The sequence below is a fragment of the Aythya marila genome (genome assembly GCF_965140915.1).
Source record: "Aythya marila genome assembly, chromosome: 8".
Classification (NCBI taxonomy): Eukaryota; Metazoa; Chordata; class Aves; order Anseriformes; family Anatidae; genus Aythya; species Aythya marila.
In genome coordinates, this window is record NC_139049.1 from 17515818 (window position 1) to 17759254 (window position 243437).

The window sequence follows — 243437 nt, forward strand, 5'->3', positions numbered from 1 at the left end:
AAGTTTATGGAACTACCTACGGAATGTAGTACCTCCTAACATTAATCTGGAGTTAAATAGTTTCCGGCTTTTGTAAACTCCAGTTCAACTCATCCTAGAATAACAAATCACTTTAAACAGACAATTTCCTTCTCTTATTTACAGCTGACCTCTGGTGAGTTGCTGCAGCTAACTATTTGGGCAGTTAGCAACCTGTATATGCATGTACATCTGTCAGATTTTTATTTAATCTTAACATTATTGTGTTTAAACAATGTTCACACTCAAATTTAGTGTTGTATTTAAGACTTGCTAAGTTCAAATTGCCTGCCTCTAGTTTGATGTTTCAGAGCCCAACAGTTTTTGAATTATTCCAACAAGTCTTAAGGTAAATATTTTGGGAAACAGATGTTATATGGGGAAATATTTTTACCATTATTAATTTTATTGTTTACAGAGAGATTTTGTTCAGAGTGACGCTGTCCCAACCCCATGGGAAAGCACAGTAAAGCTCAGATTCTACACTGGCTTACAACTGGAGCACTAAAAGAGAGAGCATGATCAGATCATTTCCATTGTGTTTAATTTCCATAGTCCGTATAACAGAAATTGTGGGGAGAAAAAAGTTAAGGGACTGCCAAATCCATTGCTGATCTGTGTAAAACTGGGAGCTATCTTTAAAATGTACCATTAGTCATTCAAAATTAGAAATACAGTTGGAAAGTACAGCTGAAAGACTGGGAAAGAAACTCTAAATCTGCCTCTTCCAGGGTCGTTGTTCTTAGGGAAATGCTAACGTGCAGAGTCATTTTAGATGTGGTAATAGCATATGTTCATAGTAGGAATAATGAAAAAAAAAAAAAACAAACTTTGCCATTGACATATGACAGCAAAATACCTCAGAAAGGAAATTGATTCAGTTTTAGGAAAGCATTTATTATGTCTTCAGTCTGCATACTTTTCATTTTTCTGTGCAATGTAAGGGTTTACAACATGGTAATACTGAGAATATTATATTTTGGTGGCTTATGCAGGAATATTCTTAGTAGTACGGCAGTAGTACTAGCACTGGAAATGGGAAAGGAAAATAAATGAAGCATGGCATTATTTCCCTTTTATCTGTATGAACTCTCATATCAGTTTGATTCTGTTCAAATGGCTAAATAGTTGCTCTCCTGTGGGTATCGTGATAAAATTCCCTAGGCTGCTGTATCATAGTATCCAATGAAATGAACTACAGTACCAAACTATCCGTAGTTTGTGATAATAGTGTAGACTATTAGACTTGTAGACTTCCTTTACCCATCATATGCAGTTACATGTACTTACATATGTATGTCCAGAGACCATTCACATTTCACAACACAAAATAAGGAAGTATTGACGTGAAAAAAATCCTCCCAATAAGTCCAGAAAATACAAATGTATTAAGCAGTACTTAGAGAAGTTGTAGGCTCTCCATTTATGATTATTATTGAAAACAAGTGCTCACACGAGAGCATGTCATAATCTTAAAAGCTTCTACATGTTCCCCGATCCCAGCCTCACAGGTGTTTGCAGCAGTGCTTGTTACTGACTGCTGTGCAGGGGCTGCACGGGCTTTGCCACGCCCAGCATGACTGGGAATGCACAGAAGCAGAATTTCAGGAACCTGTGAAACTTCAGGGTCAAAAGGTGAGGGACATGGACACTGCCAGCATCCGCAGGGCCAGGTGGCACCTGGGCAGAGGTTGTCAGGCCTGAAATCTAGTCCAAGTTTCTGAACTTTGTCTCAACAGCTGTCTGCAGCCCCTGACATACTATATGGGCAGAGAGCTTGTGCATGACAATGTCAGCCAGCAAAGGCAAGGGCCATTCTGGGAGGGTGGTAAGTGCAAGAAGCAGCATTTGCTCAGCAGTTGAAATAGTGATGCCTGATAAAGATGTTTGTGTTCACGTATGCATTTTAATACTTTATTTTTAACATAACAGCATGTACTGTATAATTCCATGTATGGATTTTCTATTTTACAGTAATTTTAATACAACCAAGAGGGTCATGCTGCTGGCAGTGTGTGAGAAAAACATTGTATGCTCTTCCTCTGATAGGGCTTTGCTATAGGGAGTGATTTGGGGCATCTGTTACTGCAGGGCAAGGAAGTTAAAGGAAGTAGGAGAGGGTGCTCAGCAGTGTGCGACCGGCCTCCATGCTTTTCCAAACTGAGCCCTGAATTCAGTGTGCTGTCCCATGGATGTGTTTTCCTTTGAAAGCTACAGGAGTGTGTCTCAGAAACATAAGGGTCAAATTAGCTTTCTTTTTCTCTTTCTAGTGGGTAACACCACAAGAGAAAATAAATGTGATCAAACCATATCGAATGGGAACAATTAAATACATTCAGCTTATTAATCACAAAGAGAGATTCCAACATTAGGGGCCATCTCAGCATTGTGTTGTTTGTTTTTTTTTCTCTCTCTGCAGAGACAAAGTGAAGCAGATCCTAAGTCAGAGGGAAGAAAAAAAAAACACTGAAAGAGGAGCCTGAAGTACTGGGAGAATTTTCTGCAAGTCTGAGTTGCGTTAGAGCAGGCAAATGCCTGTAATCACATTTGTTCAACTTTTCTCAACACGAGAAGTTCTTAGAACATGTGACCGGGAGTTAATTAGAGGAGGAATATGGTGACTAGAGACCTAAAACATGAAATAGACCCGGAGGCAGTCCAACTGGTGGAGCAGCAGGCCCTGGGCAGTGAGAGCTGCTCGCATCTGGCTGTTCTGGAGCCCTGCTGAGTGCATGCTGCCTTGTGTCCTGTCAGCTTCTGCAGAGGTGTTTGCCTGGAAATGTGGTCTGGCACGGGCTCCTGCTGCTCAGAGCCTTCGTTGCCTGCCCATCAGGCCGAACAGACAAGTAGGTCCCTGACTGGAAACAGGCCCTGGCGCCCATGCTTAGGCCATGTTCTGGGTGCAGGTCCTCGAGCACCACAGGGCCGTGGGGAGGTGATGACATGTAGGCTGCGACTGGCAGGCCTGCAGCCAAACTGGGCACCTGTTCCTGGCCTACAGGGAAAATTGTTTCCCTCTAATCTCCACCATAAAATCATGTCTCAAGTTAAGTGGTCAAAATGCAGCCTTTACTGATCTAGCTCTCCAGCTGTGAACAACCTCTCTGTAAACTAGAGCCACATCCTTGGTCCTTTGGAAACCAGTGTTGGGAACAGTATGCGATGCACAATGTCACCAGTGTTGTGCTTCTTATTTTGTTTCTAGCACCTCACAGTAAATTGTTGATTCTTATTCCCAGAGGCAGTAATGATGCTCCTACATTAGCCTCAACTTTTCTGTGATTATGTATGATTACCATACTTGCAGTTTTTATTCATGGATGGGCTTTTCCAGAACTTACAACCAGTAACTATATCTGAGTGAATTGTAGATACTTAATCCAGTGGTTACAACCAATTTCTGCCAGTGTTAGCTTTGAACTTCTGTCAGTCTATAAAACATAATGAAGCATTTGTGATCTCATTCTGGTGGGGAAAAATTCCAGATCAAAAGAAGTTCTTTTAAGCTTCCTTCATTTTATTATCTACAGTTTTATTTCTAAAGGCTGTTATGATCCACCAGATGAAAATGCTTAATTAACAGCTAGTAAGCTACATTGATTCCGTTAAAGAACTTACTTCAAAAATGCCAGATGAATTATGCTTACAGCTAAATTAGCATTCTTGATCTATTTTTGGTGAAGATCCTTTAAAAATATACATACAATTGCAACAGGGAGCTTAAACCAGGCAACAGTTGCTCCCTGTGTGCCAAGGAGTGGGAGGTGAAGACGGACCAGTGCTACTCCAGTATAGCCACAGCCACACTTAGGTGGGACCTCTCCCATGTTTCAGCCCACAGGGATCCTCCCACAGATCCCCACAGACTGAAATTCAGTACTAAAGTTTTTTAAAACAAACAAAATGGAAATAGAGTCACAGAAATATGCTTTCCTCAGAGCTGTGTTGTTTCAGGTTGCATGCCCTGTAACAAGGGCTAGATTCACAGAAGTGGTAAGGCTGAGGTTACAGCAAACCTGAAATATGAGCAAAATAAGCATAAACCTAACACCCAGGGACAATTGCCATTGTATATATTCTTTTACCACTAAACAATGAAAAGAGACCATACTGTCGTGGTTTAACCCGGCTGGCAGCTAAACACCACGCAGCCGTTCGCTCCCCCTCCCCCTCCCTCTCTGGGACGGGGGAGAGAAATGGAAAGTGAAGCCCGTGAGTTGAGATAAAGACAGTTTAATAAGACAGGAAAATAACAACAACAACAACAACAATAATAATAATAAATGGTGATAATAGGAAAATAATAATAATATGTACAAATAAGTGATGCACAATGCAATTGCTCACCACCCACTGACCGATGCCCAGCCTAACCCCGAGCAGTCCGGCCCCCTCCCCCAGCTAGCCACCCCTATATATTGTTTAGCATGACGTCAGATGGTATGGAATACCCCTTTGGCTAGTTTGGGTCACCTGTCCTGGGTCTGTCCCCTCCCAGCTCTTACTGCACCCCCAGCCTGCCCGTTGGCAGGACAGAGCGAAAGGCTGAGATGTCCTTGGCTTGGTATAAGCACTGCTCTGCAACAATTAAAACATTGGGGTGTTATCAGCACTCTTCTCATCCCAAGCCAAAACAAAGCATTCCACCAGTTACTAGGAAGAAAATTCTGTTCTAACTGAAACCAGGACAATACAAAGCACTTTGAGATCGACTTTTTTCTTGTTTTTATCTTTTGTTTTTCACTTTTGTTTTGACCCAAGCCTACCAATGCATTTCATTTTTTATTAGCTCACAAGCATTGCTCTCAAGAACAATAGGAAGAAAAAAAATATTTCTTTTACAACAAAGCAAAGTCCTTCACTGTCTGGAAAAGCGAAAACTCTGGACAATGTCAGTACAAACATCTATTTCTTTCCTGAATGAGAATGATACAGAGGAAGCATGCTCTGCATAACGATACTGATGTATAAATAGCAATGATAAGTTCAGCAGAAATGTAAGTGGAGAAAACAAACCAAACATTTTAAGTCTGGCAATTACAAATTCAGTTTCTTTGCTTGATGGATGAAAGACCACCATCAGATGCAGTGGGAAGAGTAGGAGCTTTATTTGTCTTTTTGCCCTTGTGATTCTGCTGCAGCAATAGGCTGTGGCTGAGACATCCTCCTGAGCCTGTGAAGGTGGAAGAGGCAGTAATTTGGCTGCTCTTGGCACACCTAACAGCGGGGTTTGACCTTGAACACGAGCACCATCAGGAGGGATGGACATGAGCAAGCAGGGATGGAGGTGAAACACCTCCAGAGTGGTTAGGGGGGAAAATGCTGGAACAAAAGATGCAACAAAAAAGAAATCCTAGCTTTGTATTTGCCTGGACCAGGGTAGACAGAAGGGGGCATGGCTGCCTCCCTCTGCCACCTCCCCCTTTTCTGTATGTGATTAAAAAAATCCTACTGAATTGTTACTAAAATTTCAACTAATGTAAAACCTAGTACTCGTTCAGTTCCCTTAGTTATTTGTGCTGCATGAATGCTGCTTGGTACCACAATAACTGACAGAAAGGGCTGGAGAAATACACTCCTGCCAGTAAAGGAAAAGCCTCTCCTTTTCTGAAACAAGAAGGTTTCTGAAGTATTTGCTGTACAGGACTGGAATCTCATTCAGAAATGGAGCAAAAGCAGTTCCTTAAAAATTTGACATCTCAGCCATTTCAGATCTTCTCTTCCTTATGCCTTTGTAGCTTCTGCTTGTATTTTACATTGTTAATGCTGAAATATCAACACTTGGTCCCTTCAGAGGGGATAGAAGAAATGTACAAATACTTCTGTGGTGGCTGGCAACTTTGGCCCTTTGCTTCAGACGATTTATGCTCATTAATTTACTATTGCTGCAACCTCAGTATGATTAATAACAAGATTTGCTTCTTTCTGTTAAAAGACTCACTCCAGAGCATCCTGGGCTACTAAGAACTGGAAATGACCTCCGAATGAAGTTTCCTCCAGGGATGAATAAAGAAGGTCATCAGAAAACCAAATCAATGTTCCGTATTACATGTGTGCTCCGTTCTGTCAGAGCGGGTTTCAGTAAATCAGGCTCATCAACTGCACCTTTGTTTGCTGCCAGAGACCAGATAAAAAAATTGAAGGAACATGTTATTACCTATTGCCATAGAAAGAAAATGAAGGGGTATATTATGGGGGAGAGTTACTGTTGTATGGAAAGTTCCTCATGCTCCACATCTAATAGAAAATGGTTTGCTTGGAGAACTGTAAATAAGAGAACACATGGCACAAATTATAGCATAAGTGCTAAACAAATCTTAAACTGTAACCATCCTCTTGAGTTAGGCGTTCTTTTAGCCATCTTCTGTCTTTGGCATAAGCTGAGGGCTCCAGCAAATATTATTTTACTAAAAGAGTTTATTTTATTTGGAAGTTTGATGCAAGAAAAGCAATTCCATCGCTGCGAGAGGCTGCTGAGCAGTGGTACTACCTGCACGCCCCCACACAGAGGGAGGCAGAGAGCATAGCCTCCGTCCTGGGTCCTGCAAGGCTTCGAGAAAAGGGCTGGTTGTGTGACAGGAAATGCCTCGGTTCCTGCTCTGTGAAAATAGTCAGAAGGAGCTTTTCTTCAAGAGGGAGCTGTGTTTGTGAGTCAAATACAAGTTTCTGTGGACATGCATTATAGTAGAGGAAGTTTCTCAAATCTTTTAAGCTGTTGCCAATTAACTGCAAATCTTACACATGATATATCTTGAGTTCCCACCTGGACTCAGTCAAATGAAGGAACTCTGATAATGTTTCTGGAGTACTTTTGATTAACTAAGTGCATTTTACAGTAAGCAGGGTTGTTACCTGCTCTGTGCTTTATATCTAATCACATGAGACTTTCAGCAAAAGCATCATTAAAATTTACTAAGCTCAGGGAAAATTTTTCCAAGGAAATTTTGGTGAACATTCAGTATGAGTAACATCTGTCCAATAAATAGCAGAAAATGGCTTCTGTTGGTGCTCTTGCTGTTTTGAGTAATTTAATCTTATGTCTAAAGCACTTTTAATTTTTTTTTTATTATTTATTGTGAATAAAAATCTCATTCATGGCAAAATACCTTTATGTAATGTGAAAATAAAAGACATATGTTCCCTTTACAAAAAAACTTCACAGCAGAAGGATTGCCTTCATATTTTTCTAGTCTGTAAAGATAAAAATAAAAATCTTTTTAATTCTGAGGTGGAAAAAAGGAGCTTTTTTAATGCTAAAAATCAACCAACCAACAAACAACATCTTTAGATACTTAAAAATTTGGTCCTCCAAGCAAGACATCAATAACTGCAAAAATGCTATGAGACTTCTGTGGAGTAGAAAGTTTTTTCATTATACAGATTGTGTCTAACTTTAGAAAGAAATGGGAGAATGGGAAAAAACAACTGAATTTCACATACTTTACACTATCCATGAATAATTACTGACAACAGAATTATGTATGAAATCACACCAATTGCCTTGAATCTGTCATGTTATCTGAAATAAGTCACCCTCAGCCAACAAAGCTGTCGGATGTCTCGAATACCTCCAGCAAGATGGGAACCCAGGAACTGGTGGAGCACGCCCTAAGCTGCTGAGAAAGCAAGAAAAATACATCTCGCAACTGCTCTTGTTAGCTATGTGCACCAGATACAGAGGAATACATGCTCCAAGGGTGAGGGCTGCCTCTGTGGGGCACGTCCCTGAGGAAACGCAGTTGCTTCTGCCCTGACAGGCACCTGTCCTGCATCCTCAGGAGCAGCTGGAAGTGTCAAGGCAGCCTCTGACACTGTTTTTCTCAGCCTGACAGGAGTTTATCCCTCCTCGCGCACATCTGGTGTGTATTTATGTGCTGTGGAATGTGGAAAAGTAAAAGCTAAACACACGGATTTAACCCATTTCACCTAAAGAGGTGAAAAGTGGGTGTTTAGATATTATCAGGACTGTTGCTGGCAGTCATATACACACTGTGTAAATCTCATGGCACTGCAGCTCCCAGGTGTGGAAAGGCATCCAGGGCAGTGGCCTGCAGAGCCCAGCACATTTACCCTTATGGTCTCTCAGTACCCAAAAGATCCAGGAAAGTGCTCAGGTGCACTTTCTCTTGCACAGCATTTGTTCCTGGTCTCGCTGAACACTATGCAGTGGCCTGGCATAGACAGATCTCAGTAAACTATGGTTTGAGTAATGATGTCACCTGGAATGAGACAAACCTGGGTCATGCACCAATTATGGTATTTTGGGCTCGCATGCAGTTTAGCAAAGCAAACCCGGGGCTAGAGGGCAGGCAGAAGAAGCTTCTTTGCCATCAGCCTATGCAGGGCGGTTTCCGTGCAGCCAGAGAGGAGGGAGAGGGGGAACACCTCACAACCACAGCCATAAAACATCGCCTGGTGGCACAGCCTGGAGGGGTGGCTGGGGCATGGATCTTCCTGCCCCTCTGCTGACCAAGGCCAGATGGGCTCATGCCCTGCCCTTGCTATTGCGCCTGTCCCAGTCAGGTGCTTTAAAACAGAAAACCATCAGTGCCACAACATACATCATATTGGAAGATGCCCAGCATCAGATGCAATTTTTAACCTGCTTTGACGTGTGCCATTTACAGTGACCCCCATTCACTGGGGGCACAAGGTGTATTTATGCTGTGGAGTGAGCCAGAGCTGCACCTGCTTCCACCGCTGCATTTATCCCTTTTTCTAAATAGCTGCCTTATTAGCAATTGTTGATTCTACTTTAAAAGGTGCTAACAGACAGATGGCTTCACCACATAAATCACTTCAGCATAAAGATGGATGGGCTTTATGCAGAAGTGAAATTTGGGGCTTCTTCTCTTGCTTATTTGTATTAACAGGAATGTATGCAAATCTCCTATCTCCCAGCAGCTACAATAAATTGCTCTGGGGCACTTGAACCCCTTCCAGCTTGATTTAGAGGTTCAAAGGAAATGTAAATGTATCCTTTTAAAAAAAAAAAAAAAAACTGAGACAGGGGCAGTTGACAGGTTTTAACCCCATGTTAGCAGATTTTGAAGGTGCTGAGGTTTTCGTGTGATACCACCTCCTTGCATGTGGGCTACTATTCAATAAGCAGGAAAAATGTAAATAGCACATGTGTGAGTAATCCCAACACATAGTCTGATCGTTAGAGATGCTGTGGCCCTCTGTGCCAGAAACAGCCCTAGCAGCCTGCCTGGGTAAAACCCAGGTGGGATCTATTGTCTCTGCTTGCCATGATCAGTCCCAAATGATGAGCCTCTTTCCCTATAACCCCCTAGGCCTACGCTACCCCTGTTTTGCTGGGGTGAGGTGGATGGGGCCTTCCTCTGCAGAGCTAGCTCTTTGTGCCTGGGTGAAGGGAGGCTGTGCAGCTGATGTGGGCATCGCTGTGAGAAGTCCTGTGTAAGTAGGGTTGTTAGATGTGTTGTAGTTGGAGCACTGGGCTTAGTAGGTTTTGAAATAAATTGATTCACTGTAGAACGGTGGTGGTTTTTTGCCCCTTGCTTTGGGGGGAAATGAGTGTGCTTTCTGCTATAGTTTTTGACAGATGGTTGAATGCAGTCGCTAGTGCGGACTCTGTGTCTGAGTAGAGGCTTTGAACCATTCTTTAGTTCTTCCTTGCTGTTTTCTTTTTCTGTTACTGTGCTTATGTATGAGTGTACGGAAACCCCTTCAGGACTAGCTGTAGAGTTAAATGAATGTTCACCTATGCTGCTACTGTATGAGGCCATAGCTGTTATATGTGTGAATATCACAAAGTGGCTGTGCATATATTTGTGACTTAGGCCTGTGCTTGGACTTCTTCACTATAATGTTTCTCTTGTGGCCTTGGTGTAAAACAAGGGAAGCAAAACCATCATTGGCTTTTTGTAATACTTTGAAAAGTGTACGAAAGAACGTTCTGCTTATTTTGCATGCACTGTATCACTGTTTGCAGGATGCGCTAATTACTCTGCCTTGTTAATTTTAGGATTGCAGGTATATCTTCAGTTTTTGTAGCTAGTAAGAAAAAGAAAAGAGAGAAGATAGCCTAATAAATAAAACATGCTGTGCTCAGCATCACTTTTAAGTCTTTCCCATTAACAACCTTGGCACATATCAAACTTCCATCAGATACCAGGGGAGAACTCTTGCTGCCTGTTCTGGTGGTGTGCAGCTGCTTCCCCTGAGTTTCCACTGTTCCAATCACGTGTGTCACACTACACATGAGGTGTTCAACGCCGAGTGATTTAGTTTTGTGCTAATAAGTAAAGCATTTGGACTTCTGCCTGCTGAAGTAAGCCTTCATTTTTCATATCCAACATGCCTTTGCCTCAACCTGCAGCACACTGAGATTTAATTTCAGTAATTTAAAGCTTTGTCAGCTACCTCTTTTGGGGTGCTGGGTAGATTGGGGGGACCTGAAAGCATTCTGCTAAACAAAGGACTTCTTTTTTGTTTTCTATTGTGCTTAAAAATTGAAATATTTTCAGGGGCCTACAGTGCCACAAAAACCTCTTCTTGTCCTTAAAGGCAGAATGTTCTTGGTTTGTTTCTGAAAGCTGATGGGCACTTGGGGTTGAACTGGCTGTGGAAATGCTTAGGAATAGCTGTTCTATCCAGTGTAGTTCTACCCTTGTGCAACCACAAACTTCATCCTGCAGATCACACTCTCTGTGTTTAGCTCAGAGTTTAAAGGCCACATTTTTCTGATAGCTTGATAAGAAATGTTAATGAGTTTTTAGAGCTCTCAGTAGAAAGTGAGTTTATTCATGACTAGAAATGTGCTCCACGTTTGAATAAGGTACTGGTGTCCCCGTTACATCTGTCCTCCATCACATGCATGTGGAGATTTTGCTTGCAACTCTAAGGTAACCTAAGGTAACATTTGGATTTTTAGACCAAAAGCTGGCTTGAGAGCAGCTGTGAGTGTGTGGTGTACTGCGGAGTATTCCTGTCTTGTTGTATGCCACATACAATGTGGAGAGGAAAACAGACCAACACTGTGGCCTGCTGAGGCACATCTTTAGCTTCCCGTTACACCATTGCAACAGAACAAGCAGTGTTTGGTGGCAGGATGATCAGATTTGTCTGCCATCTGGAGCAGATGAGCTAAGCCCATGGTACCTGGGCATGCTCCCACACTCATGGCACTGCTCGCTGAACAGCATTAACTTCCACCCCTGCTTACTGCTGGCAAGAAAAATGTCTCCTGTGCTCTTGAGTACACAGGGAAATGGTCAGTGAGGAGCTGCAGCACAACTGATCTGCTGGATCTGAGGAAACAGCTCTTTTACGCTCTACAGGGAACAAAACAAGGATGTGTGCTAACTGAAACCAGGACGGTTTATCTCTTTCTCCACTGAATTCATCACTCAGCAAGAAACTCTATTGTAGGAAAGCATTCCCACTGTTTTGGTGTGGCAGCTGCATTGCTTGCTTGTCCTGGGAGTATCATTGCGGTAACATAAGAAAGGAGGTGTGTGGTTCTTTGGAGAAAGAAGAGCTCAGAGGGGAAGGGAGCAATCTTCAGTGTTGTATTTTGGTGAAAGAGGTTTTGTCCTGGGTGACAACTGGAATCATAACACATTTACTTAGGGACAGTCTGTTTGGTCAGAAATACATGCCAGTGACTTCCTTCCTGCCAAGGACTCCAAGCCTGCTGTGAGCTTCTCTCCATGGTGCAGTGTGGGACTGGCCTGGAGTTACCTGTCTGAGCAGAGGAAGAAGTGAGCCCTGTGCTGAGTTTTGGCCCTGTGCGGTGCCACATGCAGCTTGTGGATAGACTCCTGAAACAAGAGCAGAAGTCGGATTCACCACAAATGGTTAACTTGTACACAGCTCCTCTTTCATCCAAACCAGTTTCCTTCAAGTATTGCAGACTTGGGGACAGCTGCATAAAACAGGCTTTTAAGTAAAAAATTGCTGAAAGCTCTCAGCTTTGATGCTTTCCACTGGCACTGTCAGCCTGCATTCAGATACCTGTGTGAAGGAGTAAAATGGCAAATACCTACAATTTTTACTCTGAGATACTTGCCAGAACTGGAGGTGTCAGAAGCAGGACTGCACGTATGTTTTTTGTAGCAGCATATAGGGACTGTAATACAATGGGATTTCATTAAAAACCAGTGGTGCACTGGATGCCTTTGGGCCCTGGCAGGCAGGTGGGTGCTGAGCAGGACCACTCTGCAGACCACAGCCCCACTGCTGCACACATGGCTGCACACCAAGAATCTGCTCACTGCTTACAGCAAACCTGGGATCCTCTGCTGTGCATGCTCCTGTCCTGCAGTGGAACAAGGCAATATGAACTAGTTTGTATCACATCAAAATGTTTGTGAGAGTCATTCCCTTTCTTCTTCCTGAAACCATTGCATGAACTCAGTCTTGTAGTTGAGCCCAGACCCTTCCTGTGATCTCCCTGCTGTCCACAGGGCTGTGGAAAGCTGTGGATATGATGTTTCAGCAGCACCCCTAAGTCCCTGATAACCCTAACTCAATGCAAGAGCTATTTCTTCTGGTACTCCAACCCTTGCTAAGGGCACCTGGGTGAGGGCAGGCTCCAGGCAAGGGCTGCAGGAGGGGGGGCAATGTGCTGCTTCTCTGCTGGGGCCCCTTGCAGGTGCAAGGCCATGGCTTGATCTGTGGGCAGATGTGCTGTGTCTTTTCCTTCTATAAATGGCTCTTCTTGATTATCGGTCTGTCTGGCAGCTTCTGTTTCACTAGCCTACATGTAACTTAGAGCAGGACTATATATTTGCATCCCTACAGCCAGCTCCATGTCCTTAATTATATGTCTTCATATGCCTAAGGAAAATTTCAGGTTTGAAAAAGGGTGAAGAAAAGAAAGGACCATATATTTGTAGGACTATGTGTTTTTTACCATGTAGTGTTTCCCGTAAAGACTTTTGAGGCTGATTGTTGTTTTATAGTAAGGCTGCTTTACATGACACAGAAGGGAATTTGAAGCATGACTGCTGGTGTTTTCTGCTAAAGCAATGTGGTGGGACTGGCAGAAATGGGAACCTGTCAGAGTCCAGCTGCGTGAGTGTGATAGCCCTCTTCTGATAGCCCGCTGCCCTCCCTTCCTGTATAGGATGCTCAGATGTGCTTTTCATGGAAATTGTAACAGTCAAGGACATGTCCTGGCTATCCTGATTTCAAGTAGATAAAAGGGGGACCCCTGAGCCCCCTTAGTAGAAACCAATGTAAGCTCCTTGCTGTGAAGAGTGTTTATTCACTGTCATTACAATGTTCATTACAAGTTTCCTATCGTACCTGGCCATTAGAGCCATGTTTGACCATGTCAAATATTTTACATTAAGGTGTTGCTTACTCTTGTCTACTGTCAAACATCTTATGTTCTTCTCAAACATACCATGTTTTCTGGGTTTATAGTACCTGCACAGATTACTTTTTTCCTCCCCCACTCCCCCATATATAATTTGTGCAAAAGTCACCAACCACAAATGCTTTCATTTTCAGGGCATCTGTAGGATTTGCTTGTTCTAGTAACCTTCCTACAAGAAAGTCAGAATTTACTCTAATCTAGAGTGAAGAGGAAACATGACAAAGCTAACACAGATTTCTTTGTTTTTAACGCACGAACCACAGTCTTTTCCATTTCCTCTTCTAAAACAAGACTGGAAAGCTCATCAAAAAGATGTATTCATTCATTTAAAAAAGTTGAATCAGGAAATGAAATGGAAAAGTAATTTATACTAGATGTTTTCTGGTGTTTTTCATTTAATGTTCTGGGAGACGGTTCCTTTGCGTTGTCACCAGTTTGCTTCTGTCCAAGTCCCAAAACAGGTATCAATGTTTAATGTGCCTTATAGATGCCAACTGGTTTTGTTGGATCTCTTATTGCCTTTCTATTATGGATATTATGGATGTAGGGCTTTGGCAAATGATAAAAATACCTGTTCACTAAACCAAAGTGCCAGATGCAAAGAATTTTCTTTCATTTACAAATGTATTGTAAAGAATGACATTATTTCCTTTTTTTTCTTGTTAATGTCATTTGTTGGCTGATGAAGGTTCCTGGTTAAGCATGGGTCTTACTACTAGATGAGCTGGAAAAACAAAGATGATAGTCACCAGGGAATCCAGCAGGCCTGATTCTACTCTTCTCATTAGTACAAATCTAGAACGTGGTCATGGAAATCAGTGAGGTGAGTAGAAAACAAATTTGAAGTGAGGACAGAATTAATTGAATGTATGTGATAAATATAAATAGCTGTATTGAATAGCGAGTGTACTTTTTGATTAAACTTGCTCTTGATTATGTTTACCAATTACCCTTTGGAGCTAGCCCTTTGCTTCTGGCCCCAGCACTGGTGACTGGGGAATGTAGCTGAGGGCAGCAGGGTTTGGTCCCAGATACGTTTGCTCCTCTCTAGCTGCTGTCCCTGGTGGATCAGAGGAGAGATGCTCATTCCCAGCTCTCCACACTGTCATGAGCTAACTGCTCTGCACAGGCTGCAGAAGCCCTGCTGAAGCGTTCTTCCAAGGGCCGCTACTCAGGCCCAGAGCAGGCACTTCGTGTCTGTGAGAAGGGCTGCAACAAAGCCATGTTGCAGAGGAGTCCAGGTTGTGCTGGAGCTGGTGGGCAGCTGGAGGGAGTTGCTATCACATGCACCTGAGATCCCATCTCACCAGAATGAAGAGGGTGGGGCAGGGACCTGAAACAACCCTGAGTCTTCCTTCTAGCTCTAGAATGTCTCACTTTTTTAGGGGTGGAGGCTGCTTCCATATGACAATAATACTGACTAATCCTCTAAAATTCACTGTGCAATTGTATAAATCTTAGTGCAGCTATACCAGAGGCATGTTCACCTGTAATGCGGCTGATTGAGCTGGCCCACAGAGCAAGGCATGAAATGGAGTCCTCTGACAAACCATCCACCCTACCTCCCTCTATGTTCACATCAGCACAGCTTGCTGTTTCAGTGTCAGGAGTGCTTCTGTACTGCCCAGGCACTTGCTCCATTGCCATGAGGTTTCGGTGCTTGCGTTGGTCAGGCTGAGCGAGCTATGAATGTTGAAGAGAACATGAACCTTCAGGCAGGACACATGCCTCAGCATCAACAGCTGCAGTCCTGGCAGGGGCTTTAGGCTCGGGAAGACTTCTGTAAGCCTGAGGATGGCATTGCACCATGCTTTGTCCACAGACTGAAAAAAAAACACCAAACTTGTTTCATCCAAAGCAACCTACAATTCAGTGAGGTTCAACAGGATGGTATCTCACATTTTCCTCTTTCCACTGTTACATCAGTCTGATACAGTTCTGGATCTTTAAAGACAGGCATTTTGGTAACTGGTAGTTTTCTCCATGTTCTTTCACACCTGCAGCTTCCATCTATGTTAAAGGGAAAGTCCTGGATCAGAGAGCAGAGGTTCAGGCTCCAGGTGAGGAACAGGCAAAGGTCCTAGGGGTGAAAACAACTCAGCCCAGAGGCTGCTGGCAGTGGAGGCCGTCTGTCTCTGGATCTTCATGTTAGGAAGCTGTAAAGCAGTCCTAACTGTAAGGTCTTGCAAGTAAACTGCCCATGCTTCATTCTCCCTGAAAAAGCAAACAGCATCAGGTTCAGGTTGAAAACCCCTTTTCTTCATGGAGATTGATGCTGTCCTAACTACATCTGACACTGCTAACTTCCAAGTTAGGCGTCTATCTTCTTCCAGATTTAAAAGGGGTTAAAATTGTTTGCATAAAGCTATGGAGTCTATATACTAACCTTTCACAAGGTTGGGGCAAACATAATCTTACAGTTTTTCTTCAATTGTGTGACAGGTCTGAAAAAAAAAAAGGCCTTAAAGGTTATTCTAGTACAGACTAACACCTCACAGCAGAGTTAACTCCCCTCTAAGGCAGTCTCTTAACCATAATATATTCACAACATTTTATTTCTTAGTTCCTGAGAAATCAAAAAGAGGATTGTCTTATCCAGTAATGATCTGGTTTTGTGCTGGTTCTTCCTCGTGGATATTTTTTCCTATTCTTGTCATGGGCACAAATACTTCACCAAAATTTTGTGAGTCTTTTTGCTCTTGAATCCATTTAGTTTGGGATGGTGTTATGTGGCTGTTGATAGCGTAGTGGCACCTATTGCTTCAAAAACAAATAATGAAAAAAAAAAAAAAAGGCAAAGAAATAGATCATAGCTATGTCTGCTTGGTTTTGAGGATAAATCCAAAATGCAACAGTGAAATACCCTTACAGGCAAGTGCTCTTTAAATGATAATGTGAATATTTGTACATGAAGCAGCAAAAGATCTGAGGTCTCTGAGGAAAAATGAGTTAAAATCTGTCTTTCTGAAAAGTACGTGGTGTGAGTGAAAGCACTGGGTGGGTTTTTGCAGGTCAAAATGCCAGAGAAGAGAAGATAACATGCTTGGCTTGACTAAATGTTAGGTATGGTCTTAAACATGCTTTGGGATAGCTGTTAACAAGAAGCTGGAGCTGTGAGCTTGCAGTGTTGTGCCATCAGCTTTGTATGCTGCAGTACTGCATGCAGCCCCTTGACCTGCATCTCCTGGCTGAGCAGCTGTGGGGGTCTGTGATGGGAGGCACCATTTTGTGGGCAGGTGGTGGAAGTGGAAGCACTGGGCGGCTGTCCTGGCTCCTTGCTCAGGGATGGTGGGGCAGGAAGGAGCCCCTCGTGGTGCCTCTGGCTCCCCAGCACACCCAGGCCTCAGGCCTCTCTCTGAGGCATCAGACATGCAGGCTGTGTTCTCCATTACCCCTCCAAATTGATTTTGTGGTAGACTTTGCTCTGGAGTGTTTAAATGAGCCAACTTGAATCTGATTTTTTTTTTTTGTCACTGAAACAAGGGATTTATGAATGTCATGTTTAGGTAAAAATGAAGGAATCTGAACCTCTCTCTGAAGAGAAGTATGAACCGTATTTCTGAGACTTGTTCCACGGTATGGCCTGGCTTGCTGTATTGACGCACTAAAGCCATTCCCCTAAAACTTATTTGCAAGCACTTATTTTAATTCTTCATGTACAAAATCATGTCATCAGTAATACAGGAAATGCCAGATGAGATATTTGTAAGTGACTTGCTGTTCCTCTCAGTGAATTTCTAGGATGCAGGACTGCATAATTGTAAACTAAAGTAAAACTGAAAAATATGTCAAAGGGCAGCAAACCAGAATAAACTCCTATTTGTAGGGTGCTGTTACCAGTTGTTGGGGAAGCAGTTGAAGATTTTTGCACAACTGACTATAATGTTTCCTGATCTATATTACCCTGTCAACAAACAACATGAAAGTAATTTAACAAGTGTCAGATTTTTTTTATTTTTTTTTTTTTTTGAGGAAAAAAAACCCCACGACATAGAAGGACAAGGGTATGGTTGAAGCTACTGTATGGTCTGTCATGAGAAGCAGTGAATGAAAAGAGATTTTTGAAAGCCTTTTTTGAAGAGCAAACAGGCACAGTGCAAAGTCTAAGTCTGATGCAGTAGCAACAAATGTATGAGGTTCCAAGTGACAGTCAGGAGGTGCAATCGAATGAAACGGGAAAACTAAATGACTTTCTATTCATAGACTGTTCTTGTCTTTGTTTTAAAGTGGAGCAGGAAGATGATCAGGGTGCAGTATATTGCTGTTTGCAATCCTTTCAGATGCAGGAGCTCAAGCAGGCAACAGCAGCCTGTGCTGTAGAGGCTAGTGTGGTGGTAAAAAAGTCAATCCAAATAACTGAGTGCTAAAAAAAAAAAAGTTATCATAACACAGCTGGTATTGTTTGGGAGGATAATCTCTTCAGACTATAGGACTACAGGACGTTTGGAAAAAAAAAAAGCAACACAATTCCAAGTGCCAATATCCATCAAGGTTTTTGCATTTACAGCCCTTGGAATTATACAATAGCAAATAGAGATAGAAGCAATTGTGATAAAACTCTGTGCTGCAGCACTGTTGTAATGAGAGAATAAAGGTGCTTGCAAGGTTACAAAGGGACAGACTCTGCTACAGTACAATCACCTGATATCACTGTGGAGAGCAGCTCCCGGGGGAGATGGGGAAGTCAATGAAATGAAACAAGACCATGAGTTTTGCATCCCATGGAGAGCTACGACGTTAGCTGATGGTGCTTCATTTAAGTCAGCAGCTCAGAGGAGAGACTAGCAGCACAGCCAGCACCTACCTCCAGCCACCGGTTTTACCTCAGGCTCTGCATGGGCTACTGTGAGAAGTGCTCCCTGGCATCCCCCTGCACTGTGCGCACTTCTGGTGCAGCCAGGCTCTTGTGTCTAAAGCTAGAAAACACTGTGGGCTCGTGGTAGCCCTCCATATGTTTAGACCCTTAGAAAAATTATGATTTGAATGATACAATGCAAGAAAAAAAAAAGCCTTCATAACTATATTCTCCTGGGAAATGCAAGGTTGGAGAATTGGTTAATATTCTAGACTAGAAGAAGAAAATCCACAGACAGATGTGTGTATACAGTGTTAAGTTCAGAGCTGCTGTTCAATTGACTTCAGCCACATATCTTAGCACATGTATTTCTGTCTCCCAAAATGGGGATTTAATCCTTAAGGGTTCCCTTACTACACATTATTTCTCTAAACAAGAGACAAATATAAGACAGTATTACCAAAGTCGATGATTCATTCTGATATGCTACTTAAAACATGCCAAGGACGTTAGCTACATCCCAGCCAAACCTCACTGTCAGAAATAAACATTGATCTGATGGAACTCTGCATTAATTTTTAAAACATAACAGCAGGGGGCAAGGAGGTCCAGGGATTTTCAATGCTAACCAGCAGCTTCCACAAAAGGGATGAGGTATGCTTTCAGTGCTTGCTGCTCTTTGTCTAAATAAAAGCAGGATTTGCAGTGGTGGATAAATTTTGAAGAATTCTAAGGTTTTTTAATGATCTTTTAGAATATTTCCATTTTCAGTAAATGCTCTAGGAGAAAATGTATCCTGCCTTGCACATTGTACCTAAGATTGCCGAAATGTATTTTTAGGGCCATGAGCTGAATTAACATCTGGCTTGATTGATATTTCAGCTGTACTACATGCACTTGGACTGAATGTAGCCCGTGGCTTATTTTGTGCTCACATTTTGAAGTGGCATTCATCATATGTTCATATCGCATGCAACCAAGCCCTGATGGCTGAATTAGTCTTGCATTTTCAGCCATCTGATGTGCTTGCAAGTGCTCCATGTTTTTTTATTACTTTGCTTACAACTAATTACCCGGGCTATATCAGACTATTTATATGCTTTGTAAACACTCCCCCTTCCAAATGCTCTGTGGCATCATTTTCTTCAGTCTCTTCATGGAAGATTGTCAAATGAGTGAAGCAGCTGAACGGGAGAGGCATAAAAATGAATGGAAAATAAATTGTGTAGTGTCAACAAGGAAATGATAGTCATTGTTAGAAAATATTTTTATGATAATTATGCTGTTTAATTACACATTTGGAGTAATATATTACCTGCTGCTATGCAAAATGAAGATTGGGGTTTTCTTTCTGTCCAACTGCCACATGGAGTAACTTCAGCACAAATTGCCGTAGTGCAGAACAAACAGCTCTGGTGCCATTGGGATTCTTCCCACTCCTCAGTGATGGTCTGATGGCAGTGGTCAGTCTTCAGTGCCAGCATTTCCTCAAAAGTATCATTAAGATAAAACGATCTTTTTCCTAACAGATACATGCCTTGATCTGTGTGAATTAACAGTTGTATATGCAGAACTGGGGAAGGGCATGCTTGGCTGGCTGCTGCTAGCACATGCCTCCTTCCCAGCAGTCAGTATGAAACCTGGAAGGATGTTTCCTATCACCAAGTTTGCTAAACCAAAGGCCTTCAAAATCTCTTCCATCCTCCAAAGTGCAGGAAATGGAGTAGAGTGAAGGCATCAAGTTGTGGCTGGCTGTCAGAGGCGCATCTGAAATACTTCTCTCTTCCACCAAGTTTCTGAAATCTGGACTTCTTCCACAGAACCCATGTCTGTATTTTACAGTTACTGGGATTTTGCTGAGGTAAACTGGACTCAATAGAGATGATATTGCCAAAAATGAGGGATCTGTTCATGTCACTGAAGTATCTGGAAAGATCTGAAAAGAGGATTTTATTTCTTGGAAAATGTAGCCCTTTTTTGCTTGCCACAGTTTCCTCTGGAGTCTGCTCTGACAAACGTGGTGTGCTAAGACCTGGGAATGCTTGCTCCACGGGACCTACCCAGGCTTTCACAGGAAGTCTGCTTATAATCAGCTCATACTGCCTCAGTTACCCCAGTGAGCTGAAGACCCCCGCCTCCCTCCCACCACCAAAAAAAAAACAAAACAAAACAAAACAAAAAAAAACAACACCCCAAAGCTCAACCTATAAACTATTAAGCTTAAGGAAATCACTTTGTAAATAATGCTGCTTCAAGAATAATGCCAAACTTCTGGAAATATCTGAGGATGTTCATCCAATTTTTAATGTATATTTAAACTATAAAATACAGGCTACAATTCTTTGTAAAGAAATCAAATGTTTATTTTTTTTTATTAAAACCTGTTTCATTCAAATTCTCCAGCAGGTAAATAAGTGCTGTTTTATTACATATGTAACCTTAAAATCATTGTAAGTTAGCTATTACAGGGAAAATACTTCCCTTTGGAAAAAGAGCGGCTAGCTTACATGTGTTGGGCAATCAATTTAAAGCAAAGCAAAACATCTGATAACCACAAATGCCATATTTTTTGGTAAGCACATTCTAATGCCTTAAATACTTAAGGACAGAAAAGTGGTCCCCAAACTACGAAGTAAAGGAAGAACAAACTATAGAACTTCTATGCATTTTTCTTCTTACTGGTTTTAGGGAGGTCTACATTTCAGACTGCAGAGGTCTGTCTCAGCTGGATCATTTCAGAAAGCTTTGTACCGCCCCAGAAGTTTCTGAAGGGAGATGAAAACCATATTGTTGTGCCTATGTTTGAAAATGGGGACTAAGTTAAGGTTTGGCATCTCCTGCTTCTGCAAAATTACCTAAAGTCTGGCAGTAAGATGTATCATTGTGCCAGTCTGATAGCTCTTGCCTATCCACTAAAATTCAGGCAGGTTGTGAGCCTTTGAAAATGTAGCAGTTCCCTTGTGTCCAGGAGAGACTTCGCAGCTTCCACCACTGCTCTCCCTGGAAGTCACAGAGTGCAATGCTAGTTTGTCTTGAGAGAAACCTGAGCACCAGAAGAAGCTGGAACCCTGTGAAAAATCATCCACAATCCTGCAAGAACTCCAGTGTGCACTGCCAGACTGCAGGCAATAGTTAATGCTAGTACTTTGACTTACAGTTGAGGAGTCCAAAGCTTGTAACAAGGATCATTTACTAAACCTTTGTGTGAGTTTGGGTCAACACAGTGCAGTTACTTGCATTATCTGTTGTTCAACTCTTTTGATGATTTTTAAGACGACAACACATAATTAAACCACCATGAGGCTTCACCACTGTCTAATAAGAATAATCCAGGCACATCTGGCTTAATTTGTTTTAGATCCAAGCAAAAAAAAATCTCATCTTTCAGATGTATTCATCTCTCTCTCTTTTTTTTTTGTATTAATCTTTTTTTTTTTTTTTTTTTAAATCAGTGCTTATTGTTTGGTTCGGTTTTAATCCAAGAACAGTCTCTACTATGAAATGACTGGGGACAGAGGGAGAGGGGAAACGTTGCTCTGAAATCATGCTGTGCCTGGTGAAAGTCCCTTGCTGTAACAGTAGTTCTTGTTTGCATATCTAATCAATTTTAAATAACTGAAGAACAGGATTAAAACCTTCATCTCTAAAAATAAGGTGATGAAAATAGGCTATTAAAAATACCACACTATATTGGTGGTACAGCTGCAAAGGATTTACAGAAATTAATTATACTACTACTATAAAAATATCAGCATTGAAGTTGGTGCCAATGTATTTTGGTCTGGGATTCCACATGTTCAGCTGTCTGGTATTTTCAGAAAAAGTGACGTACTTTAAGTCCCTTTCTGTATAGAAAACTTTCCTGCCATTATACATGCCTCATCTAGAACTCTCACTTTGGAAATTAAATATCCATGACGCAAAAATACCAAGTCCTACTTAAAAATACTTTTGGCTTGCTTCTTTGATCCAGAGGTTCCAAGAAAGTAATTCCCAGTTTTTCCCTTTACTGGAAGTTAAAGAGTACAGGAGAAGTCTGATGCTGACATACCTGTACCAAAAAAAAAAAAAAAGAAAAAAAAAAAGAAAAGAAAGAAGTGGGAAATAGTGCAATTTCCATTGATAATGTTAGTATCTACTGAGTCTGGAAACTCCTGTTTTAATGAACATCATCAACAAATACTGTCAAGTTTAAATTACTCCATTGCTCTGCGTGATTTAGATAGGCTTTGTAATAAGAGACTCAAAAACCATTGAAGAGAATTGGTGAGAAGTTGAAGGAAACTTTCTGATGTACCAGATCAATGGGAGAGCATTGTGAGAAGGTTTTCTGAAGTGAGAACAAGTTCCCTTATTCCAAGGCAGAGATTTAATGTGGTTTTAACTACCACTCATCATGAGTAAGTGGAGGAGTGAATCTTCTGTAACCTGTCCTTAATGTTGCCAGAAGCTAATTTTGCAGAAACAGGCCAAAAGCATATTTCAGTCCTGTTCCTCTAGTGAGAGCTGGAAGCAAAGATGGACAAGAAAGACCTTTCTAGGACTAACAAACTGAGGATTGAAGCATCTTCCACAGTTGCTGAGAAAAGAATGGGAAAGTCTTTGAAAAAGGACTGGCCTAACGCAGACTTCTTTGTGGCTTGGGAGCAAAATACTTCTCAGATGACTGCGCTGTTTCTTCCAGATGTGTGAGCAATTTTTAGTGCTGCTGAGATTTTGCTAGCAGGCTGTGAGAGCTCTATCAGTGTGGGCACTTTCACTTCAAATGAGTTCCATTTTCATTCTTCTACAGAGTGGTTTTCAGGAAATAACTGCAGATTTTATCCTACAGAAAGATGTCCTATATGATGCTAGTTCTTTTGTCCCTTTCTTCTTATGCTGAAGGGTGCCAGTGAGCTCTAACAAGGATGCCAAGCATCCTTGGGTGACACAAATGAGTTTCATATAGAACTATCAGAGCTTTCCTGTTATTTGTTTATTTATTTATTTTCAAAAATAGGCTTTTACATCCCTTTATGGATGGAGATGAGGCAGGTTCACACAGTGACAGAGGACTGGGACCCTTTGGGAAAGGCTTCTCCATGGGAATGTTCCTGGAGCCCTGCTGAGAGAGCCCTGTGGTGCAGGAGACCCCACCGAGGTTGCTAAATGCCTGTGGTGGGAGGTCACAGCCACCACCCCAGTGGGAGCACTCACTGAGGTCTGTCTTGCTCTCTGTCTCAGCACGTGCCTGTAGAGTTTGTGATTTGGTCCTGGGCATTCCGACTCTCAGCCATATTTATGGATGTCACCTACAAGTAGCTTCTCAGTTCAATGAGTACCCAGAAATACCTCATGTCAAAGACATCTTTCTGCCCGTGACAGTGGGTATCTCCGCTTCCTTCCTGGATCGCAAAACACACCATCAATGATGGGACAAAGGTTAACTAAAAATGAAAATCATAGGGTTTTCTTCAACTCCTCTGGTTTTTCTTTCATTAGCTGCTCTTGGGCTTCAAAGCCTTTCTGTGAGATGGAAACTTACTGTGCTTCTCTCTTGGCAGTTTGGCCTGTTTGGTAATTGGAGTCTTCTTGTCTGGTGAACCATTCCCATGGTTCCTATGTTGCACTCGTTCTTGCTCTCGTACTTTCCATTCACTTATTACTTTCAGACTAGCTGCTTCTCAGGCTTCTCTCTTCCTTTAATATTTTCTTGTGTGTTTGGCTAGGCTTCTCCACATTCTTGGTATGGCATATGATGTGCCATCACTGGAACAACACATCACAGATTTTCAGCTGCTGGGTGTGGTTTTGCCCCTCCAGCACGGTTTGCTTCAGTTGCACGTTTCAGCTTTCTTTAAAAGGGTCTTTAACTCTGTCAAGGTGAGTTTCTGCCATAGGTGTGGCTTATTAAAATGGGTGATACCAGATCTCACAAACAGTTGCAAGTATCTTGGCTTCAGTGAGACACCTTTCCCAGCTGGAGTCACTGGAGCCTTGTGGTCTGGAGCCTGTACTATGTCTTGCAGTTCACTGGGGCTCTCTTCTCTTTCTTGTTCCTGGCTGGATACATTCCCTTGTTTGCTTTAACTAAGCAACTTGAAGAAACTCACTGCTCTGTATGGTCATTTGTAGTTTGGCATTTTTGTCAGTCCTGACTATTGCATGCTTTTATTTTATCTCAGTTTTATTTATTTATTTTGCTCTGTGCCAGGATCTCTGAACTTTAGTCCTCTGAACTCACAGCATCTCTTTTCTTCTCTTAGCCCCTTCCCCTCACAGTTTTTTGTGTTGGTCTTGTAAGGTAGAAAAATCCTCTCCACTTATAATTCTTTGGAATGTAAATTTAATTATTTCTCTATGGCAGAAATTTTGCTAGTAGAAAATTAAAAGTGATAGAATTCATGTAAGAAGTCATCAAGAACCATGTTCTTCAAAGGCATTTCCAGATTTGGCATGTTCAGAACTGGAAAACATTGTTTCTCACTAATTCCTTCTATCAGAAGATAATAGGCATAACTAGAGAGAGAAGGCAGATACTGGTCATTACAATTTCTTTCACATTCTGCAAAGACAAATGGTTTCAGACCACTTTTCCTTTATCTTTGATTTTAGGCATTTTTGTCAAAGACATGCTGTAATCCTTTCCATTTCTTGTAATTCTTAATCACATTTGATAGCTCGGTAACTTTCTTTAACCAGAGTACTGTGTTAAACATTTTTTGGCTGCCACAGAGAGAATTCTAAATAAATATTTTGCTGAACTATGTTCCAACAGTTTTGGTACGTAGCCTAACACCATATATTGTGGTGTGCAGGGAAAATCAGTCGCCAGTGGGAACTCAATAGTGGTGTAGATCTTCTGCCAAAAAATCCTAATTCTGGGACTGGACCAGGAAAGTTGTATGGGTCCCATTCTGCTCCTACCAAAGTCAAAGGTAAAGCTTATTGAGTGCAATGGGATAAGACTCAAAGTCCAACTCCAAGCCCTTACATTCCCATTTCACACATTTTCCTTCAAATTCTTATTCCTTTATTTCTTTATTTTTAGGCTCTGGAAATATACTTACTATTGCTTTCTCCTGTACTTATTTTGGAAGGAGAATCCCAGATAGGACCCTTTTTCCTTGCCTCTTACACCACTTAAGAACTGCTCCTGTTATGTGCCTTGCAGTGGGGCTGGAACTCAGCAGCTGTAATCTGGAGTGACAGATGAGCAAGTTAGTTCATGAAAGGAGGAAAAAACTGATGGAAAATGAGAAAACAAACAGAGCTTGCAATCACATCAGAAAGGCCTGAAGTGGTGCCTTGAAAGAACTAATTTTGTCTTTCAGTAATCTTACTTGGAGAGGTAAGAGAAATCAAGGACAGGACAGGCTGTAGTCAAGCAGGAGAGAGCAGACATGGAAAAACGGGATCTCAGGACATTTACCATAGGAAACGAAACTCCAGCATCACTGTGTTGGAATGAGAGCTAACACATTTGGAGCTTGAATGTGTCTTTCAGTGTCTGTAAGTATACAGATGACTAAATATAGCTCTGGAAATAAACACAAGTAATCTGATAGCTTTAAACATGGTAGGCTTTGTGTATTAGGCTGTAAAAACACTTGGAAGAAGTGTAAGATTAAGACTGATGCTGACTTTTGGCATGAAACTTTGAAGAGAGCTGGCGCAGATCTAACACGCAAGGTGATAGGATACGAGGTGGGGGCTGCTGGACTGTTTCCAGCAGTGCCACGCACTCGTGGTCCAACCTCAGGCAAGCCATTTGTTTTCCTCATGTTTTTTGATTTGCTTTCTTTGTCTGCATTTGATGGTGCTCATTGCTTCTGCTAGAAGCTTCAGAGGCTCTGAATGGTGTTAATGCCAAAGGAAAGCAACTGAGCTGCAGAGTAGCATTACTCACTTTACAGAAAGAGGCTCAAGACATGGGCTGGGGGCACAAGGACCTGCCCTCACGTGGCCCCAACCCGCTGGTGCACGCTTGGCTCTGCAGCGTGTGGGCTGCATGTGGCAAGGAAACGGGAGGGCGCAAGTAGCCCTGGCCCATGCCTCCCATGTCCTGATGGGCCCCTGGACTCCCTACAAGAAGGCAGCCAAGGACCCTGCCCAAGTAGCCTGAATACAGGGCTCGAACCCATAGCACAGGCTTTAACAAGGACATAAAGAAAAAAGCGTCAAGCAGGAGTCAAGTGTCCTACTTGTGAACTTAATTTTGTCATTCTGCATATAGAAAACTGAACAACTGGTGTTAATTTTTAAACCTCACACTGCTTTAAATCACTGCATAGTTAGGGTTAGCAAGCTTTATTTATACCCTGCACACACAGCTGGCGAGAAGCTCAAGTTGTGCCATCCTTGGCACAAGCACTACAGGAAGGGGTGATCTTGGCACATGATGCCCCCACTCCACCTCATCTTGTGCTGCAGGATGGCTCTTGGACCTGTCAATGCACACTGAAATGAGGGCAGGATTCACCCAGGAAGCCACTCAAGTGTGGTCTAACTAGAAAGAAATGCTGGCAAAGACTTGATTGCAGCAGCATCTAATACATCTGGGCAGGAACAAAGTTTCCTCAGTGAACAAATACATTTTCATGTTCTGCTGTCATTTATTTTTAAGGCAAGGTACGTAGACAGGAAGGCAAAATGTTGTCAGTTTTCTCCTTCAGCTTTCAATACGCAAAGGAAATCAGAAATCCCAGGGTAGTCAGTGAGACAATGAACATTCTGGGTGATTCAAGTTGTTGAAAATGAATTTGTGTGAAACTAAACACTGAAACATTCAGGTCAGTTCTCCCGGAGTAATTTATCCCCTGTAACTTTGTATTCTGATACACTCAGGAAAACGTCAATGGTCTAGGTTTGCCCTTGGTTGCCTCACCTTTTTTTTCCCCCATTTTTATGCCTATTCTCAGCTCCTTGGACCATGCAGAGGAGGTCTTTTCAGCTGAGTGGAGCATCCTCAGTGACAACAATACACAATCCTCATCTTGAGCAACTTTTGTTGTGCTTTAGCAATGTTTTTCTGCACATTCAGTTTTATTTCATGTCACCTTTCTCCATACCTACAGCTTGAAGATCTTTGCTGCAAGTCTGATGTAAAATCTTTGTGAAATTACACTCAGAAAGAGCCAAATACCACAATCCTAACTCATGTAAAATTTCTGCTTAGGTCAATGGAAGTTTTGCTCAAGTGAGGCTGCAGGATTTGACCGCGAGTTTGCAGCACGGTGTGTATTGCAACATCTTGTATCGTCTAACTTTACCTTGTGTGTTTTGAGGGACAGCTTGCATCAAGATGTCTTATGGTTAAAAAGTTGTGCTAGACTGTTCCTGGTAGGAGAACTGCAGATGACAGTTAAGACCTCTGTGTCTTTAGGAAGAGACAGGGAAGGGAGTCATATTTCTTTTGGCATCCCCGTGTTTCTAAATTACATCTGCTCTTCAACCATTTTCCAGAGGGAGGACTGCAGGACCCTACTCCCTTTCCACCCGAGAAGCAGAAACCTGCAGCACGCTCAGCTTTTCCCCCCTCACACCGCTTCACCGCCCCAATCCCCGCGTTTTGACCCAACCTGCGCCTTCCAGCCCCGGTCCCCACCTGGAGCCCGGCGGGCAGCGCCCAGCGGCATCACCTGCTGGGGTTTTGGGGTTGGGGTTGGGGTTGGGGCCGGCCCGCCCCAGGGCCGTGTTTGCTGATGTAATCTCCCGGCAGCGGGCGGTGAAACCCAACACCGCGGCGGGTGCCGTGGCGGGCGGCGGCAGCACCGGACTCCGGCAGCCGCGGGGCTTCCCCGCGCCCCCTGCACCGCCCCCGGCCCCGCCGCGCCCCCTCCGGCTCCCGGCCGTGTCCCGGCCCCCGCGCCCCCCCCCGCGGGCCGTGCGCGGAGCTCGGCGGAGAGCTCGGGGCCGCCGGGGTTTGATGGGCAGGACCTGAGGCTCCGGCGGCGCGGCGCTCGGCTCCGGCTTTCCCTCGGACCTCCGCTGCCCGGACAAATGCATACAAATGCATTTGGGAGCCCAGAGGACAAGGCGAGGACGCATCTCTCCCGCGGCACCAACGTAAGCGGGAGCGCGGGCAGGGGACGGGGTGGGGTGGGATGGGGGCTCGCCTCTGCTCTGCTCCCAACTCGGGGGCTTTCCCGAGCTGCCAGCCCTAACCCGGCGAGGTGCTCGCTTTCCTCTCAGGTAGCCGAGGGGGTCCCGGTGCTCTGTAGTTCTCCCCTGTCCAGCCCTGAGGGGTGTGCGGTCGAGGAACGGTGTCCCCCGTCCCCAGGTTGGAGTGGGGCGTTTGGGGGACAGTGTGTCCCTGCACCCGCAGGTGACCTGGTTGCATGTCCCCCCCCCTTACTGAGTGTCTATTGAAGAGCAGCAAGCAAAACCTGCAAAGCTTAACGCTTAACAGCTGAGGCTGCTCCCTCTGTAACGTGTATCACCAGGTGAGGTGCCCTGCATTTACTGCAAGAGGCTTACGTGTTTCTAGAGTACAGTTGACTGCGGTGTGAAGGCAGAGCTCGTCTCTCCTCCGTGGTTTGCCTAAATGCAGACTAAACAAGATGATCATGAACTTTTGATGGTTGAAATGACATTATGGTAACAGTATGTGTCTTCTTTGTAAAGTGCTTATTTTATTCAGGTAGTGGCTAGAATGAGGTTTACTGCGATGTCTGGGTGGGAAGGGGAAGGATTTGTTTCGTGTTGTAGTGAGGATTGTGCTGCTGGCATGTTACCTGGGTCTGCCTGAGCAGTGATAAGCAGCTACGTGGCTGCCCAAAGGTGGTCTGAGTGGCTGTGTCTGTGGAACTTCTGAGCACAAGTTAAAAACAGTGGTGTTTTTTCATATTTCTGAGGGGGTATTGCTGATGGAAAAAAACTGAATTACTGTAAAGTAACACAGATGCAGTTTACCCGAGTACAAAATCTGTATCGCTGAGATAGAATTGTAGTAGATAAAATATATGTTCTGAAGCTACGTGGACAGTTTATCTTATTTACCTGATTCTCTTGAGAGAAAGCAACCCGGGTGCTTGCCTGTGTTAAGAAACCAGATTTTTTTTTTTTTTTTTTTTTTTTTGCCAGAGGATCAGGTTTCTTTAGTGTTTCTCAAGCCAGTCAGTCCCTTTCAACTTAAACCACGTTTTTGTGGAAACGCCATTAGGTCAGACCTGCTACCTCAATAGGAGTGTCTCTGCAGGTTAAATACATAAAACTCCTAAAGCTGCATGATGCCTGAGTCTGACACAGTTTGCTGACAGAATATTTCATTTTAAAACATGAGCAACCTTGTATTCCCCTTGTCTCTTGCAAGCAGTGAGCTGTAGGATCTTTGAAGAGTGATCTACAAAATACACAGAGACAATCCTAGAAAGACAAGCATGTTTCACAGGACTGGGAATCCAAGTTGCGTACTTATGCCTTGATACAGAGGGAAACTTACTGTCCTCTGTCCAGACAAGAGCTAACGTAAGGGATAAAGTACATGCTCATAATAACAGTTCTAAAATCATATTTTCTCATTCATTTTTCTGCTTTTAGAAATGCTAACACAGTTGGTTGTTCTGGATGTGCTAGGTTGTCATCATAAGCCACATGCTGTCCCGAGAGCAATGGGGCCACCGGGCAGGGAGTTTCTTTCCTCCGCACCACAGCCCTGTTGTAGGACTCCTCTTAGGCCACTGCTCCTCAGGAAGGAAGAGCAATGCATTTTTTGATCCTATTCCTCTCGCCTTATCTTCCATCTCTTGCTTCTTCCCTTCTATAAAGTTATGAGCCTGCTGCAAGGTTTTCAGGAGTCTCACTCTCACTGGTTACTAGGTGCATGGTGAGCGAAAGGTGTGCAACGCTCACCATGCACCAGGCTGTGGAGGCTGCCATGTCCCTGCCAACCACACCGGCTGCGGGCCGCAGAACCCAGGAGCAGCACCATCCCTGCCACCTTGTCTCATGATAGTGGCAAAGGAAGATGTCTGTCTTCTCAGATATCGAAATAGGTGGTCTTTAACTGCTTGGGGTCATTGGGAGGCATGGCGTGACTCTGTCCAGAAGGTTCTATCATAATTCCCCAAAAAACCCTCAGGGTTTTACTTGAGTGCCTTATTTGCCTTCTGCTTTTGAGAGGTCAGAGAGGCTGTGGTGGGCAGGAGCTCGGCGACTCATTGTTCCTCTTACTTGGTGTGGAGACAAGGCTCGTAGGAAACTCTAAGAAGTCTGTGTGGGAGGCACGGGGATGTGCTAGGGCTGCCTGGCTGAGGAGAGCAGTGTGAAAAACAGATACAGTACTTTCAGGATGAGAAAAAAATGGAAGAAAGGAAGGAAATGACACTAGTGCCCATCAGTGAGGGAGCCATGACTGCACTTGCTGTGAGGTTTGACTTATAAAGTTATATTTATGGATACTTAGATGCTCAGGTATGTCCAAGTATGAACAGCTTTGCCAGTGCGAAGCCATGTGGAGGGATGCACCATCAGGAGATAGAAGACAACTGCAACACCAGCCTAAGCACCACTGGAGCCGACAGAGACGGCGTTGTGCTGACTGGAGTTGTAGACTGCCAATAGCAGGGCCATCTGGAGAGGATAATCCAAATATCCTGATATACTACTGTGTGCTGGGTCTTCCCGGTGTTTAAACACTTGTGTAAGATTTCCAAGGGGGCTCTTGGTTTGAGTGGAATGAGGGGGTGCACAGTCTGTGTTTGCCCAGGTGGTTTTTAGGGAAAGGGTGTTATGGGGACAGCTGCTGGGAGGAAGGCCACATATGCAGCATGCACTAGAAGATGTACGTGACACTCTTTCAGCTTCTGTGATGGACACAAACTGGGCATTGTCTTCAGAGGAGACCTAAAGCAGCAGTGCCTGTGGGTTCACTGAAGAATGCAGGGTTGAATGCAGCCCTCAGGTTTAGTATGTTCTGTGTCTGTGCTGGTTACACTGGGATCGGGTTTTCTAGCCTTCTTTAGCAGCCAGCTAGTGGTCTTCCTTCAAATCTGAGGTTTAAGAAACTGTCAGGGAATGAAGAGGATGCCGTTATGCTATGCTGCCATGCACTGACCAAACTGAATAATCTTCAAATGTGGAATTTTGCATTGTTGCTTGCCATGACTTGCTTTGAAGCTTATCAGTTTCCTCAGCTGTCTGTCATCCTGAATGGAAAAAAACAAACATAGTCACTGTCCACATATACGAAGAGACAAACAGCCACAAGATCTTAAAGATAAACAGAAAGATAAGCTTTATTTTAAGTGGTGGAATAGCTCAACCACATTTGGTAGTTCCTTCCTGCAAGCAATTATGTAGCTGCCATCAGCTTGTGCTTCCATATAAAACAGGAGAGAGGATGCAAAGGTACGAGAAGGGGAGGAAGCTCAAAAGATAATTGGACTCTAGGACAGGACATTGCCAAGGGGCATTGCTGTTCCAATATGGAACAGCTTCAGGCTCATTGTGTGTTGTTAAAAGGGGGAATAATGATCAACATTTGAGTCAGTCAGAGAGATTGATCTTCCTGCCATGCACTTCTGTATTTTTCTGTTGTCATGTCCCAACAGGGCAAGTCTCCCCAAGAGCTAAGGCACATGGACTGAGGCTGAGCTTCTGTGCCTTGCACACTGCTTACTTCATTCCTGCAGCTATGGCAGAAGATGGATTCAGCTGCGTATGCATTATGCAGCAGGGATCCTGGTCTCTGTGTGTGAGGATAGGGGCTGACAACTGGCTGCTTTTCTGCTTCTAATGCCAGCAGTAGTGATCTTGACCAAGAAAGGAGGTTTTGAACGAACAGGTTCTCTTCAAAAGATAGAATTTCCTTTTTTCATCTTCCGTCTTTGGCCATGGAGGAGGCTGCATTGTACAACTTCAATTTAGTTTGCACATGGTTTCATTTACAAAAGTGTGTACTTATTGTGGAAAAAGGTAGAAGGAAGAATAACTTTTCCCATGCATTAGGGATCTCCAGACCTATGGTGTTGTCTCTGGTCCCTGTTTTTACTCTTAGCTGATCGCTCATCTGTTCTTAACATTAGCTGGAGTGCACTGTGTAAGCCAGACATTTGTCTTTACTTCTCACTTAATGTTTCTGTATATCCAATTACATCTGTGTAATTTACAGCCCTGGGAGCATTTCAGAATTTCTTGCCTTCCTACAACATTTGCTGGGAGGTGACAGGGGAAGATACCTGACACTCAGCTTGTCCCTGGCTGACTTTGTGGAAGATGTTGTTGTAATGTTAACGAGTGATCTTTTCACTTTGGGCAGGGTTCTCTGAGTGCCCTGACTTTGGAGTTCAGTTAATTAAAATGTTTCATGTTATTTTTAATTGGAAATCCATTTTGTGTCCATGAAAGATAGGAAAACAGAAGAAAATTTCAAAGAAAAAAAAGTTATGGCTGATACAGTGCAATACTTGGACTTCCTTGCTAACACATCTGTCTACTGTCCACCTCCAAGGCTTTTTTTCACCGACCTTCTTACTAGATGAAAGATGAAACACTGTGTGACACAGAAACTGTTTACTCGTGAAATTACACCAGAACTTGAATTCTGGTCTTCAGAGTTGAAAAAAAATGAAGTGTGAGCCCAGTAACTGACCTGCTGTCTGGATAACAGGCAATATTAACTCTTTTGCAGAAGCAGCAGAACTGGTGCAGTAGAAGTTTTGTGACTAGCAGGAGAAGGACTGAAGCTAGGGGCTGCAGTGGTTAATTTTAAAGTGTGCCCTAACAAGCACATAGGGATTTGTGAGGCATAGGCTTTCCCCCCCCACCCTTTCTGTGATCAGAACCAAAGCAGTGATGGTTATTGCCAAATAATCTACACAACCTGGAGAGTGGGTGGTGATGAAGAGCATGCTTCTTCCGATTGTCTTTTGAACCGGAGCACCTGTAAGGTGGTAACTGGTTGGGCCTGTAATGCTTCCTTTCTTCTTCCGGCACTTGCTGCAGGTGTTTCTCCTTGTAGCAGGCAGGGGAACACTCAGTGGCAGGTGAGTGCCAGCAAGGGCTGGGCGGGGGGCAGTGGCTGAGAGCCGCCTGCTGCTTGGGCTGGGGCGCAGGGGGTGCACCAGGAGAGACTTGGCTCTGACAGCCTCACAGTAAAGCTGCCTGAGTGGAAAAGGGTAAGTACTCAAACCCACCCTCTACTAGGTCAATGAGCTTTAACTCTATTTCTCTGAGGAAACAATGATAACAGATTTTTGTTCTGTGATTTCTGGAATGTTTGAATTGCAAACACTTGAAAGAAATATAAAGACTTTCACTAAATACTGCTTTATAGAGGTAAATCATAGCACGATTTATTTTAATTGAAGCATTACTTCCTGGCTTATGTATACATTATCCTCTGTGCTGAAGGTAACCTGGCAGCGAACACTTGGGGGAAGAAACTTGTCTGCCATTACTGTTTGAACTGTACGCTCCTCTAGAAAGGCATGAGGATTTCTTTCTGCACTTTCTTGACATGCAAACCTGACTAACTGGCAAGATTAATTTGTACCAAGTTACAGGTGTTTAGTTGTAGTTTTATTACTTTCAAATGCTTTCTGTTTACTCCAGGTGCTTAAGCACTCTGGTGTGGTCCAGCAAACCCTTTCCGTGGATCTCATTCATTGATTTTTCTTGATTTTAAACGTATGTTAGTGAGCAAGAGGGTTGAGCATGAGGTGACTGCTCAGCATCACTTTGTAGAAATATTTCTTCCCACTGCTAAATTGGTATACGTCGCTATTATTGTTACGTAAAATTGTGTATGTGCCTGGATGTCTAACATTAACAGAAAAGGTTTCTCAGTTATTATAGGATTTAGTCACTGGTAAGAAGATTATGATTAGGTGCAAATCTGGATAACTTGTGAATTAATTGAAAGATAGACTATTCCCAACCCACAGATTCAGCATTAATGGTATCTTTGTTTAACGTGAATCTCAAGTTCATCATCTGTATTGATCTTCCTTGTGTTTTTTTTTTTTTATTTTTACCATCAGCAAGACCAGAGTGCTATTAATATTCTATCAGATCATGAAGTTTTAAGTCAAAATGTGATGGGATTTTTTTACTTTGAAGAGTGTATCTTATTTGTAATATGATAAAACTTTATCATACAGGAAGAAAAGTGACACAACACTTTAATTTATGGTACACGATGTTATATAGTGACGAGACATTATAGGTACACTGGGACAAAAGTATGTAGTAGGCATTAACTTGTCACTTGTGTTTTTTTTTTTAGTTTCTTTACAGTAACTTTTTTTTCCAGGAAGAAATTTACTACGTAGCAGCATTCATATTTGAGGGCTGCCACAAGAAAATATAAAACAGATGCAGTTACGTTATTAATAAAAGCCATTGTGAAATGTATGTGCTATATATGAGAGCATCCACAGTCCTTGATATCTGTGCGAAATGCATTCTCAGCATCAGTGGAAAGTTGTAGGATGTGAGGGCAAGCTTGAAGGTTTTGATCCAGGACTTGCTGAAATCAGTGGTATCCCAACATGGGTTTTGGATGTCAAATCAAGTTTTTAATTCCTTGGAGTATGAACCTTTGCACGTTTTCTTAAAACTTTACATATTTTCTCACATGTTCTTTTCTTTCTTCCCTTTTTAGGAAGCCCTTCCTCCTTTGTATTGCAATATGTATAGCTGCGGGTGTTGCGCAAGCACCAAAACAAGGTGAGAACACTTTCTTATACCAGGAAGCTTAGATGGTTACTAGATCAAGAGAGTAAATGTCTACTAGTGACCGTAGGTTCAGTTCCTTATGATGACTTAAATAGCAGCAGCAGTATGATGAGAGCAAAAGTTTAAAGTAATCAGTTTGGAAAAGACGACCTTTTGAAAATTACTCAGACTTTCTGTCCATGAAATTGCTTACATATTTAAGCAGACTATTCATAAAAGAGAAGTCTTGTACAGAGAAAAGGCTTTGATTGTGTCTTCACTGCAAGTGGGTGTCCTTGGGGGTGGCAAGCTATGACTGAGTTACCTTTGCACTACTGAGGGCAAACAAGCAAACCACTGCATATAATAAGGGCTTAGTCTAGGCTGGCATCATTAAAGCAAAAAGTGAAATTGTGTATTCATTTGGTTGTGCATTCAGATGCAGATGTTAGTGAGGAAATAGGGTTGTCTTATTTTTTGTTTCTTTTTTGATCTGCCAGCTGTTACATCTGCACCAGATGAGCAGCCTGTACTAGGGACTGTTGTGGGAATGTTAGCGTCCCAGCATGGTGAAGGCTGATGTGCTATTTACTCTCTTATTTGAACGGAGAGTGGCAATGTCAGTTCTCTACCATATTCCTTCAACACACAGACGAAGCAAGAAGCAGCTTGTCCTTGGCCAATGATGTGTATGGTAACTGCAAATGCTCAGCTGAATACAAACAGCCGGGTCACATGGTGAAGTCAGGGCACATTCCTGATAAGGTTTTGCTAGAGCCCTGTGGGATATCTCTGCAGCCTCCCACCATTACACTCACCAATGCCTTTTTCATTCTCATTATATAATAAGAGAGCTTTTTTTTTGTCATGGTTACTCTTTTGGAGGAGGTGGGTGGCTTCCCCTTTCTCTTTGTACTTTTATCTTCCATCAGCTGTTCATTGTTTGCCTGGTAAGATTGTTTGCTGTTTTTTTCACATTCAGCTAAATGGGGGACATGTGCTTTTGTGATGATGGGATTTTCCCAGATTTTCTAGTCACTGAGCCAAGTTCTGAATCAGAGGAGGGGGAAAAAACAAAGTCAGCTTGCCTGACAATGGCAGCACCCACAGATGTGTGTGGCCTGCACTGGACCAGGCCTGCGGGGACAGGAGGGGAGAAGCTGGGGCAGGGAGGCTGTTTGCATCTTCCCAGTGGAGCTGGGGAGGGATGCCAGAGAGACAGGTCTGTAGACGTGGTTTGAGTTGTCTTCACTTCTCCAGCCCAGTCTCCTCTGCAAAGAAATAAGCAATTTCTTTTGCTTCTCATGTTCTGCAGCCTGAGAATTGGTTTGTTGGAAAAGCATTAGGAGAGGGCTGTGAAGGCTGCTGGGCCACTAGCCCTGGAGATGCTCCAGCACCTTCTAGCTCTGTAGGATTTGCTTTCGTACTGGTGGGGATGAGTGCAGAAGCCCCATTTTTCCCTCTGAATCCCTGTATAAAGGACATACTTCTCAAGAGCCACACTTCTGGTAACTGAGTAAGTGCACCTGCCAAAAACCTTTCTTTAGGAAGTCTTGTAGTTGAACCATAGATTTGGAAATCATCAGGAATGTAAGTGATTGAAGCCATTTTCTTAAGACAGCTTGTGCATGCTTTACCTGACAAGCTCTTCCTTCCTTACTCATTTCAGTAGGGTGCTATAAATTGTGTTCAGAGAAATATGTGTAGATATACAGCTTCGGCCTTTAGGAATAGTACTTTGAGTTTGTCTTAAGGACACACAGAATCCATGTGTCGGGTTGTTTTTTCTGTGCCGGTACTCAGCCTTGATGTCTGGGAGAGTATCTGCTGCAACCAGGTGTCCTAACTTACCCAACTCCAGATGCAGCATCACCTAGAAATGGGGGATGACTAATCACCTGATGAGTAATTATCCTCTGTTCTGGTGGGGCTGACTGAAGAATGATCCTTGCTGTTCCCTTACCAGTAAAAGGAAAGTGAGTAATGTGTGTACTGGGATTGTTGAAAGGAAGAGAGCACCCAAAATATCCCACCTTCAGAGAAGTCTTAAGTATGAAGGAATGTGGAAAACGAACATCAGAGACTGAACAGAATAGTGATGCAGAACACTACTACCAAATAACAGTCTGATACCACCACCACCCCACCTATCTCTTTGGCATTATTTTGTGCCACAAGAGGGTCAGAAGATTTTTCGCTGACGTTCATGATATGTTTTTCCACCCTTTATGATCTGATTATGTTATGAATTTTAAAAGTAATACAAGGAGATGGGAGGAAAGCACTTCACACCAAAAACCCCAAACAGCTTTTCTTTCAAGAAGCTGAGCCATTGCAGTTTGGGGGACTAATGCATTCAGTGAACAGTAAGCAAAGACAGATGTTGTGCAGACATGGGTAAACAAAGAAAACTGACTACTGATAGGTAAAGAAAGTTGCGGTTGTCAAGCTGGGAGGAAGAGTTAAGAGGGTTGCCTGCTCCCAAAACCCTATGTACTGCCAAGAGCTTCTGAAAGCTTAAAGAAAAGTTGGACCAGAAGTGAAATGACTGGCCAAAAAAGTCTGGAACAACCTTTTGGCTTGACGGTGGGTTAACAGGCAGCAAGTCAGCAAGGAATAATTATCCGACACTTAATCTTTCGCTGTTATTTTTCACACAGCATTTCTCAGCATTGAGCCTTCTCAAGACCTGTCATTGTTAGCAAGGATCTGTTTGCAGGATGTGGAGAATGTTTTATTTCTCATTGTGCTCTGGATGCTTTTTCTTTTTTAAAATAACTTTTAAACGATGTGCTGCTTTCAGATTGGAACTGTCAAAATTTGTAGTTTAAGGTTTAGGAATGATCCTCTAATATCACTTTAAGATTGATTGTTTTCTGTCAAGAGAGGCTGGATGCTTTATTCTGCAATTTATAATGTTTTGGACAGAGATCATAGATGCATTGCTATTTTTAAATAGGACTATTTAATTTCAAATATTTACAAATACCTGCTGAATATCTCAGGTTAGAAGTGTGATGTTTAGGTACAACCTTAGATTTGACTGGCTTTCATGGTGCAGTGTATTCTCCTGCACGCGGTCAGCTGGTTCAGCCAGCACACAGAAGTGCTGGAGTTGTCTCTCTGAACCTCAGGGAATTATTTGCCTGTGTAAGACCTCTGTGTTGCCCAGAGCTCAGGCCTGTGTTTCTCCTTAGCTTTCACAAGGGTAACATATGCAGAGCTTTCTCCTGTGTAACTATGTTCAGACCAAGCAGGACTGGGGTCCTGGGAAAGCGTGGTGGTTCATTAGCAGGAGTATTCTGCTTCGAAGCTCTTCCATAACCTGACCTCTGTTATCAGTATGACAGATTAAAATATAGCCTAGTAAATTAATTGCTCTGAGGCAGAACATTTTGAGAAATTGGCGTACGCGTGACTTTCTGCAAAGATATGCTTTCCCTGTACCTCTGGCTGGGCTGGCTTCCCGCCAGGATAATCTTGGCACGCCTGCACATCTCTAACATGGCTAGAAACACTACAAGGTGAATAATTAATTTTCAAGATGCACGGTGCATTCAGGTTGATGCTTTTGGTTCCAATTTATAAACCACTCTCGAGGAAGTCTCAGGCTCTTTTCATAATTTACTACTGAAACTAAGCCAACATCTGTCTGTCCTTAAAGTTTGCAATGAATACATTCAATAAACAGAAGAAGGGAAGGCTGGGAAAGGAAACCTTTTTTCCACTAAAATATTGAACATCCGTTTGTTTCGGTTGCTCTTTTCTCTTAAGATAGCAGTACATCCTTAGCTTCTGTTGATTACGTCCAGTTTTTGTTATGCCATTTGGTAGCTTTGTTTACTTAATATAAGAACAAATTATGCAGTAAAAAAAAAATAATAATTAAAAAACATTCTCAGCTAAACACTGTGGGTAGTGCCAGTCTCTTCCCAGTTAGGCTTATGACATCAGTGCGACTGTTAAATAATGCTAGTCAGTTTTAAAACAGGGTCTTCATCTTCATCTTGACGGAAGAAGGTGTCTAGGCACACCAGCTCCAGTGTGTCTGTATCTAATTTAGTCAGTATCTAATTTAGGCAATAGCAAATTAATTCACTCATCCTTGACCATTTATTTCTCCTTTTGGAGGAAAGTGGCTTTAATTTTTTACTTGAAATCGGAATGGAGAGAACCATTCTGAATTGCCTCAGACAGCTGGTGTGGGACAGCACTGGGGATTTTTCAGTTTCATAAGTGAATTACTCTCCAGTGGGCATTACATGAGTGTTTTCTTTTAGTTACATTTTGTTCATCAGGAAAGCTGGCTTTAATTGTATTTGTCTGATTTATATGGAAATTTGTTGTACATTACTTCAGGGATTTGGAGGCCTTGCTGCATGCAGTATTTATGTTTTAGGAAGCACAGATTTGTTAAGATGCTGTGTGTACATTTGTTTACATGGATCTGAATTTGAGTTTGCAAACAAAATCAACAACTTGCTTTTATTTCTTTTTACAGCAGTAGATGTTCTTCATCAGCTAGGCCTCGTGAGCAGTGTTCAACAGCCTTCAGAGACAACAGTGCCCTCAGCATCGCCATTACCTCAGGGGGTTCGTCTGACTGTAGCAGGAGTTGTACTGACTGGTGATGCACATATTGAGTCCCCCATCGCTCAAGTCATACCAGCAAATCTAGGGCATCGTTTCACCGTATTGGTTGGGTTGTACTCTTACAGAGTAAATAATGCTTTTCTTTTCAGTATTAGGAACAAGAACAGGCTGCAGTTTGGTGTCCAGTTGCTACCGAGAAAAGTAGTGGTGTTCACTGGAGGGAAGCAGTCCATATACTTTGAATACAGTGTTCATAATGAACAATGGCATTCATTTGCCATTGACATTAGAGACAAGACTGTCTCAATATTTGCTGAGTGTGGAAAGAAGTACTATAGCAAGGAAATACATTCTGAAGTGGAGATGTTCGTTTTGGATGGTTTATTTACCCTGGGAAGGATGAACTCTCACTCTGTCAGCTTTGAAGGAGTTATATGCCAGCTAGATATTATTCCTTCTGCAGAAGCCTCTGCAAACTATTGTAAATATGTGAAACAGCAGTGTCGCCAGGCTGAAACATATCGATCTCAGTTAGGAGCTCCACATGTGTCAGATGGGCTGGATGTTTTTTTAAAGAAAAATATGGGTGAGAAAAAACAGTCAGAAGATGTACCTGCTTACAGAAGGAAAGGAGCATCAAACATTCCTGTTACTAATGTTGCTCGGATTCACTCTCTACCAGAGTACTTGGAATCACAAAATGTCTCAGCAGAGGCCAAACCTGTGCTGGAAGCATGGCCAGAAACAGAACTCCAGGAGGAGGCCAGTCTGCCCCTTCATCAGCAGAAACCAAGCATAAGAAGAGGCATTACTGAAAAACCCATGGGTTCATATCAAAATACTTCACATAATGCCATAGAAGATGCAGGCAGACAAAGTGAGCCTTCTCTGATCTCCCCTGTAAAACAGAGTAAAATTAAAAGCGATGGAATGGACAAAGAACGACAGCATGTAGGTGAACCAACCAAAAAGCAGCAAGTCTTCAACACAACCCTGTACAGTTTGACTGCTGGCCTATCTCTGGATAATCAACTCAGTCTAGCATCAAATGGACCTTCTTCCCCTAATAAGTCTTATCACATGGAAAACAATTATGAAATTGATGTTGATAATTATGCTTATGGCTATGAAGATCGTGACAAAATATTTGAAATGGGAAGTATCAGAGGTTCAAAGGGGGAAACTGGACCTCCTGTAAGTTAACTTTACTACACTCTTTATTGTAATGAAGCAACATACCTTTAAAAGAGGCTTTAAAATAAGTTTTGCAAAGCATGCCATGCTGTGAGTGCTATTTCTCCCAACTGTACTGTACAAATGTTTGTCTGCAGTAAGTGTGTCTCACATGTATTTTGCCCTAAGTGTTGTATATTTTTATTGACTGGCAGATTACATAGGCATTCGCTTCTGGTGAAGTGATAGGCAAGCCAGGCTTTTTTAAAATTTGGAATGCAGCCAGATGTTTGTAACTGCCAACTATGGAGACAGCTCACTTAATAAAATTACAGGATAAATTCATACTGTACACAGACATAGACACTGATCCATGAAAAGAACAGCCAAGCTGTTTGGAATAATGACATGGTTTTCTCAGTTGAGCAATCCTATTAGCATTTGTAATGGCAGAAGCAGACAAGTTACAGAATCTAGATCAGTAAAACCATTCCTAACCCACAGTTGCAGGATCATGAAAGCTGGGTGCAAAATAATGTTTAAACTCTTACATTACTCTGGGGCCTTTCTTCAATTAGTGGGTAAGCCACCTCTGAAATGATTCGAATGCACAGTAGTGCTTTTAATAGCACTAATTTGTCCTTCCTTCTGTGTGCGTGAAAGCCATGTATTTTTTAATACATAAAAGTGGGAACAATGTATATGATGCTACAGGCAAGTTTAACAGCAGTTTATGTTTAGTCTGGGAAATATAGTAGTTACTGCAGAAGTCTTTGTTTAAATTTTTTTAAACTATAACATGGGGAAGGTAGTTCTACTTGCTCTTCTCTTCTGTGTGTTTATGTGAATATTACTGGAAAGCAATTTGGTAGATGTCAAGCAGTCCTTAATATACACTTTAATGTGTCCATAAACTTATTGCAAGTATATTTTCAGCACTGAAAAATATTTTGTGTAGTCAGCAGCTGACAACTTATTTAAAAAATCAATTTTTACTCTAACCAGAATCCTGATGCCAAGAGAGGTTGTTACACAATTGAGAAATGCATTAACAAGTAATTCATGCTAGTTGAGGGGTGCTCTTGCTTAATTTCTTCTGAATGTGATGTCAGTCTATCAATGTCTCTCTTACAGATGGGACGCAGAAGTTTCTCGTCTACAAGCAGACCTTGCATTTGGCATAGTCTGTTGCAGTGAATATTGTGTGTTTCTGCTGAAATGTTTTGCTGGATCAGCATTTAATGTGCCCAAGGTCTTAAAAGTGATCTGTTGCAGAGCCAGGAACTAGGTCTAGACCGCTGTGGGCACAAGCTCAGCTGAAAGGGCCAGCAGCAGCCACCGAGCAAAGCTGAAGCATTGTGTTGTGAAAGTGAGGAAAGCCCTCTGTATGGCTTTTCCACAGAAGATTTCTGTAGTGTGCTTGGTGCAGCTTGTGTGGCACAGCGCCTGTCACTGTCCTTAGACTTGCAGAGGTGCTTTTGGTTTCCTTTCTCAGCCTAGTACACCCATGGAGAGAAGACAGTGATAATCCAGGTTTTATCTGCATGGCTCTAACCCTTTAATACATAGGTACCCACAGAGTCTTATCAGTGAAGATCATAAAAAAGCAAGTGAGGAACTTGCAGAGTTTCCTTGCAGGGGAAGAAAAAAGTTCTGATGAGGCATGAAACCCCCTTTCTTCTTCTTTCATTATGTTGTGGTTGGTTTGAACCTTCTTTCAAGATTTCAATGCAAAAATAATGTTCGTTCTATTAGAGTTGACAGGCAAGAACTAGCTTTTGTGGTTCTTAAACTCTTCAGCTTCATGTTAGCTTTTAATCATCTACCAGAACTGATTCTTGCCTTGTATAATTAGACCCCTTGTGTTCCATGATCCCACAGCTGTGGAATTCACCCATCGCTACAAAGCAGGGCTCCAGAATTCAGGCTTTCGTTCATGGATAACATATGGAAAAGGGCATCTAATTCTTCAAAAGTACTATGACTGATTAAAATCCTAGCAATTGCAATGACCAAAATCCCCCCAAAAAATATGATGCAAAATTAAAGTGAAACAGTGTGGTCTCCTGAACCACTAGTTTAGAGGGAAAGCTGCTCCATTCATCTGCTGAGCCACTCCTTTTTGTATTGCACGTGGTATTGGCAATGTATGAAGGTTAAAAAAAGAGATAAAAAATATGTTTTAACTGTTTAACTTTCCAACTGATACTCTTAATTGCACAGTGCTAAGGCTGTTTATATCATGTATATATTGTGTTGCATGATATATAGTTCCATATGGCTAGAAGGAAGGGTTAGTAAGAGCTGAAGAGCCAAGTTCAGTTACTTGCTGTCAGGTAACTGCATCAGCCTGCCTAGCTGCACAGGATTTGACTTCCCCTGAGAAACGAGCTAGGAATTATTTTTCTTTGTTGGAAAAGCTTTCTGGGTTATGAAGACACTCCTCTGGCAGGAGAAGTGATAGGAGACAAAATGCGGTGTTTCTTGGGCTATCTGGTTGGTAAGGAAAAGTAGTCTGGAGATACTGCCAGGAGGAACTGGAAATGCAGTCCCTGCATTAGGAAGAATTGAGTCCTGGACGAGTTCCTCTTATTGCAGACAAGAGGTGTGAGGGAGAACCCTTGAAGAGGGCAGAAGTTTAGACATCCTAAATAATCCTAACTGTGGTGCTAAATAAAAAAGCAGTAAGAATAGTGTCATCCGAGATTTCACTCAGTATATTTATCAGTTGAACAAAATTGCTTGCTGCAGCTCTCCCTAGCACCAGGGGATGTACTGGGCAGTTAATTACCTTCACATATCTTAGCTTTGCAGGTAATGCTCACAGTTCCCTGCCCAGGCTGGGAAATCTGCTAATTCAGTTAAAAAGTTAAGCTACTGTTTTATTTTTCTTACTAGAAAAAAAAAATAAAAATTATCCTAATTATTTAAACATTTCTTTTACTTCACCTGAAGCTGATACATTTTTCCTATCTTCTTCACAGCAATCGTGAGAAGCTTTAATCCGTAACCCAAAGCCATGTATATTCCTCTGATGTTAATGACATTGCTTTGGTTGCTGTAGCATTCTTTGCAGAGAAAGCCTTCAACAGCTGTACTGAAAGGAGGTTAATCCTACACAAGTGACTGCCTGCTCTAGGGCATTGGGGAAGAGCAATGTGTTTTGTGTATCACTTCTAATGAAATTCAAATGAAGCAAGAGGAAAAAAATAGGTGGATGTTCATGTTTGGTAGAATCCTGATTGCTCAAAAATTAATGCTTAAAAAAGGTAGAGAGAGCATGCTAGATATAGGTAGAAGAATTTTGAGTGACAGAATCTGAATTCTAGATGGCCCAAAACTGATGGGGTGACATTTAGTGCATCATCACATTATTAGTGCAATATGACAGAAATCAGAAGTACAAACAGATGATGGGGGACTGATTGGTTAGGCAGTCAGATGAGGGTATTAGGGTGGTGTTACAGTACAACTAGAGAATGCATCAAGCATTACAGTGATAACCTGTATTCGTTACTAGGAGTGATGAGCTTTGGAGACTGGCTATTTTTCTACTGGTTTGAGTATGCAAAGGCCACAGTTGAGAGAATTGCCCTCAGTTTCCATGTGCTGAGCTCTGTCTTTAAATAAATTTAAAAAACAAAAACATACCAACAGCCATTTGACAGGCTGGAAGAACTGCACATGCATCCATAGAAAGGCTGGATTGAATATCCTAGGAAATCTGCACACTCAGTACAACACTCATTGAGGACCTTTCAAAAGGTAGTGGAAATTACTGGAAGTGTGGGATCTACTCTTATTTTTCTCACGATGAAGTCACAACTAGAGCTTCTCCCCTCAATTAGATCAATTAAATGCTCGCAATTCATAAGGATGATAACTCCTAGCGTCTTTCTTAAAGAAGCTTCATCTGTTTTGTGCAAGCTGATGCTATTAAAGCAGCGGATTTAAAGTTTGCATCTGTAATGTTTACCAAAGTAGTAATTTTTTGTTGGTAGTTAAAATGTCAAGTACAAAAACGTTAACACTTTTAATTGCTTCAAGTTTGTTTAATTACTACTGTTGGCAGCAGTTGGAGGAGAAACTATTAAAACGAATGACTAATTCCTTGGTTTAAGAGAGACTGACTCACTTGAAGAAGTTGTCTTCAGGAGCTTAAGTGGATGCCTGAGAGATGCCTCTCTACTGTATTCATAAATTGCTTCCTAGCTACTATTAAAAGTCATGCTGACTTGAAGTTTGCTGTTGCTTAAACAAGTTGAAGAAGTGTATGGGGTGTAATAGCTTCTCACAATTAGTTGCAATAACATTTCCAGGAAGACTGGTGTGTGGTGTGCTAAGTCTGCTCTCAGCTGAGAGGTTGCGTAAGTTGAGGAGTCTGAGCCACTGTGGGTTAAGGAGTAAGAAAGATGCTGTGGTCAAGGAGAGTCCTTGCTAATGCTTTAATCAATCACCTGGGAGGGGCAATAATGTTTCCTTAAAATGTGTTGCATCTATATAGCAAGGTAATGTTTTGAGAAGTGTTTAACTATAGTTCTATGACTGTTGTTTCCCAAAAAGTTAAAATATCCTTTAGCAGGATGGAAGATCAAGGCACAAATCAATGGGATGCCTTTTGTAGGACTACCCTTTGTAGAATAAGGTCATTAAGACATTTCCCACTGCATATTTTCTAAGCAGTAATGTTTTGCAGATGCATTTAGCAAGCTGGTTTGTTAGTCCTTGTGCACAGGTATAAAGGCTTTCTGTAGAGAAAATGGTCTTGGAGAAAAAAAAAAAAAAAAAAAAAAAAGATGACATCTTAAGGATGAAGAATTGCAAGAAGACTCAAGTATTTGTTCAGTTGTTCAATTAACTGTTAATTATTGTTAACCAGAGACTTCAAAGTCAACAACAGTTGACCTTGTTTTAGAAAGCCTGAGGAATGCATTATTCACTCTTGGCTCTATAGTTCAAATTATTTTGCTATTTCTAGGGTTTGCTGAGAGCTTGATTGTGAGAACAGAATGTGTTTTCCTACTGTGTAGCAAAAAGTTTCTCCTCCATTAGTTTTGCTTCATTTTTGTGTTTTTAGATGAAGAGAGGTAATTATTCATGAATTAGTGTAATCACAAAGCATTTTTTTGCAAAGAAAGCAGAATCTATTAAAAAAGATATATCAAGAAAGGAATTGAGTAAGGAAAAACATTCCTGCTGTCCTCATTCAGTAAATCAGCAGCAAAGACAAGAGATAGCAATAAGTATGCATTCATGTTTCTGCGAGGAAAAAGGTGGAATGGATTATTATTTTTTTTTTTATGGAAATGTAGAGTGTCTGAAATAGGCGTTGAGAAGAACTTCTTACCACAAAAGATTGTATGCTAGTTAAAACTATTTTTACTTAATGAAAAATGTGGTATATTTCCTTTTGTAGCCAGAGGATAATTTTCTAAACAAAGCATATATCTCAACTTACAATTTGAGAGGAAAGATCAGAAGGCGTTATTCCAGCTGTGGCAGGGTGGGAACTCCCTGTGCTGTCTGAGGTGTGTTTTTGGAACTCTCCTGACAAGAATGCCAGGTGAAGAGCTTGCTGCGAGGTTTTTACTCTTAAACCCTATGAGGATCTTTTAACTGAAGAAAAGCATAAAGATACTAGTGAGTGTTTATGCAATCAGGGTGAATAGTGAATACCCTTAGCTAAAAATATGATGTTAGAGTTTGACTTTATGACCATGACTTGTTTCCTGGGACAGTAACAGATCTAAATTACGTGGAGATGGAAGCACAACCTGTATGTGGTTTGTGTCTGCATAACATTATGCAGGATGGGCATACATACGTTCCCTACCTGCACTACAGGTAGGATGAATATTGCATTGAACAACATTCAGAGTCTTGCTCTGTTGTAGTATCTCCTCGTGCAGAGCAAGACTTGCGTTGCTGTTTAGAGGTGCACGTGTGGGCTAGGGCTGCAGCAGGGCTGCCTCTCTGCATTGTCCCTGCCTACCACTAAGCTTTCTTTAAACAGCTATCACGTTTATGACAGTAACTTTGGGGAAATGCTACCAGTACTGCTCTTGAAGTGTCTTCTGGGTTGTATAAGTCATTATTTGCGCTGTGGGTGCCAACTGAACTTTCTGGCAGGTGGAGCCCAGTGACGATTGCCAGTGCTCAGCACTTCAGAGAGTCAAGGCATCTGGTCTTACTGCCCAAGCTGATGCCCAATTTCCCTGAGACTTTCATTGGCCATAATTGCCAGCCTGGGGGGAAAAAAAAAAAAAAAAAAGCGTATAATTTGTTTACAGGAGAATCCACGTTTGTTGCAAGGACTAGCTCCAAAACCAGATGTTTCCCAATTCTGATGGTTTTGGGGCAGTCAGCAAGGTTCCAGGATTCAGCTAGACATATATTAATACAAGACTTAGTTTTTCCAATTTAAAATTTCCACTGTTTTCTTAGACCATTTAATTAATAGGAGATATTAGAGTGGCTCTAGCAGATTTTTTGTGAGTAAATGTAGTGGGATCTTACTGAGTCCAGAACACTGAAACTGTCCTCTACAGTGAAAGATTGTATCACTTGAATTTTGTACAGTTAAAAAAAAAAAAAAAAGTCTCTGAAGATTACTATGATTAATTGGAAAGGAAAATATTTTTTGTTGCTGTTCTTCCTCAGAATAAGATTTATTTTTCCAGAACTGTGCAGAGAAGTCCATATTTTGGCTAAATGAAGGTAATTGGCTTAGTATTTCCTAAAGCCTATAATCGGCACTCTCTTCTCTGCCAGTGATGTTCTTTCCAAGGTAAAAGAAATGTCACTTCCCTAAAACTTTAGGTTTTTAAAAAATACAGTTTTGCCTTAATTAAGTAATTTATTTGTTGTTAATAAAACCTCAAAGGGTTTATTTTATAAATATACACATTTTTTTATGAAAAACATGCTGGCTTTTCTTTTCAAAGCCTGCAAATTGGCCATTTCATTTCAGTCACCATGCTTGCCCTTTTGATTTTCTCTGGTATGCCTGCCAGCTTTCAGCAGTGTTGTCTGGGGGTGGGCAGGATGATATTCAAAGGGTTTCACCTAGGCTTTCAGGTGAGAAGATGCAGAATCTGCAGAACACAGGAGCATGAGGAAGTCTGGGTGATTTATATAATTTATATACATATATATAAGTAAGTTATATTATTTATATACAAGTGAAACTAAGGATGAACACATTGCCAGTTATCCGTATCCCAAGCTTGTTATCGGGGAACTTAGACAATCATTTGTCCGTGTTTGTTTCTTTTTTTCATGTCTGTCTTTTCTGTGCAGTGGTTATCTCGTTTTTCATGATTACTTATCTGACTTTTATAAAATATTTGGCATGCCAGTGTATTTATTAAAAAGGCTTAATTATCCTTTGTTCTTTGTTTTGAAATACATTGAACATGTTTCTAGCTCTTGAGATTAGCTCTCCTTCCTTTGTAAATTTTGCTTAAGCATATTTGTATTAATCTAGATTGTCTCCAATTCCTCAGGCATAAAATAATTTCTAAACATGATCTGATATTGAGCAAGGCTAAAAACACACGTGCTTGCACTTTGGGAATCAGTTTTCAAGTAGAGAGGCTTCTACTACCAGAAAGTCATCAACAAGAAGAATTGGTCTGATTCAGACTTGTGGTACTGTCCTTGTGCTGAATTTTAGCCTTAATTGTTTTGATTTTCTGTCACCAGGGTCCCCCAGGTCCTCCAGGCTTACCTGGTCCATCAGGAAAGAGGGGTCCTCGGGTGAGTAAACAGCTGTGTTCTTGTGTGGGTCTGCACAGGCCAATGATAATTAAACTCGAGTTGGAGTTCACATCTTTTGGTTTTATTTAAAAGCTTATTCATATACCTGTTGATTATGAAAGTATGTAATTCTAGTAGATAGGTTAAAATAAGGCAAATTAATCAACTTTTTCTTCTGCCATGACCCTTCAGCATAGTTAATTCTGTGTATGGGTGTGTACATGGGGCATTGTTAACACCTGCACCTAGCCTTTGTTGCTTGCAGTACTAACTTTTTGTTTTTCCATGTTGCTTCCATTTGCTGCTTTGCAGGCTAAGATCATGTTCGTTTGTTTTTGGAATGAGAGGGAGTGAGCAATGTGTATCACTGCCACAGAGGAGCAGACGGCTGATACAAAATTAACCACTGCAAGACTGAAAAATAATTCCCAGTAATCTGTTTTGGACTCTTGTGTTACAATAGCTTGATAAAAGGCGTGATAGGCATTTGTTATGTAGAAGATTTAGGGTCATGGTATTTGGGGATGTAAGCGGTTATGCTGTAGCACCCTAAGCTAGCCGAATGGAAAGTAGGAAGTAAGGGAGCAGTTTATATGAAAATCCTAGCCAATGTGTGGGAGTAGTGTTGAGTCAGTCTTTGGAGCATATTTAAACAAGCTGTCACTCAAAGTGTTGAATGTCCTGTACGTTGCTGGCTTTCAAAACTTGATGTGGCTGGGTAGGAAAGTGCACTGGTTGAGGGGGCAGAAGTCTGAATGAGTGCTTTAGAGCAGCTGGAGGTAAGAGAGTGGATAAGACACACTTAAAAGTATAAAATGAAAACAATTTCTTCAAATACATATCTTTTTGACTTAATTTCTTGTGTTCTTTTTTCAAATTATCCTGCTACGTAAGAGCTGACAGTACCTATATCTCAGATTTTTAAATTGCCAAACAGTATTGCTTATGAGGCCATTCCTGCCTTGGAGGCAGGATCCAACATACCCAAGTCAACCCTCACAAGTTGAAGTTGCTTTTGTTTTGGAGGTTGCCTGTGTGTCTAAAGCCATGTCTGCTGGTGAGATCTCTCTCCTGCTCTGTTCTTATTGCTGCAAGTCCTCTAACGTGTAGAGGACTTATGAGCATAGCGCTCTACTGTGCAAGTTTTTTGGATTAGTTATTGAGTAGGGCATCCTTTCTGATGTAAGGAGACACCATTTATGGTAAGGTACCTGGAGAAGTAAGGAAATGGCCAAGGTGATTATTTACCAGCAATTCTGCCACAGAGTTTAAAATAGATATTCATATGGGCCAAGAAAGACTGGAAAAGTATTTGAGCAAAGGAGTTTTTTTTTTTTTTTTGAAATGTCAGTGCTCTTTACTTTGCCTAATGCTGATAAATTCAAGCAAGTACAGCTAGTGAAAAGACATGGTACGTCAGAGTAGTTTGAGCCAAAAAGCATGTAAAACCCTGTTGATGCAAAGTTCATCTCCACATGTACAAGTCTGCCCCGTGACTTTGTATTCCATTGCGTGAACTGCCATTTGTGATCTGAAAATGTGACTCGAGGTGTCAAAGGAAAGCAGCAGAGTGCAGAGCTGCATTGCCTGGGCCTTCTGCAAGGTTTCTTGGGTCCGTGTCCAAGCCTGATATTGACAGAAGTTCACAAGGGTTGAAGACTTTGGGCAGTATACCAATGTCTGATTAATGGTCAGAGATTGCCATTAAAAACAGATCTTGATTTCTGTGTTTCTGTGGTGAAGTCCACATCTGACACTGAAGGTTTTTGTTTTTGCGTGCGTTTGTTTTTTGGCCTGTTCCAAGTTCTTTCAAGAATGAACTTCCAGTGACTTCAGAATTAATCAACAATGAGATCAACTTCCCCTAATGCCTCCCATTCCACCAGGATACCTTTGCACCTCTGTGGTGCAGCACATCTTCAGTTGTGCTCCAACTTGCAAGTGACTCTTGCAAGCAGCAAAAGCTAGGAGCCACTTCAGTGCTCGAGCTCCATTGGCACTTTCTATTTGTTTCCTTTCTCCTAAATCCCTGAGAGAGCCTCCAATGTTGCCAGCATTCAAGCTAATCCCACGTGCTGTTTGAGAGATTAGTATTTCTATGGAGTTTTGTCAACATTGTCATTAGTAAGACAGAGTGCTTAAGAGATACAGCTTTCAGTGTTACTGCAAGGTATAATTGCTAAATTCAGAGTCATATGAAGAAAAAAAATAAATGCTGAGTTTATCTCCTTTAAGAATACTAAGACTATGAGAGAGATGAAACAGATTCTTATTCTTTTGTTATTTGTTGAATTGTTTGGGTGAATTTTGGCCTTAGTAAATTCAGTGAAAGTTTCACTGCTGACTTACCAGAGATAGATTTTCACCAGTTTGGTCCTCCAGTTTTATTGGAAAAATAGCTGCTGACAGCCATTGCAAAAATAGTTTCCCTAATGCGCAGTTTGTCGTGGACTGAGGATTACTCAGTGTATTGCGGGAATGGACGCTTATCCTGGATGGTGTTTTAACTAGATATAGATAGTCCTGGTTAGACATTCTGTTCCTGGAATGGTTTTAGTTAAATTATTTTGGCAACAAACCCATTTTCTACATTAGCTGTGGGAGAATCAGACGGGTTTCTGTCTGTGATGATTTATTTAGAGGAGATGGAATGCTCCTGTTTGAGTTATCCCTTAAATCAGTGAGAACTACTACAATTCCTTCTTTTTGCAGTTTATAAGCTGGCTGCCTGTGAATGTGTTTTCTGCTTTAATTTAATGCTTCCAAGTTTTGCAGCTGCAGAGCAACTTTGCAGTGACTGCATGCCAAATACCTGTTCAGATTTGGGAAGATGATAAAAGAAAGAAAAAAGAGATTTAAAAGAAGGGGGGGAGTACTTAATTTTTAGGAAGATGTGCACATTTCTTGAGAATCCCTTGAACGTCCCAAACAGTGCTTCTAAAAGCAACAATTACACAGTAAAATGATTCACAAAACTTTTCACAGTTGTTCAGTGATGTGCTGAATAATTCCACTCCCTTTTTTGTTTGTTTTTACAGGGTATTCCAGGACCACATGGTAATCCAGGTTTGCCAGGATTGCCGGGTCCAAAGGTGAGTTAGTTTATCTATGTTGCCATGTAAATACGTGAGCTTCTTAATGACTTTTTGGAAGTCATAGCACTGGTTCCTTTAATTGAAGCAATTGGCCTTCTTTGGTTTACAGATGGAGACTATTACTATAAACAATTTTTAATTAAATATAATCAATCAAAATCAAAACAAAATAGAAGTTTATTTGGGGAATAAAAAACTATGTGCAGAATGGTGATTCGGAAACTATTACCCATGCAAGTAGTCTGTGCTTCCCAAAAGAGTTTCTGTAAATTAGCTCAGCCTCTTCAATAAGCTGGAATTTATGGAGAATAAACATCTAATTGCTGTAATCTTTTTGTCTTGATTGAAAAGAACAAGGGGGGAAAAAAGACTGAGTCATTCTCTATAAATTCCTTTTTTTTGTGTCAGTACCCAACCTTCCATATTTAAATACTCTGCTATTTCAAACATTATCACTTGATTAATATAGTAATTTTCTCTAGATGTGTGGATGTGATATTTAAAACTGAAGAAAAAATATGAGACCTGGAAGCTCAAATAAAAACCCTTCAAACCTGTGTAACATAAGGCCCTTTAAACAGTTTTGACAGATTTGTGCAACTGCAGAATGCCTTCAACTCATATTTAGTTTGAATGATTTGATAGATAAGTTAGGAAAAAAGAACAGCAACCATGATTTGTTTTAGTGCGATTCCTTGTGGCAGGAATCTGACCTGTCATGACAGGTGTTAGAAACTACTTGAGGACATAAAAAGAAATTTAATAAAGCTTTCAGTGATAAACACTGTAAAAAGAAGCAACTCTATTTATGTCTTTTTGTTACTGTCTAGTTTTATAGGAACAGTTAAGCTCAGATTCATAGTTTATTATACAGCAAGCATAAATATTGTGACAATTGAGTACATTGTTAGGAAAATAGTTGTAACCAATTACTTGGAGGTTTTGTTTGATAATGGATTTTCCCACCCCCCTGAGTTATAATCCTGATCAGTCATGTAGCCATCTCCAGGAATTTAAAAACAGAAGGAATTGTGTGGATATGCACATATCTATACACACACACACAGATGCAGATATATAGGTATGTATACACACACATTTCATTAGGTGGTTAGCATTCGTCTTAATCTGTTGGACTATAAATTACCCTTTCAGTACAAGTACCTTCTGAAATAGCTTTATTTGAAAAGAAACTAACCAGGTGCTCACCAAGAATTGACTGTGAAGATCCAGTTGACCTATACTGACTATGGAAGCTGAAATGAACACTTTTGTTTGGTCTTAACACATAACAGATGAGTTGCAATAATTTTCTGGCAGTAACTTCATGCAGAATTGTATTTTACCTTTAAGATGCATGCATTTTCCCTTCTATGTTGAAACATCCCTTATGCAGTTGTTTGAAGCATGGAACAACATTAGCTAATATCCTTCTCAGTGTTTCTACTGATCCTTTCAGATGAAGAGCCAGATTCCACCCTGAACATATGCTTAGCAGTTCTTACCGATAGCTAAGTGTCCTCAGCATTCAATTTCTGATAAACAGTTGATTGAGGGTGTTAAAGTCATTTTAAAATACTTAAGAAACTTAACTATGTTTCCGGCTCTCAGGAAAAAGAGTTAGGTCAAGAAAATCAAGTTTGTGGATTTTGGCGCTGTTCTAAGTACACTGATGTTACATGGATTAAATAATGAGGTGCTTTATTTATCCTTGCATCTTGACATTTAAAAGCTTATTCATATACCTGTTGATTATGAAAGTATGTAATTCTAGTAGATAGGTTAAAATAAGGCAAATTAATCAACTTTTTCTTCTGCCATGACCCTTCAGCATAGTTAATTCTGTGTATGGGTGTGTACATGGGGCATTGTTAACACCTGCACCTAGCCTTTGTTGCTTGCAGTACTAACTTTTTGTTTTTCCATGTTGCTTCCATTTGCTGCTTTGCAGGCTAAGATCACGTTCGTTTGTTTTTGGAATGAGAGTCATATGTTCATCCAAATTTGAAAATGATGCATAACAATGGCTGGTTTGCTTTTTAAATTAAAAGCAATGAGGAATTATGTCTATAGAGGAAAGGAAAGGCTGTGAGTTTAGTTGTCAGAAGGCTTGTGTTTTTTTTATTTGTTTGTTTGTTTGGGGGGAGCTGGGTTGTTTGTTTTGATTTATTTTTTTGTGTGCGTATTTTCTTTTTGGTGGTGGTGACCTGACAAATTGACAGTAAAGATTTATTTTTAAAGATTTCTAGGCTTTATTTTTAGTATTCAACAAGTTCGGTTTCTCCAATGGCTTCACATACAAATCTTAACTGTGGTGGGATAATTCTTGATCTGCAGTAATGAAAGCAAGATGAGTATCAGGCCCAGTAGCATTTCATGTACATAAAATTTAAATATAAAGTTCAAATATGTAGATTTTTAACTATTTTACAGGTCTTAACTGGCAGACTGTCAGGAAGCCTCACACTGCTCGTTTTGTACATCCCTATGAGAGGAGTGTTGGCTAGCTAGAGATATCCAGCCATGGCTGGCAGGTCTTGTACCTTGTCCCCAGGATGGCCTAAACTGTTCCTTTCAAAGGGTCTGGCACCAAGGTTGTGGAATAGCAGTGATCAGTGTGGCAGAGTTCTTCCCTGCTCTGTGGCCTAGTTTTAGATGCAGGCAGTAATTTCTGCCCAGGAATGATGAACAGCTAGGAAATGATTTGTAAATGAACAGAGGCCTTCCACCATGGTGTCAGCTCTGTCCTTCCAGAATGTCTGCACTGGGTAGAGTAGGTGGTGAGTGTGAGGAAGACCCAGACGAGTTTAAATCAGCACAGTAATATAGAGTGGTAATCTTGCATTGTACTGGGGAATATATGGTGTCCTGAGGTGGTGGGTCCTGAGGAAACATTTCAGTCCAGGTGACTACTGTAATCCTGTTTAGCGGGACTGCTTCACATGTGCCTTTTTAAAGGGTTTGTGCAGAAGTATATTAACCTTATGGACAAGCTAATGGAAATACCTGTGAGAATAATAATGGTTGCTGAAAGCATGTGTTCCTTTAAAGCAACCTTTAACTCGGAGAAGAACACTGACGCAATTAAGGAAAGATAAGCATTTAAAGTAAATGAACAGATTTAAACAGGCCTACTCTGGATTAAAGGATTTTAAAATACAGTTTCACAGAAATTGAAATAACAGCATGCTCTACTGGTATCCATTTACTGTTTGATAAATAAGGCTTTACAGGCAAAACCAAGAACAGGTAATATATTCAGTTATAATTGTGAATACAGACACACTGACATCTGTATTGCTAGACAAGTTGCAAATAAAAGCTTTGTAATAAATGTTGTTGTGACATGAAATTTCAAAAATACAAATCTCCTTTCAGTGTGAATTACCATAATTTGTCATCATGCTTTACAGATTTTTTCCAAAACTTTTTCAGTGATAATAAATACAGTTTATATATACATTCCCACTTCTCTCACTGTAACAGTGGAAAACATTTGTTTCCACATACATAATTAAAAAATCTTTTCCCTGATAATATTAAAGAGCTTATTTCTCTGTGATAGGGCCCTAAAGGAGACCCAGGATTCTCCCCAGGACCTGCAAAACGTGGGGAAAAGGTAACATCTTAATTTTATATATATATATATGTGTGTGTGTGTGTGTTTTATCTGTTGCATTTTTTTGTGGAAGTATTGAGTATAAATATTTAGAATGATTCTTCATCGAAATGTGTTTGAAAGCTTGTGGCTTACTCATTTTTAGATTACAAATCATCTGATTACATATGAAACCTTAAAACCAATGATAATGCTAAAATCTAATGGCATATTTACATTTTAATGTGTTAGACTAGTTCTTAGAGTGACTTGTGTTTGTGAAAAACTTTATTAGGAGCATTTGCTGTTAGTTCAGTTGCGGAATATTTGTTCTAAGTATAAAACAGGTAGGAGTCCAGGACTTATCTATAACAAAGTAAACGTTAACAAATAACTCTTACTTACTAGCTGCTGATGTGAATGTAAAATAGTATTTCTTTGTTAATGTGTAAATTTTTGTTGAATCCTAACATTCACAAATACATATTTTCAATGTTAAAGAAATGCTGAGCAAAATTCAGAAACCGGTAAGAAATTTAACTGCTGCTTTTGTAGAAATAGCAACATTATTTTAAGTTAGCGAGCTTGTACTTTTGGCAATCTAACCAGTGTTATGAGCTATATATGGCCACTTGAAACTCAAAGTATATTCTGTGGCAGGAGCCCAACCTGTCACAGATATATTATTGAACAGTTTAAAGCTCACCCATGTGTAAGTATCAGCTACACCTAGTTGTATGTAAAATGCCTCCATAATCCAAAAATATCAGATGGATAGGTATTTTTCTAGTTCTCTTTCTTTTAGATTCTTGATTTTTCACCCAAGTCAAATTTCTTCAGCCCAAGTACCAGTTGGTAGCACCTGGGAAAAGTGTAGCCTATTCATTTTTTTTCCTCTAAGCAAAAAAAATCCATGCCTAATAAAATATTTACTTCTTCGTACCAAATGTCCAAGAATGCAAAGATATGAAGTCCTATATATCGATAGCCCTAGGTTATGTTCCAATGAAACAGTGATTCTGGATATTCTTCTTGTACAGGGTGATCCAGGCCCAATAGGCTTTCAAGGCCCACCTGGGATCAAAGGCCAGAAGGTAAGTTCCTGTTTCCTTTTTCACACAGGCTTCCCTTCCTCAAATGCACAGTCATCAGAAGTACATCTTGTGGTTAAGGGAACGGAAAGTGAATGAGCTTTATGTCTGCTGTTGGTACTGTTAAATGTATGAGATTCCAGGGCTATCAGTGCAAAATTTCTGTAAAAATTAAACAGATTATGGCAGGCATGGCATGCCCCTACTTAAACAGAATGGGAGTGTGGGTGTGCCTGCAAGATACAGCCATTTGAAAATTGATTGTGTTCAATTTTCAGTAAATCTTTTCATTTTGTTTATTGTGTACTTCATAATATAGCAAAAGTTCTTTGGGATATAAAGATCTTTCATTGAATAGTAGTTCTGGTGTTCAATCTTTCAGTGCTGCATTGTTTACTACTTTCCCAAGAGTGTGCCAGAACTGCTAAAAAAAAAAAAAAAAAAAAAAAAAAAAAAGAAGAAGCCAGGTCAAATAAGTTCCAGTTTTGGGTGCTATATAACGGCGATGCTCTTTCGGTATGAGAAACGTCAGGTGCTACACACTGCATTTAAGAAATACATCAAAATTATGGCAGGCCTACATATACAGGAAAGCACAAGACAAACAAGGAGACTTGGGGAGGGAAATTGAAGGATATTAATACAGGAAATGAGACAACCTTAAGAAAATGAGCACAGAAGTGTGAGCGAGTGGATATAGTTTATGTGGAAAGAGATTATCTGACATGTAGGCTGCTCTGTATTGTCAGTATTGTTAATAAAATGGCACAGTAGCAAAAATAAAGGTTGGAGGGAAAGTAGTGTTAAAATGCTGTCTTTTAAGAAGACAATTTTGTTTTGCAATTGTAATAAAAAAGATGGAGAAGAGATACCACAGTAAAATTTTGCAGTAGTAGCTCTAAAAGCAGTTGTAATGTGTTCCTCAAAAAAATTGAATGAACTGTTAGAAAGATAGGCCCTGGAATTCGCAGTCTTTCTTTGACATATGAAGAAGGAATAACGATTAAAGGCTTGCCTGTTATTGATTTAAAGAAAAAATGTTATTGCAACAAAACTCATTGTGTTACATTTTAAAACATCTTCATTCAGTGTTGTCTTGATCTTAGTGTAAGACAATTATTTAAAATATATGTAAATAATCATTCACTTCTAGAATTCACCAAAACAGTGAAAATGTGACTAGAAAAGGAAGCTATCATTGATGAGCATCATGAGGTGTGAGTGTGGAAAATTGTGTTTTCCAAACACATGTGGTCCACAGTTCTGTGAACTGAAAAAATGTATCGCTGTAACAAAAGTTTGCAGCCCTTCTGTTGGGAGCTAACCTACATGTTCATAGCTTTTGTTACTCACTGAACTTGGGCCACCTTGAGATTCCCCATGTATTGTTCTTTCTCATTTTATCAGGCTTATGCTTTTACTTAGAAAACAAAGTAGTTTTTGTTTTAAAGGTTTTTAGGTGGGAAGCTGTCACTTCTTCTGCATTATAGGACTAACATTTGGGAGCAAGGAAATGAAAATCTCATGGCCGTCATGCTTTCTTCCTGCCACAAGAATTCACTCCTTATCTGAGGCTTAGAGACTCAGTGGAGAATTGTGATCACTTGATCACTGGAAACTTTACTCTCTGTTACCATGTTGTACACATCAGACACTAATTAGAACCACTTTTAAGTTAACTTCTGCCTGACCTATGTTGCAAGAACACCAGATTTTGAATGCACTACCTGCATTCAGGTAAGGAAAGCCTGTAAACGTTAAAAAGTATTTCATGCTTGCCTTTTTTTAATGACAAGCTCACAATTCATTGTTTTAAATAATTGATCTTTATCACTTTTTAATAGCACATTTACCAGTTTGTAACTATCAGACTAGTCCTTTTGTTGTTTGCTTATTGTGATCTTTGAAATAATTTTCAAAGGAATGTAAGCACAAATAGCTGTGAAATAAACCAGATACAAGAATAAACTGCAGGAAAAAAAAAAAAAAGCACTTCAATTTTTGTTTTGTAGCCCAGTACTACTGGGTAATTGCCATAGTACTGAATAAATAACAGATTTCTGATATTCTTTGTCTTCCACTTAAAAAGGAAGATAAGCAAGTCTTATATGAATTAATGGTGTCACAAATTCTGTTTGATATTTGGCAGATGGCTTTTGTTAACAGTTTCTAAACCATGAGATATTTGATAGCAAATAAGCCTACAGTTCTTAATGGATATTCTTTTAGTAGTGTAATACAAATCTATGCTAGTTTCATGAAAGTTACATTTTTTCGTTGATTTTTGTCATTGTTTTTCTGTTTTTCTTTGGAGAGCTGAGGTTTGGGTACACTGCAATGCCTGCTGCCCTCCGCTGGGCATTAGCACACATGCTCTAGGCTGTCGCTGACTGTGGCTGAAATTGTGTTCAAGTTTTCTAATCAGAATTTCCCTGCTTCTGGACTTTGTCCCTTGTTATTCAGTGCTTATACAAAAACATGTTTTGGAAATTTGAGACCAACGTCCATATTATTATTATTATTATTTTATCTGAATGACTTCTGAGAAGCCATATGATCTTGTTTCCTTTTTTTTTTCTTTCTCCTGAATATCTGAATTTAGTAAATCATATTAGGAAAGGTTCTTGGAAAGATTCTTTTTACAAAAGAAAAAAAAATTTCAGTGCAGTACAATAGCACAAGTAAACTACTGTTTTGTATTATAACTATAAAATGATGTGTCTCTTTTGATAAAGCTGAATACACGGAGGGTGTTTTTTTTGTGAGACATTAAAACAAAAGTATGTTAATAATCAGGACTGTGGAAACAGATTATTCTGATGGACCTTTTTCATTACACTCCATGTGTTGGAGTATGTATCCTTGTGGCTACATATAAAATATGACATTTATTTTGCCTCTAACACACAGTATAAAAAGCCAAGCTTTGCTCAGTTCATGGTAGTTTTTTTGTTTGTTTTTCCCCTGGATATTGTTCCAAATTTGTTCTAGCATAAGAATAGAAAATTGCATGTTTATGAAGTGTTTAAAGGCTGTATTTTCAGGCATCTTTTGAAACAGAAGTGATGGCTGGAAATTCAGAATAAGGTTGAGGAGAACGCTGTTTCTAGAGCAGTTGCACATATTTCTTATCTGGAGTTTTCTTTGATCAGCACTTAAAAACCTTTCATTATAGCAGTGCAGAGACTTCACCAGGGTGGAAGCCCCCTCGTTCTTTCCTCCTCCCAAAAAGAGCCGACTTGACCTCTAAAGACAGACAAGTCGCCTCTGACAGCGTACTGGGGAATAGGTTTGTCAGAAAGGACGGTGCTCATGTTTACAGAATTCACTCGGTATGGGTTCTGCTGCACTGGGCATATGGTAGACAGACACTTAAGCTCTCTGTGAAGGCTTCTCTGATTGCTGTTAGCTGGTGGTAAGGATCATTCTGTAATATAGATAGAAATATTCTTGCAAATTGCGGTGTTCTAGTAATGTGCTTGAAGTCTGTATTGCTGTAATTCAGAGCTTCAAACCTTTCACTTCCACGTTGATCTTTTAAATCGAAGTGTTGATCTGTGTTAGGATTTGGGAGGTATTTTGTTTTCTGAACCAATACATGTGAACTTGCATTCGTCTTGTTCGTTTTCATCTTAGCTCAGAGCAAACTGGGACTTGCTTATACGGGCATGCTTAAGAATATGAACCTGGACTAATGAACAATCTAGAATTTTTAAATACTTGCTTTAGTGTTGTTTAGTTTCATTCCCAACTAGCATTGAGTTGAAAATGAATTAGGACTGTGTTAAGTTTAGATAAGAGAATAGACATATTACGCTAAAACAGAAGTTCATAACGGCATTTTTCCTGTTGCAGAAGGTGGTGTTCTGTAGAAACATGCACATGGTAATTAGGGCTTCTTCATCTCACAGTTCCCTTGTGTGCCGCCTTTTGAGATTGTCCATGCAGCTGTCACTCAGCTAAACTGACCCACTTTAAAACTAAATTATGACAAACTTCTCTTCTAGTCTTTGCATGTATGACAGCACTTGCTTTCCTTTTTCCCTTGCACAGAAATAATAAACTGCTGAGAGTTCTTCTAACAACACCTATTTTAGTTGATCATAGGGAGGGTGTAAACTTCTAAAATGGGCAAAACTCACGAAATATAGAGGGGACTGGAACCATAATAAATGTAATGGATTTTGAAGCACAGTTTGAAATCTGAAGATCTGTTACTGGGTTATGCAGGCATTTTTAATTCTGCTTTAGCAATTTAATCATTTTTTTTCTTTAAGCATGCATTAATATAGTAAATTAGAATATTTTGCATTAACTGGTTTATCCAAGATCAGATTAATTGGTTTACCCTGTATCTCTCTTACAGTTTGTGTTGTTTTTATTTTTTCATTTCCCTACAACAGCAATGCAGAGCGGCTTTCTTAGATACAAGATAGCATATGTAAGTTAGACTTACGTTATGGGAGAGGATTGAAACCAGAATAGATTATAGTTTCTCAAAATGACAATGTCCTGTGTGTGATTAACAAAATGAAAGGACACACCTGCTGTGTTGGGTTTTGAGAAAATGAAGCCTTTGGGCCGCTTAATGAGTACATCTCTTCTGGACCAAGATTCTTCAAGCAATCCTATAATAGTAAAACTGCTTAGCAGATGTCATTATCTTCTTTTACCTAAAATTATCACTAAGGAAAGTCATTCTGTCCTTTAATTTTGTATATGATAATTAATTCCATGCAGCGGTACTCTTTTTGTCCTGCAGAAACTTATCCAAAATGGGGGGATACCTAGTTTTCTGAAATTGTTTCAGAATTCCTTATTACAGCGGGTCTGTCATGTTATCCCCAATCTCTACTAATAAGCAACACCATACCCCAAGGCAGCCAGATGTTCCACATCAGCCAAGGCACTCCTGCTCCTCAGTCAATGGGTTTGAAGCCAATTTTGTGATAGATTTCTATATGTAATGAGGATTGTTTTGGTCTTATCCCAAAGCTGAAGTTTGAAAGAAGCTTGTGTATTCCTGGTACCTCTGCAAGGGATGTGGAGACCAGACGCTTGGCTTCTGCATCAATCGCGCAACTGTTACGGTCTCATTTTGGTCAGCTTGTTTGGATATGTTTGGGACAGTGTAAAGACATCCAAGAAGGTTTCCTTTTCAAGTGTACTGAGGCTGATAGCAGGTTCCAGGTGTATTTTTAATTCTTTTTCTTCTTTTTCTTTTTTTTTTTTTTTTATATCTTTAATACCTAAAATGTGGTTGAAATGGTTGAAGTACAGAGAGTAAAGTTGGACGGTTTCATGATTCCAGCACCACAGGAAAGATTTCTGAGATGAGGAACAGGCTACTCTCTCCATTGATATGAACTCCATAGTATAATAAGAGCTGGAATTTGTTATAAGTTAAATTTTAAAAAGTATTGTGTCCTGGAAGGTCTGTCTTCCTTAAGGTGTCCTAGAACAGTCTGGGTTGACTCCAGATACCTATCCACCTTTCTGCTGTGTGCAGAGAGGGCATTATGACAAGGATTTGGAGCAAAGTAATAAACTGGACCAAATCCAGTTCTGCAGTTTCAGCAATCAGAGGGGAAGGCATCCTATATACTCCTTTGTTTTAAAAAAGCACAAGTCTGGAACTGTCTTTAAGTATGCTGATATCCTGAAATTATCTACACTGCCGTGAAGATTTTTTACTCCTTTTCTTGAAGTTGGCTTCCATGAGAGCTGCTAAATATAAACCACACTAATGCTGCAGGCAAACAAGTTTGGATTTCTTTTTTTTTTTTTTTTTTTTTTCCATAAAGGGAGATTGGAGTGAGAAGAAAAAGTCTCTTTTGTGTTTAATTACATTTATTACATGTCTGTTTCTCTACCTGCAGGGTCAGAAGGGTTACCTAGGACTGCAAGGGCCACGGGGTGAGCAGGTAAGTGGTGAAAACATGGTAGACTCTACTCTTCAGATGAAAACTTGAGAATAGCAGAATGCACAATCAAATATAAGACTTCACTGCAGTCAATCAGTGTAAATTACTGACTGGTTAAGGAAATACTTGATAGTTCTTGACCAAGAATCAGATTACGTAGAGTGGTGAAAAAATGATCTAGATGAAGTAGAAAAGACTAGTTTGTTTTTCTTCAACTGCCGCGCTGGCTTGGCAGGGGCTGGTATAAAATTCTTGTTAGAGGCACAGTTCAGATTCTCTCAAAACCTGTAATGTAATGCTTCTAATGCCTTTTTTTCTTTAGTCTCTTAACATGTGGAAAGTGAAGTGGTTATACTGTGTATTCTTCTCACTTCTATGTCAGTTCAAGAAACAACCTTTTGGAGACATCCAATTGACGAATGCATCATGTTAGCATTAACAAAGCACCTAACAACAGGATACGTGGAAACATGAGTGCCCTTTTGGACAATGCTGAAAGTGAAATGATGATGATAATAGATGATAGCAGAAGGGAGATAAAAACTCAGGAACATCATCCATAACTTAAATTATTTTTAGCCACCTTCTGCCATCTTTGCTGAATGAGTGGTGATTTTTATTAGGCCTAAAGGTGTTTTTCTGTGATAACTGTGAGTTAACCTTGAGGTTAACGGAACCTCACTGTAAATAGTTTCCTTGATTAATGTTTAGAAAGTACTCTGACTTCTCTTTTAAGAGAGCACTTTAGAGGACAGTGTTTTAATTTACAAGTAGTTCTTACTGCTGGTATTTTCAGATCTGTCTGGAGAAGGAGATGAGTTAGACCAATTACTTGTCATCTGTAGCACCTATCCATGTCTGTAGTTTTTAGAAGCTTATATAGCAAAGACAGATATTCCTCTGCATTTTTCAATTGTTGAATTCCTTGAACAGCTAGTAACCAAAGCAGAATTTTAAAAGAGAAGTTGTAAATAAAATGATTCTACTGCTTTTTGAGCTTTTTTCATGCACACGTGTTGTTTTTTTTTGAGTTCCATTTGAGCTGAAGTAGGAGAGCACAGATGCCAGTTCCACAGCATAACATCTGTCAGAAGATGAATCACTACTAGTTGAAATTAAGTGACAGAATTGCTTCAGTGACAGCTCACTGAAACGAAATAAACAGCAACCCCTTTTTGCCTCTGCACTTTTGAATTCTCCATTCTGTGGCTGCTGTTTCACCATAAATCAGCTGTGAATGGTTGAGGAAGTTCTGATCTATAGCTATAGTAACACTGACATATGACGGTGAGTGGAAGGGTCAGGCTGGGAGACAGTGCAGTTTATGGACTTGGCTTTTATAAAATAAAGTGAACTGAACAGACGTAGGTGGAGCTTCCCATGTCTTGGTGATAGCACCATAGCATATGGCACCATTTCAGAAAAGCAGAGATTTCTGAAAACAGGAGGTTGTTCAGATTTTAAGTAGTAAAACAGAAACATGATTGACTTTTAGATTTGATTGCGAGGAAGGAGGTGGAGAGAAGCTCAGTGCATTCATGACTAATCCAGTGCTATATTGACCTGATTCTGGAGAATGCAAAGAAATTTGACTTTGTAAGGACAGAAGAATTCTATTTTAATGAAACACTTAACATATTTGTTCAAACATAGCTAAGACCAGTGCAGTTACTTTGCTATAAGGATCTGTCTCCTGAGCCCTACTCAACTACTTTCATAAGTTGTTTCTGTGTTTTTACTGTGGAAGTAGTAGACTTTTGTATTTCACAAAGTCTTACACTACTCTTACAAGACTTTAAGGATATGCATCTGATGGAATTACTTATATATGACAAGTAAGTTTTGGGTAGTTGCTGTGTAACTTTTTCAAAAAGCAATTTTTCGGTGAGCTTAAGCTGTTTCATATGACTAAGTCTTAAAAGAAAAATGGTAAAACAATTGAACTGTAAACCTGACATTAAGCTTGTTTGCTGTTTCTGTATCTTTTTTTCTTTTTTTCTTCTGTTTAGGGAAGTCCAGGCCTGGCTGGCAGTACTGGGGCAGTGGGTTACCCTGGCAGGCAGGTGCAGTAACTATTAACTAATGTCTTGGTAGTTGTTTTTTTTCTTGTTTGTTCTTTTCAAGAGTATCATATCTAACTCTTCTGGAATTAAGAGTATAAATGTATTGATCTATATCCCATAATCTGTTCTTGAAACAAATCTGTTTCACAAATAATGCCTTTAGGTAATGTTGAATCTTGTGGCCTTTTAAACTCGGATGGCCTCAATACGTAATGCTGTACCTTTCTGATGCACAAAAATCATGTTACTGTAGTACTGAATGTCTAAGCACTGTATATTCCTGCGTAAATCTCTTGTAGATCTGTGTTTTTTAACTGTATTTCAAGTTTAGAAGCAATAGGAAACCGCTTATTGCAGTATAGTTCCTAATGTTTTGCCCCAGTGTATTTGCTTCACTGCTGAAACTATTTCTTCAGCCTTTTAGAGAAACATAAAGTTTTTTCCACTCAGATAATTGAGAAAGAGAACCAACAAAACCAGAAAACAGCTTTCTATAAACACAAGCACTTATATGAAAAAATAAACCAGTATTTATGTAAGCTAACAGATACCTCAGTCCAGTAACATGAATAAGATGTAAAATTGAAATATTCATTGTTTTCCCTATATAAAAATGTGAGCCAAATTCAACTATTGACTTGGTGTTTTTATGTCTGCTTGAAGAGTGATTTTGCCCAATACTTTAGCATTTTATTGGGTTAGGTTTGTAATGGTTATATATTTAAAAATTCCATTACAATATTTTATATTGTAATGAATGGTAACGTGTTTGTGTTGAATCATATAAAATGTTTAGAGTATTTGGACTACATATACTATTCAGACATTAGCTTGAAAATAAATGGAACTGTGTCCAAATATAAAAGCTTATGAAAAGCTCTGTGAAATTATGTCACCGTCGTGTGAGATCACTGAGTCTGGAAAAAATTTCCTCTGAGAAAAAATAATTTTAATGTAAAGGAAGTTTTGGTCATTGTATAAGATTTAGCCATGAACTAACAGGAGACCTTTCTGAGCATGGTTCTAGGGTGCTGCTTGATGATAGATGTCCTCTTCAATTTTAATCACTTTGAAGAACGTGTTACCAGCTTGTAGTTAACAAATACTATAAACAAATATGCTCTGTTTGAAAGAACTGGAATCTAAAATTAAGTACAACTCATGTCTTTTTTAATAGGGCTTAGCTGGACCAGAAGGTAACCCAGGTCCTAAAGGTGCAAGAGTAAGTAAAGATTTTAAGCATTTTGGCATGCATGCCTATTTTCACACACAAAGTACTTAAGAAAGGGTATGGGGAATTTCATGTATCCCTGCCGGTTGTATGCACAGTGAACCACTATGTCTTTACAGAACCTGAAAATCAGATCCTAGTACATATTCCAAAATAAGAAGATACCTTTTTTTTTTTCATGGTGAGAGACATAGAACACTCACATCGATGCCTTTCCTCTGACTTGGAATGCATATAGACAAGAAAAGTAAAGCAGTAATGAATGTGGGAGTGTGAGATCTGGGAGTGTAATAGAGTGGACATTTCCTGCCTGAAGCATTATTTCCATAACCAAAACTGCCAAGAAGGGGAGATGTATCTGCCACTTGCAGTCTGCAACAGCTACAGAAGTTGATAAAGGGAAACAGTCCTGTCACATAAAAACCATAAAAGTGGTTGTCTTCTAGATTTCAGAATGGTTCGGTTGTAGTCACACACATTGCAGGGACTGAAGGCTCGAACTTTAACATTCTGTTGATTCAGGGTTTGCTCCTGATTGCTTTTGGAGGTAAAATAAGTAGCATGGTGGTTTTTTGTTTGTTTTGTTTTGTTGTTTTTTTTCTGTGTGTTTTGTTTGTTTGTTTTTAAATAGGCACATGGGCGTATATACACATGCTTGTGTGTAAAAAAACATTTTTGAGCCTGACTCACCATCAGGCAGTAGACATCGGTTTCCAGAAATTTTCATATTGCAGGTTGCATATAAGGGGTTTCAGGGGTCTCTTGCTAGCTGTTTTCAGGTCCTCAGCTCTACAGGGCTTATGTTGTACAGGTTGCTGAGCAGTTTGCTGTGTTCTCAAGCATCTACTGAAATAATCTTATTGTGTTGCTAGATTTGTTCTTGCCCCATTTTTTAAATGTAATTACTAAAAGGCTTTACCTGTAATATCTTCTTAAACTAAGTCTGTTTTTTGGTGTGGGGATATCTTTGATGTCAGTTTTCATTAAAGTGATGGGAAAAATGCATTTGCTGGGATCAAGTGCCAACACATACTGCACCCTCAGGGATTGTATCTCTTCTACATTTCTTCACTTTATTTTTGCACAAATTGTGACTGCATTTTGTCTCATTCTGTCAACCAACAAGGTATTAAGTGATCCCAGTTACTTCCTGAAAAGTTAGTACTTGTCTGTTGACACAAAGCTAAAAATGGCCAATGTTTAGAGGTATGACTAATTTTGGAGAGAAATACCTGTCAGGTCTTAAGACTAAATCCTTTATATGGCTTCTACAGGCAGACTTCAATAAAAATGATGACGTAGTCTGAGTTATACAACTGTGAGGTACCATGAAGGTAGCCACATGTTGCACAGTATCTTTAAAGATTTAAGTTTAGAACATCCCTGCAATAAAACTATAGTCTGCTTCTCAGCTGTTTAAGAAATTATTGAAAAAAAATAAAGTGCCTTCCTTATCATGAAAGAAATGAGTTTCTTTTAGAGAAAGAGTTTTTTTAGAGAAGTAGAAAAGCCAGGGATTTTTTTTTTTGTAATTAACAATAACTTTGTTCCAATCTGTTTGAATCTGTTAATGCAGAATCCATTATAATTATTATTTTTTTGTGAATTGTACTGTCATTTCAACAGCATATTTCAATGTCCATGCAATTGATTATACAAGATCTATTTTTGACTTTCCGAGAGGAAAGTGGGAGAGAAATACATGGTGACTGCACTTCAAGGAGAATATTCTGCTTATGACAAGATAAACTGTTGTGGACACTTGTACATAACAATGGTCAGACAAAGTTATTAGAGATAAGGAACATCTTTTCTGATGCATTTTGTGAATAAGGTTAATATCAGCAGCTTTTTCATATTTCATTTATTCAAATAAAGTCTCTGCTGGTCTGACTTACTGAAACACTCACCTCATGTTTCTTTGTTAATTTGTGCGGTATCTGTATAATAGGGAATTGTTTTTGCTTTTAGCTGGAGAATAAATCCTGGACACATTTAAGTCAGTTAAATTTAACTGGTAATTTAAAATGAGCCTGGATTTAATCCCTGGGTCCTGAACCCACAGCTAGAAAATAATAAGGGGCAAGCAGTGATGGTACGAAGCAGCCTTGTAAGCACTGAATTGTTCTTGTGTTTCCAGGGTTTCATTGGACCTCCAGGTGTAGCAGGACAAACAGGTCCTGAAGGAGAAAGGGTAGGTTAATGAAATATCAATGAAATATTAATGTTTGGGTGGTAATATATGTTAGAATGGGGAAAAATGCATGTAACCATTCATTTGAGTCTTGGTCTAAAAGCAAAAATGATGTGGAGGAAATTACATGAATGGGTCCCATCAAACTTGTCTAATTGATGAAATTAAATGGTATAAAAGGATTAGAGCCACTGAGATGTATAACGAGTGTTTTTTGTTTTTTTTTTTCAATCATTATTTCAATCAATAAGTAATATTTGTCAGTTGCCACATGATGTTTGCAATAAAAATGGTCATGGAAATCTTAATCTCTGTCACTCTGCTCAAATTCTTTCTTGCTTCTCTTGAGTACAGAGGATGTCTGGCCATGTACTTTAATGGAGGCATGATGTGGCCTTTCTTTATAGTTCTGCTATAGTTCTGCTATGGATAAAGTAAAGACAAGCACAATTTGTGTCTATGCCCCCCTGTTAGAGGACATTTTCTCGCTGTTTCTTTGCACAACATATTTTTTTTATTTTTAATGGTGGTACTTCTCAAGCTGTCTTTTCTAATCAAAAGAAGGCTTAATTACTTGACTCTAAGCTGATGAAGAAAAGAAAACCCAGTTATGATGGGTTATTTCTTTCTCAGGGCATTCCAGGCTTCCGTGGAAAAAGAGGTCCTAAAGGGAGACAGGTAAAGCTGCTAACACTTGTTACAATTTCTACTGCTAATGTAAATGTACCTGTAATTTACTCTGCGACTTTAATCAGCTGAAAAAGTTAACTTCACTTTCTTCACATCTTTCTTCACATATTTCTATTGTTTCCAGTTAGTACTTCACAGTATTGCAAATTCCTTGCAGGGTATAACGAGTAGGTATTTTGAAGTGAGGAGTGCTCAATATAATGTGCCTTGTGGATGGGTACTGGTATCAGCTGCCAGAGGGCTAAAAAAATGACAGAAACAAATAAATATATTCAGTAAAATTAGTGTTAGCTCAAGGTACAGATATGATGGAAGTTTTATGAGGTCTGATTTTGGTGTTGGTTTGAATGCAAATCAGCTGCTTCTAATGTATGATATTTTTGGATGATGGTAAATTAAAGCTGTCTTTTACTTAAAATATATTTCTACAGCTGAGAATAAACACAAATCTGCCAAGTATACATAATCAAGGTTCACATACTTCCTGTGGTATATCCTTAATGTCAAGTCTTTTGTTTTGTACTGCAACCTTATTATTTTAGGTCTTTGAAACTATCCAGGAGTTTCCAATTTTAACTCTCCTGTGGTCTGTGATTGGAAACTGAGATACCATTCTGCAGTTGTGCACTCAAGTTGTGCTTCAGATGACTTTCATCTACCATGTTGAACAAGCATGCTCGGCAGTAGTAGTGTGATTGCTGTCGTTTGACCATTGATGTATAGTATGAAAATTGTGGAGGATTCTGTTAATTAAGTTTTGTTTTCTGTGTGCTCTAATACCAGCCAAAAAAAAAAAAAAAAGTCACTAAACTTCAGTAGAGTTCCTTCTAGTGTAAAGAAAGTCATGCAGAGGAAAGTGTCATTAAGTTGATAGACTGCTCTTTCTGAAGCTGCCATCAAATTGATAAGGTTATACCTCATCAAAGTAAGATTCTGGTTTTTAATTATTCAGCTAGCAGGACTGGGTGCTTCTGTGCTTATTGACAGTACTGTAGTTTTTTTTGTAATTTGAATCAAACACTGTTTTTACAGCTGAGTGCTGGGCAACAGCTGTCTGTGCTGTCAGTGCACTGTGGTAGTCAGCGGTGTGTTGTGCCAGTGAGTCATGTGTGGCATTCAAGAAGAAAGTGAAGCTGGATGGCAGGTAGAGGCTTGTGCTCAGTGTGGAAGAGGAGGTAGCAGCAGGGTATTCCAAAAATCTGCTTTTGCATTTTGATTTCATTCGCTCAGTCTTCACTGAGGCTTTTGATTGCTTGTGTAGTGGTTTGTTTCACTCTTTGAAAGTTGATGCTGTGCATGCTGTAGTAAGCAGTTGTTGTTTCATTTACAATAGTACAGCTTCTGTTAGTGCCAGCTTGTGCTCTGATGATGATTTCTAGTTATATAGATCAATTAAGTGGTTTGACACAGGGGACAGAGCACCAAAAGCACCTCTGCACGGTCTTTATGATTATCTTCATTTAGTACTTATTCCTCTGCTGTCTTGTCTTTTCCTCAGCCCTAAGGTTCATTCTACATCCTTTCTATGTAGTCTTGTAAACTTTATTTGATTAAAGTCCTTTAATGTAGGGAACAAACCAGGAAAGCAATTACTTGGGAGCCTGTCTAGAAGTACTTTGCTGGATTGTAAATAGAGAAAATGTCAGTTATTTTAACCTTAGACAATGATAGTGATGATGACAATGGCTTTTGCCACAGTGTCCCAGAGTTGACTACTCTAGTGCTCTGGGGCAGGGCAGTGTTTTAAAGCAAAAAAGCATGGGAATTGCATAACGTCAGAAGTCAGACACCTGACCTTCCATAATGCTAGTGGAAAGAAATATTCTACTGGTATAGTTCCTTTCAGAAAAAGAAAAAATCCCAAATATTCTTATTTTTGGAAAGTAATATAAAGTAGAAGAAAAGAAGAGACTGCAACCTTTCGCTGGTAAATAAAACATTTCGTGTTCATTTAACATTTTGTAAGCATTGAAGACTACACTAAGGATATATTAAAAGGGCATAAACAGTTGCACTTGCTCTCATTTAGTTTTTCACCTACAGGGACTGATAGGTATCATGTTTGATATCCAAGATAAGATCGTTCCTTTAAAATTCAATATACTACTACTTATCAGGTTTATTAAATAAGTACTCATATTTGTCATAGTCATATCTTTGGCACAGTTGAAATTGAACAAAATCTTCAGTTACCAAAGATTATAGCAGGAGAATTTGTTTGAATTTTGGATTGTACATAAAATTGTTTTAAAGAAAATACTTCATAGCCAAAGCATATGTATCCCATTTCTTGACGTTGTGTGCTTGTAATATGAAATTTGGCTCACTCTCCAGTATTTTGAATGCATTGTCAGTCCTCTTAGTATGATGTATAGTGCTTTTATGTACATAGTTTGACCAGATTTAGGGAGAATGTTTTTACATAGCTTTCTTCGGTATGGAATTAGTTACAACCAGCAGTCAATAAGACTGAACAGATGGTGTCAATTATACCAAGAATTTACTAGTCCTGTCCACTATAACTATGTAAAACCAGTTCGTTTTATATTAAAAATAGGAATGGTTGTCCTTCATATTCTTTATACTAAAGTTAGATGATGATATTGATGGAACAAAACATTTGTTGCACAACAGTACTATTACATTACTTTCAATTTTAGGCTTATCTGTTTTCCTGTTCGATATTCCATTCTTTTTCTACTTACTAGTGTAGTTTTATCAGTATCAGAAGATAACGGGATTATGATGACTGGGTAATCTAGTGCCCTCCTAATTTGTGTCATGCTGTGTTCCTGTTGTATACAAATCATCAGTGGCCTGCATCTGTGACCCGATGGCTGGCAAAACTCCCATTGTATTCTTCTTTTCACTTTATTTATAATTGATACTCCCATGTGTCGTGGTAACTCTGCTTCTTCTAACGTCTACCTGCAGTAGACTATACAACCAAAATATGTTATTAAGAAAAGAATAGACAAAATAGTTAAAAAAAAAAAAAAAAAAAGTTTAAAAAAGTTAATCTTTGTCTGTATCCTGTCATCTGGTAACTTTTAACAGCATAGGCTGTTACATACATGTTTTGCGTACACGCAAATACACGTTTTGTGTGTGAGAAATTTTATAGTACACTTTCAGTGCCTTGCAAAAATTTGGCCACTGGTGTACAGACTGAGAATCAGTTAAATCTGCTGTGTTGACCACTAACCTATGAACCTCTACTGATTAAATGATGAGACAGTAATGCTATGTACGTCACACCTTACAGTTATGGCAGTAGATTGTTGAAATCTGCCTGGCCATAATACACTGATTAAAATTAATTCAAACAAACAAAGCTCTTAGACCATCCTTTGTGTCTTGGATAAAGAAAACATTATCTGTTCTGCTTCAGGGTTTTCCAGGTGACTTTGGAAATAGAGGCCCCCCTGGCCCAGATGGGAATCCTGTAAGTATTTATTATGTTTTGATTAACATAGTAAAATATGTAACACTTAATATTAGCTCCTCTCCCAAACAGAAAGGAGATTTATGCATGAAAAGCAAAATATTGAAGTCCACAGGAAAATTTTGCACTGCTACTTTTATATGGAAGGTGCTAGGGTAGTTCTGTAGTAAGCAGATGTATTAGAGAAGAGAACTGCACATTTGCTGAGAGCACATTTTCCACTTCTGCAGGTGCTGACTACCTTGAGAATCAGGTGTCTTACTGTCCTCATTACATTGCTGATGAATGTCTTGTCTCCAAAGCTTCGTGCACTAGATATGATTTTGTATTTCTTATTTAAATCTTTATTCTAGGATCATCTTAACAAATGGGATTCTGTCTCTGTGCCAAAACCCCAGCTTTCGTATACTTACGCATTTAACAGTTTATTTTGTCCTTTGAACTGTTACTGAATACAATTATGTCATTTTGAATACAAATATGTCATTTACTGCATTATAATCGGTACGATAACAGCTTTGGCAGTGTGCAGAGAAGTGCTCTCGTGGTATGGTATTCAAACTGCAGCACAGTCAAGTTACTTTACTGGCTACTGTCAAAGGAGCTTTGCTGACTTGCTCTGTTTGTAGGGAAATCATGGCTGAAGGCTGCAAACTCAAGTTTCCTTTGATATGTGGAAACAGTGGAAAGGCAAATGACCAATCAGTGCTGGGCAAAAAAGCAACTTATCTGAATCAGCTCTTCTTGCTGGATGCTCCTTTGGAAAGTACAGTCAGTTTGTCTCTAAAGGCTGTTCTGATATGGACTGGAGTCAGCATCTGGGCAGAGATGGCCTTTCTGAAGGCTTGTCCTTTCCAGACACCCTTATAAGGAATTTATTTTAGAAAAGTTTATGCAAATTTTGCTGCTACAGCTCTTATTCTCTGGTGCTAATGTTTTGGAATATAAGAGAGAAATATTCTTTATTTCTGGTCACTGAGGCAAAGTTCCCTTTATGGGAATGTTAGGTGATGCCAGCACGTAGCTTTTCATCCTCAAAGCACTCTGAGGGGTTGTGTGACCTGCTGCTTGGCAAAAAATATCAAAAGATGAGTTCTTTCCTTCTTCTTTGTACTCCCAAGTCTCCCTCGTTTCCTGAGAAAGCAGAGATGCTCTTTCCACAAGATCTGAGGAAGAAGATTAATTAATTTCTGTTAATTCTTTAACAGAATTAAACTCAGCCTAGATCTGAAATGAGACTTACCCACAGAATCACAGAATTTCTAGGTTGGAAGAGACCTCAAGATCATCGAGACCAACCTCTGACCTAACACTAACAGTCCTCCACTAAACCATATTGCTAAGTACAAAGAAGCCTGTTTTTACACAAATATTTGCAGACAAGTTCCTTCTAATCCGTCAAGACAACTTCTGATCTTGCTGCCTTCTCAAACAGGCAGCAACATTTCTCCTCCCCCAAAACTCACCCTGCAGGGCTTGTTCAGGCAAGGGGCCAGAGCTGCAGCTGCAGGGGTCTGCAATGCTGATGGAATATTTACAGAGCCTTTTTCTGAGCTGCAGCGGAGACCACAGGCTGCTTAGGAGGCCTGTGATGGCAGGAGCTTGAAGGGAAGACTCTTCTTCCTATCTTCCCTGTGTGCTGATGACATTTGTCGCCATGCCTGATTTGTTCTGTTTAAGAGTAATGCCATCCACATCCCCAACAAACCCTTAGTTCCCTGAGTGTCAGTCTGCTCTGGAGGATTTTGCTACGGCAAATTTTCCATAATTTTCTATAAAGAGTGTAGTCTTTAATTTGTAAAGGTCTTTCAATGAACTGAGCTGGTATTCTATCTATTTTCTAAGGAATCTATATAAATTTTCCATGTGTTTGTTTTTTTTCTCCACACAAAAATGTTTTCTTCTTCCCACTTGAAATACAAAGGTAACAAATTTGATATTCCTTGGTAATGCAGGAATGATTTCATGATGCAAATACTGTGAGATCCAATTCTACAGTCAGAGGTTTTAATAAGCGTGTTCTTCTAGAGTGAAAATCTGTCATTCTTGAGGAACTCTCTATATAAATCCCAATCTCATTGCTTTGCAGATTACTGAGAGTGAATACATGTTTATTATAATCTAAAATTCATTGTCTTTGTAGGGAATTGTTGGTGGTGTTGGTCCTCCTGGATTTCCAGGACTAAGAGTGAGTACACATTTATCAACTTACTTTGATATGGCTTTGAATATTTGTTAGAATATTGTCATGTGTGTTTGTGAAGTAACAAAAATAAATACAAAAATCCAGAAATTCTGACAGTTGTTTAATCAGATTGGTTTAGATAGCTGTGATTTTAGTTAAAGTCACTATATAAAGTTGCTGTAATATTGCTGGATATGAAGCACTTCTATATTTGGTTTGGGTTTTGTATGCTTTAAATGCGTCTGTGTTTTTCATTTGAAATAACCTGCTTTTTGAGTTTCTACTCCTAAATCCAGCATGACTTTTTGAAAATGTGCAATGCTTTCAAAAACCCTTTTTTTAATGTTCACAGCCCTCATTAATTTCAGTATGTGGCTACCAAATTACAAGCAAAATTACTTTTTGTATGCAGTATCACATCTGATTTTATTTGTTTTCAGTATTATGTGCTGCCCATTATGGATTTGCAATTGCAGTTGTATAAATGCAGTTGCACCAGAGAAACTCTGACATGAATGGGTTGTGTAGGAGTTGGAGGTGGGATTGACTGTGATACTTTTGTATCATGTAGACTTCCTTAAGTAATTCGGGTGTATGCTGGTAGAGGACTTGGGTTTGATTCTTGGTGTTGGTTCAGTCAAGGCCTATCTACACAGCAGCATTCATAACATGGGAGAAAACAGCTTGTTTCCACTTCAGTTAAGAAAGCCATAATTGTGTTCAGTGTGAGTTGGGCTTGTTTGTTTGTTGATGGGGTTTTCTTGATAGGTTGAGATCTAAAACATCCTTGATACATTTGTTAGTTTACATTGATGGTCATCTAACTTTTCCTTTGAAGTGTGCCAGTTGATCATGATTATCATCATCCTCTTATCATCTGCTGATGCTCCCTTTGACTGAAAGGAATTAGAGACTTTTATGGACCAGAGGGCTCCTTTGATTCCTACACCTGTGTTTGTAGCTGAGGTGTATGTATGTATGCTGAAAACTCTAACATTTTTAAAGGCAGAAATGGTTTTGCAAATGAACATATAGTCTTAAAAGAGTTTATTGCTTGGGATGACAAATGTATGAATAAAAATACAGACAAGTGCTTATGAAGTGCAAATGCAGCACATTAAAGGTAGGGTCATTGTGCACCTTTCTGACAGCCTAATAGATCTTACAGATATCTTAGGGTGTTTTTAAAGGTTTTTTTTTTTTTTTTTTTTTTTGTTATTGTTTTTTTATCTGTGCCCTTGAGCAGCATTTGTAACATGTCTTGGCTCAACGACTCTCTGTGGTTGATAAGACTTTACTGGTACAGCAAGATTTTGCAGGAAAATGGCACAGCAAAGTTTGCTCCATATTTCTGAACAGCCTTTGGAAGCTTCCAAGGCATTGGAAAGCCTACCTGGAATTTTGAAATATATTTAGAATACAGCTAAAGAGAGCCTCAGTATCTAATTGTCCTAATTATTCTTGTGTAGATGCTAACACAGTGTATAAGCGTGATCGGCAACATTTATTATTATGCACCATCTGTTCGTGTCTCTGCACTGCATCATACTGGTGCTCTGGTTCCCAGCTTCCCAGTCAGTAAGATAATTGGAAGAGGTCTGCTTTGTTTCAGAGTGTTTTGTTGTTGTTGTTTTTTACAAGAGTTCATTAAAATGTAGCAGAGTTTCACAAAGAGGAATTTCAGGTGACCCTACCACCACCAAGCACAATTCCTGTGGTGTAGCCCTGTTCCTGTACTAAACCAAATGGGTTTGTGCACCTCTGGCCTCTGTTTTAACTGGCTTTTGCTTGAGCAAGGGCCATGTGGCCATCTAAAACTGAGTAAAGAGCTAGAGACTTCAACATTTATCCTAAAACACTTAGTGAATGATAACACATTATATCATTACAAGATACAGTGTTGAACACGAGATTGAGTGTAACATTATTCTGGCAAAACCCAACATTAATTCAAATAGCTTGTTCAGCCCAGCTGTATGAATTGTCAAGCGTTTTTGTGTTTGTTTAGGAGACGAATGGCAAAGCAAGCAGCATTGGCAAGCTGTGTCCAATAATTCCTTCTTTCTATGATTTTTTAAATATACAAAACTGTTGCCAAGCTTAGAGTTTTGGCTGGCTGAGCAGTCAGTCCCAAGATTGCAAAGGCGTGAGTTTTTGTAAGAAAAGGATTTTGAGAAAATTTGCAAGTACAGTTATCAGAGCTAGCCTTTCTTTTTAAGTGTTTTTGACTGTAAAAATAATATTAATAAAAAAATCATAGTACTAGGAAGCATTAGTTTTCCTTTGCTGATATCCTGTCTTTTTGACAGGTAAAAGAATAAAAGGAACTTGGTTTTAGTTTAACTTCTCACATAGAAATAGCAGAAAATGTATGCTTTTTGTACCTGCAGTAATTTGTTTCCTTTCTACTAGCAGGCTTTAACCAAGCTGATAAACATGTGCTAACATAAAGCAAGGCTGATGTAGACAGAGGTCAATTTCAGAAATAGACTTAATTATTCAACTCTTTTCTTATCAGTGATGTCAACGCTGCATCTTCATGTTAGGCTGGTAAATGTGACACAGTTTACTTCCTTCTTTCTATGTGAATGTCAAGTGAAAGGAAAGGTTATCAAGTTTAATTGAGGCAGAAGGTTTTCAGACCTTCCTCATACCTGAAGTTCAACACAAGTGTGAAAGTTGGGAATAAGGATGATGTCCTTTGAGATAGTTCTACTTTTGTGTAGTTACAGCTCTTTGCTGTTCGTTAGACCAGGCAGTATCTCTGGAGACTGTGGCAGGAATTTCATTAACCTGAATTTTGTTCCTGTTTTGGAATTCCTTCCCATTGCTTTTGTAAGCTGAATTTCCCAGCTCTGTGCTTTTTCAGTCAATGAAAGGTCTTGTTACTATAAGTACATATTTCAACATACAGTATCTTGATATAGCAATGCCTTGTTGAACTAATATGTCCAGCTCAAGAGACAGTGTATTTGATTTATCTTGGTATGAGCTAATGTGGTGATATAGTCTATAAGAAGTCATTGAATTATGAAGCAATACAGAGTGGCTGTCTTCCTAGGAGTTTTACCCATCACTGGGAAGACAAGACATTGTTCTTCCTTCCATTCAGCAATCCATGAGGTTGATGATGGCTGTAGAGAAATGTTTGTGCTAACGTTACATAAAGAACCTCCAGAGAACAATGATGTGTGCTGAACTTGGTATCACTAGGTTTTTCATGTCACTTTCAGCAAGTGGCTAAAGATTTCTATATTCATATTTGTTGCTAAATTCTTGCATAGTCACAGAGGTGTAACATTGCCCTTTTTTTTTTCTCCCCACCCCCAGAGGTAGAATATGCAGAAAGTAGATTTCCTTTTCTCCCTGTAATGCAGCTTTAGTTATTTCTGGATCATTTCTTATATTTAGTTAACAATCTTTAATATTATTGGTTCTGTGTTGATCGTTTAAAATTCTTTTTTTATTAAAATAAAAAAAATCTGGTTTGTTTTTCATTTGTCATGAAACTGTAGATTTAAATCCCACAAAGGAGGGAGGTAAGAACAGCTTGAAGGTACATAAGAACAGAAGAAGTTAGCATGCTCATCTTAGGTTAAGATTGCACACTTGGTATTTGGGGAGAATCCCATCTTTTTTAGCTTAAAAAAGTAACGGAGAGATGAGAAATCCTAGAAAAAGCCACTTTTTATTCCGTGTCATCATTGGCAGTAGAATAATTCCTTTAAGCCAAATTTGATGCTTACAGCATAGTGTTGTCATGTAATCCTCAGGATGAAGTGAATAGCCACTGAATGTGCAGCTGTAGTACAGAGGAAAGCTTCCTTATTCTGCACTGCACAATGCAGCACTATCTTCTCTTGAATGCGTCATCTGCAGGAAAAGAGGGAAGTTTGGTTCCTGGTGTTTCTGTTCATGTACATGGGAGCTATAAGATGAGGGGTTTACAATATTTATGCTTTTTCCATGATAAATTAGCCTTAAAACAAAAAACAATTTTGGTTTATCTATGTGGTACAGGCAATGCTACAGTTACAAGTCTCTCCACTTCATCAAATGTTTAATGTAGCCACCTTTCTTCCTGTTTCATAGGGTGACATTGGGCCAGCAGGACCAAGTGGACCGTCAGGAATTCCAGGTCCTATGGTATGGCGTTGAACATTCCCACAGCCAAGTGCCTGTGTTGCTTTCCAAGTAATTGGAATACACTGGAATTTTGTTTTCTTCCTTTTAATAGGGTCTCCCTGGGAGTATGGGACAGCCCGGAATGAAAGGTGATAAGGTGATTTAAATATTTCCATTATCCCAGAGATGTAGCTCTTTCAAACCCCTGTCATCAAATCTTGAAATAACCTTCTTCACAAAGCCTTCTAGTTTTCCTTTTGATTTCTCCCTTTCATTTCTTAAAAATACTTCAGGATCTGATACTTTGAACAAGCTTTTGGACAGAGCACTAGACATGAGAGTATCTCATTGCTGTGTCTGCAGGGTTTCATGGAGCAGGTGCTTTAGTGCCACACACTGCATTGTTATTCAAAGATCTGTGTTAGTTTTAAATACTAAATATTGAATTCATTTTTCTCCTTCTCTAATTCTGAGAACTACTCCATTCTAAACCACAAACATGTCTGTATAAAATATGTTGTTTAGGGTGAGTACGGCCTTGCAGGAGATCCAGGAGACCAGGGGTACCCAGGAGACAAGGTAACTTCCAGTTGCATTGTTTTAAAAAAAAATTGTCCCTTTTCAGACGTTTCTTTAGGTTTCTGAGTATTACAATACGATAACTCAGCTGCATAAAAGAAGAATGCAGTAGTTACTGTATGCTACTGAATTAACACTTTTTAAAGAAATGCTATGCTAATTAAAACAGTTGGGGAAAGCAATGAGCTAAGACAAGTAAAAGGCAGGGGCAGAATAATAGCTGCTATCTGAGATGCATCAAACAAGAAAATAATTATGGTGTAATATGAATCCTGCTAAGAAACTATTGTAAAAAATGCTTTTCCTTGAGCCTGGCTGTTCATCTGCACCTCACCTGGATCAACTGTGGTTAGCAGCTGTACGTGATCTGGTGTTCTCCTTCATATCATGAAACAGTATCTTCTTTCCTATGTCACTAGTACATCAAAAGTCATTGAAATAGCACATCCTGTGAGAACTCTTTCGTTAAGAGTTAAATGTTAGAAGTCACTTCTGATCCTACAGTTATTTTGGAGACTGTTTCAGGTGGCAAAGTGTAATGATTTATTCCTTCTAATGTAACAACAATATATTTTCGTTTGCATTTAATGGATTTCTTTTTTCAGGGTGCTCCTGGTTTACCAGGTCCCCCAGGGATCAGAGGAAAACCAGGACCCCCAGTAAGTTTAGACATTACGTTTTGCTTTCAATATATCACTACATATTATTATATTTGATACTTCTTTGTATCTTACGCTCACACTGCATCTAATCCTCTAGAAGCTACCTACATCAAAAAGCATGAAGAATAAGGTCTAAGCTGCTTTTATTTCTGTTTAGTGAATGAGTCAGATCGTAGCATGTACAATACCACAGAGTTTAGTATGTGTGTCAGATTTTAATATGGGAGTTCTTATTACGTTAGTTATTCTTTGACACTCATTTTGCTGGGGGAATAGACATGTTGGTAATGTTTGAAACAAATCCAGCTGAGAGTTTTGGGAGCTGCCAAGATGACCATTAGGGCTAGGTGGATTTGGAGAAAGTGTGAGAAATCTCATTAATACTGGTCAGTCACTTCTCACAGGGATGGGAGTAGTCATGAATTCAAGTATTTACTGATTTGTAGCAACTTTAAAAGCATCTGTGTAGTGCTGGCATTTCTGCTAGGTTTATAAGTGTTGAGGCATGAAAGGCTTACCTGCCTTTTCCTCACCTGTTTTTAGCACTATTAGCAGCCTCTTTTCTTATGTATAATTTAAAGCAGCCAATACCTAATGTTTTTAAAAGATTAATAACTCCAGTCCTAGTTTTTATCATGGTCCTTTAGACTCAATAAGAATAGCTTTTTGTTTCAGAGAATTTATAATATAAACTCTAATACTACAAAAAGACTTATGTGAGTTTACTTAACCTTATATGGGAAAACCTCGCCTATTTGCACTTAAAGAGAAACGTGTGCATCAGCCTTTTCCTGATTAGGTGTAGGTTTTAGGCACCAACTGAATGTGATCAGCATCTTGATTTCTGTTAAATTAAGATAAGAGACTTCAGTCCTTCGAGTAATGTAACATTTAACATTGTAGAATGCATTCACATTACAATCATTTTCATAAAAAATGAAAAAATGATTTTTCAAGGTCACGGTTTAATTTAGCTCAGTGAACACAGTTATGGCAGCAGCAGGAAATGTTCAAAAATGTGGAAGAAAAGGTAGACTTTGAGAAAAATTTTGGTCAATTTTTAGGTGTGTAAATATTTGTATATAATGGAGTCACAATAACACATAGGTAGGGCCCAATTTTGCTATTGGCTAAATAATAGTATTAATAATATTTGTATAATTAATAATAATTTTTCAATATTAATTGCCAGCTGCCATTAACTCTTGGGCATGAATGAACAGTTAAGCTAGAGAGGGAGGTTTATAAAACACTATCTGCAAGAATTATTTCCTTAACTTTTAAACAACATATGATTTTTATTCTGAAAACACCTATATATTTCAAGTTTTGCTATATACAACTGTGTGGACCATTCCAAAGCCCCCAGTTTTATTTTTCTAAAAATATTTTTTTTATTGTGACTTCAATGAGATATGAAGAACTAGAATTTATATCCAAATAGAAGAAGGTATAAAGTTTGTTTAAAATCTTAGTAACAATCTGTTCTTTAAAAAATACATATATCAAAAATCTGTTTGCCTTTTTTTAAGGGGAAAATTGGAGATCCTGGATCCCATGGACCATTGGGTCCACCAGGTCCTGAGGTAAGAAATTGCTTGATAGATATAAACTGAATGTTACTTAGTTCTGAATTACAGAAATCTGTGAAGCAGACACCTTTACCTCTGAGATTGTTGTCTTAATCGAATCGGAGAGTACTTCTTAATGCTTGTGTTCTACTCCCTAAAGTACAAAAGATTCTAGCTCATATTTTTTATGGAAAGTATTTGTATGTGCAGTTCTTGAATAAAGCAAGTGCCTCATTCACTTATTTGATTGGGATTAGTTCTTATCTGAAACCAGTTGTTATGACATACACCTTAAATGGGGCTCATGATATCTTGAACACATGAATTCTACACGATGTTTACAATTTGGATTCTTCAATATTTTTCTCTTACAAAAATAACTGTGTTTGGAAGGAATGCAAAGAATGAACACTGGATACATAGGAAGCATTGCCAAGCACTTTAGTCTGTCTCAGCAGTTGCCCAACAACAGGGCATAAAAATTAGTATTATGGAAGTGTACATAGAAATGAATTCTGTCCCTGAATCATTCAATTTGGGTGCTCTTTAGCATTTATTCCATGGGCTACTGGAAAAAATGCTGCTAGTCACCCACATGTATATAGTACATGTGTATACATGTATGTGCTGGAGAGATGAAAGGAAAAAATCAGATTTTTCTTTTTAATCAGATATATTTACTTTTTTAAAATACATTTAGACTACGTCTTAACAATAATAGCTGTCCTGCCTTCCAAGATTTAACTCTAGGAGTGTAGCTCAGAACAAATTATTCACAGAATTCACAGAACAAATTATTGGGTTTTATCACCTAATTTGCTATTATAGCTTCTCTAAGTCCTACATAACACAGATTTTCTTGTTGGATGTGACCCCTCATTGAGAGAAAACTCACTGGGAAATGCGTGCTAGTAAAACAAGACAGTCTTTTCAGGCAACGCCAACATGTTTTAGTCAATGGGGAGAGATTATTTTCATGCCATTCAGTTATAATGAAAAATGCACAAAGCCTGTGCATGCTGCCTAGAGCTGCCTCCTTGTGTGGCTCAGGATCTCATATTTCATGATCCTCTTTGCTGTTAGCATAAGAGGTTCCTGCATTATCCTGTTTGTATAGCTGCCAGCAAGGAAAACCTGTGACAGGTTAGTGTCCATCTGTTGGTCTTGAACCTTATTCCAACCCTAGCATGCTATTCCTTTAGGCCTGGGGAGAAAGTCATCACTCAAGGTTAGTACCCTCATGGCAGGTTGTGTGGGAAATCTTCCTGTCTGACAATCTCACCATTTCCTTTTCCTCAGGGGTGCAGAATTGCTTTAGACATTAGAAGGCAAATAAAGTGCTTCCTGTTAAGTAATCAAAGCATGTAATTAAAGCAGGTGTTTTCCTTTGAATATTTGTCTACAAAACATAAGGTTTAAAACTACAAAGCAGTATTTCTCTTGGTTTTAGTCACACAAGGCAGATCCATATAAAGTAAAATAAATAAATAAATATTTGCCTGTATTATGCACACACACAAAACATGGTCACCATATGGCAAAATAAAAGAAGGGAGATTGGACAGCAGTATACCAGGATCTTGAACAAACTGAAAATTTCAGAAGCTCTGTAATAATTTGGGTATATGAAATACAAGCGATTAGTGCAGGTTTTCCCACAAGAAAATCCTGCCGGCCAACAAGGCCAGGCTAGATGGGGCTTTGAGCAACCTGGACTAGTGGGAGGTGTCCCTGCCCATGGCAAGGAATCAGAACGAGATGGTCTTTAAGGTCCCTCCCAATGTAACGCATTCTATGATCACTATTTCCGTTTCTTCCAAAAAACAGGCAGGTCAAACAGGGCTCCTGCATTAGTTGGAGCAAGCCTGGCCAGCTTTGCTCATTCTCCCAGGGTCTTGGCTTTTTATATGCAGGTCAGCAGTGAATTGCTTTCTAAATCTTTCCTCTGTAGCTGTTCAGTCTGGGTACACCAAATTGGCATTGAAATAAGCCACCCACTCACAGCTCTGTTTGGGAACTGCAGTGCTGAGCAGCAGGAGCGAGTGGGGAAGGGACAGAGGTCTCTGCTCACTCTCTGGGTGGCTGTAGGAGGTAGGGCTGCCAAGTGTAAGATTGCTGCAGCGTCAAGCAAAATTCTTTTCTGGCTATATTGCCACAGAGCTCAGTTTGGTTGTATGCCTGAATGCTTGTTGCTCACACAGCACTGGATATCTTTAGTGAACACTTGACAGAGTGTATTCTTCATCTGTTTGCATGTTTTCCTGCTTTGTCATTCATTAAAAAACAAAACAAACCTGCAAAAATGCCAACTTTTAGAGAGCTGCTTTTTTTTTTGGGGGGGTGGGGGTTGGGAGGGTATAGCAACTAGAAGGTGCTGGTCTGACTTTAAACCCACAATTAGTCAAAGTTTCAACATGCTTCTCTGTGTATTCAGAATATTTTTATAGGTAAATTTTGCTCTACAAATCACATCAGATGTGATTCACCCATGAATGGTGGTGATACTTTCCGTCAGATGTGCCTTCAGATGTGCTTTGAGTATTATAAATAGGTTTCATCTGGAGAGGAGGGATCATTAGTTGTTGTCTTCAACAGAACTTTCTTCATCTGTGCATTGTTTTGATCTGAAGTTGTTAGCTTATTCTTTTGGGAAGGTGCTCATGTGGGATTCAGCTGCTTTGTTTCATGCTGAAGGCAGTAGCTTACAAAGGAAAAGAATGCATTCAAATCATAGTAAACAGTCAAGGGCACATGTTTTCTAAGTGAATCACTGGTTGCTTTGAGTTGTTCGTTTCAAAAGAGAGAAGTTTATTTTTAATTCTTGTTTTATCTTATCACATGATGTTTTGAGTTGTGCAGACAATGCCATGAATGCAGCAATAACAGTCTTCTCTTTCAATATTACATCAAACAAAATAAAGTGTAAATGACTTGGCAGGAATCTAGAAATAAAGACAATTTTATAGCTGAATTAATTGCATGTCCTGGCATATGTCTGAAGAGCTGTTCTTACTGTAGAACTGTTATATTTTATGCTTGCCTTTTGCACAGAGTCTTTAATGTGTCCTTTCATAAATTTACTTGACATAAATACCTCTCTGTTCTTTTTTTAAGGTGTATTACTTTTGCAGAAGTATTCAGTTTTCCTTGCCTTTTTAATGATATTCAACAATGTTTTTCCAGATGACCATCCCATATTCTGTATTTTCAGAGTGAAACAGTCTCTGTCTGTTAGGTCCTAGGCTATTTTCACAGACTTCCATAGGTGTTTTGCATTTGTCCTCTTGGAGACTTTCCTTTTTCAGGCAGGGCTGTCTTGAGACCCCCCTAGAAAGGAGGGGACATACAAATATACTCGGTTTGTGTTGCTTTACCAGGGCAATATATTTACTCTTCAAATTCTGAATCTGCCTAGTAAGGCAAGGAAATATTTAAATGTTTTTATTTGACTTTAAACACCTGTACTGCTTTGCATCTTGGGTTTTGCTGTTGATCTTAGAAGAAATAAATTTGAAATTTCTCCCTTTGGGAGTGGGGAAGGGCCTGGGTCTAGCTGTGGTCTGATCTGTGTGGGCATGCAGTTGACAGCATAGGTGCAACCTACAGCATGCAGCAGCACCGTACCCAACATCTCTGCTGATGAGTTAATATTGGCAGATGTCAGGATTGAATGTCCCATTAAGGAGTGCAGGCCATCTGGTAGAACGGTCTTGCTCAGCTCGAGTCTTTGCTCTTGCGTGAGGATTATTTCACCAACCATTAGTTAGTTACTATTCCCTCTAACCTTTAAAGGTAGTTGATCATAAAAATGCATGGATTTGTTCCTGGTGACTTTTCTTCTGCACTTAGGCTTTGCATAACCATGCTGACACATCATTAGAACGAAGACCCATTCCTCATATGGAATGAAGGCCTGAATGAAGACCCATTCCTCATATCTTAGATTTTTAACTGTTATTGGAAGACCTGTAACCCAAAAATGAGCCTGGCTATTTTAATAGTAGTATGTAAACTTATATTTGTTCCTTAAGAAATTCTCTCATTTGGTGTTTGTTTTCACCATCAGTCAGAAGAAAATGTAAAAGCATGCATCTACATGCTTAGTGTTGGAAAGCTTCATAAAAGTAGCTGTCCAGCTCTGTCTGGAAGTCCCGTCTGTCCCTCAGGGTAGGTTTGCACTGACGTTCTTGCCAAAGCTCATCCCTTTATGTGTTGTAGATTTACAGAATCCATTAAGCTTTCACCTTTAATATGCTGATCAGAGGCCGGTGCTGCTGTGCTGTCAGTCAGGTCACTTGCCAGCCACTTAGTCATAAAGCAGCCAACCAGGTCTGTGGAAGACGCGTGTTTGGAAGAGCCGCTCTAGGGTTTCCTCATGCTATGAAGCAGAATACACTAGATACGTTACACTTTGTGTCTCACATGAAAAGCAGTCACTACTGTCTTGCTGAGCATGACTGAACATATCTGCTATGTGCAATTAGCAAATGCACAAGCCAGCAGCATCACTCTGCTGACATCTCAGCAACAGTGAATTGTGAATCTTGCCTGCAATATCTACTGTAATCCATGATTGCTGTTTTTTCTGTTCTCTGACAAATTGCAGTTGTGTGGTTTTAATTTATACTGTTAGATTCCTTTCTTCACCCTTCACAAAATCAGGATTGAAGGTTTGTAGGAAAAAAAATAATAAGTTTTTGTCTCTGCCCTTTAAAAATGCTGGCATTAAGCTTTGGCTGGAATGGTACACATAGAGAAAAGCTCATTTCAAATCTTTTTTTTCCTTACTACTTTACTATTTGTACTTGGCACATTATTGACATCGTCACACAGTTGTACAAATGTCAGAGAGCAAAGTCCTGTAACTGTGTGAATAATGACATTTCTAAAATTGTGTGGAGAAAAAAAGCAGATTATTTGGATTGAATTGTCTCTGTCGATAGCCTGTCCTTTCAGCAGAAGAATGAGTACTTCTTACTTGAGAATATGAAATTAAAGCTTTCTCTTTCTCAATTATGAGAGATTTTAGTTTTAAGCAGAAATCTTTCTTTGGTAATTTGATAAGTTGTAATGAAGCTCTAATAAAGCTTCTTACTGAGGTTCAGTAGCAGCATAAAGTCAATACTGCTTCTGAAAATTCATTGTAAATTCTCATTCAAATGAAACAGCATGCAATTGAATTAAATTGCTTCTGAGAAGGGGCATTTGTCAACTGCAGGGACTAATGCAGTCCCCGGAGAGGTTTTTGCTCTGTGTTACTCTCACACCAGAGCTCTCATCCCGATCCCTCTGAGAGCTGCTGAGGGCACGAGGGCCAGTGACTAATAGTGATGCTGGCAAATGTCATGTGGAAACTGCTTGGAATGAGTGGGCTTCTGCAAATGCAAAAAAATTCCTAGCGGAAAGTGATTGTAATCTCCAAACATTTCTGATATTCTGCTCCCTCGTTAGCAGTCGCACAGGAAAACAAACAAAAGGAAAGCAACAGCATTTGCAGATCCCTCATCTCTGAGGCACTGATATCAGTACAAAAAGACGTAGCCTGATGTAGTAGCAGCCTGTTCATCTCTGCATTTTTGCTGGTTAAATATTATATAGATAAATGAGACCAATAAATGTATTATTTATAAAATAATCTCGTGTTCAAATGGTTGAGCACAAAAAGCAACTTTCACAACAAGATTAAACTACCTTTGTGTTGAGATAGGTGGTTACTGTAGTTATTTTCTGACAGTCTCTAGTATGATTAAACTGAGTGAACTCTAAAGTGCTTTGCTGGCAAAAGGCCGCCTCTCTCTGCAGCAAGGTTTTGAAAATAATTAGTAGTTTACAGGCTGTCAGGGTTCTGGCTGATAGCAAGACCAGAGTCTGCCCCTCACATTTCCCTTGGAGAAGCTATAATATCAAGTGATGCTTTGTTCCGCTTAATCTCTGCAGAAAACTATGTTGCGTCTGGAAGCTATGCATTGATCTCCCAGCCTTTCACTTATGGAAGAATGATAATTTATAATCTGGAGTGGCTTCCTACGGAACTGGCTGCTGAATAATTCTTAGCAAATTTAAGTGTAAATAGAAATGCATGCCATTTCACTGCTCAGAGTCTGAATGGCAAGTGTTATTGCTGAGGTATTGTAAGAGCTTCTTCATTCGTTTTCTCTAATTGTCTGAAGTGACTTTTCTATGTCATGGATTACTCTATAATCATCTCCTGGACTCTCACTGATATGAGACCAGTTTGGGTATAGTGCTCTAGGACTGCTGTAATGTCTGTGTTGCATTGGTGGTACTGCTCAAGAAAAATGGTAGACTATTCTTTAGAGCAAAGACAAAATGATCCAAGATTTTAGATGTTTAAATGCATTGCTAGTGTTGATGCTGTCAGGCCAGTAGAGATCTCATAAGATTTGGCTTGAAATTTCCAAATGTCACCAGTGTATCAAGATTTTTTTGTTGTTGTTGTTTAAATCTCTTACAATAGAAATTTTGATTGATACAACGAAGAAATTGAGCTATCCATCACGATGCCTTTGTCACGTGAATAATATGCCAAGTGCCACCTAGAGGCATGTTGGAGCTGTTGCATGGCTCTTCCAGTTGCTTTATGGCAAAAAAAAAAAAAAGCAATATCCAACGTGATGTTTGTGAAATGCTACCTGTTAGGGCTGTTCCAGTTATTCTGAACATTCAGCTCAGTTCTTTTTTCATTCTTTAGTGGGTTTTCTTAGTACTAACTAGTATTCAAGTGCTATAACACTAAGGTGTTGTTTTTTTTTTGTTTGTTTGATGTTTTAAACGTTTGTGTTTATTACATAAATGCACCTAAAATGTTTTCATCATATCTACATTTCTACATATAACTTCCTCTTTCTCTTTCTATCAGGTTAAAAACAGTTTATATAAATCAAAAGGAAGAAAGCCCTACAAATAAGAATAATAAAAAATAAAACATAAAAAGTGTAAACAAATATTTGTTTATATTTTATTATGATGTGACAGCTGTACTGCTCTAGTTTAGGGTGAAGGGATGTGTATCTTTTTTTCTAAACCTCTTGCTTTACTATGATTTCTCTTTACCTTTCTGGTAAGTTGTGTGTTGTTGTTGTTTTTGGTTATTAGCTGTATTTGAAGTTCAGTTATTTTGGAAGAATATAGTATGGCCAACTATTACCCACCTAGTCAGACATTTTTTTTAAACACCTTTTTCATGGCTAGAGAACCGAAAATGTTACTCTCGAAGCTGTGATGAAGCCCTGCATTATCCTGCATTAGTACAGAAATCTAAGACAGAATTTCACAGTAGAAGGTCTTTATGAGATACTGTTTAAGGTGTTCTGATCACTTAGGATGTTTTCACTTCCATTATTGGATAAGTATGTGTTCAAAGAGTGCTCGTTACAAGTTTTATTCTGCAATAATGTTCTGTTAAGAAGGAAACTAATTTTTCTGTTAGGCACTGTGTGCACACAGATGTAGTAGTAAATACATCACTCAGAAGAACTTCTCAGTGCCAGACTGCTATTTCAAATAGGCTAGGTTTAGTGAAATTTACAACTATATTTAAAAACAAAACAGATCTATCTAGGCCAGTGATGGAGTGACCTCTGCATTAGCTAATGAGTCAGTTACCAATGCTGTATCCTACAAATATAAAGATTTTATTTCTTCACAGGGCATTTATGAAATTTAACTCTCTGCTGTTTGCATTGTGTAAGGGTTAGCTGCATCATTTTTATTCCCTTAAAATGCGCTCATTCCATAAAGCAATCTAGTTGTAGCATTGGAGCCTTCTCACAAAGGCGTCTTCATGGTATCCAACTTAGGGTCTACTGGCCAGATGGTTTTAGGTAATAAATACATTTCCTTCACGTATACAGTTTTTCTGTATCAACAGCTGGACCTATGCCACACTCTACTTCACAAAAGCTTATTCTGGATAATGCTGCAAGCTGGTGACCTTCAGTTACTGCCAGCCAGAACTGGATTAGCACCTGCTGATTTGGAGGCAAAAGACTTTCTACTATGTTCTTAATCTTGCAGTGATCTTGTCCTTAAAGTGAGGCCAAGGATTAAAAGGCTTTAGTTGCTCTCTAAGGTTGTGTTTTGTTTGTTTGTTTGTTTGTTTTGTTGTTTGTTTTTTTTTTTCAAGAGGCTGAATTCATGAGTATAGGAGCTGGTGCTGGCTGCTTTGTGTGTATTTTGTGTATCAAGACCAGTCCAATGGCTTAATTATAAATGTTGCTCAGTGGTTAAAAAGTCTCATATTAAGAGAACTGAAAGCCATACTGACATCTGCTAAAATGAGTTTAATGAAAGCTGCCTAAAATCCGTCACTTATCCAAGCCTTTCAAGGGTACTTAATGTATTTTGACATTTGGGGAATGGTAGAACAAATTTAGTTCTTGCTTCTGTGATTCAAGTTTGTTAAATGAAAGGACAGAATCAGAACAAGTACATTGGAAACATTCCTAGGGTATAAATCATTTGTCTGTCTGATTTATTTAGGGTTTTCCAGGAGATATTGGTGTACCTGGATTAAACGGCCCTGAAGGTCCCAAGGTAAGACTGTATGAAAACTTATTCACAGTAATAGTTAATCAGCATAAGTCTGAGGAAAAACTGAGAGATGGACATTGGTGTTATGGTAAGATAATCTGTCAAAATACAAATACTTTGCCCCAGGTGTATGTATGAGGAAGTTAATGTTTAATGCTGTCCACACAGTTATGAGGGTAATTACTGTGTTAGATGGAAGCTTGTAATGGCAAGTTAAGTGCGAGGAAATTTGGAGAAAGCACTGTGTAGCTAGGAAGTAACATATATATCACAAGTATTAAAAATAGTCCTTGTCAAAGGCATGCAGACCTTTAAAATCTCAGCTAATATGATTTTTTTAAACAAATTTTGATAGAAATAGTAGCTAAGGTTACAGAAAAATGGACAAAGATCACATGCCAGGTTAAATAATATAGCGTTACTTAGCAGACTAATGTTGTAAACCAAGCTTAGCAAAAATTCATACAGAAGTTTCAATGAAGCTTTGAGTAAAAACACATTATTTTTTCCTAAAATGGAGGAGGTAGAGATGAATACCAAAAGATGCAGGTGGGTCAGAAATTAACCCAAAGGGGAGATGATTGCATAGTGCCTAAAGGTAGACTGCATCTTGTTGAAAGGACCAATAATGTTCCTAACTTAGTAGTTAATATAGTAGTAGGGAATATCCCTAAGTAATATTTTCATTAATAAATGGGCACAAGAGCGCTGGTATTAAATTTGTATATGAAACGAAGTTGAGCACTTTTAGATAATCTTAAAAACTGCACTTTGCACCAGTTCACCCTACTTCTGTTACTTAAGACTGATGCATGCAGGGATTAAAACAATAAATCCTACTGTAAACTTAGAGCTTTGCAGCTGGCAATAGAAGGAAAGCCACTGCCAGATCTCCTTGAAAGGAAAGCATTAAAAGACTGTTAAAAATGAGTGAAATTCTAGAATGCAGGAGGGAAGGTGTCATGTTAATGCTACTGTACAAAGCATGAGAAGGCTTTATCTAAGTAGTCCACAGAGTTCTGGGCATTTGTATTCCAGGACTCAAATGGGAATAGATGCCGAAAAGGTTACTCAGATTACTGTATTCTGAGACAGTTTGTTTATCCTACCAAAGCGAAGGGCCTTTCTGAGCTTTGTAAGTGAAGCAGAGGGCAGAATTTGTGGGGAGGCAGAAGAAGTATGCAGAACCATGGACATGAACCATTCTTGCTCCAAGAACAACATTAGAATTGTCCATAAATAAACAGATGAGAAGATCTGATAAACAGATGAGAAGATTTTTCATCAGCATAGTTGTGAAATTCTGCAGCAGGTTGCTTAAGACAATATAGAACATGGAGCTTTAAACGGCTTAATGATATAGTCTTTGTTTTGCCTGGAAAATAGTAGAATCATTCCATGACAAAATTGATCATTTTTGAGAACATCTCAAATAATCCAGTTGCCAGAGCCATGGCCAATCTTATCTGCATCTCATGTCTGTCAACTGTGTCAAGAGCCTTCTCCCAAAATAACCCAGACATGAAGCTAGTGGGAAGGCTGAAAAATAGTTTGATGCAGAAATGGGGAGAAGTTAAAATACATTTCCAGAGTCAGGTGCAGACTTTTACTTTCATTCTGTTTTATTGCTTTACTAACTTTTTTGTATGTGAAATGTTAACAGCCTTCTTTATAAGAGCGATTATCAGACCACTGCAGTAGCAGTTGGTCTTGTGTTTCTGGGAATGATGAAATATCAAGGGACTTAAAAATTTGGTGATAGATTGTGTCCAGAATCTAAAGGAGATAGAAGAGAGTCAACAGTTTTTGAGCTACAAATCAGATTTAATCCGCCACATTGATACATGAATGCTCTGAGACCTTATCCCTGCTCTGCTACCCAGATTCTTCAATAATTGAGATTGTATGTTTCCATGTTATATCCAACATGTTAAATTAGATGTTTTTGATAGAATTGGGTCAATATTTAACACACATCTTAGCAATCTATTAGTTTTTCATCCAAATTCCAACAAGGAAAAAAAAAAAAAGGTAGCCAACAATGTTTATTTAAGATTATGCATTCCAATGACAAAAGTTACATAGCAGAGTAGGATTCACTGGTCTCTTGCACATTTGCTCTTAGAGACAAATAGCTTACACAGTGTGTTCTAATCAGGGAGAATTGATGGCTTACATTTGAGATGGAATAACTGGAAAAATTCTTAAATTGCTCCTAGAAAATAAGAGAAAATCTGCACACTAGAAGTGTTTGTCTTTCAGGATTCCCAGCTGTCTTGTGTTGACTACAGCTTAAAAAAAAATCCTCAATCTTTCTATTTTTAGAAAACTGTTTTCACTATGCTGCTCTTTTCTGTTTTGTTTTGTTTATGCTTCCTCAGAAGCAATACCCATTTTTCATTTAAAAAAAAAAAAGCAGGGTAACCTTTTATTTCTTAGTAGTTGGTGTGGGAGAAATTCAGCTTCTTGCTGGAAAGTTTAAGCTCTATAAGCATGATCGGCCATCTCTAAATACCAGTAGAACTTCTGAATTATTGATTTTTCCCCAAATTGGTGCTGTAATCAGCAAAAATAACCTCTCTAAAATAATGTTCAAGTGATTTATTACACCATCTGGTCTACAGCACATTACTCAGTTTGGAAGCAATATTTTAGAAGGTGTTTGATCTCAATCCACTGCTTATTTAACAGGGGAAAAAAAAAAAAGTTTGAGAAGTTCTGAAACAATTTAGTTTGTTTTGTATGTTGTTATAAGTATTTATGCTCTGTAACTGAGAAAAATGGGAGGAAAAGACAGCATATGTTGACCACAGCTGTTGTTTCTCCAGTAATGTGCATTTGTACCATGGAAGTAGCTGAGAACTTCAGTCCTGCTCGCTTATGTTTGTTTGGATAGCATGCTTAATACAAGTGGCTATTAGGAGTTCCACTGTTTTTGGAAGAGATGATCATCTGCAAAGCTATGTATGTGAAATATGGAATACACTGTTTGACTCCACAGATTTTTTCCAGACGCTTTGGCACATGTCTGATAACTACCTTCAATTTCTGTTTGCTGTCTGAAACCTAAAAGGGGAGGTGGAAATTTCGTTTAGCCCTAATATCAGTTGTACAGTCTGTGACTTTTTTGCAGATCCAGTTAGTGCAGTGCAAGAGTAGCAGTGTTGTTAACATTTTCATGGTGCGACTACATTATACTGAAAATCATATCTCCTATTGTGCTTTGCTATTAGAATAAAATGACCATTTCTTGACTACCTACACAGAACTATTGCTTATGTGCTACTAAAAACCTTCCTGTCACGTTTTCTGTGGTACATCGAACAACAGCTCTTCACCCTCGTCTTTCCTAGTATGATGGTGGCCTATGGACCTTGAGGTGGCCTGTTCAGTTTTCTGTTCTGTTTTACTTTGTGTGCTAAGTAAACTGTTACTGCATGAATGCCTGCATCTTCAGTCTAGACTTCAGCTTTATTATTAAGCAATTAATAAGGCTTACACTTGGAACTTTCCCACCACGACTTTCTTCAGAGGCTAATCATCAGTGTCTTTCTTCTTGCTTTATCTGATATTGTTAATCCCTGCTTCCAAGAACATTAATAATATGTTTACACAGATGTATAGAGATATTAAAAAAAAAAAAATGTCCTATGCCTGGTCAACAAGTGCTATACCCAATTACTACCTTTGTAATTTGGATGACTGAGATTTTTTACACGCTGCTAACTGCTAATTCATTTTAACAAACTTTTGAAAACATTGCTGTAAACAGTCGTAAAAACTCAGAGTTGGCAGAGGCCAAGGTCCTTCATCTTTGAGAAGCTGAATATAATTCTGACAGAAAAGTAAGGGCTGAAAATCACAAGTAGTTTTGGACAAGATGGTAGTTTAAACTCACTTTCTAGTTCATTTCCATTGCAATGTTGTCATCAGATGTTATACTAAAGATTACATAAATTAAAGCAGAACCAATGCAACTCTTATAGATCTCTGATCTTAATATGATGGCATGCATTGTCCTCAAAAAGAGAAATTATTGATTTGAGAGCTCCAATATTTACTTTCCAGAAAGTCAAAATAATAATTTCAGAAAAATTAATATAGTTGAAGTTTGTAAGATACCCAGCTTTCCAGCACATAATAAAATTCTTCTGCATATTCTCTTGGCTTCCTAAGAAATGGACAGTAGTATTTAAGGAGGTCTGCTTACTCAGTTTTGCATATGTTTGTTAGTTGATGTAAGATCTCACTCTTTGTGTCTGTCTGTCTGTCTGTGTGTGTGTGTGTGTGTGTGTGTGTGTGTGTGTGTGTGTGTGTGTGTGTTCGGATTTTCAGGGACTTCTGGGTGACCGAGGGCCTCCAGGGCCACAGGGACCCAAAGGAGTTGAGGTAAGATTAAAAAAAAAAAAAAAAAAAAAAAACTAACAAACAAAAAAACCTATTTGATCAACAGATAGTTTAAAGTAAAATGTGAAGAGGAGGAGGAGGGGGGCTAAACAGTAATGGTTAAGTATTTATGGTGTTGTCATGCAAGATTTCAGTATTTTTATTTTTTTTTTGTATTTTCGCTGGTGTTGCAAAGAGACTTCAGTGGTGTTACAGGGCCATGCATCCATTTCATAATTTAAGTAATTTCAGTGGAGTCTCAAAGGGTTCAGAGTCTGGTATGCATCTTTTTGGTAAGCAGGCAGACAGCAGGGGTGTGTGTAGAGATAGCAAATATGAACTTAATGACAATATCTTAGATACATTTAAGTGATCATTGAGACCTTTATTAATTGAAGGGGAAGGAAGGCAACATTACAAGTTTATTAGGTATTCTTAATTCATCACAATAACAATGAGAACTCATGTCTGTTAGGCTGAAAATAGTTAACATTAGAAATTATTTAATCAACGAGTCTGATTAAAGTCTTCAGTCTTCATAACTAAGCAGGCTACTTATGACATTAATGACAGATATTGAATGATTAAAAGTTAGCAATCACAAAATGATCCATTCAGTTAGCAGCCAGGAAGCTGCAGATAGTGTTTCTTAATTCCTTTGCGATGTATTTTTTTTGGAATTGAGAAGGTTGTAAACCACTTCCTCCAAAAGCTGGAGAAAATCTTACGCATTCAGGATGATCAGATAACTGTTAAATAACAGCATGAGCTCCTGGTATGGCACTGATACAAATCCATGCTTTGATATACGTGTATAAGGAGTCAACCCTGAAGAATTAACACTGGAGTTCCTTATTATGTATAGCTATATCAGTGCACTATGCAGCACAGGCACAGTGTCTCATTTCTTCTACTATACACCTGACAAGCCTGACCCTCTAGTCTCCCTCCATTCCCAAGAAAAGATGGGGATAAGCCCTGCCTAAATGGCTTGACTAACTTAGTGGCTGTACCATAGCCAAGTGGAGGAAAAGAGCAAGAATGTTCCTACTGTTCTTGTAGTTAGGAAGTGTGAAATGTTGCTACAAGTAATCATATTGGGCAGACAGAGAGGTTGACCTATCGCTGCTGGGTCTCCCCTTGCTCAGAATCATGAAGATACTGCTGTGAAGGAAGATATCAGTAGTTCAATGGCCTTTCTGGCCACTTCTGGTGGTGACATACAGCATGGCTTTCTGGCTAAAGAATTTAAGTGAAATCAGATTAGTCTCTCTTACAGTGCTTCTGTCAGACTCAAAGACCCATGTGTATGCATATGAAGCAAACGTAATGTGACATAATAAGTAAAATCAGTTGTCTACAGATTTATTTATTTTTTAAGCTAGTCTTTGCATGAAGATTATTGAAGTCCTGATTTCTTGTAGGGACAAGTAGGACCAGATGGACCTATTGGAGGAGTCGGCCCAAGAGTAAGTAATTTTGTTATGGAAGACTTTTTTTTAGTAGAAGTACTGGTTTAAAAGCTTACTGTGCGAAGTGACTGTGTTGAAATGCAACCTCATGAATAAACTATTCTGTAAACCCGAATCAGCTGATCGACTGAAATATCAAAATCTAGGAAGAACCAAGCATGAGACTCACCTCTCAGGGAGAGATACAAGGGACTGATGCTTTAAGAAAACATTATCTAATTGATGTGGTAGACTGCTGAGAACACTAACGATGAAAATTGTCAATGCTGTTTGGGCTGATATATTTTAAAAGATAATTTACCTTCACCAGTTCCATTAATTAGGAATATTTATTAGCATCTAAGCATTCTAGGGGACTTTAAGCTTATTTAAAAAATCAAAATCAAAAGTGCAGTCTTTTCTACTGCTCCCCAGTTCTAGAGAGAATATACCTCTGTCATTTTTCCTGTTCATTAGCTAGTCAAAGCTGAGAATTTTCTTTCTGTTAGAAATAACATTAAAAAGCTTATTTGCCACATGAAATAAGTAAAATGAATAATAACATTAAAATAACACCTTTTTTTTTTTTTTTAGACAGAAAAAAAAACCACTTTGTGACTCAGTTCAATATTGTTTCATCTGCCTGAGCTTCTGCCAAAAGCCTCATGGAAATTTTTATTTTGGCTGCATCATGCTATGAATCTCTTCCTTGGGCAGGGCTTCGTGGCTGGACAGCATCTCCCATGTTGTGCTATGGCAATTGGGAAAGATGATGCAGCAGCGGGTGACTCACGGGCAGTCAGACACCAATGGTCACATTCTCTGCATCACCGTGCATGCACTGGCCACCATCAGCTGGTGTCAAAGTGACCTAAGAAGAAAACTTTCTGTGTAGCCCAGCAAGCAGAAATATATTTTTAATCTCTTTTGGGTCAGTTTGACCTAAATTAATTTGGTTTTGATTTCTCTCAATGGGAAATGTGTATACCGTTGGCGTGTCTTATGGTTCCGTGGTTTCTCTCTCACTACAAGCGGCTGAGAGAAGAATGTGTGGATCTGTGGTGGGCCCCTGGGTTGCTGTCTCCAGACATTTTTGAGTAGCTTCTTGGCTAATGTTCCCTCCTGAAATGAGAGGTAGGGGAAATGGGAATTTTGCTTGCTGTGGAGCCCTGCCTGTTTTCCCCTCATCCCGGGGCCCATCTGTTCTCGCCTGGATTCTATGGCTTCTGTTGGCTCGAGCTGTTTCACAATTCCAGGCCAGTTTCTCCTCACTGCCTCCCTGAATGCTGCTTGTCCTTGCTTCTTCCCTCCCACTTGTAACGCAGACAGCATGCTTGTTGGAGAAGAGAGTCCCAGTCATTAAGTTGTTCGATTATACATAGTTTAATGGGACCTAATCAGTTAACTCTGGAACACATCCGTCTTTCTAAGTCATGTTCGCTTGATTGCGATTGATTACATTCATTTGATTTACATAGGCTTAATTTCCAGGTTCATTGAAGGAAGTTTAAAACACGTTTGAAAGTAAATGCAGTAAAAGCTGTGTTGTGTTTGTCTTCAGTGAACTAATTACGTATCCAAGGAGGCAGGGGAGGTCTCAAAGAGGGACCTGAATGAACTGCTCAAGCCATGCTTGGGGCCCCAAGGCACTGTCAGCTGTCAGCTCTGCCTTTCTAGGCAGATGTTTCTTACTTATTATTTGCAGCCCCCAGGGGTCGGGGATTCCTCATTCTCTCTGGCAATCTGCTTCAGTGCTCTGCTTGTTTTACTGACACATTTTCTAATGTCTGGCCTTTTAGACAGAAAGTTTCGCCTGTTTTTCTCACTACGACCTGATTTCCTGTCCTACAGACATATAGGTACAGATATCAGTAGTTTACTCCCCCTTTCAGCAGCTGTTATCCTCACTTTCTTTGGTTTTCTCTGAACTCAGTAAAGTATCCATGTAGATTATATATTTTAAACCTCTGATTATCTTTATGAAAACTATTCCAGCTTTCTATTGAACAGTAATGGAGATAATTTCTAGTTTTTCTGGAATTCATCATCTCCTGACTGTGTAGTTTTCAGGTAAAAGTGTTCAGCCCCAAGGTCAGGTTTAGGCATGCACCAAGCAGGCAGCAATACAGTTTCTCCTCATTTCCCCTTCCCAGCCATCATTCCCACTTGTTCCTAACATTTACTTAAAAACAAACAAACAAAAAAAATGTACATGACACCAAAAACCTCTGTTCCCACCTGACAGGTGCTGCCAGCAAAATAGATCATTCTCTACTGGAGCAGAAGGTGAATATGAACCTGTGCTCCAGGTCCCAGGTTTGGAAAGAATTCGCATATGTCTCAAACAGCTGGAGTCAAAACTGAGGATGCTTCCCTGCTTACTTGGGATGTCTCAGGTTCCACAGAGTTCAGCCTGTTTGGCTGAAAGGGATTTTTGAGCTGAATTTGGTCACAGGACCTGTTCTACTCCAGTGTCAAATACTTGCATTCTCTTAAATGTATACTTATAAATCAAAATATGTTGTGTTTTTTTTAGCATTTGTTTATTTGTCCTGTGAAAATTCAGTAGATGCAACATTAAAGAAATGCCTGTGTTTATTAAGTACCTTGGTAATCAACTCTTTCTCAAAAGCTATCCAAATGTTAACACTGTAGTTGTCTGTAGTCAGCTGTTAGTGAAAGCGTTTTTTGTTATCTTCATCATAGGAGCAGAAAATGCTTTTGAAGAGGGGCAATTGTTATAAACCAGAATGTAAAACGTTGCTGCAAGTTGATATTTCTGAGATGTGTAGAACAGAAGCTGGTATCTTACAGTCATTAGATGAGCAGTTCTTCCTGAAGGCCGGGGAAGTGCTCTCAGAAGTACCCCGCTTCCCGGTGCAGTATTTCCTGAAAGCCACTTGTGTCTTCCTGAGGACTGAGGGCATGTGAGGAGCTTGTGGAGGAAGAATGGGAATGGAGTGATAATGAGAGAGATTTATATTCAAATACCCAAGCCTGTATTCAACCCATTGTGAGGTGAGAAGAAGCACAGGTGGTTGCTGTTTCCTGAAAGGAACTTTCAGTTAATATTTTAGGAAACACATTTCCTTTGGGACTACACTGCCCTGGAAGAGTAATTTTCTTAGGGGTTAGCAAGTGGAAAAGCAGCCATCCCTAGCCTAACCTTCTGTGTAATTTCCTCCACGTGTAATTTACAATTGTATTGCATTCCTGCTGAGAGCCAAATCTGTGCATTTCAAATGACTTTACCAGTTAAATCCACTTGTTCCATTCTCTGACCAACTTGCATCTGCCATGTGTCCTTCAAAGTTAGTATGTAATTGGGGCAGTACAGCCAAGAAAGCTTTACAAGCTGTAACTGCAATTCAGGTCTGACCGGACTGAAATAAATCATCTAGGTAAATAGTGGCCACTAGTTCTCTTTCTAGGAATTCCATTTAAAACATTCCTGTGTTACAGCCTGCTCACCACAGAGATCTTCACATTCTTTGCAGCGTAGTAGTAAAAGAGCATGTAGGAACCTGCAGAAGCACGTTGCTTGTTCTTTGCTAAGCCCTGTGGAAAGACATGACTTGCTTTACTGGAATCTCTCAGAATAAGTCTTCATGGTCTCCTCTCCCCAACTCCAGGATGTGTCATGTGCTAATCCATTGCTAAAACAAAAGCCTGTTCCTAACACACTGAGACTTGTTGGAACTTGGAGAACAAAATGAAGTCATTCGGGCATGAAATCACAGAGAGAATGGGAGAGAAATAGGATTAATATGAGAAGTCACAAAACCTACTAAGTTAATAACATTTTAATATTATTAAAATAATTAATAGAGAATTTCTGAGATGCCCAGAAGCTAACATTCTGCTCTGAAAAACAAGCACAAAGAAGCCAGAGCAAAGGAGCCAAATGCAAAAATCACATCTTTTTCGAAGGAACTTCTTTGGTGCCTGCTGCTTTGATCGCTTCTGTCTCAGGACACCCAATATGGAAAGGAAAGCTCTCATCACAGTCTGATTGGAAAAAAAAAAAAAAAAAAAAGTCTGCAGGAACAAACATATGGTCTAATGGCTGATAATTTCCTTTTAGCAGAAATCTGCATTTTCTTAATGCTGAATCATTAAAACGTGTTTATTTTCCTTCTCCAATTGTCACATTTCATCAGTTTCATTAACAGCTTGCTGAAGAGCCAACTCCAGCCTATTGGACCTTCACTTTTGGAGCAAGGCTTTTGCCTCAGAGCTGATGGAAAAAGTTTGTCTAGACAGGGCTACGCTGTTAATATACCAAATTTATAGGTCGTGTTTTAGATTGTATAGGAAATAAAGACTGCCTGAAATAAAAATAACCTCTTAAAAGTGAGACATAATAAGCTATAAACATCTAATTGAAAATTCAGGAGAAAAGTATTTCAATTTTTATGCCTTTGTGGTTCTGTCACAACAAAAGGAGGGATGTATTTTTGAAAATTCCTCAAGGATCTCTTCAATTCATGTCCTTCTGCTCAGATTGGTCTTGTTGTATTTTTTTCAGGTAATGTTATGTCATTGACAGAGTATCATAACACCCAGATCTACTAGCAGAGAAATGATAGTGGAGAGAAATGAGGTTTAAAATAATTAATTTGGTAAACATAGGAAAAGCTATTCGAGGTGACTGTCTCATTGAGGAAGGACAGTTACATGTATGACACCAGTCCCTAAATTCTAAAGATCAAATTGTGTTCTGTTACTCCCTGTTCTGCTGAAATTAGCCAGGACAGAACATGACCTTATCTTTTGTCTCCTTAATATGGTTTTAAAATTGAAATATGAAGTATTTGATTCTTGGATCGTGACTTTTTCTTAGTGTTAACTGAGAGTTAATACAGATTCTGCTTTCTGTGCTAATGTGGGCTGTAATAATTAATAGTGCTTTCAGACTTAAGTTTATAAATACACTGACTTCAAACAGAGGTATTAAATTTTACTAAACTGTACACTTTTTAATACATGTATTCTAGTAAACACAGAAATGAGGATGACATTAAATATTTTTAATATTTCTTTCTATTTATTTTAGGGAAGGCCAGGACAGAAAGGTTATGTAGGTGACCCTGGACCAGAAGGTTTAAAGGTAAATGCTGCTTTTATTTATGGAATGAACATGTGTTTGGAGTATCAGCTGTGTACACTTAAACAGTCCAATGTACAGCGATGTGCCAGTGAAAGAAAGAGAGTTATACGTGCTTTTATATAATACAAATGTATATCATACTGGTAACTCTGCTTTCTCACAAGATTCATTTTGGAAAAGAAAATTATGCACGTCTAAGAGACATATGTAAAAAGATAGCCCCTGATAAAGAGAGGTTTAGCTGCAGGAAGATTTAAGGGGTACTGGACCTGGGGGCATCAAGGGACCAAGGGCAGTTCCTGTGCTGGCAGAACTTGGGGAGGCAGGGAAAGGAGGAGTGCTACGATTCGAAAGAGGAGCTTGTGGTAGCAAAATTTCTCAATGCTGTGTGGCAATCTAAGCAAACAATTCCCAAATCACTTTAAAACACTTTTCATCAGGGCACCAGGATTATAGTCAAAGACAGGTAATTCATGCCACATACGCACCCAGCTTTCACCTGTAAAATGCATAGCAAAATGCTACTTGGCTGGCAGCATTATTAAGAACAGAATTAATTCATTTAATCCTTCAAGTTTGAATACAGAATTTCTGGAAGAAAAAAAAAAAAGCATTTGTTAAAAATACAATTAAAATGTTAATTTTCCTAATAGAATATTTTGTAAAGTAGTAAAAGTTATATACTACACAAGTAACATTTTTACTTCTGAAGCAACTGTAAATTAATGAAGGCAATTATATTTGCAAAGAAGAAGATTTCTATTAAAATTATATCTTTTGTTTACAGCATTTGCTGACTTAATGTGTTTAGTGAGCCCTTAATACACAGCTTTCATTTTTATGGGCAACTTATAAATACTGTAGGACAAAACTTACATCTTTTTATAAAATTAAAATTAGCCAATGGCAATATTTATTTATTTTTTTGCTGGTTGCTTAATTTTATTTTTTAAAGTTATAATTTGAAGCTGTAATTTAGAAAATAGAGGAAGACAAAGAACTTTAATATACACATATGAAAGAAATTACTTCACTAATGAACTGCATCATCTGTTTTTTCCATTTAACAGGGAGAACAAGGAGACCAAGGAAACACTGGAAAAACTGGTGAAGCAGTAAGCTTGAATTCTCTTTCAGATTTTAATTTTAATTCTATGTTCATTTGAGAGTTGAATGAGTAATTTTTTGCAGTAACTTTTTAATTTTTTTCTCAAAGTAAATGTTTGTTTTTCCTTTGAATCTATAAGATGTCAGGTATACCTTTTGTGGTCTTTCAGAATAATGCTATTTAAAAAAAAAAAAATTCCCCATTTGAAATATTTGCCAGAGTTATTTTTTTTTATTTTTTTTTGTCTTAATAGGTTGAGTGAACATTACAGGTAGTTGTAGTGATCTTCCAAAGCATGTTCAAGTAAATGAATGACCAATTCTTTTCCAGTGAAATGATTTGAGAGGCTACATTTAGCCTGAGATGTGTTTAGCAGACTGGTTTTGTCTGCCCTCTGTAAAATCACAGAGCTCAAGGTGACCTTGAGTTGATATGTAGTCCATGTACCTGGGCAGAATCAGTTATATCAAGTCTGACAAATGCTTGGCAAACCGGTTATTAGAAGTCTCCAAGGACAAAGGCTCCATGACCTGCAGGCAGCCTAGGGTTTCTCTGTTTTGAAGTTCCTCCAATTGTGTAAACTGACCCTCTTCTGCTTGAAACAACCTTTTGCAAAAGATAGCTCTTACTGCGTCTCTCCTTCATTCTCTCTCTTCAGGCTAAAGTGTCCTAAGTCACTTAGCCTTTCATGTTTTCCAGATAATTTAGATCACCTTACTCTCCTGTAACCTGTTTCTAGCTCATCTATGACTCCAGGGTATTGCCCAAGCTGTTGAGACAGCTGAGCAGAAAGGAAAAATTGCTTCTTATAAGCCATATGTTTGTGTATACACCCCACTTTTTGCAATAGTGTGTTGTTCAGCTTGTGATCCACAGTCTCCAATCTTTTTGTTTTGTGAAGTTATCTTTCTCAGTTTTTCCATTTTAGGTATGTTGTGTTTTTTTGTTTGTTGTTTTTTTTTTTAGTTAATTACCACTTACACATGCTGCTTTGCAATTCTCCCTGCTGAATTTCATCCCATGCCCTTTTGTATTTTTGACTTCTGTCTGGGAATTACTAGCAGGTGCGAGTTTGTTAACCCAATAGTTGAGTTACTGAGAGTTTGTGTGAATGTGACTAAATTGATTTTGTTTGTTGAGTTAATGCATCCCAAAGTGAGATACCATACGCTGGTTTGGACTCAGAACTGTCCTGTTCATGTAAACTGTTCAACTTAGACTGCAGTCAAAGTGAGCTCCCCATTGCCTGCAAAATACCAGGCAGACATACCTCCAAGCTCATGAAATGCTCGGTTAGTGCTGAAATTTTCAGAATTGCTTCTAAGTCAAGTCCCGGCTTCTCTGGACATATCCCAAGAAAGGGGTTTGAGAAACTTAACCCTCAGTCAGCATTTAAAATATCTGCTTAGACAGGTACTGATAATGTCATATAAGGTCCATTCGAAAGCCAGCATCTCTCTGAATGTGGCAAGTATACTGAGCAGCAGCTTGATCCATAGCTTTGTTCAGCAATTTACACACATAGCAAAACACTATCTTTTTTTAGATTGTAATTAGAGTTGGAAAACAGTGGCTTTCTTTCCTTGTGATACAATTTGGAAAATTGTTTGTTTAGTTTTTAATGTTGCTGAATGATTAGGGCAAACAGATGAGTATTGGGGATTGACAATGTTATGGTAGAGAAGAGTGGGTGGGACATCATGACACTATGTTGCTGTTATGGAGTGACTGTGTACTGAGACACAGTGATATAATCTGTCTGTATAAACAGCATTTCTCTGCCAACATTACACTTCATTTTTCCAACAGTGTGCAAAATGAAGGTTTTATTACACAAATTTGATTTTTTCAGCCTGTAAGAAGTTAGGAAAAATCAGTATCATTTACTTGGTTTTTCTGTGCCACGTGCATCAAAATCCTCAAAATAAAACAAAGCTAGACTAAATTCACTATCTAAATAGCACATAAAACAGTCACAGAAGTTACTTAACCTTAAGATTCTGAATTTGTCATAGGCTTTGTTTAGCTCCTCAGTGAACTTGAGTTCAGTGCACACATTTTCCACAACTCAGATATTTTGTGTGTACATAACAATCACTGCAAAGTGAGCTCCATTCTAATACAAATGTGAAATTGAGTAGACAAAATGTATAATCCATTATTATATGTTACGGTTATGAGTAATAAAATGACATACCTACCTAACTGCAGTCAGGAACAAGCTGCAAGAATAAAATAAAATATTCTTTATTCCCAAAGAAGGGTTATTGCAGCCCTGTACAGTGTTATAAATAAACATAATTACGGCCCATCATTTATACTTCCCATACTTGCTGTTTGGACAGTTTGCATATAATAGAGGATGATATGATACCTGCAAACTGACGTCATTGGCCAGCCATTGTCTCTTTACTTTTACTTGTGAATTTTAGAATGTCTTCTGTTTAATGTAAATGTATTTTACTCAAATGAGATTCATTGGCCCTTGATCCTGTTGTATTACCTTAATTAACTGGCAGCAGAGGACTAATGTCCACTTTGTATCTGTTCTTTTGGAGGGCAATATATACTATCTCTTTGTTAAGCTTATGATAAAACACCTAAGGCAGGAGAGAGCCCTTCAAACACATTCAGCACAACTCAAGAAAGGCCTTTCAAAATCCATTCACTTTATTCCCCACTGTAATCTATAATCGTTAAGCCTTGCCTAAGTAAATGAAAAGCACTAGCAGAAAATGTTTTTCCAGATGTGATTCCTGAAGCAAAATACTCACTTCTGTACGCTTTGGATGCAGTTTTTATTTCCAGTTTCTCACTAGCTTCTGTTTGCAGTAATTTTTTTTGTCCCTGGTGTGCAGAGAGAATCCAAACTCCCTAAATAGAGTAAGGCATCCATCCTTATTGATACCTTATCAAGCCTGTGTTATCAGATGCTTGGTGACACCAAATACAAACAAGATTTGTACAAATAACACTAAATAAATTGTATAGTAATTGGCTTTACTGTTAAATAATTTACAAAGGGAAAACGAGATTACTAAAAAGTTGGTAGTATGTTATTAGCCATTGGACTTACTGTGTTTATGGTTTCTTCCTTTTTTGGGGGGTTTATCTATTTATATTTATTCATGGTCTTCATTAACCGAGTTCGTCAAATTACAGAAAATTAAAGCCCACAGCTGAAGTATACTACAGTAGTTTTTAGTACTGGGAAATCCATCACAGCATTCCAATTCTCTAAAAGAAAACATGCATTTCATGAATATTCTGTCAAAAGAAACAATTTTGAAATAAGTCCTGTAAATGTTAAATTCCTAAGGAATTATGACAAGAAGCATGTGCCTGCTACTGGTACCAAATAGCTACACCAATATTTTTATTCTGTTTCTTTCTATTCTTCTGCTTTTCCCAGTAACATCCATCTTGTGTCTTTAACTAATCTGTCTGTTAATAGTCAAGTACTGCTTAATATCAGCTTGGAAGAATACAGATGGAAACTGTGCACAAGCAGGAAAGTTTCAACAGTGGGAGACTGGAGCATAATGCTTTATTGTTCAGTCTAGTGAGATGGGATATGTGCTGAAACGCACTCTGTCAATAGACTAGCTGTCATATTGTCCACCATCTGTTAGGTCACGTGAAGCTGCTGACTCTAGAGCATGCTTCTGCAGTAGTATTTCTGGATGCTTGTCCAGAGTGGAAACTGTGTAGACTAAATTTACAAAATGTTCAGTGTGCTCATAAGCTTAAAAACGACACATTTTAATACCAGCAGGAATGTTCCTAAGATCAGACTTCAGACACTAGTCTTAACTGAGTTCTACAGTTAAAATAAATAAATAAATAAATAAATAAATAAATAGTCTGACTACAGCATCTGCCCTGTTTCAAGGGGAGGGAAGGTGGGTGGGTTCAGGTGGTACTGCTTGGCTGAAGAGAGCCCAAAGCTGAGTGGGATCCAGAGCTTTCCTTTGCTGTAAGATACTCAGATACTTTACAATCAATAGGTGCAATTGAAGAGGAATCAGTTAAGATAGTGAAAAGTAACAGTCAGCAGTTAGAGCAAATTTACACTGCTGATGAGACAAAATCTTTTGGAAGCCATGCCAAAGGAAACAGCCACTTCAGCTACTAAGAAAATTGCCCTTAGGTCGGGGGGAGGAAAAGCTCACTTCACTGACATACGCAGTTGGATTTTATATTCTTTTATCAGTGATAGAGAGCAAGTATTTGAAACCATGTTGCTTTGAGCATCTCACACCAATGACCTGTCTGTGTTATACATGTAGAGTCAGGGATGATTTAAGAAAATGATTAATTGTGTAGTTTTTGTGGCACAAAACTGAATTCATCTGAACTTAAGAGTTGCTTGTCAGGGCCACATTACTGTTAGGTAATATTAGTGTTTACCCAGACCAGGGCACTCTGCATAACTAAGTGGAAGCTATTTCCAATTTTTCCATACCTACTCCATTACAGACATTCAGCCCTTGCTTGGCCATGGAGTTCTTGATTAGAAATCACAGACATTTCTACTCATATTGAGGCAAGGTACAAGTGCAGAATTTAGTTTTCCTGTGATGCAGTCAGTTTGTACCCAGGTTGTGCATGACATCAAAAAAAAAAAAAAAAAAAAAAAAAATTGGCTTAGAAGAAAACCCTCTTAAAACTGGACAGTAACTAGGTGGTGTTTTCAGAACTGTTTTCCCAGTTTATTGATTGGTTATAGCATTATTCACCTTTCTTAGTAGTCTTTCTTTTAAAATTTCAGGTTACTCTTACCTATAAGGAAGAGGATAACGCTTCTCTAAGGATATTAACAGCTCCTCCATTTAGTTCGTACCTGGTACAGGTACAGCAGTGAGCAGATGTTCTACACAAAGGCGTTATTGCAAGTCTTTTGGTTTCAAAAGCCTGTCTGTGGTTCGACAATATACTAATTTTGGTCAGATCACTAACAGAGCTGCATGAAAGCACTGGACCAATAGAAATTTACCAGAAACCTATGACTAACAAATGTTAGGATTTTTGGTTTTGTGTTGTTGTTTTTTTTAATCCCAGAGCTGGTATCAACTGTCCACAACACCTCCTTCCTGACAGATCAGCTACATTTTTTTCTACTACAGATTATATGAAGCCCAAATAGCAGCCAGCATAAACCCTTTGTCAGGCTTTCTTCCTCATCTGTGTCCAGGCCTAATCAAAGTCACAGCTGTTACAAGGGTGATCCAGAATTAGTGCGTATGGTACCAGGGTCCAGATAGGTCAGTTTTAAAAATACTTTTAAGTACTGTTACGTTTGGCTAGTAAAACTGAGCTTAGATTAATATTTATTTCTTAAAACTTATTTTTTATTTTGAGTTGTAGAGGTATTTTTCTATATATCAGCTGATTATGAACTAGTAGAAGCTGACTGTTAGAGCACCCATTCTTCCTTCTTCTTCCTATTGTTCTTGGCTTTTATTTTAACAGAGGTAGTTATGTGAATCTTCAAGCATTGTTAAATAAGTTTTGATCTGTTAAATTCAAACCTTAATGTTTGCTCATCTGCTTTTTTTGTATGTGTCATAAAGTCCCTCATGCAGTATGAAGCTGTTGGGCTCTCAAGAAATGTTTAAGTGGGAAATAAAATAAGCAGGCAGAGGTGATGACCTTGCTGGATATGGAGGGAAGTAGAATGCACAGGTTAAGGGTAGATTTTAATGAAAATTAATTAAAAATACTCAAAAGAATTTCAAAGAATAAAGTTAATGTGGAAAAATGAAATTTAAAATTTATTTGTGAAATCTCATTAAAAGAACACAGAATGAGGATATTTGAAAATGCTGAATTCTTCATGAAATGATGTTGGATTGGAAAGTTTTCGCTTAAGACAGAAGATTGTGTTAGCATACAACCTGATATGCAACTGCTTCCACAGGAACTTTTGGAATCAGCTAAATATTTGTTCCTCACTACCAAGCTTTTCAATGGATTACTCCAAACTTGGGTTTTCATTAAGTATTCTGTGTGTTTTCAATTATTCAGCTACAGTCCAGTTTCTAACATGGAGCATATGTGCTGGCAAGATGTTTTGTCTGTCTTAGACATGTGTTAATTGTGATATCTGTTCTCTGATTTTCCATGAAAATGCTTCTGTCAAGAAGGTTTCTAAAATGCTGTTATTGTCATTGTAGAGTTTTACATATATCTTTGTAAATGAAAGTTTGACTTTTTTTTTTTTTTTATTAGGTTTAAAACCATGATTTTTTAAACATTTCAAGGTTGTTTTTTTGGTTTACTTTTCTGTTGCCTAATACTTTTGATTTGATTTTCTGAGTCCACCACGGATTCACAAAGGATTGAAGGGATTCTGGAAGACACTGACTCAACAAATGTGCCTTGGAGTGTGTTCATCCTCTTACATAAGAAGGAAAGAGGGTTGAAACTTTAGCCCAGTCTTAGTGGCTTGTTTCTATAACAAACCAACCCAAAACTGAGATTTAAGGAGCCATGTGATCTTAAAGACAGTCCATAGGGAAAACATCACTTTATGGCTAATATATTAATGGAACAGGATGCTTTTCTTTCTGATTGCACTTTCTCTTCACTGTATGCTACTAATTGTTTTGAAAACTAAAATGATATTCCTAGGTAAACTTTTTTCCCTCTTGCTTCTGCTGGTACCTGCCCTAGCATTGTCTCAGTCTTGGGCACTTATCTCTGTTTTTGGATGGAGAAGTGAAAGAGGGTTTAGTTAATCTGTCATGAATTTTCTCCTTTATTCCTCCTGAAGTCCCTATTGCTTTTCCAATTTCTTTAGCTTCAGTTCTTGTTCAGTATTGTTTTGCTTTCCATATGTATCCACTTCCTGTCACACAACGTTTCTTTTCCTTCTTTTTATCACCACAAAAACCTACTTTCTCTTAGTGTTTGTACTGTGAATTTTCTTTATTTAATTAGTTTCTTTTGAGGGACAGCATGTAGAAAACTTTATGCTTCATAGCCAACTTTTGTCCTCGCTCTGGAAGGCATTGTAGGCTAAGGCTAATGTGCTGGGTAACAAAATAGCATGTTCACAGTTGCTGCTTCCTAGTCATTCCTTCCCTCTCACACCAGAGCAACTTATTGAGAAACACAATACTTCTGGATTGAAAAGGGGACTTGATCAGGGGCTTTATAGTAAATATTTCTCTGCACGCAAATGGGGCACAGCTACCCATCTTTCCAATTGGCATCTTCAGCCTTCTAAACAGCGTGGCATTGACTGGGCACTCAGGAGTGTCTCTGTGGAGAGAGAACAGGTCTTGAGTTACATCTTGGCTCTGATTACATCTTACTCCCTTTCTGGAATAAGAAAATCAAAGTGATTAGTCTTCAGCCTTTCGAAACCAGACCTTTACAGCCCTCATCTTGATGAGCAAGAGTACAGGGTAATTCTTTGTCTCACAGATCTATGCTTCGTATTAAGGCCCATTGTCAGTTGTGAGTCATGGCAGCAGTGGTAGCTCTCGTTCTCAAAGTTAGTCACAAAGTCCCTAATTTCTGCCAGTGACCTCTGAGCATTGCCTTAGTGCCAGTATCACCAGAACAAATCTTTAACAGCTGCCAAGAGACGTCTTAGACTGACACATAATACAAAAGTTCAGACATACAATACATTACTCCAACATCCATTGAGGTGCCTGTTTGTCTGTTTAGCTCTTCCACAAACTTACTTGTGCCAGTGTTATCAACCTCAAAGATGGCTATCTCAGTGGCTCATTGCAATAATTTAAACTATGAGATTTCCAGAGTAGCTAGTAGTCCAAAAAAAAAAAAAATTAAGAAAATAAAAAGCAATCCTGAAGCCTTAGTTACTTTGCACCTGTCATGCTAAAGTACTTGAGGCTGAACTGTGCTGAAATTATACAGATAAATAGCTGAAAAATGTATTTATTTTCAAAGACAATTCTCAGACTGAAATGTTGTCTTTCTGATATGAAATGAATTCTATGGGAAAAAAAAAACAAACAACACAAACACTATTATACTAGGCTTATGAAAAGAATATAACTGTTCTAGGGAACATAGGAGTCATGTAGGAGTTATATTAAAAACAAAAACAAACAAACAAACAACAACAACAACAACAAAAAAAAAACACAAAACAACTCACTTTAGTGCCAGTCCAGTGCTAGTTAAGCCAGTACATTTCTACACGTGTAGAGACAGCAATGCTAACGTGTGAATTGCTGTTTTGTTTGTACAGTGCCTTTCAGAGTGTTACAGACAAGCCAGTTGTGTATTATGGACTTCTAGGAGCTTCCACGTTTCTGTCATCTTTTGTGTGCATTCATTCAATATACTCTGGACACCTATTCAAGCTCAGCGTTCCATACTTTTTATAGCTGGGACCTTGCACTATAACTTATTTTCTATTTCTTAGTTTGATAATAGTGGAGTTATTGCAAGCACTGGGAATAAGATTGTTAAAGGTACTTCATACCTTGTTTCCCATTCCATGTGGTGGTTCTGTTCTACACAGTGGAAATTTGTGGGAGAGTCTCAGGAGAGAGTTTTATTCCCTTTTTAAAAGGGCTGGAAGGCTCTGATCTCAAAGGTGTTCAGGGCTATGACAGTTAAAGGGAAATTCTGGCAACACCTCCTCCAATATCGTTTTTCACTGTCTTTTACTTTGTTCTACTGAATTTATTCACCTTGAACTTTGTGGTTAGACTCAAGGGCTAGCAGAGCAATTACTACCTTTAATTTTATGTTTGCAAAGCTTCTAGCACTGTGAGATTGACTTCAGAGGCAGACCTAGGTGGTGGCATGGTATCATTAAATTAATGCAATGTCTATAAGTAGCCACTTATTGTTGATGAGTCTAAATGCAGTGATCCTCTTGCCTGGACTGTAAGCCAGGTTAGCTTGTGCAATCATCACTTCCTCCCATGAGCCCTTAGACAAATAGACCAGTAATTCTCAGGGATGAAGAACTGTACCATGCTCCATTGCCAGGTTTTTGGGGATGTGCCAGCCATGAACTTGGACATTGCACTAATAATTCTCCTTACTTTTTATCGCAGGGATCAGCAGGCTTTCCTGGAGAAACTGGGCCATCCGGAAACCTTGGTGAAAAGGTAGAAAAATGTATCTGACTGTTCAGCAGCAAAAATCAGAGTTAAAAATCATTGAGGAGATAAAATATTGGTGACAGATCATTTACTGTCCCCAGACAAAGCTAGCATTTGTGTGGCTATTTCAGAGAACAGGGATGTATTAAATGATAAGATATCAAATCTGACAGATTGTTGATAGATTCAATACCTTGTTCATGTCATGACACTTGCTTTACCATCCACTGCTGTTGGTTCACAAAACTGGCACAAATTATACTTGGTGTATTCGATAGTTGCTGATTAAGCCCTGCTATGTAGTTAAGAGATGAATGTAAAAAGATAAAATTTGGCTGTATGCATTAACTGAGTAATGAAGGCAACATTGTTAGTTTTGTCTGCTGTGCAGTAACAGTTGTGTTTATGAAAGCAAAGTTTGGCAGACAACCTGACTAGAACAGTATAAATAGCTTAAGCATATTTGACATGGTTTTATTTAGGTGAAATATTTTAAAACTCAAAAACAGGAAACTATTACGGGACTGCATGTCAGCTTCAATTATAATAAAAACATCATTGTTGGAATGATCCAGCACCATTTTTATTCCTGCCCTCCAGGGCTGAATTATTTCACCTGGACTGGTGGCTGCTATTTAAAGAGATCTCATTGTAAAAGTCTTTGCAATTTATTTGAGCACCCATGAAAATTTGATGATAATTTTTTATTGTCAGTTTATATAATATATGAACAGAAATACATCAGTGGAAAGCACTGTTTCTTTAAACTAAAAATTTAGAAAACTGTCATATGGTTTTAATCGCAATATCGTCTTAGAATTCAGCATCAAAGGATTCTTGTTCTTCGCAATTACATTTTACCCAACAAAGATTACCTTGGGATACTGCTGCTAGTTTAAGTAGGAGGGGGAGGGAAGAGAGAAAAAGGCTAATCTATCAGCAAATGGAAGCAATCTTCTTCGTGGTACAGTAATTATTTTCATTACCATGCTGGGTCTGTAGAATTGATCTTCCTCTTTTATGGATTAAATACTGTGGTGCAGAAGTGTTATGTGGTTTTAAATGATGAATGTACTTTGAGCACAGTTCTTTTAAAGAAATGTGCCTTTAAAGTATGTAATGAATACAGGTATTATATATGACATAGTGATAATGCTGTAATAGAAGTGTCATCTTTGCAATAGAAGAAATCTATGGGCATAGAACTTGGGCTGGATGCGAAGTGAATAACAAATGAAAACATTTGCAAGAATGAGACCATTTTTACTCCACCTACTCCAATTGATTCTGCTGCTGCCTTGCTCTTAAATCTCTGTTTTTCCCAATACATGTTGAAGAAATGAGGTAGACGGGAATGCATTTTTTTTGTTTTGTTTTCCATGGCAAGGTTTATGGGTTAAAGAATGTGGTATATGCAACAGAGACAAGGGATCTGCCAGCAGCAGTTTATGGAGACTGAAGTAGTACCGAATCTATTCTCTGGTCATCTAAGAAAATGGAAGACACACCAACTCAATTTTATCATTTATTGAAAAGAAAAAAAAAAAAAAGCTTCTGTTCCTGAAGAGCAGTCCCTAAACCAGTGGTGGTATTACGCTCAGCAAGTAGTTGTTTCCTTGAGCAATCAAGTTGCTTATAGATTATCGACTATAATCTGATACAAGTCTTTTTGCATCACTGTTATCACTGTTACATTGTTAGTGCAGGTTAGCCTTGTTGACAGTATATCCAACAAGAATATGTCCATAACAATGGACATGGGACAGAGCACTCACTGTTATTTTGTTTTTAATTTTTCATTAAAGGGAGAGCGAGGCAGTCCAGGACCAGTAGGTCCTCCTGGAGAGAAAGGTGTCACGGTAAGTCACAAGTAATGTAGAATCCATATTTACACTACTTACAGTGGCAATCTACTTTCCAAAACAGTGATAAATTCTCACCCTTCTGACTGTGCAAGCCTTATAGAAAAGAGTAGTATTTATGATGCATCATTCCCCAGGAGCTTCATTAGCAGCTTTAATGCCTTCTGAGTGATCTGTTGAATGAAGCAGCAAAACAACTGTTTTTGAAAATAGCTTTCAGCAGACTTGGAGTAAAAATAAAACACACTGTATTGAAAGGAGAGATAAATAAAGGAAGGAAAGTAAATGAACAATTTATTACATGTGCTGGGGTAATGCAAGTTATTCTAGTAGGCAGGCTAGTAACCTCTTAATTCTGCTGCACAGAAGTACCCAGACAGCCCATGGGTACCACCCTGGTGGGAGGACTGACTTTCTGACAGCACCACTGGTCCTAAATCAGGATGCAACATTTCATGCATCATTTGGCAGTCTAGAGGTCCACGGTCATATTAGGTGGGTTATCAGAACACTGAAGTATAAAGCTATACATGTGTGGCCATTGCCAAATGCACATGGAAGTTCTTGAGGAGATGTAGTTAGGATTTGACTGTGCATTTGTTTGCGAGTATCATGGTGGTTCCAGAATGAACAGAGAATGCTTACAGACCGAACTGTTTATAAGGAAACAAGAAGGGAGGTTGTAGGCAATGTGTAATGCTTAACCTTCCCCTCATGGTCATAGTGTTCCTTTATAAAAAATTTTTTGGTCTCAAAGCAATGTTACTGATGAGGCTCTGGGGTCATACCATGATTATGTGTTCTGTCAGGGATTATTTTGTACTTTTCTTTTATACAGTATTAAAGTCAGTGTAGAGCTGACATGCTGGTAGTTTGACATACTCATTATCTGTTGACTTAGCGTGGGTACTCTGCCCTGTGTTATCTGGCAGTAATGTGGTAGGCTATGGTGAAGCCTCAGTGGTTCTTTGTAGAGGCTGCAGATGTGGGTCTGTGTGCGATGGACAAGAGGTGTGCTTGGCGTTTTGTCTTGGCCAGTTCTGTCCACACCAGGTTGTTTCCACTTTCTGTTCCCATTGTCACAGCCTTGACACAAGGATTTTGGATGGGGTTAACAAACCCTATGGGATGCGTTGCCACAGTTAACTGACTCATTAGGTTTATATAATGACCACTGAAATGAGTGGTTAGTGTTATTCTAAGCCACTGACTTTAATCACATTTTTCCTCCCCAAAATCAGTAGTCCCACAAAAAGTTATTTCTAGAACCAGCTAACACTTTGTGAGTTTTAGACATTTCAAAAATTCTATTCATCAGGAGGAGCTCACATTGATATATTGTGGTACTGGAGAGGAAATTTTGCTTATTGGGATCTCTCTGAGAATTGTATGACTAATTTTGTGAATGTGACTCTAAAATAATTAAATCAATTAGAACTCAGCAGACTTTGTTTCAGGAAATCCCTGTCAGCCAGTGCCCATATGCAGGGAAAAACATTCTTAGGCTGTTTTTTTGTGATATATCCAATATCTGGATATTTTTGTGATATACCCAAATGGATCCAAATGGATCTCTGTTTTCTAAACAAAGTTTTGGGAATAAATTTTGCAAGATTAAACATTTTATTAATTTACCTCCAATTTTGCAGGTAACTAACTGGATTTATTACTGTTGTTGTAATAACAGTTTTGATAAAACTGTGTCCTTCTCTTTATTTATTTCATTTCTAGGGCTATCCAGGACCTCCAGGAGGCCCTGGGCCTGTGGGACCTGAAGGATTACCTGTAGGTATAAAATAGTGCTTTGGTTTGTTAAAAAATGTGCCATTATTAAGTTGCCTTTATGCTTTGCTGGAATTAAGAATGTTTTCCAGTTGGTGCTGCAGTCTGTAAAACTGTCATGAAAGTTTACCCATCCAGACACAAAGTCTGTTTACCTGCTATTTACCAGGATAATCCATGAGAGACAGGAAAAGTAATTATATCATTTACTCACTGATATAAAAACTACTCAGTTGAGAAAAGAAGAGGCTTACATTTTTTAAGGATGGTTTATTATTACACAGCAATCTTATTCATTGATGCTTAATATAATTTATGTATATCATATTTAGTTTCATTATTAATAAAAATATTTTCTGATTTACTTATGTAATTGTGTTGTAATTTGACTGTGGGTCATCAATACACAACTGTTAGGCTCTTTGAACATAATGTTGCTGAAATAAAAGTTGGAGGAATTTTTGGACGTTGGACAAAAGTAAGGTATCCAACAGTCAGTGTGCTTTCTTATTCAGAATAAAATTTTACATAGAGACTATTATTTAGATTTTAATAGATAAATTGTACTAACACAATTAGTTGAATTTGAACCATGAGTAGAGGTTAGTGATTTGTGTTGGCTGCATTAGCTATTACTAAGTGTGCATGAACACCATAGCTTCTAGAAATCTGTCTGTAGAAGACAATAATAAGTTTGTTTGACATGTAGGGACCTTCTGGGACAAGAGGACCACCAGGGCCACAGGGACCTAAGGGAAGAAGAGTAAGTAATACTGATGTATGAATCTGATGTGTGACCCACATACAGGTGTTTCCACTGAATTCTGTTCTGGACTCCAATCATTTGTACTGACATCAGACGGATGATACTTGTAATCCCATGTAGGAAGCAAAATGATTCTTCATTTCTTCTCACATTGCAGTTAAATAGGGGTTTGCCATTGATTTCAGCTAACAGGACCAGAACAAAAATTGCAAATAGCCTTGTTTTCTGTAGGCGTAAATATGCAAACGTTGCCATTTATGACTACCATTGGACTGTTACAGTGTTTTGGAAACTGTTTTGTTTATCAGTATGTCATTTATATCTTTGGAAATAAAATCGAAGTCCTCAGTGGCTGTGAAAGGAAAGAGCAAAGTCAGAAGAGGGTGTAGTCCAGCATCTCTGACTTTGAATTGGACTGTCATTTGCAATTGCTGCATTTTGAAAAAAAAAAAAAAAAAGAAATGGAAAGCTCTTTTCCATTTTATGCAAAGCCCAAATAAACCAAGAGGGAGTCTGTCCTAATCAAATTGTACGAGCATTTGATCACAGTGCATAAAACCAGTTCAGTGAAAGTATTCCAATTTATTACCTTGGTATTGATGGCTTCATGATTTTCATAAACACTTTCCTTAATAAACCCCACCAGTCATTTCCTGGGCTTGAATGCTCTTATTTTAGCAGTTTGAGCTCAAGATGCCTGCAGGAAGCACTGGTGGTGCTTCCTGCAGGCTTCCTGCAGGCATCTTGAACACCCTCTATACTCATTGTATAGAGGGTTCCGGTTACAGCATGAACGACCTTCTTCTGACTGGCTTTACAAAGTTTGTCAAAAATAGCAGTAAAGCCGCACCCTTCTAGCCATCAGGCTAGTGGCACGTGGAAGAGTAAATGTATGCAGACCCATTTTCACTGTAAAATGATGATGTTTGAGCTTCATTTGAAAAAGAAAAATCCTTTGGGCCTTATCTGTCTTTTGGAGTTTGTTTCACCAATCACCTGTAGGTTGCAGTGAGTTCAAAGGCCAACTGAAAAGTAACTTACTGTAAGCAGTTGTCTCTAAAATTGGAACTGATCTGCTGATGTATGTTTTAATTCCAGCAGACACAGCATTCCCCTAGAAACTCCCCTTTCGATTCTTCACTCTTGGCAGTCCATCTGCCAGCATCACCAGAGCTGGATTCAGAACCAAGCTGCTGACATGAATGTGAATCCTGTAGACTCTCCTCCCTCCCAGCATTATCTGCTACCTGGTGATTGTTTCTGTGGGGTGGAGGACAGACTCATTGTAATTTAGATTCTGTTTTGAAGGTAGGAGATATTTTATTTAAGGAGTATCACATCATCTGCCAACTGAGACAGGAATTTTTGAGGGAGTCTTTATTACTTTGGCAGCACATCATGGAGTACATTGCTTATAATTAAAGATCACTCAAAATAAATCCCAAACATCACAAGCTCTGTGGAAGTTCTGGTTCAGAATTGTGGTTTGTGCCTTTGCCTTCATCCAGCATGGATTGTGAATGCTTCATGTAAGCATGTATTGGAGATGATCCAGGTCTCCAGGCTCTGTGAACAAACTCCCAAGGAAACCATTGAGAACTTTTTCAGCTCTCAAGATCAAAATATCAGACCCGTAGTGGACACTAGCATAAGGAAAATATCTGGAGGCCCCTGAAATCTGGGATTTGTCATCACTGGATTCAGAATGACAAGTGTAAGAACCCTAAGCTCTGTGTGGCAGCCCTTGGAAAAATGCATACCACAGTCACATACAGAAGTTAAATAGAAGCATATGGAAATTCCCCTTCACTGTGACTCAAACAACTTACCCCGTCTTCATAGCAGCAATCTGCAGGAAGTCTTGGGAGTGCTGACCCTCCACTTCTGCACTGTCACAGAGTGGAATTCCTTCATCTCATAAATTTTGGACCTTTCAGCAACCAGTTCACATCCAAGATTACCCAGCAGCCTACTTCTGCCTGAAAGCATCCAGCTGCTCAGTCTCCAGTACGCTGGGGAGTTCTGGCCAGCTGAAGGGAGGCTGTCTGGTTTTGGGAGTCTATGGAGTAGGGAGTAGGGAGCCTCAGTCAGGGGGTTTTGGTGGATGTGCCCCTGAGCACAGAGGTTCCTCAGCTCACGTTCAAGACTCCTGGAAAACATGCTGGTAGCAATGTTGGCAGCCGTGAAGCCATTGATGCACTTTTTTTAGTTCTGTGTGTTAATGTAAGAAGAAAACTAGAATGCCAGAGACTGGTGCTGCTTTTTGTCCATATGATAACCTCCGATTAACACAACAATTATCTTTAATTTGAGAGGAAGAGTTCATGTATCATTAGATTCGCTTCATGAGTGAGACTGAAGCAAAAATCTTAATAGCTTCTGAGTTTCTGAGCAGTTAGTATTCTTCAGGGTGATGTTTGCTGTTTTAAAGCTTAAAAGCAATATTTTTTTTCTGCTCTTATTTTCCTGGAATTCTGCTCTTTAAGACAGATAAGTAGCTGCATAGTGCTCTTATAATGTGATTTTTACTCTTCTTATATCTAGGAAGTAGGATGAGAAAAACAAAAAGAGTTGATTGGCATTTCTTGCCTTCTTATATGAACTTTTTCTCATTTGATTATCCTTGAGTTTTCCATGCAATATGTTCCATTTTAGAAATAAAGCTGAACTCTTGCCAAAGAAAAACAGTAGTAGCAATCATTTGGCAGCCCTACTCCTCAGCTCAGCTGCAACCGAAATTAAATAACAGCAGGCAAATTATGTGCATCTCTCATTCTGTCCTAGTTATAGTAGGAAAAGATACAGATCCAACGCATCTGTGCCAATAATGAGTCACACTGTGCTATTTATAGGAATGTTATGGTGTACTTCTGATAGAATATTAAATTGGCTTTCCCTTGGATTCCAGCACTCTACTCTATGGCAGGCTAAGGGTAGGTTAAAAACAGGCATGAAGCTGAGCTTCATGTTGGTTTCTTTTACTTCATTTTCAATTCAAAATTATTTAAAGGTTGGTGTTTTGAATGATAGACCACTTGACTTGATTAGCAGTTTTTAAGTCAGTTGTCATTCTCTTCCTAATGACTGGGTTGCTCGTGCCATCACCACTCAAGTGGCAGTACCTGTATGACTTGCAGAAAGGCTTCAGTGCATAATACAGACAGAATCCTATGCAGTTTCCTGACAGGGCCATTTCTCGAACTATGGGCTATGAACCCTGTTATGACTAAAAGTAAGTCACAAGTGTTTAAAAAAGATCTATCTGTTAGTATTATTAGTGATAGAAGATAAAATTTCTTTATTACACAAATTCATACAATTAAAGTGTGTCCTCCTTGAATATTTCATCTTATCGGCCCTGTGGAGAATGCAAAGACAAATGAGAGGCCATGTATCTAAGAAGTCTGAGAAACACTTAAGGTTAGCAATTGCAGAATAATTTAACACTCTGAATTTTCCCCTCCCTATGTTCCCGAGGGGATTCCTTTGTAGCTTGTTCTTGAACTTCTATCTCCCCTTACCCCCAGCTCATTGACCCATCCTCATTTCATCTCAAGGCTTCCCACCTTCACTTTCCTTTCCATTATTGGAGAACTTTCTCTTGAAAGCAATGTCAGATCATAGGACTCTAAACCTGCTCAGTCCTCCTTGAGCTTTCATCACAATTCATTTGGTGTGCATTATAGGTATCAGTTACAGAAAAAGAGCAGATCAGTAACCTGAAATTAATTTAATCCATATATTTAGCTTTCTTTTAAGTAATGCTATATAATAATTCAGTAATTCGGCTTACACAATTACATAATCTCAACTTGAGGCCCAGTCCTGTTTCTCTTATCAAGGCCTCCATCACTCTTGAAAACACTGTTAGTCTTTTGGTCCTGATCGTTGAGTATGTTGAAGTCCCTAGGAGTTTCTCCATAGACTTTTAGTTGTCTTTGGATTGGTACCTTTCTCAGCAAGAGCCCTGCAGCAGCCAGGAGTGTTGTTGTCTCTTATAGCATCTGTTCTTTTCTCCTTTGGTTTATAAAAAAAAAAAAAAAAAAAGTGCCTGTAAATACTCAGTCATTATTTCATCAAAACGGAGAAGGTGGCCAAGATAACAAAAGGATTGCCTCACAAAAGCTGTGACCAAAACTGTCCAAGGTTTCAGAAGTATTCAGACAGCTTTCCCTGCCTGTTCCTTTTCCTCATCCTGCGTTTCCTGTGTTCTCCCTCATGCTGACCGGCAGCAGCAGTGCTGAAATGCTGGCAGATAAGCTTCTCATGGGATAATTATGGCTTGGCCAGGGGATGTAATGATACATCAACTCAAAGGAAGGACTTTTTCTTGAGACAATTCTGTTGCAAGAGCAAAACCTAACAGATTCTGGATTCCAAGTTACCGGCCAGCCCCTTCTTTTAGTGTAGCTCCAAAGAGGGGCAGGTGGGTGTTCATCACCTGTTCTGACATAGGTTTTGATGTTCATTGGTAAACCCAAGTTAGAGTGAACAGAATTCTGCCATTTTTTACCTCAGAAGCTCAAGAGGGACATGGAAGTCACAAACATTTTTTGAAGAGAAAGTAATATAAATAAAATCAGATGTATTTCCAGCACTTCCAACAAAGTCTTTTTATAAGCCCTGCATTATTGCTTAATAGAACACTTCCACATCTGATTCCAGAGAGTTGTATTGCATGCCCTGCACTATAAACCATGACCCAAGAAGTAAGGTTCTCCACAACTGAGTAGTTCACGCTGAAAATGCAGATCTATTTCCTCAAGGTAATGCCATAGCAGTGTACTAATTCCTTCTGCTTGGTACCAACACAGCCAAGAAGTCACCAGGAAAGCTGTCGTCTCTCATCCTCCCACAGCATACGGCTGTAAAGAGCCCAGCTCTGTTGTCTTGATATTCATCTAGCTCTTATTTAAAGCGGTCATTGGTTTCAGATTGTTGTTAACTGGTTTTAATTTTGTATTCTATATACAAACATTCATTGTGTTTAGAATTATGGAAATACCCTCCTGAGTCACTGTGGATAAAATGTTCTTTTCCTTTTTGCTTGTTACCTATTTTAAGGATTCTTTTATTTGCTTGTAAACTAATGGATTTGCATTACTAATCTTAAATAATCATATCTGAACATCTTGGCAATAAATATTTGCTATATTTGTAATAGCATAGCATAATGTAATAGTTTTTGTTCATATATTGATTGTAAAATATCAATTTACAGTAGACAGTTTAATAATACAGCAATTCACTCTGAGAGATTATAAATTGGTTTTAATCTTGCCTCAGATTGGTTTACTAATGGAAGAACTTTATCTGCCTGTTTTAAAGTCTTACAAGCTAACTGGATTTTTTTACATGTACAACATGCTCAAAAGCAAGCACCCCATATAACCAGTGTTCATCTAAATACTTCTAAATATGTGTTGCATGCTTAAAAAGTGGATGAAAATGAGTGGAAAATATTTGTCTGCAAGCTGGGTCCAACAGAGTCCCTAAACATCTTGTTTATATATTTAAAAACAAACAAAAAGAAAACCTTACATTTACATTATAGTAAGCCAGTAATTAAATTTATTATTTAAAGCTCTATTTTACACTTAACATATAGTGAAAGTTTTTCTTTGTCCTGTGGATTTTCAGAGTACATGCCAACAAAACATGTTTCCCTCTCCTATAGTTTATGTTTCATCTCCCTGCTGATAGCCCGAAATAACACGCAATTAATGTTCCTAATCACTTGTTCAATATTCAGGGACCTAGAGGTCTAGATGGTCCTCCAGGAGAACCAGGAACACAAGGCATTAAGGTGAGTGCTTGCATTGCTCAGTACTGTACAAAACGTTTAAATAGATCATGACTGGCAATACCCCCCCCCAAACCAACCAAAACAAACAAACAACAACAAAAACACTAAACACTACTGTGTTAGAAGCCATAACAAATTTCCATTTAGTCTAGGAGAAGCCTTGCAAATTTTTGCCTTTTTCAAATACTTCCTTATTATGGTATAAACTCATCTAAGCCTGAATCCGCGATTTCTGCACTTAACGCAACTTTTAAACTTGTAGCAGCTGTATGCAGTTTATCTAGCAAATGCACATAGAACTCACATGTTTTTGGTTATTTATCAGGGAGAAAGAGGAGATCCAGGAAAGAAAGGCACTCCTGGGCTCATTGTAAGTATTGGAGACAATCTTTGTATTAAGCCTTAATGCAGTTACCGCAAGTTTCTGAGCTGTGTTTGGAAGTTATCTGAAGCCAGCATCATCTTTCAATATTTCTCTTTGACCAGGGCAAAGCTGGAAATCCAGGACAAAGAGGAGATCAAGGTGCACCAGTGAGTATGAAATGCTCTAGTACTTCATCCCAAACACCAAATACCATACTTCTTTATCACTCATATAAGGGAATTTGTCTACTTTGGAGCAGCTGGAAAACTAACATAAGAGTTTGTATTTTTTCATGCAAAGAATCAGAAGCAGAAGTGAGAGTAAGTATGAACTTGGTAGTCTGCTACTAGACCAGTGTTCTCATGGATGATTGCCCATAGTGCATACCTACAGTATGTTAGCAAACTGCAGCAGAATGGCAACTATGTGTAGCTTGGGAGTGCTAGAAGTTGTTTTGGTAGTGGTTTTATTGTAGTTTTAAGGGAGAAATTCATTGTGACATAGAAAATAATTGACGGATTTTAGACTAGATGTGTGCCATCAGTGTTGGGATAAATAAAGAAAAATACATGAAATATATATATTGTGTAGGAGAAAATTTCTCTTTTAGGTCTTTTTTTTTTTTTAATGGAAATCTAACGTGTTCTGTTTAAGTTTTTCTTTTACAAAGGAGGTTATTGGTCAATCCTAATGGTATGGTATTTTTTTTAAAAAGAAGGAAGCAGAAAAGCAGAAGCAAAGCAGTAATGGTAGTGATGTTGTGCTGAAATTGAGACTCAGAACGCTGGTTGCCACTGCTTTTCTCTTGCCTCTTCTGGCCAGATTTAGGAGCCTGGTGCCTCTCACCTTTGACAATGGGTTTTCATTTCATGTTCCTTTACTGGGACTTGTGTGTGTCTGTATATACGCAGATGAATGGCAGTGCATATCATCCAGAAGAAAAAAGTTCTTAGGTATTCCTGAGCAAGTGATTGAGTGAGCAGAAATAAGAGAGGGAAGTCACTTTGCACAGAATGTGAAACAGCTTGTTTCCAACTGATTTTTTATTTTACTTCATTTTATTTTTAACTTTGAGGGTTTGCCTGGGCCTCCTGGAACCACAGGAGACAGAGGACCAATGGGAGAGACAGTAAGTCGATCCTTATGCCTGCTTTAAAATTTTTCCACATATTGTACTGAATTCCCTAGTAACTCAAGCTCCATTTTACCAAGATTTGTTGTTAGCAGCGGTTAGGTAGGAATTGTGGGGTAATTGTTTTAAAACTACAGGGCTAGAGTCTGCCTCCATTCCTTAGCCTAATTTGTAAATAAGGGGACCTGTTAATCATGTTGGGAAGCACTGAAGTAAGGCATGCACAACGTAAGACAGTGTGGCAGAATCTGGATTGCAATATTAGGAGGCTCTACTGTGTATTGAGGTAGACATCCAAGTTACGGATTATGTAAATGTATGTGCCAATACTGATGTTAGTGCATTTTTTCAGACAAATTTTAGGATTGTTACTCAGAAACTCAGGAACCACATCTATTTGGCAGGTTAAAGTTTCAATAAAAAAGAGACTGTTCTAATAAACCTCAGACATTCCTCTGCTGAATGGATTCTTGTTCTGATTATTATTATTTCAAAGCCACACTTGTTTTCATGTGGCTAATGTTGTAACAGATGAACATGAAGGATCTGCAGCAAATACATACAAAGTACTGAAATATGTAGCCGTGATAGGAATACTATTGCATCACCATCTCTGTGGGTAAATCAGATTATGTAAGTACAATGAAAGTATGTGCTTTCCTAGAAGGGGGACGTGGGGAAAGGCTGCCATTTAATAGTGCAGAAGTCTGAGTTGTCAAAATGCATGGTTTTGTTGCTTCTGAAATGTTATTTTGGACATCAAATAACATACAGTTAATTTAAATCTTGAAAGTGAAGTGTTGATATAAAGTATGTTATTTCTAATATTATTTCTATTATTAAAAATTATTTCTAGTAATCCTTAGGCTGACAGATGCTTACAGAAAGCCATTGCACAATGGGGAAGTGTGGTCTAGAAAAATTCCAACAGCCAACATTTTAGAAATGTTAGCAAATTTTATTTTGAAAATTGCCTGTTTATTTCAGTTGCCAACTTGTAGGAAAGGCAAAATGTGTCAACAGAAAATGTATTTTCTAACATCTGTTATTGGATTCATGTCACTTTTTGCTCTTCCATATAATCTAATCTATTTTACCTAATTACCTAATCTTAATGTTGTGACATCTGAGAGCCTTATACTGCAAGATGTATACATAAAATTCCTACTATTTTCTGGTCAATACTGAATTTTTATATATATTAAATGACAATCAGCCTTATCTAATTTAAGTGGTCTACTCTTGAGCAACCTACATTTCTGTTGTTCTCATCATTGTAGAATCGCACTGTCAGCTATGAAGGAAGCTATGAAAATGATGCAAGACATTTCAAATTAAACGCTTGGCTCTTTTTTTTGACTGCTTTTGCAAGCAAGTTGATTTCATCTTCTGACAGCTGGTCACTATACAGAAGCCAGCTGCCGAAACAGTTTCTCTTTCCCTGTCACTAGTTTTTGCACAGAACAGAAAAATGCAAATTATTGATGGAGGAGCAAAGAAACTAATGCAGTTAGAACTATTTGTGGTAGCAGGCTTGATCTAAATTGCATGTTATCTTTACCTATTGTCAGGCAATTCAGTGAAAATCTTCTTCGCAAATTATCTGCTGTTAATGGTTAAATATGCTGTTATATTGCCCTGTTTGGCGACCCTGGAAGTCACAGGGGAAAGATGTGTTACCAATCCAGCAAGTTTAGCTCTGTGTGAATATTACAACTTGACTCCTGAATCAGACTTGAGCTTTCTGTCAACTGTATTGTGGAATGTCATGGAACTGCTGCAAACCAAAACCCAATGGACATAGTGTAGCCCAAGTGAATTATCAACAGGAAATTAACTGCAGTTTCAGTCATTCTTCACACTTCAATGAATCTATAGGTTAAAATAGATGCATCTGCTGCAATGTTCTTGTTCACATGTAGTTTACATTGGTACTGCAAGGGAAGAACAGACTTCTGTGATCACTGCCAAGTCATCAGGAGGAGGAAAACCATATGCATAGTTTGTAAGGAGGAGGTGAAATTAAAAAGAGTAAATACTTGCTCAAAAGGCTTCTATCACCAATACAAGTGGCAACATCTTTACTTTACATGAGATTTTATACAGCAACAAAATGTTTTGAATGTAGAATCACCTTAAACTCAAATGAGTCCAAAAGAGGTAAATGGGTACGAACTTTCAGAGTTCAGATTGGATACATCTAGGGGGTTGATTTGTCTTGACATATGTTCATAGTGGCTCTAGAATCAGCTGTAAGCTGTTACAAGCAAACTCTGCTCCCCAGGCATGCAAATCCCAGTCCATATGCAGAGGTGGACAATCTAACATGCATAGAGTTTGAGCATGCGACTTTAGGAAGACATGTGTTACTGCAATCTATTATTTCTAGTAGGGCTTATAAAAAAAAATGATCATAGCATATTTACTGATGTTACTAAAAGGACTCCAGCCTTTACTCCATTACACCTCAGTGATTGTTCTCTATAAACATTGCTAAATCCACAGTGAAGTACACAGTAGTTGCTTTCAGTTAATTCTGTACCAGACTGTAGGCTTTTCCACAAAACAAACCAGACAGTCTAACAAACCTTAATTAAACAAAGTCTCAGTTAATCAAGGGGAGAGCTTAGTACAGATAACACTTTACTTTTGGTCTGTAAGAAGAGACATCTGTGTTATTCTTGGAAAACTGTTATTTTGGTGTGAAATCTGTTATTTCCCTGTGTCAGGACTGGCAATGAGGTCTTTGGTACTGTATGCTTTCATGGTACTTGCATACACTGTGGGATTCAGAAGGAAAGACAATGAAGTATACTTCTTTATGCCAGCTGGTAGTGTTCTGAAGAGACAAATTCAAGGCTGTGCAACATGATTTAATGTTAATTGCATGATGTAGCCAAAATTTTGTTTAATGCCAGGGTCCAAGAGGACAACCAGGGGATGTTGGCACTATTGGAGAAATGGGTTTGGAGGTGAGTTTTTCATCATCTATATACTAATTACAAACACTCAAGCAACAGAATATGCCTAGACAATGTGTTCAGAAATTATTTTTTGGATTACATGTAACTGACTTAAATACCATGAGCTGCTGAGAGTCTCTCTTACTTAAAGCATGTGCAAAGCAATAATGTCTGAACCAAGTACCTCTTTCTATTGTGAGCTGTTGTCAGGCATGCATTCACGACATCTGTAGTAAACAAGTTGTGGGGGGAAAAAGAAACATTTTCCTTGCAGTTAGACAGTTTATCCAAGGCTGGGGGTTTGAAACTGGAATGGTATTAATCAAATGTCCTTGCAAATGGTAGATGAAGAAAAGCAACTGCAGGCTGTCTTCTTCCTAACTTCTATTTTTTGCCTTGTTTTTAATATCTCTTTGAAAGAAGTATGACAGAATGCTTTAGACACATTTGCAATGAAGTAGCTGAGGGATGAGCTCACTTAGAACAAAAGGAATTTGGCTTCTTCAAATAAATGCACTTCCTCAGTCACCCAGAACCCAGTCTTATGACTGCCTGTTAAAAACCAAAGCAGGAAAGGGTTTAAATGTAAATTCTACAAGAAGTAATCTAATACCATTTACACTTTGAAAGCTGAAAACCTGTATATTTGTTTTCCAGTGTCTGTATTTACTTAACTCCAAGCCTAAACAGTGATGGAGTAGTCAGTAAGAATTCCAAAAGGTAGATTATTGCTTAGCTTGCTAGCAATTTATGATGAAAGGTAAATGCTTAGTGGTACTGCTGAGTCTTCAGTGTATTACTGCTCAATGGTACAGTTCTGAACGCCTTTATACTCTTCTTCTGTCAGTCTCTAGTAAGACCAACAACAGTTTTCTCTTATTTTTATTTTTCAGACATGCAGTTCTTTAAGTGTCTCATGTCATACTTTTGCTTCTATCTTGGCTGTGTTATTTGGTAGTAGCAAAACTATTATTGATGATCATGTGTAAGAATAGCTCTTGTACCATGCAGGGACCTCCTGGCCCTGAAGGAGAACCTGGACTGCAGGGGGAACCAGGCACAAAGGTAAATGTTGAAATTATTCACTTGGGCTTTTAAATTTTTCCAGTTTCCAAAAAAAAATGAAATCAGAGTGATCTGACTTATTAGCCAAGTAGATAATGATACAGTATGTGATCCATTAAGCAGTGTTGTCATGATGATTGCATTATCTGTAAACCCCATCATTGTTAGAAATATCAACTTCAAGATTTAATTTTCTTGTGATATTCCAGGGAGATGCTGGACCTGCTGGGAAGGTTGGAGAACCAGGCGACCAAGGTTTAAGGGTGAGCTCTGGGTGAATCTTTTCCAGAAAGAAAAGTATGTTACAAATGTGTCAGAAATGCAAGTCAGAAAACCTTGATTTGTCAGAAGATTTTAAAAGAATGTTTGTAATGCCATGACAAGTTAAAAAGAGTATTGATTGTGAAGTTGAAATTTTTCTAAGTGTCTCATGTCACAGAGACCCATGAATAAGTGGTTTGAGCACGAAACTAAATCCAAGGGTGTCTAGCCCAGCTGTTAAGATAACAGCACAGAATAACACTGTATACAGATTCCTATGAAATAACGGGAACATTATAGTCCCAGCAGAGCAAGCTATCCCTCTGTACCACTGTCTCATGCAGCTGATTTGCTTCTGGTGCTGTGAATAGCTCATTCACCAACTAGTTTTACCAAACACTTGTGCACCTGCTTATTCTTTCTGCATGTGTTACCTCTTTCATGTGACAGTTGCCTACCTTTGAAGGATGATAAAAGCTTTTAAAATGCTCAAGACAGGTTTTGTTCATGGCACTTGTAAAAGAGTATAAACCGTATCCTTTTAGATTCGAACCTTACCATTGAGCTACTCTCAAGATATGTTAGCTCCTTGCTGTTATCTTTTTCTCCTGCCCAAAATCTCCAGTAAGTTGCATTCAGCAATCCACTAGCCCTGGCAGAACAGTAATACCTGGTACTGGTACACAGTGGAAGCTCTAGACTTACCATATTTCTATGCCTGAAATACCGCGTTAGCAGTATAGGATAGCTTGTATTTGCTGTTTTACTATCTGCATCAAAAGTTGCAAGTTGCCACTGTCTTTGAATATCAGACCCTGAGAAATGCAAATGTTCTAAAAAGTCATAGTAGATAGTACTGTTGGTAAATGATGAGGTTTTCATGGCCCTAAACTAAGTCACTGAACATACCAATATAGTAGTTATTCACATAAACGTGGAAATTTTGGAACAAAACAGATGTATTCTTAAGGTTATTGTAATTACACGTCATGTACTCTGAAACTAAGCAATCTCAGTACCACTATTCAAACCTTCAGTGTTCCATGAGCATAGTATTGCCTCAATTTTGAAATGTAGATTGTCTTCTACATGTTCCAGTGTTCCAGATTCACAGGGCTGTAACTGTCACTGTAAATCTGTGAAAAATGAAAACAAATTATCACAACATAAAAGTAGTCCAAAATTCAAAAAGTCCAAAAATATGATAAGCATATGTAAGACCAGTTTTAGTTCTTGCAAGGCAATACTTTTATCTGGAGAAGTTCTGTTAGTGGCAATAACTTCGTTTTCAATTGTTCATTTCTGTAAGGGTGAACCAGGACCTCCAGGAGAAGATGGTGTTCAAGGAAAAGATGGCCCAAAGGTACATTCAGTTTTTATGGCAGATGTAAAGCAGTCAAATTAATTTAAAGACCAAAATATCTTTTTTCTCCCCCCTCTGTTTCACAAGTTCAGCAGAGCCCAGTTGAGTAAGCTCAGTTTTAACATGGGAGGCCCTATATATTATAGACTTTCCTGTGCCTTTTAGGCACAGATCTGCTCTGCAAGCTTAACAAAGTTGAATGGCTTGACAGAGAAAAGCAAACTGAAGAACTGAGTACATCTTATTTCCTTTATGACCATCATGCTGGACAGAGTGAGCCCAAAGTTGCTCCATGTCCTCTGCCAGATCAGTGCTATGCCAGAGACTGTGTCACATGCAAGGACAGGGGACGTCACATCCTCAAGGTAGATGGAGATGGATGAAGTAAAATCTGGCTGTAGGAGTGAATGAATGAGATAGAAAGGGCTTTACCCTAACTTGAAGCCTGATCTGAATTTGACTGGAAAAATTCCAGTCAGTTTTAATGTGGTGGTTTTTCAGTTGTCTTTTATGGTCAAACCTGAAGATTTTAAATTCACTCTTCTCAAGAATAATTAATTTTGGAACAGTAACTCGATTATTTATTTATTTGTTTGTTTGTTTTTGTTACCCTTAAGGGAGACCCTGGAGAACAAGGCTTACTTGGAGAAGATGGTGAAAAAGGAGAGATGGGAATACCAGGAATTGTCGGACCCCCTGGTGAAGCTGGCATAATGGGTGTTCCTGTAAGTGTTTTCAACTTTAAGTGGGCTTTTTGTGATTATTTCCTTTTTAATTTAGCTTACTTTTTTTTTTTTTTATTATTATTATTTTCTGTTTTGCTATTGTATTAAAGATTACCATCTTTAAACTAGTTTGTCTCCCCTTTCTATGTGGTTCTACTTTTCAGGGTTGGTAGAGCTTACAAGTGTTTTCCCCATCCTAAATCTGGGGTCTCTTAGCAGACAGTATTTCCTCACACTTGTCACCTAGACACATACACCACACAGCCTGGTGTCTCTCACTTCAGATCTCTCCCCTCCAGGCAACCTTCCATTGTTAGTCTCTATCCTCACCTTCATTTGGAGACGGTGGGCAATTTAACAGAATTAAATCATTCTATATATTTTTTTTAAATGCCTAAAGATGTTGGTGAGATAATATATCCTACCATAAATTGTGCTGTAAGATGTTTTATTGTTCTGTATCTTTCCCTACCTAATGGCTTTGTTTGCTGTTCCAGGGCTATTTAGTTTTTAGTTTAGATTAAAAGTTTGTCAGGACAATGAACTGCCATTTTGAGCAGTTTGCAAATAATAAAGCTCTAGAACTTAAAGCATCCACGTTCTAGCTCCAGTTGAAGGTTTTGTGGTGATGTTCTCACCAAATACATGTTTAGCTGTCATTCTTTTAAATACACTTTAACAACAAAAGCTACGTCTAAAAATAACATTTCTAGATGAAGTGATATCCTTAATGTTGAGGTGTCTTTCATTATAAAATGATTGCAGCACAGACACCAACAGCATGGGGTTTCTTAAAGTGTTGGATTATAGGGCCTTCTCTGGTGAGAGATACAAGACAGGTCAAATTGGCTTAAAACCAGTATCAAATGATAGTAGACACCACATAATCCAAACAACATCTGCTGGTGTGGTTCCTGATCAGTTGGCCTGTCTTTCCAAACAGTGGCCTTTCCGTATTGCTGACAAGGTGATGTAAAGACATCATTATGGATGCTGTCTATCCTATGCTGGAACTGACTTGCAGAAATGAAGGTGTGTCGTGCCAGGAAGCCTTGCTTCAGTTGATAGTTCTGTGCTGTGGTGTGAGGTCACATCTATGGTGGGCCTTCTCTTCTTCCTTTGTAAACGGCCCTGTAGTGAGGCAGATACTATAAAAAGCAAGGAGACAGAAGAAAGAATTTCATGATTCCATTTTGTTCTTAAAAGACACTTTTTCTTTAACTAACTTCATTTTGGTGCTTCTGTGAAAGGAATTAAATGAACATATATTTAAATGAACCTATTATCAATTGCCATAGATAACTAAACCAGAAACTGCAGATGGAGAGAAAGAGTAGTACACACACACAGGTCGAATAGCAAATGAGCGTTGGGATCCACAGTCCACATTGTTATATCAGTTTGCTTATTTGTTCTGGCATAATGCCTAGCACCTAAACTCCATCCATATAATCTGTTTTGCTGAAGTTTTATGCAAGTTCTTAATGTAAACTAATCTTTTAGAGCATGGTTTCCAAAGCAAGTACATAGTCCTAATTCAGACATCAGATTCCCTTAGCAAAAATTGTCTTGTTCTCATTCACAGTCCTCTGGCTGCCTTCGCTGTAGCTCTTATGTGATGATGGAGTCTGAGTAAACAGTAGTTCAGAGGGCCAGCTGTTAACGGCTGTGAGCACTATCCTCTCTGTCCTCTAAGCCTCAGTGATACAATTAGCTTTTTTAAGTCTTGGGTTCTTCACAGTGACCTACTCTCCTAGTAAAGGAAGAAAGTGCACTTCCAGCTCTCAGCGTGCTGTTAGCTCACAGTGTGCTGCAGAACAATTTTAGTTTCTCATTCAGTAATGTCACCCTGACTTCTTTTTTGGATTGGCAATTCTGGAAAAGCTGGAATGTTTTGTACATTAAAATTATAAAACAGCTTGGCCCTGGCATATCTGCAAAGTATGTAATTAACTTGTATAGAGTAAACAGCATCAACAGTGCTGCTGCACCTCAGAGAGACAGGCGGGTCTGGTGATTTGATGTTTGGAAGGATGTGGTTAGCAGGGTATTTTTCAAGTTTCTGTTCCATGCGTTCCAGAAGCGGCTGCAATCCCTCCTCACTCATCTTCCCCAGCATCTGGGAGTGTTCAGATCATGATTTTGGTTTGACCTCATTCTAGGGATGTGGACAGATCACCGTTCTAGTTTAAACAAGGAAATGGATTACCTATCATCAGTTGTCTGGTTGTCCTGTTGGGGATGAGATTAATACTACGTTTTACTTGAACAGATACATATGAAGCAACATATGTACTTCACAAATCAGTTTGAACTCTGTTTATCATAGCTCATCACCACAATATCTCTAAAAATATTATAGAAAGAGAGAGAGAGAGATCTCCCCTTACCCAAAACTGAAGCCTCCTTGCCTTCAAGGAGCTATCAGGTAACCTGAGGCCAGTGAGCTCCAGACACTTTGAGCCCTTCAGGAGAGTCATTTTTTGAAGTGACCGAGAGGACAGCGGGATTGTAGCTCTATACACTCCTCACCTGCAGGCAACTCACCCACTTACACCATCACCAGGAGGCTGGCGGTGGGAGGCACCATCACTAACTGAGTTAGGGCTCTCCTGCTGCAGTAAGTTGTGTCAGGGCCCTGCTCTTCACACTTGATAGTCCCAAAGTCTTGTTAATTTTCCCCTGACTGTGTATTGCATTTCTCTAAATCCAGTATTTATCTTGAAGCAACTTTATTACTAAAATAATATTTCCTGTCTGGACAAGATTTATTAGTTGGTGTGTTTTGTTTCTTCATTTCCAAAGCATTTTCAGTACTTTGATAAGTGATCCCTTATGTATGCCCATTTATTTCTGCTGTAACTTGAAAAAGTCCTACTCTACTGACTTTCTCACAGCAACGCTTAATGAGATTTTTCCTCCCACCTCTGTGTATTACAAAAGCCTGCTTAGTTATCCAATTTGGAGCACAATTTAAATATGTTTCCAGGGCTTTTCTCAATCATTTCTTTTTCTCTCCCTAATTAACATACAGGGTCCTGAAGGAACACCAGGAAATCCAGGTCAAAGGGGACGTGTAGGAAAGAAGGTAGTATTTTTCATCTCCCCAGATTCCCTTTTGTCTGAAATTTACATTACAAAATAATTTCATTCAATCACTTGACACTGTTGAGAGCCTGTCAGCACTGCAAAAGACGTCAGGTTTTATATGTTGTTAGACTGTAGTATGAAAACACCAATAAAGTGAACTAAACCTATCCGTATTTTCCATCACACTTCAAGCTTTTTTTTTTTTTCTTGTTAGCCATAGCAATTAGAATTGTCATTGTTCTGCACTTGATAACTTTTGAGACCTTAGGAAATTTAAATTTGGATCAAAATGCGCAACTCAGTTTCTGGTGCTATCAAAAATGTAAAGCTTTGGCTAAACCAAAGAAATTCTCTATCAAAATTATTTTTTTCCACTGAGGAGTTCTGGGTTCAGACATTCTAAAAACTACTGTAAATGACATGTAAATATAATAATCCTCTTAAATAATGCTGTTACATGCTTTCATTAGGCATTTAAACTGCATTTTAAACATAGTATCAATCTCTTATTATTTTTAATACAATAACACCAATAGGGGGAAAAAGGGCAGCTTGGACCTCCTGGAGAAATTGGACCTGCTGGTGACTCTGGCCAACCTGGAGAAATTGGTCCCAAAGGTGCAAGAGGAACTCAGGGCCCCTCGGTTTGTACAAAACATGATTATTTAAGAGCTGATATATTTATGATTTAGCAATGTCATGTCTCTCCATGGGAGGAGGCAAGTCACAGATATAGCATGTACAAATATCACCAGCTGGAGATGGAGATGCAGGCAGTGCTTAAACTATTTGGAAGTCCTTCTCAGCCCCTAGGTATCGATGTGTGCCCTGGCCTTTAAGTGTCAGCATGAGACCTATGCACCCATCCAGGCAGAAATTCATGGACCTTCAGGAAGCGATCTCATGCACCGGTCATGTTCCTGATCTGGTAATCAGAGGAGCAGGATGGCAGGGCTTGCCGTGGAGTACACATGCCCCACAATCCAGATATAATTTAGTGATATTGCTGTTCCTTAAACCTTTCTAGTTCCAAGAAAAGAAATTGTGGGGTTTGCTATTACATAAAGAAAGCCTTAGTCATGGCTGAAACAAAGCATTTCAGTTGAGGACTGCTTGTCCTATTGAATGGGAGTCTGGCAATGTTAACTGGTTTAAGGGTATTTTCATTAACTTTATGAATTTCTCTCATCGCAAGCTCTCTAAGCATGCTTCACATTGTGTAATAGCAGATGCAAAAACAAATGCACCCTCCATGCAACTGAGGCAATTTGCCCATCTCACAGCTCCAGCGTCCAATACTGTAACCACTGAATGCAGGATTGTTTCCCATAACACGTGAAGTTTAGAACTAAAGTACCTGTCTAATTTTCAAGAGAAGGACTTGAACTCTTTTGTTAGGACTGAAATTTTGACCATCATTTCCACAGCACAAGGAGAAGTCCAGTATTCTTTAATGAATGAAGTTGGAAGTAACAAGGAAGTAATCTGTGGTTCTCAAATCTCAGTATCTGAAGTTTTTTCCAAGTGATTACTTTATAAAGTGTATGTTGTTGTAACATTTTAAAAGGGAACTATTTTTTCTATCACTGATAATTGCTTTTAATAGGGCTATCTAGGAGGAATGGGACCAGAAGGAGAACTAGGAATTCCAGGTTATGGGGTGAGTTTTTTTTTTTTTTTAATGATTTTTTTTTAATGAATTTAACTCTGGTGCTCTAAATAATTTCAAATATCATGTGAGATCTGTATCTAGAATACACAAACGTATTGTGTTTCAGATACATACTTTTATATCACACCTGATTGCCTACTTAAAAGCATTAGCCTTAAGCAATGATGAGTTGTTTCTTTGTGAGTTCAACAGCAGTTGTTTTTTCCTTCAGATTTGAAACTTGTTTGTCCAGTGCTTCCCACTCTATTTGTTAATATAGTTCCTATGAAATTACTACAGCTATTCATTATAAAGAGAATTCAGCAAACCACCACTTCTGTTTACTGTCTGGCCAGGCAGCTTCCTTTTCAGTAACAAAACCAATGATTGAATGAGGTTACTTGAAGGGCATAAAAATATTGTGACTTTCACTGAAAAATAATCACTGTTCTCCAATGATCCCTGTAGATGGATTGAGTCTTGCTCTTACAGACCAGACTGCCATGTCTACTCCAAACAGAAATGTCCATCTGTGGCCCTAACCCTGAAGTAAGAACCAGCCCAGGTCCCCTCACTTGCATCAAGCCCTGCCAGAACTTCCGGTTTCTAACTGTGCACATAGGTTTTCCTGCACAGAGTAATTTTTCTGCCTGTGCCCATTAATTTTGCAAGCAGCAAAACATAATGACAACAAGCATCTAAAAAATGAATTCTTTCTTTTATTATTTTGTGTTGGAACTAATTTTTGTTTTGTTTTCTTCTTTAGGGCCATCAAGGTCCTCCAGGGCCTTCAGGGCCCCCAGGACCCAAAGGAGAGAAGGTATGAAGTTAGATTATACTTTTCTATCGTTTGAGTAGTCATAAAGGAAAGAAATATTACTGTAAGCTCACTGTTTTCCTCAGCATGCAGTGAAGCCACTATTTGGAGATATTAGTATTGTGAGAGAACAAGAAAAGAAATACAAACTGCAGAAACTGATCATTTGGATGCAAAGTTCTGAACTGTAGTTGAAATGTTTGAGGCTTTAAAACACAAGGTACCCATTGTAAAAAATATGTAATTGTATCAGATAGCACCACTGCCCTCAGTAAATGCTACTGACAGAAATAATCAGCGTGGGAACTGCTAAGTATTCACTAAACTTTAAACCTGTGAGTACTCCCATGGATTTTGCTGGAAGTTTAACTATGATGGTCAAAGCTCTATGCTTAATATAAAATGTTAGGGGCAGGATATTGCCTCAATGTTGCTATTTCAGTGTCAAATTCACTACTGTTCTTTCACTACTGCTCCAAGTCCTGCAAACAAATCTGAATGCTGAGAAATCTGTATAGCCCCAGGCAAGTACAGGGATTCCCTTCAGGAAGATTAATTTTGAGTTGAGCCTGACAAAGAAACCTATTCTTATGTTAGGGCCAGTTTTGCAATGAATACTGCTAATAGGCAATTAGTGAGGATTTTCTAAATAGCTTCTGAGAAAATCTTCATAAACAGTACCTGAAAACTGAATTGTTGGGAGGTAGGAGTCTAACTTGCTTAGTCACCTCTGAAATTTCAGTTTGATGCACTTTTGAAACTGGTAATCATGTTCAAAATATTTGCCTCTGCATTAAATATTTTGGTAAATATCATCTAGAATATGTAATTGTGTTGTCTATTATTTGGATTACTTGGATGATGGCTGTTTTGTATTTAGAATTAAAAACAGAATGATCCTATTTATGCTGATTGTTGGAATTTTCTGGACACTTGTTTACCTGTATTAAGTACGTATCTCAAGACAGTGGAAGAAATTTTGTTTTTTTTGCTCTTGTCAAATACCCTGTTTCTCCATTCCTAACAAATGACTATGTGGACTTTGTTCTAATACTAGTATTAGAAAAGTATTGGAACAGTATTGGGCACTAGAACAGTTAGAACAGTATTGGCCATTAGAACTAGTATCGGCCAATTGCCGAGGCGATCGGCTCCGGGGCAGATGCATTCTGTAGCGGAGCGGGGGATCGGACAGGCAGTGCTAATTTCTCCGGCACCGAGCCCACTCGAGGGAGCCCCCAGGACCCGGCAGCCCTCTCGAGGGAGGTGAACGAGGCGAGAACAAGGCGTAGGCGGAGCCAGCAGCGCCCCCGCCCCTGCCGTTCAAAAGCTGCCTCTAGGGAGCGCGAGCGCCCTGCCTGCGCCAACAGGACGGGCAAACAGGGCATAGCGCGTCAGTTGGCGCAGTAATTAGCGCAGGCAGGGCAGAGCGCTCCCCCCTGCCCATACGAACACCTCTTCTAACGGCGGTCTACTGCTAGCTCAGCTGCGATGGTGTACACCAGGCACAGTGCCCTCTCTAGGAAGCCTGTACATACCCAGACCGACTGTCCGTTCAAAAATGCGGCATTCAGGTCTCCGGATGCAGGGAGTGCCTGAGCCTGTTGCTACCACCTGCGGGGAACAGAGAGACTGTATGCATGAGGTGCGAGCAGGTGGATGACCTGGTCCGCCTCATGGCAGAACTCAAGGAGGAGGTCCAGAGGTTGAGGGATATCAGGGAGTGTGAACGGGAGATAGACTTGTGGAGCGACTCTCTGCACGGCCTGAAGGACAGGTACTGGGGTGAGGCACCCCAAATGGGGGTGGACCTCCTGCCCTGTAGCTGTCAGGCAGAGGCAGGGGACCTAGGAGTTGAGGAGGAATGGAAACAGGTCCCTGCTCGACATCGCAGGCGATGCCCTCCCCCACCGGCCCCACCTTCCCAGGTGCCCTTATGCAACAGGTTTGAGGCCCTGCAGCTTGAGAGACCGGTAGCTGAGGAACAGGTAGAAAGTCTACTCAGGAGGATGCCTAGGGCAAGGAAGTTGACTCCACACCTCAGGACTGTCTCCACCAGGACAGAAAGAAGGGTGATTGTTGTGGGTGACTCCCTTCTCAGGGGAACAGAGGGACCTATTTGTTGGCCTGACCCTACCCGTAGGGAAGTCTGCTGCCTCCCTGGGGCCAGGGTCAGGGACATTGCCAGAAAGCTTCTCAACCTGGTTCGCCCCTCTGACTATTACCCTCTTTTAATAGTCCAAGCTGGCAGTGATGACACTGAAGAGAGAAACCTGAAGACCATCAAATGGGACTTTAGGGGACTGGGATGGTTAGTGGATGGAGTGGGAGTACAGGTGGTGTTTTTGTCCATCCCTATGGTGGCAGGGAGGGGTACAGAGAGGACACGGAAAGCCCACCTGATAAACACGTGGCTCAGAGGCTGGTGCCAACACAGAAATGTACACCTGGGGCGCAATAACCCCAAGCAGAGCTACAGGCTGGGAGATGAGCGGTTGGAAAGCTGCCAGGCGGAGAAGGACCTGGGAGTATTGGTTGATAGTCGGCTGAATATGAGCCAGCAGTGTGCTCAGGTGGCCAAGAAGGCCAACAGCATCCTGGCTTGCATAAGAAGCAGTGTGGCCAGCAGGTCTAGGGAAGTGATTGTCCCCCTGTACTCGGCTCTGGTGAGGCCGTACCTCAAGTACTGTGTTCAGTTCAGTAGCCCCTCGCTAAAAGAAGGACATGGAGGTGCTTGAGTGAGTCCAGAGAAGGGCGACGAAGCTGGTGAGGGGTCTGGAGAACAAGTCCTACGAGGAGCGGCTGAGGGAGCTGGGTTTGTTCAGCCTGGAGAAAAGGAGGCTCAGGGGCAACCTTATTGCTCTGTATAAGTACATTAAAGAGGCTGTAGCGAGGTGGGGGTTGGTCTATTCTCCCACGTGCCTGGTGACAGGACGAGGGGGAACGGGCTAAAGTTGCGCCAGGGGTGTTTTAGGTTGGATATTAGGAAGAACTTCTTTACTGAGAGGGTTGTGAGGCATTGGAATGGGCTGCCCAAGGAAGTGGTGGAGTCACCATCCCTGGAGGTCTTTAAAAGGCATTTAGATGTAGAGCTTAGTGATTATGGTTTAGTGGAGGACTAGTTAGTGTTAGGTCAGAGGTTGGACTCGATGATCTTGAGGTCTCTTCCAACCTAGACGATTCTGTGATTATTTTTAATAGCTGCATTTAAAAGTAGAGCAAATACTTTTTTTTTTTTAATTCCTATATTTATTTCCTAAAACAAATGGTGCACATTGAAATGGAGTTACCACTTCCACTGTATTAAAAACATAAGCATCACATTCACTAGTACCATCTATACAGCATGCTTTGTCATGTATTACTAATATTTAAACATATATGCACTTTTTAACCCATATGTTTATTCTAGGGTTACCCAGGCGAAGACAATACAGTGCTTGGACCACCTGGGCCCATAGGTGAACCAGTAGGTCTTTGTTTCTCAAAAAAATTATATTGGTACCTCAATACAAGAGACAACGCAGGCTCTTTCTGAAACTTCTTATCACTGTCTAAGGAGTCAGTACCCCCTCGTACAAAACTGTGGAGTGATGGTCCTTTAATCAGTAATCTCTCTCTGAAAAATGCAATCATATGCGCTTTCCTGCTTTAGGAGTATGTGCCTAACATTTAATTATACTAATGACATCATTCTGTGTTTAGACTGGCAGATTTTGGAACAGAATTTTTATCCTCTATGTTTATACTGAATTATACCTAATTGCTTTACTAACCAGAAATATATTTTTACTTACTTCATTATCACTCCAAAGCTAATTTAGATGATTAAGCTTAATTTTGTAACCTTTCTGCTTACTAAATTTCTATACATTATTTTTTTGAGCATGTCCAAAAAACAAATGCAACCTCAAAATCTTATTAAAAGCATTTAATATTCAGGCTTTGTGCTAGAAAGTAGTGCTTGTACAGCCTACTCCTCTTCAGATTGACCTTAATATTTGTACCTCACCTCCCCAAAAAGCAGGGCCTATAAGACACAGATGTAACTGAAGACAGTCTGGACTAGGTTCTTAACTTAATTAGGGAAGGGCATGAGAGAGAAGACTTCAGCCAGTTCTGTTGTAGGTGAGCGGACTGCTGTGCTGACCGTTCAAACATTGCAAGCAGGGCCTTTGCAGATTCCCTTTAGGAAACATGCCATGAACGTGCTGAATCCTTGGAGAGTATAAAAGCAGTTGCGTAATAGTATCTATTGGTGGATATGCAGTAGATGCAGCTAACCTATTCATTTCTGAACTGTAAAGATGCACTGCAGTTAGTGATGCCAGGCCAATTTTTCACACTTCAGACATAGCAAGAAAAACACAGTTCTTATTTCATCCAACGAGTGGCTGGACGTCTTTTTGAAAGTCTTGGCTGCTGTTACAGCCAAGTGATTCCTTATCCCGCCATTTTTCTTATGAAAGCCGTAAGACAGTTTTCCTCACATGCCTTGAAAATAAAGTCTGGTCATTCACAGAGAGTCTTAATTCTGATACCATATATATATATGGGTGTAAACCTGGAGAACTTCTACTGAGGCCAGTATACCTATTTCATTTTTCCCCATAGAAGATTCATCTTTTATCTTCTGGTCTTCAGTTGCAAAATATGTTAAAAAGCGTGTCCTGCCTGGTTGTAATGCATTTTGTTTAGAAAAAAATGATGTTTATTCCTTTAGACAAGCTAACTTTAATATTAGTAATCCTCAATTCACTCTTGTTGGTCTGTCTGTTTTGAGAGAAATCCCAGCTTTCTTTTTTCACTGCACTGCAGCAGCATTTCAGTCCAGCTGTTACATTGTGCTCTGTGTTTTTCTCTCCAGGGGCCTAGTGGAGAGCGTGGAGATAGAGGAGAATCTGGTGATGAGGGCTACAAGGTAATACCTCTTGCTTTTTAATTCTTTGTATTTAAACATGGTGTGCTGTGTGTACACGTAATGCTGCAAAGTGATTCTGTGATTCTGTGAAAAGTTTCATTGCTAGTATGCTGAGATGCACTTGCTGGTGTGTCACTGCACTGATGAGTTCTTAGTATAGATTGGAGCATCTATCATGTGAAGAGAGTCTAGGAGAGCAGGGACTCTTTAGACTGGAGGAAAGAGGGCTCAGGCAGGGGATCTTAATGCGTATAAATGCCTGATGGGAAGGAATGAGGATGAAGGAACCAGACACGTCTCAGTAGTATGTAGTGACAAGCAAAGGGCACGCTTTGAGAGACATTAAATATTCCATTTGAACACAAGAAAACACTGTTTTGTTTTGTTTTGTTTTGTTTTGTTTTTAACTGTGAGGGTACCTGAGTACTGGAACAGGCAGCCCAGAGAGAGGTTTTGGAGTGCCTATCTTAAGTGGCCCTGCTTAAGCTTAGTTGCTCTAAATGATCTCAAAAGGTCCCTTCCAACCTAAATGATTCTGTAAGACAAAATCAATTAACATTTTTATTTGAAATGTAAGTGCTATTGCTTTGTAAAATACAATTTTAATAATCATTCATTAATTGTATGCAGTCTTTCAGCAAATATAAATGGCTGGTAACTCATTCTGTTTATTGAAAAACAGAAGAGACACCCCTTGACAGGGAATATCCTGTTTAAGTTACAGATAGACGTACTAATAAATCAATGAACCAAATATAGTCTGTGCACAGAAAAGTGCAGGACTGTTTAAAATATATATTTCCCTCTTGCACTGAGGTTGGAGTAGAGAGTTTAAAGAAGAAAAGCCCTAAGGTCTGGTGTCAGGAGAGCTGAGTGTACTTTATCCAGATGAAGTCAGTGAAGCTGAGGCCACTCAGCACTTCCCAAGATTGGCTTTCGAAGGAGATCTGTAGCTCACAGAGCATGACATCCTGAGTTATTTGTATTGCAATATATTATATTTTCTGCTTCCCAGGGTCACATAGGCCTTCCAGGGCTTAGAGGACCAACTGGACAGCAGGGGCCTCCAGTAAGTGTTGCAAACCGTGAGGTTTCTCTGCTGATTGCTGAAATTGCATTTTATTCTGCCTTCCTATGATGTGTTGTTAGTTATTTATTTAATATATGTTCTTTCCAAAGGGAGAGCCAGGTGGATTTGGGAAGCAAGGACCAAAAGGAGAAAGAGGCTCAGAAGTAAGTAGAAAAAAGTAAAGAAACAGTGCACTTAATTGGAGATTGTACGTTTTTACTGTTTGCTGACTATCCTTAGAAAAGAAGAAAGTTATAGGGTTTTGATACATAAGACTTGTTTCAAGAGTAAAACATGATTTCTAATGGATATTCTTAAAGATGTAGTATTTGCCTACATGTTCCAGCTTTACAAGAAGATTAGGGCTCTCCATCACTTGTTCTCAAGTTGCACATCCTGTGAAGTCTTCAGCAACTTGAACCAGCACGTTTGAGTTGAACTCTGTTTAAATTCTTATCATTGTCTGCCACTACAATTTGAATGATGCTGTAGACAGATTTGCTACAATATGTTTTAAGAAATCTCTGTGCTTGCTGGACATCTCTATACTAAAGATATTTAGGTTTCAAATCATCTCAAATCTAGATGCAAGCTGTTCTGTAGATTTATGCTGAATTCTTGCTAATTACTTAACTGAAGGTTCTTTTTGTACTGTTTTACATCCCCGAGCAATACATTTGAGTCACATAGTCTGAAGTGGGAACAGAGCAGTGCCCAGTGCTCACTGAAGCTCCAACAGTTTTTATGGTTGCTTCTACAGCTGGCAGTAGCCACCTGCATGTGGATCACAGTGTTCTCTGTTGCAGGCACAGTTTAGCTCATCTAAGATGCGTGTATATTGTCTTGGCATTGGTATGACAGTATCTATTAGTGGTGTTTTGCATTTCCCTGGAAATAGTTGGTTTTCATACTCAAATTCTCTTTTGAAACTATTGGGCTAGTTTTTCCACACATTAAGCTTGTAGGAACAGAGCAGCATGGAAATCATTTTGGTTTTTTTGTTTCTTTGGTTTTGTTTGTTTGGTTTTGGTTTGGTTTTTGTTTTACTGTTTTATAAGGTTGAAATTCAGTGTTTGGCTTTCATTTTCATAACTGAAGGGACAATAAATATATAGAACGGAAAATTGATTAATGATCTTAGTACGTATGTGTAATATGATAGATAAGTGGTTTTACTTTGGGGTAATAGAAAGCATTGAGAGGCTTTTTTGGAAAAATTTGAGTGATATTCAGTTATACCCTTAAACAGAGTTCCTTGTGACAAACTAGCTCTGAAAAACACACAGGATTTTACTGCTCTGGTTTGTAAATGAAGCCTCCTGGTACTGCACTGCACTGAATTTTCACTCAGACTTGGATGACTTTTTTTTTTTTTTTTGCTACAGAACAGTAGACTAAAAAGACAGAACAAGTCAAGAAAAAGAAAAAAGACTAAATATTTTCCTTTAGAAATAATAGTTCATCTTGGTGGTATATTGAAAGTTGCCAAAAATATTTTATATTCTACCATAGGGTGACTTTTTTATTTACCTTTGAGATTCCAAAAGATTTAGGCTAGAAGATTTCTTACAACTTGAATTGCCTTTGCAACTTCAATGAGGAATTTTCTTCAAAATGTTCCACAGATGATTGTTAAAATTACAAAATTTTCTAGGTGAATACAAGAATCTACAGTAGGTTAGGAATGGGGAGAAACAAAAAGGAAATATGATGTGTAAACATTGTCAGCGTGTACTATAACCATGTGCTCAGATATATTGCATTTAACAAACTATCACAGCAAAGGATAAAATCACTCATTCCTCTGCCTTTCCCTTGGGGAAAGTTTTTTTGATCTTGCAAATGGCCCTCAGATTAAAACTGCCATTGGCAAATATGGAACCAATATCCAGCCTGGAGCAAACCAAAAGAGTTTAAAGATTTATACAAAAAATAGTGGAAACATCCACAGAGTCTTAACTCCATTGGCATGCCTGGTGCTGCTATAACAAGCCTCACGAAGCTGATCCCATAAATTGCAATGCTGAATCATCTGGGTTTAGTTTACGTGTTCAGAAATTTTAATGAAAACAATATAGAGTTCTTTGGATACACAGGTTCCTGTTCTGATTGGTGGACTTTATGTATGCCTTTATTAACAAAAAGACATTAAATTAAAGAATAGAACACAATTTTGCTGATTTTATCATATTCATATTGTAAAGAAAAAACAAAAAACAAAACAAAACTTAAAATGACTTATTTTTTTCACTTTATTGCATGTTATGTAATATGGCAGTGTAATTATCATAGTTTTTGCTTTAATAGCACTCTTAAAAATGATTAATCCAGAAAATCTTGGAAGCTCTTTTCTATTTGATCAGTGCTTACAACTGTTATTTTTGTTTCTGCTGTCTGAGGGGTTATATCTGAGAGTTAAGATAAAATTAATGCCCGTGTTGTAATTTATGAATACTTCCTAATTTTTTCTGGTATGTTTGATATCTATATTCTATGAGGAATATCCCGTAAACAGAATTCGCAGATCCTTCCGACCTATTTCGAGCTTTTCTGCATTGGCACTTGGCTTCTGTGTAGCTAAACTACTTACAAGAATGCTATCTTCTGTCAGTATCACTCGGTTTTCTGAGACTACAGATTCCTAGATCAGTCAAGACAAACAACAACAACAAAAAAAAAAGTGGTTTTATGTAAATTTTATCTTTCTTTTTATCAAAAACGTAGAATAGTGTTCCCATTTGTGACACTGTTTTCTAGTACTTTCCTCCAGATACACTCAGTGCATCTACATTGCCAACTTTAAATGATTTCCATTTTTGAAAGGTATTGAAAGTGCTGTAAAAGCATACTTCCTTACAGTGGTGTAGTTTTCCACAAAATGTATTAACTTGTTGAAAAACTTTCTGCTGTCTCCTGAAGTGGAAATGATCTGGTCCAAAGCCAGGCAATGTGAACATTTGTTCTAGAGGGGAAAATGATTCTCAGCTCTTCTTAGAGGATTGGGTTTATAACACTTGTCAGTTCACCAGTGTTTGTAACTTTTAGGGACCCACAGGGAAGAAAGGAGCAACAGGTCAGGCGGGCAAACTTGGAATTCCTGTAAGTAAGAAAAGTTTAGTTTTATAATCTTCATGTTATAAATGAAACATATACATTAATTAATAAAACCAAAATCGGGTCATGCCAGAGTCACAGCAGAAAGTCTTCTGCTCACTCTAAAGAACCACCTCATTGTCCAGGAAGTGTAAAGGAGCCCCTGTGAAAGTAGAGGGATTTTTGAAACTCTATGACAGCATCCTGATTTACACTCAGTTACTCAGCACATTGAAGTGAAGTGCAGCTATTATAACAAGGTGCTTCCTACTTGTATAGTTACTTAAGTGATTTGTTTATGTGGCTCATAGTCAAGTTATCGCATTACACTGCACAGAGCTGTACTACTGTTCACTCCTGGCTCCCATCAGTTCCTTGAACAGCTGCAGCATAGAGAAGGCTGTATCCGTATGTCCATGATGCGTACAGCTGACAGATCTCTTGAGGTTATCTTCCTTCTCACTTGCCATGCGCTGAAATGTTTAATGCTCTTTCTGGAGAAGCTAACTGGGGAGAAAATAACTCGCATCCCTTTCTCCCTGAGGGAAGAGAAAGAGCAGGAAGTAGTAGGTGTTCTGTAAACATAACCAAGAACAAAATGCATCCAAGGCTATTTTGGTCCCCTAATAAATAATACCACACAAGCACGTATTGTAAATATATTTTACTCCCTCGCATCAAACCATTGTCAGTAACCAGAGAAATGCAGCTGCTTCGCAGAGCTTGTACCTTCTGGGCAGAGTGGAAGAATAGCCTTTTGAAGGCAAGCAAATTGTGTCTTTTGTAAATATTTGGCTCTTCCATCTGGAGGACTGCAGAGAGAGAATCGTTCTGCAAATGAAGGCAAAGAGAAAGGCAAGAAAAATGGAGAAGTGAGGAGGAAAAGACAGTAAAGAGGAAATCTCAAAGCACATCCCAAGAATGTGATTCTTCAGCAATCAGAAGTTAGAAATGAGATTAAGATGGCATGCTTCTCATAATCTGTAAGACAGTTCTTAAATACACTTCTTACAGTGAGCTGTGTTCTAGCTAGATTTTTTTAAATTTCTGAGAGATAAATTCATACAGAGATAATTGCAGAACTCCAAGCCCCCTAAGATCAAATGTGTCAGTCTAAAAGAAAATTATTAAGAAAAAATTACTGTTGATTTGGTGAATGTGACATAAGGCTTTTCAGTGCAAGTATAACAACAGTTAACACAAACTTGTCTAATTAGAAGTTTGTGTGTATTTTTAATGCGTACAAATTTGAACAGAATATGTTTGCAAGCATAAAAAATATGCTATCTAGTAAAATGAAGGCATATAGTCAATTTTTTAGAGTTGCTTAGATGACTTCATCAGGTTTCCTTGCTTCAGTTTAAGAATCAACACACTCAGCCATCTTCCAGGCCTTGCACAAAGAGCAGTCAGCCTCATGGTTTCAGCTGAATTTGCTTAGATCCCACAATACAACACATCTAAGGTTAAGCCAATAGCTATTTAAATCAAACATGCTAACTCAGAGCCATCTGTGTCACTGGATCTGTTTTTATTTAAGTTTTAAGAAATACTGTGACTATGATGTAGTTCTGTAATGGGGAAGCTAAAGAGAGCCAACCATCCTATATTTCGTTTGAATTTGTTTCAAGGGAAAACCAGGACCAGCAGGGCAGAAAGGAGCAGTGGGCTACCCTGGACCAGAAGGCATTCCTGGGAATCCTGGCAAGCCTGGGCTGCCAGGGAAACCTGGCCCTAAGGTAAATTGCTTTCCACATTGCCCCTCTTCTTGTCATTCTGCTTTACACATTTTCTGAGGCCAGAGTGTTTAAATAGAAGGAACAATTCCCAGTACTGTTGCCATCTTGAAAATTCGACCAATTCTTTGTTTTCTTTCTTACAAATATAAATTTGCCTATCTGACAGAAGATTAAACAAGAGGCCCATAGGGGGCAGGTGTACCCTCTTTGAGCCTCTCAGGTTTCAGATAATGGCCTGCTGAATCTCTTTCAAGTACTTGATTTTCGGGGAGTTAGATTTAGGAGAAACACCCTGAAGAATTCTTATATTTTGGCCTTTTCATTCAGAATGTCATCTTTCATATTTCAAGTTACTCCATTACTTCATATTAACTAGATGTAGTGGCATTATAACCTGGCATTGTAAAAGAGAGACTTTTAACTGATATTTCTGATTATGAATAAAAGAACACAACTTTTGCTATATAAGTTTATCATTCGATCAGTCTATAAGCCACAGTACCATATTCAGAAGTTCTGGAAATAACATTTAACATAAAAATCATGTTTCACATAACACTTCTATTTCTATGAATACTTAGTAGAATATCATATGAAATATAAGATAACTATCTATGTTCTTTCTACTAAACAACATCACAGCGATGTTCGTTTGGGTGGTGGCAAATTTCCATTTTGAGTTTTTTAACATGACAATTGGCTTAACTCCATGCATTCAATAACATATTTTTTCATTCAAAATTCTTGCTATTGTTTATAGTTTATCATACATTTTCATAACAACTGTTCTGATCTTCCTTGATGTGGTAAGCTTATTTTATATGTATATCTTCAGAGCGTACATAGTCATACTAATATTATTAGTGTGCCTAGTATTTATAAACAGACGTCGAATTTTGCATGCTTCTGCAGGAAGGGAGTCTCGTTTTTTTTCTTAATGCAGAGTCCCTTCATGAAAAATGAATAGTGTGAATCTCAACAGCATTTTCAGCTCATCCGCAGTAAATGAATTTAGCATCTTGTTTCTATCAGAAGGGGCTTCTTATTTTGAGCTCAGAATCCTCAGAGTTCTAGCTAAACAGATATCACACCATGCTCTTCCAAGAAACATTTCAAGGAGTTGTCTTCTATAAGTAACAGATATTAGTGCTCTGTTCTGCAGATTTCAAAATACCATTAGCAAAGAATGACATGTTTCAGCTGTAAAGACTATTAATTTGAATATGCAAATTTGCAGGTGTGGGTAAAGTTTTAAGTCTCATTAACTGTTCTGTATAATTCCCTGTGGAAGGTGAAAGCAGTCACTGGTATGTCCATAAAACTAACAAGTTCTGTGGACAGAAAAATGCTCAGGATTTGTAGGTCCCTGGTACCCAACCTGGTGATCCATCTGGGCCACTACTCCTATTTAGGAGTGTGCTAACAGGGGAGATGCCATGAGTCAACTCCAACAGACAATTGATTCTCTTGAAGGTGCTCAGAAGGTTCTCATCACAGATGACAGCAGGATATGTTTAGGTTACAACACAGCAAGGTTTGAGATGAACACTGATAATGAACGTTTGCAGTGGGCTTAAGCATGTTTAGCATTTACTTTGCTTGGCAATCAGTGACTTGTTAAGTTGCAATAATTTGACTCATCAGAATCTTCAGTCTAACCCACAGTTAAAACACAGAGCTATGTTGCTAAGTATCATGGGTTCTGATGAATTAACAGAAATACAGAAGAAATACTGCCCATAATTCTTTTCATATGTTTTGATGTACTCCAATGTGTCAGGTATACAGAAAAATATTAAGCAGCTTTACCTGACTGTATGTTACATGCCTGTTTTTGCATACAATGAAAATATATGTTTGGCCTTCTGCTTGTAATCAATTACTTTTCATTCACTAAGGGTAATAAGGGAAACCCAGGCTTAGCAGGTCTGGCAGGTTATCCTGGAGCTCGAGGTCCCAAGGGATTGCCAGGCATGCCAGGGCTTGTGGGAGCACCTGGACTAAAGGTAAGCATATAGGTCCTTGTTGTTTAAGTATTACTGATATTGCCCAGTCTTCATACTGCATGCAGTGATTGTGGAACCACCATGCTACTGTTAATTGTACAAGTAGTTGATATAAAAATTTATGTGAAAGGTGAAACTGCAGATTTTGCTGCCCTCCTCAGCTTCTACTGATAATATTAACTACTCATTTCAATGATAAAAGAAGCAAAGAATGGAAACATTACTGATAATTTACACCATTTGGAGTTGGATTTTTCGTTTCAAATGATCATATGCACTGCTCTGTGTGGTTTTATCAGTAAGCAGTTTTTAAAACCTCAAGTTAAGTGAAAACTGGAGAGGGAAATACTGTCTATCTTTGTTCTCTTTTCATGAAGATATTTTAGTATAAACTCTGTTCACTATTTGTAGTGTTTATTACCAGTGCTCCTAGTCTAGTTTATACGCCTTTGTCTAGACAATGAACCGTAGGAAGGTAGCTCCTGCTCAGAAAGGAATGAAATCTGAAAAAGGCAGGGAATAGGTGAGGTGAAGGAAAAGGGATACTAGATTGTGCAAAATAAATGTTAAGAGCAAATGTACTGAGTCAGACCAAAAGTCTGTCTTTGTTAGAGCTAAAAGGAAACACCAAAGAAACAGCATAAGTGCAAAACAGTCATGGAAGGTGACTAGTCCCTAATTACTTGCAGATTGGTAATCTCCTGAGCTAGATATGGTTTTTGTGTGTTTGATGGTCCTGAGAGGATTTCCCTAGCATGAACTCGCCTAGTTTCCATGTGAAATCACATGAACTTTTAATCTAACAACAAGGAGTTCTGCAGCTATACTGTGCCATGCTCAGGGGATTGCTTTTCTAATTTGATTCTAACCTGTCTATTGTGTATTTCATTTTGTGTACTTTAGCACTTTAATGGCGAGTACCATACTGGAAATGGCCTGAAATGTATGTTTTTATTTTTGTTATCAAATCAAGGAACAGTCAGGTCACATTTTCATTTTAATGAAAGAAATAATTATGGAAATGAAATGAATAGAGTATGTTTATTTCTTAAAACAGAGAGAAAGCATGTTCCACGCTTCTGACCAGAAACTAATATTTATAACTTCTACAATTATAACAAAATAAAGGATGTATTATCTTCCTTTTCATAGGGTGAGAAAGGGCTTCTGGGTCATCCAGGAAAACGAGGTAAAAGAGGCCATCCAGGATCACAAGGTGACCAAGGACCAGCAGGAGATGCTGGTCTGAAAGGACAGATTGTACGTAATTACAGCATTTGATGCAAAACAACTACTCCCAAGAGTTACCAATGTGAAATAAGTGAGGATGCCTGCCTCTATTGCAGGGAGAAGACGGAGATCAAGGTTTGATGGGTTTTCAAGGATTCCCAGGTCCAAAAGTATGTGTTCGTTCTTTTCTGTTAGATCTTAAGATGAAGATTTACAGAGTGAAAATATTTACAGAGTGAAAATGTTAGGAAAGCGTAGATTTAATCAGCTTTAACAATAATTTGTTTAGAATATATCTGCACTTGGGACATTTTAGGCAGAGCTATATACTCCACTTTCAAGGATGAACGGTCTGGGTCAGTGAGCTTGGTATTTTCACTGTTACTGCTCTTAGAAATTATCTTATTTCCCTTGTTTACAAGAGATTAATACATGTTGATAACTAATGTTCATGGTTGACTAAACTTCTTTGTATTTTCAGGGCCCTGCAGGGGATGTTGGATTAGTTGGAATTCTGGGCCCAAAAGGTCCAACAGGGCAAATTGTAAGTGTTTCACTCCATGGAAGTGCTTGTGAGGATAGCTTGCGGGTGGCACACATTTTTAATTTAGGGAATCTTCTTTTTCCTACTGGACAGGCTGGAGCCCTCTAGCTGAGCCTTTTTCTCTCAGACTGTGCCTACACTAGGAGCCCTTTGCCTATTCTTCTGCACTGGTCTGGTTACGATACACAAGCAGAACTGGCCTCTCAGTCTTAAAGGAAAAAAATAAAAAAACACCCTCAGCTGACAATTATACTCTTAGCAATAATTTCATATACAAGTCTCTTGATTGCTGTCATTTCATTGTCTGAGGGGGTTTAATGCTCTTTTTCTTCTTACTGGCAATAATGCTGGCTGTATAACTCTGTCCAGCAGTGAAACAAAAAAGGGTCAAACTTTACCTACAGTAAGAGAGGGTAGCACTCAAAAGCATTGTGAATTAATAGGTAGCCTTTTAAATATATATATTTCCTTGTTATCTATGGGGTTACTAGTCTGCATTAGCTCATTCTTCATGACGTCTTCTTCATGACATTCTACTTTCTTACTCTTCAAAAACGTGGAATAATTTTGTAATATTTGGGAGTGTGCATCCAGTTTACAGCATCAAGTTAAAGCAGGAAAGGGGGAAAGTTTGCAGTATGGGAAAACTTACTGCAAAATGCTCTGCTCTCACTGCTGCCATTGACATTGCAGAACTTACTCAGTTCAGTTAACCAGATGCAGAGCAAAGGCTTTAGTGGCCTGTTTTAATAGCTGTTTTCTTTTTCTAAACATTCCTATGCAAGATAAACACTGGAAATGAACAGTTTGCTCTGATTGAAACAGAATAGTAAAGTAACCTTTTAGCAGTATTTACTGGCAGCCTTACAAGAGCACTTCTGGGCAGTAATATAGTTCAAGATAATACTGATTGTAGCTCAATGAATATTTGGGTTTAATACTCAGAGTACTTAAGTTTCCACTATTTTTAGTGTATCACCTCTCACATAAAAGAATGTGTGTGGGCTTTCCAAACATAACTATTACTAATTATTAAAATAACTACCTTGTTGATTATGTAGTGATGTATTTTCAGTATTCAGAAAGAGAATATTTCCATGGTATTTGGGATATTTGCCAGTGCTGAGTGCTGAGCAACTTGAAACCAGGACATGTCATAAGGATTTTCTTCATTTTGAAAACATGGTGGACTAATAAATCACTTTGCTTTTTTACAGGGATATATTGGTCCTGTTGGTCAAGAAGGCATTACTGGCCCAACTGGCAGGCCTGTAAGTTTCCCTTCTCTTTTGGATAGTTTGGTTATTTCACCTACCTTTATTTTTAATAATCTGTTTTACAACTAGACGTATTTTGCCATTTGTCAACTGGTAGGACTGTCTTTGTAATATTACCATGCTGCCAAGCTAATATATGTGATTTCAGCATCTGATACAAACAAGATGATGAAAAAAAATCATAATGGCATTCTGCTGAAGTACAGTATACAAAGGACACCTCTACAGAAGCAGCGGACAAATCAAGGTGTAAACCAGCACCTTAATTGTCACCTCAGTATTCATATTCAGCCTTACATCTGCAATGTTTCTAGAAAAAAAATGTCTTGGCCTTTCTGATGACCCGTAGAGCTCCCTAGGTTCTCTGCTGTGGGACAGCTCTGCCCTCATCGCTTTCTCCATCCCTTGTCACATTCCCTATGCCAGAGACAGAGCAGCATTCTGCAGGAGCACCTGCTGGCTCTCTCTGCTATGTCCAGAGTGCCTGTCCACCCATGTAAGACACATAGAAGCTTTTATTATACCCCTCAAGTTCCTCTGCCTGATCAACAAAACTTGGAAAGAGAATGTTGAAAAATTTGTAATAATAATCTTCAAAATAACAGGAATGCATAATAAAAATAATAAATACGAATATTTAAAAGTGAAAAAGAAAGGAGAAGGAAAGTGTTCTTACTATAACTAGACTATTATTTCCACCTGTTGGGAAAAATACAGCATTTTAAGTCTTGCTGCATTCTTTTCTTTGCTACTCGGGAGGAAAACTTTACAGTTATGTATACCAGTATGAAGGCTTTTAATCGACTTCATATTGAATGTAATAGTTTGCCATTATCATTCAGAAAGCATTAAAAGTTGGAGATTATTTATATGTGATATGAAATGCTGCCATCAAGATACAACATTCTTCCAGGTAATTGTAAGATTGTTACTGACTTCAGAAACACAACATAAGTGCAAAACTAGCAAAAAATACCATGGAGATGGAAAACCAGAGTATACTGTGAGAGGAGAACTAATAGGCTAATAAAGCAGATATATAACTGATAGCTGTCTTCAGTGACAGAGTGCCATGTTTGGCTCTCAACTCTTCAATAGTGAAACACTTATCTCCTATTACAGTGGATCAAATTGAAGAGAGTACAGCTGATTGACAGTGAGAACGCTGACAGTTAAAATTACTAAGGAAAAAAACATATCTACAACCAGAAGAAAACAATCAGCTTTCCAAATCTAGGAATTACAAGTTGTTTTCAGTATTTTTTTCATTATTATTTTTCTAATAATGTAGAAAAATTAAAGCCCTAGGGCTGTAAATATTTCCACAGATGAGATTGGACTTTTCATGGGAGCAGTATCCCACGTAGTATCCCATTTAGTATCCCATCACATTAATTTGCTTATTTCAATCCTAGAAGCCGAGAAAGCATGCTGGCTTAACAACTTCTTTCTTACAGGGACCAAGAGGTGAAAAGGGCACAAGGGGTGAAATGGTAAGTTGAAACAACTTTTGTGCTTTTGTCCTCTTGGCTGTGTAAAAAGTATTCATGTGTTACACTTAATGTATTTCTGCATGCTCAGAATGCCAGACAGCCCTTTTGTGCTCCTGCAGAGTGCTGTCCAAGAAGGGTTGGACCATGAGTCCAAATTTGGACTTCTTTTTTGTACAAGCCAGTTCATACAGGCATGCCTGATAAGTGTATGCTGTCAGGCAATAGGGCCCTGATTGTGGAGCAGTCACATACTCCAGATCTGTTACAGTTCAGTTCTAAAAGCAAAATCCTCTGTCACATTTATTGTCAATTCTCTGGTATCTCACGGCACAATGTGTGTACAATGCCACGTTCATGACGTCTACACATCATCTCCTGTAGAGGAGAACAGGAAAAACCTGGAGTTGAAGGTTGGTGTCTATGCAACATATGCTGACTGCAGTAGCAGTAGGCAGCACAGATAGGTAATGAAGTTTCGCTCTGTTTTCAGTAAGAGTAGTACATTCGTTTTTGTATATTACTAAATGTTTGATTTTACTTAAAAATTGGTAGAGCTAGTAAGGCCTCCAATTACTGATGACTGTGCCAATTTATTGTATTTATAGCAAATGTGAATACAATGTTAGCTGGTATTTATGGCATTACTTTATATGACAGATTTATAATTGCTTCCTTTTATGGTAACTGGCCAACGTGATCTGGTTCCTGTTGCTCTTACCCTGCCTTTTATCCCGCCTCACTTTAAGTCATTCGGTTCCTCATCTTACTGTATTTTGGTTTAAGCATCCACCTGTGTACAATTCCAACCTAACTGCCTTATAAAAGCTTTGAAAAATAAATCATAAAAATCAAAATTAAAGAATTAAGGATTAGAATGAAGCTTGGTGTATGTGTCTTAAGGACCTTTCCTCATTGATTTTAAGGATCTTGAGGTGATTCTTATCTCAGAGTAAGAGGAAAACTAGGCTTGTAATTCATACTACTATTAAACATTTCAACTGTGTTTTTCTCATCTTTTGTTCATAAGAATTTCTATGACAGCATAGAACTAAATGCTGACATTAAAAAAAGAAAAAAAGAAAAAGAAAATCCTAAATCATTAATTCATCTCCTAAGACTGCTTTCAGAAGAAGGTTTAATTTTAAACTATACGTAGTAGCATTAGTTTACAATAGAGTTTACAATTACTTTACAATAGTTTACAATCTTCTAGCCAAGAAAAGGATGTATTCCCAAATATTTTCACAAACAAATATGAGAAAATGCTTTTCATGCAACTGTGTAATCTCCAATCTGAGATTAGATTTCCATTGTAAAAATTATATTATTCTTCCTAGACTTGCAAAGATTTTTACATTTCTGTAAGAGTCCAAGTTTTAGTTACAGGTTTTAGTCTGTCAGGGACATAGCGTTCATTACTAGAAAGGAATGTTCTCTTATCCCCTGAAAAACATGGAATGTAAAATTATGCCTCCTTGTTTAGGTTAATGGTGAACCAAAGTTCAGCTTCTGTAGGCTGTTTCTGGAGAAAAATTGATAGATCGAGATTTTTTTGGAAAAAAAAATAAAATTCCAAATATTCATATCACTTTGAAACATTTAGAAAATCATGGAATGCTTTTTAGAATATTGTTTCAGAATTCTGACATTTCTGAAAGTATTTTCATTTACCTAGGATTTTTTATTTTCTTCCATGTCATTAATAGTACATAATGGATGATGATATAGAATCATAGGAAAATCCAGGTTATTATGGATCTTGACGTATTCCATGTCCAACCTCCTGTTTAAAGTATAATTAGCTTTGAGATAAAACCACATTGCTTACCATCTTCAAAACCTCCAGGAACGGAGATTATATAGTCTTTCTTGGCAAGTGTTCCAGTGCTTGACTATCCTAAAAGTAAAATAATAATAATAATAATACTATATAAGCACAATATGATAAAGCACAATCTGTAATTTTCTATTATGAACTTTTATCTTAGGTTTACAGTAACTAAGAGCCGCTGCTACGCTGGATGGTATATCAGAGTATTGTATTGCAGGATGCTACTATGACTTACCCATTCTGAGACACAGTGAAATAACATCAAAGTGACAGAAGTGATCAGGGAAAGCTTAATTACTTGGGATGACATTTTTTTTCCTTTTTAAAATAATCGTTGATTTAAAATCATTATTTTACTTTGTTTCTTGGAAAATTTCAAAAGTTACGGAAAATATGGGAGTCCCTGGGATTGCTCATGTTTTCAAAGTTAAGCATGTGTACCATTGCATATAAAATCAGGGCCTTGTGGTTTTAGAAAAAGATTAGAATTTTGGCCTTTGAACTTCTGTACTAGCAATCAAATTGGGTGATTAAGGAATTAAAGAGCACACTAAAACTAACATTTCTATTGTCTGATTTTGTTATTATGAACTAGAATTATACTCAGTATACTGGAGTTATAATGGAACCTTTTCACTTAAATTCTAGTATGATCAAAGGGTAAATTAAGTGGATTTGTAAAGGTAATCCTGCACATTCCAATGAAACATTCTGCAATTAGCTTAATCCATGAAAAGTGTAATTTAACCTTATTCTGTTGCTCTATAACAAACAAAGAGAACATTTATAACATCTCTACAGGATTTTCAACACACTCGTGCTGTTTTGTTACATTTTAAAGGCTTGTAAAAGTAATTGATATAGACCTTTGAAGTTTTAATGCATTTAAGAAATCTAATATCTCCCCCAAAGAAGTTTACTACAGTTACCAAATAGCATTCACTATTTACCTTTTTTTCCACATGGATTTTATTGGCAAGGTGACAGTAAATCAAGACAAATCACATTTATCTTTTGCAAAATACTTTAAATTCATCGGTACAGTGCACTTTCTGATTTTTGAAGTATTCAGTTCTGTCTCAAGAACCACTATAATTTTTAGCTGTTCTAGTCCCAAAACGTTCGAAGTCTTAAAATTGTGGCATATGCCAAGAATATAGAATGTTAGATGAAGTATTCAGTAATCTGAAAAATCCACTGGAATTTCTAAATCTCAACACTCAGAGAACAAAGGCATCTATTCATCAGAGCAGTGGTTACTTAGGGACAAACTGCAGAAGACTTTGTGCCTTGCTTGACTCGATGTTTGCATAATCAAGTCCTGAACTAAGATAAATATGTCCACATGCTGCCAGATTCATCTGTCAAGTTTCCTTTTCACACTTTCTCTTTCATTTTATATTAAACATACTTCCCCAGGTATGATCATAGAGTTCAGGACTTGAACTTAGGATTTTAAAGAAAACTTCAAGCTGGACAATAATCAAAATCAGAGTAAAAAGGGAAATCTAGGTACTTGCCACAGAATCTACAAAGTTTTCTGTATTACTGCATATTCTAAAATGACTTATCCTCCGATTTCCATTTTTCAATACTAATCTAATCTAATACTAATTAATGCCTTAATTAAATATCAGTACAAATTTACCAACAAAATGACTTGGAGTCTCTTTTGTATGAAACACAACTGATGCATCCTGACCATATTTATTTTGAAAGTTGAATTTTAGTCTACTAGTGCTTATGCCATCAATGTCATCTTCACTGTCAGAAAGCCGTATCTCTAAACTCCCAGAAATAGCTTCAGTTTCAGTTCTCCCACAGAACTTGCACAAAACATGCATCTCGGCCTCAAAATCATTTGTGGTCCCTTATCATAGCCTTGTTGGTCTGGTGCTAGGAGTTACATGATGGCCTCTTCTTTTCACAGCCTTCACTCTCCAGCACCTGAGCCCCTCTGGCATGGCCAGGGCAGGTCATGTGCAGGCACACTCAACCTTGTGCAGTTGATGCACAAGTCATCATAATCCCCTGTCAGATTTATTCCCAGGTGGCTACCATATACTGTACTTCATGAGTATGTATAGCAATAGTAAAAAATGCAGCTGGTATTGTCTTAATATTGACAGATTTGGAGCCTCAGTGACTTAAATAAATTGCTCCTATATGCTTTGAAGTCTTCTTTATTTAAATATACATAAATCAATGTATAATTGAATCTGGTTTTATCCATCTGGTCATTTCCAGGTGAACCAGCTGCCTCAGCTGGTGGCAGGTTGAAGCACAGTCCAAGTTCAGCCGTTGTATCTTGCAGTGACACTCTCACAGATCTTGCTGTGAAATCTCACAGCAGGAATACTTCTTATTCCTATATTAAGTGATTTACAACTTGATACCTCTTTGACTAGATTAGCTTCACAATATTCGCCAGCATTAATTACCATGTCAAATAAGATTATTTCTCTTTTTACAGAGACTTAGCACTAGCATAACCATATTGGTATAAGAGTGTTTTTGCTCGAACAGCTCATTGTGCTTGAATAATAGGTACAATAAGTACAAACTAAAGAGTGTTTTGCTTATATAAACTCAGTTATGTTAAATGGTTTTACTAATACATAATGCAGATCTAGTCTGTGCCTTTCATTCCTTCTCTTTTTTTTTTTTGCATTAAGCCACTGCCACTTATTCTTTCCGTTGTCATTGTTCTTGCTATTGTTTATGTTACAGCAGCTCCTAGAGGATTTAAGCATATAGAGACTGAAGAAGAGAATCTTACAGAGACAAAAGTATTACTGAATATTTACAGATATTCATAATCATTCTATCTCAGCGTGAATAGTTGCTCAGAGAAAGGCTAAATCAGACAGACTTTACATTTCATCAAACTCTGAGGCAAGACTAAAACGCAGGTATAAGACTATGTGCGTTATAGGCACTATAAACTAGGGAGAAGCAGCTGTTCCTTCTCTTCTCCTCCCTACTGTATCTTCCTGCATGCTAAAATATTGTTTCTTAAGGTCAGGAGCATGGGTGTAACTTCATTAATATGAAGGAAGCCTGCAGTAACTATTAAAAATTAAAAATGAACCTAACATGTTCTGGCTGAAAAGTGGCACTGCTAATAAATGGAGCTAATAAATGCCTAGTAGATATCTGTGCAGTCAAACGGATCAGTTTTTTTATGATCATTCATCCACTGTAGTACTTGTATCGGCAACATGTGCATAATGCTGCCACATTGTATGTTAATAGCTTGTATAACTTCTATACCACAGGTGATTAAATAAATAAGTTTTGGTAAACAGACAACCCAGAAATGCTCACAGGAATAATTTCACATTAACAGAGCGTACTACTTTAAGAATAATAACTAATAATCTCGGTTTTACCGAGACCCGTATCACAAACATTTTCACTTCACTTTATGTACTGTGGCATTTTGTCATTAAAAACATACATAAATATAAAAGCTGAAATGTTCATCTATAACCACTGCATTTTATTTCCATTTCTTCCAGGGACCTCAGGGACCTCAGGGCCAGCCAGGGCCACCTGTAAGTGTAATAAAAATGCCTGTATTATTGTACTGTGAATTCATCAAATAAACATGTGAAGGACCTAATCTATGATTTCTCCCATTTTCCAGGGACCACCTGGACCACCAGGACCAAGAGTAAGTACTGTAACTACCCTAACTACAATATAATCCTCTGATGAAGGTGAAAATACAGGATCATCTTCAGTTGCTTATTCTGTCACTGTAAGTGAAATGCAAATACATTTTTCTACAGTTTCCATTGCTACAGTAATACGGTTTTGGACCTGCCATGTTACACTGTTGGCTCTGCTCTACCACACTGTTGAGTCCTTAACAGGCTGTGTTCATAGGCATGCTCATACTTTTAATACGGGTTAACTCTGTCGTACTCTAAAAGGGTTTTCTGCTGTTCTGTATTTGAACACACAAAGACAGCAACAGAAAAGTTTGTGTTATTTCTGGCCCTGCTGTTCTTCCTATATATGTATATGTGTGTGTGTGTATATATATGTGTGTGTGTGTATATGGATATATATATATATATACACAAATGCAATTAGTCTGTTAAGGGATTGTACCACTTAAGACAAACTCAGTATTTGAAGTGTTTTAAATCTGTGATGCTATATGTAACCTGAGAACCAGAACCAACTGCAAGACCTAGTTGTTTGTATGGGTTTCTTAGTCCTTTAAAAATAAATAAACCTGGTGTCTGCTATGTACATCACACAAACTGTGGAGAATGAAGATACTATTTTAAAAGCAACTTTTCACAATGAATTATTTTCTGAAGATGACAAAATAATGACCATGCTTCTACAAGAATACTGAAAAATTTACTTACCTGTAGTTTAGAATATTTCTATTTGTTTTTTATTTTCTGAAATATCTTTTTTTATTTTTCAGAAACTTGTGGATATCAATGCTGCTGTTCAAGCTTTGATTGAGTCAAATGCTGCACTGCAGACGGAGGTAATGAATCTCACTGTATTTACATTGTCATCTACATATACAATTATAAAGAGACTATTTGAGGAAATATCAGGGCTTCTTTAGAAAAACAATTTAAAACATGGGTTACAAGCAATTACTGTAGAATGTAATTAAACATGTTGAGATACCTAAGATACAATTTAAACAGAATTAAGGAAAAACAGCATTTCTATCTTTTTATCACAATTAGCAGTGATGGAAATTTATAAAATATCACACATAGTGGACTGTAACTGTTTAGCTACAGATTATAGTGACATTTAGGCCCTGTTCCAAAAAATACTGGCACACGTACTTAATGTTATGCAAGTATGTGGTCTCATTGGAAAAAAAAAAAAAAAAAAAAAAAATCCTTTCATGTGTGAAGTCAAATATATTTGCATTTATTTTCTAGGGTAAGTCTAAGAGTAGATTTCACTACTCAAAATCTAAAACTGATGCATATACTTGTATTTTTTTTCTTTTTCTCCCATACCCATATTTCTGTCAACGTGTTATGTTGTTGTATTTGCATGATCTTCAACTGCCTGTAACTTCACTGCTCTGATAATTTTAATAAAACGCACTAATATATTTATTGGAATATATTATTCTTACCCTGTTTTGTATGGCTGTTGGCATATGTTATAAATATTTTGCTTCTGTCTGGCTCTTCAATGGCCACTTGATGTTTACTGCATATACTGCTGTTGTGATACTTCTCTGTGGTAACACATTTGCTAATGGCCCCTGGCAGAGATACCAGAATACTGAAGTAACTTTACTAGATCACAGTACAGAGATATACAAAACGCTGCACTACCTTAGCAATTTACTGCACAGCATCAAGAACCCCCTTGGCACACGAGATAACCCAGCACGCATCTGCAGGGATTTGCTTAGCTGTGAACGTAAAGTGTCAGATGGTAAGTGTCCACTTTCATCAAAGCTTGAACACAGCTAGGCTTTGAAATGCATTGCTGCCAAATGATATGTTCTATATCCAGATTTGGATGAGTAGATTTTTTGTTAGATTCTGTTACAGTTTGTCAGTTATCTTTATTTTATCTTTATTTATGTTACAATTTCTGGATTTTAAAGATTGAAGTATGTAGCTACCTGGTATTATATAGATATTAGATAGAGATTATATATAAAAGCAAACAAAAGTGTCCAGAAATTTTTGAAAATTAATCTCATTTTGTGATCAAAAGTTTTCTGAATAGTTAGAGCCAACTTGGAATGAGTTTTATGTGGATCAGATTCTAGATTACTAATGAGAAAATTGTATACAATAGACTATGACTGTCAGATACACTGGTAGCTGTTGATATCTTAGAAGATGTTGAATCAATAATTCAAATCAAAAATAATTATTTAATGTGTAATGTCAATTCTGTGACATAATTCTCATTCTGAGTGGTTAATAAAATAAATACAACACCCCTATTATCAAGCGTGAGCATGAACTAAAGAGGAAATGAGAAATGAAATAAGAGATCACAGTGAAATCTCTGTTCCTTAACATAGGTAAGGACAGATCAGCTCTTCAAGATGAGCCTAATGCTTTTTAGAAGTTCATAGTTCTAATAAGATTTCCTGTAGGGCCACAGAGGTCACTGACATAGTCCTTCACTTCACAGGATAATACACCCATAAACCGGATGGCCCAGGCTAACCTATTTTCTAACCATAAATTCAGGGAAGCTAAATCCTACTCTAATTTATGTGTCCTCTTTCTTTTTGTGAAACAAACTCCATGGGTTCACAACAATAAATTCACCTTATTACTGTCACTAGCACATGTCATACAAAGTGCCTGGTGGCAGAAGGAGAGTGGAAAAATGCAAGATCTTCGAGTTGCTGTGAGAGGAAAAGAATTTAAATTTCTGAATATATTCTGGGTATAAAGCCAAGGCCAAGGAAATAGTTAAGTTTTCATACGTAAAGAGCAGACTGCAAATGCCATTTATTCTTACTACTTCGCTGTAGATAGAGAGGATGTTTTTGAAACCGTAACTGTATTCAGAAGTTATTGCATATGTAATGAGAGCTGATTGGCTATGATAATTTTGCTCAGCATTCATTATTAATAGAATTATGGTAGTGGAAAGATTTTCATGTTCCCTTTCTATTTCCCACTGAAGCTATGGTAATAATAAATATAATGCTTGCCAAAAAATATGAATATTTTAGCAAATTGTTTAGTAACAATTATAATTTGGGTTAATTTTCTATCTGGGATTATATACTAATAGGAAAATACTGGATTGACCCAAATATTGGCTGTCCTTCTGATGCCATTGAAGTTTTCTGCAACTTCACTGCAGGTGGTCAGACGTGCTTAACACCACCATCTGTGACAAAGGTATGCATTGTTTCCTGGAGGTTCTGTTTGTGCTGAAACTTCAAGCAAATGATTGCTTGTTGACTCAATGTGTGAGAAGATGTTAGATTTCAGGGGAGTGTGGGGTGTGGGGGGCTGAAGGACGTGTTATGTGCGTCTTTGTGAAGGACGTGTTATATGTTCTGGTAAGGAAGTTGCAGAATGTCTGGAGGCGATGTATGTTACTGTAACTGTCACTTTCTTCATTTACTCATCTTCCATGCTAAAGGAATTATTTCATTTTGCTTTACATCTTTCTAAAAACGGCATAAAAATAAGCCTGAAATGCTTCTAAGCTATGTTAGTAACTCATCACTTAGGGCGGCTAAGTGTGTAATGCTGACATCATTGCAATGGAAAGGAAAAAAAAATATCCTGTTCAACACCTAGCTACTGTTAAATGCCTTGTTAGGTGAAGACTGGTTTCCTTTATGTCGTTAGTCCATGCTGCCCATTGCATGTGGTCCTTAAACCACTGGGAGTAGACATTTTACATTTATGGAGTTTTGCGTATCTACTTCAGCCATCAAAGAGCATCAGAAATAACATAAAGCTCCATATGCATTCCTACATTTGGAAGATTCCTGAATATGACCTGGTCGTGGAGAAATTCTTGTTGAGGAATGCATAACTGTATTTTCTGTCTAAAATCAAAGTATGCTTATAATTTTCAGGCTATTAACAGGATGTAGGTATTGGCAGCCAGAACCTGTGGTCTAAGAAGACTAATTAGCAGAAAGGTGCAACTGCAGTTCAAGCACTGCTGCTGCTATTATCTTTCTTTGAATCACAAAATCCTTTGTCTCAGTTTTCTTATTTAAAAATAGTGTTTTCTGCCTAGCTATGTTTCAACAGTATTGTAAGCATTAGCAAATGTTTCTTTTTAAGCTTTGAAAATGTCCAGGGAAAGTTTCATTATGAAGTAAGCACTTTAACAGGACCTAATAGTTCTCCTGAAAAATACAAGTGATGCTCTTCGGCACTGATCCCCGTGTATAAACATGTGTACGTGCTCCTATGTGTAAATATTGCACTAGTATACGCATGTCACTTTGCGTTGTGGTGGCCATTTGGCATGGCCCAGCTGTAAGTCTAACTGTGTGTTTCTTTTGGAACTTAGCTGGAATTTGGCGTTGGAAAAGTGCAGATGAACTTTCTTCATTTACTGAGCTCAGAAGCAACCCACAGCATCACAGTTCACTGTCTCAACACACCAATGTGGGAATTAAATGAGGCAGGTGGCCATAAAACATCAGTTAGCTTCAAAGGTTGGAATGGACAAGTATTTAAAGCAAATACGCTGCTTGAACCGAAGGTGCTGATGGATGAATGCATGGTAAATACATTTTAGCATTTGCATCATTAAAACCATAATGGAGTCACTGTTTAGGCAAGATTAACTTTCAGCAAATAATCTTTGAGAACAATTTTTTCCTGCTGTTGTGACAATCTTAGATATATATGCCCTGAAGTTTATTTCTTACATTGTTCTGCATATGTAGGCATACACCAACCTTCTGATATTCAATACAACATCTACTCAAGTACAAAAGCAATTCCAGTAATATGGACCTGGTACTTGTTGTTCTCATTAAATAAAAAATATTTGAAGACCCTACTAAGACTCTGAAGAGAGATGGGAATAGAAGTAAGGAGGTCCTCAAGGGGATTTTAGGAATGGTTACTCTCAGAATGAAAATTCAGACTTCAATGATAGTTCGCTTGAGGTTATATAGCACAAAATCTCAGTTTTGAAGAAACTGGTAATTATTTTTGGACAGCTAATTATCATTAAAGTAATTGACTATGAGTAAATTATTTTTTTCGAGGTGATTTAGCAAGAGATCTAAGAAGCTGTATGAGCCCAGGGCTTCTTGCAAAGTGGCAGGCTCTCTCCCCTGAGCACTGTTGCCTTGCATCTGCATCCGCCCCAGCTGTATTCTGGAGTGGGCTGAGAAGTCACAGTTTTGCCATGAGTGCCTGTGATGTTCTGTGGGAGAAATAGCTTTTGTTACATTATAGAGTTTCTTTATGAACTGCTGGGAGAATAAATGTTTCTGTACATTTCTCCTCTCACTCCTTAAGCACAGCTTTCATTTGTGTTTCGAACCTCATCTTTGATGTGAATTTAATATTCTGCTTCTGTGTGTTGCAGATTCAAGATGGCAGCTGGCATAAGACACAGTTCTTTTTTCACACTCAGGACACGAATCAGCTTCCAGTTGTTCAAGTTAACACACTTCCTCATCTCAAACCAGGGCAGCAGCACTTCATAGAAAGTGGTTCAGTGTGCTTCCTTTAAAGGTTCTGTCCTGGTTCTTTTTGCATCAGCACAGAATTGCTGCACAGATTGAGTGCAAGAGTAATGACCTGTTATAGGCAAAATTGCTATGAAACTGAAGATTCATTTTGAACAGTGTTGGTTAAAGAATTTCAAGAAGGAAAGACTTCCCCCTAAGGAGAAATGGCATTTCAAAATAAAGAAAAGAAAGAAGACTGCAAGAATTTTCCTAAAGTATTCAAATCTCTTTTTAATACTGGTTGGTGCTTTCTTGCATAATTTCCTGAAATTGAATATCTGAGCATGGAATTTTTCAGGACCTCTAGTGTTCTTGGCAATTTGTTTAACAGCACTACAAAAAAACACCCTAAGGAAAGCTGGAGACATACAATACTAAGGAGCAATACTGGCTAATGCTCCTAAATGTGCAATAGCTTATATATGAAAAGTGAATTATGCCACAGTACAATACATTGTCTTTTCTTAAACATTAAGTTTTATTATAGTCCTTTGTGGACATATTCATCTTAACAGATGGCACACTACCTCTATGTGTTTCCTGTCCGCATTGCCTTGGTGCTCTTCATAACACAAGGTGCTGGTGGCCTTAGCAGAGATTGAATCCTTTTTTATCTTTCAGACTGTATGTGCTGGTTACATCAGGATATGTTTCTGTTGTCAAGGTACTTATTTTAAATCGTTGGTCACATACTTCACTACAATTAAAACATTATTTATGTGGATTTCTTGTTTTAAATATTTTTATGTACTGTTGCAGAAATGGTATATAAGACAGCACGTTGTATATGATGCATATAGTCCGAACAGTTAGCTTTGTAAAAGTTGTTTTTAGAAGAGCTACCTGCAGTAGTTTTGAGTTTTAGATTCTGAATGCCAAAGGCATCTTAAGATGATGATATATTGTGTATATATTTTGTAACTAGTTAAGCAAATTACTACAGCATGTCTTCTGAAAGACTACTGTTAAATTATAATCAATGTTTCATCAATTTAGAAATTTCATTTTTTTGCAATATTTTTAGATCATTTGTTTCCTTAAATTAAGCCTAAAATTTTCAACCATCTTTATTAAAAACAAACAAAAAACAATTTTACCATTAGGAAAAGCACTCTTTGATAACTCTCTTATAGTGACATATCTATTATCAATCCAAAGTCTACTGAGGAAGATGGCAGATAAGTGGAAAATGATACCAAACCATACTGCACAGCAGGGAAGTGTTCAAACAACTGGTTTAATTGTCTTGATCCACAGGAAAGCATACTTAAACTATAATAAAATAAGCTTCCAAACTGTCTGTTTGTCTTTTACTATTTTGTTTTAATACTGTATAGTTCATTCTCAGCAATGATGGAAATCCTCTAGAAAGGTACTTTTTAGGTGCTAGTGCTTTGTTTTCCAAGGGGAAATGCCATGGAATATTGCACAAATATTTACTTTTTACAAGGTAAAGTACATGTACATCTGATGTTTTTGATTAAAGCGTTTTTTTGTTCCCTGTGAGAAAATCTGATCAAAGACTCTGTAAGATCATTGAATGACAATAAAGGTTATAGAAAATTCCTTCCTGTCGTTTTTGCATTTTCAAGATTGCTAGTTCTGCCAGCATCACTTGATGTTTGCTCTTAGTTTGTCTTTGGAGTTGATGTGATAAATATATATATATTTTGTAAGAATGTTAGAAAATGTTCTGCTTCATGTGTATTTTTTTAATCTTATTGCCTTACTTTCGGAAATTATTTATAGCCTGTATTTGTTTTTTCTTAGTTTCTATCAGAAATCATCTATTTTAAAAGCTAATACCTTAAAGCATTATTAGTCTGCTCAGATGAAAATATCTTTATTTATGTGATTAAGTCAAAAATGTAAATTCCTTGCCCACAGCACAAAGTCCTTGTGCACCAGGCCACTACCAGACAGTACTGTAGTGTGGTGCTTGAAGTGGGAGGCTGCCAGAAACAGTTGGCAGAAAGTATCCTTTTTGACAGTGTGCTTTATACATAGCGCAGCATGAGTTTTGGAAAGCCGCTTGCCTACAGCCACCTGAGCTCTTCCGAGCATTCCCAGGAGCTCTGGCACAGCTCTGTCCCACAGGGTTGTGACGGTTCCTTCCCTCAGCTGTTAATTTCTGATGGTTTGAGGCAATCATCTGCTTTGTTACCCTGAAGTTTAGAGCAAGCCCTGAGCTAGGCTACGGCTGTGTGTCAGACCCCTGCTGAGGCAGGGACGTTTCCACCTGGTAGGGCCGCGGAGGCCGCCAGGCGGCGCCGCCGGCCGGGGGAAAGGCCTCGGCCGGGCTCTCCCCATCGGGCCCCGCGTGCGGAGGCGGCGCCGCGCAGCCATGGCGGGGCAGGGCGGCCCCGGGAGCCCCGGGCGGGCGGCCGGGGGGCGGAAGATGTCCCTGCAGAGGTAGGGCCGCGGGGATGGGGCGGCCTCGCTGCGCCCTCGGCTCCGCTCACGGCCGCGGCCCGGCCCGGCCTGGCCCGGCCCGGGGGGCGCCTCCGGGGGGCTCCGGGGCTGGCGGGGGGAGGCTGCGGCCCGCGGCGGCCTCTCCCCACCGCGAGGCCGCTGCTCGGGGCCGGGCCTGCCCAGCGGGGTCCGAGCCCTTCGGCGCCGCCCTGCCCCGGGCATCCTCGCTGCTGCCGCTGTGCCCGGCGAGGGAGGAGCGGCGGTGCCGGCCTGGCTGCCCGACGGGGTGCGGGGCGGCTGGGCTTGCGGGCAGGGGCTGCGGGGGAGGCACCGCGTGGGCTCTGCCCGCTCGCGTTGGATGCTGCGGAGGGTATTTAAGGTGTGGCAAAGGGATGGGAAGCTCAGGGTAACGGCTGCTTCAGGCTCTGTTTCGCAGCTCGTGCAGGAATCCTCATGCTCGCCCTCTCCTCGTAAAAAGAGGGGAGATGTCATTCTTGTACCGACCTAGTCAAAAAGCAGGAGGCCGTGGGTGTGGAGGAGAGCACAGCGAGGCTGTGTTCAGTAGCAGGGTTTGTAGGGCTTGCCCGTTGTGCCTGTGGTGGGTGCCCTCAATGCGGGCCTGCCCTGCTGGGGAAAGGGGGTGTTAGGTCGTAGTGTGAACCCCAGACACTAATGAGCCCGGTTTTGGACAGATGGGAAGTAATAATGCACATTAAGAGTAGTAATATAAATGCAGAAAGGCACTGATAGAGCAGGCTGCAAAGCACAAAGTGATGCAGCCTCACTGTGCTTCCAGCCCTGCATTAGCTTGGTGTTCCTCAAAGCATCTCTGTGGTGCATTTTAATAAAGGTTGGACCCCAGTATGTGTTTGGAGATGCTCACTGCAGCTCACGTTACCGTGTCTGCTAGTTTATCTAATCCAAGCTATCTGTGTTTTCCCTTCCTCCTTTCAAGGTCCAGGTAATGTTACCCAAACGTGACAGCCAATGGCACCGTGCCTGCCTGTTGGTTGGTGCCCTAAGAGATACTTTCTGCTTCTTTCAGATGTGAAACGTGTAGTGAAGAGGAAGCTAAGTACAGATGTCCGCGATGTATGAAATATTCGTGCAGGTATCTAATATCTAACTTAAACTGTTATGTTTCTTGTGCTGAACGTGGCATATTAATGGTTCTTTATTTGTGTCATTTCAGTCTGTTGTGTGTAAAGAAGCATAAGCTTGCACTGAGCTGTAATGGAATCAGGGATAAAACATCATTTATCTCTGTAAATGAATTTACCGACTTGAACCTTCTGAGCGGTAAGAATATTTCTTGTGCTTTTTAAAATTCACCATTTTTAGTAGGTTAGATAAATAAACTACGTTTTTTTTCTGTTCTGTTTTTGCTTTCAGATTACCGTTTCCTGGAAGATGTAGGAAGGACAGCTGATGCTGCGGCTCGAGATCTTTCTGTGCATAGGCCAACAACAAATAAATTTGTAAGTTTTAAATTAGCCACTTGGTCTGTTGGAGATAGGGTTGACTACCTTTACATTCCCACTGAGGCAGTCCCAGTCCAGATTTCAGAGCTGATAACCTCTACTGTGAAGGTATGGACGACCCTGGATATTAGAGCCAGAAATCAAGGAAGGTCTCCAGGTTTATGTAATAGTAGTATTGGTGGCTACATCCAGTTGCTTAGAAGAATAAACTGCTAACAGTCTATACATTCTCCAAATACTTGATGCGTGGCTGTTCTGGGTTGAGGGTGACAGATGTGTATTAAGAGAGACTGATTGCTCCTATCTACCTCTACAGCTTTTCTGAATTTTTACATGCAATATTCCCATGTAAACAACATGGGATTTTTTTGGCATGTTTTTGCCTAAAAATTATTACATGCTTCCCCATTTACCAAACCAAGATAACTAGAGTTCTGCAGAGAATAAGTCTAAGCAACTGTGAAGTAAAAGCTAACGTGCTTTTGAGAGGTGATTTTTCTTGAAATTCTTCCACTTCCAGTAGAGCATCAATGAGATCACAGAATTAGATGTCATTTCGTAAAAGCCATGTGACAGAGCAGGGAAGACCAAGATCAAGAAGTATGAACACCAAAGTGCACTCCAAAATATGTTGTCTCATTTGTGTGTCAGAAAAAGGTGTCAGGCCCCTGTTTCCAATCCTGTGAAGACACTTTTTAATACAGCACTCAACTCCTCAGTTGGAGAGAATTCATGTTGATTTTTTTAATGCCAAGTAGATTTAGAAGTCCTTGTCTGTCTCTTAAGCTGCTGTCATACTCTGTGTTATAATCATGATGTCTTGAAAATGTACATTGAAAATGGTGAGATGCTCCAGAGGTAGCAGTTTTTAGCGTGCAATACTAGGCGTGTTTGCAGGATGATATCCTTCACGCTACCTTTAGATAGGATTTTGTCAGAGTGGTTGAGGAGGTGCTTGTATATCCCATCCACTAGCAGGGTTGTAGCTCAAAAACCAGCTCAGTGAGTGGTTTTGCACCGATGGTGGGTGTTCGTGACTTTCACAGTATGTTGAAGAACTTTAAGTGGGAAGAGGTCATTGGCATGTTGTTTTTAACTGGAAGACTTCACCTGAAAATGTTTCAGGTAGTGTCCAGGCTTGCTTTATTGACTTGCTCACTCACAGTGTTTTGTTTATTCAAAAGTCAAAGTTCAACATTAAACGTGGCCTTTTCTTTAATGTTCCCATAATTCCTTTCGTGTTTACTCTTCATTTTTTGCTTTAATGTTCCAGCTTTGTGTATACAATTCAGATTCAAAAAAAAAATAATTTTATTTTTTGCTAGATAAATTACTTGAGAAACAGAGCTCGAAGGCATAATATCAACCTGAAGACACTGCCCATTGGATTTACAAAAAGAAGAGAAAATTCAACCATCTTCAATAAGAAGTGAGTCTTCAGTCGGTTAGTCAGCAATGTTTTGCTTTCACTGAACACAAAATGATGGGAATCTAAATTCATACTGACATGCTTGCTTTTAAAATCTGGTATGCTTTTTTTTTTTTTTTTTTTTACAAAAGCTATTTAGATTTAATATCTCCTGCAGCAGTTTTTTCATTTTTAGTCTCTTTGAGCTCAGTTTTATAGCTTATGCAATTCATACATTATTTTGAAAAATACCAACATTAAGTAGTAGGTGGACGAATTAGTACTGTTGTGATTTTCATCTGTTAAATGGCAGTCTGAAGGCTTTTGGGGGTTTTGTTGTTAGAAAAAAAAACTTTCCTTTAAACGTTTATGATAGAGGATTGATGTAGAATGGTTGCTGAAAATTCCTCTCTCTGAAAATAGCTGTCTTTAAGGCTGAAAGGGGTGCTTCCAGTCCAGTTACCTGCTGCATGTCATCTTAGGGTTGATGTATGTTGTAGCATGTGCACAGCTTAGACAAGTGCAGACAGACAGATGTGACGTCAGGAAAAAGGCTAAGATTAATAAGACTTACGGTGTTCTTTCTTTTTTTTCTACTCTTGTGAGTTTTCTCTGGTATCCAGACTTCGTGTTTTATTTTTGTTTGTTTTCAGTTTTGTGTTGTGTTTTTTTTACTATGAAAAAAGTACTGCAGAGAACTCTGTTATGACAGGAAACAGGTCACGTTCAGCTTGAAGATCTGTGCTTCTTGCAGTAATAAGATGTGGCTCCTCCTCTTCTCTTCATATCCTTAGTTCTGGTAGCAAGTTCTGGTTTCAATATGCATTTTTCCCTCTGTTCTTGTGACTTACAAACCACAATCTAAAGAGCGGTGGCTGGAAGTGGTGAGGTGCCTGTGGCTGGGGAGCTGCCACCAGGTGTCTCTCTCTAATAACCAACCTGAAAAGCTGCTCAGCACACTTCCCAGTATCATCCAGTATCATCTCCTCTCATCTGCTGTTCTGAGACACAAGCTTTTTTTTTTTTTTTTTTTTTTTTTAATACAAATATTTAGATTTTTTTAGCTGAACATAAGGCATAAAAATCTGTAGAAGTGTAACCTTTGAAAGTTGCATAATTTGCAAGCTCTGCCAGAGCAAATCCATGGCAGACCCATGGAAAGAAAGGAAATCTGGGGTGTTTTCTCCATCTCTCTTCAGAACAGAGTAGAGGATAGACCCAGACGTGGTAGATCCTAGCCATATGAGCAGAGGCTGCCTGCCTTTGTACTGCCTTCCTTTGCTTTGGCCATATGTTCAGCCTTCTACAGATATCTTGTGCAGGGCTTGTGCTACTGAAGTATCTCAGGCTTATGGCCGAGCTGGGGCATTTCCTCAATGTTGTAGATAAAACAAAATAGGCATCCCTGGCAGTACAGGGTAAGGGAGTAGTGTTATAGAGCCAGAGCAAGGGCAGAAGGCCCAGAGATAGTGGGATCAGCAGCTAGGTGTTTGGAGACAAAAGAACAGAAGAGACACACAGGCAGGGTTTTTGACCCTATTGGTAGGATCCTGGGCATGCTGCAACCCTGTGCTGACAGAAATTTGCCTCCACATAACACATTCGTCAGTTCTTTTTCTCTAGAAAGTCTTTTTGAGTACATACTGAAACATACCTTCTGTTGATAACAAATGAAGCTGTAAGCAGGTTACATTTTGACGTGTTTCTGTTGTTTAACAGAAGCAGATTTAAAACCTAAGAGGATGGGGCAACGAAAGTGACATTGGCAAACAGGCATGGAAGTATCTCACAGGCTGTCTGGGATGATGTCTTACTCTTTTGTCAATCATGAGGACCTGGGGTGGTTTTCTGTGGTTGTTCTGGACAGTTATCCTTTCCGGGGCTTTCAGATCCCAGCAGAAAGAACATGGTAACGTTCTAAGAGGACAGGAAGTAGCCCTCTACTTCCTGCACATGCTGCCCAAGGGTATGGGGCATGCTCCATGATAACTACAAGAAGGACATTTCCTCTCTTGTGCTGCTGCTGTTCACTCAGCAGTGGTCTGTTTGAATTCAGTGATGTAGATTAAAAACTAATTATTTTTATTTTTTGTAATTGGCATGTTTGCCTGCTCCCTCTGTGGGTGCCTGAGGAATCAAACCCAAGGTTTGATCGAACCAAAAAGTATCAGCCATTTGACACCTATCCCATGTGATTTCGTGGTATGACCTCTAACTTTTTGTTGAATGTTACATCCAAGTGGGGTAAAGCTGTGCAAATAGTTGCTTTCTATGAGCTTAACGCCTGGTTCTTGTCAGGCTCTGGTGTGTCTGCAGTTTGGTAGCTCTGAACCCCTTCTCACGCTGTTTGTCTGTCAGGGTTTGTGGAGGGGTTCCTCTGGAGGGTGCAGGTTGGAAGCTGCGCTGCATATGTGTGTGAAGAGCTGAGAACCTTCTCTGATGTCTTTTTCACACTCTCCATGTGAGCCAAGCTGTTAGGCTATACAAGGCAGGAATGAAAGTAATCCAAAACTAGGAAGTACAAGATGTATTCTTGTGTCATCCCCTACCCCTGCCAGCTCTGGAGGACAAATCAGTGGTTGTTTAGATGTGTTAACCAGACTCTTCATTTCCCAGTTTCCATTAGTTTGTTGTTTCCATTAGTATTGTGAAAGCATACGTGCCAGTGCTGGGTAACACACGGGTTAGATTAACTTGCAGTATCAAGCAATCCAGATACTGGAGGGTCAGCAGAGAATGGAGTTTGAGTCCAGTTTGTGAACTCCTTCCAGTGGGCCTTCTGTCTTGCAGGTGGTTTAGGACACCTTGCTTGCAAATTCTTTTTAATGCACTGCTTCACCATACAGTAGCTGTAGTGCCCTCATTTTCCAATAGAAGTGCTAGTTCCCCTTCTGTAAGAGGTGCTGCCATGGAATTAGGGTGTGCTGCCGTGATGGGGAGCCTTCGGGAGAGGGCTGCAGAGTGTGACCAGGCCGGGCAGCAAGAGGGAGCTCCAACCAGCAGGGGCTGTGCGAGGAAAAGGGGGAGCTCGCAGCTTGTGCCTCCTGCATCCTCAGCAGGAGCCTATTTCAGCAATGAGAAGCTGAACTGGGGCAGTGCAGCTCAGCTCCCTTGGTTCTGCAGTGTATGCAGCCCTGCTCAGCCCTGCTCTGCTGCTTATCTGCCTGGGCACCTCCACCCTGCCTCATCCCGTCTGTGCACAGCACCCGTGCATGGAACCCATGGAAGCTTGGAGGTGGGAAGGAGGGATGCAGCTCCCCCTGGGTGGGAGGCGTTCCTGCAGGTTGGGAACGTCTGATCACGTCATGTACTTTGGAGAAGAGGGGATCCTCTCCTTTGTCTCTCTTCTCCGGTTTAATAGTGTGAATAAAATCTGTTGTGGAGACGTGGGATTAGTAGTGGGTAAGTGATCATTAGTGCAATGGAAGTTACTTCTGAGGTACTTATGAAAACCCTAAAATGTCAAGTCTGTAATCCTTAATTAGGTAAAGATAATCAGTGTGAATTTTTTGAAGTGTTGCTGATCTTGAGAATTTACCAAGGAGTTACATGAGCAGGTTTTGGGGCTCATATTACACTGGTGGAGCCCTTAAGCTTGAATTTAGTTGTTACTGAGATCCTGCTTTCAGTACTATGTGTATTTCTGAAAATCAGTAGCTTTCCAAATATCCCCATGTTAAAATGAATAGCTACTGAGTTCTGTAGCTGACATTTTTTAACATTTCTTTATTTTAGCAACTAATTTTTTTTTATTCTCATAGTGAATCTGATGGCCATTTTGTTTATTTGCAGGAGTTAAAGAGGACAGTAGTTTTATTTTTTTTGAGAATTACAGTTTGGGTTACTCACTCAGCCTTAGCAGCATCCCCTTGCCTTACCCAGGACTCAGCTCAAGCCTGTCGTGTTTGATTATTGCAACACACACAGTTAGTAACATCTCCTGCTGTTGTGAGGCCCCTTGTAGGAGACCATATGTGCTACAGCGGAAGTGCACTTCAGTTTCTTCATCGATTGTCGTGCTGCTTACTGTAACTAGGAAATATTTGAACTTTCAGGAGAAATATTTCATTGTTTTATTGTTTATACATCAAATCCAGGAATAAGCTTAATGAAGTTTCAGCAAAATGGAGACATCCTCTTTTGTGTGCTGTTGTTAGAAGTACGGCAGCAGTCATTTTGGCACTAGGAGCACGTACGTGGTGGTGGAGGGGAGAAGGAAACCATCACACTTCTGCATGTTCTCATTTGTTAATGGTGTTTCGACTCCACAAGGGAATCTAGTCACTTAGTTGTGCTGAATCTGTGTTGCTTAAGTTGAGAAAAGTAACGTTATCCAAAGGAGTGGATAGTGAAGGCCCTGTGTTGCAGTTAAACTTCAGTGTGTTAGATGAGAGTGCAGGGTGTTATCAAGTTAAAGGTAACCGGTCCTTCATTAAACATTATTTCCTCTTCATCTCTTCTATCGATGTAAAATAATATAGATAGGAAATACTACAGTATTTGTGCTTGTACATCACACATACTTATTTAAAACATTTCAAGAATATTAGTTGCTAAATGGAAACAAAATTGTCTGAGATCTTTGATAGACCAACGCTTAGGTACTTCTGCAGAGCCAGAACTACAGTTGGTATCTTAAGATGTGATGAATTTGGAACTTTTTGTCATTATATATATATTTATATTTTACACATCTATAGAAATATACATGTGAAAAGTTTATATATATATATTAAGTGGGTTTTTAATATAGGTTTTCTCTATAAAAATAAATATATATGTATAAAGGTCTTTATATATATATATATATATGTACTACAGCAATCTAGGCAAAATTGACTGTTCGGAGGAACTAGGTAAAAATGTTAAGCTTCATGAAACATTTATATTATGTGAAACATTTATGTATGAAATTGTAACAATCTCAAATGTTTTGAGAAATATGTAGGCTTTGGACCCCTTTTACAAATCCTCCAAGGCACATATGGGAGGGCTCCAAGTCCTGAAATCCTTCTTAGCACCCTAGGCAGATGCAAGATTTGTCCTGTACCTCCAGCACCCGTACTGCGTACACCCACAGAGCTTGGAACATCTCCCTGGGTGCTGCATTAAATGTAAAAGGCAGTGAAGAAAATCTTTGCAGCTGTGCCCAGAGCTACTTGACAGTAACAGCCACGTTGTGTATGGCACTGCAGTCTTCGTGATACCAGAAATAAAAATCTCTCAGTTCTAGCTTTCAGAAATTGAAATATCACTTGCATGTGGTTCAGTGGAAAAAAAAATAGGGAGGAAAAATTAAGTTGATTATAAAAAATATTTTTTGAAAGTTTTAGGTAAAACGAGAGGGAGAGAGTTGTTTGTTTTAGAAGAGCAGTAATTGCAGAACAGCCTGTGCAGCTCTGAGCATAATTTGCAGCTACATATCACGCAAGGGAAGAGGTGCTTGGCTTCTCCTTCTCCTTCTGATCGGCTTGTATGGCTCTGAAGTAAGCAAAATAGGATGTGAAGCCAAGCAGTGCAGGGATGGGCGATGATGCTGCTATTACTGACATCAAGGATGTGCTGTGCCTCATCCAGATCCATGCAGTTTGGTAGTTTTGTAGTCAGTGCCTTGGTATTCAGGCAAACCATGGGTTGGCATTGCTCGGCAGTTGAGCTCCGTGGAGCACTTGAAGCAGCGAGCTGTTACTCAACTTCAGATGACTGACTCAATTAAGAGTTTCATTTAGAAAATGAACATGGTACATGACAGTTACATTTGAAGGAAATACTACCCCAGTGAGCCATAATGGAAAATGAAGTCAGTGAGATCTGGAGCCAGGATATCTAATTTTAATCTGAACTTTTTGTGAAGCAGCTTTGATAGCATCTACAGTTGACATCAAGTTCTCTAACTGGGCAGAAATCACTGATGGTGAGGGATGCTTTGCTTTAATAGGAGGCATCCAGCAGGTCGTTACAAATTTCTTCTACTTATGGAAACTTACCGTGTAAAAGTATTGCTGTTTTTCAAGACTTCATTTGACAGCAAAGCATGTGAGGCTATTCCAATTTTAAGCTTCTTTATCCCTTGCCTTCGTCTACCTAGTTCTCAATCTATCTTACCTCTTGTTTGCCATTTATGTTCAGGCAAGAATATTTTGAAGAGAGATGAAGTAATTAACACTGGTTGAGGTGTTAGCGTGCTGACAATATCAACATTTCTGTTTTTCCAGTGGAACCTTCTGACAAGGAATGATATTTTTAAAAGTAGTGTTCAGACATCTGATTCACTGCTCTTTCTGTGCACTAATCCATGGACTTAGGTTGTGCCTGGAAGGGGGAGGGAGGCTGGGTGAGAGTCTGAAAAGAGCCCTCTTAAGCTGATTATACAGCTGCAGCGATGGACTGAGTCTGCCTCAGTGAGCCCACAGGGAACTGGTCTTGCATGTGAAATCAGGATGTGCTGTGTGACTACGGTTTCTGCAGGCACAGAGTATTCCTAGCAACAGGTAGCAGATAGCTGGAAGTAGTTCTGGAACAGTTCTGTTTCAAGTGCCTGTGTTAGAGGCAGCCCAGCCCTACAGGCCACATCCATGCTGCTGTGACCTGTGTCACACCGTGCTGGGCCCAGCTGGGAGAGGCAGGTCTGCAGTGCTCCCACTGCTTTGCCCATCTTGATTAAAGGTTTGGCAGAAAGAAAGTTCACATCACTACAAGGCTTGGTCACACTCGAAGACACGAGCATGGCCTGTTTGAACAAGTCGGTGGTGAATTAAATGCAAAATTGCTAAAAAGCCCTGAGTTAGTGGACAGTATGTAACAAATGGTCCTGTAAGTATGTGTTTTAATAAGTGTACCTACCCATCATTAGTGGACACTGCAGCTAATGATAGTGAGCCTATTTCTGTTTAAAGTCTGCAAACCTTTACTGAAGCCTGCTTGGGAAGGTGCTTTGCATTAACACTGTGCCACGTTAAATGCCAGATATCACTGCAGCTTGCTCTGTGCACGTGCTGGTGTTGATGCTTCCTTCAGTTGTGAAGATAAAGAATTAGAAACTTTGTTTCATTCACCTTTCAAAATTCTTTCAAAATTCCATTTCAAAATTCCATTAAGCTCACTGATTTGGAGTTATCTCTGTCAGTTCAGTAGTTTAAGACAGCATCACAGCAATATGCAAAATAGCATAAAATCCATGAGGCAAGATGTCAGTGAGCTTGTTGCATGTTACTTTGTGGATGTTAGCCTTCCTTAGTTCATTGTATTTAATTAATAACTCCTTGGAGGGTGCTTCTTGCTTGCTGCTCCCCTCCAACCCCCCCCCCTTTTTTTTTTTTTTTTTTGGTAAAAGCTAAGACCACTGTACTTACACTGCAGGAAGCATAGTTCAGCTGTAAAGCTTAGCTTTAACCCAGAAATAACTAGATAAGGAAGTGAGTATTTGGTAAGTGCACTTCATAAAGAGCCTGCATTTAAAAATTGATTAGATAGTTAATTGAGCTTAGCAACACACTTGTTGACTGTTTTGCTGCTGGATACACATACCCTGTCTCCGCAGCTGACTAGACCCCGCTGGATGATGTTCCATCTGCCTGATAAGCAAATGAGAGAGCAAGTTGGAGCAACAATGTGTTTGGTTTTAGTTGTGGTACCAGAACCTTCGCATAACCGATGCTGATTATCTTGGATATAATGATTCATAGCTCTTAAGTAGTTTAAAAAAAAAAAAAAAAAAAAGTGCCACCACCACAGCTCAAAGTTCCTGTGCTGCAGTTAAATACCTGGCACCTGCTTTCTAAATGGCACTAGTCCGTCCCTCCTTCCTCTCCCAAATCTGTACTGTGTGTCACGAGTGTAACATTCAGAACCACAGCAAAGGGCCTTGCACCTACCTTTTAGACTGCTCTTTTTTTTTTTTAACGAGATTTCATTTAGAAAAAGATTGTTACACACACCATACAGAGTGGAAGAATTTGAAGCAATGAAAGGAAAAATGTCTGGTCTTAAGTCATTATTGGCTTCTGTAGATTCTCTGCAAATGAGAGGCAAAACCAGAAAGAGATTTTCTAGTCATAGGGGGGTGTCCTGTAGGCAGTACTGCCATTCTTGACATGATACTGCACTGGAACCATGCTCCAGGAATTTCTGTTCTCAGGTAATAATGGAGCTAGCTTTAAAGGGAAGATGGTTTTACAGCCCACAAAATGGAGAAGGGATGGTGGCATCAATTTTTGCGTTTACCAAGAGTTTCCTGATATTTCTGTAAAGCATTTATTCTTTCCAACTTTTGTTAACCCTGTTATGCCAAAACACAGCTCCCCTCCCTGCCCCAGCACCTTTTCTGGTCAGAAAGATGAGTCCTTCATTTTGTAGGGAGCCAGCCTCCGCTCAGACCTGTGGCTGTTGTGCTGGGTTGGCAGTCTGGCCTGGGTGATAGGCCAAAAAGTGTTTTCCTTTTCTCAAATGAAAGGGCAGCTGTGCACATAGAAACTCAGCTGGAAGATGTTCCCTTTTAAAACATGAAATGCTGCTGATCAGTTCGTTGGTGGTACCGTCCCCGTATTTGCAAGGAAGAGGTTTTCATCCCCATAAGGACTTGAAATTCAGCAGGGGCTGGGATTGTTGCCTCTTTCGAAGTGCCCCTCTCAGTTTCTGTGTGCTGCTTTACTCTTTGAAAATGCTATTCAAAATCTGAGCTATATATTGTATTCTGCAGTTGTGTCATAGGCTACCAAGCTTTATCATAGGAAAAAAAGCAGCAGTTACCAGGTAACAGTAGTAAGGCATTAACAGTATGCATTTCTTTTTCTTTTCAGGGAGCAGAAGTTCTACTGGCATTTGAAGCTTGTATTTCCTCACTGTCATGCTGAATACACTTTAAAAAGGTACAGTTTGGTAAACAGCTTTGTATAAAGTTTAAATTCTTCTTCTGGAATTAAACTGGAAAATATTTTAATTAGTTCTTAAATATTTCTATTATATAAGGTAAACTTGAATATTACTTTCTGCCTTAATTACAGGAGCATTTAAGTTAACGCTGTGTAGTATTTTAGTCCTTGAAAGCTAGTGGGCTTTTCAAATAAGGTGAAATATGTCATTGCTAGTCCTTCCTTGATATAAACAGAACAGCTTGTATATTCATGGTGGTGACATGCTGTACTGCTAATCTATTCTGCTCTCATGGAGCAGGGATTCAGCAGGATTTCACTTTCCCCTCCGCTTGCACGCTGGAGCTGACCTTCACATACAATGAAATGGTTGCATTGTTTCCTTCGTAGGAAAGCCCATAAGCACATTTTGCAAAATCCCCAAACTAAGCTTTTATTGACAAATCTTTCTTTCTCCTTTTTTCCTAGCCTGAAGGGGTATGAGAAGTACGCCCGCATCTACTTCTGGGCTGTACAAACAGCATGTTATACTGCAGGGTTTGAAACTAGAGATACTCATCTGTTTACTCCTTATAGATGCCAGTAAAGTCCCAGTGTTGAAACTGAGATAGAGCTGTCAATTACCTGTGCTGTATTGATACACATTTCTAATCCTCCTATAAAGTGCTCAGTTGTACCACTGTAGCATGCAAATACACAGTTTCCTTTAAATGACTCAGATAATAGATTTTTGTGTACACGATGAAGCATGTCTGATGTATTTGATTTTTATCTTCTGTGAAAGGGTGCCAGAGGATAAAACGCTCACCGATATCCTTAAGCCCTACATTGATCCAGTGGAGTCAGATCCTGTAGTTTGTCAAAGGTGTGTACTGAACAACTTTCTGTCTAATTCACTAATAAAAGAAAGGAGTCATCCTGAACAGATTGCTTAAAGTAGTTGCACTTTCAGTATGTAAAGTCGAGGTCCCTGTCAGCAGGACATCTTTAATTCCTGTGGCAAAAACCAGCCCAAGTTTCACAAATAAGTAACCCTGGAATATAGCCACAAAATTTAAATCAGTAGAAGATTAAGACATTGACTCATAGCATATAGATCAAATAAAGGAATTGTAATTCTAAAAAATATGACCATAATTATCTGCAGTGGGGGTGACAGTGAATGTTTTCTTTGGAGGAATTAGAAAAACACTAGTAATTTTACCCCTAATTTTTAGAAGGTGCTCAACATATGGCAAATGCTTGTTTTTTTATGAAGAAATAAATGCTTTTGCTTGTTGATGTACAAAAGATATCCATCTCTTACAGATGATAAGAGTGTGAAGTACATCATTGTCTCTTGATCTGTTGTTTATTCTTATTTTTCAGATTAAAAATCTATACAATGTCTCCTCAGTCAGATGTACAAATTTTAATGAAAATAGAAAACAGGAAGCAAAACTCTATCAGGTAAGGTGGTTCTTTAGACTGTGTGCCTCTTAAGGATAGAAAAAAAAAATACATATATATATACATTTCTTAGTCTTTAGTATCACAAGGACAAATCACGTATCTCATGGATTAAGCTTCGGTGAGTAATTACCAGCCATTTTAAGTGATTCTGCAAAAAACATTATTTCTTTGTCCTTTAGTATGTCAATATTGAAATTTCTGCACAATTACCGTGATTGGTAAATTCAGCTAAGTCATACTTGGACGATTTAAGAAGCTGTGGCACTCGCAGTTGCATTGGTGGACTGGTGTGTGTGCCTGTGCCTGAACTGCTTCAGCAGCAGTCCGTGAGAGTGTTTCAGTGTTTGCGCTGAAGTTAGGTTTGTGTTAAATGCTAAATTAATGCATTGACCAGCTGAAGCGTAGTGTCCATTCTCTTCTATAAGCTCATCTGTGGATATGTGAACCTCTCATGGGAGTCAGCTGGAGAGCTGTTTTTTTTAAACCACCATTGCAGCAAAAATGAGTTCCCAGCATCCAGTTGCTGAATTGGAAGTGACATATTTTTCTCAACATTACTAGCTCATTACTCTTCATGTTAAGATATTGCTGGGTGGGGGCTTTTAAATTTCCAGAGTTTTGACTTGTGAAAAATTGTTTTCTTTGTTTGCAGAACAGACAATTATAATTTAAAATTAAACTTTAAATAAATAGTTTTTGATGGTATAAATGCCATTTTAAAGACTCCACCCTGTTGTCATTGTTACTGAAAAGGATATGTACCAGCTTTAATATCATAGCTTATTGTGGTTGACCAGTGATTCCCAGTTAGGGTTCTTAAAGTACATTCTTTTCTTCAAATGTAACAAATGGAAATATACTTCTCTGAAGCGTGGTATGTTATTTCTAAGGGGAAGAAAAAAGGTATAGTAAAAGAACACCAGTTGTAACTGAACTTCATGTTTGTGCTATGTTTCTCTTTCCCAGTAAGTGTTATTCAGAAATGAGTAACATACTTCAGCATTCAAGCCACAAATATAAACTTCTCATGGTTTTGATTTTTTCCCCTCTTTGCAATCACTGCTTGAAATAAGGTTGTAAAATTTGCCATCAGAGTTCTCAGCTATAAACCTGTTGGGTTTGAGTGAAATGTGTGGACTGACTTCCGTTTAATTCAAGCATGGCCTAATTCTCTGCATTTAGGGGGGGAATTAAAAATGCTGGTATTGTGAGCTAACCTGAAGAGTTTCGTGTGGAAGGACACAGGCAGGTGAAGCTTTCTCAGGTTTCTCTGTCAACTGTATTTCCCAGTGCTCCATGAATTCAGTGCAGGCACTTCAGTCATGCAAGTTGTGTATGGTGTTATACCCAAGTAAAAAAGCCATTCTAGAACTTAGTGCAAGGAAACAGCATCAGAACAATTTCCCATTTTACAACACTTTATAGCAGACTTGGGTTCAGCTGTCAATAGTGGTATTCGGGACAGGTTTCCAGAGCATGAACAACTTCGGTCCCCTTTGCAGATTAACATAGGAAAAACTGAGAATGCGTTCAGTTTGTTAGTGCTGTACATCATTCTGCAGTGCATGGTTGGAAAGGCAGTATTCAGGTGATGGTGCTGAATATTCATTTGTATTTTTAAAATACAGTAATTTATACACAGATTTTTTTCAGTTATTTTAGTTTTAAGCTTTTGGCATCTTTTTCAGTTACAGAAGTGTTAATGACTGCTTAAACTGCTCCTTAAACTTTCAGATAGGTGCTTGGAAGAAAAAATTGCTTTTGTAATAGCAGGTTAAATTCATCTTTTAGTCATTTGATGTAGGATAGTAGCGTAGAAAGCTTGAGAAGGAAACCAATTTAATATCAAGTGGACAATTTCTCTTGCTCCTTGGTTCCTTTTGTTACTTAACCATTTTCATCTTCTGAAATTGGTATAATGCTTCCTTAGCTCATGTGTTTGTTGAGAGAAAACCCTTTTTCATGAAGCTTTTTAGAAGAATCGCAGAAGTTGTGCTATCTGCAAAATAAATATAACTAGCCTGAAATTGGAGTTTCACCCTGTACTTCCAGAATCATCTTTGTTTTCCAATATCAAAGTTATAGTAATTAGTATTTAATCAGTGAATTGTACATTTTAAGAAGAACTGTAGGAAGTTAACAAGAAGTCTTTTGGATAAGAAATACATCTCCTTGTCAGTAGAGCAGGCCCAGCTGTGGCAGCGTGGGCAGGTCACGGAAGTAGCACACTGAAAGAAAATCCTGCTTCTGAAAGGAAAGGACAAAGTTGGTTTGACATGATGGGACTGCCAGCTCAGCAGAAAAGCATCTTCTATCAACATGAGCTGGGGCTCTGCCAGCAGGCTCTTGGTGTAGTTATGCTAGCAGAGTTGTTGTGACAAAGGCTCTCAGAGGGAATTTAAGCTTTTACTGCAGTTGCATTATAGTTAAGGGAGAATTTATTTTGATTTTGTCTCCTTTGGGCTCCCCACCGTTAAATTAATTAGGGTGCGCGTTGTCTCATAGTAAAAAATCAGTACCTGGGGCTGCAGTGGGAATGCTTGATACTTGCTGTTGATACAGACCAGCTTCTGTCTTAGTGGGGAGCTGCTAGTTTGTGAAGTCAGTGGTGCCACTGTGAGCTCACTCATCCTGTGCCACCTCCTCTGCCTGGTTTTAGGCTGTGTGCTTCTGTAGGGCAGAACCCTCTTTGTTCCTCTTTGTCACTCGGGACAGCAGCCTGGAGGAATGCGGTTGGTGTAGTCTACGAATCATGCAAGTCTACATAAATACTCTGTTATCCAGCACTTCCTCTGGTCCACCAGAGAAATTACTTCTCCATAAGTAGTGGGTTAGTAGGAAGGCTGTAAAAATGTATTTGTTTGAGTGGATGTTGGTTTTAGGCTTAGCAGAACCATTTGAGAAAAATACTTTTCATAGCTGGGATTATGTATTACTGAGTCAGTGCAGTGGTGTTTCAGAGAACATCTAAGTAGGATTATTACGGGTTATAAAACGTTAGTCTGCTAGTTTTAAGTATGTTACAGAAGGATTTTAGTATTTCCTGCAAATGTTTATGAAACAGGAATTTGTGGTTTAGTTATGTCTGTTTTCTGTATTTTACAGCAAACAGTCCTTTCAGTTTTGGAAGTCCTTTGCAGAATGCTTTAAATTGGGGATGGAGGGAAAGAGGGGGGGCGAGGAGGAGGCTTTTTTTCTTTATCCAGAAGTATAAATTATCCACACAGAATAGATTTCTGCTTCGTCACAGGAATTGTGCAGAACTTGTGCATTGTGCAGCAGTTGTGCATTGTTGTGTGGTTCTCACGGAGAGCTGCCACGCAGCATGGTGCTGGCTTTCTCCCCACTAGGTGCTTTTTGTAATCCCTGGTGACAGTTCTTAGTGAACTCTCCCATCTGTGATAAGCTCTTGTGGGTTGCTGTTGTTGTTGTTCCTCATCCTGATCTCTAGCTCTTCTCTACTCTACAGGCAGCTTGTAAGAATTGCTTTCAGTTTGAGCTGGTAGCACCCTGCAGTTGTTCAGAGCAACCTAAAGCGTGATCTCCCCTCGTGTCCTCTTGTCCGCATCTGTCACCTAGTGCTCCATGGCACTACACCCGTTACACTACTCGATAGTCTCGTCATGTAATTGCACTTACTTTATAAGGAGTCTTGTGAAGGAGGGTTTAAAAACATGGGTGTTACACAACTCTTCTTTCTTTAAAACTTTGGTTTGGAAAAAATCTGCATTTGAATGGGTTGTTATAATAGTTTTCCGTTCTGTGGTGCTCGCCTCTATCACCTGTTACGCAATATTTAGTTGGTGTCCATTCTGTCCTTGGCTGAAAATATTCCAAGAAAGGTTTAGCTGCTGCCTCTTGGATGATTTTTACAGTCTACATTCTTTTATAAAATAGTCTTTTCTTTCTTCAGGATAAATTAATGTCCTGACTGTCTTCAGTCCTTTATTTGGGATGCCTTCAAAGTGACTTCATATGGTAAGAGCATTGCTTTTTCCACTAAGGAAAGAAAAAATGCAACTGCCAAATTATACAGTCTGGTTTGGGAAATACACCTTCTTTTTCTTCTGTTCCTGAGAATTGCCTTATTAGGTTTTGTGTAACCAAAAAAAAAGCAAAAACAAACAAAAGTCCGAAATCCAGCAGATCCTTGATATTTGTTACAGCTTAGTTAGTGGCCAGAGTTTTGGGGGGTTTTGTGACTGTAGATTTTAATGGCATCATTACTTACACTTGCTTATCATAGAAGATGATCTTATTTCTACATGAGAATGAACTGCAAAAGCCTAGGATTACAGTAGATGTTTTTCTTTCTGAGACTATTAAATAAAGGTCTCTCTTACTGGGTTCATAACATCTTACATGAAGCTAGTTGACATAGTTGTCTGTCTTTAGACACACTTGTTTAGTTTAATGGAATTAAAAATAATGCCTTCTTAAACAACATTGTTAGGTCCTTTATAGGTCATTTTTCTTCTTTGACCATTAGTGTATTCAGAATGACATGTAAACATTGTTTCGGCATTGTAGAACACTTTGGAGGCACTGCCAGAACATTTAGATGTGTGGAAAATTGAGGCTGCTTGGCCTTAGAAGCCTTGCAAAAGCCCACTACTTTTGGGGGACGATGTCCTCCAAGGAAGTCTAGCTTTCCTGTTGTAAACCAGCCACACCACACAGGGGTGTTGATGTATGGGATCGGTTGTAGCATTGGTGTTTGTATCAGTGGTACTGGTATAGCTCATGCCTCAATTACTCAGAAAGCCAAAAATACCCAAAGCATTCTTGTACTGGTTCCAGCATCAGGGGGCTTCTCGCTTTGTGTGGTGATATTGGCTGGTACACATGAGAATACTGGCATGGTTGCCACTTAATTCTTGTGGACCACTGGGAAGAAAATTTGCTAAACAAGTATCAGAGGCTCTCCTCTACTAAATGTCATTGCTTTATGGTGGTGAACGCTTATTTTGCTTCAACTGATCCAGTGCAGTTGCTTCCCAGAAGCCTGGATGATGTTAGTAATGTTGGAGCACATCCCTGTCTCAAGATCAGCTGGCAGAAATGAGAGTTATTTCCTTGGATGACTGAGTTCTGTGCTCAAAGAGAATTTTCTTTTGTAGTCCATTGTTTTTCAGCATCTGCGGGTTAGATCACATTAGTAGGTCGCAGTAGTCACAGTAATAGATTTAGGAAGATGAAGTCAGTCCTTTTTGCTTCAGTGCATGTGTGCCAACAGACTTTTAGAAAATTGCCTTGGAATTCCAAGAGTAATATAAATGCAATGGAATCAAATCTTTTTAAATGTAAAACTTACATAGAACTGATTATTTTTATTGTTGTTTGTTTGTTTATTTGTGTTTTGTGTTTTTTTTTTTTAAAGTCTGTTATACCTGATATTTTGTCAGTGATTACAGGAGTATCAAATACTGCTATCTTTAAACACATCAGAGCCTCAAATGTCAAGTGTCAGTGTCTTCCTTGGATTGTGTTAATTTTTCATACCGTCTTTCTAGGGCAATTCCTTCTGCATTATCATTTGTGAATAACTTCATGTGAAACCAGTAGAGCTTACAGTTGTTGCTTTCTGCTTTTTCATAGGTGATTTGGTTGCTTAAAAAAATCAGTGCTGCCAGTGTGGTGCACAGATCAGTTTTTATCATCGTGTTAAGAACTCATTTCAAAACTACTACTTCATTCATCTAGCAGAACAAAAGGCTGGAATGGGCCCTTCTCAGGCATTATTTCTTCCTCTGCATTTTTTGCAAGTGTTGAAAAGTGTGGGGTGGTTTATTTAATATTCCCTAGCCTTACTTAGGAAGCAATTTCTCTTCATGTTTATGTAGTGCTTGGTATACATGAGACAGGAATTACGGATACAAATCCCTGGCTGAACTGCTGGCCTTGGCATGAGTTGGAACAGACCCCAGGCTGGCTTTAGCCTATGCCAGCAGAAGATTGACAGTAGAATTCATTACTCTTCTCAAGCTCACAGCAGCTGGCACAAAAGCAGCTCTGCCTGCTTTACAAAGGCAGAGAGTTAGCTTACAATAGTTATTCTTCACTGCACAACTCTAGTCAGGCTCTGGCTACTTTGTCCTGTTCAAGGGGAAATCAAATTTGTCCTGTAGTCTGTTTCTTAAACACAGTGCTCCTGTGTATTACTTGCTGCTGTCTTTTCCCAGAGTGTTGGGTTTTGTTTTTTATTAAAACTTTTGATTTTCTTCCTAAATACTTTGCTATGTCTTCTTATAGGTCGCTTTCGTCTTCCCAGGTTTGTTACTCAGCCATTTCAGTGTCATCTTTCACTTGCTCCCTCTTTCTCTGAACAGCGGTCTCTTTGCTGACAAAAATGATGGAGAGTAACAGATTCCAGGATGTGCAACTTTTACTGTAAAAAGTAGTCAGTTTTCCTTCCTTTCTACTTATGTTCTTAATCGAAATCATCTTACACAACATAAAAGGAAAGCAGAAAACTAGTCATTGCTGACTATAAAAAGTACGTATGATGTGAATCTGTAGCATGCATAGCTAAACGTTTATGACGGTTGACTATAATTACTTGACCTTTGAGAAGATTTTTGGGATGATTCCAAAGAAAACAGAATTTGTCCATCTTACTATCTTGAGCAATCATTCATTTTTTCTTTTCCTGAAAAGAATTCCTTTATGAACCAGTATGGGCCTGTTTTTTAAAGTAACAATCCAGCATTTTGTAACCCATGCTGAATTCTTTTGGATGAACTGTTTTATAATTAATGGTATTGCATTAGGATTTCTGGAGTATCCCAGCTAGAGAGTCTCAGGCTGAGACATCTATTGCACAAAGATTTATTTGAAATTGCTCTCTCTGCTCAAAAATTCTGCAGTCTGTTGCGGCAAGTTAGGTCCAGACCACTTACAGAGGAAAAATGTGTGAGTAAGTAAAGAAGTGGAGGATAAGATAACAATAAAAGTGTTGGTGTTGGCTTCACCCGAGTGGTTTGCCCTGTCTAGTCATCTGGTGGTGATCTGCAGGCACCACAGGCAGGCTTAAAGACCTTCAGAGCCTTCATGCCTTCAAAGCAAGTAGGCAGACCCCAAATTGTGAAAGATGAGGAAAAGTGTACACCATAGCTTCTTTTCTGCATCATAACTAGGCTTATTAGCATGGGAGCAATGTGCCCAGCATATGTTCAAGCCGATTTTCTCACCTTTCTCTGAGCAAGTGTTCATCTAGGAATGGGTTTCCAGAACCACCTCTTCTGGGGGGAGAGAGGAACTTGTGCATATGGCCGTAACATGTAACATATGTATGGTGTGGAAAAAGCCTTCACTGAAGTTTGAGCACTGTTCACCATGCACACCTAGGGCATACCTAAAGGCAAGGAGACAGGCCACAGAGCCCGAGGGACAACTGCAGACTGAAACCTCCTGTTGAATAAAACACCGCCCCTCAGCTAGGGGACGGACTTGCTGAAGGTGGGTTGTAGACTGGAGAAAACGTTCAAACCATTTGTCCTGATGCAGCCTAGCTTAAGTATCGTGCTGTGAGACATACTGAGGGTTTAATTCAGCTGTAGCTACCTGGGTTGCTCTTCAGTGTCTTCCAGAAGGGGAGAGAGGCAATGCCCTGGAGTACGTTCAGCTCTGCCTTGGAAGGAAGAGGCACGGTGGGGCTCTGACTTGAAGCCAGACGAGTTTCTCAGGTTTGGGGACCAGGCAGCACAGGGAGGCTGGAGTAAAACGCTTCTAGAAGCAAAGATACAAACTTGTTTGTGTTTGAGAGCAGTCAAAGTGACAGACTGAACTTGGAAGCCACAGCGCTGTGAAAAATGGCAACTCACCCCTCGGTGTTTTCACAGAGGCGGAGGAAAGGGGAACCTCTCTGTGCTCCAGTGGGAAAGGCGAGATCCTGTTATTTCCTTGTGATGCTGCCAAAGGGGAATCCCTCTGTTTTTTCGCTTTCCTGACGGAAATGAGCGAGGACTGATTGTTTCGACCCCGCCAAAGAGGGAATTGACCTTCCTGCTTGTTTGCCAAGAAAATAATTTGTTTTCTTTATTTCATAGCTTTTCCTTTTCATTGTAAAGCGTTAGTAACCCCTTAATGGAAGGTTTGTTGTGTTGTGGTTTCCATGCAAATAAGTGTAAGTTTGTGGATACATTTCCAAAACTTAGTGCAGAGGGTTAGAGGTGTTCAGGCTGTCTTCATGGGAGCTAAATCGGAAAACTTAGAATTTGATATCAAGGGATCCCAAATTACAGAAGTATCAACTATGGTTTCTGAAGTAGCAGTTCATTAGACTAGCTCAAATGTAATAAGAAACTTATTGCCAACATACAAAGGGTAATTTCTCATCAGCTTTATATTTCTGTTAATTTTGTCAGTGCACTGCTGACTTGCATTAAGTTGTCTAAGAGATTTGACCTCTTAGTTTTCTGAAATTGCTATATCAGAATTTTTCATGTCCTTTGTTACTCCTTTGTAACACCTGCCCCACACCTCTAAGACTCCTTGCAGTAATGTTTCATGGGGCAGTGTAACAGAAGGACTGTAAAGCAGACCTCTGACATTTACTTTTCCTCCATGAACATGCCAGTATTTTGTTTATGGCACGAGTTACAGAACTCAACTTCCCTGGATTTTTGGGGAACCACCCACAGCTTTTGCTTGTACTTGAGATGCCACTAATATCTTTGCAGGTTTTGAAACTTCAGGAATTCGTCTTCAGTATTAAACCCACTCTCTTTCTAATAACTTTTCCCTTGTGCAATTTCATTTTCCCTTTAGCCTTCTGGCTATCATTAACTCATTAGGCTGGTTTGCTTCTTTATCTTGGGCATGTAGCAGCAGCATACGATCGCAGAGTACCCTTTTACAATGTATCTGCACTGCACAACTTAGATTTGTAAACCTTAAGCTCTTATTAGTCTGTGAAGCTCCATGGCAAATTTTTGTACATATCAAGGACTGCTTGTGGTGATGCACTTGAACCATAGTATCTTTACTTGTTGCTGGATTTTATTATTTGTTTTCATTACGTCTTAGGAGATGGGGAAAATATTTGCTTTCTTGAAATTCAGTATCACTATTTCTGTATTCTTTGAACCAAATTCTTCTGAATCCAAGAAAATGACATTAGTCAGCTTCATATTTTCCTCCTGTTTGTTTTGTTGTATTTTCTCCAATAACTAAAAGATTCATTATGGTTTGTACTTGAGTTAATCTTTAGATTGTTGTTTTGCATCGTGAGTCCTTTTACCACATCTCGCCTAATGCTCTGTCCACTTAGTTGTTGCAACAGATGCCTTATCTGCGTTGTTTGCCATGAATTGATATTTTTTTCCATGGTTGTCATTAAAGAACTTTCGCTGTGTTGTTTTTTTTTTGTTGTTGTTGTTTTTTTCCTTCATGCAATTGCCTCATTCTCAAGAGGTTTAGACAAGGACAGCCTTTGTGCTTCTGCAGTAACATACTTGTACTCTTACGTTGCTTATCTCTTCTTTCCATAAACTGCTTTGTATATTGGCTAGGGTGAAAGTGAACAAACCAATGAATCTTTCTGGACAGCTACTATGGTGCCTTTTAATTTAGGTGACAGTTAGTGTCCCTGTTATTGCTTGTCTTAAAAGGGTCTTTGTGTGAAGATGGTCTGGGGTAGAGATACAGCAAGGAAAAGGAGCAGTGTCGTGGTCTCCTCATTACTCTGAAGTGGCTTTATGCATTTGAAGTGTGTAGGTATAGTGAGGAGGTGGTGATGCAGTCTGAGATGCCTTCCTGGTGTGCTGGCAACGTGTCTTCCTCTGCTTTGTTAATTGTATCCTAATGGGACTGGTGGGCCAAATGCTGAAAATAGGTTGCTTGTCCTAATTTTCCTTTTTTTTCAGAAAAAAACAAAAAGGAAAAATGACTGTGTAGTGATGGAACTGTTGCTGAAAATGTGAAAATGACTATGATTCAAAAAGAGATTGGTCAGGCATCTGTTCTGCATTGGTGTAGGTTAAGCTGTGCAGGTTTCAACAGTAGGGAGTGTTTTGACAGGTCAGTGAGTGTTTGTCAAGGCAGGCTGTGGACGTCCTGCACTGGGAGAGAAACCATAAAGCAAAAGTGGAAGGAGGAGCCTCAGAAGTTTTAAAATATCTGTGTAAACTGTATTATAATTTTTGCATTAGAATATTAACTTAAACTTCGTTGGTCCCTCCTGTCTCTAAGAGTGGTCAAGCAAAGTAGAGACTTCCGTGTTCTTCAGCTGCTGTTATTAATTACGTTACAAAGGAAGAGTTACAGCAAGTAATTTCCTTTATTGTTTTCTTTTTTTTTCAAAGACACTGCCTTTTTGTTTACTGTGTTTCTGTAGTTCTTTTTCACACATAAGGACTAACAAAATTCACCATGTTCCAGATTTTTATGGTCAAAATTCTGGTGAGAAAGTTAAATTTTAAAAGTCTGCGTTGTTTTGGTACGTTGTGTTTACTTTCTGCCATATAAGCCTCCTTTCATATCTATTCAAGACTGAATTTCACTACTTCCATGTTCACCAAATCATAACCACACGACGAGGTTATTCACCACTTAGGAATGGAAGTCCATCTGTTAGTTATTATCTTTGCTATGCTGCAGCCCTTCACAAGGAGTGCTTGGGAGAGCCTTTAAATGCTGTACCCAGTCTTTGCTCTCTTCTGGGGAAACGCGGATAGCTGGAAAATGCTGCCTGCCTTACTTTGGGGTGTGGGAGAGAAATCCTTCTTTCCATAACTTAATAGAAGTTTGAGTGTGGATTTTAAGATTAGGCCCGAAATAGATACCATGATTTATTGTATCTGAGTTATGCCAACTGAATACCTAGATGTTTCCACTGAGTTCTAGGAAGAAAAAATGTCTTTGTTTCAAATATGAGTAAAAGCTTTAATTTATATCTCTCACAGGAAAACTATGAACATCATTACACAAGCATGCATCTTACTAATATTTGCAATTTTAGATTGGGAAAACTTTTTTGCTCTTTTCTTCCAGTAGCTAGAAGACTAAATGAGAGAAGTAACATGGTTACAACTTATCTTTAATTCCAGGTTGCAGATTTTTCTTTATTATTAAAATCAAAGTTCCTGTTGATGACATTCAGGAAAACCTGATCAGCAGGGAATTTCCTGCTGTCTGAAGCTGTGGAGACGAGTTACACCACTGCGATGACAGCCGTAGGCTCCATCTGAGGGAGGTTGCTGTGATGCAGTGACCTAATGGAGCATTCCTGTGGGGGGGAGACAGATTAGGAGGCCGAATTGTTGAATTCCTGGAAGGTAGCAGAATAACTATAGATAGTGAAACTGGCCTGTGCAGATACTCACAGATGATATCAGAAGTGCAGAGCCATGTGAATTTCAGCATTTGGGAAAGGTAACAAAGCAATTCATAGGGTAAATGTAAAAGATTATATGGGAACTGATGTGGGATTGCTGAATCTTGTTAAATTTTCTCAATTGTCTCAATTTTTGTAGGCTTTTAAACTGCCTGCTGGCACGCAAATTCTGCTTAATTTTTGTCCTTTAAAAAGCAGTTATTGTTATTTCATCCCAGCTAAAACCAAAAGCTGTTGTCTGCCAAGATTGTCTCTTTGTGGTCCTTATAAATGGAATCTTCTTATTAAGAAGAAATCCAGGCCCATTTCTTGCTTCATGACATGGGCGTAAAGCCTTGCCTGGGGCAAGATAACAATCTGGAAAATGTATTAGGCGGCGGGTGTAGGATGAGGAGACTAAGGAAATGTATGGAAGGGGCAGTAAATAGAAGTAAATACCAGGGAGGAAGGAAGAGTCAGAGAGAAGAGTGCAATGAGAAGTCCTGCCGAGTTTAGGAACTGGAAAGCTGAATGAGGCAAGGAGGGAAAACAGCGTGCGTTCAGTACCAGAACAGGATAGCTTCCCTGCAGCGGGATGCTTAACCACAACTTAAAAAAGAAAAACTCCATGCATTACTTTGTGTCGTACCAAATGTGCACTTCAGGGTTGTGATGAACACCAAGGTTTGAACTTGTACTACATGCTGGAGGATGGGCATGAAAAAAGGTGCTGTAGGTTCTTGCTGAGCAGGCTAGGCGATGCTAGTGATACAGGACTAGCAGGTAAAATGATGATCAAGGAGTATCTGCGCCAAGCTCTCATCACACCATCCCTGACCATGGTGAAACCACTTCCCTACAGCTCCTCATGGTGCTGAGCAGTCACAGGACTTGTAAGAAGCCATTCCATTTCTTTAGGATTCATGCTTCTTGGTTGCTCTTCAAACGGGTCTAGTAAAAACTGAAACTGGGGTGCATTTGGATTTCTAGAAATGCTGTACAGGGCGGTTATTTTTGGCCAGAGGCCTGTGGTGCTCTCCCCACTGGTGTACAGCTGTGTTCTGCTGCTGGGGTACAAAAAGGAAGGTTTTTCTCATGATGAAGTCCTTTAGAGAGAACCTGAAGTCAGCCTTGCTCTGTGAGCCATCCTGTATTTGAAATTGAATGACAAGTATTAGTTTTCTTTTCAGGTCTTTAAACATGCACAGTTGAGGAAGAGATTGACAGGTGGATTAGCAGAAAACATCAATTTGTACTTGTATATTGAGTAAGGAGTGTGGTAGACTGAGGTCTTCTGGATAGAATAGACACTAACAGCACTGAAGTTTGAAAAAGAGAGGCATTAAGCTCCTTTGCTATATTTTCCCTGTAGTTTACAGACCAGATTATGAACTAAACTTTGGGATTTTTTCTCTGTCATTGTCAAACAGTACCATTTACTAAACACAGAAAAAAAGATAAAGCTTTGACTATAGTGATCTAACGCTTCAGTAATTTACTATCATAAAATAGTTTTAAGTACAAATGTTTTATCTTATGCCAAGCTGGACACTAGAGATGTTTTGTCTAAAACATGAGATAATGGAAAGTGTATTGTGGCATGTGAATTAGTTTAGCCTCTTGGTGGTAAACGTTTGCTTAACCAGAAAAGAATGTGTTGAGGTCCTTGCCAAAGGAAAGGTATTGCCATGCTTTGCATTTAGAGTACTGTAAATAAAGCAGTAAATATGTTTCTATTCATGTGTTTTAATCCCCGAGTTATGAATGCATTCATTCAATGAGAAATGCAATATACTGTTATCCCTTCTAAAGGGTTTCAGAAAGAACAGATCATAATTACTTTGGGTTAAGAGAAACTTGAAACCAAATATTTTCATGATGATTGATGTCAAATACGAGAGAGAAATAGTTTTTGCTCAAACTAAGTTTCCCTTAAATCCCAAGAACTCAAATTCTGCTTTGCCTTCAATATTCTTCTTGTCTGCCGACTTCTCTGATGTACTGTTCCTAATCGTACATTACTGAAAATCATAAAGTGTACATTTCCTTCACCCCTCCAGGGTTGTTTTGTTGTTTTTTTTTGGTGAAAGAAAGTCCAAGTGCATAATATGTAACTGCTCAGAGAAGGTGAAGCAGCTGTGTGAAATACTCCCCCCATTGCCCACAGTGTATTTTGGTTTTGAACTTCCTTTGGCTTTAGCTGATACAGTAGCTTAGTGGTGATTTTATAATCCCGATTACAGAAAGAATTGCATAACTCAGATTGCAGTGTAATACTATCAGAGCATTTGTTGGATGCTGCGGTTGTATCAAGTGAAAGCAGCAGAGTTTCTCTTGTAGAGGGCTTTGAAACACCCTTCTGTTCCCCAAAATCCCACGTGCAGGCTTCTGATGAGAGAGCTGGGAGAGGACATTACAGTTTTAGGATATCATTGCAGGTTAGGAGAAAATGCTCAGTTTACTTTGTATTTGTATAACATATGGCTGTGTAACCGGCCTCAGCCTGCGGGGTGAAGGGGAGGGAGCCCTTCCATGGGAAGGGGCATCGAGCCACCTGCCTCCTGCAACACACACAGGTGCACCCTTAGCTGTAGGGAGTTTCTTGGAGGTGGTGCTGTAAGCAGAGCTTTGCTCGGCCATAAACAGGGATGTTGTACCACCTTCTAGAAATGATTGCTTATTGTTGTATGTTCTGGGTATCCAAGCCCTACAAAAATGGAGCTCTAAGCGCTTCCAACGTGCATTACTTAAGTGACAACTCATATGAAAACATGATAAGGTACACTACTAGGCATGTAAATTAAATCTGTAGTATTACAGGTCATAAGCATGAAAAATAACAAACGTATACATTTACTATGCACATACTGAGAGTGATTGGAAAAAACAAGCAGGACGTTGTCTTATTTTCAGCTTAGAATCTGATTTTGGTAAATATATCCATTTTGATATCCATATGTCCATTTCTGATTTTGTTAAAAATATTAATTAAAAGGTCTGAAAACATTTTGGCCTGTAATGAAACTAATTCCATTCTCGTCTTGTTCTTAAGCTTAGATGTTAGGAGGGTTTAAAAAGATGTAGTTGGATAATAAGGCCAGATACGTAATTTGAATCATAAGAGAGTTCTTCTAAACATTATATCATCTGAAAATCCTGTGAACTGCAAGAAGCTGTTTTTAGAAACTGTACATTATGTCCTCAGTAGTTTTAAAACCCAAAATAAACTTTCCTGTTATTTTTAAGGTACAATGAATTGGATGCCAGTAGAAGCCTCCTAGAAAATTTGAAAAACAAAGTAATAATTGAGTACCCAACGTTATTTGTTGTCTTAAAAAAATTGAAGAAGGACATGGTGGTTCTTGGCCAAGGTAAGCATATATTTATTTCCTGTTATTCTATACTTAGATATTTTAGTTGAATAAACAATAATTAAGGATACACCCATTGTTGATGCCAGGAATGCACAGTATGTCTTATATTTCTCTCAGACTCTAAAAGATTTATATCAAACTGTTATGAACGTTGTCTTAAATCTTCTGGTTGATGTTAACTTTAGTGTTACTGTATGTATTTCTCCTAACATTGTTTACTGGTACTTCATCTGTTTTTGTATAGTTTTAGCCACGAAGGTAAAACAATTCTTCAGATTTGTGCTAAATTTTGTACAGAGCAGTTGGACAGAGTTGCTTGTTTCTAAAAAGTCAAGCTGTCAGAGGGAGATTAGTTGTAAGTAAGCCTGCTACAGAAAAGGGAATCTTTGTCCGTGATTTCCCAGCATAACTCCTAAAATTGGTCAAATAATTCTGAATTAGATGGTGGTCATTAGAAATTGTAATGGCAAAGAAGCTTTTTGGGTGGGTTAAAAGCACTGTTGTCTTTTTGGAAAGTACCATCTTACTCCCTAATACAAAGGCTTCACTTTCTGTATTTCTGCATTTCCATATAAAAGCTTTGCTTTCTGCAGCTGCTGATAGAGGGAGCCAGTTCCTTGTCCCTTAGTCCCCAGCTAGTAACTATAGTTGTCAAAGAACATACTTTTCAGTGATGGGCCCGCCTGTTATTTTTACAGGTTTCTGAGGAAAAGCTTCGAAATAGGTTTGCTGTGGCTATTTCATTGCAGCAACCTAATCATGGCTCTGTATGTATATAATTAAACTGAGTAAATCTGAGACTAAAAATATCATACCAGTGATAGCAAATCTCCCTGGGTCTCTGATGTTCTGGCTGGATTTCACTAAGTGATCCGCTGGAGCAATCTGCTGTCAAGGAGCCGTATGCGGACGTTTCTTGTGCTGTATATTGCAGGAGAGGGGACACCATGCCAGGAGATAAGATCGTAGTCTTGTCTGAGCAACTGCATCTCCTGATGTTTGCCCTGGGAGTACTTGCAGATGTGCTACAGGACGAAGATATGAGATACCTTTAGTTTGTCCATTGTTTCTTGATCAGGGTCCCTTGGCTTCAGTAGTCAGCCCTGCCCCAATGATTTGGATGTCAGGAGGGAATTAGGACTGATTGACTCAAACTCCATCTGAGTAGCGTGGTTGTCATTACCGCCTCCTGAGCTGGCAGGGAGGCTGTCCTTCTAAGGGGGTAGTTACAGATCCGTTGACTGAACAACCGTATTTTGAGGTCATGCTGCTGCAGATACAGGCTGGCCCTGTAGGACCACAGGGCAGAGGGGCGAAGGGAAGGGAGCTGAGAGCAACTGGAAGTGCTGATAGCTGGTACAGGGACACAAGCGTGTGTCCTCAAGACAGTGACCTTCCTCTACTGCAGGCATCATTCAGTTAGCTGTCATCCCTGGAGCTGGTATTCGGGGAACACTGGCAGCTATTGCAGCTTTGGGGAACCATTACATTTTCTTTATCTTTGGTAATTGTTTCTTTAGATTCCATAAAAATCAGGTTCATAGCTCTTTGTTGTGGTGTTTTGTTTGTGACAGGAAGATTTTATAGCTAATGGCAAAAATAGGATGTAACGAGAGCAAAGAGAAATTGCCATACAGCATCTCTTCACACTTAAAGGGAGGTTGGAGGTAAGAGGGGTGAAGACAGTTTATAATCAGGTGATCTTTTTGAGATTCATATGCAGCCATCTTCAACAAATTGTCTGGAAGCAAACTGAAGACAGAGTAACTGAAATAAAACATGTATAGTTACGTATATAAGAGCTGCACAGTCTTCATACCGTGCTTGTCTAAATATTCCCAATACGTTAAAATGCAAAGTAGGGATACTTGTATAATGCAGGGGAGTAATGTCTCTTCATTTGGATACATGTAAGTTTCGATTTGGCCATAGCTCATCATATCCAAAATACTCTTCAGTGCCAATTCACTTCACTTGCATAAGAGTAGGAGCGTTCATTTACATTCTTGTGAAGGGGGTGAAGTACGTTGTTCACGTTGAAGTAGCATGGTCCTTTCCTTCCTTACTTAATACTTGCTGTAAGAGAATTTTGGAAAGTAAATAAAAAGCCAACTATTTCAATAGGTTTATATACTGAAAAGGAAAAAAAAAAAAAAGCCTTCTGAGTCTTTCCAATCTTTTTTTTTTCTTTCCTTTTATTACATTTTTTGTCTTTTTTCTCCCTAAAGCTTTAGGGTTTGAATTGTGAAGGATATTACTTTACTAACAGGCCAACAAAAATTGCACATCTGAAAGTTGACTTCACAAAACCAATTATATTTCTGGTACTTTGGTTAAGTAATATATATCTATATATGTAATATATAGATATTATATAAAGATATATAATGATAATAGGTACTCCTAAATGAATAGGAAAAGAATGAATCGTGACCTGCAAAATATTGCAAATTGTATGTTTTTATAAAGTCTTTACTGTAGGAATATTAAAGATGTTGAGTGTGTATTTGTACGCTTTCCCACTTCCCATTTGTGTTTCTTTTATGTATGGAAGCCAAGCACTGAACATTTTCATTGCTCTCTCTTGACTGCGCATTTAGGCATTTAGCATAGACTGGGCTTTGCAAACAAGCATGTTATTTTCTGGAGTTGAATTCGCCAAGTTTCCAGTCCTCCAGATTGTTTCAGGAAAAGCATGCTCAGAACTTAAAAATGGGAGGGCCTTTCAGTGCTGTTACTCCACTTGAAGACAAAAAAACACTTTTGTAGAAGTGTGTCACAGTCATCAAACTCTTCTCTTGCGTGCTGTAAAGAGCCTTACAGAAAAAAAGGAGAAACAAACAACGCTTAGCTTGCTTTACCAGTTACGTTCACAGATAACTGCTAAGAGTGGAAGTCATGGGTTCACCTCCAGCATGGCCAGGGAGAAGTACACTCTAACAGGAGAGAGCTAGCCTGCTCATCTCCCCAGAAGCCACCTTACTGCTGCAGCATTTGGCATGTTCCTTGCAGTCCAGCTTCTTCACCGAGTACGTCACCCTCACCCCCACAATGAGCTATTACTCTGAAAGACTAGGGAAGAGCTAGAACTGGACGCCTGCTAAGGGAGGCTGCTAGAAGTTAGTGAGGGAAAAACCCATTTTTCCTGTCCTCATTCTCAGAAATGGCTGAAGTATTTTGGCTGAAACTTCCAAAAAATATTCCAGTGAAGGAAGGTAACCAGCACTGAACAATTTAGACCAGGAGTTTAATTTTACATTATCAGTAAACTGCGGACAGCTTTATGGTGAGAGGGACTGGACAATCTTAATTTATAGGCAATGCCATTATGACTGTAAAAGCATGTTCTTTTTGAGTGAAGACAATCTCTAATACCTGTCAAACAAAACTTAACGAACTAAACTAGAGCTAACATTGGTCTGCTGACCTTCATGGTGAGTCAGGAGATGGCCACATTCTTTTATGGGATGTTTTGATGCTTGACTTGCTTATAGCAAAAAATACAGGTGTGCCGATTCCAGCAGGCAGGGTCAGTCATGGCTGAAGATAGGAGGGGATTACAGAAGTTTTCACAAGACTTAGAGGCAAAAACAATCCTTACTTTGTGCATTACTCGGTACATATCTGGCATATAAATGTTCATTGATTATACACTAGATTTAATATAGACAAAATGTGACCTCTGATGTTTCTGGGTGAAATCCTTCTATTTTCTTGAACAAATTCCATTGAAACTGTACAGGTGCACACTGTGTCCTATGTACTACCCGTGCTTGCCAGATGTAGAACTGAGCTTGACAGGACAGTAGCAATGCTTCACCAGCTCCCTTCTGGTAGTGTTTCTTTAATTGAGCATCTGACACTAAATGCTCAAAATCTCCTTTAAATTTGTGGTCAGATCAAACACTGAAAATATCAATGAGAGCAGTGTGCGAGTCATGTGCCTACTTTGCTATGGTTTATTTTTGTGCTGCTCAAGTGCCACCGACCAGCGGCATTTGGTGACCTCACCACGAGGTGACAGGGGTCGATGCTCGTTAAGGAAGGAGTCTCAGGATGTATGGCTGAAGACCGGTTTGGGAAATGAGTGCTTCATGATGTGATCTCAACAGAATGCAGTAGCCTGTCCTAAAGCACACGTTACTGTGAAGCTTTAGCCTCCTCAGCCTTAGCTCATGGATTCATGCAGCTTGACACCATCTTTGGGATGCGGGAATATGTGGAAGGAGCACATATGTGCCGCATCTTAATTTTCTGTTCAGAATTTCTCAATAGCTCCCCATCTTAACAGAAATGCTAACAGTGCTGCTAATGACCTATAATTCACTGCAGTTGTAATACACATATGTAGCAACCCAGAAAACAGCATTTAAAACAAACCAGGACAACAATTTGAAATTCTCAGTGGATGAAGAGGAAGAGCCTTGTATGGAATAAACATTCTGCTTACCTACCTGACCGAGAGACCAAGATTTTTTAAAAATTAAGAGATCCTAAACATTGTCTTGCTTTCTCCTTCAGCAACAAAGTACTTCGCAGGGCCGTATCCTACATTTTGAGACTTGTTAGGAAATAACTGTCCTCAAGGAAACTCTGATGAAAAGGAAAAGAAGATTCAAAACACTGCTTCTGTTTGAGCAAGCTGGAAAAGGGGGAAACGGCATTGCTGAGACTAACTGCTTGTTGTTTTGTTTGTGTCCTTCACCCTCAGATGCCAGCGAATCTGCAGAGGACTCGGACAGTGAAAGTTCGTCCCTTTCATCTGAGGAAGAAGGGGAAATTCGGGAGAGTTCATGACAGTTCTTTGTGAGAAGAGGGTGGGATGAGCCTTTTATATATTTTTTTTTAAATTTAATTAAATCTTTTTAATACAACAGATTTCTCTGGGGTTTGGTTTGGCTTGCTTCACTAAAGGCAGCACTTCCAAGCTGCCTCCCTAACTTTGGATTTAGTAGTGCATGTTTAGGTATGTAAATAAAGAGGTGGGCAACTAATGGTTCAAGAGAAATCTGGTATTATTGCATAGCACCCTTTTATCCATGTATCTTCACTAAACAGAGTAACCCAGATTTAAAGTTTCCAAGTTCATTTCAACAATATATTTTTTCCTTTTATCCTAGTATCTCAACGTCTGATTTGTCTGACCATAAATATCTTATTCCGTATTTGCATTCATCAATGGATATGTGCCATTATGCTTCAACTTACTGAAAAAAATCTGATGTTTCATCAGATCAGTTTTCTTTTAGGTTAGTTCTTTGTCATGTTGAGCTGCTGCACATGATCTTACTTTACTTTTTGGTTTTAATTTTCTTAAAGTTTTCTGACTTTAATTTTTGGTGGCATTTTGGATGTCCAGTGCAGTATCTTTTTCTTGTTTGGTTGTATCTTGCTTAGTATATCAAGAAAGGACCAAGCTGAGCCATGTTTTATGCACGGCATGTTAATCTTCTACCCTCATCTTCTAAATTAGCATTGGTTTAAAAAATAAATAAAAATAGATGCATGGAGTGTCACTAGTGCTAACGTATTGATCTTCTAAACAGTGCTGATGTTGTGCATCTAGTAATCCTGTGTTACTGCTTTACCTACTGAAGCCAGATACTGCAAATGTTTACTGGCATATCAGCTGAACTTACCTACTTAAAAGCAAATAAAGACAAAACAGAAAACTCCTGTACTGTATCAGCTACCAATGACAGCAATCTGTTGCTAACTGCCGATAGAGGACTCCACGATCCCCAACACTTGTGGAGGTGTCTGGTTCGAGCCCCCCATGCCTGTGGGGCTGGCTGGAGGAATCGGAGGGCACGGCTGTGAGTGGCAGATGGGTGGGTGGGTGAGCCCCTCGGAGCCCTCACGAGTCTCGGGAGTCAGCCCAGGCATCTGGGATTAGTTTGTGGCGGGGGCTATGGTTCACCTAAGGTCTAGCTGCAAGTCAGTGTTTGTAAAATCCTAAGCACGTGGTTACTCAGCTCAGTAAACAGCTCCGCCAGCTCCTTGTTGCCCTGCTCTGTCTGCTGCTGGAGATTATCACCTTCATGACCAAAGCTGGCGGCACGGGATGCACGCCGGTCAGCCACTTGAGTGCAGAGCTTGGTGTTTTGACCGCAAACTCCCGTGAAGGTGGTTTGTCGGTCACAAGTGCTCTTCCTGCCAGGGCTGACATGATAGAAAGATAGCACAAAGCAGTGAAGTTGCCTGTTGAGGTCACACAAGGCTGTGACAGCAGTGAAGGGCTCAGGCTTTCAGGCGCTCAATCCAGACTCCAGGGCGCCAGCTTGTCCGTTCCTGGCCAGCCATACTGCTTGGAGAGGATTGCTGAGATGTTCAAGGTTGTAGAAGTTATTTTTTCACGCTTTTGCAAACAAATTATCATTAATAAATTGTTTGCAGCAACATCCAACCAACGAAGTTTGGAAAGAGCATCAGACCTTGGTAGTGACATGCTGCTTCTCCTCACGGTGATTTTGTATGCCTTCTCCTTCATCTGTTTTGCAATCTGTAATAAAACAGGGAAATCTTTGTACTTGCCTGTCAGTAGCCACCTGTGCTCTATTTTCTTTTTTAATCATTGTTAGTTTTCTGCTCACCTCTCATTGCAATGTTTGTTTTCTTAACCCTCTTTAAAGGACCACAGTTCCTAGCTGTAGGTGTTGCTTTCATATTTTTTCAGTTCAGTGACAGTGAATAAGCTTTTCCTAATCAGTGATTACTGCATGCTCACTTGGTAGTCGCAAATTACTTTAAACCAGCATTGAACCCATTCATATTAACACCCATAGAAGAGCAGAACAGCAAAACTGCCACAGTTCATTTGCTAAGAACTGTTTCATCTGGAGTAAAAGCGTGGTAGTTCTGCCCGGAGTCAGAGCATGCGGTGGAGATGAGAGTGCCGCAGATACTAACGCTGCTCTGCGTGTGCGTGAGGTTGTGCTGCAGCTGAGGAACATGCATTTGTAATCAAAGGGATTTGCATTACTTTCCTGCTCTCTTGGAGGCTTTCATTAATTGACTGAGTGTTTCCCTGCATTGTGTTTTCTTGTAGAAATCTAATTTAAGCTCTTGTGGGAGTCAAAACCACAACCCTGGTTTGTTTTTAAATGAAGATGCTGTTAAATCTATCCTCTAGATGTAAATCTTTTCCTACCTTAAAGAAGGTTCTGAAAATTTTTAAAGGTTGTTCCTGTAGTTGTTACCAGAAAGGAGATTTACCAAACAAAGCTGTGAGCCATCATTCAGATCTCAGACAAATTGAGAGTGAAAGGCCTTGTTACTAGGTGTGTTTCCCATTCATTCCCAGGTTGCTGTCTAGTGAGTTTTATTTAGTGTTGTAACAGTCACCCTGGTCTGAGTGGTGGCAATTCATCAAAAGCAAGCCAAGGTGGAATTCAAATATTTAACTTAGCAAAACTTGTTGAATAATTTGTATATAAAAATGAATCGAAGTGATGGTCTTGGGCTAACAGCACTGTCTCACTGATGGTAGCTGGCTAGTGCAGGTCCTGCAGCAGTCATAACTGGTAACAATACTGAGGTTAGGGATCTAATCACAGCTGATGCAGTCTTTGGCTGTTAGTACTTTCACAGATGGTTAGGAGAAGTTCTTAATTCCTCTGAGTGATTTAACCCAGAATGAGCATCTCATATCGTAAACTGAGGAAAGAAAATACACCTTAAAAAGCCATATTTTTAAAATTCCGGTCAAGCACATGAAACTTAAGACACGGGGCTGAGGATGCCTGGAAGACTTCAGTTGAGTCCATTCTGAAAACATCCTCTCATAATCGCATTGTACTGGCATCCCAGTACAGGCCGCTGACTTGATTCAGCGCAGATGATGCCTGTGAATGAGAAACCCGTGCTGTTGTTTTAATCTTCATCCTTCAGCACCAGCTTGCGCTGAGTGCTTGATTCTATGCCTACTATGCTTACTCATTTGTTTTCCTCTATAAACGAGTTGTCAGAGAAGGAACAAGCCCTGTGTGCAGCGTTGTTACAGCACTTTTAATGTTTAGACTGTTCAGGTTTCAAACCCTGAACTCTAACAGCGTGCTTGAACTGAAGGACCAGCAGCTTACAAAGCAAAGAGTAAAGGCTCTTGTACTGAATGAACGTGCTAGTAAAAAAAAAAAAAAAAAAAAAAAAAAAAAGTAATGAAGTCATCCTTTTCACAAACTAAGGGACAAAAATAGAGCCTAGCTAAGAGCATAGCAATAGCTGAGAGCTGGGCTTGAGTCAGTCCTAGGAGAGAACTTGGTCTTTTCCTTTTTTGTACAGCTTCCTGGGGGGATGAGGCACAAGCTAGGGAACTGTCATGGGTAAACAACTGCCTGTCAGTATGACAGCAAGGTTTTGAATGAACACATCTGAATGCTAGGCTTTACCGTATTTATTCCACTTTAGGGATTGTTGATTTGTAGAGGAAAAGAGGATCATGCTGCAAAAAGAGTTGCTGCCCTAGCTCTTAGAGGCAGTCAGGGCTAGCGAGCTAACCAAAAGTTGTTGCTTCAGTAAAGCAGGGTGGATTTACTTTGTGTTAGGAGTAAACCTGCTCACAGTGCAGATCACCCTTTCTAGACTAAAAAAGTGCAGAAATGTCCAGGCTTAGTGCTGATAGGAAGCCCAACCTCTGCATTGAGCACAAGGACAGCTGTGGTTCGGGCCCTGCCCTGCCAGCTAGGGCTGTGCTCTGTTGACATCTGTAGGAGCTGGGAATGCATCGCACCTTGTCAGAGCAGGCTCTCAGAGAGTAAATATACAGCTGTGATGATGTAACGTCAGGCCCTGCTTGGTCACAAACATCTCATTCTGCTTTCTCAAGTCCCACACACTTTTCCTGAAAACATTTATTCTTCCTCCCTCCAAAGAAAAAATATCTTGAATTTGTGTTTGTGTTGTTGCTATGACATTCAGTTAAACTGTATGCGGATGCAGGTTCTCTTAATGAGAGGGAGAAAAAAACACAACTGTGTACTTCAGCGGACAAAGATTACCCTGTGTTTGTATTAGGATGTTGCTATGGCAGTGCATATGGTTTTATTTGGTGGAAATTTGTGGTGAGATGGAAGGAAGTCACATGTATGCGGGACAAACAAGAAGTGGCAGCAAAACCAACTCCAAATAAATACTGAAACTGAAAGGGGAGTTGCAGATGACACGTGAAACCTGGAAAAGACAGGGATAGGTGTTTTGCTGCCTGTCTCTGTGAACTGACAACAGAAACGTGCTCATGCCGTGTCCTGCTGGTCTCAGCAACCCCTTGGACAGTGCCATAGCTGTAATGATGCTTTCACTGCCTGTGCTTCTTGCCCTCCTTGGCTCTGCATGCTGTGACATATTTTGTTGTTGTTGTTTTGGAAGCAAAATTCCACTGCCTTGGCCTGATCTTCCCACCACTAACTTCTGCAGCCTATCCTAACCTAGTGGGCTTTTTGGCAGGTAAATTAACAGAGTGATAAAGTGTGGAAATCCACTAGTGCTTTGCCTACCTTTGGAGCAAAGTAAAGTCTTTCTGGACTGGTTGCCTCCTGCTTGTGATAGAAACGGGATTTTTCTTTAACTGGCACAGAAGTCCTCATATTTGTCTCGTCCTTTTGCATTGGACTGCTTTTTGCATCAGTTGCATCAGTACAGCTGTTGGTGGGGTTGCGTGACAAATGAGAGCAAGTTAAAAATAACCTGCCTGAGAAACAGGGATAGAAGTGAGGGAGGAGAGCGAGTCCTGGTTTGGAGAACAAATTGCCACACTGCGCTGGGAGCTGGCTGGTTCCAGCGTGATCCCAGCTTGCGGAGAAAGCAAAAGTGTTTTGAAAATCACATTGCCACTTTCTTCCTGGCATCCCATTTCAGCCACAAGGAGGAGGAAGAAATGACTGTGAAAGCTGCCTGTTGCTTCTGCTTTCAGCTGTGCTTGGGCATCCATGTTGGTTTTAATGGGATCGTTTCACTGCAGCACAAGTAAAACCTACTCTCTTATTTAAAGTCCTCATAAACAGCTTGCTGATTTTATAGCTGTGCTATCTTAAATGTCTGATGATGTTAGATTTTACGAGCCAATTTAGATCTAACCCGTTTGGTATGAGATGCTCAAGAAGCTCAGTAGCTTTGGAGAATCAGCTGCTTTGAGTCTGCAAACCCACGGCTATCTTTTTGGCCTCCTGTGGGACAGGTGCTCTCAGAATGTGGCTGGCCTGCCCTGCTGACTTCTACTGGTGCGTATAGCAGAGTCTTGTCACTCCTCTTACTAAAACTCTGGCTGCATTCAGCACGAGGTTGTTAGTGCCTATATCCTAGCCAGATTTCCATCTGCGCAAACCTGTGCGCCCTACCTTTACAAGTCTTCCTTCTGTCCAGTAAACAAAAACCTTACAAAAGCTTGTGTAACATTTTGTCCTGGATGGCTGCTGCATTCCATCTGGTAAGTGGCTGCACTTCAGGACAGATAAAGTTGCTTATGTGAGCGGTGCCTTGGGGTCTTCCAGGATGTTTTCCAATATAAATTGTGTATGTAGACCTTTTTTTGGAGGGGGTGTGGGGAGGTCATAGTGCACTGGATGCCATCTGCTCAGTTTCTTGGTGTTTGGTCTCTACTGGATAACACAGATAGGTGCTCATTGTATGGCTTTGTTGGCTAGATCTGTATTTTCTGGATACCAAGTCTCACTGCAGTTCTGTGTAGTTCAGTTGTTTGTGACCTGAAGTGCATTTACAGGTACCTCCAAAGTGAGCTGTATTTGCTGCTTTCTCTGTGGCCCCTTGACGTTTCTATGTGCTGTTTTCTATGTGGGTGTGTTACATGGAGAAAACAAACGTGAAGGTGAAAACAGGGACATGCCTACATGAAAAACAGGCATGAGGCAGAGTTGGTAAAACCACAGACCCAGCATTGCCTCGTTGGGTGCTGGGTGCTGCACATGCAGAGATCAAACAGGAGACAAGCTGTGCAGGGCTTCCCAGCTGGAGCAGGGAGCTGGGCCTGCTAGCCAGAAGGTGCCCACTGGCGGCCCTGCAGCCCTGCTGGGGCTCCCTGGTAGCTTCTGTATAGCATACAGAGGTTCCTGGGGCACAGCCCTGCTAGAGTTAATTACTGGCTGGGCTGTCCCTGTGTGAGGAAGGTGTTGGTGCTCCCTCCTCATCAGCTTCCCTGCTCACTGATGGCCATGCGAGCTGCTGCGTCCCACCGCAGGGGGTGGTGCAGTTACAGCAGCCCCTTTTCTGCATGCTCTTACTTTTGTTTTGTTTCTTGTGATGCAGCACTCAAGGAAGCGTAAACTGTGTCTTCACTGTGTTGCCTTCATTGGTAGGGAAGATTTTATGTGCACCCCTGATACCACAGTGGCTGCCTCCACCAGGCACTTGTAAATAACTGCGCCGAGTACAAGAGGCATTTCTTCCAGGCCTAAAGCTGTAGTTTGACAAGTGCTCCTTTTGGCGGCAGCAGCAGCTGCAGCAAACTGCCCCGTGCCACGCTTCCCATCCCCGGGTAACCCCACCGCTGGCAGCCCCTTCGCTGCTTGTTGCAGGGTGCATGACAGACGGAGCACCTCAAACGCAGCGCTGCAGGCACGGGTGGGCAGCAGCAGCCCTGCTGTGCGAGGACTCATGAAGAAGGATGTTGGTATTTTAGTTTTCCACCCAGATATCAAATAGTTATGCTCATGTATCTTATCTGTGAGCCCTCCTGGTTGCACTTAAAGGAACCTGTGTTTTTATCATTGATATTTTCATGCATGGTATCTGGGGTTCTTTTTCTGCTAGAAGAACAGGGACATAAAAATTTCAAAGCAAGCACAAAGGCAATATGCAAGATGTGATGCTGACTCCTTGTACGGTATTGTGGGGGTTAGTAGTTTTGCCATGCAATTGTGAAATGCAGCAAGTGAGAAGAGAACAGCGTGGTTGATGCTCGGTTGGTGTGAAGTCCCAGCTCTGGAAGACTAGCAGTTCTTTCTCGTGAGGTTCGTTTCCCCTCTCTATGACAGAGTAATTTTATTTAGTATATTTTGTTCTTATGTTTGCATGTTCTGCTCCTGCAGTCCTTATGCTCCCTCCGGTACGTTTTCCCAGTGAACAAAGATTACAGACCCACCCCTCTACTTGATGAGATGTGGAAAGCCCAAAGTGCAGGCTCTAAAAGCTAGGACCTGTGTGGAACCACACTTGGGACAGAAGTTGGAAGGGCCGTTTTTGCTTTCAGACTTACTCTGTGGATATGTAGTTATACCTATGTGGAATTTTTAGGAGAGCTGAGTTAGGTTACTCTAAAGTGGGTTCATTCAGGTATAGTTGAAAGTGGAAGTGGCCAAGAACAAGCAGGCAGCTCCTCCGTGTCTGCGAACTGTGTGTTCTTACTCGCCGTGCGGTAACCCGACATGCAGACCCAGTGATTCCTTGTTGCGAGGTTGATGTAATGAAGTGTTCGGTGCTAGATGTAAGTCAAAACCAAACAAAAGCGCTTCACTGCGTTTTACACTTTTACTGTCAACAAATATTGTACAGACAAGTTTAGGTACAGCTATGACTGGTGGCCAGGTGGTAAATTCCAAAACAGCTCAAGTTTTGAATGCCTTCGGGGAGAGAACTTGACTGAGCAGAAGAGAGACAGCTGTAATTTTTAAGGCAAAGCATTAGGTGCCAGAGATGAGCTCCTGAGATATTTGGCCATCTATTCTATTGAAATATTTATGTCTAATCAAATGAAAAGTGAACTCTTAACCACTTGCATGTCAAACCACATGACGATGGATGACAGTGCTACCAGTCTAAAACCCCACAATCGGTCTCTGCCTTTTCTGAGAAGTATTTTTCTCACTAAAGCCTACAGGAAGGCTTCTTGGCAGCGAACAAACTGGTGGTGATGAGGAGAAAAAATTATGTTGCAGGTTTCCTTTCAGCCTTATCTGTAGCGCAGCTTTATACTAACCAGTATAGTACAAATGTTTCATGCAGCTTTCTCATTCTTCCTCTAGGTCATTTTTTTAATGTCATTTTCTTAACGCATGCCAGCTAGCCTTCTTAGGGCTCCCTGGGTTTGCTAAATGTCATCCACATCCCTAAAGTGCAGTTACATATTTGAAAAGTGGGAAGGGGCAGCAAGGAAGAGAAAAGATTGGCTGCTTTGCCTTTTACTCTATTGGAAAAGTACTTGAAATTCCTCACATTCTTCTGCTGTTAACAGTATGTTTACTTTTCATCACTGGGTTATTAGGATTAACAAAAGTCATTGCTTCAAGCTCATTTAATTTGAATTTAGTGAAAGCAAACTACCTCCTGCAGACTGTAGGAAACATTCTTCTTCCACAGAACTCTATTAGTTTGCAAAAAGCAGCCACCAAAAAAAATGTGAGACCTAACGACCACATCACTGTGCATATACTGCATTCTAATGAAGTGCCTTATGTTGCAAATTCCAGGACAGTTTGAATAATCTGACACTCTAATTAACATTTCAGTCTCTCCATCAAACATTGGCTTTCATTGCCAGGAACCTTTTTCTGCACATGCTTTCTAGAGCATGGGGACAGATAGTATACACCACGCCAATATATTATTTACCCCAAGAATTAGACTCAGCTTACTGGAGTTCATGGCTGCATCTGCAGGAGAGCTTGCTTTAGTTTCCAGAGAATCTTGGTTCTTAGGATTCAGGGTATTCATAGAAAGGTCTTTCCTTTGCTGCAGTTAACCCTGCTATAAAGTTAAAGCTGTTGCCTTTTCAAATGCTTTACTGAGAATAGTTAGGTAAATATTTCTTTATTAAATGATTAATTCCATAAATAAATTCTTTTAATTCATTGAATATAAAATTAAAATCATTTACAACTTATTCCAGTATTACAGGGTCTGGAAGGGGTTAAAAAAAAAAAAAAACAAAAAAAGCTACAGTTTGATAAATAAAATACTCAGCTTTAAAACAACTGATTTCTGTTTGCCATTAAACTACAGTTGGTACATAATAGCTGCCACTGTGAGCACCTCACAAGTGCCCACCTCAGGAAGGAATGTAACTTCCAACTTGGTTGGGAAAGGAGGGAGAAGAGAGAGGGAGGGGGAAAAAGCACGGTGTTAAATCAAACAGGATAGTAAGAAGGTTTTTCATAACCAGAACAAAACACTTCTCAGATCACTTACAAACAGAAAACAGTATATAACATAAGGTGCTCCAAAAAGAAGCAGTGAAGTTGCTCCAGTACTATGAAGCTTTAAGTATGCTTAGATCTGTCACATTAGTGTCCAGTTGCACAGTGCACTCTTGTAACATCTCAATGTTGCCCTCCAACGGGCAAGGCACCACTTCCATCAAAGGTCCTTTCTCCATGGCTGGTTACTTCAGAACTCTGTTTAGTATCCCACCCCCACCACAGCTTAGTCCCTGAATTTGTGAATGTCATTGACCAGTCTGTAGTAGGGATAAGCTTCGTTCGCATGCGGACAGTTGTAGTTGCATCGGCACGACTGGATCATCATGACGCTCTTGGTGAAGGTTTCTCCATCATCGCAGCGGAACCTGATCTTGACAGTCCTGGTCTGCTGGGGCGTGCAGCACCTGCCATCCACGCAGGAGCCACAGTACTTGGGGCGGTACTTCTTCACACTGGAACATCCTGCGTAAGTGAACTTCACTGGGGATGGGGACTTCTTAGTCTTGGTACACTTCTTTCCCTTCTGTAAAGAGAAGGCAATAATGTTATTAGTGGGAGATTCTTGTGCAGCCTTGCCCCTCTACCCAAACCAGTTTGGAAAGAAGAGGAGCACCAGAGGAGTCTGTATTTACCTTTAGGGAGGCATAGCTTGGCTGGCCACATGGCCTCACTTCGCATATCCTGGTCTCTTTGATGAGCTTGCAGTCAGGATTATCATTGGTAACCCTCGTGGAGATGCCAGTTCCACATGTCTTGGAGCACTGGGACCAGGAAGTTGTTTGCACAATGCATTTGGGATTCTCAAAAGCTCGACTTTGTGGCTCGGATCCAAACACTGGAAGAGAAAAAGGAGGGCTCAGACTTAAGTGCATCTTCTCACTGGGCTTCTTTCTTTCCCCTGTGGTCTAAAGACCCACATATCTTTCCTCCCCACCTTAACTGTCACTGTTACCCATGCTGGGTCATACTCACCAGGTAGCATCTTCAGGCCTCCTTTCACAATGGCAATTAGCTCGTTGTTCCTGGTCAGTTCACCTTCAGAAGCATCCAGACCAAACTCTTTGCTGAAGAAACCCTCCAGCTCATCCAGCGCATCTTTGCTCTCGTCACAGACCCACTCTTCGCAGCACTGCCCAGGGACTTTGACCAGCCTGGGGCTGGGGCAGCCCAGGTTAGGAAGGGAGAGTTCTTGCGGGCAGAGCGGGATGCAGCCCACAGCTCCATCTATGCACGTACACTGGTGTTTACAGTTCGGCTGGAAGCTCTCGCCGTTCTGGTAGATTTTGGAGTTGTATTCACAGGGTCTCCCTTCGGACTGTGCTGTAGAGAGCAATGAGAGAGAGAAGAGGGAGTCAGCGGTGGGAGTCGCTCCTTTAAATGCACGCGTTTGCTGCTCTGTGAAATTCAGTTCGCGGTAAAGCTCCCTACAACCCCCCGGAGACGCGGGGCCAGAACAATAACTTAGTCAGGAATCACTTTTCCTTATGTGCTTTTAGCGGAGCCCAGACATACTGAATCGCATTCCAGACTGCTGAAGTCATGTGCCTTTCTGCCAAGCTACCAACAACAAAGCATAACCATACAAGGACTCAAAATTACTAAACTCCGGCGCTCCGGGGAGCACCGCTCGGCCGGGGGAGGCGGCGGCCGGCCCTTACCTCTGCAGATGCCCTTGGTCGCGACGGGGCTGGCGCCGAAGTTGCACTCCAGCCCCTTGGTGTGGTCGCAGGGCTGCGTCCGGCTGCAGTCCTCGTTGAGCTGCTTGGCGCAGACCTTGCAGCAGCCGCAGCCGTCGGGCACCAGCCCCACGCCGGGGGCGCACTGCGGCACGGCGGCCGGGCACTGGCAGACAGCGGGGCAGGGCGAGCCGAGAGCCTGCGGAGCGGAGACAGCGGCGGCCGGTCAGCGCCGGGGCTGCCGAGCCGCGAGCGGACAGCCGCGAGCCGAGCCGAGCCTCCCTCCCCGGACTTACCAGGCGGGCCAGGCACAGGAGGGCGGCCGCCAGAGCGGGGCGGGTACCCGCGGAGCCCATGTCGAGCGGCGGCGGCGTCGGGCACTGAGGGGAGGCTGCCGGCGGCGGGAGGCTGCGAGCGCAGAGCGGGGCCGGCGCGGTCTGAGGCGGCGGCGGGGCGCGGGCCGCCTTATATAGGGCGCGGGGCCGCCGCGTGCGCCGCGCCGCTGACGTCGCGCGTTCCGGGCCGCGGCCGCGGCCAGCGCTCGCGGCATCCCAGGAATGCGCCTGGCGCGCGCCGCGCGGCCGCCCCGCCCCGCCCCGCCCCTCCCGCCCCGCCCCGAGCCCGGCCGCCGGGGGCTCCCCGCGCCCGCGCGGCTCCGGCACCCCCGGCACCCCCACGGCCCCCCCCGGCCCCCCGCCCGCCGCCTCTGCCGGGCCGGGTCGGGCCGGGAGCCCGCTGCTCGGCCGTCCTTTCTCCCGGCCGCCCTGAGCGCTTCCAGCTGGGAGCGGGCACCAGACGTAACGATATCGCCTTATTTGGTAGAGCAGTAGCCCGCATTTTTCGCATTTTTGTGCTCTGTTATCCAGCCACAAAGCATTCTTGACAGCTTCGGAGGTTGTTAAATATAGCCCTCGCTTCTGTTCCCAGGGCAGGAAATTCTTTGGAATTCCTGTTTTTCACGCAATCTGTCCATCATGATTTAGGAGCGCCGTGCCGGAGGAGCCAACTGGCGCAGCGCTGCTGCTCCGCTGAGAGCAGCCCAGCGCCGTGTGCGACCCGGCGGCGGTGCAGCCACCCCATTCCTGGGATGCTTCCTGGCAAATGAGATTACTGTGCCTAACACAACTCGGGGGTGGGCTGGGGGGGATTTTTTTTTTTTCCTTACTTCTTCTTTTTTTTGATTGCCTTCAACGATGGAAGGTGGAGGAGCAGATGCAGAGGAGAGGAGAAACTTTGCAAAAAACCCTCGAGAGCCCAAAAACACAGAAGGGGAGGGGGAGGCAGAGCAGAGGGAGGGGATGCGGAGAGGAGGGGGACCCGGTTAACCTGCCCACATAGCGCTGCCAGGCACTGAGCCTCTGCCTGCTGCTCCCCGCGAGGGGCTCCAGCAGCACCCCAGCACCTCACTGCCGGCAGGGGTACGGCCAGGACGGCTTCACTGCGACGGACGGACGGTGCACATGGCTGGGTAAGTGCTGGGCAAGGGCTGCTCCCGGCGCTCAGCCCACCGAGGGGCTGGGGGCTGGCGTGCGCACACCCGTGCGCTTTGTTTTGCTTTGTATTTTAATACCAGCAGGAATAATAAGGCAGCCTTGTTGGACCTTGCCGGAGCCGCAGAAAAGGGGGCTCATTGTTGTCTTGGGAGCGCTACTCCTGGGCTTGGCTTTGGCCGGAGGAGTGCAGCGGGGGGACTTGGGCTGCCAGGGAGGCGCGGGCGACACAAGAGGGGTCCCACACAGTGGGGCCCCTCTCCTCGGCTGCACCACACCCCCATGGTGGGCTCACACGGACACACACTGAGCTGCAGTGCCTCTCCTGCACACATCCTTTCTGAGCAGGGGGCTGGTGAGGCAGCCCTGGTGTCATCCTCACGCAGAAAACACCCAGCGCGGTGTCCCCTGTGCCCTGGCACCCCACCTGGCCTCCCAGTGCCGGCCAGCCTCTCCCCACTGGGGAAGCCTCCACAGAGGTCCGAGCTGCCCCAATACACAGCGGCCAGGCTCGGGCCAGGAGCTGGCTGGCCCAGGCCAGGCCTTTGGAGCCCACCGCTGCCTGGGCAGCAAAAGGGCTGGTGCCCTGTGGTTGCTTTCCCCCACGGTTGAGTCTCATCATGTTTTTCTCTCCGGTTAGATCCCCGCTGTTATTTCGGGTGGTTTGGTGGTTCATGAAAGGTGGCAGGAGAAAAGCTTTGGGCCGGCTTTGCCCTCAGAGGGTGGCACTGGTTTTCTGTTTCCTTTGTACACCTCCAAACTTGACTGGAAAGGACGATAGATGAAAGGAAATTTGGTCTTTAATTATATGCAGCTATCTCCCGAGAATGCCAATATATACCAATTAGTGCCATTACTGGCGACAGGAATCACTTTATGTGTCCATGAAGAATTGGACAGAGACAGCTGGCGAACTCAGGCAGCTGCCAGTAACGGCGGTAGCAACTTTCCAGCCCCACCAATCTGGCCGGGCTCCAGCTGTGACGAGGAGGAGCTGCGTCGTCCTGCTTCCAGCCTCTGAGCTACCCAGTGCTCCAGGCTTCCCTGGTCTGGTAGGTGTGTGTGTACTATGGCACTTTTACAAAGCCTAATGTTGGCTTGTAGGTGGAGTACCTGACCAGCAATTTTTTTTCAAGGTAACATTGTGGTGGAGACGCTGTGATCAGGAGGAACGTTTTTTATGTTCAATGCGTTTTTGTTAGTGACAATTTTGAAAATGTTGAAGCAGAAAGAACTGCCACACCAACATGAGGTTAAATTGGACAGTTCTGCTTTTCAGGGATTTATGCAAACACTTGTTTGTTTAATTACATCTAATTTAAGGACACGCACCGAGCATTTTGCTTTGATCTATGACTTTCACAACATTCAACAAATGCCACAGGAACAGTCAATGAATGGCACCTTTTCTCGTTTGGTTTCATGTCTTACCACACATTCATACAACTTTGATGGGAAAGTGTAACCGAACCTGCATTTGCTCAGAAAAGGTCACTTCGAAAGCTTTGAAGCACCTTTTAACAAACCTGTCCTGAATTTCAAGTAGTTGACAACACTCGAGATCAGCTGCATTTCTCTGGAGCTCAGGTTAGACTGTGAACCTTTCATATGCTTCCACTGCACACATTTCCCTGTCACAAACTGTGACCCTGAGTTTACGTTCCAGGCTGTGCCTATGTCTTGTGGATGGATGTCAGGAAACAGGAAAAAGTTTTTAGCATCTTTCTTTTCTGAGGTTGTATTCAGTATAACATCAAGTTCCAGACCTGAGGGAAGTGTTCCCAGCTTTATGTAATGAAGGGTATTTTACTGTCTCCTGACTCTTTGTGCCATAGGCAATAATAGCTGGTTGTAAGGTAAAGTCTGCTGAGAGCTTGGCTAATGCAAGGCAGGAATTTGAAACAGTTGGCTTATACACCAGGTATTACAGATTTACTGTGTACACACTGTCATCTCCACAGGCCTTTATTTCTCCAGGAAAAGGAATTTCCAGAGAGACAATTCAAGAAAAAATAAATAAATAACTGAATGGTTGATCTTCCTTCCACGTGGTTTTCCACGGCTATGTGCAGGGACTCTGGAGCAGTGTAAGGGGATGTATAGGACAGACATTCCTCTGAGAGCTGCTATGTCCAGTGGCAGTAGGTATCCAGCACTGAACTAGGGAATATCAAAAATTCACAACCATGTGAATTCTGGGGAAGGTTCTTACTAAAACCAGCATACAGCCCTTTTTGTACTGTCTTTTATTTCCTCTTCCCCGTTCTCTTTTTCCTTCGCCCATCCTTTGCTGTGCATTTCTTCCATCTCTCCTTCTCCTTTTCCCTGTTCCAGTCTTTTTCCCTGCGGCCTTTCCTCTTCTAATGTTTACCTACCTTAGGTTGGGCCTCTCCTGCAGCTCCTGCCAGGCCGCTGGTTCCTGCTGCACTAAATCAGTTCTTCCAGTCAATGGCTCCTCTCAGTGACTCACAGGAGGTGCAAATCCAGTGGGGCAAATTAAGCATACCAACACACAGGCAGAGTAGCCAGAAGACTTCAGCAGCTAAAATTCAAGTGGGTTCAGATTTTTTTTTTCTTGCTTTGATTGCTCAGAGTTTATGCTGAATTCTTTGAGCATGGCATTTCCTATTTGTTTTCTTCCTTTTCCCTGCTACCTTCCCTGTAGCTATGCTCATGCCTGCCAGTTTTTGTATAGTATGTGCCTTGCCTGTGTTTTCTAATACTTGTGGGTTTGTGCTTTGCAATATTTGTGCACTGAGGCACTTTGCTTTGTAGGTGCACTGATTTTTCCTCTGGCTGCTCTCAAGATATGGTGAAGGTTCTGCTTCTGTGAAAGTGAAAAGGGAACTTGTGAGTTTCCTGAGCCTGCAAGGAAACCAGAGAGGTAAAATTTGCAGTAGTATTCAGTTGTGCCCATTGCTGTGTCAGCTTGTGAACTGGACCGCATGTAGGTAAAAGGGACATAACATCATAACAGAGGTGAGAAGCATCCCTGCTGATGGTCAGCGTGTTCCTGTTGAACCTCTGACTGGTAGTAGTTACTGAATGGCTTCTCACCCAAAGCTTGGATACAGAGAAGCAAAGCAGTTACAGTCATCTTCTGCATAGTTCCTGCTGTCCATTCAGAGAACTGAAAGCTCTTTGTTGCTGCTGCTCAAGGAGCTCACATTCAGTTTATTTTAGTACTAGCTATTGCTCTACTATGGGGAAGTTCAGTTTTCTCAGTGAGGCAGGTGGATTACTTAGTATGTATTAACCCACTCTCACGTGCATATGCTTCAACATTATGGTACACACAGAAGACAGAATTTGCAATCAGGCCCATCCCTGCATCTGAAGTTTGCAATGAAAAGACTGCTGGGGGCTTTGGCCTAAGCTTAGCACAAAAAGACCATCAGGTGGCCCTGGCTAGCACCTGGCTGTGCATGAATTCCAAGTCATGCCTATCACCTTGTGATGCAGGAATTTGACTTGAAATGTAGGCTGAAATCTCTCTTATGTATCATAGAAAAATTCTTTTCACAGCTGCATTTTGTGAATTTTGTTGAAGGAAGCCTAGGCACCAGGAGCATACACAGGTTCTTTCTCAGCATCAGAACACTTGCAGGCTGCAGCCCGTAATGGTTTTCAGCTGCTGTCTGCCTCAGTCTACATCATAGCTACACCTTGGGGACAGCTGCCTTCTGCATTTATCTGCATGTAGAAGTCTGGCCAGAACACATGCTCCTCAGTGCATTCAGGTTTGTTTTTACATTTCTGCATTTAAAATACCTGGCAAACTCTTCTTTCCCAAAAGGTGTTTTGTTACGTTATAGTTCTTAATCAAAGTTCTGTTTCCTTAAGGTTAGCCTGTATCTAAGCTGGCAGAACCTTCTGCCTTCGTTCTGGTGCTTTCACTCCCTCCCTCCTGCTAATGACCTGAGGAAATGTTTTCTTGTCACTGGGACGTCGACGTTCAAAGGACTTGCCTGGCCTTTGATTTTAAGAACACATTTTTTTTGTAGATTTTCAGTTGTTGTCGTTTGGTCTTGTGAAAAAAAAAAAATAAATAGCATTTCTGTAACTTTGTGCACATATATAAGGGAAGGCCTGATCTTGCAAGATACTGAAGATGCTTTGCCACACAGTGAATTCTGTCAGTTTTCAGGCTAGCTGCTGTAAATGTCACAGGATTAATTGCAGAATAGTGCCGAATCCCCTGAGGTGCCCGTTGGCATTGTCCAGAATCATTACTCATTCTCTGCTACATACACAAGGTTATTAAAACATGGTGAGATCGTAGTTGTGTTTGCTGTGTTACTGTTTATTTCCATTCTGCTCTCTCCGGGCTCTTACCCTTTGCCTACCAGTCTGTTATTGTGAGCACCTTTCAGTGGCAGCTAACCATGTTCTTTTCTTCTCCTGTGTGTGTCTGTCTTGTGACACACAGGAGCTAGCTGAAAGAAGGAAGCCAGCCCAGGGCTGGCCTGCTGGAGATCAGTTGCTTGCACTGCTCTCTGGCTTGTGCCCCTCACTTCTAGTCAGTGATAGTGGAGTGTAAAAAATCAGTGGCAGACAAGTAAGTAGACACGATGTCATCCTTGCAGATAGGGAGGACTTGCAGGCAGCCAACAGATCATGCATGTGCTTTGAGAATGTTTCTGGAGACAGAGTTACGGTCCAAGAATGTGCAAATGACTGCCCATCCCAGTCCTACGTGTCTGTGATTCAGAAGAAGTGCTAAACCATCTCTAGGCTTGAGTAGCATTCAAATCTACGTGTCTTGCTCTATTGAACTGGTTGGGGGGATTTTTTCTTGGGGAGTGAAGAAGAAACTATTTGAATGGAATCTTTTCCTCAATTTGTCTCTGCTGGAGACTGAAGGGAAGCTACTGAAGGGAAGCTGGAGGGAGCTGGCAGGCAAGACTAGGTGGGCAGCCTGGTGAGAGGCTGCTGCATTGCACTGGGTCCTCGCGTGGCTCCCTCCAGCGCCGCGCAGCCCATGGGGAGAGGACATCTCTTTGAGTCAGCCAGGAAGCGTGGCTGCTGCCCACTGTTTTCCCAGGGACTGGTGTCCTCAGGAAGTACGGGGTTAGCAGGGCTATCAGCAGACCGCTGTGGTGTGGAGACTTTTTTACGATTGCATTAACATATCTTTTCCTGTTGTTGTGCAGAAATTATGACTCCTAGTGTCAGTGTTGAGATGAAAGCAGAAACCTTTCCGCGTGGAGCAGGCACTAAAAGCTAGCTGTTACGTTAATCATAAACAAAAAAGTGCTGATTGGCAGCTATTTGATTTCAGAGATGTTTGCTCCTCATTTCTTTTAACTCTTTGCACTCTTCTGCATCGTACTGCACTCAGCTACCTGCATATTGATCACTGTCCTTTCCTGCTGCCTAACCGGGGGTCTGATTCTGAAACTCCCACAGACTCAACTTTTAATGGTACTGTTTGAGAACAATGTGGAGCAGCATGGGTCTGTCAGGTGAGCAATGTGTAATAACAATAATGTTTGTCAGCAGTTGTGAGAGGAGAGCCTCTGCTTGGAAGGAGTGGGCTTTTTCAGGATGTATCCATGCCATTTTTTAACAGTGCCATGTCAAAATAAAAATCAGTGATTAAAAGTGCACCCTCCTTGTGCTGCTAAAAACACTTTTAGATTATACACGCTGAAAACAGTAAATATTTAATGTACACATTTACTTTTCCTGGTTTATGCGGAGCTCCCTGGGTCTGACAGAGAAGCTAGACAGATCTGTTTATAGTGAGCTCCCCGGGCTGGCACAATGCTGCAGTGTTTGGTCTGCGAGCACCACAGGGGGATGTTTAAAAAAATAAAAGCGTTCCATTTACATTGGGGGAAAAAATCCTGAGAATGTTTCTATTAATATTAACTGGTATAAAACCCCAAATTCTACATTTCAGGCCTTAAATATTTCAAAAATAGAGGACTAGATTGTGGTCAGTGAGGATGTGGGGTAAGAAGCTTTCCCTTGCTCACATGGCCAGTGAAGGAGGCGGTCAGGATGGAGTTCTGGTTGAAGGAGAACAGAGTTATTATTGAGATGCTCCCGATGAATGGCCGGTGTGGGATGAGGAAGAAGAGCTCAGGAGCGAGCCACGCTGTACCAGCCCCCCTCCTGATAGTGGGTGCAGATGGATGCCTGCACGAGCCTGGCCAGAACGCTAAGAAATGCACTCCCAGATTCAGGAGGATTTCTTGAAGACCTGCTTCAGTCTTGACGGAGGTCTTACCTGAGCACTGGCTTCCCATCTCACTTATACTGACATTAAACCTGATTTGTCTGGTCAAAGTTAATGGCATTAATTAGCACGCATTAATTAACTTAAAATTAAAAAACAGCTGACACTGGAGTTTCTGGAAAGCTCCCAAGGATTGGGGGGCTGCATCAGTATCTCTCTCATTTCCTCTGAAGTTATCTCAGATAAGAAGTGAGTTCATTTTGATAGTCTGATTAAACAGCTGGCTGATTTGTAACTCTTGCAAGAGATTAAGGTAACGTTTAAAAAGAGATTCTTGGAGTGTCTGGCTAGTTTCTCAGGGACACGTTCTGTTGAAGAAAAGTAGAGTTAGGGAATGGGAGTCTGCATTGTGGTGGGCTAAGCACTGTGTGATTACATAGAGCCACCTATATATATATAAATATAAATGTAGTAGTCATCTCAGCACATGAATAAAGCTGGGAGATGAGGTGGGATTGTCCTGCTTTCCCACCACCCAAACCTGCAGAGAGGCACGTTTCCCAGCCACGTGTAGCCCCTGTCCTGCTGACAAGAAGGGCCAGGACACAGGGAGCAGCCCAGGCAGGGCAGCAGCCACTTGGTGCCCCAGCACGGGCACCCTGCCTGGTCCGTGAGCTCCTTCTCTGACAAGTGCTAGACAGGGTCTGGTTTTTCATCTTCCTCTGGGCTATGTATCACTGTTTTCTGTCACTAGTATTGTGGAAAGGTCGCACGTCCTTTAAGAGGAGGTGCTGCTGGGCTGGGTGGTGCAGGGACACGGCCCTTCCCTCATGGCAGAAGAAGAGATGTCAGAGAAGCAGCTGAGATGGATCCAGGGAGCAGTTGTCACCATGACCGCAGGCAGCAGCTCAGGTCGACGCAGAAAGCACTGGCAGGGCTCTGCCTGAGGGGCTCCAGCCCTGAAACTGGTGTCTGGGCATTGGCAGCATGGAACTGGCTAAGATGGGGGAATTAAACTGAGGAAGGCCTTGGAAGGAGGGTTGGGTGACTGCCCAGTAAGGGATGAAGGCAGGGAAGAGCCCAAGGTCGACCAGAGCAAACCTAGAGGTTTGCTGGTGTGAGGCTGCTGTGCTTATTTGGACTTCGGGATGGGAGAAATGACAACAAAGGGAGAGCAGGCTGGCCGATGCCCTTTGGAGGGGTGGTGCACAAGCAGGAGGGACTCTTGAATGTGATGGGCTGAAGTAACCATGGTCGAGGAAGGAGCTACTGAGATACTCTTACAATCCAGAGGAGGACAGACACGGGGCAGTAAGGCGAGGTGAAGCATTGTTTGGGTTGGGCTCTGCTCACCTTGGAAGGAGATGTTTGCTGGGCAGACTGGCTATATCCTGCCCCAGAATTGCCCAGCCACAGACCTCATGAAGCTGGGGTACCAAGAGGAGGAAACCTCTGCTAAGCACTGGTAGTACAGCCACAGCACTGGGGGCCATTGCCCATCCAGAGGGAGAAGTGGTGGAATAATGCAACTCTTTCTTTGCACACTGAGTTAGAGGCCACATTTTGGTATGGCCTGCTTGCACCTCCTCGTTGTGCCTTAGTTGCGAGCAGGGATCCACACATAACCAGCAGTCCTAGACCCAGACTGAGATTCATTGATTCCAGAAGCAGCCCTGGCCTGAGGCAGCCTGTGCTGCTGTGGCTACTCCCCTGTGCCCTGTTCCACCGCTTTTATGACCTCCCCTTTGCTGCTGGAGTGGCACACAGGTCTGCAGCAGAACAAAGAAGCCAGCCCAGGTCTCCAGGGGGTGGAAACCCAGCACATTAACCCACTGTGTGACCTGGCAAAGGCTTGTGACTCTGGATTTTATGGCAGGATACCTGTGCCCAAGTATTGCACATTTAGGAGCGAACACAGTTGATGCACAGTCAGCTCCTGAAGGGCAGCTGGCATAATGACAGTAGGCTTAAAAAATGAATGAATTGTCAGCTTCAGTCTGGATGTCACCATCATTTTAATGCTAATGTGCTTTTTCCTCAGCCAGCCTCCTGCCTGAATGTGGAGCACAGAAACATCGCAGTATTTATTGGATTTTAACTAGATTAGTTACAAACCTATAAAGCAAAGAAAGAGACAGTTCATCCAGTATTGGGGAGGGGAGTGTTAAAAATGCCACCTCAGATAAAATATTATGGGAGTTGAGTAACTGTAAATAAGAACCTTGCCTATGAAATAGCTTCTTATGTGAGCTTGGGATGAGGGCCAAGAGAATGTCTAGGGCTTGGGGAAATTTATTAGCCCAGATCAACAGGATTTCTGGGACTTGGGAGATGGGGTGGCAAAGAATTTGCTTGCTGGAGTCTGCACTTCCTCCATTCATGCCTACAGCAGGAGTTTTACTTATAAAACTTTCAAGATGGCTCATTTGCATTTTTTGAATTTTCTTGGTTCTCGTTAGCAGCTGCAGTTCTGGCCTGGGACCTGGGAGAGCTGGGTTCAAGCTCTGGGTTTCACAGCCTGCCAGTGTGGTCCTGGGCAAGGCAAGCATCCCTCTCTGCTTGAATGCCCCATCTGTACAGAGGAGACATTCTGTGCCCTGATTCACAGGGATGGTGTGGGGGTGTGCTGAAGACCGGAAGGCATTCAGATGCCTGAAGTAGGGCTGAGAGGACTGTGGATGCTTACTCACGGATCGCAGGAGCGTGTCCGGAGCAGCCACAGCACATGGGGTAATGACCTCTGTGGGAGGAATGGCATTTTGGGGATGACGGGTCTTCCCTTTCATCCCAGTCATTTCGTCTAATTGGTCGCAGCAGGGATTCTCCCTGCTCAGAGACTGCTCTGTTTTATACCCTCTGCTAGTGCAAGCCACCTGTCTGACAGTGTTGTTGGTGTCCAGATGATATTAGTGTCATCATGGCTATTTGTTTGCTTAAATAAAGGGTATGTGCACATCCAGGGGACCCACCACCTCTTGTCTCCCCTTTTCATCTCCCTTATTCCCACTGTCATCCTTCTGGTGTCCCAGCCTGGCTTCCTTATTCCTTACTTGCGTTCAGCTTTCTGTCTGGGTTCTTCTAGGTCCTGTCTCCCCTTCTGCATTCACTTGGGTATTTCTGTCTCGACCTCTTTTCTCACTCTCACGGTTTGTCCCTGTTTTATTTTTCTTGTCTTGTTTTCTGGAACTTGTCCTTAGCCTCTCCTATGTATTTCCCTTTTCCTCTCTCGTGTTCCAAGAGATTTTTAGTAAACAATATCTGTATCCTATTCTGACTCACTCTCCACTGATAGTGGAAAGATTTGATCACGCAAGCAATGCAAAGATCTTCCATTTGGGTGTGCGGGGCAGGTCAGGATGACCTCGCTTCTGCTGTCAAGTGAAGAGCCATAGGGTCTAATTCCTCAGTCCATGCTTAGTTGCCAGTTTATCTCACAGACAGCTAAGACTGTTCAGTCGTTCTTAGGGCACCCACCAGCAGACACACATCTATTCCTTGGCCATGCAGCCTGTGTGCTTTAGGGGTGTGCTGCATTGTGCCGTATGTCATCACGCTCCCGTGTGATCGCCGCGAGTAGCACATCAGTGGCTGTTGGTAATGTACTTAGCCAAAGTGTGGGAAAAGTCTCAGACTTGAACTTAGCTTTGTATTTCTATGCCATATGAAACTCCTTGAATGTTTATCCTTCCCTTCACGTGGCTGCTGCATTGACATATGTGAAACCTATTCTGTCCCCTTTTTAATATGCTGCTTACAGTATAAATGCAAAAGCAGACAGTGCTTCCAAAGAGAAATGAATGTAGTTGTGGTTGTTGTTATAAATAGTGCAAAGGATTTAGAAGCTATTTAATCTTTCAGGCAAGAATCACAAGTGTGCTGTGTAATATGATCTTAAAGCTCTCATATTTAGCATTGAAGTCTTCCTAGTTGAGATGGGCCAAGTTCACTCATTAGTTTGGCTTCAGTGCAGGATGAGGATGCTCTTCTCTTCATGGGAATGAGGCTTAACCTCCAAAAATGCGGTATGCTAGATGATGTGCCCAACCTGTACATGCATATAGTGCAGTTATTCAGGGAAGTCAGGAATTTGCAAGTGCAACTAACCCTTTTGCATGAAGAACTGTGGTATTTCAACACATGAATTTTTGAGGTTGGTTCCTAAAATCAGTACTGCATTTTTCCTCCGCTGGAATGAAATACAAATATTTATTTATTGACAGAGCTGGAGCTGATCGTTTTCCCTGTCCAGGTCTGAGTTGTCTGTTCCATCAGATGAAAACAAGTAGTATTCTGACTTCTTCTGAAAATGCGTTTCTTCATAACTGGCTTAAAAACAATTAGTGCCTGCTCTTTGCCAGCCCTGGTAAAGTGCTATATGTGTGTATGTGTATATGTATATCAAAAGGGGCTGAACGCCCAGAAATTCTCTTGGCAGCCCTGCTGTCTGGTTAGAAAAGGAAGTGAGCTACAAAATTTGAACATTCAGTTCTGAGACTTGAAAGCTTTCTGGATTTTATTACTGACTCAACAGGGTTTTCATTATGCATGTGGCCAAGAGGAGAGGTTTACGCAAGAGGAACATATTGTAGTTGAATATGTTTGTAATTTTACACATTGTTAAATAATTGAGATAACTAGATGTCTCCTAAATGAACAAAATAAATGAAGTGTTAGCAGCACTGTCACTGTGGCACAGACAAGGAAATACAAAAGAATGGCTTGCCCCCCATCTGAAAGCTGATTTCCAGTGCAGAGGGGTCCTGATGCAGATGCTGACTGACATTTTGCAGTAGATGTGAATGGGAGCCAACTTTCTCTGAGCATATCTGGAAGTGTCTTGCTGACTTTCAGTCTCTTCTACTCCAGCAACTTTCATCTACAGCTTGATTTTTTTTGTTTGTGATTTTTTTTTCCTGCTTTTTAGTAACAGTGCTATTTAAACAGCAGTTTGAGGCTAAGCTTTTTTTCTGCTCTCATTTTCATGTTACTTTTAGGAAGGAAAATATTTCAAGAAGCAGATTATCATGCAAGGAGAGAAGGTGTTGGGTGCAAGGACCAAGCTGTAAATGCAGATGGAGGCTCTGGCCTGATGTCCTTCTGGTTGCCTCCTTCAGCAGGGAATGTGCTCCGTCAGGTCGCACCCCGTGTCATGCAGCTCCGCCACAAACCAGCACCAGTGCTTGAAGTCACAGCAAAGTAAATTGTGTCCCACAAACAACATGCCCCTAGCTAATTTTGTGCTTGTTCATGTGGAGGGTATTTATTCCTCATTGTCTTAAAAGGGTATTTATATTTAAACCTCTGTGGTCACTGATGCCGCACAGTCTCTTTGGCCTGCTGGTTCCCCCTATGGTTTTTTAATCTATTGGATCAATTTCAACCCACCATAAACACAAGGGATTTGTTTCAGGGAGATGAAATCACAGGCAGAGTCCAGGAAGGTAAGCAGCCAGGGGGCTGAGGGAGGCCCTGCGGGAGAGGTGCTGAGCACCCCCACTGCAGAAAGTGCCTGCTTGGAGCTCCTGTGCGCCTGGGACACTGGAAAGCCCAACCGCACAACATGGGTCTGTAGGAATTAAGGTTTCATGAGTCCCACTGCTGACAGAAGTTGTTAGCTGCTCTACCAGGGCTTCCAAGCATTTGCTTTTGGTCAAAGGGACAGTGGGCAGATGTCTGCCCTGAGCCACCCCGAGCTTCCACCTCCCGAGGGCCTGGATGGGTCATGGGGCTGTGCCATCCCGCTGAGCCCAGTCTGCCCCTCGGGTGCCACCCTGGCTCCCATGCTGCGACATCCAGCTGGATCTTTTGTGCGTTTGCTGGAGATCTTACTGACCAGAAGAAATGTGGCATTATAACAGGGCTGTGCTGGTTTGTTTTCATGTCTCCTCCACAGAGGGAACAAGCCAGAGAGGATGTTTTAAATGTAGCACCTGGTCAGGGCAGTGTGGGGAGCGCTAGAAGCCAGGGATGGTCTGGCAGCAAAATAATTTCCCCTTTTAAAACCACTGAATAGCCCTTGTTTCTCCACGCTGCAGTGGGCTAGCCGGGCCATGCAGCCTGGGCTCAGAGACGTGGCCTGGTCCTGGCAGCGCTGGGCCCATGCTTACCACAGCCGCCTGTCGGCGTTGGAGGAGGCAGTACAGTGAAACACCCCCCTTTTTAATAAAGTAAAAAATAAAATTAAAAAGATAGCCTGTCGGGAACATTACTAGGGAAAAATCGTGTGAGTGCTCGAGCAGCTGCTGTTCAATGGGCAGTAAGGCTCGAAGTGCCGCCGGTACGAACAGACACACTGCATGAGGGTTTCATGGCGCCAGCCGTGCTGCCAGGCCTTGCTGCACAGCCTGCATCGCGCTGCACCCTGCCCGGCCCCCGCTAGCTCAGCAGCACCCAGACACGCATTTGTCCGAATATGGGATATGTCTCCAAAGCTGTGCTCGAGTGAGATCACCTAGCGAGGAGCCAAGCTCCTCTGGCCCGCAGGTCAGTGGGTGGGAGTCTCCTGGCATTCCTCCACAGCTGTGTTTCTGCTGTGGGGAGCTGCCACCTGCACCTGTGGTGCAGCAGGTTCCTGGGGATGGGGCATTTTGCGAAGCAGGCACTGGGTGCAAGCAAGGCAGCGGGCGGGTGTCCAAGCAAGGATGACTCGAAGGAATCCACAGAGCTGGGAGGAACTGGGACAAAATGCCAGCTCAGTCCTGCCGCGTTCCCTCCCCACCTCCTTCCTCCCTCCCGTCAATGGGCTCCTTCTTGCACCAGAGGGGAAGGCAGCACTTCTATATGAAGTCCAGTCTGTTAAAAATAAAACGATTAGGGAGAGCTTTACCTCCGCTAAGCCCACCTGTCAGTGCTGGTAGCTTTATTATCATAGTTTCCAACATCTTCCCAGTGTTTTTCTCTCCTCTGTTGCTTTACACAGAGGCAGAGGAAACTTGTCTGTGCAGAGGAAAAAGTGAAGCAGACTTTCTCAAATGTTCATAAACAGCCTGAAAAAGCTTTACACATTGATCTCTCTCCATTTTAGTCATCAGAGGTCTTATTTACAACTGCAGCTTGCTTAAAAAAACAAACCAACCACAAGCACTGTAGACCCTGCACCTTCTGTAAATATTGGTCATCTGTCTACCTGAAGAAAAATCGCCCCCGAAAAATAACTTCTAAATCATATTTTGTTTTCTTTGTTATTAAGTATTTCTTTAAATGTGCATATTGTCCTTTGGAGAAGATGGCACCATTTAAAAATGCCAGAGTAGTGTAATAACTGGACTAGTACACTGTGCACGTTGCCTGGCCTCATTCCATGATGCTCATAAATATTTGAACCCTTTGCTGCATTAATTCAGTATTCCTTCACAGAAAAGCTATTAGCCAAGAAGGGCTTCAGCCATCTGAAACCCCACGTGATAGGTTTGATGCTTCATGTAAGGATTGTAGGTTTGATTTTTACTTATTTTTGGCAAATGGAGACAAGTTGAGGTGAAGAAAGTGGTGCTGCCATGCCGGCACAGTGTTAGGTAACTGCCTCTCCTTGGCAGGGGCTGGCAGTGCTCTCCCCTCAGCCACTGCCAGCCACACTTGATATTTCTTGTTTACTTCCACTGTCTGAAGGCAGAAATTGAAACAATTTCACCGGAGAGGACTGAGGCAGGGTAAGGTGGGAGCCTGGAGCAGGACGCAGGCCTCTGATGGGCACTGCAACGGCACAGCAGGGAGGTTTACACAGCCTCAGCGTGATTTAGAGCAGGCTAAGGCTGCTCTCAGTTATTCAGGCTATTAACAACTCCTAGGAAGTACCATCCCGGCATTTGGGGTTCAGCCAAAGCTGCCTCCTGTCCAATGTGTTACTGGCACATCCCCTGCCCAACCGCAGTGTAGGGGCCCCTGTGGCAGAGCATCAGCCCCAGGCTGGCTGCACCAGCTCGTCCCTGAAACCCCCTGGTGGGGAGGAGGACACGTGTGTCCTCTGGAACAGATTTGTTCCAGTTGGAGGAAACAAAAAAGGTCAGAAGCCACATGGAAACGGAAACATAGCATCTCTTAAAAAAAAAAAAAAAAAAAAAGGTACAAGGGTGAGGTGATCACAACATGTTTGTAATCAGCAGTCACACTGAAAAAATCCATAGTTGGAGGCCCAGAGCAGAATTATATGCAAGTGTTTTATTTCATTAGGAAAATCAACATATAATCCATGTGGGAAATTGTAAACTTAGTTTCCACAGAAGTCCTGTTTTTTTTATTTATTTATTACTTTGTTTGTTTGCCATCATACTTTTATTTAACTAAAACAATGTGTATTTAAGTTAAAATATGACGCAGAAGATTCAGGGTGCCATTTTATAAACAATGGGCTGCAAGTTGTCAAAAAAAAATAAAAAGGCAAGTCTGGCACACACTGAATCCATTCCTTTCTGTGGAGGAAGAAAAATAATAATTTTTTTTCCCATACAACTGAACTCTTTCACAATCTGCATTGCTCAAAGCTGGAGTAATTGCCCTGAGCAGCAGGGCCATTGGTTTGAGACCTCGCCCTCCCCTCAGCAGGCTCCTACAGTCTCCTTGCCTTCACACAAACGGCTCCAGGAGCAGTGTCTGCCCAGGAAAGGAGCCCCTTGTGCCAGGCTGGGTCTGTGGCTCTGGCTGTGCAGGCAGTACGTGAGGCACAGGGTCTGTCCTGGCCTGGGTGGGAACATGCAGCTGAGGAGCGAGCATCCCTTGGGACTGCCTCAGAGGGCATCATGGGGTGGCTGGGGATGGCCCCATGGTCATGCGCTGGGCTAGCTTCAATACTGACTGAATCCTGATACAAGGATAACCATTTTTCCCTGCCAAATTATAGTGGGCAGCATCTTAAACACATGGAGTGCTTTTCCATTTGGGTGATGTAGGCTGCTCATGATGCTCTTTTGGCTGAAGGTTGCTTACATGCCTCAGATGCCTAAAATTAGTTGTTTTACAGCATTACCGATTACAGACTCAAGATGGTGATACAAACAGTACGAAGTTTGGCTCTCATCTTTCTGGCTCATGGTGGCTGACAAGTTAATCTTAAAATAGCAATTATCTAACGGGGAAAATCCCGCAGATCTAGGCAAGTGGATTATAAAAATAGCCACTGTTACTCGTAAGATTCCCAAAGTCATTTTTGGACTGTGCTCTTGCTAAGTGTCATGGACATATACCTGTTATCAAAAGAAGGAAGAAAAGGCTGGCAAGAATTTCCCTTTAATCTGCCTGGCATCAGTAAATATCTGCAGGTCAGCAAAAGATGTATTTTTAGTTGTAACCACATGAAGCAAGAAAGCCTACACTTGCCCTGTATTTTTCCATGAAAGAGGTGAAGTAATTCAGGGTTTGTGAATAGATCACTGTTCATGGACCTTCTTTTTTGACCCCAATTCCCTTTATATAACAGTCTTCTGTTCTTCCTGTGGATATGTTTTTTTGCCGGAAAGTTATTTTTGGAGTGATGGTTTATAATTGATGTTAAAACATGCAATAAGGCTTTTATACATATTCTGTATGCTCACACTTGCTTTATGTAATTGCCACCAAAATTCATCCCATTTGCTTTCAATTTGCTTTCCATGTTTATATCTACTTTTGTTTCCTTCCTATTACAAAGTTTTTTTTTAAGCCACATGATTGGAAAGCAAGGATTCACTGTCCCATTCAGATTCTAGCACTGCAATAATATCTATTATGTTAGTGCAAAAGAATTGATGTCTTAATAAGTGAATTGTCGTATTACATCATCTACATTGGCTTGCTCTTTTTTTTTTGGGGGGGGGGGGGGAATGCTAGTGAGCTATTTTAGAATATTTATATGTACTCAGAAAGACAACATAATGAATGTATATTTAGGACTTACGCCGTTTCCCATTAAACCCAAGAGAGGAGGGGTAGAGCAGGGAAAGAGAATTTTTTTCTGCTCAGTTTGTGGTGACCTAAATCTGGCCTTCCTACAAATAAAGATCAGCAATCCCAATCTTAAAATACCTATGTACTGTACAGCTGAAACTTGACCAGATAGTGACTTCATAGTATGATGCCACATTGTTATTACGTAAGAGTGCTCTGACTATCTGAGTTCCAAGACACTTTCAAAATCTAGGAGTGAAAATACTTTCTGTTAGAAGGATGGAGACACTGAAAACTTTTCTTGGGAGGGTGATGTTGAATAAGGAGTGGGTTTTTTTTTTTGCAACCTTTCTCTGCTTCACAAAAAAATCTATTAAGGCCAGTTTTGCTTAGGAAACACATATAAGATGTGTTCTTGCAAAGGTTCTTCTTCTTTACTGTAAACTGTACCCACACAGGGATGGCTGCCAGTGTTATCACATGTTCCTGAAATCTTTCTTAGGCATACAGTCAGGTTTGCCTTATGTTTTGGGGGTGTTGAGCGTGTAGGTTTTCTAAACCCAATATAGGCCCGATCCTGGAAATGAAATGCATGGAAGGCTCTGTCTTACTCCTAGTCAGAGGATTGCCTCATTTGAATAAAATTAGGTTCAGTAACCCACATTTGAAAAAGCCCTCAAAGTTTATGGCGTGGGTGACTCAGCCTGGGGGTAGATTGTGCTGGGGCTCGTGTTGGTTTTCTTTAAGGAGTATTTTTATCCTCATTTTGTTTCACAATTCATGAGCTTTTTTGTGAATGAGATAATCTGTTATTTTCAAAACTACAACTAGGTATTTTTTAGACGGCTGATTTTATGCCATTTTTGGTACCAATTATGTCTTTCCTGTAACCCATTCCAAGGTCTGAACAGATACTCTTGAACATGTGGTAAAGTAATTTTGTCTCTGAAGTGTATATAGATCATTGCAGACTGCATCCCAGAGCAGGTGTCCATGGATGGGGATGACCATTTTCCATCTGTTTGTTTTATTCTCTGGCTTATTTGTCACTTTTAAGTGATTACTTCAGTGACAGAACTCCCAAAGTATGCATTACTGAATTTCTATTTCAGCCGGAAAGCAAGATGATAGCTCTTTGGCACGCACACAGCTAAGGAAAGAAGAATATGAACAAAGTGAGGCTTTTAGTTCCGGTATCTTTGTGCCTTTTTTTTTTTTTTTTTTTTTTTTTTTTTTTTTTTTGTAAAATAGCCTTGTAAGGCTTAGTAAGGAGCCTCTACTAAGGCAGGCTCGGCTGTGAAGCCCTGAGGTGAGAGGCGAGGTGGGAAGAGGGACTGGGAGAGGGAGGGCTGGGTCAGCATTTGCCAGTGCCGAGCCCATCAAGGCGTGGGCTGGGGGCTTGAGGATGGCTGGGGGCTGTGTGGGGCTCTCCCCAGCCGGAGGAGCATGGAGCAGGGGAATGGAGGGGTTGCCAAAAACCCAAGGGAGGGCAGTGAGCGCTGTCTCAGACACCCCTCAGTTCAGCCCAACATGTGCATTCAGCTGGACTGACCACAGGGAACTGTGTTACTGAGCGCTGCTTCAGTCTTGGCTGCAGGTCCTGGGTCAGCTAATAGCATAAGCTTTGTAATGTATAAAACCTATATTTATTCCCCTGCTTGGTTCTGTTTAACTATAAATACTCCACAATGTTACATAAATCCCATCAGAAGCTGAAGTGCTGCTATAAAAACGCGGTGTTATCAGGGCACACCCCGATCTCTTGTCCCTAAAGGCATCTGGTGCTCCTGGGGCGTCGGTAAGAAAGAAGCAAGTGACCAAAACAAGCGTGTATCAGGTTTAAGGAGCGAGCTCTGGATGAAGCATGACACATCCCTGAAATTACCGGGCTGCGGGTTAAGGCAAGCCCAGGCAGGCCACCGGGCTGGCCGCTCAGTGCTGCATTTCCAGCATGTGTGTTAGAGCTGGGAGATCAAACGGCCAGGGACTGGAAAGGAGCCACTCTTATTTTTAGGGCCCTGACTCAGCGTGGCCTGGCACGGTGATGGCAGGAGGTGCCGCTCCGGGCCGTGGCCACAGCTGGTTTTGCACCAGGAGCAGAGCAGCCGAGAGGGGCACCAACTCGCCCTCTGTCCCGGCGCATCTCTTGCACCCGGGGTGGCGGTGCCGCTGTCACAGAGCGGTGGGGCTGCCGGTTTCTGCCCGTGACTGCATGCTCTACATCTGCTTACGGAGGTGTGATTTTTATAAATCTTAGAATTTGGAAATTGCAGTATAAAGGTCAGCCCCTGTTCAGCCACCTTCTGTGTGAGCCCCTCCAGTGCCCCGATGCAGCCCCAGAGCCAATGGTGATCCCCTGAGGTGGGAAGGAAGGAGACAGACCAGGACCTGGGCCTGGTGGCACACATCCAGAGCAGCCGCATCTTCTACTGGCAGAGCAGGGAAACGAAGAAGCTGTGTTCCTGGCACACTGCATGCTCTGAACGGATGGCACTGAGAGAAAATTCACCCAGAAAGGTGTTTGCACAAAACACCTCCGAGCCTTTCAGGCATTTTTTGAGGTGGGGACAGGAAGGCATTGGGGGAAAAACTGTGGGTTGGAAATGTATTTCCAACTATTTTTAAAGTAAACAAATTCCTTTTGAAGTTGTGAGCTTGTTGCATAAATTGTGCATTTGACAGAGTAAGTAGTGGGATGTTATGGTAATTACTAATGTCCCTTGAATATTTGGTTAACCACTGTATGTAATCCCACATGCAGTAGCCTTTCCAGGGAGAATTCAGATTTACCCTTTGGGCAGGATTAACTGTTAGTCTCTTGTTTCAGCATCTTTTCAATTATTTGATTCCAGCACAAGGAGTTTTCCATTTCGGGAGAAAAAAGAAGAAGAAAAAGGTGTCCTTTGGACATCTGAGTTTTTAAAAAGAAAAGAAAAAAGTTCCATTCTGTGCCTAGGCACGATGAGCTGTGAGGTGACTGCTTGGGCCCTGGGGAGGAGCAGTGGGAAGTCTGTCCGAAGGCTGGAGACCCCAGCTCTGTTGCAGAAATTGATTTTATTTCTCTCCCCCCTGGATCCAGTGAAACATACAGAAAATGCATTAGTGTAAGGCTGAACTCAGTGCTTCAGGTCAGATTCTTGCAGAGATATTAACATTTGAGAAGGTATACATCCCTAATCCTCTTCTCTGACCGGTATCCGAAACACCCATACTGCCCCACCCTGTCCCCAGATTTTTTTCTTCAGCCTGTTATTTTATCCTCGCTTTCCTTGTAAGCTCTTCCTGGTAAAGTCTCCCTTGATTTACACCCTGGAGAGTGCACACACGTGGCCACATAACATCACGACAGGAAGGTGACCCACAACCTCTCAGCTCAGTTTTCTCTGCAGGGAATGACACATCCTTGGGCTATCGCTTTGCAAGTTAGAAGAATTGCCAAGCGGTACAGGATCTCTGCTCCATCTTGTCACTTACCTTCATTCATCAGATACTTCTGAGAAGGGTGAATCCTTCCAACCCAAACAGTGTCTAGACAGATGGACACTGCTGGGCCGAGGAAGACTTCCTTCCCTAGGCAGGAAATTCTTCAAGCGTGTGTTTAAAGCCTTGTTGTCTTCTGTGGGATTTCAGCATGAGCTTGGAGATAGAAGCATATGCAACTAGTTGATCTCTTAAATCAGAGGGTTTTGTATATGTATAAAGTACAAAAGTACACCTGTGCTTTCTGAGGAATTTCTAGTCTGGGCCAGATTGGCTGGATAGGGTCTACAAGTGGTATCAGCACCTCTCTGCCTAGCTGCACAGCATGCTTTCATAAATTTTATTTGTATCCAGTTGTTATCCATTTTCAGCTCATTTTTGTCTGGTTGGGATGTTCGTCTAGTTCGTCATTACTGTGACAGAGCATGTCTTACAGTTCCTCTAGCCAGAGCTCCACGGTGGTGTGGTTTGTGTGGGCTTGGAGCACTCTTTGAATCCTGCCTCGCTCACTTTCCTACTGCTGATGCTTCTCCTTTCCTGATTTCCATCGCCGTGGTAGTTTCTCATACACACGCTCAGGCATCACTGGCTCTGCTCTGATATCAGAGTAGAAAGCAGACTCCGTAACTGCTATCTTCAATACCTTCTGTTTTAAAGACAGTAACTGCAAATAAAATCACAGAATCACAGAATTGTCTAGGTTGGAAGAGACCTCAAGATCATCGAGTCCAACCTCTGACCTAACACTAACTAGTCCTCCACTAAACCATTTCGCTAAGTTCAACATCTAAATGTCTTTTAAAGACCTCCAGGGATGGTGACTCCACCACTTCCCTGGGCAGCCCATTCCAATGCCTCACAAGCCTCTCAGTAAAGAAGTTTTTCCTAATATCCAACCTAAAACACCCCTGGCGCAACTTTAGCCCGTTCCCTCTCGTCCTGTCACCAGGCACGTGGGAGAATAGACCAACCCCCACCTTGCTACAGCCTCCTTTAATGTACTTATACAGAGCGATAAGGTCGCCCCTGAGCCTCCTTTTCTCCAGGCTGAACAAGCCCAGCTCCCTCAGCCGCTCCTCGTAGGACTTGTTCTCCAGACCCCTCACCAGCTTCGTCGCCCTTCTCTGGACTCGCTCAAGTACCTCGACGTCCTTCTTGTAGCGAGGGGCCCAAAACTGAACACAGTACTTGAGGTACAGCCTCACCAGAGCTGAGTACAGGGGGACAGTCACTTCCCTAGACCTGCTGGCCACACTGCTTCTTATGCAAGCCAGGATGCTGTTGGCCTTCTTGACCACCTGAGCACACTGCTGGCTATCAGCCGACTATCCACCATCACTCCCAGGTCCTTCTCTGCCTGGCAGCTCTCCAACCACTCATCTCCCAGCCTGTAGCTCTGCTTGGGGTTATTGCGCCCCAGGTGCAGGACCCGGCACTTGGCCTTGTTGAACTTCATACAGTTGACCTCAGCCCATTGGTGCAGCCTATCCAGATCCTCCTGCAGAGCCTTCTTACCCTCAAGCAGATCAACACATGCACCTAACTTGGTGTCTCTGTGAACTTCCTGAGGGTGCATTCGATCCCCTCATCCAGATCATCGATGAAGATATTAAAGAGGACCGGCCCCAGTACCGAGCCCTGGGGAATGCCACTAGTGACCGGCCTCCAGCTGGATTTGACTCCATTCACCACGACTCTTTGGGCCCGGCTATCCAGCCAGTTTTTAACCCAACGAAGCGTATGCCAGCCTGGACTATTAGAAGAGGGTAATAGTTAGAGGGGTGAACCAGGTTGAGAAGCTTTCTGGCAATGTCCCTGACCCTGGCCCCAGGGAGGCAGCAGACTTCCCTACGGGTAGGGTCAGGCCAACAAATAGGTCCCTCTGTTCCCCTGAGAAGGGAGTCACCCACAACAATCACCCTTCTTTCTGTCCTGGTGGAGACAGTCCTGAGGTATGGAGTCGACGTCCTCGCCCTAGGCATCCTTCTGGGTAGACTTTCTATCTCTTCTTCAGCTACTGGTCTCTCAAGCTGCAGGGCCTCAAACCTGTTGCGTAAGGGCACCTGGGAAGGTGGGGCTGGTGGGGGGTGGCATCGCCTGCGGTGTCAAGCAGGGACCTGTTTCCATTCCTCCTCAACTCCTAGGTCCTCTGCCTCTGCCTGACAGCAACAGGGCAGGGGGTCCACCCCTATTTGGGGTGTTTCACCCCAGTACCTGTCCTTCAGGCCTTGCAGAGAGTCGCTCCACAAGTCTATCTCCCGTTCACACTCCCTGATATCCCTCAACCTCTCAACCTCCTCCTTGAGTTCTGCCACGAGGCGGACCAGGTCATCCACCTGCTCACACCTCACGCACACAGTCTCTTTGCCCCCCGCAGGTGGTAGCAACAGGCTCAGGCACTCCCTGCACCCGGAGACCTGAACTGCCGCAGTTTTGAGCAGGCAGTCGGTCTGGGTGTGTACAGACTTCCTGGATTGCACGCTGTGCCTGGTGTACACTATTGCAGCTGAGCTAGCAGCAGACCGCCGTTAGAGGAGGTGTTCGTATGGGCAGGGGGGAGCGCTCTGCCCTGCCTGCTCGCCCTGCCTGTGCGAACTGCCGTGCCACGCCCTTCTAATGCACCACGCCCTAACTGCCGCGCCACGCCCTAAAATAACATGTCACAGCCAACAAGAATTTTTTTACCCACAGCAATCCTTATAAGCAAGTTAAAGTAAGATCTTAGCTCATTGGAGTACGATTTGAAGCTTAGGAAAATGTCAGACGTTAAGCCTTTGTGCTCTTCTGTATAAAATAAGTCTGGGTCTGGTTTCCAAAAATGACATTAAATACAAATTAAATACATATTTCACTAGAAATGGGCCTTTTTATAACTCACAGAAGTTACAAGAACAAACTTTGGCCAGCTCTCAAATGTAGAAACCATAACAATAGCTGCGATGCATTTTTGGATGTAGGAATGGGACAGCTACATGGCATGAGTCATTTTATTATTTAGATCTATGCAATACAAATCCAGTAGCATAAATATTTTGCAGTATGTATAATTTCTTGATTCATCTTCCATCTTTAGCTCTCATGAAGTCTACTAGCTTTGGCCTTTTAAGTTATTTACTACTAATCACACCGTAGAATAAACCAGACATAGGAATTTTGTAGTTCTCAATCCACATCAGTAAGCATTTATCAAACACTAGAAACAAACATTGCAAATTCCATTCATTTTCATACTGTTTGGCAATAGAAATGGCCTTCCCCGTGGTAAATTGGCACTGCCCATGGATTTGCTGGGTGCTCTAAGGGAAATTCTCTTATTGATGACAGCCCAAGTTTCCTGGTCAGGGATCTTAACAATCCAAACTTAAGCAAGGCCAAGAGCTGACTGTTCCCAGCAGGACTGGGGACAGGGAGGGACAGGGAGTGAGGGACAGCAGCTTCGAGGTGTACACAGGGGTGCAGAATGGGGTTATCGTGCACCAGGTGAGCAGGGCAGCTGTGGGCTGTGGCTTTTTCCTCCTCGCATCCCCGGTATGCAGGTCCGTCCTGCCGGACCTGGCTGCAAGCCCCTGGGAGAAGGGTTGGGTTGTTTCACAGTGTGACATGATGTCCTGAGAAGCTGTTGCAAATAACCGGGTATTACTTTGTTTGCATTGCGAGTGGTCTGGCGAGAGTGAGTTTGAGGAGGGATTTAAAAGAGAAGATGCAGTAAGCTGAGCAGAATTAGCAAAATATTTCCTTATGGAGAGGTGGCAGAAAATAAAGAGAAGAAAACATTGCTCTGAGAGGGCCTGAAAGGAGTATCAAAGATGTGTATATGAGAGCAGTACCGGAGTCTGAAGGGACGAGGAATGGGTTTTTAAAGTAAGGGCAAGGAGCAGATGTGCAGGTCAAAACATTGATCCTGAAGCCAGAGGGACCTAGGACGGCTCCCACCAGCTTTGGGTTGCTCCAAGAAGCCCAAACTTGACAAAGAAGTGTGAGGAGCTCCAGTTTTGAGGGATCCTTGAGTCAGACGACTTCAAAAGCAACGCTTTAGCAGGCTGTAGGGGTGGCTGAGTGCCAGGAGGGCAGGAGGGACGCTGCACTTGCAGCCCAGTGCAGATGACCAGGTCAGAGCTATCAGGAAAGTTGTAGAGAAAGAAATATCAGAGACTTGATGAATTTGGGGAGGACTGAAGGGGTAAGGAAATGAATGCACCAGAGGTCATGTGATGCTGAAGGCTTGTGTGGAAGGAGGAGCGGTGGCACTGCTGACATGGATAGGGCAGGAGGAAGGGGGTACAGAGGAAGGTGAGGATTGAGTCTGTCCTACTGCGAGCACTGCGCAGAGTCCAGTGCTACCCAGTGCCAGTTCGAGCGCTGCTCTTCATTCACTGCTGCCACCTTGGTGGGGAGCCCCCAGGACACAGAGACCTCTGCAAGGACCAGCATAGCTGTGGATGCTCTGCTGGGTAGGGAGGGAGGAGGACAGTACACAGGGATGTGGGCAGCTCCAGGGGCTGCTGCTGCAGCTGAGAGCATTGGTGAGAGTGACTGAGGGCTGCTGCTTCCCACTGCCTCCAGAGCAAGCTTTCTGCAGTGGTTGTTGGTTTCCGGCCATCAAGTTAAAGCACCAGCTCCAAAACCAGTCATAAATCTTTAAAATATATTACAGCTCTTACAAGGAAGCAACCCTGTGCTGCTCTTTCTATATAATTCTAACTTATTTCCATAAAAATCATAACTTTACAGTAAAACATTAGGGTTCAGGCACACTTGTAAAGGAATTGGTCTCACCTAAACTGGTGTGCACAAAACCCATCTGCGAAGGAGCTACACCTTTTGCAACAGACATCCATTTTGTTTAATATGAGACAGGCACATCCGTATGCCAGCACCAGGCTTATAGGCTCCTGGTCAGACAGTATGTTGAGCACCCAGATACTCAAAAGTTAGGAAGACTCAAAAGAAAATAATGCAATGATTTCTAAGCAGTTCTTGATTCCGGGTTGGGTGAAGTAAGCTCTTTTACATTTAAATGCCATAAGCTGCTGGAGGAGTTTGAACTTCCCATTATGTTTGGAAGAGAGCTTTTGCTTTTTTCTGTACTTCATGTTACTCTCTTATTTACAGCTGGCTCTTGTCTTTTCTCTGCAAGACCTCTCGTTCATGAGCTGATCCTTTGCGTGAGGTGCACTGGATGATGCTGAGTCTTTCCTAAGCCGACCTGTTTCAAAAGTCCCAGACTGTGCTGTAAGCTCCTGCACCAAGCTGTAGCTGTGAAAAGTACACCAGATGTTCGTAAACCTTTTCAAGAGCTTCTCATCACTTTTTCCTGTTTTGCTACCATTTGTTGTAGAGTAGCATTTTATGGGTGCAGTGTTTATCAAGGTGGTTCATTTGTGATATGTTAATTAAAGTTGCTATTTGTGTTTGCCAGGATGATTTTGTGTAACAGGTTTTTGTTATAAAAAACGCTGACCTTTAAAGTCCGAAGGCCATATTTATGAATGACTCATCTGCCCTCAGAGAGGCTGAAGATTACAGTACACAAACAAAAGATGAAACATACTTCTCCCATGTAACTTTTTGAGAAAGCAGTATTTGCCTATGGCATTCACCAAGGGAGCTTTCCCTTTGTGTGCAGGATGAAAATGGGGCAGGCTACAATAAAAGGCATTGTTGGTCCCAGCATGCAAAGAATGATGATCCAAGAACCAAAATAATAGAAAAGTGTTGGGAGGGAATTTAGTTCACAAACATGTCAGGATAGCTTCAGGCTTATTCAAGTTTTGATTCAAGCTTCTCATTCTTCTTAAATTCTTTCCAGGCCAAAATGAATTAAATAGTTGCTAATCCTCAATCACGCAGTGTTTCACTGGGCTCAGTGGCTGAGGACGGCCTTGCGGGGCAGCGATTTCAGGCTCCGATTCCTCGGTGACAGCAGACCCCAGGGAATGGTGTAGTGTGTACTTTTGTGCCATGATTGGGATCTGTCCCTTCAAACTCCACCGCTAAGTTCTCTGCAGGAGAGGCCTTTGTGCTGTTAGTCCTGGAGAGCATCTGTCATGATGGTCGGCAATATGACAAAGTTTTGCACCCGATGTGTATAATGGGGTATAAGCTATCGCCTCTACAGAGCTTGTTTCCAGACTAGAATATCGCCTGACATCTGCACTTTGGAAGCATTGAAAATATGAGAGGAAAACCAGTCTTGCTGTGCCGTACCTAGACAGATAGTGCCATCCCCAGACTCAACTCAGATACATAAATGTATAAATTGTCTTTTTTTTTTCTCTTGCTATCAGGATGTTGTCCAGTTGAAATGATAACTCTGTTAGCAGTGAAATAACAAGGATAACAGTAAAACCTTTCCACATAAGACTTTTTTCCCCCCTAAACTTCTTTTTAAAAATAATGTCTCCTAAAAAGTTCAGAACATGTCTTTTCCTCCTCTTCGTTATCCCTAGTGAAAACTCATAGGGTCTGATGCCAGGCAGGAATTTGCGGTAACAGCTCTGTGTAATAACTCTGTAATTTATGTCCTACGACCCTATCAAATATCACTACAAACCATGTTCACAGTGCTGCAAATTACACAGCATTCACCAGTGTGGGAGATGGCATGTTGCCTGTTGTGAGAGATGATCCCACACCTAGAAGTGACTGGCAGCTTTTATAAAATAGCCAGGCATCCCTTTTGTGCCTGGCTGGTGAAGGACAGATGGTCTTTTTCTTCTTCAAGGAGAATTCCCATCAGGCTTTATTTGCAATAGTTTTTGTGCATATGAATTATTTGTATTAAAGGAGAATGAATATAGTGTTTATTTGCAAACTAATGCATCTAGAATGAAGTGAAGTTATTAACTATTTCTTGTACCAAAAATAGTTCTGGTTGTTTGAGGTTTATTTTTTCTCTGACAATGGAGATAATTTTCATTATCTCTAAGGCACCCCAGTGTTTGTCTGGCAGCAGAAAGCCATTTATACCTGCCTCTAAGGCCTCACTGCCCTTCCAGAGGGTTGCAGCAGACACAGGATAAATGAGAAAAAAAAGGCATAGGATAAGTTAATATCCTTAAATGTTTGTAATGTTTGTAATAGTCAGCCTTCCTCCTCCTGGGAAGTTCGTATGTAGATAGGAACGGCCCAAGGGGAAGGACTGATTCCCTCTTACCCTTTCTTTTCTCTCCTCACCTTTGATGTATCTGGTAGCTTATTTGTTCTTTAGTGAATATAGTTGAACCCTGTTCAGCTAATCTTGTGGATTAATAAAAATGATCTAGCCTCTGTGCAAACACAAGGTGATTTACACAGCACAATGGCTTGAGCATTGTGGTCTTGAGCTGTCAGGCTAAGTGGGGTGGTATTTTATCTTTGACTTTTTAGAGCTTTTAGAGCCCGTGCTCTTGGCTCCACAGGTACTTAATGGGTGTTCCCACTTTAGTTCCTAATAAAGTGATAATCATGATGATAAAAGAAGAGGCCTGAGCTTTTAGTGGCTTTTTTTTTCAGTGTGCTTTGCACAGCTTCACTAATTGCATTAGATTCAGATCTGAATTATTGAAGGCTGTTAAAAAAAAAAAAAAAAAAAAAAAGAAAAGAAAACATGTTTTGGTCAAGGCCAATTAGGAGGCGTTCCTGGAAACTGCTTGCACCACTCAAGTTCAGCTGTCCATTAGGTACTATTATTTATACGGTACAAAAATGTGCCAGGAAAATTAAAGAGATTATAAAGAATTTTTTGCTGTATAGTTCCTAACAAGAGAAGTAAAATCTGCTCTTTCCTGTTAGAATCCCAACCTGCCTCGGCTCACAAAGGCGGTATGAACAAAGCAATGCCAAAACACATAAAAGACAGGGCTTCGTTTCCAAGAGAACTACGCAGGTCCCTGGATGTTGCAACGACAGAGCTTGCCACTCGCCTTGAGTGCTCTGCGCAGTATGCACAGCTGATGCTGCACTGTCCTGGAAAGCTGCTCACCTGCTCAGAGTGGGCAAAGGAGGCACCTGCAGGTGGTTTGCACGCACAGTCCCGCACGCAGGTGCAGCCTCACTTTTAAGCCATCGTTTTATCTCCACACTGGTCTGTGCTGCTTTTTGCTGGCTGTAAGTGCTGCTCTGGGGGGTGTGCAGTGCAGAGCCCAGGTGGCGAGAGGGACGGCCAGAGACAATCCAAGGTAGTTTGGTGCAATAAAACAAGTGGCTGGTCAACGAGCAGGCAGGAAAGCAATTCTTCTCGGAAATTCAGTAAGAGGTGAAAAACAGTAAAAATGGAGTGGGAGTGGGAAGTGGATGCCTGGGTGGGCCTGGTGAAAATCCCGTGTGATGGCTGCCTGGCCTCTGCAGGGGGGCTGGAGGCAATCGTGAAGCATCCACTGGCCTCTGAGTGGACTGCTCACTGGTGGAGCCAGGTGCAAGCGAGGATGTATTTAGATAGATAGATAGATATTAAAGAAAAAAATCAGTGCTAGCAACAGCAGTAGGTATGACTGTAACGGGCTTAATGAATGTGGCCCAAGGGATGTGTCAGGTAGAAGGAGATACGTGAAATTTCTTGTGTGTGTAATTAGGGCACTTGGCAGCTGGGTGAGCTTTAATTGCCATCCAACACTCCCGATCTTGCCAAAGAATGAAGAGAGCTATTGATTTCCATCTGGGCACACAATTTACTTCTTAGTGCTCACCAGCCGGATGTGTATCTTCAGTCTCTGTCACTGCTGTGTGCAAGCTAAAGCTGCTTTCATCTGCAGGTTTCAGGTGGGGGTTCAGCTGAATATGTGGATAGAATTGCAAGGAGTTAACTGTAAAACAGCCTTCCTAACCACACTACCAGTACACAATGTGCTGTCAGCTTTGGAGAATCTCCACGTCTCTAGGTCCTCAGATAAAGCATCTCATTGCTGTAGTGTCCAGTTGCTTCCCAATAATAAAACAGGTACAGAAAGATCTTGCCTCTCTCTAGTCAACAAGAGCAAGGCACTGTTTATTTTATGATGTGTGTTTTTTTATAAATGTGGTGTTACTGAGCAGAGAACTAGACAAAAGAAGTGGATTTTACATTTCACTTTGAAGACAGTAATGCCCATAGTCAACATGAGCCCTTCTGTGGGTGACTTCCAAATTTCATGGGCTGAATGCCACATTTTTGCCCTGTCGTTGACAGTTTCATTGTTCCAGGGGAGCACAGCTGGTGCAGGTCCTGATCTTGAAACAGAGACATGAGAAAACTCGTATGCAGGCACAAAGTGTAGCAATTTAACTTGGAAAAAAAATAAGGGGAATGTTACAGGAAAAGGTTGAGAAAGGAGCAGGAGGTAGAATTGCTTTTGCAAAGCTATTGAAAATATAGATTTGCTGTGATTTACAGTTCAATATGCAAATGGCATCATTATGCACAGTTTCAGATAACTAATCCAGCATTGTACGTGTAATGAAGATTGGTGTGCCTGTGCTGAGGGAATGTGCTTTCTGAAATTAAAAAAAAATAATAATAAAGGTTCAAATAATTAATTCCCTTCTGTTGAGGAACTGATAATTAGTAAAATGCTACATATTCAGCAGATACCCCTTACGCATATAAGGAATTCTGTTATATAGTGCCGCAGGCAATTTTGCTCTATACAGTAAAAATAAGCACGGTCAATAGTAAAAATTGTTAGATGTACCCAATTCTAGCAAAATGACTTGTACACCAAAAGGGAAGAAACAAATGCATAGATCTTCCTTTTGCCCATGTGTTCATCTGAAGTGACTTTACTGGAACAACTCTTCCCTGACAGCAATGATAAGGCAGAATCAGCCTCCAGATAGCTAAATACCAAGGAAGTGTGCCAAGGTTAAGTGATGGTTTAGAACTTACGATGAAAGCGGTACTCGACTTATACCTAAAAAGTAATCGTCTAAAAGTAATATTGTGTAATAAGGATTTTATGTTTTAATCTTTTTCTGACTTACCAGGAAAGAAATGCCTAACTTGGATTAGTATAGTCATTCACTGGTAATATCTCACTTTTTTTGTGTGTTTGCCTTTGTTTAAGAAAGATTTAATTTGAAGCAGTAGGGAAAAAATAATTCCCAAATTCAAACATTCTTGGAGACAGTGATTTATTTATGTTTGACTTTGATAACTAATCCCATTAAAATAGCCTGTAGTGGAAAGCAAACCATATACATGGACAAGATAGTGGAGATAAAAAAGGCAAGTTTTAGATCCATACTTGCCAACTTTAAAGTAAGAAAACGATGCATTTTCTGTTGGTTAGTTAGATCTTGAATTTCACCTTGTTCTATTGGAGTATTTTTAAATCATGATGTCACTGCTGCTTCACTTTCATGTATATATATCTGCCTTTCTAATCAGGAGATGACAGTATGCACAGCACAAGTCATCTGGTACCTCAGACAGCTGTTAGAATATAACAGATATTGATACATCTCCTTTGTTATTCAGTGTTGGATCATAGCCTCATTTTATACTCAGAGTAGTGCTACTGTTTGTAACAAAATACTTCCCACATGACACTGTCTTGTCATCTTCACTGTTTCTAGTGAGACTTTGAGAAATGACTCATGGTGTGGTGTGTCCTACTTAGGAGAGTTCAGATGTTGCTTTTACTGAAGCGCTTTCCCAGGCCTTTGCCTTTCAGGTCGTGAAAGAAGAGAACCCAGAAGTGTAAATGCTTAAAATAATTGGTTATTTTTAAAGATAGGTCTTTCTCTTGTAAAAAATAACTAAAAGAATACTTTTCCGTCTGCTATGAAAAAGATGTTTTAAATTGCTTTATACAGTTCCACTCCTGCTGTTTAATGCATCTGTGGAAGTGAGCAGATAATTATACTTCAGGTCTATATATCCTGTGAAACTACAACCATAATCATTAAATAATTATATTTTATTTAGATGCATAATAAAATTCCTTCCATTCCTACTTAATGTGGTCATTACCATATGGTATTTCTTCTCTGATCCTGAATGGATGAAGAATATGAGCATTTTGTGGTAGTAGTCTAGATATATTTATAGCAGTAAGGAGTAGAACTGGCAAAATACACCAAGTATACTTTTCTATTGCTGCTTTCAGAGAAATCAATATGAGAGCTATCTGCTTTCAGTGCTGCCTTTGTCTTTGCAGTTATGTTGTGAAAGGCATAACTGGTCCTCTCCACTTCATTTCACAAACCTTTCAAACAGAACAGAATTTATGTGGTCAGCAAAGCCATTGGCAAGCAGACTCAGTATGTGAACTGATCTCTTCTAGTTGTTTATTAAGACAACATTTATTCCTTTCAAATAACATGGCTGGCAATGTTTGTATGTCTGCCTAAAATTTTAATGGTTGAATTTCTGTAAAATATTGAATTGCTATCAAGTGTAAAAGGATAGAGATTCTGAAATGTCAAGAGATCAGGCCAAAATGTGAGCATCAGTACAGAATATTTGCAGCATGTTAATTTACATGTCATCAGAAGTCCTCAGGACTTGGGGAAGAAAAAGGGTTGTAATCATCAGTTTCAAGACATCATTAAGAAAACGTGAATGAGATCTTTTACAGGCGTACCTGCTTGTTCTTTGGAATATGCTGAAGTGCAAATCTTCAGTCTGGGTTGCACTGATCTGTGGGATAATTTGGACGGACCCTACAAACCCATCTTCATGAAGGTCAATAACAACACAGCTACTCAGCAGTGCTCTGGTGGTAGACCGTGCGTACAAACTGCTCGCAGGACAGGCAAGCAGGAAACATTTACTCAAGCGATGCGCATAAGGAGAAATGATCGTAGCAGTGAGTACAGTGAGATGGTTTCTGGTCTGGTTACTGCCTTTTGGAAAGAAGGTCTGGAAGTTCGGTAGGTGCTTCAGCTCAGCATTTCCTCAGAACCAGACATTAGGTGGTGTCAAGGATGCCTCAACTCCTGCTCATCTGTCAATTAATTGGCTTGAAGCCCGTGTTCCCAGCGCTGTGTCCAGACCCGGATGTGTGCAGTGGCACTGCTTGTCAGGGAACTTGTGTGCACTGGCAGTTATGTCCTTTTCTGAACTGCATCTTAACTGTTCTGTCTCTCCATTTTCAGCTGGCATATTAGAGGTATTCAGAAACCTCTAAATTAAGTGATAAAGAACAGCACAAATCAAAATGGAACAAACTGATTATCTTGTATCTCATCAGATCTTCCAACCAGTGTCACTCCCCTGTTTACTACCTGCTTCCCATGGAGGCACTACAGATTGTGCTGGTTTGGAGGGGCAAACAGCTATTGAATATTTCTCTTTGAAGAAGAAAAGATTCTTTTATGTCTATTCTATGACAGATTACACCAATGCTTATTGCCACAAGCCTGGATACATTAATACTGAAGCTAATCTGTGCATCTTTTCATGTTTTGTAGCTTAACTCTGACACTTAAGACAGTATATTAACAAATTCTTTTTAAAAAGCATATTGGAAATCTTCTACCTTCTCAGTTTAATTTGTGATGCATTAACCTGTTTGTCTCTAACACTAATCTTAGTGCCAAAGGAGCTGGCAAAAGACCTGCTTGTCCTTTGCAGGCATGCCAGAGAAACCACAAAGTTGTTGACTTATGTGAATACATTTATATATATGGATGTATATATAGGTGTGTCTGTTTACATATATACATACCCCCATATTTTCTTTTTTGAGGATACAAAAGCTAATTCCACTTTACCACGTTCATGTGAATGTACAGTTTTGTAGTTACATTTGCAGGTTATTGACCAAATCAACACCAAAAATGTACCAAGCATTTACAAACCAAGGTAAAAGATGCCAACATGACAAGAAAGGCTGGGAATTCATTCTCAGGCAGCTGGCCACTAGAAGGAATAAGAAATACAAACTAAGAAAAGCAAGAAATGCTACAGCCAAATGTCATTGCATCTTACTGCTGAGCTTGCGAGGGCTTTTCAGGCAATGAAATGGAAGGACAGCTTGCCACACCTGCAGGGTGCTGCCAACTGGTCAGCTGTCTCCATAGAAAAGGCAAATGGAGACTTAGGGTAAACATTAAAAAGCAACTCAAGTCACTTTGTAAAGGGCTTGGGTCCTTTAGAAAATATTAACCTGGATCAATCAGCATTTCTAGGCTCTTGGTTTTTTAGGGATTAGAGATGTATTTTTGCTGGAGGACTGACGGAAAGAAAACACAGCATGTGCATCACCCCTGTCATATAGTTGCTTCCCTATTTCAGCAGCTGTGACTTACCAAAGAGTTCATCCCACACTTACCTCTGGCAGCCTTTTTGCGCTGCCCTTCCCTGCCCATGGGGGCACCTGCAGTGCTGTCTGGGCAGCCACCCCACAGCAGGCATTTTGGGATCTGTGAGACCCATTGAAAATTAGCTGCGTAAGGGCGAATGGCATGAGCCATCCCTCTTTCTACTACTGGAGCTGATATTCCTTTGCTAAGCTGATAAAATAGCATACTTTATTAAAAATGCCATCTGATACCAGGAAAAAGTCTTATTGTCTAGTTTTCCCAGGGTAGCCACAATGAGAACAAATTGCAAAGCACTTGTCCTAGCCCTGTCTCCTCTTTCTTTCCTGGCTGGCGTAGTATTTCTGGCATATTGCTGGGAAGTATATCCATCAGGGAAACAAATGGTGTCTTTCTATTCCTTTCTGTAAGAGAGATGTCAAATATTGTAATTCTGCATAAATCCCCACAGATTACTAGTCTTGCTTTTTAGTCCTGGTCATCTGAAACTGTGGTACCTAACCCAGCCTTTTTTATTATTCTTATTAATTGAACAAGAGACT

General features: G+C 40.4%; 3 protein-coding genes across 3 annotated transcripts; 2 read left to right on the forward strand and 1 right to left on the reverse strand.

Annotated features, from left to right (window-relative positions):
• The first annotated feature begins 28108 nt into the window (after positions 1-28108).
• Positions 28109-162913, forward strand: COL24A1 (collagen type XXIV alpha 1 chain). Its single transcript, XM_082765828.1, has 60 exons — positions 28109-28208; positions 34747-34811; positions 39301-40586; positions 48270-48323; positions 51362-51415; positions 54984-55037; positions 56057-56110; positions 61987-62031; positions 64041-64094; positions 65272-65316; positions 67466-67519; positions 68153-68197; positions 71601-71654; positions 73798-73842; positions 77932-77985; positions 78077-78121; positions 78490-78543; positions 79149-79202; positions 80738-80791; positions 89279-89332; positions 93665-93718; positions 95140-95184; positions 100223-100276; positions 101347-101391; positions 110435-110488; positions 112288-112341; positions 114076-114129; positions 114836-114889; positions 120645-120698; positions 121024-121068; positions 121185-121229; positions 122138-122191; positions 125113-125166; positions 126169-126222; positions 126432-126485; positions 127793-127846; positions 128464-128571; positions 131606-131659; positions 132198-132305; positions 133268-133321; positions 134079-134132; positions 137542-137598; positions 138997-139050; positions 140066-140119; positions 140230-140283; positions 143165-143218; positions 144844-144951; positions 146850-146957; positions 148110-148217; positions 148304-148357; positions 148669-148731; positions 149949-150002; positions 151466-151501; positions 156854-156889; positions 156982-157008; positions 157780-157845; positions 158603-158771; positions 160104-160213; positions 161352-161567; positions 162387-162913. The coding sequence occupies exons 1-60, from the start codon at positions 28153-28155 to the stop codon at positions 162531-162533; spliced, it is 5061 nt and encodes a 1686-aa protein (XP_082621954.1). The 5' UTR covers positions 28109-28152; the 3' UTR covers positions 162534-162913.
• Positions 162914-164840: 1927 nt separating this feature from the next.
• ZNHIT6 (zinc finger HIT-type containing 6) lies at positions 164841-197836 on the forward strand. The gene is made up of 10 exons (XM_082766562.1): positions 164841-164943; positions 165989-166054; positions 166136-166242; positions 166336-166421; positions 167750-167853; positions 176631-176699; positions 177487-177567; positions 178071-178151; positions 192715-192839; positions 197554-197836. Exons 1-10 carry the CDS (start codon positions 164876-164878, stop codon positions 197637-197639), a joined length of 873 nt encoding a protein of 290 aa, XP_082622688.1. The 5' UTR covers positions 164841-164875; the 3' UTR covers positions 197640-197836.
• Positions 197837-205305: 7469 nt separating this feature from the next.
• CCN1 (cellular communication network factor 1) lies at positions 205306-209163 on the reverse strand. The gene is given in 6 exon segments (XM_082765710.1): positions 205306-207509; positions 207619-207821; positions 207959-208306; positions 208645-208875; positions 208878-208928; positions 208931-209163. Coding segments are annotated over 6 exon segments (1221 nt in total). The 5' UTR covers positions 209019-209163; the 3' UTR covers positions 205306-207209.
• Between the last annotated feature and the right edge of the window lie 34274 nt (positions 209164-243437).

Bases quoted from the DNA above. Each gene is read 5' to 3' on its own strand.
- ZNHIT6 (XM_082766562.1), top strand. From the start codon at position 164,876: ATGGCGGGGCAGGGCGGCCCCGGGAGCCCCGGGCGGGCGGCCGGGGGG. The intron at 166,243-166,335 runs GTAAGAATATTT...TTTTGCTTTCAG, and splicing joins CGACTTGAACCTTCTGAGCG to ATTACCGTTTCCTGGAAGAT. The intron at 192,840-197,553 runs GTAAGCATATAT...CTTCACCCTCAG, and splicing joins CATGGTGGTTCTTGGCCAAG to ATGCCAGCGAATCTGCAGAG.
- COL24A1 (XM_082765828.1), top strand. From the start codon at position 28,153: ATGCATTTGGGAGCCCAGAGGACAAGGCGAGGACGCATCTCTCCCGCG. The intron at 79,203-80,737 runs GTAAGTTTAGAC...CCTTTTTTTAAG, and splicing joins GAGGAAAACCAGGACCCCCA to GGGAAAATTGGAGATCCTGG. The intron at 126,486-127,792 runs GTGAGCTCTGGG...CATTTCTGTAAG, and splicing joins CAGGCGACCAAGGTTTAAGG to GGTGAACCAGGACCTCCAGG.